The sequence below is a fragment of the Oreochromis niloticus genome, linkage group LG14 (genome assembly GCF_001858045.2).
Source record: "Oreochromis niloticus isolate F11D_XX linkage group LG14, O_niloticus_UMD_NMBU, whole genome shotgun sequence".
Classification (NCBI taxonomy): domain Eukaryota; kingdom Metazoa; phylum Chordata; class Actinopteri; order Cichliformes; family Cichlidae; genus Oreochromis; species Oreochromis niloticus.
Genome location: NC_031979.2, coordinates 1,603,089 through 1,880,518, shown reverse-complemented (window position 1 = coordinate 1,880,518; position 277,430 = coordinate 1,603,089). Strand labels below are relative to the sequence as shown.

General features: G+C 39.7%; 7 protein-coding genes across 21 annotated transcripts; 4 read left to right on the top strand and 3 right to left on the bottom strand.

Annotated features, from left to right (window-relative positions):
• The first annotated feature begins 6,492 nt into the window (after nucleotides 1-6,492).
• Nucleotides 6,493-34,290, top strand: pipox (pipecolic acid oxidase). Its single transcript, XM_019345230.2, has 8 exons — nucleotides 6,493-6,646; nucleotides 10,105-10,253; nucleotides 13,416-13,629; nucleotides 14,023-14,205; nucleotides 19,307-19,459; nucleotides 23,049-23,198; nucleotides 25,567-25,639; nucleotides 33,750-34,290. Exons 1-8 carry the CDS (start codon nucleotides 6,536-6,538, stop codon nucleotides 33,881-33,883), a joined length of 1,167 nt encoding a protein of 388 aa, XP_019200775.1. The 5' UTR covers nucleotides 6,493-6,535; the 3' UTR covers nucleotides 33,884-34,290.
• Nucleotides 34,291-55,994: 21,704 nt separating this feature from the next.
• myo18ab (myosin XVIIIA b) lies at nucleotides 55,995-191,634 on the bottom strand. Of its 11 annotated transcripts, XM_025898191.1 has the most exons (46): nucleotides 187,545-187,677; nucleotides 159,921-160,026; nucleotides 159,522-159,554; nucleotides 156,066-157,163; nucleotides 148,995-149,082; nucleotides 143,676-143,782; nucleotides 140,777-140,953; nucleotides 140,287-140,497; nucleotides 139,100-139,242; nucleotides 138,860-138,960; nucleotides 134,032-134,095; nucleotides 133,814-133,958; nucleotides 127,881-127,892; nucleotides 125,865-126,035; nucleotides 125,591-125,681; nucleotides 125,128-125,320; nucleotides 123,970-124,059; nucleotides 120,296-120,437; nucleotides 120,026-120,185; nucleotides 118,908-119,094; nucleotides 114,622-114,826; nucleotides 114,254-114,363; nucleotides 109,019-109,084; nucleotides 100,816-100,944; nucleotides 92,649-92,792; nucleotides 91,733-91,822; nucleotides 90,880-90,999; nucleotides 89,247-89,358; nucleotides 87,740-87,867; nucleotides 85,847-86,001; nucleotides 85,555-85,678; nucleotides 84,908-85,015; nucleotides 84,633-84,725; nucleotides 83,873-83,983; nucleotides 82,552-82,656; nucleotides 81,735-81,881; nucleotides 81,116-81,229; nucleotides 75,310-75,426; nucleotides 73,405-73,488; nucleotides 70,787-70,924; nucleotides 70,104-70,289; nucleotides 69,791-69,930; nucleotides 68,441-68,485; nucleotides 63,807-63,929; nucleotides 61,327-62,787; nucleotides 59,558-59,697 (listed from the first exon to the last, which is right to left on the bottom strand). In XM_025898191.1, the coding sequence occupies exons 2-45, from the start codon at nucleotides 159,957-159,959 to the stop codon at nucleotides 61,335-61,337; spliced, it is 7,599 nt and encodes a 2,532-aa protein (XP_025753976.1). In that variant the 5' UTR covers nucleotides 159,960-160,026; nucleotides 187,545-187,677; the 3' UTR covers nucleotides 59,558-59,697; nucleotides 61,327-61,334. The 11 variants fall into 11 exon arrangements, with proteins under 11 accessions (XP_025753977.1, XP_025753978.1, XP_025753976.1 ...); XM_019367496.2 differs by lacking the exons at nucleotides 156,066-157,163; nucleotides 159,522-159,554; nucleotides 159,921-160,026 and adding exons at nucleotides 149,614-149,676; nucleotides 191,479-191,634 and having other exon boundaries at nucleotides 187,545-188,603; XM_013266182.3 differs by lacking the exons at nucleotides 156,066-157,163; nucleotides 159,522-159,554; nucleotides 159,921-160,026 and adding an exon at nucleotides 191,479-191,634 and having other exon boundaries at nucleotides 187,545-188,603.
• Nucleotides 191,635-201,782: 10,148 nt separating this feature from the next.
• Nucleotides 201,783-205,874, top strand: LOC106097413 (uncharacterized). Its single transcript, XM_013273484.3, has one exon. The coding sequence runs from the start codon at nucleotides 202,695-202,697 to the stop codon at nucleotides 205,719-205,721; it is 3,027 nt and encodes a 1,008-aa protein (XP_013128938.3). The 5' UTR covers nucleotides 201,783-202,694; the 3' UTR covers nucleotides 205,722-205,874.
• An 8,420-nt stretch (nucleotides 205,875-214,294) lies between these two features.
• On the bottom strand, nucleotides 214,295-228,559 carry lgals9l3 (lectin, galactoside-binding, soluble, 9 (galectin 9)-like 3). The gene is made up of 8 exons (XM_003458327.5): nucleotides 228,406-228,559; nucleotides 226,032-226,120; nucleotides 223,362-223,566; nucleotides 222,961-223,080; nucleotides 222,679-222,810; nucleotides 217,647-217,735; nucleotides 215,893-216,049; nucleotides 214,295-215,650 (listed from the first exon to the last, which is right to left on the bottom strand). The coding sequence occupies exons 1-8, from the start codon at nucleotides 228,439-228,441 to the stop codon at nucleotides 215,504-215,506; spliced, it is 975 nt and encodes a 324-aa protein (XP_003458375.1). The 5' UTR covers nucleotides 228,442-228,559; the 3' UTR covers nucleotides 214,295-215,503.
• Nucleotides 228,560-231,441: 2,882 nt separating this feature from the next.
• On the top strand, nucleotides 231,442-234,964 carry LOC109205062 (endochitinase A). Of its 3 annotated transcripts, XM_025898547.1 has the most exons (3): nucleotides 231,442-231,593; nucleotides 232,274-232,587; nucleotides 233,399-233,488. In XM_025898547.1, the coding sequence occupies exons 1-3, from the start codon at nucleotides 231,512-231,514 to the stop codon at nucleotides 233,435-233,437; spliced, it is 435 nt and encodes a 144-aa protein (XP_025754332.1). In that variant the 5' UTR covers nucleotides 231,442-231,511; the 3' UTR covers nucleotides 233,438-233,488. The 3 variants fall into 3 exon arrangements, with proteins under 3 accessions (XP_025754332.1, XP_019223045.1, XP_025754331.1); XM_019367500.1 differs by having other exon boundaries at nucleotides 232,274-234,964; XM_025898546.1 differs by lacking the exon at nucleotides 231,442-231,593 and having other exon boundaries at nucleotides 232,499-232,587; nucleotides 233,399-234,964.
• A 17,295-nt stretch (nucleotides 234,965-252,259) lies between these two features.
• Nucleotides 252,260-255,798, bottom strand: LOC109205063 (endochitinase A-like). 3 transcript variants are annotated; one of them, XM_025898550.1, is made up of 3 exons: nucleotides 255,662-255,798; nucleotides 254,668-254,981; nucleotides 253,767-253,856 (listed from the first exon to the last, which is right to left on the bottom strand). In XM_025898550.1, exons 1-3 carry the CDS (start codon nucleotides 255,741-255,743, stop codon nucleotides 253,818-253,820), a joined length of 435 nt encoding a protein of 144 aa, XP_025754335.1. In that variant the 5' UTR covers nucleotides 255,744-255,798; the 3' UTR covers nucleotides 253,767-253,817. The 3 variants fall into 3 exon arrangements, with proteins under 3 accessions (XP_019223046.1, XP_025754334.1, XP_025754335.1); XM_019367501.2 differs by having other exon boundaries at nucleotides 252,260-254,981; XM_025898549.1 differs by lacking the exon at nucleotides 255,662-255,798 and having other exon boundaries at nucleotides 252,260-253,856; nucleotides 254,668-254,756.
• A 30-nt stretch (nucleotides 255,799-255,828) lies between these two features.
• Nucleotides 255,829-258,726, top strand: LOC109204997 (uncharacterized). The gene is made up of 10 exons (XM_019367291.2): nucleotides 255,829-256,205; nucleotides 256,511-256,626; nucleotides 256,695-256,736; nucleotides 256,822-256,893; nucleotides 256,976-257,041; nucleotides 257,192-257,280; nucleotides 257,393-257,502; nucleotides 257,593-257,701; nucleotides 257,788-257,858; nucleotides 258,364-258,726. The coding sequence occupies exons 1-8, from the start codon at nucleotides 256,010-256,012 to the stop codon at nucleotides 257,628-257,630; spliced, it is 729 nt and encodes a 242-aa protein (XP_019222836.1). The 5' UTR covers nucleotides 255,829-256,009; the 3' UTR covers nucleotides 257,631-257,701; nucleotides 257,788-257,858; nucleotides 258,364-258,726.
• The last annotated feature ends 18,704 nt before the right edge of the window (nucleotides 258,727-277,430 follow it).

The window sequence follows — 277,430 nt, the reverse complement described above, 5'->3', positions numbered from 1 at the left end:
GAAATTTGTCCCAAAATGTTGATTCTGTTCATCTGGACGTAGCGTTTTCAGTGGGAGAAATATTTTCATCACTCATCCAAGTGACTTCTTCGGTCTCAGCTGACTGCAGGTTTCCCCAACCTTATAAACAGCACCTTTGCACAGTGACTGAAACTAGCACCACTGAAGGAGCAATGGGCTGCGAGGTCAGTTCCTTGATCATTAATATGCAAATTGTCATGAAACTCTGTATTTGTATTTCTTTGTTGTTACAATGCTTGCTGTCAATAAATCATACAATTGAAAATTCAGTTTATTTCCCCTTAAACTGTACCACATTTTGGTGTTGTTTGTTGGATTGAATGATTGAAATCTGAAGAAAGAAGAAATATTAGCGATTCAACAGTTTATTTATTTAACAAACACCATGTGAAAGAACGATACAGCCACAACAGCCTGGCATCGCTTCCTCATGCTGGCCATCAGTTTGGTCATATACTGCTATGGGTTGGCATCCCATTCCTCAACCATAATTTGTTTCAAGTTAGCCAGTGTGGTTGTGTTTGACACTCTTCAACAAACAGCACATCTGAGCTGATCCCACAAGTGTTCAGTTGGGTTGAGGTCAGGACTACAGACAGGCCATTCTATCCTCTCCGCTTCCAAATTAATACCAAAAGCTCTTAATCAGGGCAGCAATCAGTATAGCTTGGTCTTTTTCTCCTCCACACTTTGACCCTGTGATCCAACTGGTAGAATATGGATTCATCATTGAACTTAATGGTACCTAATGGTTTCAGACTTTATGTTGCAGACACCAGCACAAATGGGTCTGACGGTGAAGAGCAATCAGTAGCTCAAAACAAGAATCAATAGCAGAATAAGCTGTATGGCAATGGCTGAAAAAATTGCATGTATTTCATGGGCCAATCCACATACTCAACTCTGCTGCTAAACCCACAAATACATTTTCCTTACAAATGTCGTACCGTTTAAAGGGAAATGAACAGGCTTTCCAATGGAATGATATAAGACTAATTGCCAAGAAGCATTGTTACAACAAAGCAATAATCATCCAAACTCACATTTCTTTACTTTTTGGGTTTATATGGAAATGTATAAGCAATATACAATTCTTTTACCTTTAAAGTAAATATTACTCAGAGAGTGAGCTGCCTTGGCAGAGAATTGTGGTCTCTGAGTCATATATGAATATATATATATGTCCAATCTAACTTCGCCTTTTGATAACAACACCTTCTAGGGGTTAAATACCTTCCACAGTTGTTGGTTAATGTTACTTTCTTTAGAGATCTTTCTGGAAAGCTTGCCCAAGATCAGGCTGCTTACCCGCTTTACCCACTTTTACCTCACTTGCTGGAAATACAATCTGTTTTGTGGAGACAAGCAGTTCTACATAACTTCTGCCACTACCACTAATCCTGTGAAGAGAAGCACAGACAGTGAGAATTCTGTTAATCCCCTCATGAAGACTCAAACCTGCACACCTGGAAACCGGAACATACATCAACTACCTACCTGAGTCATTGCATACTCTCCTGCATTTTCTTTTCAGCATACACTTTGCTTTTCCAGCTAAAATAATCCTTGCTGAAACTTTCTTTTCCTGACAAGGTAAAATGCAGCTTTTTTTTAATTATTTTTTTTTAGTGCACACCTGCTCATTAAACCATCATAGTCAGGATTTTTGGACCCACTCAAAAAAAAACCGACTGCTACATGCAGGACCAGTGGGTTTAACCAGTTGTCAAATATGCCCACTGGTATCTGAGTGGAACTTAATTTGCAAACAATGGCCAAGCGGTTAAACTTGACTGAACTTCTTGCATGCTTTATATCATCATTCCATGATAAACTTGTATATTTTAAATAATCCTAAACATAGAGAGAGCAACTAATAATATATAACAGGGGTATCCAATTAAAATTCAAGGAGGTCAGTTTAAAAACAATGAAATCAAAGGTCCAGAACATCATAAAATTCTACATACAGTGTAACTCAGTGCAGTATATTAGCCTAAAGTTGTATCAGTGTCTGTATATAGTCAACACCCAGCTGTCAAATAAAATGAGAAATGTATAATTCAATAGTGCTTCAAAATAGTTTAGGTTTAATTTTGTCTGGAGAGTAATGTAAAAATAAATGCAATAATAAAGCAATAAAATATGTTTTTCTCATTTTATATATAGACTAAAAAAGGTTTGCATTCATAAATTTTTTTTTAAAAAAATGCATTTTTAAAAAGGATCTAGTTTGAATTTTTCTTTTTTTTTCTCTCTCTCTGTCTTCTTCCCAACCTTATTTTTTAGGACTTCTGCATCTTGTCTCCTCACAGTTTTCAATTTTCACACATGCTCTGAATAAATGATTTGATTATCTGAGTTACATCAAGTGGCATAAGATGCCATTTGATGTAAATCCTGTATTTGAACACAAACTATTGAAGACAAAAGAAAAGGCTCCACAAATTCAAAGTCAAAGTCAGCTTGATTGACAAAGACCATATGTACAGATCATACACAGGAATTGTGAAATTGCAGTGCTTCCATGGCCCTCAGTGTACACTAAAACAATATAAAGATAAAAATAAAATAGAAGTCTTATGTGCAGTACAATACAATCTTATATAAACAGCAGTGTCCAACACAGTCATAGAAGGCATAGGCAAGAGTTTGTGTCCAAGTGGGGGTGGGGCAGTCAGGAAAAGGCAATGGTGGTGCCTTTCAGAGTTCAGAGTTTTGAATGTGTGGGGGGTGCAGGTCTGGAGTTTGTGTATGTGAGAGCAGGGAGTGAATTCAGCATCCTGACAGCCTGATGGACGAAGCTGTCTCTCAGTCTGCTCGTTCTAGCCCGGCGGCTCTTCAGTCTCCTTCCTGATGGCAGCAAACTGAAAAGGCTGTTGGATGGATGAGTGGAGTCACCTGTAATGCAGAGAGCTTTTCAGATGAGGTGGGTGCAGTAGACGTCCTGGAGGGAGGGAAGAGAGGTACCTACCATCCTCTCCACTGTTCTCACTACTCGTTGTAACTTTTTCCGGCAGGACCCAGTGCAGCAGCCATACCACACAGTGATGCAGCTAGTGAGGATACTCTAGCGGTGTCTCTGTAGAAGGTGCTCATAATGGGTCTTGAGGCTCTTGCTCTCCTCAGTTTGCGGACGAAGTAGAGTCATTGTTGGGCTTTACTGACCAGTGATGCTGTGTTTTTTGAAAAGGAGAGATATTCTGAGATGTGCACACCCAGGAACTTGGTGCCACTTACCCTCTCCACAGCAACACCATTGATGGTTAATGGGGTGTGCAGGGTGTGAGTTCTCCTGAAGACTATGATGATCTCCTTAGTCTTCTCCACATTTGCGGACAGGTTGCTGTTGCTGCACCACTCGACCAGATGTTTAACTTCACTCCTGTAGTAGGTCTCATCATTGTTGCTAATGTGACCGACCACAGTTGTGTCGTTAGCAAATTTGATGAATAGGTTGGAGCTGTGTGTGCAGTCGTGGGTCAGCAGAGTGAAGAGACACACATCCTTGGGGGCCCCTGTTTTCAGTGTTCTTGTGCTGGAGGTGTTGCTGCCGACCTTACTGTCTGCTGTCTTCCTGTCAGGAAATCCAACAGCCAGTTACACAGCGAGGTGCAGATCCCCAGCAGATCCAGTTTGTGGGGAATGATCGTGTTGAATGCTGAACTGAAGTCTATGAACAGCATTCTAGCATATGCTGTTAGAATGCCGTATTAAAATAAGCTTGCCATAATCCCTTGAGGTGACTGTTGTTTTACTGCTTCCTATTGTTATGGTTTGGAGCTAAATATGTGAAATTGAACTAATTGAAAAATAGAGTATAATTGAAACAGTCAGTCAACATCTAGTAATAGGACTGGGTCCATGAAGAACGGCATCTGAATCCAGACCACAGATGGCCTGTTGTAACCAAGGACATGACAAAAATGAAATAAATACATTAAACAAAAATAAATGCATGAACTACACACAAAGACAGAAACCTGACTTCAATGGTATTTACATTGCACTTTAAATTGGATCCCTACCCGTTTTGAAAATTATTTAATTACAGCCTCAGATGACAATAACCCATGACATGTTACAGTGAACCATTACTTATTTTACAAAATGCCAAAAGTGCAGAAGCAGTGCACAATGCCAAGGAGGAAAGGTATCAGCAATGATAGTAAAGAAGCAAATATTGCCCCCCACTAATCTGGAAAGAGTTGTAAAGCCTTAACTAAGTAAATAAGTGTCAATGAGAAGAATTAGCATTCAGGATCACCATTGTGTGTAACCTCTACCCTGCTGTTAAACACGTGATGGAAGACTGATTAGTTGAATTTGTTTTGCAGTCACTCGGCACCCAGGGACATTGCAGTCAGAAAAAAAATGAGTTGATCATGAACTCCTCTGTGTGACCCAAATTTGTCTGACAGCTAAATTTTTGCCAAAACTACGTCATGGAACATGTCAATGATCCTGAGCACAACAGCCAATATAACTCCATAGCTGAAAAAGAAAAAAAAAAGGTGTTGCAACAGCCCAGTCAAGGTTGAGACTTGTTGCTCTGCCAAGGCATTAAGAGAGCTGTACATAAACAAATGGCCTGTCATAAAAAAAGAGGTTATCCACAAGAGAGAAACAAACAAGGTCTCTCATTGGATTATAATTACTAAAACTTATTGCTGCTAAAATTGAATCATGGTGTGACGTTATTCCCACACTGCTTCCTCAACTTCAAAAATGTACAAGTGAAGGAAGATATACTGTCCCTGTGCTCTGTCTGTGGGAACTACTATAACACAGATAACTTTATTTAGGGTCAGGTAAAGTGTTCAATTCAATTTTGTTAAAGATCAAAATTTTGGTAATAAAAAAATAAAAAATCTGTCTTTGAGACTGCAGTTGTAGGACATCTACTCTGGGTAATGGATATCCAAGCCTACTCGTACTGTTCTGTAGGGAAGTCCACAAAAAAAAAAGAAAAGAAAATATCAATATATAAATGTTTTTAAGCTTGGAAATATGTAAATATATGTACACTGTTATTATCAGGCTGTACAGGAGATTTACAAACCTCCAGCTGGCTACGGACACTTTACAAAGTTTATGTAATTTATGTTGTTTTTTACTGTGCCACAATATTACACAGTGAAATTATTGCATTTCTACCTGACTGTTCCAGGGCTGCAGAGGAGTGACCTGTGGACTGAGTAGGCTTTTTATGGTTATATAACTGATACAGGTGCACTTTGATCTGCTGAGAAAGTGTTGCATTAGCAGTGCTGGAAAAGGCAAGATAAAACTGGAAGGACCCTGCCACAGATGACCCATGGTTTTAGTCCCAGACCAACAGGCCTGCACACAATATGTTAACTAATATTTCAGAGAAGTGTTTACTTGCAACATTTAGAAGACACTTTTTAACTAAATGTGAATTCTGCCTTAGTTCTGTTGTAAAATTAGTTAATTTTCTTTGACAGAAAATTGAAGTGTGGATGAATTATTAAAGCTACTTCTTCTGAAATCTTTGGAAATCTTTTCAGTTTTTTTGTTTCTGTTTGTTTATTTAGATAATTGAAAGATTGTCTTCAGTTTTGTTCTGCACTATAAAATAGTAAAACAAATAAAGGAATAAAATATTAAATATGTAGTTATTTTCACATTTTTTCCTGTAGTATTTTTTGTCTTTACACTTCTTGTATTCTTATAAATAATTATTAGAACACCCATATTTAAATAGTTATTATTATTATTATTATTAGTTATTACATACTGTTATTATATTTATTCAATAATTCTATTTTTTGTTCCTGAAAATTTTGTCCCAGAATACAAATTAAATGAATTTGATATTTTCCTCACAGTGGCCTTGGCTAAATCATATATTCCTAGTTTTCCGTCTCATTTATGAGCAGAAAACGAGGCACCAAAAACTACGGAAGCGTAGAGCTGCCACCCAGGCAAAAGAAAAATAGAAGTATATCACGTTATAACGTGAAAAGTATATTGTACAAACATGATAGTATATTGTACAAACATGATAGTATATTGTACAAACATGAAAAGTATCTTGTTAGAACAATAAACTTTTCACGTTATAACGTGATATACTTCTATTTTTCTTTTGCCTGGGTGGCAGCTCTACGCTTCCGTAAAAAACAGCCCAAACGAAGTTTGAACATTTACAGCTGAGCTGCAGAGTTGGCTCCTTGTCATTACATATGGTGGTAATATTTTCCCTACAGTACGATTTTCAGGCACTCATGCTATGCGGTGTGCCTTATTGTCCACTGGAGCTGACGTAGATCCAGACAACAACATAACGCACTTCTGATCATAACCACGAAGAGTTCAGCTCGGTCCAGCATGTGTTCAGTTCCTGCTCGGTGTGGCTCCTGACGGCCAACACTCAGGGCAAAATTCCTGGAGGTTTTGTTCGTCCTTCCCCTGGCTTTAGTAGGCGGGTCTGTGGAGCACATTTAAAAACGCGTGACCTCGATCTGTGAGCTTTGTGTACGAGTTAAACATGTCGACCAGCGGAGATTTTGACTGCATAGTGATCGGGGCAGGCGTCCAGGGCTCCTTTACAGCCTATCAGCTGGCAAAAAAGAACAAGAAGACTCTGCTGTTGGAGCAGGTGTGTTATAAAACGATTTTGAGTCAAGAGTCTAACTTGACCCATCGCATTTTAATCAGATTTCTCTCTATGTTCCACTGTAACAGTACTCCATTACAGTTTACTTATAATTGAGTACGAGCGCATAGAATGCATAGAAAATGTCACGAAAGAAGAAAGTATTAAAGAGTAGTTGTGAAAATGCCATCAAAAGTAAAACTACTTAATTCACGAGTATGATAGGCAGTGAAGTTTAGTGTAGTTTTTATTTTCCTTTAACAAAACAATATACAGATATGTGAAACAATAAGCTGAGAAGTCACATACAGTACAGACAAAGGCGAGCAAAACAAGTACGAGTCCTGGTATTTGAAATGAAATATTTGGGTCTGTGCATATACTTAAGTCTCATATTGGTATTAGTAGAAGGGAGAGCCAAGAGGGGTATGGAAATTAAAAATAAATACACAAGTAAAGAAATAAGCAAAACAAAAACAAGTCTTAAAAGTATTGTTGTTACAGACCATTACTACAGTCCTTTGAGGCGGTGGTGGTCCTGATCTTCCTAGCGTAGATGTTTGAACACTGATGTAGTGTATCAGGGTATCAGAGTTTCTCAGGTTGGGTGAACATTATACATTTCATAGTTTGAAAACTTTATTCTTCATCCCTGGCTCATTTTATTCCCTTTTCTGAGTCGTTTCCAAGACGTCTTAAAGGAGGAAGCTCACCCAAAGGGTTTAGCCCAATTTAATGAAAAAAAAGAAGCTCCCAAACCCTGAGGAGTGGAGCCTCAGGGTTTGGGAGCTTTAGAAGCTGACACACTTGTTTTAGAAGCTGACACACTTGTGAATCTGGTTGTGTTGAAGGAGTTAATCATGCAAACTGTATTGTATTTTAACTCTGACTTTATAATTTTTATCAAGCTGCTGGTCATTACTTATTGTAAATCCAAACTGGGAGCTGATTCCACAGTAGAGGAAACTTGCCTTAAGCAAAAATTGTTGTGATTTGACCACATAAATAACATTTTATCAAACTGAATTGAACTGAGTAGACAGGCCTTAAAGCTGACTGCTCTGCCTCCCATTCTACTTTTGAAAACTCTTGGAATCACCAGTAAGCCTGCAGTCTGAGAGCAAAGTGCCCTGTTGGGATAAAAAGTCACTATAAGGTCATTAAAATATGACAGGGTCTGATTTTTTTTTTAAGATTCTGTATGTAAGAAGAAAGGATTTTAAATTCAGTTCTGAATTGAACAGGGAGGCAATGAATAGAAGTTAATATGGGAGAAATCTATCTTCCTAGTCCCAGTCAGCACTCTTGCTGCATCAAATTTTCAGGAATTTTTTTTTATAGCAATGATGTCAACTAAAATTTATGCAGTGTTTTGTAATAATATTGCCTAAAGGAAGTATGTGTAAAATGTACTTTTTCCTACCACATAACTCTTTGGAACTTTGTGACTACCTTCTGTGTACCAGGAAGACTCCCCACAAAACTGTGGTTCAAAACCACTGCAGCGAAGTTCTTTTAAAACCAACAGTGTAATATCTGCAGTGAAATATTGTGGTCAGTGGTATTGAATAATGCATTGAGGACTAGCAGGACAAGCACAGAGATGAGTCCACTGTCCACAAAAAATATCATTCATAACCTTCACTAGTGCTGTTTTTTTTTTCTAAATCATGACTGAAACTAAAAAAAAACCTCTCAAAAAACCCATTACTTTGCAAATGATTAGTAAACTGTTCTAATATTTTAAGAGTTTTTGAGATAAAGGGAAGGTTAGAAATTAGCCTGTAATTAGCTAAGGAACAAATAATGACTTTTTGAATGATGGTTTATTTTCCACTGTCTTAAAAGCCTGTTGTACGTAGCCTGTTAATAAAGCTAGACCATCCTCTTTAAAATTGAAGCATTAATTTATGGTGGACTTGGGCAGTCTTGCAGGAATGGGGTCTAAAAGGCACATTGATGGGTTATAGCTAAGAAATTATTGAAGTTGACTTAAAAAGAATGATAGTAGAGAAATATCTAATATCAGCAGTTATTAGAGCTGCCGTACTTAATGATACATCTGTGGGACAGTTAAAGAAATATTTGGTTCAACAGAGCTCTGACTCTTTGTCAGTCTGGCTAGAATTCTCAAAAGAAACCTAGGGTTGTGCCTGTTTCCCTCAATGAATGAAAAAAGTAGTGTCCTGGCTTTACTGAGGTGGGTTTTAGGCGGTGCTACCCTGGGTGAGGAGTGGCAATGGGATCTGTGCTTTCTCTGGGAAAAGAAGGACTGGAGTGCTGAAGCAGCAATTGCCTCTGACAAACCCCAGGGCGGTGGTCCAAAATCGAGTAGTCTGGCGTTGTTAAGGCGGGTGTGGTCGATGCAGAGGCGCTGTCTTAGACAGACCTGGAGTGGGATACAAGTGGTGGTGGTGGAGGAGAGCAGACGGTTGAAGAGGCTAGAGAGTAAGTGGAGAGTAGAGAGGCTGGAGACTGAACAGTCGGTGTGAAGCAGAGACCAGTCACTCTTATCTCCAGAGGATTGGGCAGGGAAATTGTAGCTGCTGGAGGGGATCGGCATCTTTGAGGTTCTCCAATAGCCAAGTGAGTTCATAATATAGGGATTCATTGTCTGGGGTGCGCAAAGCTTTCCACCTCTTCTTTTCTCCTAGGGAAAAAAAAGCTATCGCTGTCAATCCCTCACCATCCACTGTGTCCATGTTACTGGCTGTGTCATTCTGTGATTGTTGTGGAGAATTTGGACCCAAAATGCAGACTTCAAGACAGATTTCAATACATGAAAAAAGAACTTTATTTAGGTAAGGCAGCAAGCCCAGTTAGCTGAAGAAAACAGGGTTCAAAGGTAGTCCAAAAAAGGTAATGCATGAGGAACACACTCAAACAGTACAACATAACAAAGAACTGAAGACAACTAAGCGTTAATTTCAAAGGTATTCATACTGTCCTTTTTGACGGGGTCTGGTTTTCCTCAACTGGCCTTGTTGTCTTTAGTTTAAAATTTACCCAGCTGTATGCTTCCAACTTTCTATCAAAAGGCTGTGTTTTGCTCTTTTCTGGTTCAACACTTTGTTTCACATGCACAAAGACAAATCCAGGAAGACATTGGCCCACTTAACTAGCTTGCATAGAACCCTAACCTTTTTCTTATCTGCAATTTTGAGGCGTTAACTGCAGTGCAGACTTATCTGACAGCTGCTAATCAATTAACCAACTATTTACTTTAGTTTTATTTGTTTATGCTGTATCAAAACATTGTATTCAGTAACATCAATGGATGTTTTTTTTAATGCAAAACTACTAATTATTCAAGTAATTAGTATTTATAATGTATAGTACAGTAAACGAGTCATAATAATTTTTGTGGCCTGTCACTAGACTGCAGTTTTATTTACTTTTGAGCATTTCCTTACTTCAATGCAAAAGTAATTTAACCAGTTGATTTCATGCTTATTTTCCAGTTTGTACTGCCCCACAGCCGAGGGAGTTCCCATGGCCAGACCCGCATTATCCGCAAGGCCTACGAGCAGAACTTCTACACCCACATGATGGAGGAGTGCTATGAACTGTGGGCTCAGCTGGAGCGAGAGGCAGGAGTGAAATTGTACAGGTAAGGAGTCAGCAGAAGAACACAGAGAAAACCCATTAAATGGAACATAAAAGCTTTGCCAGGACAAGGAGATTTGTTATGTTCAAGTTGTTATGTACGCACAACAACAACAACTCAATCTACAGGAGCTATAAATGCATGACTTTCTCATTACCTCCAGCATCACTGAATCGGCCCTTGACAGCTCCTATGCCTTTGAATCTGGAACGGTGCCTTTTTTTCTTTCTTTATTTTAAACTTTCCTCATTTCATTCACAGAGTGAGGAGGAATTAGTTTGTTTATAAACATGACAGTGGCATAAATCTGTGTGTAACCCCCAACAGCACTTTCACTTTCCTGGTCATATTCCCTTAAACTGCCCCGTTATGTCTCATTACCAGTAATTTTGATAGCACATTGTTTCATTATTTGTGTCTCAAAATAATAGTTTGTAGTACCAGAACACACCCACATTATTTTCCTTAGAAATACTGTGAACTTCCTGGTCCACAGCTTATGACTGATGGGTCTGCAAATGAAGGCCACCTGTGCCCTTGAGCTGTTAAAAAAAATGACTGCATCACAATGAGAAATGTTCAAGCCAGGCTGGTTTGAGCAGCTGCTTCTAGAATATTAGCCATTAAAAAAGAGCAAGAACTAAGCTAAAATCTACCTTCTGGACTATATTCCTTTCACTATCATATATATGACAGTGTGTTGGCACATCCGTCAGTTGAAGCTGTACCACGCGTCACCTGTTATGTCAGGTCAGGTCAAATGACGTATCACATTTATGAGTCTACATACATTTGTGTGACCTTTTTTTTTTTTTTTTTTTTTTTGCTTTCTCTGTCACACACTTGCAAGCACACAACCACACACATTAAATTGTGTGATGAATTGCTAAGCTGTGGTTGCAAGTGACTTATGGCTGCTGACAGATTTCAGAATAGCTTTGAGAAAGTAGTGCTGACGCGGGGTGGGTCAGTTATCTTTCAGACAGATCACTGAATCAGACCCTCTCACTATAGGACTCAATAACTTAACACACTGGAGCTGGGGTATTACCACTAGTAATGATGTCCAGTCACTATGATGTCACAGGTGATATTAATGGGTCCATTTATTACTTGGTTTCATAGTTTTGTTCACCATCTGTAATTAATGCATCAAAGAACTGATGGTATGTGATAACTTATGTGGCTAAGGTCCTTAACCTTTCAATTTTTAGTGAACTTGAGTTTACTGGCTGAGTCCATCTCTCGTTAAACTGTGCAGTGTCTTTGTAACCCTAGACACGGCATGTAACACTTTTCGTGCTTGTGTTTATATATACTGAATATTGAGTTTTGTCTTCACACCGTTGTTCACCAACACTGCAGAGCAGCTTTCCAGCCGACTCCACACAGAACCCCCACTCCAGCCGCTGGTGTCACGGAAAAATGGTGAGAGTGTGAATACTGGATGCGATGCAGCTGTACTGCCCTGTACCACCCCTCCCCTGCAATGGAGCCATAGATGTGATGGCTGCTGTTTTTTCCACCTGTGGGGACACCTACCCACCTCCCAAGTGGAAGCCCAGCTACTTTACCTCCCTCCACCCAACCGCACACTTCTTCAGGTTGACCGTGAGCTCCGCCCGCCACAGGGACTCCAGGGCCGTGTCTACCAGTTACACATGCTCTGCCCAGGTGTCGCTGTGGATGATAACGTCATCCAAGTAGATGGCAGCATATGCAGTGTGCAGATGCAGCACCCGGTCCATGAGGCACTGAAAAGTGGCAGGGGCTCCAAACAAGCTGAATAGAAGTGTGACGAATTGGTACAAACCATATAGAATGGAAAAGGACATTTTTTTCCTTGGACTCTGCAGTCAAGGGGATACGCCAGTAGCCTTTGGTTCAATCCAGTGTCACAAAAAACTGAGCAGTGCCTAGCTGGTCCAGGAGCTCATCGACCTGGGGCATGGGATGAGCATCAAACTGTGATACCTCGTTCACCTTGCAGTAGTCGACACAGAAACATATAGACCCATCTTTCTACAACACAAGAACTATGGGGCTAGACCACGCACTGTATGACTTTTCTATTACTTCCATTTTCAGCCAAATTCTCTATGACCAATTTGTCTTTTAGGCTCAGGTAACCAATAGGGCTGTGAATGCACTGTCACAGCTAGGGACGTTTCAAAATGGATCTCTATGAAAGTCGTGTGAACGAGCAGGGGGGAGAACACCTCAATGCTGTTGCAATGCAGCAACATCTGCTCTCTATTGTGAGATAGTTATCATAATTGAGGAAAGCAGGGATGGTTGAATTTTTTCCTTAACTAGAAATGTGGTTTCAGCCTCTCTCTATGCTTTTAGGAAGGTGATATACCTGTGTGGCTCCACCCGTGTCTGACCCCCACCACTTCAAAGTCACTGTGGTGAGGACCGTTAAGGGTCCTCACCACTTGTCGAGTAACCTAGAGCTATATGAAGGGTGGAATATGAGTTCTTGGCTCTTTGAATTTATGGCAAATGCCAACTGAGCTCCACAGTGGCAGGCAGTGAGCACAGGGTCCATTCAAGGATGTAGAGCTCTCATACCACCCTCAGGACATTCACATTACTGGTCTGTTGAAGGTAATTTTGTAGGGCTCTGGCATCGCTCATCCCGGACACCAGACCTACTGATGGGTGAAGCACCTTTTAGGGCCTAGTCAAGATATTCTCCACTAACTACATGCGTGGTCCAGGTTTCACTTTATGTTGCCAGTTATGACACTGATCCTAGCCAAATTCAAAATTAGTGGGGGGAAAAAAAAAAAAAAAAAAAAAAAAAACGGTCAGAAAAGATTAGGAAGGAAAAAATGTCAGTTGTCCACCTGTAAAACTCCTCTAGTGTGCCAAAGCAGCTGAAACTGGTTAACAATGCTGTCTGCTATTTAACTGACCAGATCAATATCCCAGAAGTTTAATTGACTTGATGCTGTGCTTAAGGTGTTTTTTTGTTTTTGTTTTTGTTTTTTTGGAGCAGTGCAGTTTGTAGCTAGCTCTTTATGATACTTTCTTTTTTCTTCTTCAATGCCAAAGTTAATATTGCACTCTATTAAAGTCAATTAATAGTTTATTAACTTCTCTTTTGAAGATTTCTTTTCAAGATGCCACCTTAAATTTCCCCCTAATCTCCACTTTCAGACAAACAGGGCTCCTGGTTATGGGACCAGAGAAAAGTGCAAATTACCAAAATATTAAGGACACCCTTCAAAGAAACAAGGTCCCCATGGTTGTCCTGACCCATGACAACTTTAGTCAGCACATTCCCAATGTCAACTTGGCTAAGGGAGACGAAGCACTGGTGGATACAACTGCTGGAGTTCTATTTGCCGACCGGGTACTCAAAACCGTCCAGGTAACCGTCCACTGATAACATGATACAGACTTGTGCCTGAGTGTGTGAATGCGGATGTTTTGGTTTGTTCTGAAATTTGACAGAATCGAATCTAAAAATAAAAATGATGTCATCATTACTTTAAAACATGAAGTCCAGGCATTCCAAAATATTTTTAAGACTTTAAATGTTGTTAAACTGCATGCTCAAAGACAATCAGTCAGTATGAGGAATCTGTTTTTGTTTTGTTTTTTTATAATAAATTAAATATACTTGGAACCCATTGTCCATTAATCATCATACATGTTACAAATTTCCATATACATTTCTTGTGTTCGGTCTAGTAGCTATTACTGTACCATTTAGTAGCTATAACAGGAATTTCAAATATTTTGCTGCTCTCTTCTTTTACAGGAGCAATTTCTGAAATTAGGTGGCGTTATAAGAGACAATGAGAAGGTAACAGACATCAAGCCTGGCCCTGTTGTAAGAGTCTCAACCTCTGTGGGTGTTTATCATGCTAAGAGTTTGGTGATCACCGCTGGACCCTGGGCTAATAAACTGCTGGCCAACACTGGTTTACAGTTGCCGCTAGAGGTATTAAAATGTTCAGTATATAATGTGCAGTAATGTTTATATGGCTGCTCATGCTTTGCAGTATTTTCAGGGTGTATATAAAAAAGTTAATAGTGTCCTTGTTGCTTTTGAAACTGTTATTTCAAAGGCAGGGGCCAAGTGAGCTGCTGTCTTTGGTGCAACTTTGGTGCATCAAAAAGCAATAAGATGGAATTTTGACAACTTGACCCCGTTAAATAGCAGACTTTGCTGTCTGTTAGAGATAATATGGCAATTAACTGTGAGTTTTAATTAATTTAATTCACAATAAATAAAAGTTTCTTAATGTAAATAGAAATTCTGTGACATAGATTTCTGTTTCATGTTATAGACTTGAAACAGAAATTCAGAATTCCTTCAGAAATAATGTAGTTGCTGTATGATGGCAATTTAACTGCAAAATGACACTGGTACCCTTGATTTTCTCTTGGACTATAACCAGAATACAACCAGATCCCCTGTGTGAATCACTACTTTACTGTGGAGGAGGGGTTTCTGGTCCCAGTGAAACCATGGGTTATGTCGTTGGACTGCAGATGACACATGTGAAGATGGGTGTGATCTCCATTAAAAATGAAAATGTATGCAATATCTTCTAATGATATTGCCTAGGGCAGGGGTCTGCAACCTGCGGCTCCGGAGCCGCATGCGGCTCTTTAGTCCTTATAGTGCGGCTCCGCGTGGTTTGGGAAAATAAATTAGAAGTATTTAGCTGAAGTGTATTTTATTTATGTTAGTTCTTTTTTAACTCGTAGTTCTAAATTGGAAGATTATTGTGATATTGAAATATAAAAATAAAATTATATTCTATTATTTTTTCATCGCTCAAAATAAGAGTCACACTCGCGGAAGCCGGTATACCCGCCGAAACGCCGTGCATTTATCGAGACTTTCAACCCCAGGTAGGCCAATTATGGATCTTCGGATCCACATTATGTCAGCAGCTGTTCTCCACCGTGAACCATGTTAAAGACAAACACCGTTCACGCCTGACAGATGACGGCTTACAGTCCTGCGTAAACTGACTTCGTATATCCCCGGTTTGCGGACTCTGTGCGCAGAGGTTCAGGAGCAGAAGTCCCATTGTAAACAAATCACGGCAGACCCGACGATGTTTCCATGAGCATGCTTTTGATCATCTCTTTATTGAGCACTTTTCACACACGGTTGCTGTACGCATACAGCCGGCTGTAGCTTTTCAGCTCACAGCCCGACATACACCACAAACAACACAACAGCAGAGAGAGCGCAGACGTAAAGGCAGCGAGGCGTGATTGCGGGTGTCGCTCAGGTGCATCCGCCTCCCCTACAGCGGCGCTGCAAACCACGCCCCGCCGCACGCATTAACCAGGTAAAATACATATTTAGGCAGAATTTTGCAAATATCTATTTTTCATTTTTCAGCAGCATAGTGCTTTTTTCCAATTATTTTTTTAAAAGTCAGGTCAAGGCTCCAACAGCCCAAAGGCAATATAAGGGTGGCGGCTGACAACAGTTTTTGTTTGCTACATGGATCATTTTAGTTCAGCTGGATGTCTTTGCTTTTGTTATATTTCTTTAAGAGTTCAAAATGTGTTGATTACATAAATATAATTTAATTTTCTCTGTAGCACTTCATGGATTTCATAAGCAGCACACCTTAGTTGTTCACACAAAGCATAAAGATAAAAAACAATATATACAGTGTTATCTTCATTTTAGATGTCAAAAAGTATTTGCGGCTCCCAGTGTTTTCTTTTGCGTGGAAACCGGGTCCAAATGGCTCTTTGGGTGTAAAAGGTTGCAGACCCCTGGCCTAGGGGAAGCATGTATAATAAAAACAGAATTGCCCCTAGTACTAAACCCTGTGGAACTCCATAATTAACCTTAGTGTGTGAAGAGGACTCTGTATTTACATGAATGGAGTCTATTAGAGAAATATGATTCACACCACCGCAGCGCAATACCACAGCATTCTCTAATCGCTGTAATAAACTATGGTCAGTGGTATCGAACCCTGCACTGAGATATACAGGACAAGCAAAGAGAGGAGTCCACTGTCAAAGGCGATTATTTGTAACCTTTACTGTTGCTGTTTATATACTGTTCTGAAACCCGACTGAAACTCTTCAAATAAACCGTTCCTCTGCAGGAATCAGATCAGCTATTAGTTTTACAACTACTCTTTCAAGAATTTTTGAGATAAGAGAAGGGTTTGAGATTAGTCTATAATTACCTAAGATCAATTGGAGATTTTAAAAAAAAGTTTATATAAATATAAATGGTATTGAAAGTAGCTCTACATAATGTTACTTTTGTGAGATGGTTATGAGTAAGTTTTTCTCTTTTGGTCACAATTTTATTTGTAAAGTAATTGATGAAGTCTTTTCTAGTGAAGGGAATGCTTGGCTCAACAGAGCTCTGACTTTTTGTCAGCCTGGCTGCAGTGCTTAAGAGAAACCTAGCGTTGTTCTTATTTTTTTCAAGAGTGATGAGCTTTGGTACACATTTGCGAGTTATACCAGGGAATCAAGTCCTTCTGATTTGAAGCTTTCTTTTTCAGAGAAGTCACAGTATCCAGAGTTGTACACAGTGAAGATGTAATACTGTTAACAAGCTAATCGACCTCTGTTTGAGTAGAGCTCTGATAGCTGCTCTGTCTGCTCTATCCATGTGTTGGCACATGGCATTGAAGAAGATAAGTGGCAGAATTATATCCTTAAACTTAGTTACAGCACTTTCAGAAAGACATCTACTGTGATGAAATGTATTGCCCACTACTGTGAAATTCATTATTGTTAATTTAAATGTTATTAGAAAATGATCAGACTGGGTTTTCGGTATCTACATGGATGTTAAAATTACCCCAATAATTATTTTATCTGAGTTGAGCAGTAAATCAGATAAAAAGTCAGAGAAATCAGAAATTCTGAGTAAGGGCCGGGTGGATGATAGATAACAACAAATAAAATTTTCCAGTTAGGGTGGACAAGGCTAAGCATCAAACATTCAATTTGAAGGCGCAGACTGAATTCAAATTCTACCTGGGCCCTGACAGGGCCTTTGGTTGATTAATAAGCTGGAGTTTGGTGCCACTCCTCAGCCTGTGCTTCGAGGATTCTGACAGTTCATATGACTCAGTTTAAATCTGAATAAATATCCCTAACATAATCATCCTGCTGTAACCAGGTTTCTGTATTAGGCTGGATAAGCTGAAGCGGGCGGTGTGGGTGTCTCTGATTAGGCTGCTATCGACAGACGGACAGACGGATGGATGGATGAATGGATGGATTTATTTTCCCTGTTGTAGAATTTGTGTGGCTTTTCAAATTAGACAGCAATTATTTGCAGACATTTGTCAATTTGTCAGTGGTTGCAATCAGTCCAAGTCGGACCGCAGTTATTTAGAAACAAATTGCCTCCCACCAGGTGACATGTGTAATTGCTTTGCGACCTCTGGTAAGCCAGAGGCTGAGGGTGTTTCACTCACAATCTCTAAATGAACGTTTGGTTGCAACAGCTATTTGCAACAGGCTATTGAAAGTGACAAAATTCAATACAACCACCGGGTAACTCCCTTTAGGTGCTTGCCATCCTATTTTTACTCTAGTGTGACGGAGTCATAACCGTTCACGTGTCATTTAATGTAAGCTGTAAAATGACGTTCAGCAACGTAAAATTAGCTAACAAAATTCAGTGTGTCCTTGGTTCAGTGGTGCTGTATAGGCCCTGTTTTTTTGCCAAATTATTTTTACTGCTTCTGTGTGCTTGTTTTGAGCTCGAGTGAGTCAGTATTGCAATGAACTGCTGAACCTGCTAAATCCAAATATAAATAAGGGCATCAGTCACCAGCAACAGTGGTGGTTCAGTTGGTGAGTTGTGACCAGCTTTATTAGAAATAATTCTATTGTGGGCAAAACAAAAAAGATTGTAATTAAATTTTGCAAATAATGTTTTTTACATGAGCAACCTTTGCATAAACAGCAAATCTGTGGACTCGGATAAATTCTTTGGTGAACTAAACCACAAGTACATCCTCTAGAGAAGAAAGCACCATAGCTCCTGTAGCTCCTATAGTCCTGATGGACTGAGAGGTTTGTTCTCCAAAATGAAAGATGCTAGAAGATTAAAATGCTGGGAGGAAAAATAATTTCCTGACTGTAGAGGCATGTAATTAGTGATGCTTGTGGCAAACACACATACATATGTATTATCTTATGACTAATATTATATATTATTATTATATTAACTTATGACTTATCTCATGCATACTGTCCTTCCTACTCTTTTAGATTCAGCTGAAGATGCCACAGAAACAAAATAATTTCTCCTCCATATTTAAACAGCTCAAGAGACCTGATTCAGCAAGTCAGTCTTTTCCATTTTGCAATATGCCACACAGCCTGAAAAGAGAAGGTGATGAGAAAACAAGCAGACAGCTGTTAGAGTGGAGAAGTGGAGGTGATATTGGAATTGCATTATTCAGGCGGGGTAGTGGTGGGGTGAAAAGGTGTTGAATGCCATGCTTGAGTGAACTGGCGGAAAAGCACAAGCTCTGAGCACATTGGCTCACCAGAGCACTTCTGTCAGAATTTTTATTGTCCCGGGGAATGAGTGTACGGCCTATTAGTTCATTACGCTAAAAGCTCCTGAAAAATGTGTCCTTATTATTGCTACCCATTGATGGACGTCATTTGTAAAAGCATCTGTACGTTTCATTAAATCCTAATTCTCACCTCACCACTGCAGAGCTACTTTTGTAATAGCACAAAAACTGAGGCGGTTGCAGTGGGAGGTGTTATGCATGAGTGTATTTTAAGTTTTAGCTACAATGGTGTTTGGAAGCTGATATCAACGTGCTAATTTTGTTTCAAATGTGTATTATTCAGATTTACAATTTAGACTATACATTATACAAAATGTTTAACTATAATAAATTCAATTCAGTCATATGTGGGAAACCCCGCATTCAACGAGTACCAAGACTGGCATGGAATTTTGTATTTATTTATTTATTTTTTGGTCAAACTGGTCAATGCTGTATAAATATACAGTCAGTCATGAAGTCCTTGACTGTGTTGCTAATGACTTTATGTTACTGCAGGTAGTGAAGATCAACGTGTGCTACTGGAAGGAGAAGGTGCCTGGGTCCTATGGCATGAAGCAGCGCTTTCCCTGCTTCGTACAAACTGAATGCTTGGAGTCCAAAGTGCATATCTACGGACTTCCATCCAATGAGTACCCAGGGCTGATGAAGGTACGTCACATAACTGGGCCCTTCAGTGTAGTTTTACACAGAAACTATTGCATACCTACCTCTACAGACGGATTGGTACAGCGGCCGCAGCTATGTATGTTAGATCTCCTTCTCCCTCCTGCTCCCTTCTCCCATCACTCATGAACAAGACCCCAGGATACTTAAACTCCTCCACTTGGGGCAGGAACTCATCCCTGACCCGGAGTGGGCACTCCACCCTTTTCCGAGTGAGGACCATGGCCTCAGATTTGGAGGTGCTGATTCTCATTCCCACCACTTCACACTCGGCTGCGAACCGTTCCAAGGCGAGCTGGAGGCCATCACCCAATGAAGCCAACAGAACCACTTCATCTGCAAAAAGCAGAGATGAGATCCTGAGACCACCCAAGTGAAAGCCTTCCACCACTGGGCTATGCCTAGAAATTCTGTCCATAAAAATTAAATCTGGCAACTACACCAGAAAATAGCTTATGGATATGAATAACTAGAACTAGTGAACAACAATGCCAAACAGTATATTACTGAAATTATATTTAGTTCTCTCAGATGATTTATCCTTTATATTGTAGAAATCATGTTGGATAACTGGTTAACTTTCATTTGAAAGGACTTTATATAATGTTTTAATTAAATAATAATAAACATAACTGCTATAAGCAGTTCATTTAGGGTCATCATTATGGTTTTTAGCATCCTTTAAATAGTCTAATTGAGATCAAGATCTATTTGTCCAACAAAAGTGCAAAAAATGTTTTGTGATAATAAACACATACTGGGGTGGCTGTAGCTCAGGAGTTAGAGCAGGTCATCTACTGATTGGAAGGTTGTCTGCATGCCAAATATCCCCAAGTTGCTCTTCGGTCCATCCATCAGAGTATGAATGTGTGTGAATGGTAGTTAGAAAGTACTCCAAAGCATAAAAACAGTACTTGTGTGAATGAGTGCCATACTTGCTGACATATGCAGCCTGTAATCAAAACTAAACTTTCTTGAGAGGTGGTCCGCATGGTTTTTAAAAGGGAGTCTAGCATCCATTCACATTCCTGAGTGTTTAAAACAATTAACATTTTAAATTTCATGACCATGAATGTTTGAATATGAACTGTTGGCTGGATATTTTTAGGTGACCTTGTAAGTATTATGTACTTAGTTTTAACAAAGTTTTAAAGTTTGTGTGATAAGAGAGTTCTAAAATGTATCAAAAGTAGCAGTTGTTGCTGTTAAGGGCCCAAACAGTTATTAGGTTTAGGGGGAAATCCCCTTATCACACAGGGTAGGTTTATAAACTGTGTTTTGTGTTTACCTGTTAGCTTTGTCTAATATCTAATATCTTGTTGATTTGAGTTTTGATGTAAATTGACAAAGATCCATCAGTAAGAGGGCAAACACTTTTTCACACCACTATAGATGTGCAAACGTCTCTAATTCTCCATGTTCTCCAGTAGTTCAGAACACAGCACTTTCTTGCTGTATTTAGTTTTATTGCTCCCACCCAGACACATCTTGCTAATAATTGAACTGAACATTGTCATGTGGTTTGTGGTGATGCGTTATGGTGTGCTTGGAGTTCACTTAGGTTATTACTCTGTGTGAAAATAAGTCAAATCACAGGGAAAAGCAGCAAAATCATCAACTTATTTTGACTGGAGTAAATGAACTATAGGTGTGAAATTGATACTAAGAGGGACTCTAAGACTTGTTAGGCAAGATAATTTTGAGATGGGGCAGTAATTATTTAAGTTACAAGGGTCACTACCTTTATGGAATAGAGTATCTGCTTATTGTCCTTTGGTCTTGTTGCCCTTTGGCAGTAAGACTCTGATGAAGCAGTGCTCCAAATGAAAGCACAGCACCCACAGGGTATAGATGCTGTTGCTGGTGAAACAAATGGTAGATGGAGAGGTTCAGAATCCCAACATCCACAATAATGTGTAGATTGGGCAGAGGAGAAGGGTGTGGTATCTTAGTGAAAGAAACTGATCAACTGTCTTGTCATGTCTTGTGATACAGCATTTACTGAACAAGGCTGTAACTATCCTTGCATCTATCCATTGCCAGCCATTTCATTTTGTACAAATCTGGCCAACTCTTCCAAGTTTGTGTCGTTTTCCCTTCTGACCAGATGTGGTTTCTGTACCACCACCCCGCCTCAGGTGATCAGTATTGCAGCCCTAATACTCTGTATTTGTAGGGTTATGACTTTTGGAGTTCTCTTTTAAACAAATACATATGAACTGCATATAATGAGCAGTGTTTTTCAGTATATATTGCTAATATAATTAATGTTACAAGTCTACATTTCTAGGAGATGGGTCATTCTTCAACATTGTTGCTGAACACTGTTCACTTCTTTTTTCCATATTTTTATTTGCTGTTCAGAAGTTTTCTGTTTTCCTTTTAAAGTTTATGAATCCATGCATGTTTGGAGGGTATATCCAAATTCACAAGCAAGTCTTGCTAACATTTGACCACTTTGATTATTTATCAAAGCTGAAAAAATAGGTTATCCTCCCTGGGTCTTTCCTGTTTTATTGTTTTAAAGAACTTAATCAAGGCAATTAATAGATCACTTCTAAGTGTTTTTTTATGTTTTGTTATACACAACTGTTAATGCTTTTCTTTAAAAACAGAAATGCTGTTGCAAAGTGGACTTTAAAATGTGATTTGTTCTCCCTCAGCATCATATTAGTTGTAAGGTTTGTGCTGGAGTTGATGTCATCTGATGACACATCTCTATTTTGGGCATTATGGCAAGCCAGCAGGAGCTCACAGTCTAATAGCAGACCACATGCACAGAAGAGAACGGGAGGACAGATGGTGATGCCACGTTGCATTATTCACTCTAAGACACAGTCACCAGAGCTAGCAATGCTTGGACCATTTAACAGTTTGAAAGAATGCCAAAATGAAGCAGAAGACTGTGGCATTTTCTCATCTGTAGTTTGTTTGTTTTACAGCAGGGACCTGCCAAGCAGTTTTCTGCTGTAGAAAACCCAAAGGAAAAAGTCAAAGCAGCAGTTCTTTTAATCCCTCAGGGTTCTCGCTTTGCCTTTAGTCTCCGAGTAAGACTGTATGTGTCAAACCTGGCTTATAAAAACAGCACAAAAAAGATGCTTTGGAAGTTTTTGTAGAGTCATTCTAACCGACAGTAGCTACTGAAATGAGTGGAATATGCTTGTGCCTTATTACATTTAATATAAAATATTTTATTGAGTTCTGAATAACCCCCAATCGGTGCTGCAAAAACAATCTGAGACAGCCTCCAGAACTGCTAAATGGTAAACAAAAAGCTTCTTGTGTGCACCTGTACCTTTAAACACTACCAGGTTTGCAGTGAACTTGTGCATAGTGGCATTCAAGCTGTGTTTCTGTTGTCATTCAATTGATGGTAAACACCAAAGCCACAATTAGTCCCAGGGTCACTAAACACAAAATACTCGGATGCAAAATTGTTACTATGAGAGAAGAACAGAATGCAAAGCTATTCTTTTCACAATACTGCAGTTGTCCTTCTGCTCCTGATATCACTGAAAATATGCTGAGTTTTTGGTACTTTCATATAGAACCAATACCAGTGATGTCATTACAGGTATGCTACCATATGGGCAGCAAGACAGACCCAGACCAGAGAGATTTGCAGAAAGACAAGTCTGATATTGAGATTCTCCAGCATTACATCGCCCGCTGCTTTCCTGGCCTCGTCCCTGAACCTGCTATAGTGGAGAGCTGCTTGTATACGGTACAGTGTTAACATTGTGTGTTTTGTTATCATCTTCATCTCTGAAAGTGCAGGAAAAAAAATGATAGTGAAAATCTACTGCATAAATTGTGTGTTGCATTTATAGAATCACCAGTCAAATCTAGTAAACAGAGCTGTGTCCCAAAATAAGGTTTAAAAAGGTCTTCTTCTGTATGCTGTACTTCACCACAGACAGGGATTAATGTGTTAGACCACCAGTCATAAAAACAAGAAAAAAACCAACGTTTTAGTAATCTGTCAAAAACTAGTTTAAAACTAAAAAACACTATTGGTATTTATTAAGCAAAAAGCAAACCTAAGGTGACCTGTCCGTCGCCAACAATAAAAATATCATTTATAATGCTAAAATGAAAAATGCAGACTTTTCTCGATAATGGATAATATATTCTATTCTATTCCATTCTGCACTCTGGATAGATTATATATTTTATCCAGTATCAAGGGGATTTATCAGAATAAATGAAGTTTATAATAAAAAATAAACTGTTATGTGAAGTGTGTGAGTTCCTGTCTGTACTTAATTTCTTGTCAGGTTTTAATGCTGTTCTCTAAGGTTCATCTTATGCAGTGCAGAACTGTGTTTGTGTATTTTGTTTTTAAAGCAGTTTTGCAGCTGCTGACCAACATGTGATCACATACTGAAGCAATAGGACAATAAAAGTTTGGCCACCTTGTCTAATACCCCTGAAAATCCTGACAACTCTTCTCTCACTGAACAAGTGATGTTTAAGAGGATAACTAGTGAAACTACACGTGTCTTCTGTTGTGCTCAAATGTAGTCTTCTGTCAGAGGTCACTATGTATATACAGTGGGCTCTTTTATCAAGTTAAACATGTTTTTGAGACATTTTTCATAAAGACTTTGACAGGAACAGCTCACGAGGCAACAAGAAGCAGAAAGAAGAGGCTGCAGCACTCTTGAATGAATGTGCATTAAATCTTACTGCTTTTTTGAGAATAACACTTATTTAATTTACTCAAAGAAAGTTTGGTTACCAGGGTAACCCTGGTTCTCTGAATACCAAGTTAGGATTCTCATAATGAGAAGCCCCTTTTGCCATGCCACGATCACAGAAGCCCTACTACCACTACATCTAAGACATAAGGGTCACTGTAGCAGATTTATTGGTCTCTTGTATTAAAACAACGCCTGCTTGTAGTATTTGGTTTTTTTTGTTTTGTTTTTTTTAAGGTGATTAAGTATCTTTAACCTCTTCTCTCTGGAGCCAGCTCCATGCACATTCCATGTGACAAACCTTAGTGTGCCAATAATTGTGTGTGCGTGCAGCTAATGTTGCACACTGCATGTGATGCTGAAATGAATGAGAAAAAAAAATACATACATCAGTCAGGTGGGGGGAAAAAAAGCAAGTTTGATAAGATGTTCTATAGGGGTGCAATATGTAGATGTGGATGTGCTGATGCTGAATGCATATGCACTTGATCGTGCTGAGCAGATGTGTAAAGATCGAGTGTGTTCAATTCAATTTTATTTATACAGCGCCAAATCACAACAAAGGTTGCCTCAAGGTGCTTTATTTTGTAAGGTAGACCCTACAATAATACATCAGAGAAAACCCAATAATCATGCGATCCCCTATGAGCAAGCATTTTGGTGACAGTGGGAAGGAAAAACTCCCTTTTAACAGGAAGAAACCTCCAGCAGAACCAGGCTCACGGTGGAGCGGCCATCTGCTACGACTGGTTGGGGTGAGAGAAGGAAGACAGGATGGAAGACATGCTGTGGAAGAGAGACAGAGATTAATAGCAAGTATGATTCAATGCAGAGAGGTCTATTAACACATAGTGAGTGAGAAAGGTGACTGAAGAAGAAATACTTAATGCATCATGGGAATCCCCCAGCAGCCTACACCTATTGTAACATAACTTATGTTATGTTTAATTAACAAATTAACATTAATAAGTTAGATGTTAATGGAAGAGGAGGATAGAAAAATGTAGTGGATCCCCTCTGTTAGAAATACATATTAGAAATTTATCCAAGTATGTTAACACTCTGAGCCCCTCTGCCCACAAGGAATTCAGGGCTGCTTTGATACACTTGGTGAAAACTCTAGGGTTCAGTGCCAGTGCGTACAGGAGAGTCTGATCGTTGTCATTTTCTGTGTGCAGTATAAAGGCTTATATAGAAGTACCATGCACACCATTCTTCCACCTAAGCAGGCAGGGTGCCGAAGGGATTTAAGTTCTAAAGTGGTGCAGCTGCACCTTCTTGAAACAACCTGCGCTTTCTGATATTTTTTTTCTTGTTTTGTTTTTGGTTGGGTTTTTTGTTGTTGTTTTTTTGTTAATTTACTAACTCTTCATATTTTATTGTTTTTTGCAGCTTACGCCTGACCATCATTTTGTGCTGGACTACCACCCTGCGTACAGCAACATCATGATTGGAGCAGGATTTTTCAGGTACAGCACAAGATGGCTCCAAATAAATGAAAGAAAACCTGTGTAGCACATATAACACAAGCCATATTTGTCAGGATAAATAGCCGACTTCTGTTCATTCAAAACTACTGTTAATTCCTTTTTTAAGGAAATGGCTATGTCAGTTTATATTTGGAGGTTTCTTTTCATTTAGCTTACTTGTAGTAGAAGCTGTAGCCTAGCAATAGCTAATTCTGTCAGTACTCTAGCTGTGAGAATTTCAGACAAAAGCTGCTTCAGACCATTACTGTTATTCAAACCACACAAACAAACCTAAGTATAGAGAGGAATGGTAATATTTTTTTTTTTTTTTGCTGTCAATGCTAGTGTTAATTTCTTAATATAGATGTTTCCTTTTGAGACATTTCCAGCGTAACCAGATCTGTGTTAATAGTTAATATTGAAAACAAAGAACCAAGGTAAGGTGCATCGTGTGGTGATGCCTCAGGCACATGGGCTCTGTGGGAAAGTGGATTTTAAGTAGTCGTAAACACTGGACAGGTGTCATCTCCACTCAGGAAACCCTGCAGCTGTGGACACTCTGCATTAATCCCTGCTAATTCTTCAAAATCATCCCTGTTGACCCAACTAAGTCCTTGGGTCCTTGACACAAAAGTCAGAAAAATCAAATCAAACAAAATCACAAAAAATCAATACAAAATTACATTTTCCTGAACTAGTTTCTGAGTCTGTTGTAGCTGATAAACTTGCAGCAATTCCATTTAGATAATCGTGATAATGATTTAATGCAACGAATATGAGCTTCAACTGAGTTTGTTTTTCCTCAACAAATCATTTTGGAAAAAGTCCCTTTAACAATTTTCCGTTGAGCAAAGAGATTCATTTTATAAAAATGGGAAATTGAATGCTGGCATTAGCTTTATTTACAGTTTGTAAAATTTATTTAATTTAATTGTCATATTATAGCAGATAGGTACTACTGGGTGATTTTAATCACCCTACTGAACTACTTTGGTCCTGTAGTAATATTAAAAATACTGGTTGCTTGCCATTGCCATTTCAAAATTCTACATCACTTCTTTCTTAAGTTATCACATTCAAAATCTTGAGTGTCCAGGCAGTGCTTGCCTGCCTGCTTGCCCCCAGCAGGGTGATGACAATACCACATCAGCCTTTTACAGCTGAGGGGAAAAAAACAGAAGATTGTCAGGCAAGTTCTAAACATTTCGTTCTCCTGTCCCCAAGTCAAGTCTTATATAATTATCTATAATCATATAATCATTATGAATGCTTTATTACGTCCAAAATGTAAATATGTAAGTTAAGATGTGACACAGATTATTTTTCTGCAAGCATCATGGGGCAGAACCTGTCTGAGAATCGTGTTTGTACTGTAATGTGAAATATAAACTAAGGCTTATATCGCCTACAGTCTGCCTCAGTGTGGCGTGAGATTATACGACCTGAAAATGTTTTCACACAAGTAACAATTTTTATCATAACAATGTCCAAAATATTTTTGGAAAAAATCTCTGCGTGGGTTTAAGTTTCTTTTAGTATCATATCAGACGTATGTGCAGTGATGGTTTGTAAAGAGTTAGTCAGTAATATTCACATGAACTGATTTCTATAAATAATTCATTAATGTCTCTAAATGCAGTTAGATATCATGTTTAAATGATCAAACCTACATTTGAAGAGCTGACATTTGTAGCTGTTGTACTACCAAAGGAACAGTAGCACTGAGTTTTAAAATAACGATAAATTTACTGAAGACTTTACAAGATCAGCGAGTTTCTGCCAGCATTAATCTCATCAAACCTCCTTTGTAGTACATACCCTGGTTACATACAGAGGCTGTTTTTTACATTTTTCTTTTTAAAATAAATAAATTGGTACAAATGGTTTTTGAAAAAGTACATTGAAATAATTGTTTGTTTGTTTGTTTTTTTTAAAATAGTTTTTCCCTTTTCCATTTTTGGATTATCAGCTAAAGATGAGCCAAAATGGCAGGCTCATCTGAGCATCATGAAACTAGCTGACAAGGCCTGTTGACACCTTTACTGTATGGAGCCATTATCCTCACAATCGCTTATTAATGGCAAAACACCGTGACAGCAGTCAAACAAAACACACAGTGTCTGTGTTTTGATTCAGTCGACAGAGTCAGTGGCGTTGTTAAAATGAAAATGTCAACAGCTCAAGACAAAGAACAGCAAGAAGTGTGCTGGCACTGTGTACACCAGATGTGTGCAGATGAGTGCCAACTCCAAAACAGCAGGAGCAGCAGCTAAATTAATCAGCATTGCTTGTTCCAGGAAGAACAGCAGTGTTACTCGTAACTCGGTGAATCAAGGGCTTCACCTCTGTCAGAGCAGCAGCCTAAAGAGGAAAAAAGAAATGAAGAGTAGTAGCAGAAGGAAAGAGAAGCCAGATGTTTGCTTTTAGTAAATGTAAGTAAGACAGCTTAATCAATGTTATTTCACAAAAAAGGGACGTCATATCTGACCTGGGAGAATGCAGTTCATTATAAAATGAATCTTTCGATGTGTGTTATCCAGTTGTAGTTTGTATTGTGTAATTTTTTTTTTTTTTAGGATTAACTAATAATTCTTATAGATCAATAAAACTGTAATTTTTTTTTTGCAACCAAAAGAAAAGAAAAGAATCTATAGTTCTTACTATTATCTAAAGACTTTAGACCGTCTGATTAAGTGTGTTTAAAGTTGTTTTTTATCTGCAGTCTGAGAGCTTCCAAGAATAGAGATGCAGTTTTCCAGAGATATTAAAAACTGTACTCGCATCTAGGGATGGGTATCGTTTAGGTTTTATCCAATACCAGTACCAAACCGGTACTTTTGAAACGGTGCCGGTGCTTAAACGGTGCTCGAACCGGTGCTTAAAGAATGGAGAACACAAAATTGATCCAAAAACCTCTCATGTTCAGCTGTTTTTTTTGTAAAAAGATAACAATGTTAGCCTTTTCTGCAGCTATAGGGCATATATGGTATCACTCGTGGCTGGAAGCAGTGCTTAAACAATGGAAAAAACACAAACTTTGTCCAAAAACCTCTTATGTTTAGCTGTTTCCCACTTTTTCTTTGGTCATTTTAGCCTTTTTGGCCAGGGTGAAGGGAGTATCTGCCATCAAACAAGAAGACAGCCGCATGTAACTACGACGGTGTTTGCTAGTTCACCTTACATGCATTAATTTAATAACGTGGTTAGCCTACTCAACGCAAATTACACACGAACAACATGAAGCTACTCACGCAGAGAAGAACGGCGGCTGCTGCCATCATCATCCATCATCATTTCTGCTACACTGGCAGGGCTAGGGGCCAGGACTCTCCTCTTCGGGTTCTCGGGGGATGTTGCTAACTCCGGGTCCGATAACAGGCACCACACCCGCAGTAGATGTGCATGGTGTGAGGTCTCGCAGCAAGCTATCAAATACGGTGCTATACGTCGCCAGGTGTTTCATCAGATTCGAGGTGTTACCTCCTTTGCACAGTATCACCTTAAAGCACTTGTTGCAGGCTGCTCAGTTTGCATCTTTTGATGTGAAGTACAGCCAGACTTTTGACCGCTTCGCCTTGGGCGTTTTTAATCTGTAGTTCTGCTCTAAAAGAACGTACGTACCTGGGCCCGCCTACTACACTTGCAAAGGTAAAATGATTGGCTAGAATCCAAAGTGTATGACATCTCAGGAAAAAAAAAAAAGCACCGAAATAAAGCACCGAAATGTGCGCTGCTTCTCGGTCTGGTTACTACCGTCTATGTCAGAACTGGTGCCATAATGGCACCGGACACCGGTACCCATCCCTACTCGCATCTAGGTAACACGTTTGCCCTATATTGTGTATATGCACGATATGAGATATATGCACAGTATGAGGTTGCCATTGTTCCCATAAATACAGATCTGTGGCAAAAGTGGGCAGTTTAGTTTCTGGCAGATAATAAATAAAAATTAAAACCAAAATTAACCTTATATTTTCACATCTGCACTTAGGAATAAAAAGGAACCTTTAAGTTTGACAGAAATAAGGACGTGATTTATACTGTGATATTCATGTTGACTGATCATGATATCATATCATCCAGCCGTTTCTGATCATCAGGATTTGTGCACTCAATTCTCAATTAACAAGAAGCTAATGTGATAATAGCTTTTTTTCTATCTCTGGTTCTAATCTCTGAAGGTTTTTCAGGGAGCCTTTTGGAGAAATTATTAAGAAGTCCACCATAAAAGTCCTGACAAGCTGCTATTCTTTATGACATTTTGACTTGCAACAGCTGAAGATGGTCTAGTCTGAAATATTGTTTATTGACAAGTGTAATAATAGTGTATGTTTTGTGTCAAGTCTGAATTAGTTAATACTCAGCATTGAGTAGCAGTAATTAGCAATTATTTTGTCAAAATATTCAAAATGTCCAAATAATATCCCTATCTTAATACATTCAAATCTTAATTTTATTACTGCAGAAAACTTCCCAGTATTAGCATTTGTGAAGCTGGTTCTCAAATGTTGAATCAGTTATCAGAAGTGTGGTTTGTTTTTGGTCAATATAAAAATTATTGCAGCTTTTCTGAATGATTGGTAAACTGCATTTCTAGGGGCCCAGTGACAGATTTTCCAGGACCCCTCAGTTACTTAATGGTTGTATCCTCACTGACACAGGAGACATCAGGATCTTAACCACTGTGCTTTGGATTTACATTCGTGTTCTTCTCTAATTAACATGCCAGAGGCTCCCATGCGGCCTGATCGACTCCACCTCTCCTCTCCTGCAGTTCTCTATAGTGTCTCCTGGCACCTCTCCATGTCTTCATGCAGTCGTGTCCTTTACCTAATTATAACTGTAATTAATATCCTGCTCCCAGTGCTTTGCTCTCAGACAAGTGTGCACTCACTGGGCTAACAGGCCTGCAATAGAAAATGTTGCAAATATAGATTACATATTAATGGGTTTTTTGTTTCTTATTCTTAGAGGCGTATGAGTAATGAAGCTAAAAATGTAGAGTTTCACACCAAATGCACATGTGCAGCACTGAAGGAAATGATAGGTCTGTACTTTGCCTGTGCACCAAGTGCTGCAGAGGCACACCAGCATGCACTGCTTCCATTTTTCACCAGGAATATTTTGCTGCAAGTCTTCATGTGTGTATTTGAGTTTCATTCAGTTTTATTTACATAGCACCAAATCATTACAGCAGTCACCTCGAGCCGCTTTAGGTTAGTGAACAAGAAACACTCAGTGCATCATGGGAAGCCCCCAGCACACTAGACCTACTGTAACGTAACTATACACTTTTTAAAAACAGAAAGTTTTCTGCCTGAAGTTAAAACTAGCGTGGGTGTCTTTCTCATAAAAACCAAGCTGAGAACTGGTTCCACAGAAGTGGGGCCTGAAGCTGTGGACTAAGGACCACAAATAAGCTAGTACTCTATTGTGGTGACTTGGTACTATGAGGTTATTAAGGTAAGATGGGGACTGACCATTCAAGACCTTTTACGATATATTCAATTCAGAAATTCTCACAGGGAGTCGAACAGAAGATGGTATAAGAGAAATATGCTCTCTCATTCTACTCTGCCAGTACTCTGGCAGCACTTTTGTTTTTTGTTTTTTGGTCTTTGTTTGTTTGTTTTGTTTTTGCTTTTCAGGGATTTGTAGGACAGCCTTACAATATAAAATATTGTATAATTAAAGTAGTCCTGCCTAAAAGTGACAAATGCTTATCCTAGTTTTTCAGCATGGCTCTTATGTAGGATGTTTCTAATTTTAGAGATATTGCACAAATGCAAAAAGCAGTCCTATATGTTTGTGTAACATGCACATTGAAGGACCTATCCTGGTCAAAGTCCAGGATTTGTCAGTGTTAATGCCAACCAGACATAGAGATGCTACAATTTTTGGGGCCACGAACAAAACCTGAGTTTTATTTGAATTTAGAAGTACAAAGTCATCTAGATCTTTGGCTTTAAGCCATTCCTGCAGTATAACTAATTAATGCGTGTCATCTGGCTGCATGGATAAAGTTGAGTATCAATGCAATGAAAATGTATGGTATGCCTTCAAATGATAATGCCTAAGAAAGCATGTATACTGTATACATAATCTTGTGGAACTCCATAATAAAATGTAATTTAATTATGTGCCTTAAATCAAAAACCAATTTATTGGTGAGGATGAACATTATGTTTGCCTTCCAGTTTGGGGAATTTTGTCCTATCTGTTTATGCTCTCTCTACACTCGACTCTTCTACTATATAGACTGAAGCATCGGGCTACACTTCATCTGTGAATTTGGGTGTTTTCATTCTCATTGCAACAGGTGTACAAAAGCACATTCTGCCTTTGTAAACATTTGTGAAAGAATAGTTTGTTTTAAAGAGCTCACCAAACATGGTCCTGGAATAGGTGGACACAGAGGCTGAGTTTCTCAGAGGTAGAGATGGTCACAGATTTCCCAACTTGCAAAAACTGTATCTATCAATTCAAGATTCACAGCGTTTATTGTCATGTGTACAAAGTAAAGCATTTCTCTGTACAATGAAATTCTTTCTCCCCTGTCCACACACAGATGCCGGTTAATATGTACAAATAGAACTAGAACAGATAAATGCAAATAGTATGAATAAATAAATGAAGACAAAAAAAATTGAAGTATTAAATAGATTTGTGTGCAAAAGCGCTATGAGCCTAATATGCTGGTCTGATATGTAAGATGACCTGATGTGCAGAAATTATTATTTTTGCACATTAAATTGTACAAACAATTCATGTGCAAAATTGTACAATTTCAAGAAAATGTTCCTCAATGTTCGATTGTGAAACTCACTGGAATGGAACTCACTAGATGGGCTCAGGAACACTTCCAGAAATTACTGTCTATGAACAGAGTTCAGCAAGTGCCATTTAAAAACTAAAGCCTTTCTAGTGGCATTTGGCATCCCAGTAGTTAGTATTCTTGCCAGACTTTGACCATAAAGTAGATGCTAATAAATGACCTTCCAACATTAAGTCAAAAATGTATTAACCTGATAATGAAGTTTTCTAGAGGAAACTCCAAAAATGTTAACCTCACAGTAGCACTAAATAAAAATCTATTAGATCACCAAAGCTAGTGGGATTCATCAGTGGTTCTGATTGTCGCTACCAATTTACAAGGGGAGCCATCCAATAATTAAATTACTTAAATGCAGACCCAAATAGTGGGCTGAATTAGTGTGTAGTGGCATCGTTTGTTTGTTTTTGCTATTTCTATTCTTTCAGATAAATTGATTACATGTTTTCAGAGAAAATACAGTTTTCCAATTACAGTCATAACTAGGAACAATACCCCTAATTGTTAATTATTAAGTGTACTGGATGTGCTCAGTCTCCATCCTTCCACTCACATAAGTTCATATATTGAGGAAGTTCACATGCCTTAACCATAACACAGAAACATGTGTTTCCTCCCGTTCTCTCCTTCACTTCATGCATTCATCATTAATGTGTGACATAAGTACTTTCAAGCAAGTACTGAGAAGGGTTGCCATGGCTACAATATCATCCTGTAGGCTTGGCCTAGGTTTTCTATTCTCCTTCTCTGGCAAGATGAAAATTCACAGGTCCAAACTGTCAAAGGCAGGTTTTTATGACTTCAAAGCCAGACAGAATCCACAGGAGCCTTGAGACCTTTGTCAGATGGCACTGTGCTGCATTCTTCAAGCCCTGTTGATATTCACAATTTCCTTCTCAGACCCTAAAAACAAAGAATCATGCTGCCTCATTTTAAAAATAGTCTTTCTCTCATCTTACTCCTGAGCTAAAGCACATGAAGCGATTACGCCGAGAAAGGACAACTCTCCCCTAATTTAGTATTTGGTGCTGTTCACTAAAGTGAGTATATTCTCAGTGACAGGAGTTGCAACAGCTTTGCTTTTCTTTTATGTGTTCACTCGTGAATCTCAAACCCATCGCCTTATTCAGACAAAGCCCAAGAGATGCAGGCTATTTTTATTCTAACTGCAAGGTGCCTGGCTTTGGCTCACATGAAGACATCAATTCATCTGACACAGCTTGATGACCTATGTTTGTGCTTTGCTCACTGTGACGGCTTCTTTATTTTTCCAGGTCATGGCTTCAAGTTTGGACCAATCATTGGCAAGCTTCTGTGTGAACTCAGCCTGGGAGAAGTGCCCTCCTATGACCTTTCACCTTTCCACATAAGACGCTTCCAGTCAAAGACTAGATCAGCTTTATAGATCTGCGACACAACGAGTCTTTTATAATAATAATAACAGCTGAATTTTAGTAATTTCATTTAATTACTACGTTTAAATTCTATGATTGTATTCTTTGTATGTTTTGTTTTTTGACACTAGGTGTAATCACATGTGTAGCATTCAAGCATGATGAATATGTGTGCTGTTATCCATGTAACTAGGCTATAGTCTAATTTTTCTCATAATCTGATTTCAAAATAATATTTTGTCATTTCCATAATTACTGTACAAACATTATAGATGGGCTCTATCAATCCTCTCATCTATCTCTCATCTCTCAACCAGTGTTGGTCAAGTTACTTGAAAAAAAGTAATCAGTTACTAATTACTGATTACTTCCCCCCCAAAAGTAATCCCGTTACTTTACTGATTACTTATTTTCAAAAGTAATTAATTACTTAGTTACTTAGTTACTTTTTAAAAACACGATTTACAACCTGAATAGGTGATAAAGCGATAGATCTTTCAGCCCAATTCTACTTTTTCTGCATAATTCATCATACAAAATGTAATCAAATGGAAAAGTCTCTTTTTAAAACTTGTTTTATTAGTTTTAATCTTTTAACTTTATGCATCAAGCAAAAATTAAATTATATGCAACATTCTCTGACTGGAAGAAATTTGTTTAACATTTAAACCTATTTTCTGCACATTCCAGCACATAAAATAAAATATTTTTTTGTGTTTACACTCACTCTTTCAAATAGATGCAAGTAAAACACAGCAGAAAATAAATAAAATCAAAGACTAGCGGTCCTGTTGCTCTATTTTCACCTGTAAAGCAGGACTGGGGTAGGCGGAGGTTTACCCTGGTGCAGGTGTGCTGCAGCAGTCAGTGGAAGAATCCGCGAGTTTCTCTGTGAATTTCACATTACGTCGTAGTACACTCGGTGCTTGCTTGGAAGTTTAGGGGTTTTTTCGCTGTAAAAAGAAGTTTTCTTCCCACGCACAACGGACACTAATGTTTTTGTCACTTTTTATGGAATCAAACTCAAAATAAGGTCAGTACTTCCACGCTTTAAACGCTGCATGCTACACTCTGTCCCGCACTCGATATATTATGATCTGCAGACAGCTGTTGTCACGAACGTCGCACTCACTTACGTCACTGTCATGAGACGTTCTCGCAAAAAATCACGGTTTTAGTAACGCAGTAACGCAGCGTTCCTACGTGAAAGTAACGGTAATCTAATTACCGTTTTTGCAATAGTAATCCCTTACATTACTCGTTACTTGAAAAAAGTAATCAGATTACAGTAACGCGTTACAAGTAACGCGTTACTGCCCATCTCTGCTCTCAACTCAAGCTGATTTGCACAAAGTAGTGCTTGTAGAAAGTTTATGAGATGTGATGAGGCTCATGTTTATGGTAGCATTAGTGCACGTGTGTAATTCTGTCTGTAAACACAATAGCATCGAAAGTTTTGAATGACTTGTGATAAAACTTTTACTCATTTCCAGTCCAGTTTTTGTGTCTGACCATTTTCAGAGGATTTTCTTTTGTTTCTTAAGCTACTAACAGACCTAAATGTGAATCAAGCAAAAAAGGCGCCTAACTCATGACAGGAATCAGGGTTGTGTCTGCGTATAACAGACAACTTGACAAAGAACCCATTTGAAATTGTGTATTTAGGCACTTTGTTATTAGCAGTCTGTCACAAAAACACTGTTTGTTCCCATTTCTTTAGTTGAATCTACAAGAAAAATGTCAGAACTGCTTGACGGGCATAAATGGTGTTCTTTTTGCACCAACAGTTGTTAGACAAAAACATAACACATCTTTGCATGGTGTGCAAGATATCCCAAAAAGTTTGAGGAAACTTGACAAACTGAGGACAAAAGATGTAGCAGGCCTAAAACACTGTGGCAGATGAATGGTGAAAGTCATGTCCTTAATGAATTGGGGAGGGGGAATCCACCAAAGACCTGACACGGGACCTGAGGGTGTTGTGAAAAAATAAATTGAGTGTTGAAGCCAAACTGTGTTTTTCTGAGATTTATTAAAAGAAACCTTTGTAAAGGAATCAGTACAGTACGGACAGTCTTCACACTAGAATTGACAAAGAAACAAAAAATAACAGTTCCTTTAAACTGGGAGAAGAAGCCCAGTTCAAACGAAGTCAGTAGTAAGGTAAGTAACAGTGAGTGAGCCATCTGTAAAACACAGTGGAGGCTCTGGGACGGTTTTAGCCAGTGTGGTTGGTGATCTTACAGAAAAGTATTCTCAGTCATTGGATCTATTGTCCAATATGGTTTGGAAAGCATCTGATAGGCAATAACTTCATTTTTCAGCTTGACAGTGATCCCATAACACAGTACAAAAGGTTCTTGTTACTTTTACTTGGGATAAAGAGCGAGGAAAAAAACAAAAAACTATTTTTGTTGGTTTCGGTTCTCTGACTGAAAAGTCCTAATAGCCCTAATTCTATCAGTCAGTTGGTATGAAGAGCTCAGCTGGAGCTGAGGTGGGGTACACATTTTGGCCGTCCAATCAAATTGCTGACATCTAATCATCCAATGACCACCCACACCTTATCTGACTTACAAGAGTTAACACAACGGTTAAACTTTAAAATCATTTCATTACTTTCACTTTGTTATTTTTAACATAGAGAATTCACATCACATTGAAACATTCAGTCACACATGGATAGAATTCATTGCATGTTTTACTCAGTTTATGTAATTCTGCTTCAGTTATATTTATCTTTAGCACATTTTTACATGAACATTTTTTGTAACATAATCCCATCTTAATTTAAATAAAGAGGAATACTTTATCTTTTGCAACTGTTTGTCAGACATCTTTTTAAATGTATTTTATGTAACATCTTTTATTAAATCATTCATTCTGTAAGTCATTCAGTGAGACTCGTGGCTCCAGTGTGTCACTCTCACCCCCATCCTGCACCACACACACCAGGGTCAGACTCTGTAAAGGCTCTCAATGAGGCCTGTTATCACTGTTGTTTTATTTTCTGGTTAAATAAACATCTTTATTTTGATTCATTTATTTATATTCAACATACCAGTATAGAGCAATTGAGCATAATTAACCCTTAGTGAAACCACGTAAAAGTTATGGTAACTGGTACATATTTACGTTTAATATGTTGTTTTAAATTCAATGTAATAGTGAATAGTGTTAAGTGTTTGTGCAACTGTGTTAACCCTCAATAAAACCACATAAATGATGGTTCCATGTTTAATAATAACAACACTTAATGCTATTGGTCAGCATTAGGACCCTACATTCTGTTTCTTTTAAATACTTCATTGATGACCGGAGTCTTCCCTGAATGTTTTAAATCAGCTGTGGTAGTGCCAATCTTGAAAAAGCCTGGACTGGATGTTGACATGGTCGCAAACTATAGACCCATCTCACATCTGTCTTTTTTATCTAAAGTCTTTGAAAAAGTGATTTTTAAGCAGCTCACTGAGCATTTGTCAACAAGCAATCTGTTTGAACCATTTCGGTCTGCTTTTAGACCAAATCACTCCACAGAAACAGCTTTAGTAAAAGTGGTAAATGATCTGCTGGTAAATGCAGACAACGATCGCACTTCAGTTTTATTACTGCTGGATCTAAGTGCTGCGTTTGACACTGTGGATCACTGCATTTTATTGGATAGGCTTGAACATTTTATTGGAATTACAGGAAATGTTTTATCGTGGCTGAGATCTTACCTGTCTGGGAGGTCTCAGACTGTTAGTTTTAAAAATGATCTCTCCGAGACCTGTGCCGTGAGGCACGGGGTCCCTCAGGGCTCTGTACTTGGACCATTGCTGTTTTCTATGTACCTGCTGCCTCTTGGTGTTCTTTTACGTTCTTTTAATGTAACCTTTCATTGTTACACTGATGACCTGCAGCTTTATGTTCCTTTAACCATTGGAAATGATGCTGAAGTCTCTAAACTAGAATCTTGTCTATCTGCAATTAAGGGCTGGTTATCGGATAATTTCTTGCTCCTAAATACTGATAAAACAGAGTTGATGGTCATTGGGCCACACAAATTTCAGCACTTGTCCCAAAATTTCATCTTGAGAATTGATGACAGTGTCATAAATTGCAGGGACAAGGTAAAAAACTTGGGAGTGTGGTTCGACATGGTGCTCTCTTTCGAGTCTCATGTAAAAGAGATAACAAAGACCGCCTTTTACCATTTGAGGAACATAGCCAGAATCAGACAAGTTTTGTCAAGCGACACTGCAGAGGTTCTTGTCCATGCATTTGTGTCTTCACGTATTGATTATTGTAATGCTCTTCTTTCTGGGCTACCAAAGAAAAGTTTTAGAGGTCTACAGATGGTGCAAAATGCAGCTGCTCGCATTTTAACAAGAACTGGGAAATTTGAGCACATTAGCCCTGTACTGAACTCTCTGCATTGGCTACCTTGTCAGGTTCGAGCAGATTTTAAGGTCCTGCTGCTCACCTACAAGGCTTTAAACGGACTGGCCTATACATACCTCTCCGACCTTTTACATCTTTATGTTCCATCCCGTGCTCTCCGATCCCAGGACTCTGGCCTTCTAAAGGTTCCTAGAGCCAGAAAAAAGACAGTTGGAGAGCAGGCTTTTTCTTTTCGTGCCCCGTTTCTGTGGAACAACCTCGCTCAAGATATCCGGCAGGCATGCTCTGTGGAGGTTTTTAAAACTAAGCTGAAGACACATTTGTTCACCTTATCTTACATGTCTTAATTCTATTGCTTTTAGTTTTTCAATTTTTACTGTTTTTAACTTGTATTGTGTCTTTTACCTGTATTGCTATGTATCGCTTTTATTTTACTTATCTTTTTAGTTTCAAATAGTTGTACAGCACTTTGTTTGAAAGCGCTTTATAAATAAAGTTATTATTATTATTATTATTATTATTCTAATTCAGGATTATGTGTATGATGAGTTAGAAATACAGTTCTTATCTTTATGCTTTCCTCCACACACACAAAACTGCCAAGGTTGAAGCTGGCTCATGTGCGAACACACACACACACACACACACACACAGACAAAGCTCCGATATTAGAACAGCCATTTCTACTACTCAAATTACATTTCTTATTTGTGTAATAATCAAACTTATATTTTGATTAATATTTGATTAAGAATAAAAATACTTTATTATTAGGAAATATAGAACAGTTTCAGGACTTTCAGCACAATAACCTAATTATTAAGACCTTTTACCCTCTCCAAGCTGTCTATAGGCAGCCGGGGGGGGGGGGTCAAACAACACAACACTGTAATCCCACATTGTTGAGCTATTGTTAATTCAACAATTAATGACATATTAATTATATGTATGCGGATGGATGGATGGATGGATGGATGGATGGATGGATCGATCGATCGATCGATCGATGGATCGATGGATGGATCGATCATTCATGCATCAGTGACCCACCCTCCCTAAATTTCCATCATTTTAAATGGTGTTAAAAAGACATCAGCCACTGAGCAATCTGTCTGTGTGAAGCTAGCTGCCTGCTTAGAGCTGCGTGCTTAGGCTATGGAGGTGGACTATTGCCTAGATCCATTTCCCCATGTACCAGTAAACATTTTAATCACTAATCAGAGGCCCTGTTACAATGGATGCCATCCAAGGCCATCAGTGGGAATGGGAAAATTATGCAGTGAAACGACAGAGATCACTGAGCCATTTGCTGCCTTGCCTCTAAGTGACTGCAAATGGGAGCAAAGAGACATTATACAAATGCAAGAATTAGAATTACACAAATATTTGCATTTGCATGTTTAAACTACAAATAATCATCAACTGAAACATTGCTTACAGAACAATATCTAGCTTGTAAAATTACATGTTACTGTTATATGAAGAGTATTCATGGCTCGACCATTAGATACCCTAATATAACTCTGGCACCTTTTTAAGGTCCAGAATAAGTAATGCCTCATGGTTCACTTGTGGCATTACTTATTATGCACACAAGGCTCTGTCCAAAGCCTTGTGTGCCAGTATAACTACCAATAATCATTCATATAGCTAAGCAAAAACCTAAAGCTGTGTAATTTTATCACCAACTCTACATTAGCCCTCAACCATAAAAGTGAAGAAAAAGGATAAAGTTGTCAAAAATATCCATGATATACTAAAAAACAAACACACTTTATCTTCTAAAAATAACAACTTTTGAATTACTTAAATGTAATTATTAAGTCCCATGTACCAACAACCAACCAGAGCAGATACTGCTCTGTTTTCTATTTAATATTTCAAATAAATCACCTTTTTGAGGACCAAAATATGCTCTAAAATAGATAAAAACCTGTATATCTTGATGGGTTTCAAACAGGGAGGGTACAAAATGGCACCACCACTATTCGACCATCTGTTCGACACATGTGTAACATCCCAAAACCCCAAACAACAACCAAACTCAAAAGGACATCTGCCATTTTGATTTTAAAAGACTTTATTGTGATTTTCAGACAGTGTACGTCTTCAGATTTCTTCTAGGGATCAAAAGGATCAACTTCATATTTGGTCTGATCAACTACAGACTTTGGTGACGCTAGTGCAAAGTGTAAAGCTGTTGACTTTTCATTGAGGGGAATGTTCAATCATTCACCATAAAGTTGTAATTTTCTGTCATTCACACATACATTGTTCAATCTTGCCAAACTTCTGATGAATAATAAGAGTCCAGCTTGTGACAACAGTCACAATATATGCCAAGGCTATATGCCAAAAGAAATATTTGGAGCGTAACCTAGTAGAAACATGCAGCGTCATGTTTTATGCTTTTGTGTACTACTCCTCACAGATTGACTGGATTCATCTTAAATGTGGTCTGAACTTTTGACCCTGATGCTTTCTTATGAAAGCATACTGGTGGCATGGCAACTCACCAAGAAACAGGAAGTGTTTAAGGGGACAGAAAAGTTTAAAAGTGAGAAACTTGGCACACACCTCCAAAGTGATGAAGGCTTTTGTGTTGTTTTGGTCTTATTAGTGTGTGTGCTAAGAGGCCACACCCAATAATAAGCACCAATGAAGCAACAACAGTGCTACACTAGATGTGTGCTACAATAGATTTGAACTAGATGTGTGAAATTTGACTTTTGGCATTCTTTAATATCTCAAGATGTACAAAAATGTCTCCTGGAGTGACATTCAAGAGGATGTCAGCTATTTTGTCTCAATAGATGGTTTTTCAATATTTTTTTCCAGATATGGGCTTCCTGAGTTATTTTTCACTCATTAATATTTTTAAAATGTTAACTTTGTTAATATCGGCCAGAATGTACAGGACCAGACAGAAATACCACTTCTTTAAAAACTATTTCCCAGAAGGGAGTGAGTCAACAGAACTCTGTTTCCACTCACTGCTGTGAGACTGGAAAGCTAGAAGAGACATGCAGACACTGAGCCACTGAGAGTGACAGCAGAAGTATTTTCCACTTGGCCAAGCTTACAGCAAGTGTCACGTCAGTTTGTCTCTCTCACTGTGGTGAGAAGATGCTGTCATGATAGTTTCAGGCCAATGCAAGCATAAGTGATCATAACTGATATTTTTGCAAAAAGAGACTAGTTGTGATGATGAATATTTACAGGCCAACCTGACGGAGTGTTTTCAGCAGGACATCTACACTATAGGACTTAAATAAGAAATCCTGGAGAGACAATGGACCCAGCTATCACTGGTCACTATGAGTGCACTTTGCAATGCAGCATATGTATGCATAAAAGACGTGTAAATTGGATAGATGGCATAGGAGATAGCTGAGCTCCATCAAGTGTGTTAGTTCAAGGAAACCATGTTTGCTTTGTCTCAAAGGTTAAAGCAGCTGCATTTAATATGACAGGGTTCAATGCTCTATCCCAACATGACAGCAATTGCTAACAAAATTATGACCTTCAATCCCACAAGGGGTTAAATACCTGGGACTCTCCATCAGTTGTTTTAAACTGAAGAAGTTTCTCAGATGAAAGGTGAAACATCTTTACAAACTAAAAAGAAGAGCAGCTGCCTTCTTGTGAAGCACTCAAGACTTTTAAAATGGACTGGTTCTTATAGAGTCCTTCTCTACTTGAGCACTTTATACAACATGCCTCATTCACCTGTTCATGCAGGCACCTCTTTCTACTCTGTTTTATATTTAGCATTCACAATCCAATGAACACATCACAGAGAAACGCGGTTTTCAGTATCTTGCCCAAGGATACTTTGGCATGCAGACAAGAATCAAGCCACCAACCATCTGATTAGTTAGATGATGTGCTCTACTGCCTGAGCTGCAGCCATCCCATGGACCGTTCTAAAGCGCTGAATCCTAGCATGGTACCGTAACAGGAGGCCACTGTTGTTGCAACAACAGTGCGAAATGTTTTCTGAGGATTGGGATCCACTGATCTCTGCAACAGAGTATTAGGACCACATTAAAAAAATATTATTGATCATTTTGAGAAAAAAGCCGAAATTTCAAGATTATGATCAAAAATCTAATCTAAAAAGTCAAAATGTAAAATTACTGTTGTTTTAAGACAAACTATCACAGTTGCTATACCGTCTGAGTCAGTGAAATCGTACTCTAGAATCAGTTTTAGTAGCAGTAGTATATAAACACAGTGTGGTGATTAATATAGGACGTTGAAAAGATGGTGAAACACAAACTTGGAAGAGTGGATTTACAAAATGAAATGGTTACACCCTCGTGCAATAGAGAGGATGTATGCTGCATCACAAGATGACTGATCAGGTTTTTTTTCCATGCATAAACCATGATGCCTCTGTTTTTACAGCTGAATTATTATTCTCTTCCTTGGCTCACTGTTAAATCCATAATCGAATTTAAAGTCCTGCTTCTCACACACAAGGTGTTAAATAATCAGGCCCCAATCTTATCTTAATGACCTTATAGTACCATATCACCCCATTAGAGCACTTTGCTGTCAGACTGCGGGCTTACTTGTGGTTCCTACAGTATTTAAAAGTAAAATGGGAGGCAGAGACTTCAGCTTTCAGGCCCCTCTTCTCCTTTCCTTTTTGCAGCATATAGTTAGGGTTAGATCAGGTGACCCTGAATCCTCCCTTAGTTATGCTGTAATAAGTCTCGGCTGCTGGGAGATTCCCATGATGCATTGAGTGTTTCTTCTTCAGTCACACACTATGTGTTTATAGCCCCCTCTAGGTAGTGCAATCAAGTAACAGGTAAGGTAGACATTGATTGCAAGTCATTATGTGTGCCTATGCCAAGAGGCACACATATTACTATTCCTCGGATTTATTATTCTTATTATGTGTGCCTATGCCAAGAGGCACACATATTACTATTCCTCGGATTTATTATTATTATTATTATTATTATTATTATTATTATTATTCTCCATCTTCCGCCTAAATTTCGGCACTTAACTCACCCCGCAGTTTTGAGAAAAGCTTCATATATGTTACCTCATTTTGTGCGGCTGGATCTGGAATGGTGAAATATTTAGATTTTAGTGCAAATTTAGGCCAATTTCTAGGCTCCTGAGAAAGATTCTGCTTTTGGCACCATAGAAACAGACTTCATTTGTGGTGTGTTGGCTCTCTCTAGTGGTATACCGGGAGTAGTACGGCCTAAAGGGTGCAATGCTTGGTGAAAACTACATATCCCACAATTCATAGCATGCCTCTACCAAGTCAAACAATGGCGGACACCACTTCGTTTTATATGTCTTTTATTCATGTTTCTAGGTCACAAAATACACTTTTAAGATATTTTCAGGCGAGAATGTAGGTGTGTAAACTTCAAATATCTGCTCGTTTTATGAAGACATCCCATATTAGCGACAATTCTCTTAAGTGTTGCTGATAGCCGGCTAGCTAGCTAGCTAGCGCCGCTAGCGACCCTTCCTGAAAAACCACCCGGGCTTGGCTGATAGTGAGGTGGCTAAAATTTGTTTCATCGCCCGATCGCTCAGCATGGGTCTGTGTCTTAGCTGGACTTATTTTTCGTTTATATGGCCCCATGATGCTGGTCGATGTGGAAAAAATAACTGAGTTGTTTGGTGGTGGAGCTACAACAGAGGGCAGCTATCCACCGGTGTGTGACAGAAAGGACATGCCGCGAACGAGACATACGAGGCGTTGAGGCTACCGCTGATCGACCGGTGTTTGCTAACGCGGAGGTCAATCGTGGATCAGGGAAAGCGAAGGAAGGAGCATGAGGTGAACTGAATTTCAGGTAAGAAGTTATGACCTGCACTCTATTTGGGTCAGATATAAACTGAGTTTAGGTGTAGTTTATTTAGCAACAGTTCTCTTACGTGTTGCTGATAGCCGGCTAGCTAGCTAGCGCCGCTAGCGACCCTTCGTGAAAAACCACCCAGGCTTGGCTGATAGTGAGGTGGCTAAAATTTGTTTCATCGCCCGATCGCTTGGCAAGGGTCTGTGTCTTAGCTGGACTTATTTTTCGTTTATATGGGCCGATGATGCTGGTCGATGTGGAAAAAATAACTGAGTTGTTTGGTGGTGGAGCTACAACAGAGGGCAGCTATCCACCGGTGTGTGACAGAAAGGACATGCCGCGAACGAGACATATGAGGCGGTGAGGCTACCGCTGATCGACCGGTGTTTGTGAACGCGGAGGTCAATCGTGGATCAGGGAAAGCAAAGGCAGGAGCGTGAGGTGAACTGAATTTCAGGTAAGAAGTTATGACCTGCACTCTATTTGGGTCAGATATAAACCGAGTTTAGGTGTAGTTTATTTTCGTTGTGCTGACTTTTTCAATCACTTACAATAACTCGTACTGCGTGCTAGCTAGCACCGACGGAGTTTCTATACAGCTGTGTGCGCCCTAAGTTACCGATGTTACCGATGTTGAACTTTATGACAGCCTCCCCTGTCATTCTCTCGCCTGTTGAAACTTCAGTCATGAAACTGATCAATGATCGGCTTTTCTCTCTTGTTTGTTTATCGCGCTAAACAACAGCACCACGTTTAAGCTTGATCAGCTGTTGTTATAATTCATTTGCTTTTAATTTCTAGTATCAGCTGATGTTTGCTGCAGCCACAGCTGTAAAAACGGCTGTTCCAAACCAGATGTCCTTACTGAATCATCAGAGCTGAACTGGTGATGGAGAAACAGGTTTACCCTTAGGTGACATGAATGAGTTGAAGGGAAGTTATGAACTGTTTCTGAGAGACAAATATACACCAAGCTCCTTTTTTTTGTGTAGCTGACAGCTGGTAACTGTGCAGGGGCGGATCTAGCAAAGCTTTTGCCAGGGGGCCAGGTAGGGCATTAACAGAGAAAGGTGGACACAAAGATATACTTTTCTTTCTTACTCTCACATAAAATATTTAGCTTTTATTAAATAGTTATCTGAATCTTACAACCAAAGTTTGTATAATAATACACAAGATTGGCTGTAGACCATTGTTCATCATTCAGAACACTGTGTAAAAATAACAAAAAGCAAAAAGTGAATGCAAAAGTGCATAAATATTTATTTTACGTGTTTGATGTGTGTGGCGGGGCGTGGTCTGCAGTGCCGCTGCAGGGGAGGTGGACCCACCTGAGCGGCACCTGCAATCACGCCTCTCGGGCGTAGTCTGTTCTCTCTCGGCTGTTTTTTGGGTGTGTGTCGGGCTGTGAGTTGAAAAGCTACAGCCGGCTGTTTGGGTACACCAACCATGTGTGAAAAGTGGTCCATAACGTAATGCTTCAAAGCGTGTTCATGCAAACATTGTCGGATCTGCCGTGGTACAATGGGACTTCTGCTCATGAACCTGTGTGCACAGCGTCTGCAAATCGGCGCTGTACAAAGTAACTTCATCTTTACACAAAACTGTAAGCTGTTATCTGTGAAGCGTGAGCGGTGTTTGTTTTTACCATAGTTCATGGTGGAGAATGGCTGCTCTTCTGAGTTTTGCTCTCTGTAGCTGTATGAATGGCAAACTACACTGAATAGCAGCGGCATAGGCACACTTAAAATTTCTTCTGAAATTTTCGCTTTCTAGTTCCTAATATTATTCTCTTCTCTCCATCAATTCCACTCTCCTTGGACTCTCTATTTCAAGTGGCTTTCTCCCCACCCTTGATCCCTGCACATGTTTTCTCCGACCGACTTTCTTTTTTCTTTCCAAAGCATACTTTTAACTTCTCAGGTTCTCACCATCGAATTGCAAACGTTAAAAAGAGTCAGAGCTGACCCTTAATGAATTCCACCTCCACCTGAACCCATCTGTCAGTTTCAATTTAAAAATTAGTTACTAGGCAAGGATCCATTTTTCATACAAAACAGCATGACAAAATTTCAGGCAGTAAAACTAATTCCAATCATAAACTCAGTCTATATGCTGGTGACATCTTGTTAAATCTGATAAATCTCTCAGTCTCCTTCCTGCAAGGTCACAGTTTTATTAGCAGTTTTTTTTTTTGCCTCTAATTAATTTTACTATGTGTGCCTGTATGCTGTAACTACTCAACTCAGTTTAACAATAACATTCAAGTTTCAGTCATTCCAAATGATATATTTAATATATATATGATTTTACTCTAATACTAAACAGTATCAAAGAAGAACTGTCAGGAAGAACTTGAACTGCTTATGTGGCCATGGCAGCAGAGGACACTGGGGATTACCAAAAGGTTAAGGAAGCAATTTTTTCAAAGTATGAGGTATACCGACAGTGGTTCCGAGACCCTGACATCCGGCCCGGCGAAAGTCCGAAAGAGTTTTATAATTGTCTGAAAGACCTATATGGCAAATGGATCCAACCAGAAAATAAAACCAAGGAGCAGGTTGGAGACGCCATTATCCTTGAACAGTTTTATCGCTCGTTGACTCCAGAACTCCAGGTGTGGGTGAAAGAAAGGGGTCCAAAGTCAGCGCAGGAAGCAGCAAGGCGAGGCGCTAGAAGCTTTCGATTTGGGGCTTCAGCCAAATCTTTCACTTCACATGGTAAGTTATCTGGGGTTGGGGGTGGTCCTAAGGAGTTAGAGTCTTTGAAGTCAGGGGATGGGTTTGTAAAAACAAAGTTAACCACCAAACCTGTTTGTTTCTATTGTGGGGGGGGAGGGTCACATTAAGCCAGAGTGTCCTGTCAGAAAGGCTAGGGCAGCATATGTGTGTACCCTTCCAAGGCCCTGTGAGAATGAAGTTTGGGAAGGGAAACAGCAAACCACCACGGTGAAAATAAATGGTAGGAAAGCCCAAGCCCTTCTGGACACTGGTAGTGTGCAAACATTGATACATCCAACAATAGTCCAGCAAGAGTTGCCTCTGGATAAGCCTGTCCTTAATATTTCATGTGTACATGGTGATTGTAAGGCCTACCCAGTAACAGTAGTTTATCTAGAAGTTTCTGGGCAGAAGTACCTTATCTCAGTTGGGGTGGTGGAAAGCTTGTCATATCCTGTAATTTTAGGTCAGGATGTGCCCATTCTGCAGGAGCTTGAGTATCTGGGTTACAACATTGGGAACGGTGAAATCAAGCCAGTCAAGCCATAAAGTGGAGGCCATCCGGATGACGGAGAGACCTCACACCCGCAAACAGGTAAAGTCTTTCCTTGGACTATTGAGCTGGTACCGACGCTTCATTCCAAACTTTTCAGAGAGGGCGGCACCCTTGTCAGATCTCACCAGTACAGTAAAATCTAAACTGGTGTGGGGAGAGGAGCAAGAGAAGGCCCTCAAAGATTTGAAGGAGGCCCTGTGTTGTGAACCTGTGCTTCAGAGTCCCAACTTTGACTTGCCTTTTACGGTACAAACTGATGCTTCTAATCGAGGAATTGGAGCTGTCCTGTTGCAGGGCGTGGGAGAGAACCAGAGACCAGTGGCCTTTATTAGCAGAAAGCTGTTTCCAAGGGAGACCCGGTATTCAGCAGTAGAGTTGGAGTGTTTGGCCGTGAAGTGGGCTATTGACACTCTGAAGTATTACCTGCTCGGGAGGGAGTTCATCTTGGAGACAGATCATAAGGCGTTGCAGTGGTTGGAGCGGATGAAGGACACAAACAGCCAGATTGCACGCTGGTTCCTGTCTCTACAACCATACCGGTTTATCATCCAATATCGACTGGGAAGGCAGAACAAGGTGGCTGACTTTTTGTCTCGCAACTGTTTTGTTGAGCCTGGTGTAGGGGGGATGTGAGGGTGCTGGGGAGCATCTCCCTCACTAAGTGATGTACGCACTCACGTCATGTCTGATAGGAAGTTTTGATTTTGTTGTGCTTTTGTTTTGAAGTCCATTAAAACCTCTCTCTCTCTCTCTCTCTCTCTCGAAGTCAACTTCCTGAAGGCCTGAGTCATGGAGTGCACACATGATTATGGCCTAGTGATGTTCACCTGAAAGGAGTTCTCCAATCACCCACTGATAGTGGGTTGAACCATCTGATGAGAGTTGAGGGGGGGAGTGGGCTGAAATTTCAGTATAATTTGATTTAGTTAGTTTAGATATTGTCTAGCTGGAGGGTGTTTTGTGAGGTGTGTCAAAATAACCGCAGTATTTCACTGTATAGGTTTTTGTAGCTGGGCTGTGTCGGGGGTGGACCTTTTACATTTTATTGGTGATGGTATGACCAGCATCTATTTAAGGAGATGTCTGTTGAGAGGCTCGGGTGGTTATTTCTAGATGTGTTGCTGCTGAGCATGACAAAACCTCTGAATATATTCTTTCTTTTTTCTGGTACAAAGCTTTGAAAACAATTGAAGGCTCGTGTGGTTGTTTTTTTTTTCCATTTGGTCCCCTTCACATTGCCTTGCCACCGCTACAATGGTACTATGAAGTCTTTAAGGTCTGTGCATTGAAAAGTAGCACAGATTGGTGCTGAGGCTGCAGTGATGCGGACGCTGTACCAGTCCGCCGTGGTGAAGAGAGAGCTGAGTGTAACAGCAAAGCTCTCAATTTACCATTCAATCAACGTCCCTACCCTCACCTATGGTCACGAGCTCTGGGTAGTGACCGAAAGAACGAGATCGCAGATACAACCGGCAGAAATGGGCTTCCTTTGAAGGGTGGCTGGCCTCCCCCTTAGAGATAGGGTGAGAAATTCAGCCAGCCGGGAGGGGCTCAGAGTAGAGCCGCTGCTCCTCCACATAGCTAATTAAGGTGGTTCAGGCATCTGACAAAGGATGCCTTCTGGGCAAGGTGTTCTGGGCATGTCCCACCGGGAGGAGGCCCTGGGGCAGACTCAGAACATGCTGGAGAGATTATATCTCTCAGCTGGCCTGGGAACGCATTGGTTTTCACCCGGACAAGCTAGAGAAGGTGTTTCTTCTTCAGCCACACACTACGTGTTTATAGCCCTCTAGGTAGTGCAATCAAGTAACAGGTAAGGTAGACATCTATTGCTTAGGCTGCTGCCCCTGCGACCCAGCCCCAGAATAGTGGAAGAAGATGGATGAATGGGAAAAATAAATAAATAAAACTCTAAGATTCCTCATAGTGTTTGTGGAGGCCAAGTTCATGTCATCCAGAGTAAGTATCTGGTTAGACATCATGTTAGTAAGATTTTTATGGCAGTACAATAACCTCAGTCTTATCTGAATTTAAAAGCAGGAAATTAGAGGTCAGATCATTGTTGCCCAGACATAGCATTCTCCAGCATCCCACCCAGTGACTCCAAGAAGGCTACTCTGATGTGTCATTTACTGCTTAGGCACAAATGACAGTCTGGACCCAAAGACACAGGGACGGTCTTGTCCAGTAGTTAAAACCTCAAAGTGCAAGGAGTGAACTGTGGGGATATCTCACCTCTAAAGTTGTTACAGTTAACTAAAACTAAACTTAAAAACTAAATCTGAAAAAAAAAAAAAAAATAGTGGTTAAATACAGGCTTCAAATATCCTGGGATGCAGCCGGAAGACAAAGAGGTGCTGATTACTGAAAGTTACAGTGACGTCCAAAACTTAGCAGAAACATTTTGGATATAAACATATTTTAGAAGAGGAGCATGGGGTACGCCAAATATCCTTGGGCAAAATACTAACCTCAAGTTGCTCTCTGATGCATACATCAGAGTGTGAATGTCAGATAGAAAGCACTTAAGCATAGAAAAGGGGACATCAGAGGCTGCCTTTACATGGACGCTGCTAAGATGCACACAATGATTCTTTCTCATATGTCATACTAAACAGGCATCACTTAATGAGTTTTGGAATTTGTTTTTATTTTTTTCATATGTTTTTGGTGTATAAGATTTGAAATTGTCTGGCACCATTGCTTCACTTCATTCATTTTCACCCAGAAGAATCTATAAAATCAACAAAGATGTCTCCCTACTGTACCTTTCTGTCACTCAGCGTTAGTGTAATCAGCCTTTACTGTGTTCGGATTATGTGGTGAACACTTTGTATTATATCTGTTAAATAAGAAATCATTATGGTCAACTTGGACAATTTTCAGTAATCTATCAAAACTGTATCTGGCCACTTGTGATGTTCTTCTTACCTCAATTAAGGAGTTTTTGTGCATTCCAATCAACCTGCGTGTAATTTTACTCCAGACAGCTTCCAGTTACAAATTTCAAATGTAAAAACCTCTCCAGGCTTAAAACCTGGTTAGTTTATTAAGAAAACACAAAGGAATATTCTAAACCACGGGGCGACCGTGGCTCAGGGGGTTGGGAAGGGCACCTGTAACCGGAAGGTCGCCGGTTCGATCCCCGGCCTCTCTGTCCTGGTCCTTGTGCAAGACACTTTACCCTACCGCCTACTGGTGTTGGCCAGAGGGGCCGATGGCGCGATATGGCAGCCTCGCTTCTGTCAGTCTGCCCCAGGGCAGCTGTGGCTACAACCATAGCTTGCCTCCACCAGTGTATGAATGTGAGCGTGAATGAATAATGGCATTGTAAAGCGCTTTGGGTGCCTTGAAAAGCGCTATATAAATCCAGTCCATTATTATTATTATTATTATTAAACCTGTCCATGAAATGGTTTTTGAGTGAGCCCCTGAAACTACATTACTGTGTATAAAGATAGTAAGCATTCCTTGTCAGTTAATTGAATATCTTTTTTAAACCTTCTTAATTAAAGCTAAGAGTTTAATTGCATATTCATTGTAGAGACTTTATCTTACAATATAAAGACGCTTGAGGTGACTGTGATTGTGCTTTGCCGCTGTATAAATAAAATTGAACTCAATTGAATTGTTTAATTTCAAATCTACTGTGGTAATGTACTGCAGATTCTTTTATAGCAGGCAGCTCTGTAAGATTGCCGCTCAGCATTTAGAACTAATCTTTACTTCTCTTTTTTTCTGTCATCTTTTTATAAATTATTAAAATACACCCAAATATGGAACATGCCACTCCCTGTTCCCAATTCAAAATTGCAGGATTTTTTGAAGTTTTTTTCATTTCATAAGTTTAGTCTTATGACTAAACTTTAGACGTCCCTGTCTTGATCCAAGTGAGTGTCCGGTGTTTGTCCATCCGGGTTCTACATCCCTGCAGCTGACCCTTGGGATGGAACCCTGGTTCCACACCTACACCCCTCCACCTGTCTTCCATCTGCGGGGCGGTACTTATCTTGACAGCCCCATACTTAATGTGAAGTCTGTTTTTAGTATTTGTACGCCCAAGTGTTCACATCATACTTTTGTATACAGAATACTGGACAAGAGGCCTGTTAGGTCTAATTGTTGAATGTTGCCATTGTGTTTCTTAAATTTGTACAGTCTTAGTTTAAGCAGTATTATCAAAGCCATTCCTTTGATCCTGAGCACCTCTAACCACTCTGTGTTGGGGGAGGTTTTATTGTAGATACATCCTATCTGAAAGATCTGTTTCTTGTGTTGTAAGCTTCCTGCTTTTATGACCCTTTGGTCAGCAGGAGGTCTCACACACACACACACACACACACACACTCCTCCTTACATATAAAGGTTCACACATATACATACAATGCCTTAGAACCATGTGGGCGTTGCTTTGCTGTGTTTTGTGTGAACTGTCTCTCAATAAAAGGCAGCGAGAGGAGGCCGGATTTGGGGTCATTTTCGTGCTGGACACAGATGAGGCCTCCCTTAATCGATTGATCGCTGACTGTCTTGTTTTCATTCATGATGAATAAGTCTCTAGAATTAGCGGGGTTTGTGGGAACAGACCCAACAAGGCCTGTATGATGAGTTGGGCTTATCCAGGTAACTTTAGAGTTAACATTGGGTTTTCTGTACTACAAAGATGGGTCACTTCTTCTTTTAGACCTAACCTGCCCCGGAGCAGGTTATGTTCAAGATTAGAAATTAAGAAATATGAAATCATCATCTGCTCATCAGTAACTTCTCTGAAAAATAAAAATCCTGGAAATTCCTCACAGACTTGTGTGGATAGTAGGAATGTCTAAGGGTTTTCAGTAGCAGACTTTCGTCACTGCTTTGTCTACAGTATTCACCCTGTAATACTGCATTATTCTTCATATTTTCTAATATGCTAGTTTTACCTTCTTTTGTAAAATCAGCCATTCTGCTCCAAGTACATGTTTGAGACTGGTCTGGTTCTGCCAGTGCCACTTCTTACATGAGAACACACAGAGGCAACTCTGGCTTGAGTTACTGAGGTGACAACCAGCTTCGTATGGCTGCTTATTTGATTGCCAATGTTGGGTAAGTAAATTCAGATAAAAGAAAGATACCCAGCTTTGTCTTCTATACTATTTTATCTAAATCAGATTTATGAATACAAAGGAAACTTACACTACTGATGATGAATGTGAAGAATGCCTTCTAGTAAAAAAAATTTCACATTTTTGCATCATGATGTTAAAGTATTTTTTGTGGGAAAACAAAATGTATGAAGCTGAACTAAAAATACTGAATATCTCAAGGTTATAATATTTCACTACTTTCTGACATTTTACAAACAATATATACTCAATAATGAAAGTAATCAGATGCCATACATAACAAATTTAGACCATTGTGGAAAAAAAAAAAAATCGCCATCGAGAATCTCATCCTCCAGAGCAGATGACAGTTCAGAGGGGCTTCTGTGGTACACTTGACACAAGGTCAGAGGCAACGACTGCAAGTCAGCCAGAAAACAAGATGGACTGTCAGCCAAGGAGCCCAAGGGGAAAGACAGAAACAGCAGCTACATTTGGAAGGGTAATGAGCTGGCAAGGCATCCAGGAGAAAACACTGAAAGCATTGCATGTTTTTATGGCACCTTCTTGTCACCGTCTCTCTCTAGGGAAACGGCATGCTTGCCTTTCCACTATCGCTCCCTCTGTCATCCGAGTCCACCTCAGTCTCCTCCCCCAGCCAAGCAGAGATGTGCTACAGTGTTTGAAAGGCCGAATCTCATCATTCAGCTCCTGAATACTGAATTGGCTCAAGTAATTTTGATTAAGGAAGGACAAAGGTTGCAGACAGTAATCTGTAATCCACTTGAAGGATTTCTAGGAAAATGAGCCAGGGGAAGGACTAAGATGGATTGGAATAATTCACGTTTCATTTTTACACTAATTCAAAGAGTGAATGGCTGTTGCTGTTTAAGTCAGTAAGCTTTTCATTTCACTCCAGAAAAAAGAGAGCTACAAGCTATTAACACCCAAGAGAAGTGCCTGAAATTGCCAGTTCCCCAACCAGGAAGTGCTGATGTAGCAAGCTGCCGATCTGATGTGTTATGAGAGGTGAAGCTGAACAGCTGCCTGTTTGCAGCTTGGGAATGTTCCCTATTTAAAAAAAGCCTCAGTGAGGGAGAATTCCATTTCAGTTACCAGCTCCACAGATGATCTGACCTCATCTCCAGTTGCTTCCTGCTGGCTTTTGCTTGTCAGTGGGAATACGCTGCATGCGGGGAGCCACAGACAAAGAGCGAAACATATTTGACCTGTGAAGGGAAACTGCATGAGGCCAACCTCTGTACATTCGCCCAAACATGCAATAAATATGAAATGTTAGAGGAGAATATAGCTCATTTCTAATTAATGGCTCAGTTTTCTTAGTTGCTTATGAATTTTTTGCATTAATTCTTGTCACCAACAGCAAGGTCCCACTGCTCAAAAAGGCACATGTACAGGCCCATCTTATGTTTGGCAGTGGAGATCTAAAAGATTCAGAAAAAAAAATGTGGTCAGATGAATCCAAAACAGAGTGCTTTGACATGGATGACCTAAAGAAAACCATCCGCACAGTCAAGCAAGGAGGTGGTTTATTCTGTGTGGCTGTTTTTCTGCTAAGAGTACAGGATGACTTCACTGCACTGAAGGGCCAAGAGATGGGGCCAAATATGGTCAAATATTAGATGAGAACCTCCTTTCTTCTGCCAGAAGACTTAAGATGGGTCATTAGTGGGTCTTCAGGGATGATAATGATCCAAAACATAATGCCAAGGTAACAAGGAGTGGCTAAAGAGACATCAAGTGGCCTCATCAGTTCCCAGACATCGGTCCTATTGGAGCCAGCTGAAGCTTCAAGCTGCCAATCAGCAGCCAGAAAAACCTAAAGCAGGGGTGCCCAATCCTAGTCCTCGAGAGCTACTGTCCTGCAGCTTTTAGATGCATCCCTACTCCAACACAGCTGAATCAAATGGTTTGATGACCTCTTCAGCATGTCATCAAGTTTGGCAAAGGCCTGATAACAAGACATTCATTTGATTCAGGTGTGTTGGAACAAGGATGAATCTAAAAGCTGCAGGACGGTAGCTCTCGAGGACTAGGATTGGGCACCCCTGGTTTAGAGTTTCGGTAAATAGCAGTGGGCCAAAACCTCTCCTGTGCAAATGTGTGTAAACCTGGTGACAACAACAAGAAATGTCTTAGTGTTGTGCTTGCCAACGAGGGTTTCTCCAAGTATTAAATTGAATTTTTCTTGGGGATCAAATACTTTTTCACTCTATGACCATCCAATTAGTTGCAGAAACTTCCTCCGGTTGTTTTTTTAGTACGATTTACTTTTTAGCCTTTTGTTCATCCAAACCTTTTTTTTTTTTTTTTTTTAAGATGTGTCACTACCTTCAAATTTCGTCTGTTGACGTGAAGAAATATAATGCAATTTGGCCCTTGAAGTTACTTGTTTTGTTAGGGAGGATTTGTTTGTTGTTGACTGCAATGTTAAAATAAGTTCTTTAAAAAGAAAAAAATATTTAATATGAAGGCAATATGAGCAGAGAGTACAAACATGTCAGGGATTGGCTGTGTTTGCTGTGTTATTTGTATAAAATCTGCTGACTGTGGTGGAAAATACATTTTTTCAAGGAACAGTAGGTAACAAGAACATATTTTAGATATCCAAGTATTCGCATTTTGGACATCTTGAATTTCTATAAAGAAAGTAAGAAGCCGCTTTTCAAACAAACAAAACAAAAAAACAACAATAAGAAGAATTACTACAATCATTTCAAAGCAGACAGTTGTTCCTATTTTTGTTGTCTAAACTTTTCGGGACAAGCACAAAGAAACAAAGACAAAGGACATGCTCTGTCAAACTGAACGCAGCAGACGAAAGACTTCAAGCTGATGTCAGTTCATGATGGAAAGATGTTAAAGTCCAGCAGCAACATCACTTTAAAACTAACAGAAACCTGTTTTAAGACTTGTAGCTAGACGTATACTCTAAATTTTATCGAGGCACCAGAACACAAAAAATGGCATGCAAAGAATTCTAACAGACTGCAGGATGTTTATTGCTACCAGCATCAGTCTCTGGATCAATGATGTTACACAGTAGAGGTTCCTCAACTTCTGCAAATTGACTTTGTTTCACTGCATCCTCAATTTACTTTTGCATTAAAACTACAGCAACATTCAAATGACAAAATATAAAAACCCTTCTATAATGCTGCTGAAGATGACAAATGGTGTTCAGCTGGGCTGAGATCTCATTGTTATGAAAACCACAGCATTTGTGTACATTTTCCTGCATGTCAGTTTTTTTGAGTGACCCCTGGTGTCCCATGGATTAGGGCATTGAGATCCTTTGATTTTATCTGGTTTTCCTATTTTATTTTGTTGCCTTTATTGTTTACTTTTGTGTTTCACTTTGTGTTGTGCTCGTCTGTCAAGTAAAAGCTGCAGAAGAGAAATGTTTCACATGGTAAAGGATAAACTAGGAAGTACTTTACCGCTACAAAGACAAGTAAACCCAAATATTGCTAGCGGTATGCCTCCCACAACATAACAGAGTCAACAGATGCCCTTAGTAGTTAAAGTTTCAGATTTTTTCTTTTATTTGTCACCCATCTGAATGGCCAGTCAGTCTCTGACTGGCCAAAATCCATAGAGGCAAGGCATAATACATGTGTGAATGAGAGAGAGATGGTATAAAATAGATGAGTTAAAATACCTGGGGTCAATCATCCAAAGCAACAGAGTCCAAAAGAGAGGTCAAGAAGAGAGTGCAGGCACGGTGAAGTGAGTATGACAAGTTTCTGTGTTGATTTGTAACAGAAGGATAGCAGTAAGAGTGACAAGGAAGGTTTACATGATGGTAGGTGAGACTTGCTATGATGTATAGACAAATGGAGATAGCGGAACTACCAAAATATAGGTCAAACTAGAAGTTGAGATGTTAAGATTTTCATTGGGACTGGCCAGGAGGATGCTAGGGATACAGTAAGATGGAGGCAGATGTTCCACTGTAGCGAACCATAAAGGGAGCAGCCAAAAGAAGCAGCAGAAGAAACGGGCTGATTTTCCCTTAAATTACACACAGTGAAATAAATATTAAAAGCAGCCACCCATAACATCCATACTGCTATCTCACAGCACATGAAGATACAAAAGTAGGTGCATCAGATACTCCCACAGCAGCAAAACACTTCAAGTCAGCCATTCTAGAAGCCATTCCAAAACAATCACCATCATTTATTTACAATATATTAAAAAGTAATGCAAAATTTGTAACAAGTGGTCAATTTGTATAGTAATGAAAATATTTTCAAAGCTAGCATGAATCATAAACATATTCATATATAAATACTGTGTTTGTGTGTATGCAGTCAGTACTGGGTCAACCTTTTTTACTTTCTTTTATTGTGTGTGTGTGTCTTCAAACAAAACATGTTATCAGGTCAATCAGGTCAAAAAACACATTTCCACACTCGTGCAGACTGCATAGAGAAGAAAAATAAAACATTTCTTAAAAAGCACAGTATGTGTAGTAGAATCACACCTAAATCCCCCCACAAAGAACACCGACTGATTCTTTCAGCCCCTGTAAAGTAAAACTTTTCTGGAGTTTAAACTGGTTCCAAACATTTCTAATGCCACTCGGTAAATACCAGACAAATGACCAAAGTGTGTGATGTAACACTTCAGTCAGAAAAATAAAATGCAGGTTGTTCTCTTTTTTTCTTTTGCTGTTCAGGCAACAACAAACTGAAAACAGAACAGGCTTGAATGACACTGAACATGATTTCACAGTATTGGTTATACAGGCTATAATGTATCCAGTTAAAGACATTACAGTTAAATGAACCTTGGTGATGTTTTACACTCTCATTATTAAAACTCACTGAAAGACTTCCTAATTAAGATTCATTTACTTCTGTGGAAACTGAAACATCTGGTCCATGTGTGAAATCGCCAAGTATGTTTATGTTTACGCGGGTAATTCGCTATTTGTCTGAATGATACAATATTCCTAATTTGATAGAAGTAAAATCCATTTAGATATTTTAACTTAGCACTAGCCTTATTGAAATGGATCTCTCTCAATCAATGAAGAGATGTCTACTAAGCAAATAGTCCATTTTAGAAGTATTAGTACTGTGCATTCAGAATGCATATCCCAGAGTTTTACTGCAGTTTGTGAAACAAAGCTTCTTGCGTGTTTATGATCAGCTTCATGTTACACAGGAGAACCACACCTACATCAGAAAAAATTAAAGATATCAACTAGCCTTTGGATAGAAGCAAATGTCACACAGTTGACCTTTCAGGAGGTGGCTAAAAACAAAATTAGCTCTAAAAGGAAAACTATATATTTTAAAGCTTTTTTTTTGTTTTTGCGATTTCTGTTTTCAGTAGGAAGTTTAAGAGCTTTGATGGCATCAAACAGACTGTCTATAATGACTGGTATAATGTCTCACTGCTTTCCTCACTGTACAAAAATGAAGTAGCAGCTGTGACTGTGGGTAACATAAAGGTCCTCCCTGCTGACCAGACAAAATGTGGGCTCACCCACAACCAGTCAGATGGCCCCGCCCCTCCCTGAGCCTGGTTCTGCCAGAGGTTGCTTCCTGTTAAAAGTGATCTTTTCCTTCCCACTGTCACCTAAGTGTTCGCTCATAAGGGGTCATATGATTGTTGGGTTTCTCTGTATTATTAGAAGATCTTTACCTTACAATATGATGCGCCTTGAGGCGACTATTGTTGTGAATTGGCGCTGTATAAATACAGTTTTATATTATTTAATTGAACAAGCCATTGAAATCTTAACTGCCTTAGACTATTGTGGATTATAACTGCAGCTACATATTAACTAGTTTCACTCTTAGCTTAGTATCAAGGACCTGTTGGGAGGAACCTCAATACCACCCTCAGGTCACTACTGCGCGTGCAAACCTTTGCACTTTATATTTTGTTCCAAAACCATTGTCAGTTTTGATCTTTCCATGTAATTTGGTGATAAGAAAAAGCATAACACTAAATTTTTTCTTTTTTCATATGCTGGCTGAGGATCAGTTTTTAGTAGTTTTTATAAGAACCCAACAAATGACTGTTGTCCAAAGTCTATTCCCTTTAAAAAAGGAAAGGACATCAACCTCAAAACTAAAGGAAACAAGAGCGCATGTAAGCATGACACACAGGACAAAGCCATAGAGTCTTCCTCACTAACAGAGCCTGGGAAACGCTTTGTCAAATCAAATGAAAATAGCTCAAACCATATTACAGAAGTAAGATTAAAGTAAATGAATGTGCTTGACAGTAATCCTCTGAAAAACACATCTGTCGTACATTAGAAACAAAAGATTAAAAGTGAGAAAAATGTTTGGGTTTCATAGTGGAGCAGTTAAGTGATATAGCTCTCCTGGAAGGAAGAACTAATTTGCCAGTAAAAGGCAGAGAAAAGAGAATTCAGGCAAACAAAAAGCGAGCAGATGATAATGAAAGCGTCTTAAGTGTACCATGCAGCAGTTCATGAAGCACCCCAGCTGCAGAGAAGCCAGCTGTAGAGGAGCCCACTTAAATCAAATGGCACTTCTCCCAAACGGGAAGGAAGGAAGGAAGGAAGGAAGGAAGGAAAAAGACTGGTAATAAGAAAAGCAGTGTGCTCACATACTTGGAACAAAGGCTTTTTTGGCAATACACTGTAGTATGGCAATATATATTACTGTGGTATATTACATGTAAATCCAGAAGAGAGACAAAGAGAAAAAGGATCCATTATTATTGCAAGCTCAAGTTCTTTGGCTCAGTTGCAGCCATGATGAGTTTTATACCAGATGGCTGTTCAAGCCAAGCAACGGCTGCTTGCATGCAATGAGCACAGTCGAGCCGTAAATAATGGAGCTGCTGTTTGTGCAGTGAGGTCAGACTGATAAGTGCACGGTCAAAAACAGACCATAGTATCTGTTCGATTATGTCCTGTGAGTGTCTGCCACAGGAAGCATTGATTTTAAGTGTTTGTGTTCTCCTGCAGGGGTAGGAGTGTTTGGGTGTGTGGTTGTGTCCGTATGAACACAAATGTGCTGATCTCTGCATGCAAGACAAAATGTCACAGCTGTCACAGTCTCATAAGGCTATGATGCAGTCTCGTAAGGCTTGTCCTCGCCATCTCGACCTTTCACATTGGTGTTATATCTGTATCTAGGATAGTGTAAGGACGCCCCGCCTTCTTCTTTTTCTTCTTCCTCTTCCTCTTCATCAGATCTATCGAAAAGGTAGCGTCTTTGGCTAGGCGGGCTGAAGAAGGGAAGAACAAACAGATTTTTTTTATTATTATTTAGAAAGCGAATAGAAAACAGTATGGTGGCTGAAATCTGAGAAATGTCCTTGAATGTTACCCTTCTCAGTTATTATTTCATTTGTTCATTTCTTGGGGCAAAAAAAAAAGCTTGTGAATCTGATGACATTTTCTCTATTTTTGTAGAAATATGAAAAAAGGCATGAAGTTTTTATACAAGTGATAAAATTAGATAAATCAAATTAAACAAGTGGAACCAAATTAACTGATTTGGTTGTTTACTTGAAACAAGTTTACCCCCTTTCCTCCACACACAACAAAACACGGCTGACTTATCCACCTGACTGTGGATTGGTGGAGTTTAAACTCTTAGCAGTTTTATAACCTTTTGCAGCCTGTTAAGGATAAACAAGCCTTCTTCTAAAGTCACCAAAAGTTCACACACTTTTTTCCTTTCAGAATTTTGTAATACCAGATACATTTTCTCAATAAATAGATAAAAAGGTTTGGCATGATTTCATTGTTTTAAATTAGTTCTGTATCTGCTTTTAGTACTTCAGTCAAAATCCAATAACATTTGTACAGAAAATATCAGAATTCACAACTTTTTCTGGCAGCTGTACATAGAACATGTACACAAAACACTCTGTGATATGCTGTGAAAAGATCTCGTCTGACCAAAAAAGGCTAATGTACTGTAAAAGACACTTTACCACAGTTCACAGTTCAGATCGTATATATTTCACTGGATTTTTGGATGTATTATGTCCATATGGTGACTAGATTTTCTTCATTAGCCTTCATTATTTTGACTACATGCATGTGTGTATATTCTTCTAACCAGAGAGTTTCAGTATTTTATTCATGTCAGCCTTTGCTCTAGCATCTAGTGGGCACAAAAACTTGCAATCTCAAGCAATGTGGGAACATGCTACCATCCAAAACACCTCATATTAATGTTGTTATTAAAGATAAGGATTTCAAAGTGACAGGTGAGATTACAATCTCAAAATGTTACAATATTATTTGTTAATGGCCTATGAGAGATATTTCGGTCTCAGAGCATATGCTGTCTGATACTGTTTAAAGCGCCTTGAGGCAACTGATGTTGTGATTTAGCCCTATATAAATAACACTGAACTGAATATGAAAAATGTGGAAAAGCAGGAGACAATAATTTATTCTAGGGTCATGATATTGTTTACCCAGCATAGTGACTTCACACTGTCACACAGCTGAGCACACTATACTGTAAGGTCAAATTGAATATAGGCCATTTTTTAACCCATTTTGAGAATTGTTTACACCTCAATTAGCCTAAAAAGCAAGAAAAACAAGGAACCTATTAAAAATAAACAAAAAATTTTAATATTGTTATTTAAATATTGTAAACTGGTGGAGTTAATTACAGTGAAATGTGCATCACACATACTAATTGACTTGTTATGTAATTTTTATTCCTTTGTAAATCAAAGGAGTATCTCAGGAGTATTGAGTAGCTGAGCTAGACATCCACGGTCAGACTGTATGAGAAACAGTTAATGTGCTGGTTAATAGAAGTGAAAGGCCTTTGTTTGGTTAGGTCACATCATGCTTCAAAAAACTCTTTCCAAGGTAAGTCTACCTACTGCCTGCATCAGTCACTCTCCGGCCGGTATAAATACTTCATCATCAGGCTGTCGACCTTCTTCTTTCTCTTCTTCTCATCCTTTTTATTAAGGGGCAGAGTCTTGCTCTGAGACCCAGCTTCTTCATCCACTTCTGGACTTGAAACCTTTCGAGCTGGGGCCCTTTTCACACTGCTGGAACTTCGATAGGAAATAGTGGAGGCATCAGAGCTTGAATCTGATTCTGATTCTGAAGATGAAGAAGATGAGGAGGAAGACAAAGACTCTTCCTTCCTTTTGGATTTTTTCTTAGATTTTTTGGATCTCCTCTTGGAGCTGCTTCTGTGACGATGGCCATCTTCTGAGCTGTCAGAGTCAGAGCTGTGGCTTCTCTTCTTTTTCTTGCTCTTTCCTTTACTACTGTGGTGATGGCGGCTACTGCGGCTACTGGTGCTACTGGCTGGTCTCATGCAGTCTGCAGCAGATGCAGAGCGTCTGAGGCTGTTGACAGGGTGCATATCCTTTCTGTCATCTTCGTTATTGTTTGACTTTTCTTCTTCACAGTCAGAATCTTCCAAAGTCCTGCGCTTGAATTTGATAGGTTTAAAACTTAGGACTTCATTGATGGCTTTCTCCAGGTCAGGGTCAAGATAGTTGCGATGGCTGACTGGTTTGATATCCAAGTTATCAACTGCGTCGTTATCAAAATTTGATCTGACTTGTGGTGGTGGCATGGAGATACTGCGTCCAGTTGATGAGTGAGGACTGTATGCTGACCTCTCAGTGAAGGCCACACTTCTACCATCATCAATATCAACATCAAACTCACTAAGACGGCAGCTGTAAGCCACTGAGTCAGGCCGACTAACACTTCCGGGACTACAACCCCCAAAACGTTTGCTATAGCAAGGGCTACTGGGACCACTGCTATACTGTGAACGGCCCCCTCTACCCTTGTTTAATCTTGAGGTGCTTTGATGGCGTCCAAGAGGGCTTGACAGACCTAAGTTGATGTTAGACTTGGCATCATTCTCTGGGTTTAACCCAAGAAATGTGGAGGCCCGACTTGGCGCAGTAAATGAAATGGTTGATTCTTTGTCAAAGTTGCTCCAGCGGCTGTCCAGGCCTTTTCTGGCTTGGCTGTTGGCTTCCGAATAGGCTTGGGAGATGACTGACTGTCTGTCATTCATGCCATCCAATACCCGAGTCTTTCTCCTTGAGCTGGCTAAGTATGCATCATTCTGAAAATCAGAAGCTTGGGATTTCGGTTTACAAAAGGATAGCGTATCCTCTGACTCAGCATTCTCACTGAAGAGGGCATCTCCTTTGCTATTGGGGTTGGATCGTTTTTTGTAGCTTAGGGAGCTCATCACTGAAACTGGCCTGCTTGTTTCTACCTCTCTGCCTTCTTTATTCACCTCTTTCCATTCTTTACCCTCTTTCAATTCTTTTCCTTCCTTTGCTTCTACATTTACAGCACTTCTACAAAGAAAAACAGGAAGAGACAAAAAAATAAAGACAGAGGGAGGGAAAATGACAAAGACGAGAAATTAGGCAAAAGCAAAGGTGAGTGAAAGAAGAGAATGCAATGAATGAATGAAACGTGACAAAAATCATAAAAACTGAAATGAGAGAAGAAATGCAAGTGCTGAAATTTAGCAAAATGAGATAAGAGAAAGGAAAGCAATGTAACACAGTACCACTCAGGTTTGGTTCAGGGCTAATTTGTCTACCCATCTATACAGTCCTATAAAAATGTCTGACTTTTAATAACTTTTTTCATGAGCACATAAAAGTGCACTTGTATGCATTTCACTCAGGTAACGTGGCTGAAACTCTCCAACTCAAATATTCCACAGAAAGATGAACGTCACCACAGCTTAAATTCTTCCTTAAACCATAGTCCTTTCTCCCCTTTTTCCTTTCTTTTGGGCTGTTCTATGTTAAGTTAAAAAACAACGGGAACTCTAAAGTACCTGTACCTGTGTACTGGCAGTTAGTCACTGAACTTGAAAGTGTGTGTCCATAGGGTGAAGCTGCTGAGAGAAATTTAAAAACACCAAGTATTTAAAATTGAGAATGGCTCAGCTCAGCTGAGGGAGGAAAGTTAAATCTGGTAAGGAGATAAATCTGGCCCAGTCAAAACCGTCAGCTCACAGACGCATTCATTAATCTCAGCAAGCGGCTCAGGTAGACTGTGCCAGCTGGCCTATGGGCATATCGATAAATCCACTACCAAGGTCCCCTCTTTTTACTAAAGGGAAAAAAAAAGCCCTGCTTCACCAAGTGGATGACAATGAAGACAGAACAGTTTGTAAAATACATTTAATAGCAGTCCCTTCTTTTCAGTTAAATTCTCTGTGTTGATGGCTTTATTTCCTCAGGTCAACCTGTTAACCTTTTAATCCAGATAGGCAAAGTTCAGGAAAAACAAATGTCTTGATAGACTGTTTCCCAACTGCTGCTGAAGTGACGGTGAGAGTTGCTACCTTTGTACTGACCTGAAGCTTTTGAGACTGCCGTCATCAGAGAGATTTTTGGTGGAACCTTTGTTCTTGGACAGCCATGACTTCACCCCTTCCACATGATCCTCCACCTCAGAATCTGTGTTTGAATCCCCTTGACTGGTGCAGGCCAGATACAGGAAAACAGGTCAGCGAAAGCAAAGGAGAGACAAGAGCAAAGAACAGGATAAAGAGAAAAGTCAAATATTGCCATTCAGTGAGGAGAATAGGGTGATGGAATTTGAATGTGAAATGGCAGTTAGCACAGGTAGTAATGTTCGTGTGTGGTGTTAGTGTGGCAGCAAAGGGTGGCTGTAGCATTTATTCTAGAGGGAAAAAAACACATGCATGTCAAGTCAAGGTTGCAGAGATTTCAACACCTTAAGACTTCACTTATGGTTATCAAACCATGAAATCAATGCCAGAAAATTCACACTTTTTAAAAGACCTTCTGGCAATTTAAAAAAAAAAAGGAATATAAATTTGCGTATATGAATGTTAATTTGTACCGTACTTGTTACATTTGGTATTTTTTGCAATTGCATTTATTTAGTTTTTTTTTTTTTGGGGGGGGGGGGGGGGGGGGGGGGGGGGGTAATCACACTGATGATGCAGAAGTCTCAAAAACTCACAAAAAACTGTAAGTCTCAAATAGGATCCACCAGCCGTTAAGGGGTTAAATGAGCGCTATCAATGCTGGCAAACATTAAACCTCTGTACTTCCAAAGCTACTTCAATGACAAAGAAACAACATGACAGAAATATAATGCAAGGCACAACAGCTTTGATATATACAGTTGAACAAAATCATTAAAAGGAATTGGGGATCCGGTTATGTTAGCAATTTAGCATTTTGTGGGGGTTTTTTGTTCTTTTTAAATTGTATAAGAAGTGAACATCTCCATCACACAGTTGTTTTGTGGGTAACTGTTTTCAAGTTTTGCACATACTGGAGAGATATGGACAAAATTATTATTATTTTGCTGTGTCTCCCAGCACAGTTTAAACAGCATGGAGGAAATTGCAGAAGACAGGCAGTTACTCTAGTATAACAGGACAGGGCCATAAAAGGTCTTTAACCCATCAGCAGGACGGGTATAAATGGTAAATGGACCGGTTATATAAACATATTTCTACTCTGGGCACTCAAAGCGTTTTATACAGTATGCCTTCACATCCATCTATTCACACCTACATACACAAGCACTATGCTTTCTATCTAACATTCACACGTTCATATTTCAATGGATGCATCTGAGAGCAATTTGGGGTTAGTATCCTGCCTAAAGGTGTTTGGCATGGATGTGTGCTGCCAGAGACCTACAAAATGACCTCTAGCTGGCCAATAGTATAAATGTCTCTGACCAAACAAGACTTGGTGAGGGTGGCCTGAGGGCCTGATGTCTGCGAGTGGACATTATGTTTAGAGTCCAAATGACATTGTCAAGCATGCATACAAGTATGTAGAAGGAAAGCAAACTACTGAGTACCATTCTGAATTATTACACTGAAATCTTATGGCAATACTGCTGATGAAAAAATTATTTTTTTGTTAACACATATAGGATTGTGCAACATTTCTATTCATCAGGTAATTGTTTTCATCATCAGCAGTCCTGTGCACACATGCACAGGACTGCATTGCATTGCATTGAGCCCCAGCCCCAGCAAAGATGATGAAGAAGGGATGGGTGGAAGGACAGAGGCGACAGACTATTAAGCTGTAAAAAGCTTTGCAACACATGTCTCAGCTATTAAATAATCTGTGGGATTTGCTTCTACCAACTGTATTGATGACTTAAAGTGTCCTCATCTTTTTCACTGTGGACTTGCCAAAAAAGACCATTCATTTTCTTTGTTTTTATCTTTCATCTCTCCACATCTAGTGCTGTGGAGACATAAATTGTCTGTGACATTCTTCCGCCACTGGTTGTACAACTCTGTTATATTCATCATTAGCCTCTATAGATTCTCTGTGTGTCCCTCGGTCTTATAGAATCTATTATTTTTGCCTGCCATATGTGAAAAGGCTGGGCAAATGAAATCTATGTTTGATGTAGAGTCATAGGGCAAGAGGCAGAGGTACACCCTGGATTTATCTTTATATATGTGTGTGTGTAGGCACATGGCATGAACAAGCAGGGTCCAGAAAGGAGGGCCAGAAACAAAACACCAGCTACTGGTAGACAGAGCACTCACTCAAGATTATAACACCAGACTAATCAACCGGTGCAATGGCTGGATCGACTACAACAAGGACTCAGTGCCTAATACATGGATCCTGGAATGTGTACAACTATACAAGATCAACAGGATCCCAAGTGCCTTCATCAGGAATTCAGAACAAGCCTACAGGCCAGCTTCAAGCCAATTGCAGTGCGGGATTTACCAAGGAAATTCTCTGTCCCTGGTGCTGTTCCACTCAGCTAGATTAACAAGACTAGCTAAACGTTAGCCATCTCCTCTACATGGAGGGAAAAAAAAGCTATCCAAATCTACCTGGGCCTGTGTACAAAATCACTTGATTGACTGAATATACAGAGTTTAACTACTGATTTTAATAATAAACCACCTTCATTTTTTCATTAATTTTTAATCCCACTCTAGATATATTCACAGTTAACCACATCACACAGTGTTTAAACATTTCAGTTTAGCTCAGATTTTTTATTTTATTTTAATAATTTAAAATATTTCAATGTATTGCCTTGTGTTTCTGACCCAATTAAAAGCTGTTGCGGCCCTCGCAGGACAGCTGTTGCAAACATGAATTTAAAGAATATGACAATATTGTCTTATATACCACTGTACACCACTGGGGCAGTGTGTGTAGTTTGGGAGCAGTAGTGTGCAATTCTAAATTAAATCAAATATAAATATATATAATAATATATATAACATAAATATATATCCTAAATCAAATCAAATATATATCTGAGTGATTGTTGGTACCTAATTTAACAACTCATGGTGTAGGACAAGATGTGCAGGTCTTTGCAAATGACTATATAAATGAAGTATGTGAACTATATGAAGAATAAACTGTATCTGATATTATATAAAATGATAAGTCAGGCATGAAAGCCAGAAGTCTACACTTCCCTGCTTTGATTAGTAATCTGACAAGGTAGCAGAATGGCTGGGAGCCAGAGGTTAACTGTTCGAGTGTGCTACTTGCCTGTTGAACAAGACAGCTTTTTGTAAGACATTTGAGGGTTCTGCATTATTAAGCAAGTGCAATTCAAAGATTGATGAGAAACACACGATCCCTTTCTCCTGTCAGGAGGGCAGTCACTGCTGAGTCACAGTCACATCCAGCCCTAGAGCAGGGCAATAAAATATTAAGAGGGCCCAGGGAGCAAGAGGCTAGGCGTCACCAACTGCTGTTTAAATGCAACACAAAAGAACTGACACTTTCCAGGTAAACCAGAACATAAACACACTGGGATAGACCACAAGAACTGTGAGAATGATCTCCTCAAGAGGGATGACCATAGAGATCCCGACACTTGTGGTTAACCAAATAGTAAGTTTACATAAAGATTATTTTAGTTCTGTTTCAGTCCGTTTATAAAGTCTGTCGAGTTTACACATATTTCGGTGCTGCATGGCTTCTAGGCTTAAAGAGGGTATGGCACAGTAGAATAAATGATGTATTTTGTTGATGCTATCACCTACAAGCAGAAATGTGAGTCATAAAAATCAGCATCTCTTTAAGTCAGCAGGTACCTGGGATCATTGGTATTTGGATACCACTTCACAAAGTCAAGAAAGCCATCATTATTGACTGCACTTTTAGGATTGTGTGCTAGGATATGTTAACATACAAGCTGGTCAAGTATATAACTTTTTTGTTATAAGTTGTGGCCAACCTGGCTAAAAATCAATCTTCTAGCATAAACTTCCAATCAAATATCTGCACATTTCCTGACTATAATGTTTTTCTCTTCAACTCAACTCACAAATCTCTGCCTCCTGTTTTTATTCTAAGAATTCTCACTTTAGGTGGTGATGTGGAGCACTCCATGAAATTTAAAAAAAAAAAAAATCTTTAAAATTCATTCTGTCATTATCTGCACTGCTAAGACCAGGACTAAAATAAGTTAGTAACACTGAACACAACAAGTCTGGCAGACTAAACCACTGCAGACTTAACAATAATCAAATGTGCAAAAAATAGAAAACTTTCATGCTGAGGGTCCACAATGTATTGTAAGTGTTATTCATGCATCTTCACATGACATGCAATAAAATGTGAAATAAACATGGTTAATAAGGGAATCTCTGAGCACTGTTGATGATGCATTTATCTCTCCTTAGAATTATCTCTCCTTACATGGGGCTTTCATTCCTGTTTGCACAAACTGCAGAAAATTGGTGCATTTGGAATGGAGCAATTACTCTAAACTACCAAAACCTAAAATTTGTCTATTCATACATTCATTCAAAATCCATGTTCTATTTTATTTCAAACTGTAATACAACCTCTTCTAGTCTTTTCAAAACTGAAAAACTAACTAGATGTAAACCAAATCCATCTAAATGTTCAAAGACTGCATCATTTCCAGTGGTGAAATTAAAATAAGTAAATATGTGTATATGTGTGTGCATAAGGAGAACAGGTTCCTCACATTTTGTTCTTTCGTTTCTGATACTTTGTCACCATGTCTTGCAAACTGGCCGTGATGGTGATGATGATGATGATGATGAAAGGAGGGGGGGGGGCAGGAGAAATTTAAAAAAACAACAACAAAGAAACAAATAGAAAAAAATTAAATAAAAATTATGACAAAAATGAAACGTGAATGATATTCAAATTATTTCAGGAATTAATGTGATGACCCAGTTTTTTTAAGGGACAAAGAGCAGACTACTTCAATCTGACCTTGCAGAATGAATAGAAAAATCATTTTTCTTTCATTCCAATGAACTTTTGTTGTAAATAGAAGAACTGTCAGTCTGCCTTTGGAATAGTTCATTATTCAAAGATCATTTTAGTGTATCTAACTGTGTCCCTCCCTGTTTTATATGCTCAGCCTATTAACTTTGACTTTAACTCCCAGCGGTTTAAACTTAGAGTTCAAACAGCTGTCTGCTGTCTTTACAATATGGATGTAAGAGTTTCCCCTGCAAACAAATTATTCTCCACAATATAAAATGTATATTTCAGTTCAACAGCATGATATGCATTTCAGCTTTTAGGTCACTATTAGATAAATTTTTGGTGTAGAAGAGGAGAAAAGAAATGCATAGTCTCTAAAGACAAGCATATCATATTCATGCTAAATTTATATGAATGAAAAGCTGCAGTGTGATTTCAGCTTGAGATCAAATTTCACTCTGTCAAAAAAGGATACAGCTATTGTATACTGCTTAACAGTTTTCACTGGAACTGTCAATGGACCTGATGTTCAAAGGTTGATGAGAGCTCAACATGACAGCTGTCCTGGCTGACAGACAATGACTGGTTTGTTGACATTACTTTAAACGTGAAATTTTTCTTCTTGGATACCTTGTCAAACTATAAACCAACTTGATGAAAATCCTTTTTTAGTTAGATATAAAAAAATATTGATAATTTTCTCCAGATTTAATCCTGAGAACTAGTATTGCGACCACTACAGAAAAGAGTGATTTTAACCTCCTAAGACCCAAACTCTTCCATGGCATGCATTTTTAATTTCTCTTTGATATTTGGGCTGATTGGGACCTGATGAATGTAAAAACAAAGAATTACCAGATTTTTTTTTTTACCTAATTTTTGTTTCTAACAAAAATAAGAGCCACATATGAGGATTTTCGTTTAAAATTTCGATAGAACAGTAGCAGTATAATGTCCTCGTAAGTGGATATCAGGCCCTTGTAGAGCAAAATTGAGTATTTTGGTCTAAATAACCCAAAATGTGATGTCCACATATGTGGACGCCAGGTCCTAGGAGGTTAAACCTCTGCTTCAGTTAGACATATAAGTGGCACCATACCTGTTAATAAGGTCTTCGTTGTCATCACTCTCCATCTCATCCTCAATGGCTGCCTGGAGGTCACCAATCCTTTTGAAAGCCAACTTAAGGTCTGCCTGCAGGCTCTGATTTGCAGCCTCCAAGCTCTCAATGTCCATTTCCTGTTAATGAAGCAAGAGACAAAATGAACCTTTCAGCTTAGTCTGGAGCAAAGGCTGATGAGTTTAGTGTTGCTGATATATTGGTTGTGGATGCTGTGCAGGATCTCCAAAGATGTCAGTAGCATATGACTGCACTGCTTAGTTTACTGATATCATTCTCATTACTGTCTTACCAGCTCATGCTTCTTGCGGCTGGCCTCTGCTTCTTTTTTGGCCAGCTCAGCCATTTCTTCTTTGATGTCACGGATCTGTCTCTGGAGACGTTTGTTCTGTTCCTTCTCTCGAATCTCACTGCTGCTGCGCTGATCTCGTTCCTCCGTCAGCTTCTCCAAGTTCTCCTTAAGCCGAGCTAAATGGCTCTGTCAGCAACAAAGGGAGATGGTTAGAGACAGAGACTGAAACTATAAATATATAGATATGGCATGTAAAATGGGAAAAATATGATGTATAGTAATGGTGGTGAAAGTAACATTTAAGAGAAACGGTACCAATCAGGTATCTCACTGATGTGCAAAAAATCCCCCCCCTAAAACCTGCTGCTCATGTCTTGGTACCTGATACCACAGGAAGTCTTAAGGGGTCTTGTGAAGTTTCTGTTTTGATAGGGCAATGTTGTTTTATGGAATGAGGTGGACCTACACTTATTGTGTGGTGGAAAATCTAGTAGTATTATCACAGATTGTATGATTTAGACCAAACACTGCTAGATATGTTTTTGGAGTGCAATACGTTCATAAGGTGAACGTTTTCTGTTCTACAGTTTCTTTTTGACGTTACTAGGATCTTTCATGCTCCCACCAGCCTCTCAAAAATGTCTACCAATGCCAGCAGCACCCAACCTGTGTTTAGCTCTTACCTCTAGACGTTTGACTTGGGTCTTCTCGAACTCCAGCTTGGTCTCTAGCTCACGACACTTGGCTTCCTGCCGGCTGACAAGGAATTTTTCCACCATGGACTGCTCCTGGAACTCCATCTGGCTCTGGAGGGCTTGCATCTAAGACACAAATATAGATATGCTGATGTTACTATTTAGTGCGACACACTGTCTAACTCTGAGCTTTCTTAATTAAGTTCAATTCTTTACATTCCAAAAGTTTAACAGCTATTTTCATTTAGAACTTTGTTGGCTATGGCGACACACCAATCTCTAGATATTTACACATCCTCAACACTGCCTTTACTATCCTTGTAAAACTGCACCTCAAGCATCTATTTTTTAAGCCTTAAAACACAGAATCTACCTTAAATTAAAATGACTGATTTTCAAGAAGAAACTGCAAGTGAAAGCACTAAATAATAAACGATTAATCTTAACAGAAAATGCCTTCTTTTTCATCTTGCCAATTTATTCTTTTTTTTCCTTTTTACAAAACCCAAAACCATCTTGAGGATGCTTGGTACTTGGAACCGAGAATGTCTCAGTGTGTCAATAAGTCACCAAGTGTTCATTTTATAATACCTGTTCCAAACTCCTTAAATATGATCTCTGATGAATGCTTTCCATGATACAGTAAACACAAACACACTAAAACCAACACTGAAATGAGCTTATTTAACTTCATTGAAAACATACTAGAAACTATAGTAACTGAAACTAAACTAAAATGAAAACAAAAATATCCCTAAAACAGCCATTGTGCCATTTTCACGTTTCTCCCTCTTTACACATGAACCAAACAATGTGTACAAGTTCACGTATTTCCCTGTTTATTTGGGTTCAACTGATGTGTCTGATGAAGAAAAAAAGATCATGTATTCATTACAAGGATGACAGTAGTGCTTGCCTGAGTATGGAAACCAAGACGGCCATCTGTGTCACATATTGCCAGTGTCAACGTTGCGTGAATGACGCATGCATCTTACTATAATGATCATAGTGTATGTATATATCTCTGCTCCTTAACTAGTTTGGATAAAACTTGCTATACAAACTGCCTAGGCTACAAGGAATATCAACATTTATATAACTTTTCAAAAATTGTTTTTATAACACTTAACTGCTTGCAATTATATATATGATCTGTTGTAGATGATCTAAAAAATGAACACCATTACGTTCTAGTGCGACTGTGAATTGTCCTCTTAAATATTCTACATGTTATGTTTGGTGTAATGTCAAAATAAATGGCAATGCTATGTGTTACATGTATGTTTCTAAATACATTAATACAATAGTTAATTAAAACAATAAAATTATTGTTTTAATAACAGTCAAACAATAATTCATTATTATTGATTAGTAACTGATTACTTTGTCAAAGAATATGTAGCTTGGAAAAATTAACAACAATAAATGTATTTATTGCATTTATTTGTTTGATGTTTATAAACACCTGTTTTTGCCATCAAAAAAAAATAACATGATAAATTAACATGCATCTCTGTATTTCTATACACAAACAAAGCAAATAAATTCTGCAGGCCTGGCAAAAACTTCCTGTAGGGTCGTAGGTCGTATTTTTGCTAGTTATATTGAGGACTGTATTTGTCAAGAGAATACTGCAAAAGCAAAGGAAATGGGCTGAGGAGAGGTACACATTAATCATATTCCGTAAATGAGATTTTTCACTGAACTTCAGTAGCAGATACTTTAAAAACTTTCAGTATCAGGAAAGCAGAGGGTCTACAGTATGGAACTATGATTGTCACAGGATCATCATATAGTGCTCACAGTTTCTATTCTGAGCTCTTAGGCAGCAATAAATGGTCTAATTACTGCAGAATGTCAGGAAAATTGGTGGCAACCACAACGTGGCAGGAAAGTGAGATAAAACGGTTTCATTTAGAAAGAGAATGCTCTCATGGTTGCATCAAAGCATACAATATGATACAGAAAAAATATTGGGTGTCAAGATTTTCCTAGTTTTACACTGGTTGTACTACCAAACATAAAAGGAAACCAACCCAGTGTTTGAATTAATCTATTCATATTTAAGTGAGCGCTACAAAACTTAACTAATCATAAAGACCTAATGGAGTCCTCTGGAAGATGAAATATCCCCAAAACAGATCCACCTAAATTGTTCACATTTGACTTTTAAAGATGCTCTAATTCAAAATTTAGATTTCTTTGAGTGTTTTGGTCGTATGTCTGCTTTGGCTGAGAACCAAGGTGCTTAGCAACACAAACAAAGTGTCAGATGATTGATGAATTCAATCTGAATAATAGCATAAACATATTTTTCCAACAAGTTTCTCAGCATCAGTGGTGAGCTCTATTTGTAATGATGAAAGGACTGAACTTCTGTTCGCTTACTCTATCCTCCTGTTTTGTTTTGTTTTTAAATTATGCTACTCCTTTCCCAGCTTTTCACAAGTTTGGAGAACTTGAGTGCTCAAATAGAGCAAAAACGTACTGTTTGCATCTCTACCATTTATTATTACCTTTCCCATTTTCTGTTCTTAGACAGAGTAAAACCTGGCTGACCATGCCACTTCTCCATTTTTATGCCAAGAACAAAAGTCATCATGTACCTTCTCTTGAATCTCCTGCTTCTCCTTTAGGGCGTCCTCAAGCTGGGCTTGAAGGTCACTGATCTGAGCCAGGTTCTGAGCTGACTGAAACCAAAAAAATGGAAAACAAGGTATGAAGGAAATCTAGGTCAGTTGATATTTAACAGTGCAGTTACATTTTACATTACATTTTCATAAATTTAAACATTTAAATAAATATGTGATATGACACACAGATTAAACATACATTCAATCCTTTAAAAAAGACAAGAAAGCATACTAAGTATGAGGCCAACAAAGAAGGATTACTTTAAAAAACTGTCAAAAGACTCATTTTTTTCAGCAAAAGAATAACAATCAATCATATTCCAATCTGCCCTGTGTGAAATATCTGAGACATGTGCTTTTTTTCACACTACATGAAGCATTCTGCTACAGCCTTTGTGGGAAGTCAGCTGCTTCAGTTTAGGCAGGAAGGATGGGTTAATTTTGAGACAATGCAGACGGATCACATCCATCAGCAGTGTAAAGGAAGTACTTTTACTCTGCTTTCAGTTTTATTTGCTACTCATCTGCACATGTTAGCTACATTAATACTAATGAGGGCCACTCAGAGCTCACCAAACACCACAGGCTGCAGAAATAACTGTTGGCAGGAACAGAGGGAATTGTTAAAGAAAAAAACAACAAAAAGCAAAATAACAATCCATCTAGGGATTTACTTTGGAATACTATTTTAAAATATATGATGGTAGACATGATATGACATTACAGCAGTTTAAGCAGTGTCTATGTAACAAAGAATGCATCCCTTTAAAATTGACATAACTCTTCCACTAAACAAGTGTGCACTTGATAATATGAGAATGGAAAACTCAACTTAAATAAATCAGTTCAACTGTTAATAACAACTGTTTGTAGTTTAGTAGAGTTCAATATTACACAGTTACGCAAAAGAAATAGTGTCTGAATCATATATTTCTAAATTAGTTTTAGCCCATCACATCAGTTAATCATTATTTCAGTGTATTTAGTCGGTCTGTAGACCGGATTATTTTTTTCAAGGGTAATTTCAAAACTGTGACAATTATATAGTATATTTATCGATATTTATCGAAGGAGTGTTGGCTCCATTGTTTATACTTTGCAATAATGTAAAATGTAATGTAAAATACACATGACAAGTAGGTAGACAATTGTGTGGAGTCAAGTAGTGTAGTAACGGTATATTACCTGTAACTAGTTCATGAGAGACATAGCTAGCATGTTGATAGCCAATGAGCTAATCCATTTTCCTTTTCAATATAACATATCTTTTGTAAAGACAAAGAAAATCCAAAATATTCTAATACAAATGTATATGTATCAATATAAGAATTTTTTTAATGGTTAAAAATCTGTATTAGCTTCAGGCCCAAATAAGCATACATAGTTCATTTGCCTATTTACAGTTTATTCAACAAATAATACTCTATTTTTGGCAATCCACATTATAGTACTCAGAGTATTCTGAACCATAGTTCAGTACAATTTTTTTCTCTTAATTTTCCAGCTTCTCCCATTAGGGTTCATCACAGGGGATCATCTGAGTCCAGCTTAAACTACCAGAAGCAACCTCCTCTATCACAACAACCTCTCAGTATCCTTCTTCACTAAATCCATGAACCTTCTTCTTTTCCTGCCAGTTCAACATCTGTTTTTCAATACATGCACAGACAACCAAACCATCCCAACCTTGTCTCTCTAACACCATTCTACTCTTCAATTCTACTCATTTCACAGTTTGTGTGCTATTTTTTTAGATCGAGCTTGCCAGTTGTGACTTTAGATTAGAAGATTAGACAACATTTTATTGGATTTAATGATCATTTGAAATGGATCACAAAGTTTTTATTGCCAGTGTAGATTAAACAAGAGAAATCATACCTGGGCCACAGCAGCCTTGTGTTTTTTCATCAGCTCATTGAAGTCCTCTTGGTCCTCCTCCATTCTTGACTGCAGGTCATTCTTCTCCCTCTGCAGACGACTCAGCTGCTCCTCCAGCTGAAATTTAAAAAAAAAAAAAAATTTTTAAGATATTTTAAAGATCTACAGAGCAATGCCATGAAAAAGTATTTGCACACTTCCTGATTTTTTTTTTTAGTTGTATATTTCTTACACGTAAATGTTTCAGGTCATTAAAAAAAATTTACACAAAAAGGCAGGTAGGATTGAAAACTTTATTTCCTTAATAAATTAAATCATTATCTAACATTTTCATTTTGCATTAACTCAGATTAACTTTTTCTAATATTAAAATTTGTACAAAGAAAGAAAGAAAGAAATCAGGGAGGGCATAAATACCTTATCACAATTACTCAAAAGTAACATCTATTAATCTATTATTATTAATTACTATGTTGTAAAACAACACTACCAAAAGAGTAATTTAAGATCATGCAGAACATATTTCAAAGTAAAATGAATGAAAATATAAAAGAATGTTATAAAACGAGTGGAGATAACATGGCCTAAAATTACAGCACTACTCACTGTGCAGTATTTTTGCATTATAATTAATCCCATTAACGGGCATCTGGAACTGGATAAGTAACAAGAGTGGTATATAAAATTCAGAGCTTTTTAAGATCTTTTTAAATGAGCAAGTAAACTTTCTTATGCATTTTTCGCACAAGATGTACCATCTTTAACATAAAATGTGTGTAGACACCCTAAATCTACAGGAGAGACCCGTGACCCTTTGCAGAAAGCTAATTTCGGCAGTTTATATCCACAATCTCTGAGGGGGATACAAAAATGCTCATCCCTGCCAGCTGCCTCTCACTGAGGGCAACTCCAGACTGGAACAGAGTCCAGCCCTCTCCAAGAGACTGGATCCATTCAGACTGAGATAATTAGTGTAAAATAATTAGTATTACCAGATTTAACGACAGTTCCCTGTGTTTTATGTTACAGACAGCTTTAATTGCGATTGATTTTAGTTGTTACCATGCCTAGAAATTGTATTAATCATCCAGACAGTTTCTGTTACGTGTGTGGTTCATTCATGACAGAAGCACAGCATCACCCAATTACCACAAACCTTAAGAAGATATACAAATTGTGCTTTGGCTGTCTGCTGGGTGACCAGGATAAATCTTGGGCTTCACACGTCATCTGTAACAGTTGTTCCATGGACTGCGTGACTGGCTAAATCTGCGAAAGGTAACAATGCAATCCCGATGGTGTGGCATACATAGAGCCTACATAGGCTGCTCTAATGACAGAACTCACCAGAGGTTATTCAAGCTCCCTGATATAACCAACATACCCAATTAAGCGACTGTCAGCCTGGGAACTGTGCTGAAATAATCCTATTTTTGTAATGACTGGGATAATATATAAAATAAGAGGAGAGGTTGTTGGTGCAGGGCAATGGATTAATAAATAATGACTAATGTGACTATGTAAAAATGTTAACAAATCAATTTAGGCACAGAGTTGATGCAAAGAGCCAGTGACACTCAGAGCTTAGTAAAAAACAGTCTAATGGGATAGAGAATGATCCAAACATCCACAGCTTCAAAACCCAGATTTAGATCATAAAGCTAAGATTTCATTTTATTTTTATTTTTATATTTATTTTTATTAAAACCACCAAGTGCTTAGGTGTACCAAGATGTACTTGATGCACTAAAAATATCAATGCAGAATCTGGGGCAAATTCATTTACATATCACACTTTCTTTTTTTAATCCACTGTTGAGTGCTTTTATCAGTGCTGAGTGCTGATAAAAGCTGCGAATGCATCTCCATCTCTGGAGCATGTGATGGATACTTGAAAAAAGTGCCAGTAGCCAGCATCAAACTGTCATTTAACACATTTAACAATAGACTGTTGTAATTTCAGCCCAATTACATGGCCAGGCTCTTTGTTTTTTTCTCTTTTATTTTCCCTCTCAGATTGCTAGAGCTCTCTGTGGAAAAATAAAGCTGTTGAAAACATGTGACAATTTTCTCAAAACACTGCAATTACGATGGGAGAGGCATGCAAACGGCAGCCATCTAAAAGAAATGTTATTTGCATGATTTTATTTCTACTGAATTGCAGTGTCTCATGTAGTTAGGACTGCATAAAAAAATCCTCCATTTATGTAATTACAATTTCTGTTATCGGTTCTCACAGCCTTTTACTTTTCCAGCAAGCTGGGTGCATGAAGAGGTCATTCTCAAAGATACCATTTCAAAAACAAACAGCTGCTGGCACAGTGATCTTGATTCCTTATCTCATCTTATATATTCCTCCTTCACATTTTACTTAATAGATTACACATTCTGTCAAAACAATTAAGCAGTATTAATATCCCAAGATGAATATTTTCTGCAGAACAAAACTTTTCAACGTTCTCCAAACAACCTGAAAATGAACAAATGACGGCTGAGACATCCAGGGTAGAGGGACAGAGGTCATAATACATTCTAACTTAACACATATAGTTTGTAAGTCTGAAGAGGAAGAACATTATACATTTATCTATTAAAAATAATCCATTTATTCTCTTCCGGTTATTCTTAATCAAGACAACAGTGATAACCACCATGCCACAGAGAAAGTAACTGACTTCTATCACTGCAAAGACATTTCTAAGGCAAACCACTGTGAGCACCATTATCCACAAATAGGGAAAACTTGGAAAAATAATGGACCTTCCCAAGGGTGGCCAGCTGACCAAAGTTACTCCAAGAGTGCACCAACGAATCATCCAGGAGGTCACAAACAAACCCAGAACAACATCTAAGGAACTGCAGACCTCACCTGTCTCAGTTAAGGTCAGAGGTTCATGATTCATCAATAAGAAACAGACTTCAAGAGGCAAACATGGTGGGGATAGTGTGATGGACCACTTGCCGTAACTGATTTAACCATGAATTCTGCTCTCTACCTCAAAATCCTGAAGGAGAATGGTGGCCATTTGTCTGTGCCCTAAAGCACAAGCACCCTTGGGCTTTGCAGCAGTACAATGATTTAAAATACGACAATAAGTGGCTCAACAAAAAGCAAAATAAAGGTTTTGGAGCTGTCTAAAGAAAATTTAGAATTAAATCAGATTGAGATGGCTGTGCATAACCTTAAAGAGGCCGCTCACGTTCAAAAACTCTCCAATGTCACTGAATTAAAGAAGAGTGGGCCAAAATTCCTCCACTGTACTATGAACGGCTCATTGCCACTAATATCAAACACTTGATCGCAGTTCTTGCTGCAAAGAGTCAGACAACTGGTTATTAGGTTGGTAATAATTACTTTTTCACACAGGGTCAGGTAGGTTTGGATAACCTTTTTCGAGTAATAATAATAATTAATAAAATGAAAAGTAAGAAAATACATGTACTGTGTTTACACAAGTTACCTTTGTCAAATACAAAATGCTCTTTGTTGATCTGAAACATACAAGTGTGACAAAATATACAAAAGACTAAGAAATCGCCCTTTCATTACACTGTATCTTCACTCCTTTTTGCCAGTCAGCTGTTCATTCAAAAATATTTTTGAAAGACTGTGTAAATATGAAATGTCAGTGGTGTTTCAGTGTACACAGGATACACTCTGATGTTTTCCAAACCTATGACCTGGGGTTCTGTGTGAATTCAGTTAATACAAAAACCTTTTATCTTGTCCAGATTTAACTGTGTTGGCTCAATCTAAATGCTTATGCAGCTGAATTCTCAGCGAAGTTCATTAACCTGAATTCACGATGGCACTAATTAGAAATAATTAGCAACTGAAGTGAATGTTCAGTGCCATTTCTTCCAGTTTATACATCAGGACAAGCAAGGCAAGCACTGCCTGCCCAGTGAAATTTAAAAATAGGTATCAATAAAACTGTACTGCTCCACAAATGATCTCGTGTTGCTTCTTTGAACTCATCCTGTAATTTACTGCCATCTGGTGGTCACAGTTGGCTAGCTGAACAAAGAGCCACCAGAATCTAATTTCTATTATTTTCATGGTGATTTCGATATAACAAAGGCTGCAACTTTGTTACAAAACTGTTGTGAATGCACATTGCTGATGCAAATCTGGCACAAAACTACTTTGCGAAGCACCTGCCCCTGGCTTCACTGCTGTGGAAACCTGTGGAAAAAAAAACATGTGGGGCCAGTTTTCTAGCTGCCTGCTGGCCTGTTCGTGCCAGTGGCTATTTTCACCAAGCCCAGTTATGAGTTCACCTGAGAACTAGAAACACTAAATTAATTATGCTTTTTTCTTGTTGTCTCATTTACTAGCTCATTATTTTGCAGATTTAGATGATGAAGATTGTAAATAATAAATCTTTGTATTAATATTTAAAAATATGAAAGGTAAAACCTTTTTTTGGACCCATAAGCAAACATGGGAGCAGTAAAAGATTTTCCACCACTGCTCTGGGGAAAGGGTACATCGGGCACTGGAAGTAATAATATATTACACGTCCAGGCAGGAAGGAATGCAGAAAGCTAAAAATACCCTCGCAGAGTGCAGCATGAATAAAAGAATAAAAACAGCTGAACACAGCTGTATTAGAATTAACTGGTATTTATATGACACTTTTCTATTCTTACAACTGATCACTCAACTGATCAGCTGTTTCTGTAACGCAGTGTAATTAATATATATTTATACTGATTTCTTTACTTTTTTCATTTCATTTTTTTTGCTTATTGACTATAAAGAATTATGTAGAAGAAGTTAAGCTATAAGTCACTGCAACACTCTATGGAGATTATGTGAAAATGCAGAAACTACCAGAAGCTAAAACTCTTCAAACCACCTTCAGTGCAAACAAATGGCTGACCTTGCACCTCTCTATATCTGGCTTCAAGTACAGTGTGCAATGAAATCAATAAAAGACTAGAAGTGTGCAGCAGGCATGCAAAAAGCTTCACAAGTATAGCAGATTAATAAAAAGCCAAAGGAAAATGTTATTATATAATTATATGATTAAGTATTGATATGTAAAGCCATCCGTCCATTAATTCCATCCATCCTTCCAAGATTTGGTTGACTATAATGGCATAATATTCACCTAAAATTAAAGTTAATCTTTTTGTTATTTAAATTCGTTTTAGCAATACATGAACAACCATTGTGTGATAGACAGTCGTTTCTTTTTAACAGGCAGGCGAAGACCCAAAGGAGATTAAACTTCACAGATACAGAGAGTAAGACTAGAGTAAATGACAGGCAAGAGAAACATGGGAGAAAGGAGAAAAGACACTTTGACCGATGTGTGAAAACCAGATTACCATGGGAACCGGGCTTAACGTAAGATAAGTCATTCCAAAAAGGACAGAAAATATAAAGGTCAAAACAGATTATGAGCGTTTCTGACAGGAGGAAACTAAGAAAAAAAACTAAGGAGCTAAAAATGGCTCCTTAGAAGAAGAAGAAATCTCTTCTTGAAAATTATATTTTCTTTATATATAAATATATTAAAAAAAAGAAAAAAAACGAGGACCAGAAAGTGTAAGATGAGCTCAGAGGGTCTCACAGGAAACAGGTATGTCTTCAATCTGTCACTAATCTCTAGCTAGAAGTAGAGATCTACTGATACCCCCCTACCAGCACAGATGAAATATTATGCCTTATGAAATCTTAAAGAAAACGCCCTACATGGTTGAGACAGCTTTAGCTTTTTCTTAGGATGAATCCTAACCTTCATCTAAAACTGCATGCTGAAAATTCTCCTTCTAAAGGCTAGAGAGCTGTACTGACCGCCTGTTTCGTTTTGGAGATGTCCTCCATCTGAACATGCAGGTCTTCAATCTCCACCTCCATGGACTTTCTAGCTTTAACTGCAGCTGCACAGGTGAACTCCGACTCCTCTAGCTGAAACACACAGACATTGAGGAAAAGAATGAGCTCAGGTCGACTTCACAGTTAGTATTCCAGTAGATATATTACAGTTTTTTTAATGGATTCTGGTCCCAGTCAAGAATCCAGGTGGCTGTGCTTTATTTGAAAAATCTTCTGCTTTGGATCAGAGGTTTTCAGACGGTTCAGTCCCGTAAGAAGGCACAGGGGAGTTGAAGTGAGGCCACAGACATTAATGCTTTGAGTCATAACTCAATTACATCAGGGGGTGTTTTACAGCTTAAAGCCTGAAAAACTGTCACAAAAAATAATCCAAGATTATGCTAATTACCATAAGAGGAGCATAAAAGGTGTTAACATGTAAATGGGCTGATGTCAATATTTGACTTCTTTCTTTCTTTGGTGTTTTCTATCTACTTAGATTAGGGGTCTTTCCATCTTTCCACAAGCCACAGATGATACCATGTTTTTGAAACTGCTGCTGTCAGTAATTTATGAAGTTGTCTTTTTGTGGCTGTACCTGATTCTTGAGTTGGGCGATCTCCCTCTTGCTGGGTGCGTTATTCTTTATGTGGTCCAACATGATCTGGGCATCTGCTAGCAAAGCCTTGGTTCTCTTCAAGTCCTTCCTCAAGCGCTTTTCAACCTCTATGTCACCACCTCTCACCTGGGAACCAAGATGACCAAAGTGTGACTCAACTGACTGAGTGGGACAAGTTATGGTAGTTATAGTAACACACAGTATGTTTTATCATTAAAGGAAGAATCCTTAGATTATCTAGCATACATAGAACTTTCTGAAAAAACTGAAATTTCTGATTTGATAAATTAAATTTGGCTACAGTGAAACAATACATATGAAGAAATTAACAATTTTAACTACTAGATAAACTTTCTCAGTATTTTCTTTCTGACTAAAAACAATATTTTTTGCATTACAAATGTTTTGAATATGTTTGAATAAACAAATGAATTATTGCCTTAGCATACATTTGCAAAAATGTCTAAAAAATGTAGTCTAAAAAAATATCATGAAACGGGTGATGCTTACATCCTTGATAACACAGCTTACACATATTGTACTAGTTCATTTTAAACATAAACACCTCACACAACTTGAAAAGTTGTTAAGTTTAATTTATTTGCCTGTGCTCATACAAAATTGGATCTGCAATCAGCAGAAGAAAATTTACATATCTGATTTGGTCCACAAGGCCAAATCTTCCTAAAACCTCAGGTCATACAAGTCAGATATTTCAAAAAAAAAAAAAAAAAAATTCCTTTTTTTTTTTACGGGTGCTGCTCCAGTTGCATTGTACTGTGTTTATTGTATTTACCTGGTCCTGTACAGACAGAAAGTTCGACTCCAGCTCTCTCTTCTCTTTCAGCACCTTCTGCTTCTCATCATACTCCTCTTCAAGCTGGACTTCCATTTGTTTTAGCTACACAAACACACACACAGTGATGCTTCACTCGTAATGCAACTGTTCAAGCAACCTTTTACACAGTCACCATATTAGCATATTATTTTCACATGCCAGCTTTTATTGATTAGCAATAATCAAAGTAAATTGCAACTGGCATGGTTTGGCTCAATTTGTTCACTTAGCAGAAAGAGAGGTAACTGCAAATCAATACAAAGTGAAACTGGGATCATAATGCCCTGTCACTGAACAGTTTGAGTATGCCAACAGTGGGAATCGTGTGCTATGGCCTTCAGCTATTAGACTGTCAACTGAACATTTATTGAAGAATTGTGGACAAGATTGACAGCACTCTCCACCACCATCACTGAAACGACAAATGAGGGAATTACTTTTGGGAAAACGGCGCCTCATTAGGCCCACAGAGTCCCATGAGCTGCAAAGAACCAAAGCAAAACAGGCACCTGAAGTTGTTCTTGTGACATGTAATATGTAATAGCCCAACACCGTATAAACACCTTTTCCCCCCCCATTGTCACCCATGTGTACATGGGGCCAAAGTATCCTTGGACAAGATACAACAGCATTTAGGTGCACGTTGCTTATATGAATGAGTGCGAATGGGTGAATGAGGCAGGTACTAGCACCAGTCCATTTACCATCTTGTGTCTTTTAATTCGTCTTGCTAGTTTCTGGATTCTTCGTGAGTTAAGATTATAATCTCAAAAAAGAAAGGACTTTCTTCTCAAACTTTTCAGAGTATTTCAAGAAGTGAAGGCTATTAGTAAGGTTTTGATTAATTACACATTGATCCTATCCTGTGAGTCAAGTCAAATCCACCATTTTTAATTCTATTGTACATTTAAAAACAAATGCTGTTCTCTGAAGTGCTGTGCACCTAATAGAAATATGCACACACAGTCAAGTCAGGAAACACACAAAATCAAGCATGAAGGAAAAACATTTAAAACACGGTACATGGAAGCTCTATGGTTTTCTGTGGTGTCTACAAACCTCCCATAAACAACACTGAATTGATAGGAGTATGATTGGATCTTGTCATATTTTTGTCATCATTTCATTTATCCTTTGCTGTGCATGCCCTTACTGCTAATTTCTCCATCAGTGTCTCCAGATCTAGTCTCTAGCTGTGCCCCAAACCACAAATTTTAATCCTGCTTCTCCTAAACACTTGCTAACAAGTGTTAAAAAATGTGAAAAAGCACTTTCTCACCTTTTTGCTACATGATTGTCTGATCTCCTCCACTTCCTCATCTTTGCTCTCAATCTCCTTGGAATGGGTTTGACGCAAGCGCTCCATCTCCATCTCAAGACGTAGCTTACCCTGAAAGAAAGACAGACCAGATGTTAGATGCTCTGGACTCACTGTGGCTTAAAGAAGCATAATGTTAATGTTCCATCTTTGCCTTGATGGAGGTATGTGTCCAATGCCATTCATATTTCACAAAATATACTAGCAATATACTAGCATGACTTTCAGAAGGAGTTGAATGTGTACAGAAACAAGAATCATTAAATCTTACTGCAGATTTTGATAACTTTCTTTAAAGTTGCAGGATATTGGACTTGGATGTGGATGCACTCTTCTAATGTCCTTTTTGTTCCAAACTATCATCTTTGTAGTCTAAAAAGCATGACTACTAGCCTTAATACTAGTCTAAAAATAGCCTTAAAATGTCTTGATGCATGGTCAATCATCCAGTTAAGGAAATCCCAAAAAGCTGCTCCTGTTCATATGGACGTAGTGTTTTCAGTGGGAGAAACGTTTCGTCACAAATGACATCACTTGGATAACTTCATGACCCGAGAAAGTGACTTGGCCACTTGGAAGAGTGATGAAACATTTCTTCCACTGAAAACGCTACGTCCAGATGAACAGATTCAACTTTTTGGGAATATAAATAAAATGTTTTTACTAAGAAAAAATACAGCTTTAACTGGAGTTTTTTAGTTTTTTCCTTTTTTGTGTGTACCTGCTCCAACATCTGGATGGTACCAGCCTGCTCATCAAGCTCTTCTTCTTGGTCTTTCACCTTTGCCTCTAGATCACGAAGCTGCTTTTTCACCTGCATAGAAAAATAACGATGTTCCAAAATGAATACTTGATATTCAATTAATATATTAATGCAGCATAATATATCTATTTTAGTTGAACAGACAAAGAACAGTTTTGATTTTTTGTGGGTGTGCACTGGCACAAACAGATGGAGTGGATGGTATGACTAACTAAAAAAGGAATAGGAAAGACCTTGGCCAGTGATGCCTCATCCTTTGATTCTTGGGAGTTGAGATCCTGCACCTCGGCCTCCAGCTGCTCCAGCTTCAGGTTGACTGCGCAAGCTTCCAGGTCCTTGTCCTGCAGGACAGGTGATTAGAATCAGAACACAGAAAAGGGAACTGCCACATGTGCACGATGGGGGAAAGTTGAGATACTCTGCTCTACACATAGCCACAAAGTGGACACACACAAAAGGGAAGTTACAATTACAAGTTAAAATTACAAGCTTGTTCTCTTTAACAAGCATAGTATGAACCTGAAGGTCTTTACAATATATTAAAACTGCAATCAAGAGCTACAAGTTTCCGTGGGAAAAAACTGTAGACTTGGCATGAGTTAGAAATACAATTAGAATAAAAATGTACAATCTTGGATCATATTAAACTCACAATGATGACACATGCTCATCTAAACATAGTGATTGTCTTTACTGCTCAAAGACAATAAGTGACAGAGTAAATACAAAATCTAAATATGAATAGGATGCTGGATATTTAAATTTAAAATGCTGGGGTATCTGACACTAAATAACTCACAAATAACGCACCAAGTCCTAAGAAAAGAAAAAACCCCTCTCTAAAGCAACGTGCCACAGTGTAGACCACAGAGACACAGACCTCCAGCTGCTGCCGGAGGCCAAAGACCTCTCCGGTCAGCACGTCTTTCTCTCGAGCCAGTTTCTCCCTCAGGCTTCTCTCCCTCTGCACCTCATCCTGGGCTGCACTCAGCTCACTGTCAAACCTTTCAAAAACACACACACACATAAAACACTGTAATTTCTTTACAATTACTGTTGTTATTACACCATTACTAATGGGCCCTGCAGGAACCAGGCAGAGGTAGGTAAAGTAATAGAACTGTGTGATGACATGACAGGTAAAACCTGACTACATGTGTTTGTGTACTGACTTCCTCTGCTTCTTCTCCAAATCATGGTTGCGGCTCTGCTGACCCTCCAGGTGAAGTTTAGTGTCCTGCAGCTCAGCTGTCAGTCGCTGGGCTTTCTTCTTCAGCTGCTGGATATTTCGCTGAGACTCCTCATAATCAGCCTCCAGGTCACTGATCTGCACAAAAAGTATCCTCAATATGTTAAGAAGCCTGTTTGATGAATGCATAAAAAATGCACTCAAGCAGTACCCAAGCAATTTATTGTTTTAAAAACACCTTATTAAGACCATTGTAGGTTAAAAACCACATGGGGAATGAGATTAGTTTTCAAATTAAAAGAAGAAAACTTGATTTAATGGCAAAAAAATTCCAATATGCTTTCAGTTATATAGTCATAAATGTGCTTGCTTTGAGTGCATGTGTTTGTTTTGCCTAAGGATACTATTACCACTTGCTTAGCACTCTTACTGCAATAGATGCTCAAATTAGGGCTGGGCGATATAGCCTAAAATTCATATCATGGTATAATTTGAAGCATGTGCAGTAATGATATATATCGCGATATTTTCTTTTCTTCTGTATAATGTACTTTATACACTATAAGGCACACTTAAAATCCTTTAATTTTCTCAAAAATCGACAGTGTGCCTTATGTCTGAATTCTGGTTGTGCTTACTGACCTCTAACCGAGTTTATGTGGTACCCGGCGCACGAAAATCTGTCAAAAAATGTTTTAGTACGACTTTGGTAAGCTATGAAGCCGCACTTGATGGATTGTCGGAGCCGTAGTCAGGAGCCTCGCGGAGTAATCAGGGTCCAAAACTCTGTCTGCTTCAGGTCCCAAAGTCAAACGAACACTGCGGCATCACTGAGAGTTAAAAACTGTCTAAATTCTTTCATCTTTAATAAAATGATCAGCGTTGCTGCTTTACCATCTGTAACAATTAAGTTTAACATCCAGGCATCCATGAAAACAGAATTTATTAAATTCAACGGAGTTAGAAGCTAGCAGGAAGTTAGCTCGCTAGCTTCCACCTAAACATGATATAACATGCTCTGAGAGATTTCTGAAAAATTAAAACGTACAGGTCTGCTATCACTTCCAAGATAAATGAAGACAGAAAACTAAACAGCAGTGACTTTTGTAGGGTTACTGAAGTTGGACTAGCTGGTATATAATGACGTGCTACGTGATCGCTAGCAAAACAGCTACGTTAGCATAACATTAGCACAGTGAAGCTGAAGGATGAACGCTAACTTTTTTCCACTTGATAAAAGTTAAGAAATCAGCACACTAATCTGGCTCAGTTGGTGCATCAGGAACTACAGTGAAAAAGGGCAGATTCGAGGAAAACAGTGGTTATATTTTCCACACAATTATACAAATTCCTCATGTGTTTCCCTTGTATGAATGTATTAAATACATGAATGAATCTTCTCCTTTTCTAGGGCTCCTAACATGGTGACACAGAGAAATAATAATAAAGGCAGCAAAATAAAAAAGACAAAATTTTGCATCAAGCAGCAAAGTGTGAACAAAGTAAATCATCTTTCTTACTGTCGATTCCTTAAAGTAGTCACAGTTTGCATTAATGACAGCTATACACACTTCTGTTAAAAACTTAAACAGCTTCATGACATCATCACCTGAAATAATTCATTCCATTCTTAATGTGTTTAAAACTAACCAGCTTTGTTGTTATACCCTTGTTATCTCGGAGCCATGAAAGTATGTGTAGCATGTTTTGGTACGACACATTATTAAGAGACCTGATCTTGTCGGAATATACATAACTGAACAGTTTTTGTAATAAAATAAGGAAATCAGAATCAGATAATTAAGATAAAGCCTGAGATTTTACTGTAAACAAGAAGTTGAATTCTGTTCATAAATATGTATCAGTGTCCACTCACCCTCCTCTCCAGCTGCCGCTTGTTCTGCTGCTCCACCTCCAGTTTGTCATCAAGCTCCTGCTGCAGTCTCTTCTTAGTGAATTCGATCTCCCTGATTGCTCGCTCATACTTCAGCCTCCACTCTCCTCCTGTGATATTTCGTACTTTTACTGTCTACATCATGTGCTCTGTCACTTGTGCTGCAAGTGCTACCCCATGTACTCACTACCACACATGTATTTACTGTATCTAGCCATAAAAGACATTCTGAAAGGCTGAGAATAAAAACATTTAGATGCTAAGAACTAAATTCAACCCTGCTTAGTCTACGGCAAAACATTTCCAAGGATATCTTAAAGCAATTCATACATCTATTGTAAAGCTTAAGTGAAATGCAGATTTCCTTTTCCAACAGGACTTAGCAAATGCCCACAGTGACAGTGTTATTACTGTGCTTGACTGACCTAGCTGGTCAGTCAAGCACAGTAATAACACGGTTACCTGACTAAACCCTATAGAGCGTCTTCAGGGTATTGTCCAGTGTCCATTAATTCAACATTCTCTTATTTTACCAACAAACCTCAATACTCTGAACTGCACTTTAGTAAGACCTATACAATTGTCAGTTATAGCCACGAGGAGCAACCTACAGGTACTGAATGTACTTCGGTCCTGCATAAATACCCCTCCATGAGTTTGGTGCTACATCATTTTTCCTTTACTGTAGTACAAACGTGAAAAGCTGTTGCAAGATGGAGACACTGAGGAATCAATTCTTCTTTCACAAAGTCTGCAGGTCACACAAAGACGGCTGGCAGCAGGCCTGCAGGGCGTCTTGAACTGAGTCCTTGCTTCCCTTCTTGCGTTGAACCAATCCATCTCTAATGTACTTCTTCACATTGGATTTTTCTTGGCTTTTGTCAAAGCATCGATTGGACATTACCCCTGCGGTTCCTGCACCCCCACTAAAGAACACACACTGGGTTTTTCTAACAGTCTGGAATAACTGGTACTGTAACAGCTGTGCGGGGGTATGTGAAGTACAGTCCATTTAGGGAACAGAAAACATAACACAAACCACAAGAAAGATTTGATGATGTGAGTTTGTGCAGAGACTGTCAAGTGTTAATTTTGTTTGAGGTATTTAGAAAGCCTCAAGCGAAAGATAGAATTGCTGAAAGAGAAACTGTAGCAACCGCTAACGTTCCTTGTTGGGGTTTTTTCCTTTGTTACATTACATACAAGATATAATGATGCTGCAGTAGTACACCCTCATAGACCTTAAAATAGTTACAAAAACAACTGTATAGGTTTACTAAAATGTAGCTCTTAGTATTGACGGGGCTCAACCATAAAAATGAGAGAAAGTGAATTATTGCATGCAATTATAAATCTATAGAAGTACAAACAGGCTTTGGAACTGTGTAGCTCATTTGATTTAGTGACAAGAAGCTTGACACCTAGGACTGATCGGTGTCACTATGTCCTGATTGATAAGTACTGTTGTGCTGGGGAGGTCGTGTCTAACCTGTCTCATCATCTTCCACCTCTCCACTGAGTTCAGAAGCACGGATGAGTCGAGCCTCCATCACCTCCATCTCCATAGACTCCATCTCTTTCTTCATGCTGTCAAATTTGACCTGGTGGATGACAAGCAGCTTCTATAACAATGGCAACAAAACTCTACAAAGATTAATCAAGAAGGTGGTTTTGAAAAGGTCCATTACAGTGTTAAGACTGGAGTAGCACTTTTAACTGTGTGTAAAAGTTTACATGGCTCATGGGTCAGGTGAAGGGTCCCCTTAACATAATTTTGCTCACAGCTCAGAGAATGGTAAATGGTCTGGTTCTTATATAGCGCTTTTCTACTCTTCTGAGCACTCAAAGTGCTTTACACAACTTGTGCATTCACCCATTCGCACAAGCACATTTGTCTAAGTGATTCTTTTAGCTAACATTCACACACATTCATACTCCGATGGATGCATCGGAGAGCAATTTGGGGTTAGTATCTTGCCCAAGGATATTTGGCATGCAGACTGGGGGAAGCCAGGAATCGAACCACCAACCTTCCGATCAGTAGGTGACCTGCTCTACCACCTGAGCTACAGCCACCACTAAGAGAAGGTCAGAACTGGGTCTGGGTGAAAAATATTACTTCAACAGTGCTTGGACTTTGGCTACATTAAAATATAACACATGTTCTTATTTATTTTCTTCTTTCTGCTTCTCCCTTTAGGTATCATCTACTTCAATTTCATTCTATCATCTTCTTTTGCATCAATCGTCTGCACATCCTTGAGTCTTCTCTGTGATCATCCTATCTTCCTCCTGTTGGCAGTTCAACATCTTTTGTCCAGTATATCCACCATCCCTGACTAAACCAAGTTAGCCTTACCTTCCTCGCTCTTACTCTCCTACTGCTTATACCCAAACTGATTTCAACATTCTTTCTCTGTCCGTTGGTCATTGACAAAGAAGCATTACCAAAGCCCCTTTGGGTCAAACAAATTCTGTAGGCCCCGCCACACACAGCAAAAGACTAGTTTTTAGTTGTGTAACTATTTAAAGTTGAAAGTCTCATTTTCTTAAAACTGGGTAGTTTGTTTCTTATTTGATGAACATTTCAGGTATCTAGGCTCTTTTACTGAATAGACAGTGAACCAATTCAGCAGTAAATGTCATGACTGTTTAACATTACTACCCATGTGCGAATATGAAGCTGTTGTTCTTTTGTCATCTGATTTATTATTGCAAAAATGGCAGTTATGAAATACAAATAACAGTCAAAAACACTGCTACCACAACATTCAGTATATGTTGCAATGCATGAGCAAAAATGTCCAATTTCATTACATGGTCAAAGCAACGGTACAAGAATAATTATGGGACAGACACGCGAAGTCATTTTGTTACCTGGCTCAAGGGGCCCACGCTGCAAACCACAAACTGTAGGTAAGCAGTGCAAATTCAGGAGTGTTCCTCTCCTGAATATGAAGTGCATTCACAAGCCCAAATATCAAGTTTTCTGAGCTGGGTGAATAATACGCTCACCTCAAAGTAGAAGTCAAAATGAGGTAGCCCAGAAATACAGCATTATAGTAGCTGGAGACAACACTTTTCTCCAGTGTGCATGCATGTGTGTATGTTTCCATCTTTACCTGCAGGTCCTTCATGTCCTTCTCCAGACGCAGTCTCTCAGAAGTTTCTGTCTCCAGCAACTGGGAGGCAGATTCCCCAGTGTTGCGCTCATCAGCCAGCTCTGCTGACAGCTCTGTGATCTGAAGATTAAGTGTGAATATTGACAAATCTTGTATTAATGCTTGGAAGAACTCTCAAAAATTGTGAGATTTTATTTTAGGGTCAGTTCGGAGATTGTAAAATTTGTTGTTAGGAGCTAATAGACAGGGTATCATCTGAGACCTGATAAGTAAAAAATGAGAACTGATTGACTAATGCTAACTAAGCCTTGCTAAAGAAAGAAGCTATATTTCAGTTGTCATTTGTCTTTATGTCATAGGAGGATGATATAAGAACAACAAGGCCAAATGTTAAGAATTTTAGAGGGGACAAAGGAAGAACCATGCTGAACACTCCAGCTCAGAGGTTTGGGTCACTTAAAAATGTAAATGTTTTTCAAGAAAAAGACTTCTGTTTTCACTGAGCAGAAATGGATCATAACCCTGTTAAAACACAGTTAACAATTATCATCATCACTTATCATAAATCATAGAAATTATACTCAGTAGTTAAATCTGTATCTCTGTAGGAATGCAGATGACCAATGTTAGCAAACATCACTCCAGAGAACCACCTGCACTTTTTGTTTCCTTCAAGTTTATCAAGTTCATGCAATAACAGAGATTAGCTATCTGCTGAGACTTGAGAAATACGGTAACAATTTTAAATGTGTTAATCCCAAATTTTAAGAATTCTATTGATTATTTTTAGGAGTAACTCAAATCTCCCATTGTGTGTGTGTGTGTGTGTGTGTGTGTGTGTGTATATTTTTACCCGGCTCTCGAGACGGTCACTGTTGAGTCTCAGCTCATTCCTCTCTTTCTCTACCTTCTCTAGCTTCTGCTTGAGTTGCTGGATCTCTTCCTGATAGGGAATATGCAAAAGATGGTTTTATTTATTTATGTATTTAAAAGGGATAATGCAGTTTAATAAAGTTCCAATATGGAGCACGAAACTGATGTGCTGCACGTGTTGCTCATTTTCAGCGCTTGTCTGGCTTTTACATTCACAATACACAAACAAATTACAAAACTCAATTACTTAAAACCATATTGCGCTATGATTAAAAAAACTATAAAGAATTCAGTGTGAAACGCAGCTTTTAAAAAACAAGCCCAAAAAGCAGAAAAGCTGGGGAAAAAATAAAAATTATTTTGAAAAGTATGGATACTTGTAAAAGTATAAAATGATTAATTAAAAAGACTACAGCACTGATTTACCCTTAAGTAACCTTTGACCTGTAAAAGACTCAATTCTGTAATTGATTTGATTTTGTGGAAAGTGTGTTCCATAGATGACAAGCTTGCATAGAAAATGCTGACTGTCCGAATTCGATCTGCGATATGGTATTTTATAGTAGCCTGTCACGTACATGTTAGTGCATTGTGAAAATACACTTAATTTAATAATAATGCTTTTCTCAATTTCGCTAAACTGAACCATGTGTTTTAATTAAAAATAACAATAATAATGATAATAATGTCCCCTTTAGGGCTGCACCAAGAAGGGTATCCAGTTTAAAACTCCAAAATCAAACATGCAGGGCTATCTGCGGTGGCGACCCATCAACTCAGATGTTAGCAAATGGATATGATGTTTAACTGACTAAATAACGGCTTTATTTAAGATACGTACCAGGCATGTACCACCAGTGTGGTAACTCTGTATGTGTTCATGTGCTTAAACTTACATCCTTGCCACGGATCTGTTCCTCAGTGAGCTGCACCTCTATCAGAGGTCTGACAGTGGTGAACAGCTTCCACCACGGCCAGTCTTTGACACCACGATTCTTCTTTATGTTCTTCTGGATGCAGCGGATTGCCAGATCCTGAATCTGTCACACAAATACAACAACATTAAGAAAAAGACCACAAAACTGAACAATGAAAGTATTAACAGATGCAAAAAGGAAGATAACCAAAAAAGTACTATGTGGAGAGACTGAGATTTGTTCCTCCTTGTACCAAAAAGAGATTTAAAGCTTCAAAGCCTCAAAGACAGATCCTACCAGTAACATCTAATGGTCAGCTGTAATTACAGTGGTCATAAACTTTCAACTCCAGTTCCAACACAAAGGCAAGAATTCATTCTAAGTGTCACAACATTTTGAAATGTCAGTTTACTATAAAATGTTTAACAGTAAAACCACCAAGGGGGTCGTTTTGACCCCATAGAAATTAATGCAAAACCACTATTGCAGTACAAAGGGTTGCCTAGCAGCACTTTTTGTTATGAAGGATGCTGTAACATGAGCCAGAGTGAGCTAAATGTGATAAACAAATATAAATATATAATGATTGTAGTTAAATAAATGGATGAATGGATCATGCAAAAAGTGATCTCTCAAATGATATGAAGCCATTTTGAGGTAAAAGAATATTCCTGTCACCAGGTAGAAGCTGCAATCACTTTTGGCAAAGTGACTTTTATATATCCTTCACTTATCCAGGTATAAACACTCACAGAAGCATCTGGCCAAGAGGGCAGCAGAAAGTACAACAAATATAATATGATAACAGTTCCATAAAGATATGTAAAGTGGCCAAAAAGAACTGCATTGATTATAATGTAGAACACATAGTGGGTACTATAAAGGCAGAATCAAAAAGATACTTGCAAAACAGGTCATTTTTTAAAATGTATATATAGGTTAACCTCTTGATAATTTCTGTTCATAAGCAAAGATATTGACATTAAAAACACATTTGACATTTAAATACTTATTTTGCCAAACTTCGCTTAAACTAGAAAAAAAATAACATGAAAATGAACAACTTAACTTCTTCAATAACAGGTCACAATCAAAATGGCCCATTCTGGCAGGTGTTGTGTTAAAGTGTTACTACTTATAATACTTGAAACATAACTTAGATTGCTATGACAGGTTTATGCTGTGAAGGGAGATGACAGGTATTTCAGCTTCAGTGTTTTGGAGGTATGATTGACGGTTTGTGAGAAGTTCTGACCACTGAAGAATGCTATGAAGCAAAGAGGAAGAGATCTTTAGAAGAGCGCTAAAGATTTGAATAAGTCACATCACTTCCAGTGTTTCATTGTGATGCACAAAGCATCAAATCTCATCAGTCATGTAACCATGGAGATTTGAAACAGGCCTTAACAAAGTGTTTTGAACCAGTCTTTATCAACAGAGTAAAACAGGCTTCAGAGCCTCAGTGTCAAACATCCAATCTTTAGTCATCAGAAAAGGCATAGCTGTCTGTGATTTGGCAGTCAGATATTTACAGTTAATTTGATCATTCAGATATTTTGCAATGCAAATTAACCAAAACTATTTCTAGTAAGTAGTTTTCCATTCATCCATTTAAATCTAATGTAATAAATAACAGAAACTTAAAATATTCTTGCACACATACTCCTTTATAGATCTGTGTCATGGTTTTGGTACCGGTGTTACATCTTTCACCATCTTACAATGCTGTGATTGCAACCATTCCCCAGCTCTCTGTGAATTGTACTCATGGCCATTGATCAATAGTTTTTGATCAGTGGCTGCTGATCAATGGTCATCTGGTGCAGATGGCAACAGATTTTAGATTTACTAGAGTTAATTGTGGTATTATTGCAAACAGACTGCATATAAGTGCTGACTTGAACCTGTTCAATTGGAAAACTAATCGCAGACCGAGTCTGTCTTGCTGCTATTTTATCGTCATCTTGATGGACCTTTTGAAATCCTTTGAAGACAGTAGTTAGTAGTCTCAGACCAGGTCCCTATCTTTGAAAAGACCACTTCAAAGATCACAAATTTGTCGCCATAATTTTGGTCAGGACATGGACCCCCACCACAGTTTTCCATAGTAAGCCTAAGAGAGTTATGGCTATGTTGAAGAGTAAAGACAGTCAAAGTAACAAATACTGACTTTCAAGCTTCAAGTCTTATATGTTGCATGTCTGAATATGTTTCAGTAATCACTTCTTCCTATTTTCCTAGCAAAGGGAAAGAGGGCTGGCTCAAGATTTTTTTTACTTCATCAAAAGTTTAGATCCAACATTCTTATACATTTTGTTTCAAATGCTTTCAATAGATGACAGTGACAGTAACACTCAGTCTGAATACAAGCAGCAGCATCTTTCTCAATACACCTGTTCCCTGTCAGGGTGGGGAAAATGTAGTGGGGATTCTTTAATTAGTTTAATTAGGCTCAGCGTTGGCTGGCTGGCAGTGGAATCCCCCGTGCTCCTCGACTCTCAACTGTTCCTATGAATGTCAAAAAGAGAGAGAGTGGAGACAGACTGCAGGGCTTCAAAGCAGTCAGCAGATCTCTTCTATTTGTCTGTTCCTCCGTGGCGAAGTGGAGTCTTCATCTTTCTCTAGCTTTTCTTTCCTTTTTTCCTTTTTCCCCATCATCCTTCTCCATCTCACTTATTTCCTGGAGTGCTTTGAATGCAACTCCCTCAGGGAGAGAGGGGGTAGGATATGAGGAATTTGGAAGACAACAAGGAGGTTCCCTAGAGCAGGGAAGCGGGTTAGATGGGTAAACAAACTAACTGGTTGTGTCTTGTGGCAAAATAAGCAAACCTGATTGTTATACAAATTACAGCACAAATTCACGTTCTAAACTAAGTCCATCTGTAAGAATGAAAAAGGACAGACATGGATAAATCTTAAATTTTTAGTTTCATTAGCTTTTTGGCTAATGTTGAACGCTCAGTATACTGAGTCTGTAAAGTTACAGAGCAGCATTGCATAAAAGTTGCCAGCACCCAGCTGACTCAGTAACTGCAGAGTTCAATCAAATCCTACATTTTTAAAGCTCCCTTCGGCATTCATTGCTTAACAATATCCATTTAATGTATGTTTTATGGGTAAGCAGATTGGATTTAATGCGTCTTTAAAGTTTATTCACAGGGCTGTGATACTGGATTTGACTGATGTCTATCACTTTCACTTTTCATTCTAGTAATTTTTAGAACTCAGCAAATCCAGCATTTCTTACTGCTCCTTTACATTAAAAGCACTGAAGTGATGAAATGCTGGGTAACTTATTGAGAAGATATTTTAGACATATGTCATTGTGAAGATATGAACTTGTCAAGGCATCCTAAGGTGCATTCGAAGACAAACTACAGTGTGAGCCATTTCCTGTTATCTGCTTTGAGATTTCAACCAAGTCTCTGCAGGATGCCTATGAACAGCACACTAGCAACTAACTATTTACAACGGCGTAAAAGAACTGTGCCCAGTTCTACATCAATTACATGAGATTACTGTTTGCCACAAGAGATGAGGCTCAAACTGAATTCTTTGGGGGATAACATGAAAGCCAAACGCCCTTGAAAAGTCATTTTTGTTGGCAGCCCTGAGACCAGTGCTGCAAGACAGAATAAAATGAAATGGTAATGAAAGCTTAATCTCCTAACACACACATAAACACTTACCAGAAATACAAACACTGTATACCAAATTAACTTAGTGTACACATGAGAAAAGTTTCACAAGCAGCATGAACACTTCTGTGAAGCTACACATAAAGTCAACAGATCCCCACTTGCATTTTTGCGAGACAGCACCAATGTCACTTGTCAGGTTATTATTTTACACACATGCACGCAGAGAAGAAAATGACTAAAGCACAATCATCCAAACAGGTAACTTGTAAAACATCCTTAAAGCTTCTTTGCAGCAACCTAAATACATCTGGTTCAACCTCACTTTTATTTCAGGGGAACTGTCAAATAATTGAAACAGGGGCAACTGTAGCTCAGGTAGTAAAGCAGGCAGTCTACCGATCGGAAGGTCAGTGTAACGATCTCCGGCTCATCCAGTCCGAAGTGCTGAAGTATCCTCGGATCCTTGGTCAGACTTCACTCCCCCGATGCATCCATCAGATTGTGTGTGTGAATGTTAGATACAGCATTTAGGCATAGATAAAAGTGCTGTCTGAATGTGATTGAGTAAATAAGATTTTTAGTAGAAAGCACTTTGAGTGCTCAAGTGAAGTAGCAAGGCACTATAAATACTAGTCTATTTACCATTTAAAAAAACTCTAGTTTTCTAAATGGTAAGTAGCTTTTTTGTATTTTAATATTTGTATTTTAATATTATCACACCTGCTTCTGGACAATGAATTTTAAGGTACTAATAATGTATTGTACTATTTGAAATAAATATACATGTATAAAAAAATGCAAAATCATACTTTTGTTGTATAAACGTTGCCTTGGTTTGTCTTTTAGTCAGTTGGGTTAACACTTCTATGCATATTTTTAACCCCAAAATTGGGTTTTATCTGGCAGACATGTTTTGTCCCTTATCTCAAGACTCACTGCTACTCTTTGCCTTCAACACCAACTTCTGACATAACTGAGTCTGAGACTCTGTGCAATGCCTGTAAACAGCACATTAGCAACTAGCTATTTACAATGACATGAAAGAAATTAACCCAATTCCAGTCTACATCAATTATATGAGATAACTGTTTGCCATAAAAGCTGCGGCTCAAACCGTGGCCTTGAGGCAATAATAGCCATGGCTGCACTTGTGGCTCCTTACTGGTTGGCCCTGATGTCTCCTTGGGGACTGATGACATCCAGTGTTTGTTTTTTAAGACGATTACCAGGAGAGCATTTCCAAAAGGATTGATGACACACGGGTGCTCAAGATTATGATTGATTACGTGTTTTTTATGGCCTGTAATGTCCTAATAGTTCTACTCATTCTGCATTCAAAGTCAATCTCAGAAATCAAGCTTTTTTGGTTATAGTGTAGTAAAATAATAAGGTCATACCAATGAGGCATAAAAGGTACAGACAGATTAAAGGTGTGTCCTGCATCCCCAATTTCTTCAGTTTCTTTCCTTAAAGTTTTCCTCTGTCATCTATCTACCTAATATATTCCTTATAGGTGATTTCAAATGCCAAATCCCAACAACAGTCACCTCAAAGGTATGTAAATGCAAATGCAGAACAAAACTAAACACAATCAAAAATCCATCCATCCATCCATCTTCATCCGCTTTATCCGAGGCCGGGTCGCGGGGGCAGCAGCCTAAGCAGAGAAGCCCAGACCTCCCTCTCCCCAGCCACCTCCTCCAGCTTATCCAGGGGAATACCAAGGCGTTCCCAGGCCAGCCGAGAGATATAATCTCTCCAGCGTGTCCTGGGTCTGCCCCGGGGCCTCCTCCCGGTGGGACATGCCCGGAACACCTCACCCAGGAGGCGCCCAGGAGGCATCCTTGTCAGATGCCCGAACCACCTCAACTGGCTCCTTTCGATGTGGAGGAGCAGCGGCTCTACTCTGAGCCCCTCCCGGATGGCCGAACTTCTCACCCTATCTCTAAGGGAGAGGCCAGCCACCCTTCGGAGGAAGCTCATTTCTGCCGCTTGTATCCGCGATCTCGTTCTTTCGGTCACTACCCACAGCTCGTGGCCATAGGTGAGGGTAGGGACGTAGATCGACCGGTAAATTGAGAGCTTCGCTTTCACACTCAGCTCCCTCTTCACCACGACGGACCGGTGCAGCGTCCGCATCACTGCAGCCGCAGCACCAATCCGTCTGTCGATCTCCGGCTCCCTTCTCCCATCACTTGCGAACAAGACCCTGAGATACTTGAACTCCTCCACTTGGGGCAGGAACTCATCCCCGACCCGGAGTGGGCACTCCACCCTTTTCCGGCTGAGAACCATGGCCTCAGATTTGGAGGTGCTGATCCTCATTCCCGCTGCTTCACACTCGGCTGCGAACCGCTCCAGTGCGAGCTGGAGGCCTTCACCTGATGAAGCCAACAGAACCACATCATCCGCAAAAAGCAGAGATGAGATTCTGAGGCCACCGAAGTGAAAGCCCTCCGCCACTTGGCTGCGCCTAGAAATCCTGTCCATAAAAATTATGAACAGAACCGGTGACAAAGGGCAGCCCTGGCGGAGCCCATCACCCACCGGGAACGAGTCCGACTTATTGCCGGCAATGCGAACCAAACTCTTGCAACGGTTGTATAGGGATCGAATGGCCCGTAGCAATGGGCCAGACACCCCATACTCCCGCAACACCTCCCACAGGACACCCCGAGGGACACGGTCGAATGCCTTCTCCAAGTCCACAAAACACATGTAGACTGGTTGGGCAAACTCCCATGCACCCTCAAGTATCCTTGAGAGGATAAAGAGCTGGTCCAGTGTTCCGCGACCAGGACGAAAACCGCATTGTTCCTCCTGTATCCGAGGTTCGACTAACGGACGAACTCTCCTTTCCAGCACCCTGGCATAGACTTTCCCAGGGAGGCTGAGGAGTGTGATCCCCCTGTAGTTGGAACACACCCTCCGGTCTCCCTTCTTAAAGATGGGGACCACCACCCCGGTCTGCCAGTCCAGGGGTACTGCCCCTGATCTCCACGCAACATTGTAGAGGCGTGTCAACCAGGACAGCCCTACAACATCCAGAGCCTTCAGGAACTCGGGGAGGACCTCATCAACACCAGGGGCTCTGCCACCAAGGAGTTGTTTAACTGCCTCAGTGACCTCGCCCCCGGAAATTGGCGGGTCATTCCCCTCATCCCCAGACTCTGCTTCCTCCTCGGAAGACGTGTCAGTGGGATTAAGGAGGTCCTCGAAGTATTCCTTCCACCGTCCGACAATTTTCTCAGTCGACGTCAGCAGCGCTCCGCCAGCACTATACACAGTGCAGGTAGAGCACCGCTTTCCCCTCCTGAGACGCCTGACGGTTTGCCAGAATCTCTTCGAGGCAGTCCGAAAGTCTTTTTCCATGGCCTCTCCGAACTCCTCCCACACCCGAGTTTTTGCTTCAGCCACTGCCTGAGCCGCATTCCGCTTGGCCTGTCGATACCTGTCGGCTGCCTCCGGAGTCCCACAGGCTAACTAAGCCCGATAGGACTCCTTCTTCAGCTTGGTGGCTCCCTTCACCTCTGGTGTCCACCATTTGGTTCGGGGATTACCACCACGGCAGGCACCAACCACCTTGCGGCCGCAGCTCAATGCAGCAGCTTCGGCAATGGAGACGCTGAACATGGTCCATTCGGACTCAATGTCCCCAGTCTCCCTCAGAATGCTGTTGAAGCTCTGCCGGAGGTGTGAGTTGAAGATCTCGCAGACTGGGGCCTCTGCTAGACGTTCCCAGCACACCCTCACTACGCGTTTAGGTGCACCGGGTCTGTCCAGCGTCCTCCCCCGCCACCTGATCCAACTCACCACCAGGTGGTGATCAGTTGACAGCTCAGCCCCTCTCTTTACCCGAGTGTCCAGAACATATGGTCGCAGGTCTGGTGATACGATTACAAAATCGATCATCGACCTGCGGCCTAGAGCGTCCTGGTGCCACGTGCACTTATGGACACTCTTATGTTCGAACAAGGTGTTCGTTATGGCCAAACTGTGATTTGCACAGAAGTCCAATAACAAAACACCGCTCGGATTCAGATCAGGGAGGCCGTTCCTCCCAATCACGCCCCTCCAGGTCTCGCTGTTGTTACCCACGTGAGCATTGAAGTCTCCCAGCAGGACAACAGAGTCTCCCGGTGGGGCACCTTCCAGCACCCCCCTCCGAGGAATCAAAAATGAAAAATTAAAATTGAGGTGGAAAGGTGATAAAGGGTATGAGGATGACATCACACAGTCAGTAATCAATACTGGAATGGTTAAAGAAGACACTTGGACTATGTGATGAAGTCACAGTGGGAAAGAGTAGCCAACTGAGAGCTGTTTCTTTGGCAGTTGCTCACTGGAGATGCATGATCACAAAAGCATCTAAGCAGCAGGGGGAAAGCCAGTATATTTACAAATTGCGAATACATACATATTTTTTGCAAGTCATCAGTGCTGTGTTGGTCAGATTTCAACGCATAATTCCTAAATTTTAAAACCCAAATGTAAAGTAGTCCTACCTTCCTCTTCTTGAATGCCTGTCTGGCTAGGTATCCCCTGCAAGCAGCCTGGAACAGAGAAATGTTCCTCCTCGTCTGGAAATCTCGCTGCTCCTCCAGTCTGGACAGAATCCCTGCTCTGAAGAACACCTGCAGGAGGACAAATAGAGTTAGAAGAGTGTCACATATACCGGCTTTCTCCTCTATTTTCTCACATTATTAACTCTGGGTACTGACATACCTAAAGTTAATATTTCAAGTTCAAGTAAAGTGCTGTGAAAAACTATTTGCTCTAATTTTAATATTAGAAAAAGATAACCAGAGTAATTAGAAATAAATGTAGTTTATTTTTGTAAACTTTTGTAAATGTAGCACTTTTTAAATTGATGACTTCATGTATTAAGGGAAAAAAGCTGTTCAAACAAACCTGGCCCTGTGTGAAGCATTTCCCACTTGTTAAATCATGAATTAATTAACATTAACCACATTTGTTTGGAAAGCAGAGTTCAGTTTTACCAGCCACACCCAGGTCTTACTGTCAGACCTGTTGATCAAGAAATCGGTTAAGATGAGTGTTAAGGAGTCAACAATAAGAAATGGGGAAAAATGGCATCCAGGGGAGAAACAGGAGGTTCCAAGGTTCATAATGGCAAGGATCACCGTTGTCCCTGATAACATTCAGCATTATTCGATGGATGTCAGCTCCAACAGACTATGACTTTTTAAAACTATCCAATTAGAAAATTATTAACAACTGACATCTATTTTATACATTTTCTGAACCGCTTCTCATCATTGTTTGATCAAAGCAACAATTTGCATAGTAATAATAAAGAAACTGACCTCGCAGCCCATCGTTTGTCAGTTAGGCTAGTTTTAGTCACTAATCAAATGTACTCTTTATAATGAAGGGGAAACCTGCAGTCAGCTGAGACTGAAGAAGTCACTTGGTGGATTGACTAAACATTTCTTCCACTGAAAACGCCAACTCCAGATGAACAGAATAGACTTTCTGGGACGTTGCTTTGTGCACTGGTGAACAGTCATGTTGGAACAGAAGAAGGCCATTACCAAACTGTTCCCACAAAGTTGGGAGCATGAAATTTTCCAAAATGCCTTCATGTGCTGAAGCATTAAGACTTCCTTTCACTGGAACTAAAACAGCAGTTTAAAGAAATGATTAAAAACCCTAAATTACAAATAACAATTATGCCCATGATGAGTATATGTAAACTTCTGCAATAATCGCTTTGTGGGTACCTGCGTTATAGTTCAGTGAGGTGCTCTACTATGATTTTGAGGCAGACTCCAAGTCAAAAGTTGCAGTCCAGCTGCTACAGTTTTGTTTTTTTGTTTTTTTTAAATAGTGATTTAATGAGCATTAGGTTGTTCCTCATCCAGTTGCCTGTGAGCTATGTTTACTGCCAGAGGGGAAAAAAACCAACAACAACAAAAAATTTATTTATAGATTTCTACAAATACTGATATTTTGTGTAAAATTGGGTATTAAAAGACTCAATGACTTTGCCATGACTTCAGGTACCAGAAATCAAATCTGCTCCAGTGGGATTTTCTGTTGTAGGCAGATGATTTCTAACTAGCCTGGAAAGAGACAACACTTGTGGCAAACATGAACAGCTATGCTCCTCAGAGACCCTTTTGTCAGTGTGGGAATGGTTTAATACTACCATGCAGAGAGCTACAAAAGGTTTGGCATTGCACACCAGGGATAGTTTGGCAGCAATACGCAATGCGGCCACCTGCACAGCCCACAAATCTTGTGTTACTGCTAATTCCTCCAGGCCGATGAGTCCAAACACAACTAATGTCAAAAATCTGTGTGATTCGCTTTAATGTTAGATGGCAGGTAATGTCACTGGTTAGAAAATACTGAGAAAGACAATGCTAGTATTAAGACCCTTAGCCTAAATCAATAAACAAAAGAAGAGACGGGTAAGATGAATAGCACTGATTACCTCTGTACCATGGAGGTGGCTAGACAATGACCAATGACTAGACAACTGAAAAGATGAAATGTAATATTATTATTTAGGTAGTGGTACAGGCCAGGTACACAGAGAGACGGGGAGCTGAATTTAAATGCAAGCATGTTGGGGACAAAGTGAAGAAAGGAGCTAAAATGTAAAATGAGCAGCATCTGGCTGCATTTCAATGATATTGGAGACTGGCTGAAGTGATATCCGCTTTTATACTCAGCCATTTTCCATTGTGGAGGATAAAAGGTTTTAAACATGTCCAGGCCTTAAACCTCATATGTGTTCTCCTAAGTTACAGTTCAGTCTTGACTATTACACATAATAAAATATGCCTTTGAATATATGCATGTAGCACAGAGCCATGGCTCAGTGTCTGAGTGTCTAAATGAGTTTCATAGGCCTGAATGTGCTTGAAGTTTTTTATAATTCTTAACTTGTTTGAACTACTGTTCACCACAAACAAGCACAAGCAGAATTTTGGCCTTTGAACCGTTTTTTTTTTTTTTTTTTTGGTTGTTTTTTTTAAGTCTTGCAGTTTTTCCTACTGATAAAAACCTCTCTTATGGCCATTCAAACTATACAAAATAATTAGGCATTAAACATTTAAATGACAGAAAAGTTTGTTTTTCCATTTTCCATAGAAATTTCTGGTTTTTACGATTACAAAAAAACCAGAACAGTCTGGGCAATCAGCTGCAATAATTTTTGCCGAAATGTTCCACATTTATTATTTATGATTTAAGTCCAAAGAGTCATGCCTACAAATTTCTTTCCTTGTCACAGCAGCTTTTTCTTCATCATGTAGAAAAACAGTTAAATATGTAACTTCTTTACACTGACAGAATGGGAAGTATCACTGGTCCGGCCCACTTAAGGTCAACGTGGGCTTCCGACTCTAGAGCGGCTCTTCCTCAACCTCCTCCGACCACAGGTACAACATGCCCAGGACCCACTACAATTCGCATACAAGGCGGATGTCGGAGTGGAGGATGTCATCCTGTACCTCCTACATAGAGCCCACTCACACCTGGACAAGGGAAAAGGCACGGTCAGGATCCTGTTTCTTGACTTTTCCAGTGCCTTTAATACCATCCGGCCCTGTCTGCTCCAGGAAAAACTAAACAGGATGCAGGTGGACCCCTGCCTGGTCGCTTGGATCTCTGACTACCTCACTGACAGACCACAGTACGTCAGGCTGAAGGACATCACGTCTGACACTGTGGTCAGCAGCACAGGAGCACCACAGGGAACTGTGCTGTCCCCTCTTCTCTTCACCCTGTACACCTCTGACTTCTGCTACAACTCTGAATTATGCCATATTCAGAAGTTTGCAGACGACACAGCCATCATGGGTTGTATCTGGGATGATCAGGAAGAGGAGTACAGAAGTCTGGTGAGGAACTTGGAGTCACACAAACCACATGCAACTCAACACCTCAAAGACCAAGGAACTGGTTGTGGACTTCGGGAGGTCCAGAGCAGGTCCACTGCCGGTTCAGATAGAGGGAGAGGAGGTGGAGGTGGTCAACAAGTACAAGTACCTCGGGCTGTGGGTGGACAACAAACTGAACTGGTCATGCAACACAGAGCACCTGTATAAAAAAGCCCAAAGCCGACTGTACTTCCTCAGGAGGCTGAGGTCTTTTAACATCTGCAGGAAGCTCCTGAGGATGTTTTACCAGTCGGTGGTTGCTTTTCTATGCTGTGGTGTGCTGGGGGAGCAGCACAGCAAAGCAGGACTCATCCAGGCTGAAAAGGCTGGCTCTGTGGTCGGCATGAAGCTGGACACTCTGGTGATAGTGGCAGAGAAAAGGACACTAAAGAAATTGATGGACATTATGGACAATGCTGGGCATCCTCTGCATACGGCCATAAACAACCAGAGGAGTCTGTTCAGTGACAGGTTGCTTCTCCCAAAGACAAGAACCAACAGACTTAAAAACTCCTTTGTCCCACACGCCATCAAACTGTTTAACTCCTCTCTGGAGGGGAGAGGGAGGGGAAACAGGAGGACAAAGGAGGGGGGAACAACTAAGCTGTAGTGCCTTTTCACTGTGCAATACTTTTTGTTAATATCCAACGGTGCAATAGACTCACAATACTTGAAATGTGCAATTCCCTTGTATTCTTATTCCTATTTATTCTATTTATCTCTGTATTTATATATGTCTCTGTATTTATATATGTGTATATATGGTATATTTCTGCTCACATTCTGTAACTTCTGTCGGTGCTGTGCTATTAGAAACCGAATTTCCCGGAGGAATCCACCCGAGGGATTAATAAAGTTTTATCTAATCTAATCTAATCTAATGTGGCCTGCCATGTAAAATGAGTTTGGCACCCCTGACATAGACTATGTTAGGCAGGTGTTATTACTTAACACAGACAAACGTTAGCTGGAAAATATACCTTTAATTATTAACAACATCTCTTAGGCAAGTCATTCCTTTCTTTGCTGATATTTTTTAAGTATGCCTGTCTTTCTTGTATTTCCATCTGACCCTGATTAAAAAATAGCATACACAAACAAGTATATTGTAATAATATATATATATATGTAAAACACCGAGCATGCCCCTGCGGGCGGTTTATCCTTCAAGCTCGGGTCCTCTACCAGAGGCCTGGGAGCTTGAGGGTCCTGCGCAGTATCTTAGCTGTTCCCAGAACTGCGCTCTTCTGGACAGAGATCTCCGATGTTGTTCCTGGGATCTGCTGGAGCCACTCGCCTAGCTTGGGAGTCACCGCACCTAGTGCTCCGATTACCACGGGGGACCACCGTTACCTTCACCCTCCACATCCTCTCGAGCTCTTCTCTGAGCCCTTGGTATTTCTCCAGCTTCTCGTGTTCCTTCTTCCTGATATTGCTGTCATTCGGAACCGCTACATCGATCACTACAGCCGTCTTCTTCTGTTTGTCTACCACCAATATGTCCGGTTGGTTAGCCACCACCATTTTGTCCGTCTGTATCTGGAAGTCCCACAGGATCTTAGCTCGGTCATTCTCCACCACTCTTGGGGGCGTCTCCCATTTTGACCTCGGAACTTCCAGGCCATATTCGGCACAGATGTTTCTGTATACTATGCCGGCCACTTGGTTATGGCGTTCCATGTATGCCTTGCCTGCTAGCATCTTGCACCCTGCTGTTATGTGCTGGATTGTCTCAGGGGCATCTTTACACAGCCTGCACCTGGGGTCTTGCCTGGTGTGATAGACCCCAGCCTCTATGGATCTTGTGCTCAGAGCTTGTTCCTGTGCTGCCATGATTAGTGCCTCTGTGCTGTCTTTCAGTCCAGCTTTGTCCAGCCACTGGTAGGATTGGCTGGACAAAGCCTGGTAGGATTTCTGGATTTCTGCCGGTGGTACATATATGTATAAATATGTATATGTATGTATATGTATATATATATATATATATATATATATAAATATAAATATAAATATATAAAACATAAATAATAATATGTAATGATATAATGTAATGTGTTTAACTAAATGAATCCTGTTATGTTTTCTCCTTTTCCACCCATTTCAAGGATGATGTAAGGTAAATTATTCTGTGATGTGAAGTGCTGCTTCATCAGGGTACCTTCTTCATAAAGGAGAAGTGGCACTCCATTCTTTGAGGACACATGATTTTTGTTAGCATCTTTAAAAAGACTAATGTTTATTGAATTCAGGAATCTGACCTCAACTCCATTTACCATTTATGGAACATTTGCAAACCCCAACACTTTCAGCAGTATAAAAAAAGTCTTTGTAACATTGCCACATCACCCTGGGATAAAACTGATTTTCATGTTTAATGTATTTATCAAGTCCATCTAGCTCATATTGCAGTAATTACAAAGAACTAATACTGTCCATAGTATTAGACATATATGCAATCTGTTTCCATGCTGCCCACAGACTGGGCCACTTAATCTCCAACTGGGCAGCTGGTGCTTTGCCTTCCCACATGAGCTGGTTGGACGCGTTTGTCTCTCAACTGTCAGTAAAAACATTACGAAACAAGAGGCATTACCAATCTTACTGATATGAGGACTAGTGCTGGGCAATATGGAAAAAATATTTATCACGATATGAATTATTTTATATCACGATAACGATATATATCACGATATACCACCTGACCTGTGGTCATCTGGAAAGTATGCAGTCTGTAAACAGCGAGTGGAGAGGGTGCAGTCTTTGTTTTGAGTTACCGTAAAGCATGTCGCAAATCCGGGTGCATGTAAAGCAGCACCATGTTGCAAAACCACAAGACGGAGTTTCTTTGCGAAAAATATAATTTTTTTTATACTTTATTTTCTCTTGCATGAAGTTAAGAGTATGTATAGTGAGAAGACAACACTAATATATTTGCCACAGGCTATTTAACCCTTTAAGACCTACCATAGAACCAAGTCCGCCAGAGCTTATCTTTACATTTTACATGCTGTAGTGCCATTTGTGGGAGCATTTCAAGTTGCTACACATCAATACAACCATTATAGCCCAAATTTTAATAATATGTATGCATTAAGTCCATAGTAACTACATAAATTGCAAAAAAGTGCAATAAACTACAAAAAAATTGAAAATCGTTTTTGTTTTGTTTTTTACATATATTTCTAGTTAGAGAAATTTAAGAGGCTTATCCCTCAAAACTGTAAATACAAAAACGTTGCACAAAATAGTTTCCAACCACGAGAAATTTATTTTGAGTGTCTTCATAGTTTTATGTTTGAGATACACTAATTTTTATATACTACAGGAAAAATGAAAATAAATATTACAATGCAAATTTGCAAAAAAACAGCATGTGCATCAAAATAAACTATTTCCAACAGTGTAATTTGACTTCTAAGCATCCCAGAAACGATACAGAAAAGCATAAAGTCAAACATGACTTTTAAAAACACCAACATAAGCTTTGAAGGTAAAAAAAACAACAACTACATTTTCCGCGAAATGACGTCACTTCCGGTTTCGGACAGGTAATGGCGGGCATGCGATAGTTCGCGCTGACTTAATATTCCAACATAGGAAGTGTTATGAACAGCTGATCGGATCGGCAAAGCGCGTTTCTGGAATATTATGTTTTTGTTGCTGGAAGTGCTTTTTATGCAATTTTTGCAAAGCTATATGTGGAAGGAAACCGTGACCTAGGGCAAGCTAAGGGAATAAGAGTCAAGTACAACTCCTACGGTTTCATATGCAAAACAAATTATTGCGCTAGCTTACGTGGTTCCAGTTCTACAGGGATTTAAAAATAGGCAAAACGGAGTGTGCCTGCTCCGGCCGGTTGTAAAGGGTTAATGATATATTTTAGGTAATAATTTATAAAATTAGGGTTAGAAACGATAGAAACGATAGAAGACAAATGGCACGATAGACACTTTTCTGTCGTCCACACGATATATATCGTCATATCGCCCAGCACTAATGATTACCAAAGATTTAAAAAAACTTTGGTACTAAAAAGTTAACTTTAGGAATCTAGTGGTCCAACTCTAAGGCAAGGTCAAACATTCTGCAATATCTGCCAAGAAACTTCGATAATTGACAGCTCAAGGCCCAGACTGTTCTTTATTCCGCAGACATTCACAGATCTAATTAGCAAAAACTGCCTGCCCTTTTCCTTGTGATTAGCTGCACTTTATCCTCAACAGTCTGGCAGTGTTTGACTGCTGCTTGGCAAGATACAGAGAGTGCAGAAAATATCACCTCTTGCCCCCAAAAAGAAAAAAAATAGAGAATTAGGACTAGTGAGGATACATGTGGAAGTGTGAAGAGTTTGTCACTGCAGAGGAAGAAAAAAGAAACAGAGAGCCTGTCGCCCCCTTTTGCTAGACAACCTAGTGAGTAGAATGAAAATGTGATCTAATTATCTGTTTAACTGCAAGGGCCAAAGCATAAAAAGGTTTTTGGATTTGAATCCTTTTTCTTGCTCTTTCACAGCAACACAAAGCAGCAACAGCCAAAGGACAAGCTGCTCAACATTAGTGTAGAAAGTGATGATGAAAACCCACAAAAATCTAATTTTCAACAATAAATGTAAAGACAACAAAGAAGACAGAACTGGATTTTAGGATTGCAATAAAAAAGGGGAGCTCTGAGGATCACCACAAAGAGAATTAGTACTGTGAAGGAAATCTTGAGTTTGCAGTAACAGGAAAACTGCGTCAACTCATAAGTAGAAGTACACTGAGATGAAAAAGTGTATGCATGAGGCATCACTCACCCTGCTTAGCCCCATGTGGTAGTTACTCTTCTCCAGCTCCAAAGACTCCAGTAACTCCTCCACTGCCTGCAAAAGAGCAGAACGAACACTCAATAGATAAACAACCCAATCCCTCTGTGTCTGGGCCTTACCTATGTCTGGTCATGTGACCTGGCTCCTAAATGATGCAAGTTACGTGTCATAGCAACAAACACCAATCCACTCTGGAATCGGCTAACACAAGCACACACCTACCTCGATGTGCCTTGAAGGACACAGAGATGCTACTGAGTGTTTTTTAATGTCAGGTTTCACTTGTCGTGTGAAATAAACCTTAAGGAGTCCAACTGTAGACTGTCTGACTACAAGGTTTGAAAAGTGATGCTACACACTACATTTAGTAAACATGTCATTAAATGTACAGTCGGGGAAATAATTATTTGATCCCCTGCTGAATTGGAAAGTTTGCTCACTTATAAAGAAATGATCAGTCTTTAACTTTTATGGTGGTTTTTATTTTAAGGGAAAAAGACAGAACAGCAACCTAAACTCCAGACAAAAGGCATTACAGTTAAGTTAAAAACTGATTGGACCACTCCCCTTCACATGAACTCGCTAAATCTTTTAGGTTTCTTGGCTGCCACTCAGCAACTTAAAGCTTGCTTCAGCTCCGTCCACAGATTGTTTTATACAACTGAGGTCTGGAAACTGAGTAGGGCACTGCATGACCTTAATGTGCTTCTTTGGCAACTCTCTTATTGTCTTTGCAGTATGTGTTGGATCACTGTCAAAAAACGGTTGAGTTGATGCCCTAGAGTTCAATTTCGGTTTCACGTTTCTCCCCAAGCGTTCTCTGAATCATCTAGATGTTCACTGTTAAATTGTATATGTACCTTCTTGAGCAGGGGACCTTGTTGGCGTTGCAAGATTTCAATCCATTACAGCATGGCGTGTTATCAACAGGGTTCTTGGTCACTGTGTTCCCATCTGCCTTCAGATCATTAACAAGCTCCAAGTTTTGGACTGATCTACCACCTTTCTCATGATCATCCCCACCCCATGATGTACGATAATCATTCGTCCTCTATCTGGAAAGATGGTCATTTTAGATTTCTTCCATTTACAAATAAAATAGTTGTAGTTCTGTATTAAAATAAAACTGCCATAAAAATTAGATACTGTTCTTGTTTTTCTCCTCTTTTTTTTTGGTAAGGCAACAGCAAGGGCTCATCATCAAGTAACTGTTTCCCCCACTGTAAGAGCCTTTGAGGGTTAGTATTCTTCGAACTCTTGGAAAAACTACCTTTATTTCATGCACATATCTGTTTCGTGAAATTCCTGAACAGTTGCAAGACAAGGTTAATGTAATTATAGGATTTTTGCAGTAATTAAGGAAGAATTTTAGCATTCCTCTTACAAAAGAGTTTCACCTCCTCGGTATTTCTGTGATTTCTTCACTGAACACCTCAGTAACTCTTCTTTTCAACCATTCTGTTGTTAATTTACTCATCAGACCTAAACTTCAGATCTCAGATCATCATGATTATGTTTTGGTGTTGAATAATTAAAATTTGTTCAAAAATCAAAAATGCTCAAATTTAGTCTCAGAACATTTTCCGTGACGTGAAGTGGAACTAGACACAGACACTTTTGGAAACTTAGGCTCTTCAATTGCATACGTTAAAAAAAAAAAAAAAAAAAAAAAAGTACAAAAATTTGCAAATTCCTATTAAATTCCTATTGTTTATTTAGATTCTGTCTGTAGGTGTGACTTTGAACAATCACATTGCATTTTATAATGCAGGAAAACTTAATTTCAACATACAAAATTAAGCTTCCATACAAAACAATACTGTTATTAATATTGTAGCTTCAGTTTTTTCAGCTTTTTTGGAAGCATCCTTTTTTTTGCTGCCTCTTGTGTTTCACAAGAAGCTGACAGACAGATATATCTGTGAGACAGGTATGAAACTGGGATTTGATGGTTGTAAAAGATGTTTCATACCAGGCATTCTAGACCATGGAACCTCTCAAAGGAGGAAAATAATAGTAACAAACGTTAGAGAGAATTAAGCTTCTCAGGGATGATGTGATAAATTTCTTCCCTGCTGTTTGCCTGTTTGGTCTGAAAAGCTCTTGGCAGGCGTACCATATGGACACTGACAACATGGCTACATCATGCTGTCTTAAGAGGAGCAGACAGTACTGGGCTACCTCCTCTATTCACCCTGCTCACTCCTCCCCACCCCCAACAACAGCATCCAATACACACTCAACACAAGGCTCCAGCCTGTCTCTCTCAACCACCCAGGTTCGGAGGGAACTGAGGAGGATTAAAGCCAAGAAGGCAGCGGGTCCAGATGGCATCAGCTCGAGGGTCGTCAGGTCCTGCACGGACCAACTGTGTGGGGTGATGGAGCACCTCTTCAACCTGAGCCTGAGGCTGGGAAGAGTCCCACAGCTCTGGAAAACTTCCTGTGTTGTTCCAGTGCCAAAGACTTCACGCCCCAAGGACCTCAACAGCTACAGGCCGGTGGCTCTGACATCCCACCTGATGAAGACCCTGGACCGGCTGGTCCTGGCTCAGCTCCGGCGCCTTGTGAGCTCATCACTGGACCCACTTCAGTTTGCCTACCAGCCTGGCATTGGAGCGGATGATGCAGTCATTCATCTCCTACATCGTTCCCTCACTCACCTGGAGACCGCTGGGAGCACTGTGAGAATCACGTTCTTTGATTTCTCCAGTGCCTTTAACACCATTCTTCCCTCGGTTCTGAAGGACAAGCTGGAGAACTCTGGAGTGGACCATCACCTCACTACCTGGATTTTGGACTACCTCACCGACCGACCACAGTATGTGAGGACTCAGGGCTGTGTGTCGGACAGGGTCGTCTGCAGTACGGGGGCCCCACAGGGAACGGTTCTGGCTCCGTTCCTCTTCACCATCTACACTGCAGACTTCTCCCACAACTCCACCCAGTGCTTCCTGCAGAAGTTCTCTGATGACTCTGCAATAGTCGGCCTCATCACTGATGGGGACGACAGGGAGTACAGAGGACTGACTCAAGACTTTGTGGACTGGTGCCAGCTGAACTACCTCCAGATCAATGCCAGTAAAACCAAGGAGCTGGTGGTAGACTTCCGCAGGCACAAGCATCCTCCACTGCAACCACTGAACATCCAAGGTATGGACATCAAGGCTGTGGACAGCTACAGGTACCTTGGTGTTCATCTGAACAACAAACTGGACTGGACTCATAACTCAGACGCCCTCTACAGGAAAGGGCAGAGCAGGCTGTACCTGCTGTGAAGACTCAGGTCGTTTGGAGTGGAGGGCCCACTCCTGAAGACCTTCTATGACTCTGTGGTGGCCTCAGCCATTTTTTATGGTGTGGTCTGCTGGGGAGGCAGCATCTCTGCTGGGGACAGGAAGAGACTGAACAGGCTGATCCGAAGGGCCAGCTCTGTTCTGGGAGGCCCTCTGGACCCAGTGGAGGTGGTGAGTGACAGGAGAATGGTGGCTAAGCTGTCATCCCTGATGGACAACATCTCCCACCCCATGCATGAGACTGTGACAGCACTGAGCAGCTCCTTCAGTGGGAGACTGCGGCACCCACGGTGTGGGACGGAGAGATTTCGCAGGTCTTTTCTCCCCACTGCTGTCAGACTCTACAATAAAGACTTTTGCAGCTGATCAAACACACACATGTGCAATAAGACTGCTATATGTGCAATTCTTCTTCTGACGAAGTTGTGTTTTTGTATTTTCCTACTCAGTTGTATATAGTATTTGTATTTCTATTTTATTCTATTGTATATATTATTCTATTCTATTTTATTCTATTGTACATAGTATTTTATTGCATTCCAGTGTTTTCTAATTTCTGCTACATAACTTTGCACTTTTGCTGTAACAAAACAAATTTCCCACCTGTGGGACTAATAAAGGCCATCTTATCTTATCTTATCTTATCTTATAGCAGGAGAAAAATGGAGGCTTTTGTTTGGCAGAGACAAACTGTCCGGTAGACTCAGCAAACCAAACCCCTCTCTTTCTCTTGCTTTCTCCCTCTGTGAAAAAAAATTATTTTGTATTAGCATCCAATTAAATCTGGCTAAAGTCATCTCTATCTCACACCAACACCTTCCATCCATCTTCCTTGCCTCCTTTGTTTTTGACCACTGTACATTTCGAATAAAGAGATCTGCGTAGCATTAGTACTCTTTGAGTGGGATATCCTCTCTAAGCTCATCTTCAAGAAACTTTGAGACTCTTCACTGCCAGTGTACTATAGAGCTTTATAGAAAGGAGCACTGGATTTTACACATCTGTGTATCTGATCTGTATCCTTTTTTTTCTTTTCTTTTTACAAAACAAAACAAATTGTTGATTCTTAGAAAACAGATTCTGCACCTTCTGAGACAAGACATGAGGTACAGAGGATCTTAAGGTGAATATGTTTTCTCCCAGCATCATCGTAAGACTAATCACACCTTAGTGCAAAGCTGCTATATACTCGCTAAATAAATGTAGGGAAGACAATAATCATATGCCCAGGGATGTTCCTAAACTGTTCTGCCACCTATGCAAAAGAAATTGAAAGATAACGAGACAAAAAAGACGCAAGGGAATGGATGGGAAGACAGAGAGAAGAGGAAACAAAGAACTCTTCCCACCATCAGTAATTATTCAGTACAGTGGCTGAATGCTGCCATCCTGCACAATTATAATTAATTACACACAAGAGTGGGAGAGCCAGGACAGTGGTAAGAGAAGAGGAAGAATAAACAGATTGTGTTCACAGACTCAAGTGTGAAGGGGCAAAGGGGGAAACACTGCATGTCCAGACTTCATCCTTTCTACACTGTACCTGATTTTGTGGTGTGAAAAAAAGACAAAAGATATCCCCATGAGTAAGTATTTCACCTACAGGCAAAAGACCTACAGGAACATAAATGATCGATCTAAAAATAATATTTCCTGTTATTTATCCCACATTTACACCACATTACTTTAACAGTGGATTTCAGGTACTTTTGAAAAACCTTAAATCTCCCACAATCCTGAGCAAATTTTACAAAACATTTTCCCGTTATGAATGAATTATTCTGATTAAACCAAGGCAAATGATTACATTATATCTTAATATACGCACAGCTAAGGATGTTGACAAGAGAGCACTTTTCATTATATCAGCAGTCACAGTCCAACTACTCAAAGCAGAACTGCAAGTATCATGTTAACCCTGTACTCACCCTCTTCTCATCTGTGACAATGTAGTGGCGGCCATACTTCTTGGTTAGATGAGGTGCCAGAACATCAAAGCGCCTACGGAACTCAGAGAAAACCATGTGGTCAGGATAACCTAGAGGCAGAGAGGGAGAACAGAGAAGAGAGCACAAAAACTCAGAACACCAAAGTTAAAGTAGCATCTGCAGCTGGTGTAAAGGCTAGCAGTTTATCAGCAGCCAACCGAGAGACAAAAGTATGATTGTCTATGGGACAGTCTTACATTAGTGTACTTTAACCCCTAACCCCAGATCAAATTAAACTGAAACGTGGTTTTGTCAGTGACTGGAAAGAGTGTTGCAATTACAAACATATAACACTGCAAAGTAGTTACCTTGCCTGTAGATGCGCAGAGCATCTAGCAGTTTGGATCCTCGGAGCTGAGCTCTCAGGAGGCTCACATCCAGAGTCATAAGACCTGAGTCAGGGCTCTCTCCATGAGCCATACGGTAATCACCTCCTCCTACTGCCTCTACTTTGGGCAGTAGGCAATGGACGAAGTGAACTTTAGAACGACGCACCATGTCAATGAGAGCATCCTGAAAATAAAGAGTTTATATCAGATATCAGTTTCCAGTTCCAAGACTTCATGCAACAACAAGCTATAAAAACAGTAGAGTGTTAAGCATCAGTGCCTTAACACAGCGGTCCCCAACCTTTTTTGCGCCACGGACCGGTTTATGCCCGACAATATTTTCACGGACTGGCAATAAGGTGTCGCGGATAAATACAACAAAATAAAACTAGTGCTGGTACCGAAAAAAAGAAGATTTATTCATAACACACGTGAAAAGACCCAGGAAAACAGAGTTAACGATAAAAACGATAACAAAATGAAAACCGATAAAAACCCTGAAAACCATACATTTCACACCTGAGCCTCAACTCTCGCGGCCCAGTACCAAACGACTCACGGACCGGTACCGGTCCGAGGCCCGGGGTTGGGGACCGCTGCCTTAACAGGTATTACAAAAGCAACAGAAGAGTGAGTGAATACATGGCTCAAAGACATTACAGGAACACTTTGGAAACAGATCGGATCGCAATAGAGAATAAAAATCATGCTGTACATCTATACCAATATGGACTGGACTGGATAATGTGTTAAGAATAAAGGGATGACACATTGTTTGATGAAAATAAAAATGAAAGTGAAGAAAGGGGTTGGCAGTCTAGTCCTGCAAAATAGACTAGCCTCAAAAAGTTACTCAGTAGTTTGTGCTGCTTGCAAATATCCCTGACAACGTCGGGGCATGAACTGTATCCATGGACTACAGCTGTGATGCTTTATATCGTTAGAGAATATATTTTAAATATTTTAATTATTTTTATCATGGCTTTTATCAATTAACAAAAACATTAACAATAAACATAATAATCATACATTTTATTTATAAGGACACAGTACAGTAAATGAATATGTCTGTGAGGGTTCTCAGTCATCCAGGTCACTTCCTAGAACTGAAGAAGCTTCTCAGATGAGAGGTGAAACATCTTCAAGCAACTTAAAGAAGTCCAGACGCTTTTCTTTCCAAGCTCCTTAGACTACAATAAATGAACAAAAAACAAGTAAAAAGAGAAATATAAACAAGTTAAATTTAGACAGTCCAAATGAGATCAGAGGGAAAAAGCAGTTTGAAACTAATGACTTTTAAGTTTCCCTCCCTGAATCGCTACCTTATCATGTTGGAGGGGTTTGTGTGTCCCAGGGATCCTGGGGGCTATGTTGTCCGGGGCTTTTGACCCTTGGTAAGATCTCCCATAGCAAATTGGTCCTGGGTGAGGGACTAGACAAAGAGCAATTCAGAAGACCCCTCTGAGTGCACAATCAAAGGAACAGTTCACCCTGCGCAGGATAGGGTTACCAGGGCCCCGCCCTGGAGCCAGGACCGGGAAGGGTACCTGAAGGCGAGCATTTGGTCGCCGGCCCTTAGTCCATGGGGCCCGGCTGGGCCCGGCCCAAAAAAGTGACATGGGCCCACCAGCCGCAGGTTGAGCCGTAGGGGTCGAGTGCAATGTGTGCCGGGTGGTGGCCAGGATCGGAGGCTCTAGCAGACCAATCCCTGGCTACCAAGAATAACAATTGGGACATGGGAGGTCACCTCTCTGGTGGGGAAGGCACCTGAGTTAGTTCATGAGGTTGAGAGACACTGGCTAGATGTAGTCAGGCTCACTTCAACGCACGGCTTGGGCTCTAGAACCAGTCTCCTGGAGAGGGGCTGGACTCTGTCCCAGTCTGGAGATGCCCTTGGTGACAGGTGGCGGGCTCGGGTGGGTATCCTAGTATCCCCTCGGTTTGCTGTCTGTACATTGGGACTTCCCCTGCTGGACAAGAGGGTTTGTTCCCTGCGCCTCCAGGTCAGGGAACGGGTCCTGACTGTCCTCCGTGCTTATGTGCCGAATTACGGTTCGGAGTACCCAGCCTTCTTGGAGTCACTGGGTGCGATGCTTGAGGGTGCTCCACCTCGGGACTCTGTTGTCCTACTGGGAGCTCATTTGGGCAACGACAGTGAGACCTGGAGGGACATCATTGGGAGGAACGGCCTCCCGGATCTGAATCTAAGCCGTGTTTTGTTGTTGGACTTGCGTACAAACCACAGTTTGTCCATAATGAACACCATGTTCAAACATAAGAGTGTCCATAACTGCACGTGGCACCAGGACACTCTAGGCCGGTCGAGGATCGATTTTGTAATCATATCAGCAGACCTGCGACGGAAATGACTTTCCTCCGAAGGGTGGCTGGCTCTCTTTGAGACAGGGTGAGAAGTTCAGCGATCCGGGAGGGGCTCAGAGTAAGCTGCTCTTCCTCCACATCAAAAGGAGCCAGCTGAGGTGGTTTGGGCATGTGATAAGGATGCCTCCTGGGTGCCTCCTGGATAAGGTGTTCTGGGCATGTCCCACCAGGAGGAGGCCCTGCCTCAGACCCAGAACACACTGGAGAGATTATATCTCTGTTCCCCCAGAAAAGCCGAGGACGTGGTCTGTGAAGCTGATGCAGCTGACGCTCAAGCAATTGAGGAAGCACTTGAGCGTAAGAAGCTGCAGTATGCCAACTTGGCAGCTGAGGCAGAGGACAGAGGCTGGAAGATCAAGGTGCGCCTGGTGGAAGTTGGGTGCAGGGGCTTTGTTGCCAGTACAACTGCAAAACTACTTAGAGAGATTGGGATCAGAGGACAGGCACAACGGCAGGCTATAAGAGAATTAGCTAACACTGCTGAGCGGACCAGTCACTGGCTGTGGCTAAAAAGGGCTGACGTCACTTGGGCAGCGAAGGCAGTCAGCTAACCGTGAGACACACGCCCAGGATTGATCAACCCGTGGTGCGCCTGCCTCAACAGGGGGGGTCAAAAGGGTAAAACTTAACATTGGAAATTTTGCTGGTTGACTGATACAGCTGTCTCAGGGTCTCCTGGGGACTGTGCAGGTAATCTTATGGTAGTGAAACCAAAAGGAGGAATGAAAGAAAACAAAAGAAAAATGTTCTGCTCTTCTTCCCTTTTCTGGGAGGCAGTGGGGAGGTAGAGCGTACAACCCGATCCAGCGGGGAGGTCTGAAGATCTGAAGCCAGATCGGGCGTCCCCCTTCCGGCTCTAGTCTCTACTCTCTCCTATCTTGTCCCTTTAGTCTTACTTCTCTCTATCACCTTTTCTATCCCTTTGAAGAAATGAGGTTCCATAAATGATAAGGAGGTAAGTATTTCTCAGTTGCAGTGAATAGATAGAAGAAAATAAACTGTAGAAAACTAAACAGTTTGAAATTTAACATAAACCAGTGACACACTCCGGGGCCTGATCAACCCTGGCAGGGCCTCCTTGGATGAGGGTGTCTAGTGATAATGGCCGAAACACCCGATGAATCCAAGGTCCACTAGTGATGATGTGTCCCAAATTTTAAAATGATAATCTAGCTCAGATCTCTAATCCCTAAACCTAACCAAGGAAGAAAAAAATGGCAGATTAGCTTGGGTAAAAGACTGAAAGTTGAGGCGCACAACAATGGATGCCACTGGTAAAATGTCTGGGCTGCCTTTCCTCATAACAGCCATTCCTCAAGATTTTCTCCATTTGAAGCAATGCATTATCAGGGATTGTAACATCTAGTCCTTTTACTGAATTGGACCAGCTGAAGTTTATGCAGGGATTGGTAAATAATACAAATCTCTGACTATCACACAGACACGTACAAAATCCCCAAAAGAGATGATTACTTACTTGGGTGCTGAAACCTACTTGTTAACTTGACAGAGTTTCAAAATGTAAGCAATATCCAAGAAATCGGGATTTTGGTGGAGCTACGCTCAGAACATTTGGGGGGTCTAATTTATGGTAAAGGAGCAGAACCAATAAAAAAATAACATATAGAACAAAGTAAAAACAAAATTAGTTCCTTAGCTTTTATTTAACCAGCTTAAAATTTTGTCCTGGGCCAGACAGGCAGCATTAACCTAACTTGCTTTTCCAATAAAGAAAAACCTGTACATGCATGCATGTACCGCACACATGTATCACTCCACATGGCCCTGCCCGGGCTTGTGGCGCTAGCTTTGAGAAAAGCTAGCGCTTTGAGAAAAGTCTGATCACTAACCAACACCTTTTAATCACACTCTCATCCACTTACCACTTGGAGTTTCACTTGGATACACAGACTCTTCTTCTTGACAGCAGCCACACCTGTAGTGAAGGTTTTCCTCATACTAGTGGCTCGCCGCAGGGCAAGCTGGGAGCTGCCCTCCAGACCGGCGATGGAGCCTGACAACACGGTGGCTCCACTGGCCCGGCCCATGAACAGCGCGCTGATGTTCTTCCTGCAGTGGCAGAAAGATGATAGTGATGTGGATTTGTACAAACCCTAACATCCAAGAATTCATAAGACAATATAAAGAAATCAATCTGATAGCATTAGTGCCATATTATACTGTTTTGAGAGCCATATGTTGACAGGCTCCTTCTTGCACTCTTTGGTTCACTCTGTTGCCTCATGGTGTCAAACACTCACCTTATGACTGCTAAAGGCCTGAAACGGATTTTGAAAAGTTGCTAAGTTAGATATTATGTCTGCAAATTTTGTCTTTTTAGAGCAAATTAATTAGCTTTAGTTAAACTATACTTAAGTAGAGTGTGTATTCCCTTTTGCAAGACAGTAAGGTAAATGTTCCCAAGACTTTGTAGACAAAGAGCCATTGATTTCATAACCTACAGTACAAAATATATTGATTTCATTCATGGTTGAACTGTGAATTGTAGCAGTAAGATCATATTGGAAACATTTGATTAAACTCTACATGATGGATATATTATTCCCCTTGTCATAGCGTATTCTGTTTTTTATGAGTCACTGAAGCCATAAAATTTACAGACAGACTGAAATTAGTGCATATGAACTAGAGACAAGAGAACACAGAGCTCCCAAAGAGGTGGAAGGGCAGGCCTAACATGACAGAAAGTGAGACAAATCCAGGCAATCCAAGAATAAATTGGGCATTTTTTTTTTCATAAATTCACATGCAGTGCACTGTAATATACATTTATCTGTTCTCTATATCAGACAAATGTAATTCTATTAGTACAGCACATAGTTTTATTTTCTTCTTATGTAACCAGTTAATTCAAATCCACTACTAGCAACTCCATCAGGGCATGTGCAGCTTAAAACACAACAGCGGTGATGACTAATCACACTCCATACATTGTTCTATTAAACTGGATGATGTGCATGTATAGACAGAGGCATCATACTTCTGGGAGTCCTGCAGCAGGGTTGCAGCATTCTGGGCAGCAGGGTTGTGCTTGGCATGGTTCAACCAGCCTTGGGTGTTATACTCCACCCAGTTGGTCCCATGGCTGTGGCCCAGCAGGAAGAGGTGGGGCTTCTCTCCTCGCAGAAGTAGATTAGCTCCTGCAACAGAATGGAAATATTCTGCCATGGTGTATCAGTGTTGTCTATTTGTTTCTCCAGAAAGCCTCGACTGATTGCTTTAAGAGGCAGCTACGTGTTTGAGTGTTCACCTTTGTTTTCTCCCTGTGCAGAGCCATAGTAGCTGAAGAGTCTCTCCAGCATGGTTTCCTCTGAACCTCCTGGCTGAACAGCCTCCTCCTCCATGAGCCACAGCAGGCCTCGAGCTTCATCTGTCCTGGCCAGAGTACGAACCTGTGATGAACAAAGGCAGGCGAAAATGTCTTTTTTATTTGGACAGATCAAGGAAAGACAATACAGCAATCTTTATCTGTCACTTTCATCAGAGGACAATGACTGGGTACTAATCAGCCAAATATCTGACAAGGCAATTATAAGAGAGGTTTGTGTTTTGTTTTCTTTTTTCAAAAACAAAATAAAGAAAGTAAAAACATTTTTTATTTTTGCTCTTAAGATTAAAGGTTGCTTTGGAGCTGTGGAGTCGACTGTCAGGACCATCATCTGATGTCACCATATAAACATGGAGGCCTTCGGTAGGATGGATTAGACCAAATTCTGTTACTCCTTCAAACCTTAGAGACAGTGAATTTCCACATGGCAAATCTCCAACTAGATTAAGCTGCTGTTGCTATAGAGAAATTTGTCCTTACAGTTTGTTCAGCATTTTTCATAAAGTGCATTCTAATGTCCTCCCAAACCTTCAAAGCTGAACACTACAGTAACATCAATTATTTATTTACCATTGTTGACTGATTTAAACTAAAGTGCAAGGATTGACCCTTTCATTTAATTTTCTACTTTTAAGAAGATTTCCTCCCATCTTTTTAACAATGTCAGTCACACAACAAGTCTCTAAACCAGACTCGAGTGAGCTTTCCAACTGTGCATTGAAAATCATACAGCTCATATATTTAAGTAATAAGCAAGCAAATAAAACTAATTCTGCACAAATGCAGAATAAGCCTTCCACAAGAATTTCTGAATACCTGTCATTCTACTTAGAAATCAAAGTTCAATTAATGCTAGTAAATTAGCACCCAAAGTCTAACAATATAAAAAGAAAACAGTGCAGCACAAAAGCTTGAGAGATTACTTGGATATAGGCTTTCATAACCTTAACAGCTGCTTATAAAACTACTCTTCTTGTCAGTACAAAGTTTAAATCCTGCACTGTTTTGTTAAATTGTTGAATTTGTGGGCTTGCAGAGATGAGACTCTCTACATAAAAATATGAAACCTGTGCAGACAGGCAGCTTTTGATGAAAATACAAAGTTAGCTGACTCTTAAAGGCTTTCCAAATCAAAGAAGAGGCTTAGGATTGTGCTGGTGAAAATGAATTATCTGCTAAAGTGCCATTTGAATCACTTACAGAGATTAAAAAGAATAGTTTGCTGTAATTTGAACAGAGATCACAAGCTACATGCAAATGCACCACCTGTATTGTTTAATAAAAATTGAGTCACAGTGCGTTTCCGTGTCTACTGTTCTTCTGGGTGTCATTAGTAATGCCGCTATTAACTAAACCTAAAGGTATTGGGCAGACTCATATTTGTGTAACACGCTACCTCAAAAAGATCAACAACATTATTATAATTCCTCTTCAGATAAATTAAAATAATTTGTTGGTCACTACTTGACATCACACACAAACACAGACACAAAATTATTACAATTCAATTCAAAAGGACAGTGGCAGTGTGGTGTAGTTCCATTGATGGCCTGGTGGAGCATAACCTGTGTGGTTCAAGCTCACCGAAAGTCTTCTGCACTTGCTGAAAATCCTTAAAGCTGGTTATGATTAGGAAAAAAGTTACCAGATTATGCATATATGCATCTTGCTGCATATGTGCACCTTGGTGTTTGTGTTGGTGTAATATCTGTACCACGTATCTTAACATTGCTATAGGCTCTTGGCACATTCTTATTATAGTGCCCCTTTCAACAGGATACAGCACCTTTTCTCATTGCTCAGATTGTTCAGGATTGGTTAAAGAAACAAGATAAAAGTTTGATCTACAGAGGCCCTGTGACGCTAACACCGTCAGGTCTACAGATTCCTTGCCTTGAAAGACCAGGGCAGTTTGACAGAATGATTTCGACACAAAATTAGTTGTGTGTTTGTGGTTGAGCAGTGTATTATCTGGGGATGTGTGCACATAATGTGTCGGTCCCTCTAGTAAATCATAAAGAGGATCAGTTGCAGACACTTCTAAAATCTTTAGCGATTGTAGGTCAGACCATTCACTGTCAATCTAGTCCTAAGGGTTCATTTGAATTCAGTTGTACCATTAGAAACTGACCTCAAATTCACACGTCAGCAAAAAGGAATCCATTCTGTAGTCTTTGCTGCTAAAGCACCACACTCGCTTTGAAGCTGACACCTGCTTCCTTAATGTTCCAGGCATGGGTTGCCTGGGTAACCATCTAATGTATTTACTACCTAGTCATATGTCAAACAACAGGATCCTGCTCTCGCATTGATAACTGCGTCAACCACTAGCCTGGAGAAATGTATCTCCAGTGGTTATTTTGCCTGTAGTCACAGAATGTCATTTACGTTGTCTGGCCTCTGGTTGCTGTGAACTGCTTCCAATATGGATGCAGCTTAAAGTATTTCAGCTAATATTTGGGGGATTCGATTCTAGGTGTCTTGAAAACTAGAAAGATCAACAGTTTGGCATGAAAAACAATGTTGCTGATGGTATCAAATGTCAGTTATTATGGTTAACAGAAGTTTGCTACTCTTACATAATTACAGGTTTGTTGTTGTACTGCACACCCTCACGCGATTCCACTTCAAATAAAAATACACGCGATTATATAAATAATCTAATTCATTCAACACAATCCAACACAAAAGAAAGGAATCTAGTACTTGCTTCAACTCCATTAAGACTGCAGGATCATCTACACAGACCAAATACTGCAGATACTTGTACTGCTAACAACACAGACTTTTAGTAAGAAGGGAACCAACGAGTGGAGAGAAAAGGAGACTCTTTCAAGCTACAAAGGGAAACACATCTCACATTTGATTCCAATGAATAGTGCTGATCTCAGACAAAATCCTAAAGGAAATGGAACAAATAGCAAGAAAATATGAAACCAACCATCACAACAAGTTAACTGGATAGAACTCAGAAAACCAACACAGCATGCAAGCTCTTTGCAGAGAAGAATTGGAAAGAACTGGCATCTGGCAGACAAACACAAATAGCAACACTGAATGCATCATCTATGTTAATTAAATATTAACATATAACAAAAAGTAGCCCTTAATAATGAACAGAAAGTGGAAATATTTTTAAGAACATTTAAAAAATCTGAAAATTGACAAGCATTTAGGCTAAGCACGCTTTGAAAACTCTGCTTTTATGTTAAATCTCATTTCAGTCTCAAGAAGAGTAGAGGGGAGTTTTCTGTCCCAGATCTCAGGTCCTCTGGCTTCAGCACATATTGATGCCTGCTTTGCTAGATTGGCCATGGACCTAAAACTATTTGCATTTGCCAGCAGTGATGAAAAGAGCTATTTGCTGGCTCAGTGTTACTCTGGAGTGCTCATTTGGCTACAGCTTCATTTGCATTAATGTCTCCCTGAATAATGACTGAAATTCAGGCCCAGATAAACTGCCCTTGAATCTGGACCTAAATACCTCAATCCTCCACTGAACATAAACACAACTTTAATCTGTGCTGTTAACACAGCATATTTCTCACAACTGATTCCAGGTGAAAGCAAAGCAGAGTGTAGTGAGGGTTGCTTACCAGGGTTGCTTGGGTTGAGGCTTGATCAATAACTGCTACAGACAGTGAAGTGTTGGACTCTATGTCATCTAAAGCAAGTTCTATGTTTTCCTAGATGCAGGAGGGGACAGAATCTCAGGTTAGTAACCTACAAGACATATACCAGCAAAAGATGAGCTCATAAAAAGAAAAAAAAAAAGAAGAAGAAAATCAAGTGTAGCTGTTCATCTCAATCTTGAAATCAGCAGTTACTAAAGCTATAGATTGGGTTGAGTAGATAAAAAGTTTTGGAAAAATTTCTTAAACTGGACATTTGATTGCATTATTGTAGTGTCTTTGGACTGTGCAAGCTTACCTGGAGGACACCCACACAAGCACAGGGAGAGGGTGTAAACTACACATAGAAATGCTTTGACTGACACCATCAATTTCTCAACATTTGAGTTTTCGTGTATTTATTCAATTACTCGTAGAAACCCCAGATCTTGATGTGAACCAGTTCCATTGGAACTACAGTAGAAGTAGCCTATAAGAATCTCCAAAAGTTGAATCTGTTCATCTGGACGTAGCGTTTTGTGGGAGAAACGTTTCGTCACTCATCCAAGTGACTTCTTCAGTCTCAGCTGACTGCAGGTTTCCCCAAACCTTATAAACAGTACATTTGCATAATGACTGAAACCAGCCCACTGAAGGAACAATGGGCTGTGAGGTCAGTTCCTTAATCATAATTATGCAAATTCCCATGACCATTGGTCATGGGAATTTTCAGCTGAGACTGAAGAAGTCACTTGGATGAGTGACGAAACGTTTCTCCCACAAAACGCTATGTCCAGATGAACAGCTTCAACTTTTGGAGATTTACTTTCCTGGATGATTGAGAATGCATCAAGATAGCCTATAAGAAATTTTCTAAACCCCAAGTATCCTGTGGATTATCTCGAGTACTGAGGTTAAATTCTTTAGTGCTGTGAAGCACCAATGAACTGATCTCCAATGCATCTTAAATCCTAAAAATTTAAATTAGTTGAGAATTATCAGTACAGGCAGACGCCAGAAAAAATATACATCTGTGTTTGACTGCATGTGATTATTATTATTAAGTTTTCCTTAAAATCAGTGCATGAAATATGTACATGTTCTGTCCCTCCCAAGTGTTATGCTCTGTTATTCCAGCTGCACCTCCTTGTATCTCTCCAATTCCTTGACAAAGGTCCGTTCATGAAACAGAGTCTGTAGCCTCTCCTGGGTGTAGTTGTGGCAGAGTTCTTCAAAAGTGGCCCCCCTCTGCTGATGAGCCAGCCGAGGGTTCTGGAAACCCGGAGTGTCAACGATCAGCAGAGAACACAGAGAGTGCTGACTAGACTTCAGTGCCCTGAGGGACACAGATATATCAGCAGGCTTTAGTAAAGAAGATTTGACTAATCAAGCAGTCTGCAGCTTCACAGTGTCAAAATTATATTTATATACTAATTCATTCTTACAATATTTGAAGGTAATGTTTTAAATATTTTACCAAAAAAAATCTAAAGTGCAGAGCTTGTCTGGCAAGGTGAATTCATGAATGATCTAGCTGTTCTATATAAGTCCAAATTGAATATGAATACTGTAGTAATATAATTTGAGGTAAATGCTGACAGCTAACCTGTTAATAAGGGAGATGACAAGTGTGAAAAGCTCCGAGTAAAGTCCTGATGCCATGGCCTCCAAACACTCCAGAGCTGTGACTTTAGGGCCTGAGAGACAGAGGAGATGCACATTTTATGTGTTTTTCATGAGACTCAGTTTTTTAAACAGCAGCTGAAAACAAACAAAATTTGGTCTGTATCTAAGAAAAAAAAAAGATCATATCAACAATGGGAACCCTTTCAGCAATAATTCAACATAAATGGAAATTCCAACATTTGCAGTATTTTTACCTAAGCCATCACCTTGGCTGGCCTCATCTGGTGGTCCTCTGAATGAGGTAGAATGCTGCAGTCCTTTGGCCTGATGCTTAAAAATAGATGAAGATAGCTCCTCCAAGGTGCAGCCCAACAGGTAGGCCGCTTTCTGAGCCCATTCATGACGAGCAAACTGCCGACGTCCCACTACAAGTAAAGCATGAATGAGTTCAAATGAAATAAAGAGCTAAAAGAAGAAAGGCAACCAAGATAACATGTACAGTAAAAATGAAGAGCAAGTGTAAGCATACAATTACTGTAGATCAAAACTACTATTTGCACCTTCTGTTGCAAATTTAGGCAAGATTTCATTTCCTTGATACTCCAGTATCCAAATCCAGTACAACTATCAGCTTTTTCTGAGGTTCAGTATAGCTGACAAGACCTTAGACTGTAACTGTTAAAATACAAATACAAATTCAATTTCAACGATGGTTCTGGCCTTCTACCTGGTAAACACTTCGCTTGGCACCTCTATTTAACCAAAAGAGATGTTCTCTGCCTTCGACAGGAGTTGTCCCAGATGTGAAAAAACAATGTTGAAAAGTGCAAAAACTGTCAGTTGAAATGAAACGACAACTGAGCTTGAGATTCTGCAGTAATTGAACATTTAGCGCTTCTCTAACACAGTAACACAGTCATATCAGCATCTATGATTTAGAGGAGTTCCCTAAAAGGAAATGACTGTTGACTTGATTCTTACACTTGAGTGGGATATTTCTTATATGAAGATTTAACTGCATAATGATAATTCATCTTCTGAAAGTGGCAGAGTGAATGAGAAATTTTCCAGACCCCAACTACTGCCATCAACAAAGGCAACTTTTGTGATGGACTCACTAGAAGGACTAAAAAGTCTCTATTCTCTTAATGAAAGATGTCATGAGGTGTACAGTACAGTCTTGTCCTGATTTACTGTATAATATCACTTTACCCCATCCAAAACATGACAGCAGACTCCTGAAGAATGTATTATTATAATACCACAAATATAATGTATTATATGCTGTCATCAGCATAGACAAAGAGAGAAAGGCAGCATTTCTTTGTGCAATGTTTAATGCTGAATTAATGCTGAACATTGCTGGCTCTAAAAGTCACCTAGTGAATATCTTGCAGTTGGCGTAATGTAAGTTATTTTACTAAAATATTTAAAGTCAGTACAGAATAGTTTCATGTTGACACTTGCAGCACATAGACTGACAGTAAAAATGAGAGCCACTTAAATATTTTAATATCAATAAATGAAATTAATGTTTTAAAAATCTTTAAAATATTTAAGTAGGATCCAGTTATGATCCCTGCAACCATAAATATGGAAATCTCTAATGTGAGAACTGAAAAGCTGTGTGAGGCTGGTGTGTTCTTAGGTATGTGATGGAGATGACAGCTAATCATGTTTAATCCTAACTCTCAATCTGTTTTTGCACAATTATCTGCAAGAGGAGAGCGTCTCCACTTGGTCTGAACCTCAATCGAAGGTGGCGTGTTAGAATAAACCAAAGAATCATGACAACACCAAGCACATACAGCCAATCAAAGCGAAACAGAACCAGAGAACCCAACGGGGTCCCTTCCAGGTTAATCTAGGAAATACAAGGTCTGTGGTAGAGAGCTAAAACACAAACAAGAGATTTGAAAATGTACAAGTTTTACTTTGTTTCTTTTAGAATTGTAGTAGTGTGACAGAAGTCGAATGAGGGTGACAGGGGAGGTATCAGAGAGGGTGGTTTAAAGAAACAGTGAAGTTCTGATTTTCACCTTAGAGAAAAGGAAAAGGCAACGCAAGGAGAAGGGAGAGCTGTCATGAAGAAAACACAAAAACACAAGAGAGAAAGAGGAGGAGCAGAAACAATAAAAATGCTAATGGCCTAAGGGCTGAAGAGAATGATAAAGGCATACAGACAGAAAACAAACAGGAGAGGCTCTGACATAAGGTTTTTTAGGTTAAAAAAAGGGTCAATGACTTGTGTGTTGTTTTTTTCTCATTACCTTCATCTCCATCTGTGTTTGATATGGCGCAGCATGCAAACATGCAAGTAAAAAGAGGGGGGGTTAGAGATGATAGTTTAAGGATTCATCACATCATCACAGGCACAGGAAAACATGAACATTAGCATTCAACAACACTGACAACACATCATTATGTTTTGGAACAGCTAGCTGAGAAATTTAACATGTGACTGATAGCACCCTAAACCCCTTTTTTTACACCAGTGGAGAGTAAATGATACTCTGGACTAAAAGAAAATGGTCCAAGCATAAAGAATGTCCTCCAAGTGAAGTCACTGTCAGTGCAGACTATCAACATTAAAAATTATTCAAGTCACAAAAGACTTTCTATACTATGACTGATGTCACTTTGAAGTAAGTGTGCATTTCAGCAAAAACATGTAAAAAGATGACTTTTACTGTCCCCAGTTTTATGTTGGAGCATCCATGCAAGCGTAATCACTTACAGTTATGGAGACACAATTTTGCAAATAAATTAAAGTTGGCATTTAAAATGATAGTGATTGTAAAGGGGTCACATCCAAATACAAAATAAATGTATTCTGTTGCGCTCCATCTTTTTTTCTGTGCAGGTATGCCTTCTTTTTCAGACTGCACAATTTTAAAGTTAAGGGACCTTCTAGTTATATACAATAAACCCTTAAATATATGACTAGTCATTTAACTAAAACTCAATTTCAAAAAATGTTTCGATGTCATACATAAAAACAGAACACAATGTAGGATTTGATCAACATACCTAAACTTCAAAAAGTTCTAGGGGAATTAACTGTGGACTGCTGAAACATTTTGGAAAACTTCACATTAAATGGCATCTAATGGAAAAATCTGTACTCCCTTTTACCTCTGTAGTCAGCATGCCTCTGACTGAGAGCAGTACATTCATATGTCAAACATGACACCTAGTGGCTGGTGGTAGAAAGTCAATTTGAGTTAAAAACAAATTTTTTTCCAACTTCTGCAAGAAGAATTCGCATTTCATGCCTTACAGTTGATTGTAATTTGAACAGAGACATGCTACCATTAAGTAATCAGGTCAGGGAAATGAATGCAGTGCAGTGCAGAGAAGCTGGGAAAATGAATAAATCAGTTGTTGGGAGACTTGCATATAACTATAAAACCAAAATGCAGGATATGCCCATTTTGATTTCAAGCTGTCCCTACAATATAAAACAACTAAAATTACATACTTAGGAGAATCACGTTAAAGGGACAAGTCAAATGTGGCATATAGATTTTATATTGCCCATTTGGTACAAATTCATTTTAGACTTTTTGCCAGTTCGTTGTTAACATATTGTCATCCATGGCCTCTTTTTTCCATATACCTTTTCCCTATTAAGCAGGATGACATTGTAAGTTTCAGGTCTTACTTTATTTGGAGTGGATCACTGCTCACTCTAGTGGCAGCAGGGTAAGAGGGATATTCCAGCCATCTTTCTCCCAAGCAATACTTTCCAGTTCACTTTAGGGGATACACAAGTTCTGGGGTCTATAACTAACTGTGGACTCAGTAGTTGTTTTTAAAAAACAACTCAAAACTCACCTTTTTCAAACTGCTTTTTATTCATTTTTGCCTGTTTTATATTGTCTGTTTTACCTTTTATTATTTATCTTATGTGCAGCACTTTGTGACTCTGTCTAGAAAGGTGCTATATAAAAAAAAATAATTTATTTATTATTTATTACCCTGCTGTCTCCTACCAGTTAGGTTTGCCCAACAAACCTTCAAAGGTTGGTGCCCAAGAGGCTTACTAAGAAGATGCCCAAACTGCCTCGACCATTGACTTTCGGCACAGACCAGTGGGCATAGCTAGAGTTCATCAGGACCTTTGACTGAGAGGTGAGGAAGACCGTCAGTAGCGGTTTTAGATACGGGCGACACGGGCAGTTGCCCGGGGCGGCATCGTGGTGGGGGGCGGCATCACGGGCATCGGCAAATTTTTTTTTAAAAAAAATGCTCGTACTCATGCTGCCCCGACGTCAGCCAGCGCATATTGGGAATGGCATAGGCACCGATCGGTTTTCTATCGCCCATTTGCTGGGAGTAAGGGCGCCCTCCGTTTGCGAAGTGCGCCTGCTGCTTGCAGCACAGGGAGGAGAGGGCGGCATCTAATAACCAACCCGCAAGATAAAACAAAATAAAAACAAACCAACAAACTCAAAAAATACCAGACATTATGATACAGACTTATAATTTGCACCAATGTTTTTTCGAAATTCTATGCGGGAAAAGTGAGCGCGAGAGCCCTCGGTGCGCCTGCTTGCTGCTGAAGTCAAAGTAAACTTTATTGTTATCTCCGCTACATACAGTCCAGTATATAGAGAGACGAGACGACGAGGCTCCAGTTACAGCAGTGCAAGTAAACAAACAATATATATAAGAAGAGTAAGAAAATAAATATACACTTTAGGACTCGGGGTAAAGGGATCAATAACAATTTAAAATTTAAAATTTACAGTTTGATGATTTAAAGTCTCACACACAACACGTCGAAAGAGGAGGGGGGCCGCTGCTTCCAAATAGAGCACATTTTATTCATAATGTTGTAAATCCAAGCCCATTATGTATTCATGATTTGAATCCTGGGTTGTGCGAAATCCCAGAAATAAACCCTAGACAAAGTGAATCTGTGAACTAAGGTGTAGGTCTATTAGGTTATGTTGTGGTGATCCTCGGGTTGGGGGCTGGGTGTTCATACTGGAGTGCAAAATTAAAACCAATGGAAGATGGACAAGAAACGTTCAAAGCCATCAGGTCCTCAGTTTAGAAAAAAACAGAAAAGAAGAGGAGGAGAAACGAGCAAAAGATACCGGAAAGCAGATGTGTCATTGGATAATGGCAGGTCATCCTGAAACAATCAGAATCAGAATCATACTTTATTAATCCCTAAGGAAATTATGTGGGTTACAGTTGCTCCAAGAAGAAATGGTATAAATAGTAACAGTAACAGACTAAACTCCAAACAATACATTATGTTACAGATTTTAATATTAATTAGTCATTGTCAGTGGTTGATTTGTCCTGTTCTCATTGTATGACGAATTATGATGGCTGTTTGGTAGCTGTTTGCATACTATGCATACTCTCTCTTCATATGTGTGTGTATGTGTACAACAGTTTCATGTTAATGTACAATCCTTAATATGTTTTGTGTGTGTTTGTGTTTGTGTGTGTGTGTTTGTGTGTTTGTGTGTGTGTGTGTGGGGGGGGGCAGAGGGAGTGTTCGCCCGGGGCGCCAAACAGGCTAGGACCGCCACTGAAGACCGTGATGTGATCCATGCACACTTCTCACTTTCTTGTCTTTCTAAAGCACTCTTAGTTCCAAAAGGAATTCCAAATGAAGCCCAACTATGAGAAGTAAAACAAATGTAAAGGAAAATATGCATTTTATTCAGCAGTATGGACACGATGGGCAGTACTAACACACTTCAGTTTTCGTAATGTTGTCTTTAGCCTTTAAAAGTAAATTACTCCTCTGTGGGAATAAATTTAGCTTTGCATGAAGAACTAACACTGAGAGGGAATCTTTCAAATTTCTCTGGAGAAAATATGGCTAAATCTTCTTTGTAAAATTGTTTTAAATCAGCCACATTTGAGGGTTTTTTAAATTTATTTATTTATTTTTACCATGAACAGGCTGTTTGAGGCCAAGCGAAGGAAAGTTAATAGTTTTTTAATCTAAACTTATCTTTCAAACTATCTCTTCTTAGACAAGTAAACCAAGCTCGATAAAATGTTGTATACACATAGCCTGGGGTACCAAATAGAGTCCCAACATTTAACCTCAAACAGAACCAAATTCAGGGAGAGACAGACATCTCCTGTGAGGGTGAGGGGAGGGAGAGAGAACAAAAGACATGCTGTGGAAGAGAGAATTTAATAATAACTGATTAAAAGCAAAGCAGTATGTAAATACACATCCATGCAGTGGAGTTGTCATTAACACGGAAAAGCCCATTAATTGATTACATTTTTCCATCACATTTTTAAGTCAATATTATCATTTCAGAACAAACTTTGTCAAAACCAAATTCAAGACTAAAGCAAGAGGAGGATTCTCACTCTTAGTCTCAGACTTTCGGGGCTCCACTGCACGTCAAAAAAGATTTTATACCTTTTCAGAGGGAGCAGAGGGAATGAGAATGAAAGGCACAGGACAAGAGAGGACATTCTTCATCTGTAAAGTATTATGGCCAACAAGGCAGCTTAACACAACACTGCTTTTCACATTAAGTGAAAGGCTTTCCCAGAAGGTCAAGCTTCATTCATTACTGAATCATTAAATACTACACATATCATTAATCAGAATCAGAATACTTTATCAATCCCTAAGGAAATGATGTGGGTTACTGTTGCTCCAAGACAGTAACAGTAACAGACTAAACTATTTCAACAATACAATATGTCACAGATTTTACAAATTTAAGAAATAGCACTAATATATACCAATCACTGAATAATAAATATCAAGAATTAACAGAGGTGATTATAAATAAATATCAAGAAACACTGACTTGTTGCACTGACTTTGACGTTCATCACTTAAACATACACACAAACCATTATTTTTTAAATTTGGACTTTTTTATTTCAAATTAAAGTTTATTTATAAAGCAATAAATCACAACAGTCATCCCAAATCTCTGTGTACTGTAAGGGAAGGAACCTGCAGTATTTGAGAGAAAACCCCAAAAAGGGTTTTACAATCCCCTATGAGCAAGCACTAGGTGACGGTGGGAAGGAAAAACTCCCTTTTAATAGGAAGGAACCTCCGACAGAACCAGGCTCAGGGAGGGGCAGCCATCTGTCGCGGCTGGTTGGGTTGATGTACTTTTTGAACTGTTGTGTGTATTGCCTGAAAGAGTCTAATGAATATTGTTATACTCCAGTCAAGATTTTTATAGCTAATTTTAAACTGTTTTAACCAGATTTTTTTGTGCCTCTTTAAGGACATGGTCAATACTCTCCTCATCTCGCTAATTTAAGGAATCAGTCTGTCTGATTTCTCTAAGTTTTGAGATTCATGAAAAATGTCAGTAGTTGGATTAGGCACAGACGTGTCATCCTGAGTGCTTTCTGTGGTTGTGGAGCCTGTGGTTACTACTTTATCACTGGAAGAACCAGGTGGAGGTCCTTGTGCCCACACAATAGGTAAACTTGTCATTAGGATACAGCTTGCTTCTGAAACTATTTTGTTGAGTCTAAACAGGCTGATTAGACATAATTGGAAGCAAATGACACAAATTACAGCGTAGCAACGGCTGAGAATTATAAGTAGTTGTCTTTTTGGCCCTATGGATAGATGAAATCCTTCTGAACCTCTGTGAAACTGCTCACAGAATTCATCACATGGTGTATCCACATACGTAGAACAAGTATCGTTGAGTGAAGTATTTATGCTTATCACAGACGTGTGCTCTTCAGCTGTGTTCTGCTGAGTTTCACTCAGGCACTCCAAGCCTAAAGTTTTCATATGGACCAAGCTCAAAGCTTGTGAAACTGTTTTTTTGAGTCTAAACAGACGGTTTGCACAAAATCTGAAGCAAACGAGACAAATTACAGTGAAGCAACAGGTGAGAACTACAGGTAGTCCTCGTATTGGCCCTGTCTCAATGGCGACTTTGGTGGAATAATCAAAATCTTCTCTAGTCAAAGGGAATCAAATTTTAAGCATTCCTCTGACTTTCCAAAGGCCATCTATGGCCATGTTGAAAAAAGTTGTCATGGTGGCTTTAGTGAAGTTAATTATGGGCCTCTTGATAAACATAGCCACTCAGCCCGAAGTCAGAACAGCAGCTCTGGGTATGCATAAAGAGCTTTTGGAACTATGGATAGTTCCCCTATAATCACACCATCTCCCTAGTCAAGATCTCCTGTACCTAAAATCAACGAGGAAGGGCATTCCTACCTTTAGTCGCCCCCGCTGCCCCCAAGTGGTAAATGGCACCGAGGATAAGCCAGAGGGCTTTCTGCTCTTCACTGGAGATGCCCAGCACCTTCATGGCTGCCTGCAGCTTGGTGAACTGCTGCAAGGATCGCTGCTTGTCTTCAGGCTGAAGCAGATCAAATCAAACTTTTTATTAACAAACACATTTTTTATTAACATCTACCATCTACTGTGATTACCTTAGACTGTGGCAGGATACCAAAAGCACTGTTCTCAGCCAGGTGGTTAAAGTGCAGCTCCGTCCTGGAAGAGAGGAAAGACACTAGAAACATAAGCTCCTCAGTGCCAGACAAATGTTTAAGCTTGATTTCAGTTGTTGCATTTCTTGTTATATCAGAAGAATATCCATACTATGTAACAATGATTAGCAGACAAAAAAACATGTTTTGTTTTAAGACAACTTTCAAATTTAATTGCTGACTAAGCAAAGATTTTTAGTGTAAAACCCCAATTCTAAAAAAGTTGAGAAGATGTGTTAAATGTTTAAACAATGTCTTTTTATTAAGAGGTTTTCCTTTTATACATATAAACATAAACATATATATTATACATATAAACAGAAAGAAAAGGGTTACAGATGATCTGACCATTCAGGTTAAGTAATACATTTAGGCTATGAAATGAGTTCAGAAATGTATCTTCAGCTGTGAAATAAAAGGAAAAAAAAGAAAGAAAAATAAAAAGGGGAAAGAAAGAGAAGAAAGAAAGAGAAATATAAACATATGTATGATATATCCCAAAGTAACATAATCCCTGCAAAATAATCCCATTCATTCACACCCAGGTCACTGCCCTAGACCTGTACACTGTATTTCCACGCCTGACATAAGAGAGTTTGCTGAAAAATTCTTATAGATTTTGAAATGCATCAAGGAAGGGACCCCACATGCTTTGAAATTTCCCAGTAGAGTTCTGGAGTGAGTGTCTTATTTCTTCCAGTTTTAGACACGCCATGAGGTCATATAACCACTGTTTGTGAGTGGGAGGGGCAGCGTCCCGCCACCTCAGTAGGTAATATATGATAATGCCTGTTTTTTAGAGGCCGATAGAAGCACTCCATTCCCACTGATGCCAAACAGAGCAAGAAGGGGGCCAGGGGCCAGCGTCACACTGAGAATCCTGGACAGGGTATGAAAAACATCTGTCCAGAACTGAACGAGACTGGGAGAAGACCAGTACATGTGGATCAGTGAGGCTTCAGCAGTTTGTCATCTGTCACAATATGGAGTGATTTCAGGATAGATACGGGATAGTCTGGATTTTGAGAAATGGGCTCTATGCACCACTTTGAACTGGAATAAACAGTGGCGGGCACATAATGATGTTGTGTTGACATGTTTGAGTATAGAGGCCCATGTTTTGTCAGAGATTGTCATGTTTAAGTCTTCTTCCCACAGTGTCTTGAGCTTGGATGAAGAGGTATCTGTCAAATTTAACATTTTATTGTATAGCAAGGAAATCAGCCCTCTATTGGTTGGATTGAGTTGTAGGATAGTTTCTAATAGTGTAGGCTCTGGTGGAGGGCTTGAGCCTGAAGTCTGGGAAAAAATCTGAAAAAGTGTGATGGTGGAAGACTATATTTGTTAGCAAGTTGTTCAAATGATGCTAGTTTGTTGGCTATGAAAAGGTCCTTAAAGCAAGTTATTCCACTTCTGTGCCACTCCACAAACCCACCGTCCTGGATAGAAGGTTTAAAGAGATGGTTAGATGTAATGGGGCTGAGAAGGGAGAAGTCACAGAGTTTAAAGTATTTCCTAAACTGGCCCCATATTTTTAATGAGTGTACCACTACGGGATTGGGGATGGAGCTGAATGAAGAGGATGAGAGTGGAGAACAAAGTGCAGATGGTAAGGATATACTGTTGTCACTATGCAATTCCATAGTCACCCAGTCAGGACAACCACTCCGATTGTGGTAAAAATACCAGAACACCAAACATCGTATGTTAGCAGCTCAATAATAAAAACTAAAGTTAGGAAGTGCAAACCCACCCTCAATTTTAGATTTTTGAAGATGCATCTTAGTAAGCCTTGGGCGTTTACCCTGCCATAAATAAGATGAGATGACAGAGTCCAGCTCATTGAAAATAGTGCTGGGAATGAAAATGGGTAGGGCCTGGAAAAGGTATAAAAATTTGGGTAGAATAGTCATTTTAATTGAAATTGATACATCCTACCAGAGACATAGAGAGTGGTGTCCAGTGGGTGAGGGACCGCGTCACTTGGTTCAGCAATGCACTCACATTTTCTTTGAAAAGGTTTTTATGGTTTTTTTTGTCACTGTGATTCCCAAATATGTAAATTTTTTCCTTTCAACTCTGAAGGGCAAGCAGGTGAAGTCTAACATACTTGCTTTGCTACTCAACGGGAAGAGCTCACTTTTATTAAGGTTCAGTTTATACCCTGAAATCTGACCAAATTGACTAAGCAGATTCAATGCAGATGGTAGTGAGGCTAAGGGCTTAGAAATAAAAAGCAGGAGATCATCTGCATAGAGCGAGACCTTGTGTTCTATATTGTTTCTCCAAATGCCATGTACCTCTTTGCAACTGCGAAACACAATGGCAAGGGGTTCTATGGCCAAATCAAAAAGCAGGGGACTGAGAGGACATCCCTGGCGTGTGCCTCTGTGAGGTTTGAAAGGTTTTGACAATTGGCGGTTAGTTCGTAATGTAGCAGATGGTTGAGAGTAGAGTAATTTAATCCATCCATCCATCCATTTGCTTCCGCTTATTCTTTTCAGGGTCGCTGGGGACACTGGAGCCTATCCCAGCTGTCACAGGGCGAGAGGCGGGGTACACCCTGGACAGGTCGCCAGTCTGTCGCAGGGCTAACACACAGAGACAGACAACCATTTGCGCTCACATTCACACCTATGGGCAATTTGGATTAATCAATTAACCTATCCCCTATCCCCACAAACTGCATGTCTTTGGACTGTGGGAGGAAGCCGGAGTACCCGGAGGGAACCCACGCAAACACGGGGAGAACATGCAAACTCCACACAGAAAGACCCCGGCCTGATGGTGTAATTGAACTCAGGACCTTCTTGCTGTGCAGCAACAGTGCTAACCACCATGCCACCGTGCTGCCTCCTTATGTTAAAATATGAATGACAACCTTTAATGAAGCCTGTCTCGTCTTTTGAAATAATATTTGGAAGAACTATTTCTAGTCTACGTGCAAGTATCTTGGCTAATATTTTGGCATCTGTGTTCAATAGAGAAATGGGTCTATAGGAGGCACATTCCAACTGATCTTTTCCTTTCTTTGTAGTAAGTGTAATACAGGCTTCATAGAATGACTGAGGAAGAGATCTTTGTCTGATGCAGTCCGTGAGGGTTGCACTAAGCTGCGTGGACAGTAATGAAGAGAAATGTTTGAAAAATTCTGACGGAAAGCCATCCGGACCTGGACACTTGCCAGATTGCATTGAAGCTATAGCTAAGGAAACTTCTAATTGAGAGATGGGTTCATCCAGCCTCGTTTTAAGTTCTGGTGGAATTTCAGGAATGTCAAGTTTAGCTAAGAACTCATTAATTGCATTGCAGTCAGTTTGGGACTCTGAGGTTTAATTTGTTGCATTAACTTATTTCTTTCATGGGTGGACTGTTTTTTAATTCTTGCTGAATAAGCAATAATCTGGCCTCTGATACAAGCCTTAAAGGCATCCCATACGACAAGGCTGGAAGTCTCTGGGGAAGAGTTGGTGGCAAAGTAAAAGCGTATCTAATCCTGGACAAACTTTACAAAATTTCCATCTGACAGAAGGGTTGAATTGAAACGCTATTGTGCAGCTTTAACAGGAGGATGTGGAAGAGACAGAGACAGAGTAAGAGGGGCGTGATCTGAAATAACTATGCTATGGTAGGCACAGGAGTGGACCGGCTGCAGACAATTAGTGTCAATGATAAAGTAATCAATTCTTGAATATGTATGGTGCACATGTGAAAAATAGGAGTAATCTCTTTTATGAAGATTTGGGGTACGCCAAGCATCACACATTCCATATTCTGATAGAAAGGCGAAGATGTGTTAAATGTAATTAAAAACAGAACGCAATGACTTGCAAATCACAGGATCAATGTTTACTACAGTTCCTTCCGAGGACTGCTTTTGATCGGTAGTGACGACTGCCAACCAGGAACACCTCACAAGAGCTGCAGTCGTCTAGTGACAACAGTTTACTCAAATCCTTAAGCTTGCCCATTTTTAGACTTCGAGCACAGAATGTCCACTTGCTACCTAAAAAAGTAACGAAATCTGCGTATGGTCAATTATTTTCTTCGTTGTAACAATGCATCTTAGCTATAAATATTATACCACTGGAAAGTCTGTTTATTTCCCCTTAATCAATTACCATAAATTGTTAAACTGCTAATATGCCTTGTTTCTTCAGACACTGTATCTAGGTTTTGGTCCCAGTGGGAGGCCCTAACACACTGCAAAGCATTAGAAATTTTAGTCAACAGCATGTGTTGTTTGTGTTCTCACTAAAAATTTCAAGGAAATACATCACATCCTCTTGTATTTTAGTTAGGATGGGGGGACCACATGGGATTTTCTGGATTTTTAAGTGGGCCACAGGATTCTTGACTTTGTGAATGGGTGGCCTATAGAATTAACACCTTGTACATTCATGCTGTAAGGTATATACCGGTTTTAAAGTAACATATGCTCCCATGATACAATGACTGAAACAATCAGTGATACTCATTGTTGACAATTTCATTTCAAAGCAATTGTGGTGGTATACAGCAGTGAAACAGTGACTATTATGCCACTGTCCAGAAATTTCCAGACATGCCTATCTATAGCAAACAGCGAATAGGTGACAAAAACTTGACAAGAAAACAAACATGAAGAAATAATATGACAAACACTGTGAAAAACCTATTGTAACTCTATTATTCTTCCAAGTCACAAAAATGTTTTTCATTTTTAAAAAACAAAAGAAAATCTCTACGTTACTAAAACAACAGTACAAAAAAGGGTTCAAGGAGTCACCTGAGACTGCTGTCGGCTCCAACCATCATGTAGTAAAAAACGTTGAAGGTGGATTCCCCCTCAGGTCGTCTGCTCACTCTCAGTTTCTCCAACAACATTGTCTAAGAAGTAGCAACAATCTTTTATTTTTCTGATTGGTTGAAAAAAGATGTGGGTACAGTATCTTTGAAGTAAAGAGAGTTTTGTGAAAAAGGTGCAGTACAAGCAGATCAGCTGTGTGCGCACGCTTGTGTTTGTTACCTGGATGGAGGCAGAGGCCACCTGCCCAGCTTGGTCAAAGTCCAAGGAAACAACATGAGAGAAGTGGCTGGCATTTGTGTTTATGGTGGTAGAGCTGCTCCCAAAGGCCTCCAGTATGGTGTAGACTGCCTGCCACTTCTCAGCTGTGTTACCAAAACGATAAGATGTCCCATCATTTGCAGATTCATTGCAAACTAGCAATCAATGTTTCACAAAGAACCCACAATTCTGTTCTACCTGTTAATAATTCTCATTGTCCAAATCTTATTATACTTTTATAAACAAAGACCTGATGACGATCATGTGGACTGGCTGACACTGATTATACTGTGTTTTAGTGTATAACTGTTATACATGTTATATGTGTCCTCACAACAGGCCCTGTCTCAAACCGCAGTCTGTCTGTCTTACATATCCTTGTTGGTGTAAAAAACCTCTGGCTCACACTGTCAGTTTCTTCTTTTTCATTCTAGATTTTTGGTTTTAGTTAGACAGTAACAGGATTTGAGCCTACTTGTATTTAGTTAATTATTTATATTTAGTTGTATTTAATAATTGATGAAAAAACAATTTAAAATTATCTGATTTTATCATCTGTAATACTTAATTTCAAAAGTTGTAGAGAATAAGCATTATGCAAAACAAAAGACTGAAACCAGTACAGCTGTGATGTTCGGGCTTGGACAGTCTGGCAGGAATTCTGTGTCAAAAATCACCACACGGGCTGAACGACACGTCTGATCTGGAGATCATTAAACATAGGCTGAGGTAAAGTGTAAGCTATCCTGTGGTCTCACAGATCAAAACCTTACATTTGTTTTGGAAACAGCCTCCTCCAGGTTATGATAAAGAGAGGGCCCACCTGACTTGATATTATAGCATCATTTTTATGCATCAGAACATTAAACCAGAGCAAGCAGAAAAACCCCAGGAGATAAATAAAATTGAAGTTCATCTAAGGTACTATTATGTGAATCAGGTATCAAATTCAAACCTAAGCATTTATTCTTAAAAAACAAAATCATCATCTGATAAGTTCTCTTTTTTCAGTTTAATAGGGGCTCTTAATTATTTAATTCTTTCTAACTAGGCTGAGAATACTGAGAAACCATGTAAAATTCCATTATAAAATATTTGAGGTTTGTAGTTAACGTACCCCTCCTCTGTCTTTTTGTGGACAGACTCACCAGAGAAGATTTTTCCTGTGCTGCCAGCAATGCAGACCAGGTACTGGACAAGATGCTGACAGTTGGTGGTTTTGCCACTACCAGACCTGCCCAGCAGCACAATGGACTGATCCTGCCGGGTGGTGAGCAGGTTGCGGTAGGCCGATTGGGCCACAGAGTAAATATGAGGAGCTGAATCCTCACGTCGGCAGCCTTTGAACATGTTCATCACCTTATGAGCAGGAAAAGAACATGAGCATAAAACATGTACAAACACAAAAATAAAGAGAGACTAATGAAGAGTTAGCTGTAGCATAAAGAATCTCCGAACCCTCGAAGTGATAATTACACTGCTACACTAAACTAAACAGCTACACTAAGCAGCTAGTGTTAATCTACGTACAAAACACCTAAACATGATTGACAACTGACAAACTTTCTTTCACAAACAACCGGCATTAATACACTATATATAAATTTGGCTGGCCTTGCTCATCAGTCTTTAGCTTACCTTCTCTGAGTACATGGAGGGCATGCTGAGAGGGTTGATGACCACCATGTTGGGTCCAGCATAGGTATGGATGAGGTTCCCTCCATAGCGTTGCCTCAGACAATGCATTACACTGGATTCATTCAAATAGAGTAGTGAAGCCAGGTCTTCTGATCTGTCATATGATGGAGGGTTGGCCTACACATAGAGAGAGCAATCATAAAATGACAGAAGAGCTGTGCTCATTCATTGATTAATCACTTCCTATCCTATTTTATTAAATAGTTAGTCATTTTAAAATCTAATTTACAAAATGTGATAGTTCCATATTCTTATATTGGAAAGTTTAGTGAATAAACTATTTAGTCAGTTACATCTGGTTTCAAGCACCTGCCACAAGTTGCTCAGGAAATGTCTAAACAATCAGTATAGTGAACTGGCAGATGTTCGATTTCTTTCTTTTCTCAAAGTATACTTATAAAAATAATGCAGAATCAACTAAATAACTGTCTTCTTTTTTTTCTTCAGGGCACTGATGTTTAGATCCTTTCTCTCAGAATTATGGCAATAACAAAGCTACTATGCTCCACTAAAATTATTTGTATAGATTTTAGAAGCACTATAAGTGTTATGAGCAAGAAAGTAACTTTAGACAGCCAGGAGTGTGCGTCTGCCAAACTTCCCAACAGTCCCATCTGACCTTACCTACACCTATTCCAGCATTCCCGTGAGCTGGTAGTATCCTCTGTGGCCATCTGTGACAAACTGACTCTCTGCTTCTGAGTGTCTCGCACAGACTGAGTGGACCTCCTTCATCATGTACATAGGCTGCTAATGATAGCTGGCTTCAAGCTAGCTTTTTTCTCTTTATTGAACTGAAACTTTTATATACTATATAAATAATAATTTAATTATCAATGTTTAGGAATATGAATTGTTTATTAAATTCAGTTCAATTTTATTTATACAGTGCTAAGTCACAACAACAAACGCGCTTGACTGTCTGAATTTAATGTGTCAGCAACAAAAATTTTATTATAAAACTATATATACCACAGTCTACCACAGGATTACATAATTAATATGCACATTTTGTTCTGTGATACAGTGTGACTTGCAACAGAAGTTTTGTACTATGGATCCTCCAATGCGATCATAACATCTACTTTAATTTAACAAATTATATTTTTGTTTATAATATCCCAGAAATGAAAGTGACAAACTAAGACCTCTATATGCATTGCAGTAGATGTATTTCTGAAAGTGCTATAATTAAGTTTAACTATAAAATTCCTGCACTGTTATCTTCTTTAACACCACAAGCCAAGACAGTGCAAAGTAGCGTCCTGAACACTACTCCCACAGAGGTCGATTATTTTCCTAATAGTTTTACATCTTCACTGCGTATAGCGCTTGATATTGCAGCTCCTCTGAGAAAGAAAGCCTGAAATCAGAAGTAATTGACTCCCTGGTATAAGTCTCAAATGTATACCTTAGGAAATGGTGTCTTACTAATTTAAAAAACATAGCTTGTTGTTCTTTTTAAAAGAAAAAAGCCCTCCATAAAGCTAGATCATCAGTCCTCTTCATACATTAAGGTTAATTATGAAGTTCAAAAGGATTCTGTGCTAGGACCATTTCTCTTTACATTATACATGCCTCCCTGGGGTAGGCATTTTTGACCAGGATATGTCCTTCAATGCACATATAAAAAAACAAAAAACAAAACATGGAGGACTGATTTCTTCCATTTGTACAATATCTCTAAAGTTAGAAACAACCTGTCTCAGAGTGATACTGAAAATAGGGCTGCACGATTAATCGTTAGAAAATCGCGATCTCGATTCATACTTATGTGCGATCTCATTTCCAAATGACAACGATTTTTAAAAAAAAAAAAGAAAAGAAAAAAAAAAGACAACGACGATTGTACCGCATTTTGATCCGGGACGTAATCTGCATGAAAACAAGCGCTCACTCTTCCTGCTCAACAAATGACAAGGGCGGAGCCTTATACCACGTGATACAGAAGCTGTGCCGTGTGATGCTCAAATTGGCAGGGAAAAAACAATGGAGAACACGTCAGGGATGACGAGAAAGTGACAGGAGAAAATCCATCCCGGTCAACCACCCAAACATCAACAACGGGAACCTTATACAGCGCTTCCCTATACACGTCGAACTCCCGCAGGCACAAAGAAATTACAGAGGCTATTACTTATCACCTGACCAAAGATATGGCTCCTATCAACACTGTGCAAAACGAGGGATTTAGGAAAATGATCAACACCCTAGACAAACGCTACACAGCGCCGTCCCGCAACTATTTTTCTATTGTTGCACTACCTGCTCTATACACGCACTGTCGAGCAACGGTGGAGACGGAATTTCAAGCAGTACAACATTTTGCGGCAACCACAAAATGTGAGGCATTTATTGTTTTTATGTTTATTTATTGTTTTTATGTTCAGTTTCAACTGTTATGAAGTTGATGTGCAGTTAATAAGTGCAATAAATATTTATATTGGAAAAGAAAATCGTGAGAGAATCGTGATCTCAAATCTAAGCAAAAAAAATCGTGATTCTCATTTTATGCAAAATCGTGCAGCCCTAACTGAAAAGCTAGTTCATCGTCCTCCCTTCACCCCCAACCAGTAGCAGTAGATGATCCACCCCTCCCTGAGCCTGATTCCGCCAGACTTTTCATCCTATAAAAGGGAGTTTTTCCTTCCGACTGTTGCAAAAGCGCTTGATCATAGAGGCTCATCTGACTGTTGGGGTTTTTCCTCTGTATTATTCTAGCATATTTACCTTAACATATAGCACCTTGAGGCAAATGTTGTGATTTGGCACTATATAAATAAAGCTGGATTAAATTAAATTGAATTGAATTGAACAGGGTCGGAAGTCACCTACTCACCTTTTCAATGTCGTCTTCATCCACATCCAGTACAGTCCCGTCATGCTCCATTTTGATTCTTACCTTGCCCTCTGGCAGAGAGCCAGCTTCTGTCCTTACCACGGTGGCTGGCCAGAGATAAGACAGTAAACACTTTAGTTTTTGCCTGACTGAAGTGCTCAACTCTACTGATCTCTATATCTTAAGTGGCTAATTAAAAAGAATAACAAAAGGAAAAATGCATGACTTTGCCATCTAAAACTCCAAAGAGCAGTTTACCCAGAACGCCACCAGTTTTCCCGTCCGCTGATCTGTTTTGTTTTTTTATGTACATGTGTGGACTTTTTTATTTCCATTTTAAAGACTTTATCATCTGATAAAGTTAATTTTTTATAGCTAATTAACACATTTAATCCCAATGAAATGAAAAACACTTCACAGCTAGGAGGTTCTAAAAATTTAATTTCAAATATGCAAATATGTAGAATGTATATGCTGAGCTGCTGCAAACAGATCGGGATAAGAACAACACACTTGCCTCAGTGCAAACTGAAAATTATTGCTCAGTGAAGCCAACAAAACCACATCACCACCACCACTCCAGTCCGCTAATCCATAGGCAATTTTCATGACTTCAACATAATGTTGCAAAAGCAGGTTGACAGCCCCCAAACATCTACAGCAGGGGTGTCAAACTCATTTTATATCGTGGAACACATTCAGCCCACTTTGACCTTAACTCACCATTCTGTCAGTGTAACAGTTTTTCTACATAATAAAGAAAAAACTGCTGTGACAAAGAAAAAAAATCAGTCAGTAAAACTCTGAGACAGCATGGCTCTGTACTACATGCACACATTTTTCCATTTCTGCCATTCAAAGACACTGTGTACGTAGTTTATTTTATGTAGAGTAGAGCTGGGCGATAGAACGATAACGATATGTATTGCGAAATAACTTTTTCTCGATAGAAAAATTAAACTATTGCGATAGGCCTCATCTCCCTTGTCCTCTTAAAAAAAAAAAAAAGAACAGCCAATCCAAATTAAGTAGCGCAGAGCCGAACCAATCACAGCCGCAGAGTCACGTCACGTGACTTGTTACGTACAGCACAAGTGCCAATGCGCACATGTGTATTTGTTTTTGCAGCCGGGCTGCCTGGGTAATGAAGGAAATGAGATGCCGACTAGAGAAAAATCAACCGACAGCGTGAGCGAAGGTTACCGAAAAGAAAACCGATGATGGTTCCAATGCCGGAGAGCTTGTCGAACGGAAGGGCCACAGAAGTTCCGTAGCGTGGAGGTATTTCGGCTATTTCAAGTCTGACAAAAAACAGAGTAAATTAAACTGTAAATTGTGCCGAAAGCAAGTCTGGAAATACAATAAAGCGGTGCATGCTCAATCTCTGACTGAAAGCGCTAATTCGTCATTCGGCTTTTGTCAGACTAAAGTAACTGTTAAAACTGTTTGAAAAGCTAAGCTATACAACAAGGAGAGATTGAGAATTTCCTTTTAGTTCTCACTTTATTTGATATTGACAAAAGTTAGTCAATTTTGTCTGTTCTTCTGTAAAATGAACTAAGATTTACTTTTAGAATTAAAATTTTGTTTCTAAGTGGAATTGACAATTTAGTGGTCTGTTTTGTTTGTTCTATTTTGAAACTTAAACGCTTTAGCGGCTGCCTTTTGTGTAGTTTGCAGTATTTGCCTTTATTTATCTGAAACTGAAGTCTCATGTTCCTTAAGTACATCTACCCTATTGAACTTATTATGGGAAATAAATATTTAAATCAAAACAAGCTGCAGATTATTTCACATTTTACTTGTGAGCAACGGCACATTTAAATCTTACAAATATAGTTATTTGGCTTATATCGTGATATATATCGTTATCGCCTGAAATGAAAAAAACATATCGTGATATGAAAAAATCTTATATCGCCCAGCTCTACTGTAGAGTTAAATACTGAACTGTAAATTTAGTCTTCTTCAAGGTAGCAAATTTTTCAGTGTTTTTTATTTAGTGTAAAAGCCTTATTTTCATGGATTTGATACTACTAGGGAGAATATGAGGTTTAAAGCCTGGACACCTTTTGTCCTGTGCAATGGAAAGATTTGATAAATTCTGCACTCAGCTTTGCAGTCTCCAGTATCATTGAAATGCAGCCAGATGCTGCTTATTTTATGTTTTTGCTCCTTTTTTTCAGTTTTTCCTCTCTGTGTACCTTGCCTGTGCCACTACACTTGCTGTCTTCAGAACGTCTTCCCCCCTTCCTTCTTTCACAAAATGGTATGATCCCAGTCTGTCTTTGCATGTGATTGACTGCTTGATGTGCCAGTCAAAGTAAAGTCTGCCCCTGCCCTGCCTGCATGGATTCTCAGCACAGCTGAAGATTCACCTCCCACATACTGTGGCGTGTCCAGCGGGGTGGCCTGGGGGGCACACCCCAGGTGCCACCCCGAAGCTAAAACAATAAAATTCAATGAAATATCAAATGTACGATTATGTTTTCACAGTGAAGCTCAGATATCCGAGTGTAAGTGAATGCAGCATCGGCTTCTGCTATGAGCATCACATTAGCAAAGGTAGGAGAGCCAAGCACGAAAGACGGCACCGCAGAAAACAGTTTTTCGGCGAAAGATTAACAGGTTAACATAGCTGGACTGGCCATCGAGCATACCAGGCATTTGCCCGGTGGGCTGATGACTTTTTTTTTTTTTTTTTTTTTTTTTTGTAACGGCATGAGCAATGAGAGGTGGTGGTTTGGCCAGATGCTGGTCGATGTGTAAAAATAACTCAGTTGTTTGGTGGTCGCTATGGCGGAGCTTCCACAGAGGCCAGCAGGTGGATGAGGGAAGGGGAGGCAGGAGGAGGAGAGACCCGAGGCAGCCGCCGGTCCGAGTGTCAGGTGAACTGAACTTCAGGTAAGAAGTTATGACCTGCAGTCTATCTGGGTCAGATATAAACCAAGTTTAGGTGGAGTTTATTTTTGTTGTCCTGACTTTTTACAGTCAGTTACAATAACTCATACTGCGTGCTAGCCAGCATGACGGAGTTTCTATACAGCTGGGTGGGTGCTGTGATGTTACTGATAGTGAATTTTATTTTATTCATAAGGTTAGTTAGTAGAGTTGCCAACGGCTCCTAAAAAAAATGGAATGCTCCCTCATTCAGAGAAAATATTATGGGTTTCGTATTGAGCTGAGAAGAGACGCAGTTTGTCCCGGACTTTAGCTATAATGAAAAACACACAAAGCTGGAGTTATTCTGTCTTTATGCTGCACAGCTGCCTCGTCTTCTCTCATTCTCTCCCCTCCCTCTTCTGTTGCTACTTCAATCATGAAACTGATCAATGATCAGCTGATCGGCTTTTCTCTCTTGTTTATCGCCCACTTTGTGCCAGAAAGAGGAAACCAGCGGATGTCGCGCTAAACAATAGCAGCACCTTTAAGCTTGATCAGCTGTTGTTAGAATTTATTTAATATTAATTTCTAGGATCAGCTGATGTTTGCTGGAGCCACAGCTGTAAAAGCTGCTGGTCATGATGGTTTGTATATCTGGTGAGAGGGAAACATGAAGATGAAACCAGGAGATGTCCTTACTGAATCATCAGAGCTGAACAGGTGATGGAGAAACAGGTTTACCTTTTAGGTGACATGAATGAGTTGAAGGGAAGTTATGAACTGTTTCTGAGAGACAAATAACACCAGGATCCTTTTCTATGTAGCTGACAGCTGGTAACTGTGCAGGGGCGGGTCTAGCAAAGTTTTGCCAGGGGGCCGGGTAGGGCATTAACAGGGAAAGGGGGGCACAAAGAAATACTTTTCTTTCTTATTCTCATTTAAAATATCTAGCTTTTGTTAAATAATTATCTGAATCTTGCGAACAAAGTTTTTATCTGACGTAAAATGTATAGAAATCATACATATACCAAAAAGACAGTGTACATCGCTGTCACAACAACGTTTGTTTTCATTCAAAGGCTTTATGGCTTTAATACCTGGTGGGCCGGTCTCTGGTCAAAATGCCCAATTTTTTGTCCCAGTCCAGCCCTGCAGGTTAATACTGGCAGTGTCACCATGCCAGCTGACTGTATTTCATCATCAGCCAGTGTTGTTCTTTATACATCAGTATTACCAAAGTTTACCATAAGGCACCATAGAAAGTATTTACTTGCTTTCGGGTTTCATTCAAATGTTAGTCTTTTCATTTGTTTCCCCACTTTTTTCCTGTTTCAAAATCAAACACCAGTTTGTAAGAAGATTATCTTCTTTTTTTAATAGGCAGATAAAGTTTTGCATTGGCTAATTTGCCAATTGTATGTTAAAAATGTTCACATTTTAATATTCAAAAATGTTTTTGCCCAAAACATATGTGCACTATATGTCAGTAAAAATACTATGCAAATATTGCTGTCCTTGAATGCTGAGTAAACACTGACAAAGCACTGATTGTATCTCTTGTACTTTATCAACGCAGTATCTAAAAACTTTGCACTTTGTTAAAACCTCATTCTAATAAGAGTCAAAAGCTAATTCAGTTATTAGGTTTACAGGGTTATTTAATTATGGTTAACGGTTGATAGAATTTTTTTTAACATTATCTGCCAATTACATCTGCCACCCTTCTCCAAATCTGTGCCCCTACCTGGCCCCCCCCCAACAAAAATTTTCTAGACACACCACTGCCCACATACGACAGGTCATTAATAACTGACACATGAAATTATCTTGTGGGCCGAATATATTTTTATTGCAGGCTAGATGTGGCCCATGGGCCACATGTTTCACACCCCTGATCTAGAGCATTCAGAAACTTAGGGTAAATCTCAATCACCCCAGATTTCATGCAGTCAGAGAGTTATTTAACTCCATCAGTGACAGCCACAAGGATGTGAGAGATGTCTCCTTCGTTTCCAGCTTCTTCTTCCACTACAGGAGGCATTTAAAGGGGATTCAGGAGATACTTAAGTAATTTAAGTACTCTTTTTACCATCCAACGACACAGTTAGGTCCATAACTATTTGGACAGAGACAACTTTTTTCTAATTTTGGATAAGATTGCATAAAAATGTGAGGAACTAGAGCATTTTTAACACAATCCCTTATTTCAGGGGCTCTAAAGTAACTGGACAAATTAAATTAATGCAAAATAACAAATTTTTTGCAGTAAAATATTACGTACACATCTCATGTATTTTAAATGGTAGATACATTAAAACACACATTTAGTAACAAGTAACTATGTAGCTTTTTATAAAAGACCAACAAAAGGCAATGGAATGGGGAAAAATGTGATGCCACTGTAAGAACATTTTTAAAAAGATAAGCCAGCCTCACCCAGGGAAAAGCCATCCTTGTGGACAAGCCATACTTTATCTGATTCATACCAGGCCTGCTCTGCTGCAATCTGTTCCTCAGTCTTCACCTGAAAAGGACAAAGGTCAGAATTACAGGACAGCAGGAGAAATTATACCTGTGGACCACTCACAGCAACATGTGTTTTTTAAACCATTATAATTTCCAGTGAGATATCAGTACATGCTGAAGGATGCAAATAAAGCTTTTCAAAATAATGATCATGTGATTGACTGATCAGGGTTGTGTGAAGAATGTGTGAGGACATTTGCGATTGTCAAACAGGAATTCAATAGCAACCCCTGGTATCTAAAATGCCAGAGAGTCGCTTGGTTCAGCCCAATATTCATAACAACATGAAAGAACACAAACACATAGGGAACCAAGAATGAAAGTGTAAAACAAAATAAACTGGAAACGAGCAAAAAAAAAACAACAACAAAAAAAAACCTATTTCTATTGATGACTTCTTAAATGTTACTACATTTTAACAGGAAACATGAATAGGAAACACTGCACTTTGCAAGCAAGAGCACAAGGCAGCACAACACAAGGGATGAGCTGGTGATTTTGTCACACTCAGGCATAGTGCAGTCCACACCTGGGATTGCTTAGCTGCAGCATGAGATGCTTGGAGAGCAATAAGATCCTCTTCTACTGATCCCTGGTGATTTTGCCAGCATGAGAAGGTTAAAGGTCACAGTTATACATATGCAATATATGTTAAATCAGACAGACATATACAAACAAATACACAGATAAAATGAAACATAATCTGCACAGCTGTAGACAATGTCACTGCAGCAGATGCTCTACATAAAAGTAAAAAAAAAAAAAAAACACTATCAAGACCCGATCCATTTACCCATTACCAATTTCATAATCCTACATCACCTTGTTCTCAAGTTATCGCATTCACAGAAAACTTACTCTGACCTTTAGGTTGAGATCACTGAGATTCAACCTCATCCAAGATTTTTTGTTGATGCACCTATGCTATCAATTTGAAAATCCTAGATTAATTCCTTCTTGAGTTATCGCATTCGCAAGATTTTTAGAAAACTTGACCAGTATTCAAACTCATCTTTTTTCAATAGACACACCGATGGTGTACGTCATATTAGCTGTCTGTGGCACCTGTCTGGTAGGGGGATGACAATTCGATGGGGCAGAAAATGGAACAGAAAACTGAGAAATACCAACAGTGAAGTTCAGACTTTTTACACCGATAAACAACAAGGACATTTGATTAGTATACTAAGGCTGAGCAATAGGTTTTAGGCTACTTGCGATTTCAGCCAACCATTGATGAGAAAGCCCTGGAGTTCTGTGCTCATGACAAACTAGTGAATACACTTGTCAAACAATCTGTGCTAGAGGCTGCAAGTGACAGCGTCCTCACTGCTTCATGTATTTAAATTAACTGTATTATTGCGCTTAAAACCAAAAAATCCCAACTAGATGATTAAATATTATTTTCATAACTGGCTCTTTCATGATTGCATTTGCTAAAAAACATGTGCCAAGTAGCAACTCCCTGCCCAACCCCCCATGTGCTACACATACCACTCTGTGAATATGTTGACAATTCAGGAAATTTTTAATTTAATAACCCAACCTAATGTCCAACTATCTGCACATTATTATGTCACTTTAGCATCCCTGTATAATGTATTTGCTGCGCTCATCTTTAGAAAGACTTTATCCAGTTTAGCATGCCTGAATTGAAGGACTAACATTATATTGTAAGAAAAAAATCCTTAAAAGCCTGAAATACAACTCTGATTCCAAAAATGTTGGGATGGTGTACAATAGCAGAAGTACAGCAGAGCACAGAAAACACATCAAATGTTGAAACTGAGAAAATGTACTCTTTTAAGGAAAAAAAATGAGGTCATTTTGAACTTGATGGCAATATGTCAAAAAAAAAAAGTTGGGACGGGGTAGAGCTGGGCGATATGACCCAAAATTCATATCTCGATATTTTTTAGCTGGATGGCGATATAAGATATATATCTCGATATTTTTTTAAAGCCATAAAGTAAGAACAAAAAGAGAGTTCTTAGTCAAAGCTATGTCCCAGATGTCACACAGGCACTTTTATTAACATACAGCATAGATGTACATGAAAAAAACTACTCAAAAATAAATTATGAGCATTTATTAAATAATGATGCTCTATAAATAAAAGAAAACTATGTTGTTTTGTGCATAACAAAGAGCTCACAATTGTGCAGTCAAAATGTAAACTAAAAGACGCTGAGCATAATAACAAAGACAGATTTCACAGCTGCTCTGTTCCCAACTTCTACTGCGTGACTGACAGCCTGGAGTTTGAGATCCGCTTCGTAACCATGTCTCTGAACAGGTGCCATTTATGGTCCTGATACACACACAATACGGTAATATTACGTTGAAGCACAGTACGTATCACTCCGCGAGGCTCCAGACTACGGTAGCCGTAATGCTCCGACAATCCATCAAGCGGTGCAGCTCCGTAGCTTACCAAAGTCGAACTAAAACATTTTTTGACAGATTGCTGAGCGCCGTGTATCACATAAAACCGGTTTGCGGTCATCAAGCACAACCAGAATTCATACAAAAGGCGCGCAGTCAACTTTTGAGAAAATGAAAGGATTTCAGGCCGTGCATGGCGTTAGCGTGGCTAGCTCGTTAACACGTTGACGCCGTCCAGCCCCACGCACGGGGCGATGCGCAGTAACTCGTTAACGGAGATTTGCCGTGTCCATCTTGTCGCTGCCTGCAGGTGAAGCAATGGGGGAGGAGGGGGAGTTGTGTTCAGTGAAGGAGAGGCGAGGTCGAGTAACGTTGCATAGAGACAAAAGTGAACAAAAGAGAGGCAAACTTGCGGCTCCGCAACTATAATTATAACGTAACATAGACTATATCGATATAAAGGATATTGTCACATCTTATATCTCGTATAAAAATATATCGATATTTTTTTTTAAAAACTCGATATATCGCCCAGCTCTAGGACGGGGCAAAGGTTACCACTCTGTACAGGCTCATTCTATAAGTGTCTGGGAACTGAGGAGACGAGTTATTGGATTATTGTATTTAGTACCACTTACTTTTCCAGCCTATTGTTCAAAATGGCATGTTACACTTTTTTTTGGGGGGGGGGGGGTGTCAGTGTTGTATTGTGAAAAAGATTTGTGTTTGCATTCTTTTTAATTTACATTTTACTTGGGATTTGAAGAAAGAAAGAAAGAAAGAAAGAAAGAAAGAAAGAAAGACAGACAGAAAGAAAGAAAGATTGACATGGAATGGAGAGAGAGAGAGAGAAAGGGCTCTAACAAAACCAATGTAAGCTTATATACTAGGGCATTTAGTGGAGTTTAACTGTCAATAGCACCTTGAAGCAACTGTTGTTGTGATTTGGCACTACATAAATAAAATTCAATTCAATTTAATTCAATTCAATACTTCACATGGGGGAAATTGAGAAAATTAAAAGGATTTTGGGCCTTACATTCTCACATGTCAATTGAGTACAAATTCCAGATAGGAGCCCCAAGGGAATGCAGGTCTGTGGTACATGGAGGGTGACCTGAGCCTGCAGAGGTGCAGACACGAGCTCCTCAACAGAAGATGAAACACTGACTGCTGGCTCCAGCTAGCCACAGAGACAACCAGCAAAAGCAGTGTGAGTAAAGCATGGAGAGAAAGACAGGGAATGAGGGGAAGAACAGAGAAGACACAGTCAACATGGAAATTCAGATGAAAATATTGCAGAACATCAAAGTAACAAGAAGTGCATGAACATTTAAGTGGGAATGGAAAAGGGAAAATGGCTTTACAATGAGTAACCATGACACTGAAATAATTCCCCTATGTAATGAGAATGTAGTCAGTTCAAACAAATACAGTTATTGGCTAACTGTGAAAAGTTGGTTATATCACTCATGAAAGGGAATATCCTACAAAGCTAACTAGGGAGATTTACTTTTGAGTTTAATGTATTCCACAGGAATGTCTTGACCAGAACTCAAGTCTATAACAAAATCCACAAGTGGGTGTTTCTGTAGTGTCCACAGCTCTAGCAGCTCCAGCAAAATGACTAAATTTAAAGGTAACATAATTTGACACTGCATCAGAAGTCAAGCAATGATAAAGAACTGTGGGCCCAAATCATGTTTATCAGGGCAGTCCAATTTTCAATGTTTCCAGTAATTTTTCCATTGTTTTGAAATATAATTTTAATAGAGTACAAGTTTTTATTGTCAGGATAATGAGCAACACAGTAGTAAATGAAATTGTTGCAAAAAGAGTGTGAGAGTGGAAACATCATTCCACTCCATGACTTTCATATAGCAGTTGTCATGTCCCAGGTGAGGACAGGACAACAGATATCCTACTAATGATGATCAATGTGATAAATAGTGATGTATGCTAACAGCTTTGGTGAAGTTACTATTAAATTAGAAATGAAGAGGAACATTTCTGAAATGTTAAAAAAGATTACAGCACGAGAAAAAACATGGGCAGCAGAACTAGCTCAGAATCAGCTCTTTTTTCCCCCAACACTGCTGACAGACTTGGTGTCCATTGCTTAACTTAACCTGACCTTTTGCAACACAGATCGTTATAACTGCAAAAGTGCATTTGAAGGTTAATTAACATTTTATCAAAGATACAGAATTCAATATGAACAGGAGAGATAAAAAACTGTCTCACTGTCTTTAGGAGAATATTTTCTATTAGCTGTCACATTAGTGGTGTTTACCTTACCAAAGTGACTGAGTGGGTAGGGTGTGGAGATGCAAGACTATGTAACATTAGACCAGTTAATCACAACAAAAGTTGCCTCATAGTTATTTGGTGATAAATAAATTAAACAGAATTTAACTGAATAACTTTAGCAGCTTTCAGAGAGCAACTTCACTTGGCTTAACTTGGTTTGTGAAAAATGTTCACCACAGCAACTTTCTCCATGTTCCTTTTTACTTTTTCAATTAACATTAATTAATTAATTCATAATAATAAGCATTCTTTTTTTTCTAAAAACTAAGCTGTTTCATGACTTTAAATCAACCGTTTCAGCTATTCTGAATTCCCTTTGGTGAAACTGTTTTTCTCTTTAATACCCTGACTCAATGACACCACTGGCAAAGCAGTAAATAACAATCAACGGGAGCACCTCTTGAAGCATCTCTATGCTTATTTTTGGAAACTTGCACCGGTGGCACAGCCAGGCTGAAGACATGATTGTGTGAGTTTTTATAGCCATTTCAATGAGATATCAGTGCAGACGATCACAGGGCTTCAGACTATAAAGAAGGAGATATTGCAACAGCTTGAGAGATGATACTTTCTCGAGAAAACTCTACTATGATTTACTTCTATTTTGTACTCCTATGCCAGCACTGATGTAAATCTAGAGGTAACACCTGGCACTTACGAAATAATGACAGCAATAATGGGCTCTTTACTTTTTTGCTACAGGGTTAACCGTCCCTTACTTTACATGGCATGAAAGTTTTCACCACCAGTTGCTTCATACCAGCACACTGTGTTATTGCCACATGCACAAATCTGAAGTGTAAAAAGAGCCACCCCTTTACGTCGGTGGTTTAACTTGCCTAATCGTCAAACTGCTTTAGACCATGGGGGAAGTCAATACTGCTGGTTAGATTTTTTGATGTGTACATGTACAAACACGGAAAACTCAAAGGCAATATTATCTGGTTATTTACAGGGACACCAAAGATCTTCATCAGGCGTCGCTGAGCTTCCTCAGTTGGACTGACTGGTGCCTCCTACAGGTCAAAGCACCAAAATACTGAATCTGAGCACACTGACACAGATGAAGCAAAGCCCACAATTAGACACAGACAGAAATGTCCTCAGCAGATGGATATGTATTTTAGTTATGTTTAGTCATCTTTAAAAAATAAATAAGTACATCAGACATCCTCATTGACTTCACTCATGTTTTCCACAGGAGACTCAAACACATACAATGACTGTATCAACAGCATAAGCAGTTTGGGTTAGCCTGGAATCCATTTCAAAAACACCATGTTTAGTAGTTCTGTAGTAGCACTACATAAGTAGTAGTAGTAGTATATAAGTAGCTTCTGCTTCAAACAGCACGTATGCTTTAAAAAAAAAACTGTGTAAAAACAGTGTGACAGAGTAACACAGTGTATTACTAAAATTGGCAGTACACAATCTGGAACAAACCAAACAGAATGTGTGAAAAAATTAAGAGCGCTAAAGAGAAAATAAAGAGAGAAACAGGCAGCAGACCAGTTAGTGTACTTGTCTGTGGGAGCATCTTTTTCGAATATGATGTTTTTTCTTTTTGTTGCTTTTCCACAAAGCAGCAGTGCAAACAAGGCTTATTATCAAAGGTTAAAAACTAAAACTGTCCTCCTTGTTCATTGACAATAGACTTAACCACAAAAATGACTCAAGAGTCAAAAACCTCAAAACTAACAAGCGTACTTAAAACCATAGGAGTTTACATAGCAAACCCAGCATTCTGTAGAAATGACTAAGCTGTGGACGTACACAACTTTGTGGTTTAATGATTACAAGAATGAGAAATACTGGTTGGATATAATAATATTTCCAAATATAACACCACCTGTTGCTAAGCTGATTAGAAGCAGGGTATTCATAAAAGAGCCCATGTTGAATGCCCAAAAACAAAAGGTGTAAAGAAAACGACCTACAGTTTTTCAATATAAAATGTCAAACAATTAAACATATGTACATTAAGTCAATTGACTAATTATTCAAAGTGACTTCATCATCTACTGGCAATTAGCTCAAGAGACTCCAAGTTAACCTTTTTCCTTGTGTGTTGCAATATCTTCTGCTCATTTGTCTTCCACAGCTTTTTAAAAGTGGCTGAGTCTAGCCACTGTGAACACTAACGTTACACATAAATGTGGTGCAAACACTATTAGCAAACACTACAGTGCTCTTTCACTCCAAACATGCATTTTAAATGCTATGCACCCAACATCAACAACACCATGTCCCAAAAGTCAAGACGACATGCCAAGTGTTAAACTGTACCTCTTTTTGACTAACAGTAGGTTGCTGGATAGAAACAATTCCTGTAGGCGTAGAAGACAGTGGACCAACTCTGGGCAGGGGAGGATTAGGGCTCACAGAGGTTGATGCAGTGAAACATGATTGGGGTTCAGGTATAAAGTCAGGAGATGAGATGAAGCCCATAACTGGTGTGAGAGATAAAGGTCGGGAATGAGGAGATTTGGAAGAATCTGAACCTGAGCCCACAGTTGCTTTGTTAGCAGGGTTAACAGAAACCAGAGAAGATGTGATTTCCTTTGTAACTGGAGAAGAACTGCTGGATTTGTGTTTAACATCCTGCAACTCTGGCTTGGCTTTATCTTCATTCTGCTCCTTTTTTGTCTCCTTCAAGTCAAGTTTTTCATCCATCTTCTCACTTATCTTGTCTAACTCCATTTTTTCTGGTCGGTTATCCTGAAATATTCTTGGAAGGCACTCCCTTGTTCTGCCTCTGATCATAAGGCTTGTTAAGCCCCTTGAAATATCATCTTTGTCTTCTGTTTTGATGACATCATGTTTAAAAGAGAATCCTGGCATCACTTGGGTTTGGGACACTGAGGTTGCTGCTGCTGCTACTTTGATTGTGTCAGTAGCAGGCTTGCCTACTTCTGTAACTTTGTCAGATTTCTGTGCTGGTACAATGTTCTCATCTTCTGAGGGTAAAACCTTCCTCACAACACGACGAACAACCTTTACTACTTTCTTACGTGTGTAACCCTGGTCATCTGTGGTAGCCATTTGGTTGGTGCTTGTGCCTGGAAGGCTGATGATACCACTGGCAGTACCATTGACTGTGCTTTTTCCCACCACGCAATTTTGTTCTTGCTCACTTAAATCTGGTTCAAGCTTCTGAGGAATTTGTGGAGGTTCAGGACTTTTAAGTTGTGCCGCCGTCTTTGATGGTGGCTCAGGACTTTTGAAGTGCCCTTGGACTTTTATGGGTGTCCTGACTTTTGGTGGGGAAGGACTCCTGATCCGGGCAACTGACTCTGCAGTAGGACTTTTTGCCCTCAATAAACCCCTGCCAGGATCTAGAGCTGGTACTGACTTGGCTCGGCCAGGAATCCCATCATTGTCTGACTACTCATAGAGGAAAAAAAAGGAATTACAAGAATGCAGACAAGTAATGAAAATCCAAGCATTATGTCTTATTCTGTCAAAGAATAAAAATGTTGGAGACTAGTAACAGAGAAGAACAGATATTCCTATAACCCTATAACGCAATACTGGAACTTCCAATGACTTTGAATTTAACCTAGAAATCCAATGCCTAGAAACGGCTACCAACCAGAATATCGCTAAGAAATCAAAGGCTTTCAGGACAGGTTGAGCAAACATCACAGTTCCATTTTGCTAGACATGGTACTAATTTTAACACTAAAAGGGTGTAAAACAACATGTAATCAACCCAAAGGTTACAAGGTTAGCATCCCCCATCAGGTCCAAAGGTCTATCTCTAATGACATATTTGCTCTCCTGGAACAAGACATCTAGCCGTCCACCTTTTGGTGAAGGTTTTGGGAGAGTGCTAGTTGCCAACTATCAGCTAAAGCATGTTAGCATGATTAATCCAGTACACTACAGGGATTTAACTAGTATTGAATGAGTTAAAACTAAAACTTTGTGGCATTTAAGTTAAAATATATGCTGATGCGAATTTGAGTATTCCAGTTATTATATATTAGGGAAGAGCTAAGCCTAGATGTTTAGATAATGATAATAATTAAGAAGGTTTTCAACTGCAATGTGTGTCAAGCATCATGAAAGAGCAGAGGCACTGGTGGTCTGACCCCCAGCTATTGAAACTACCACTAGGGGCATGGAACATCACTTGTCTGTTGGAAAAGAAGCCTGAGTACATGGGGTTGAGAGATACTAGGTAGATGTAGTCGAGTTTGTCTCAACACACAGTGTGGGCTCTTGAACTAGTCTTCTGGAGACTGAGGGTGGCTGGAAAGTACTTAGATGTAGAAAAAAGTGTGTCTATGGAGTGCTTTGAGTGCTGAAGTAGAGTAGAAAAGCACTATATGAGAACCAGTCCATTTACCATTTACGCTGTTCCAATTTAAATTTGCCGTGGTGAGGCTGAGAGCAGGGGTCAGAATACTTGTATCCCACAATTCGGTGCATGTAAGTTAGGGTTTTGTTCCTGGTCAACACCTGGTCGGTGTTGGGGAAAGTGTCCTGACTATCACTGCCCTTTATGTACCAAACAAGTTTTCAAAATACACAGCTTTCTGGAGTCATTAGGTGGGGTATTAGAAAGTGTAGCATGAAGGTGCATGTCTTGAACACTGGATGAGCTCTTATCCTCTTGAGGATGTTCAAGAGAGATGTTTTCTGGAGATGTTTATGGACAGAATTTGTAGGCATAGCCAAGTGGTGGTATACCTCCAATTTAGTGGTCTCAGGATCTTGTATCTTTCTGCGGATGATAAGATTTTCTGTCGACTTCATCAGGGGTGGCCTGATGAAACACTTTTAAGTCTGAGGCCATGGTTTTCAAAAGGGTGGAGTATACCCTCCAGTTGTTGACCCAAGTATAGTTTTTTAAGTCTCTTAGGGACATGTTCACAAGCGAGGGGAAGGGGAAACGGACAGGCTGATCTGGGCCACAATCGCAGTGATACAGACAGTGAACTGGTCTGTTCTGGTGACAAGAAACCAAAGCTGACTGACCAGTAGATCTACGTTAGCTCTACATCCCTACACTCACCTATGGCCACAAGCGCTAGGTAATAACTGAAAGAATGAGATTATGTATACACTCAGAGTAGAGCCATTTTACATCAAAAGGAGCCAGCTGAAGTGATTTGGGCATCTCACTAGGATGGTTACTAGGCACCTCTTGAGTGAGGTTTTCCAGACATGCCATGTCTGTCACAGTCAGTGACAGATTAAAGTCAAAGTAGCTATTTATGGAAAAAAAAAAATTAATTACAAATCTGCAGCATTTCTGTGTTTTACACTGTTTTGAACATTCTATACTTTTGCAAAGGTTCTTCGATTTTCATAGTGTTATTACAACTAACTAATGCAACAACAAAACTTTCAATATATATTTTTTTAAATGTGTTTATTTCTTTTCTCACTTTTTTATTCACTAATTAATTTTTTTAACTAATCTTCAATTGTAGTTTAAATAATTCAGAAATATTTACATTTGCTTTAAAATTTATTGCCACAAATATTTCAGAAATAGTGTTGTAAAAAAAACATTTTGTTTTTAAATATATTAGCAGATTTAACCTAAAAAACAACAAAGAAATAGATGATGGCAATACATACAGGGTATCTGCCACAAAATGTGTCATCCTAACACTTCAACATGAAATATAATACAAAGACCATGCTAAAACACTGGATTTTAAATGTTAAGAACCAAGATGATTCTAACATGAGAGCCAGAAACTCTAATTAATACCATTCTTTACTTACACTTTTGTTTGCTGGCTTGTTCTCTTCTTTAATCTAAATGTGTTGAACAGGAAACCAGATCAAAATCTTATAGCTTAGATTCATTGCACACCATGCAAATTTCAAAACATGCACATATTCTGAGAGCCATCTTTTGCATGAAAATATTTTTATTTCAGTGCAATATAATGTGCAATAATGTGCTGTAAAAATTGTCTTACTATTTCAAGAGCTGAAACTGATGCACTTAACTAACGCAATTTAAATGCAGTAAGTATAACATAAAATAAGTGAAAGCCATTAAAATCTGAAGTGGGGTGCCACACCAAATGCCACACAAATCCAAACATACAGATGTTAGTACACCATGGTAGTCCCATCACACTAATGTGCTCTACTAAACATCTAAACAAGACTTCCCTTTTGTTCCCAGAATGAAAAACGAGATGAAAATGCCATGTTGGCTGATCTGCTGTCATGGACTGTGATGGATGAGATGAAAGCAGGTGAAGGAGGCGGAGGAAAGCTAGGAAAGGAAGATTACACATAGTTAAGAAGAAACTTCTTCACACACCAGGACGCACTGAATTTTCAGTGTAAGTAAAGTTTTGTTTTTAATGGCAAAGCACTGAGAAAAACAAAGAATGAGCACAAAATTAGAGCTTATTCTAAGAAATGTAAACATATTTTGTAAAAACAACTATACAAAATCAAAAGTAACTCATCCTACACAAGTAGGATGATAAATAACTAATCTTGATAAAAGTTTCCATAAGCATTGCCAAGGACATTGTGAGTGCCAACATCTATGTGGTGTATACAAATATTTTATACAAATCCCACAATCATATACATTTGTACATTTGACAGTTAAATTGAGCACTGTGTCATAATATAAAATAGAACATCAAATTAAAATGGTGTATCACAATGTCACGTACCATAGTACTATACTACTATAATGATTGCAACATACACAGCAGGTATAAATAAGTACTGACTATGTCACTAATCAAGGTGCTATTGATATGAAATTATCACCAGATGTTGGTAACGACCCATCCAAACTATTATTATATAGTATTGAACACATCAAGAAAGAGAGCTGCAAAAAGGCATTAAAATTCATTGGTAATTAGAAAGCAATCCTGCCATTTCGTGCAAATTAATATCAGCTGGTTCAGTCTCAAATGATGGCCTATGAAAACCAAGGTGTCACACAAGAAACTTTTCATGATTGTAAAACCAATGAGCTCTCGCAAGACCTTCACAATCTTATTGTTTCCAAACATACGATTGGCACTATTCCAGTGAGCACTGTTGGGGCTAAGGTTGGGCGATATGTAAATATTTTCCAACTGACAATCGTCAGTCCAATAACTAATGACAGGTGATATATTCACGTACACGCAGACTTTTTGATGGGCAGAGCAATGTAATCATCCACGGACTGATTTGCGCGTTTAAAACACAGAAGAAGTCCAAACATGGACGAACTAATTGTCAAAATGCACACTGGAGGAGAAGGTGCAGATAGAAATGGACTGTTATCTCAGCAAGGGGGTCGTAGACGGAGAAGACGATCTGCTTGCTTGGTGGAAAATGCATGAAAAACGTTTCCATAAACCATAAACCACCATAAACTGGCCATGGCCAGGTGTTCCCCACAAGATTTCAGACAGAGGTTGAAAGGAATTATTAGAAGGGTTATCCAAGAGCCAAAGATCACTTGTGGTCAGATTCCATTGCTCAAGAAAAAGCATGCTGAAACACGTTTAAAATCTACTAAACAATATTTCATCAAGCCTGTGAAATACTGGGAGAATATGGTTTGGAGCAAAACTGAATCTTTGGATGACATAATGCAACCATTTTTGGAGGTCAAAAGGCACTGCAGATCACCCCAAAAACACTATACCATCAGTGAAGAACAGTGAAGTTTAGAGGTGAGAACATCACAGCTTCATTCATCCTGTATAATTTATAGACATTGTGACATTCACATTGATTCACAATCTATCGTAACATTATTTTCATTTTATCTGAAAATAATTTTTCATATCTGCCACAAGCTGATAAGTTTCCATTCTTTCCAAGAAAACATACATATAAAGTAAGTTAACTGGGACCACTTACCGACCAACACCTGAGCAGAAAAATGTGGACAACACAACAAGAACCAAGGAAGTTGTATCGTATAATGCTACTTTCAGATGGCAAAGCCCTCAAGCTGCCCCCCTTGTCCATCTCTAGCCAAAAATAGTGGCAATGGCTGTAGAGCATCAAGGCCCCATTCTTGTCATATATATTCAGCAGAAGAAACCACTTGTTGTAAAAAATTAGTTAGTATAAATAATTCTACCTGTAAATGAAGAAGTCCCACAACTTCTGTATTATAGTAGTCCTCAAAAAACACAGACCAAATCAGTAACTGGGTAAAGAGGAATAGATCTGAAAGACCAGCCAGAGACATACAAAGTGGAGAGTGAAACAGCAGGGCTGACAAGAGAGGGAGCACTATGATAGGCTGGCTATTCCTGATGGTGTACAGACAAGAGTTGACGGGGACAGCTGTTGTGATAGGAGGCTGCTAAAAGGTAAAAATAGGAGCCCGAGCCTTCCAGTTTTCTAGACAGCTCTGCCATTCACTCCCCCGACCATTGCCACAGTCCAATCACTTGCCACACTGCTCAACCACACATGCTGCTCTAGTTGGTATCATCTCAGCTGTGTGTGTGTGTGTGTGTGTGTGTGTGTGTGTGTGTGTGTGTGTGTGTGTGTGTGTGTGTGTCTCTAACTGCCTATTATGAAGGTCATCCCAGGCACATAGACGAGATTTTATTTGTTGCTTATTGTGGCTTTATATATGAGGCTGATGCTGCAGGTGTTACATTCACTTCAGCACATGAAGTAATTACAACAATAAAGGCTCTAATTATTTTTCATCAATGCTGCCACATGCAACTTCTCTCAGCTCTCCCGGCCGGAGACTGACAGAGCCGGCCCCAGGACAGAGACTGCGCCCCGAAACCATGAACCTTCATCTGTACCAGATAAAGGACCTTCTTAACTGAGAAGCCCAGAGAAGAGGGAAACTAGAGTACCGTGGTCTGCAGATTCGCGTGGTGGAGGACTACTACCCGGAAGTTCTAAATAGACGCACGGAGTACCCAGAAGTGATGGCCGAGCTGTATAAACACATTTCTCCTACTTTTGGCATATGTAAGGACTTTTGTTCACATTTAGGCATTACAGATTTGTCTTCTTTTCTCTTCTCCCCTGCTATCCCTCCCACTGAAGTCACGGGTAAGAGGTAAGTGGAACCAAGATCTAGGCCATTTGCTTTTTGAATTTTCCAAAGACTGCTACATTTTGCCAATGGTAGTTCACTCTTTGTAACATAGTACGCTGTTCTAAACAGCTTTTTCAGGACTTCTTGTTGTGCTTGGTTTATTTTTAGCATATTTTTTGCAATTGGTGTTTGTTATGGGAAAGATACTGCAGACTGAGCAATAATGCATTTCTTGCACTTCTCATGGATTCTGATGGGGTCTTTCTTAAAATTACTGGTCCCAGTAACAAAGGCACTTGTCGACTCAGATATCGAGGGAAACTCACGACACACCCGGCAGAACATTATGTTATTTAGCTTGTCATATTCCAGCCAGAGAAATTCTTTTGTCCATGAAACCAAAATGCTACGCTTTCTTTTTGCCTCATAGTCTGATGTGTCATAACTTTTCCGTTTTGTGGTAGGCTTTTCTTTGGCTGTCCCTTCTTCACCCTGACCCGTCTTATTTGGCTCTGCAGAACTAAAATTCCTGCGTAAAGCCATCTGCTTTTACACATGCACACACATCACGGTCAGCGATTCTCTGCCCAAACAACCTCTATCATATGTTTAAGTTTGCTGCGGGAGATTTCACTTGTCATGTTTGAATAAGTAAGCTAATGAGTGATAAGACCATGTCAGAGGAATTCCGTCACTCACCAATCAGTACGCGTGATCGCAAAGTGAAAGTGAAAGCAAAAAACAAGCGCAAATTCAAACGTGATTTCAATATGTCACATATTGACAGTGGCTCATCGATGCCAATGACATAATTACCCAGCTACATTTGCGAAAAAATGCAAAAGCATTGACATATATTTTCCTTTCCTATGATAGCCCGACGGGCAGGGCTGAGTTAGATTTTGGTAGCCCGACTGGAAAAATCGCTAGCCCTGGGATGTCGGGCTAGCGATTTTGCGAGCCCTGTGATGGTATACTCAGATTAAAAACTGTTGCTTTAAGTTTTTGAGAAATGTATTTAAGCCTGTATGTATACTTTTGAACCTGTGCAGATTACAGAAAATCCTAAATAACATCAACTTGTGCACCCAGTTTTGGTTTTTTCAAGTAATTAAAAAGGAGCGCTAGAAAATCACTCCACCACGGAAAAAAACAGTTCAAAGAAATCATTAAAAGACCAAAATTCCCATGGCAATCATTAGGGCTGTGCGATATGACCAAAATCTCATATCCTGATATAAGACATTTGTCGTCCCGACAACAATATAAATATATCACAAAAATTTTACATTTTCTGCAAATTCTGTAAATCTCGGGCAACTCGACTTGCATAAAGTGTTTTCAGGTGGGCGTCGTGTACCTGGAGTCAAGTGTTTTGACCGATGCATGAAACTACACATTTTTAGACATAAGTTAGAACGGCCGCCATTTTCTTTGTGCGTATTTATTATACGTTGTGCTGCTGGGAAAAACCTGTTCTAACGTTTGAGTCTAAGCACCTGACGGCTCTCTGTTCTCTTGGTTCAACCTCATCTTCACTGGGCATGCTGGTATTCTCTGTGCCTGCATCCACGTAGTGACTGTAAGCGCCATTTATAGCTACTTCATGTTTTTATTTTAGGTAATTTGTTTGAGAATAATGTATTTTATCATCATTTCAGTTTATTTTGAATAGTCTCAACAGAATCTTCAGCTTTATTGTGAACGGTTTATGTGGAAAATAAACAAGCGGACGGTGGAGCCACACGTTGGGTTTACCGTCGTTGTTGCTAACGACAACGCGTAAAAACAGTCGCTTGTCTGTCCGTAGTGTGGTTATTTTAAATATAAGAGAAAGAGAGAACTTTAAGCAATTAATATAGCCACTACAGTGACCATCAAAACGATGAAAAAAATATTGCCGTAAAGAGTTAATTTTGCAACACCATGAAACAAACAATAGCGTAATATGAAACGATAGACGTTTTCATATCATCATCATCATCATCATCATGAGTGTATGTCAACTTTTAAACATAACTGTATATGTACACACAGAGACACAGAACTTGCACAGCACTACAGTACGAGCTTGCTATAATGACAAAAGATACATCGATCGCATAGAGCAATAGTCAGGAGAGATCTTAGCCATTATTTCTTAGAACTTCCGAGTTGAGTTACAATGCCATGTCCCATATAATGGTAACGTACCTTCACATTTAGTCCAGTCATCTTGTTCCAATTCAATTCCTCATCTAGCACTACAGCTATCTAATCCTACAAAACCTCCTATTTTATCAACTCTCTCTGCTTTTAGATTTTGCACAAGACATGTTACATGTGTTGTGTGGAGTGCCGGGGTTCTAAGTTACACTGTCTTCCTTTGTGAAACCAGTGTATACAGCAAAGAGGAGGAAGTGTAAAGCAGCTAAAGGAAGGCATCACAATGAAAAGCAGAAGCAGAGTGGAACATGTTAGAGGAAATGAATGCTTCTCTCATGCTGCTAGCAAAGGAAAGAAAAAAAACCCAGGTCTTATCTCTGTTCTGTCAAAACTGTGGTACTTTTATTATTTGAATGAGTCCCAGTTAAGTGAAGTCTGTTCTCTTATGAGTAATGTTAATTACTGTTGTTTTTAACAGGAGTTTTTTATACTAATGCTGTGGCTTTTCCTAAAAAGGACACACGTTTTATATATATGTATATATATTTGTTAAGTGATTGTTTTATTAAGTAAACCCTGTCTGAGGCATGTTTTAATTACCACAGTCATATGTTTTAGAGATGCGCCGATTGACTAGCCAATGACCAGAAAATTCCCATTGCCAATGTCCTTATTGGTGGCCAACTGGTCAGGCTCAGGTTGGTCTGTTTAATGTGCAACATACGATGGAGGCAAAAAGTAATGCACACACTCACAGCCACACAAAAATATTGCATAGAAGCTCCTCACTCTGAGTGAAGATGCAAAGTTCACCAGGGGTTCAGGGGTCAGCCCCATGAAAACATTGGTAACAACAAACCTAATCAAACAGTTTAATCCTCTTCACCCAGCTGAACATGGACATTATAAAGACTAAAGAAAGGCAAAGTGTCCAAAGCTAAAGCTATCCAAAGCTTAGAACCAGCCACAAGCCAGCAGCCTCTCTATGTGCAAAAGATCAAATCAGGAGAATTATGGAAACAACTAAAAAATGAAAAAGCAAAAGGCATCAACAGGTACTTAAATTTTGCTATCCTACTCATTGAGCACTCACAGTACATTTTACTGCAACTGTCAGGTGTATAAGCCTGTGAAGGTTCTCAGTCATCCAGATCACGGTAATCTAAGGAGCTTGGAAAGAAAAGCGACTGGACTTCTTTAAGTTTCTTGAATATGTTACACCTCTCATCCGAGACACTTCTTCAGTTCTAAGCGCAATTGCCGGAGAGTCCCAGATATTTAAGCCCTATTGGGAGCAGGCAGCAGGTAGCAGATATTGACCCCCTAGTGGTCTGCATTTCCCCACACTTCTGATCTTTCTCCACAAGATGGAGCCATGGAACCAAAAAAAACCAAAAAAGCAAAAAACACTTCAGCAATCCTAAAACTACAGAATATATTTTTCTGCAGTGGCTTCCACATTCATCCAGGAAGGGAATGGGAGACTGACGTAGATAAGGTACAAACACTTTATGATAGCTTTAGCCAAGATGAAAGAGAATGAGGGTTAGGGGAATGGCAAGCTAGACTTCCTTTGGAAAGAATGCAGCCTAAAGAAGAGGGTGGTGAATGAAGGGAGAAATGCGCTGATGTAACATCTCTACGGTGACTCTATGTATCATGAATAGCAAAGTCCTGTATACAAAGGCTTGTGTGAAATCAAATCAGATGAGATGAAATCAACAGTCTGAAATTTGACCCAAATCGGTTAAATAGTTTTTTTCTAAAAATATTTAACTAACATCTTATTTATATAATATTTAGAATGATAAATACTTAATTTACTAACATGTGGAAAGACAAAGATAAGGTAAAAGCAAAGCGTGAGAGCATAGCCCAGGCTTTTACCATGTAAAAGTGAATGGTATGATATGGCCCAGCCCTAGTTATCACTCATCTCAACCCTAATGAAGAAAGCTCAAAAACAAATCAACTTCAAGTACTTGTTGACTTCTAAAGAAGAGCAACACAAAGCTTCTTAACTGAAAACATCACAATGGGATGATCAAGACCTAAGCCCGGAAAGCTCTGCAGAAGATGATTAAAACTGCCCAGAATATCATTGGCACCCATCAGTAGAAGAAGCTGGGTGTTTGCCATGCCAGATCCAGCACCCCAGCTACAAAGTGTTGATTCTTTCCTCATATTATAAAATTATGAAGCTAATCCTCAACCCTTGATCATGAGAAAGAATCTAATGACAAAGTGTCTAATAATCTTGACAATAAAACACAGCACTTTTATACTGATAAGGAAATACTGATTCATGTGTCATCCACCAGCAGCCTACTCTAATTGAAGATAACTTGAGGAAAACACTGCATACTGGTGTAAATCACAAATTACAGTGAAACTGTCAGTAGGGCTGCTCAATTAATCGAATTTTAATCTCGATTACAATCTGGGTTTTCAACGATCATTAAAAATGACTGAGCCGATTATTAGCACCTCCCTCGTGCTTTACTCTCGCGCTGCTCCGTGTGGCAAATTGAGCGCACCTCTCTGCGTTTCGAACACGCGTCACAACAATTAAGAGGACCCGAGGGAAGCTCGGAAAGCTAAGCAGAAGTTATTTGGAGAGGAGAGGATAATGGCTGCTGAAGAAAGAATGCCGTTGGTTGAAAAGAGAGGTAAAACGACTTCAGTGGTGTGGAAACCAATGTTCCCTCTAAGCTGCGCACGTGCGCAATTGCGCACTGCTGGCATGGTCTCTGCGCACAGAAAATCTGCGTTGCGCACAAAAAAAATCTAACCTGAATTGAAATTAAAACTTTAACAATTCTGTTTTGCAGTGTTAGTCAGTAAGTGACTGGCTGCTCCTGTATGGGATTAGAACGATGCCACCTTATCCCATAGTCCAGCCAATAATACGATTCACATTCGTATATACGCAGCCAATCAACGTCGCTGACAGGCTATGACAGTGTCCTTATGTGCCGACACCGGTGTTTTAGCTAGCAAAGCGGCGTGACTGATGTGCAGTGAAGCCACATTAATGACAACGTGTACAACCACTGGAGATGTGAGCAGGACAGACGGAACAATTGACGGAAAAAGTGTGGACTTTATACCTTCCTGAATACTATCGTTGTTTATATTTACTGCGGAAAGAAACGGTAAAAACGGCGTTTTATAAGGAAAACGCTCGAAAGCATTCTCCGCCTGTGAGCAAAAACAAAACCAAAAAACCCCCACCCATTCCTATTGGTCGACCAATCAAAAAATGATATGGCAACGTGGCAACTAGTTATTAAGAAACGGGAAGATGTGAGAGATTTGAGACGTTTAGCGCAAATCTTGTGTAGTTAGTGTGTAGTTAGTGTGTAGTGTAGTCAATAGTTTTGTTGTGTGTGTCAGAACAATGAGGCGGCTGCTGAATGTTACAGGTGTTACAGGAGTGATACATCTCCTGTTGTCAGGCCTGCAGGTATCAGGCTGTTGTTCTCCTTTATCTCATAGTGGACAGAAATTATTTTTTTGGAGTGGCACAAATAATTTGTGTGGCATCAGATTTGATGCAGAACAGCTGATTGTTCTGTAAAAAGTTTGAAATGTTTATTTAAAAAAACGCCTTGGCTGCATTAAAAAAAAAAAAAAAATAGCTGCAAAAAACTTTGTTTGCCAAACTGAGTTACTTTTTTGAAGTAGTAACTATATAATTAATTGCCCAACATTGGTCATTATATACTGTATTTTGCAGACAGAGAGTTATAGGACTCTCCCAGACCACAGACTCATACTCATAATACAAGTCAGAGCTTTATGAAAAAAAAAAATGAAAAAAAAGAAAGAAAGTTGTGTTTTCAAAATTGGAGTTCAAGTTATTTTTACTTCCAATAGTGTTAACATACTACACAGGTCATGAACAGGATTTTTTACATTTTCACTGTAAGTGGGCTAAAGCAGTTACATAAATGTAAATGCTGTAATTTGATTATTTTAATAAACCATGTAACTTGGATGGATTAGATGCTGGCGTGACCACAGTGCACACGTCTGATGTCGCTCACAGTGGTCCAAGGGACGCTCAGGGAGTTTGTGTGTTCGCTCAGACACATGAAATATTTGAGGGAACATTGGTGGAAACATTATGGGTTCGCGGAGTCAGACGTGGATCAAATATTGTGCAGTATTTTGAAGTTCACTAAACATAGATGTTTACATTTTTCATTTATTTTTTGTATTGCAAACATTTGCACTGTAATCAGTGTTTGCACACTATTTTATATTATTTTTTGACAATCTTTAAAGCCATTATTCAATACATTGTTATTGTTAAATAAATATCGTCAAATAATCGAGATCTCAATTTCAGTGAAAATAATCGTGATTATCATTTTTGCCATAATCGAGCAGCCCTAACTGTCAGCTTTATTATTAAATTATATAAAGATATAAATTTATCTTATTATTGGATATAATATAAAAATCGATACATGATTCAATTCAGTGTTATTTATATAGCGCCAGATCACAACAACGGTTGACTCAAGGTGCTTAATGATTGTGCTTGTTTGCAAATTTCTTAATTATATCATTCGATCTCATGACTGCTCCATATTTTAATGTTCAATGTCTCATACCACGTATGCTGATAGCAATATCTTTAACCTAAACCTGAATCTAAACTGAACAAGTCAAAGGTCCCCATATTTCCTTATTCCCAAAATATTACACTTTGTGAAAGGAAGACTGAGGAATTTCTAAGGAATGCATAGGCATAACAAAAAAGCAGATGATGCACCTTACACACTAACAATCAGCTCCTGTATTTCACATCTGATTCAAAGTGCAAGAGATGTTAGGGGCAGCAAGTACAGGCCAGTGACTGCTGCCAAATCCAAACAAACAGCATCATTGACTAAAACCGTCAGCATCATGAAAGCTAAAAGCATGTGTGGTTCAATGGAATGTATTGATGACATGATGATGTCAGAAGAAATCAGGTTGCAGCTTCTGAACACATCACAATCCATAATGGATTTAGGTTGTTGAAAGTGTGTTCAAAGAGCAAAAGGGTTCTTTGTTTATGTCAACTTCAGGCCTTAATTATTATTTTTTTTCCTCAGCCGGCTGTGTTAGTCTAGAAATGGTCATCAACTTTTCTACCCACTTCAGTGATAGTGTCACAGCTTTGCCAATCTAACACAAAGGTAAGTGAAAAACAACAAAACAACAAACATTACGTCTTCACAAGGTTTTTACTAAGTACTTGCAGACATTCCATACACAGCTGGGTAGGATTGTTTTCCTACCGGAATCCATTTTGGTTTTTACGTGTGTGTCAAATAAACCCAGAATAATTGACTTTATTTGAGAAAAATTGGGTACATTACTTTTGATCTGTAAATGACTCCTGATATCACTCAAATTTACTAAGAGATGAGCATGACTACAATTCATTAATTTATGAATTGACAAGGGAGTTGTGTGTTTCGGTAATCTGTAGTTTTGTCAAGTCTGAAAAAAGGTCTTGACTATATAATCAGGGTAACACTGACTTGGGCTGACCCCCCCCCCCCAAAAAAACCCCACAAAACACAACTTATGTCAGGGATAAAAATCACAGTAGAGTACAGGATACAATAATAAATAAAAAAAATTGTTTCAAAAATTACATAATCACCACCTGTAAGGTTTCCTAGATGCATTTCAAAGGTGACTGACTCTTTCAGAAAAAAGAGAGAGGTGGAATAGATTTTATATACCTTAAAGCTTCAAACTCAGTATGTTATATTTCAGTAGTATTTTGCATAGTTAAAAGTAATTACCATATCTGTAAATTACTAAAGTGCTATATGCAAGCCGTTAGTTAGGTGAACACACACACACACACACCATAACATATGACTGAATACCGTAGTTGAGCTTCATTGAGCGGCACAAGTGTGGTCTTTTTAAGTGTGCATATATTTATAATACACTTTTCTTTTTTAATTTCTATAGTACCTTTCCTTTCAGTTACAAGGAGCTTCACAGGCTGGACGGTCAGATAAAAAATACAAGTTAACTCAGCGTATTAAAAAGTTTTTTGTTTGGTTTTTTTAAACCGGGCCCCAAGACCATAATTTAACCTTGCACTAGGTGAAGAACTGGAGCTCCATCTGAATCCACTTGAGTTTAAAACAAATATGAGCCAGAGCATGTGCTATTGGTAAATGAAAGTGATTAATGTGACTGATTCACTCTGACCACATCTTGTACTAAACAACAACTTAGTAGCCACACCATGAAATCACTTGTGTATGTTTGAAACACCCCTGCCACACAGAATGGGATGCAATTCATTGCAATCTGTGTGGCACTAGTGGCTTGGTGAGTTCTATAACTCAAATATCACAAGACAGTATACGACCCAAAAAACAAGGAGCATGCTTACATTTGTTGCAATGAATTCCTATTCTTGCATTTTTTGTTTTGGGGGGTTTTCATACAGGAAGTTTCTGCTGTCAAGAACAAAATATCTAAATGAGTCATCAGAGTTAATCATCACAATGATATATACTTTGGTTGGCTTGACCTGCCACTTGCTGCACAAAATAAAATGGAAAAGTCTCATGTGAAGGACACGGCAGACCCGATAGCATGAACATGCTTTGCATCCATTATTTACACACACGGTTGCTGTTACAACACACACAGAGCTGGAGCTCTCCCGCTGCCAGCTCAACATACCAACAACAACCCCAACCACAGGACCCAGTGTAATACTTAAGTTGGCGGGGCATGATTGCAGATGCCGTGCACATGTGTGCACCTTCTCTGCACGGCACCGCAGGCCACGCCCCACCACAACTCATTACACTGCTCATTAAGGTGTCTCTCAGCAATACCGTAGGGTAACAGGAAAAAAAAAAAAAAAAAAAATCACTCAGTGATTCTGTTTTATCCCAGTATTTGTGATATCTGCAGAATGACAACGGGTCTGTAATTACTGCAGAGGAAAGTGCAACTCCCTATGTCCCAAAGGGATTCCTTAAATAAAAAGAACACATTCAGTTAGAGTGTTACTTTTAATTAAGTATTATTATATAGAGGGCATAGATCCTCATCAACGTAGTGGTGATACCCACTAAGACTGGGGATATTTCCTATATATTTGTGTTTTACTTCAGCTTGTTTCCAAGTCTACAAAATCATTTTAGTTTTAATTTCTTTTTAAAGTCTAGTTTTTGTTTAGATTTTATTTTTATTTTAGTTTTAGTGAATAATAATAGCGTTGACAGGGAAACATCCAAGTGTTTCAACGGAGACAGCGTGTTTTGACCATGCTGCTGTGTCACTGTGCTTAGTGTGTAGAAAAACGAGAGTGCTGACGGTGTGGTTTTCAGGCAGCAGCAGCAAAACTAACAGAGACAGACCAAAATAAACTGTGGTATCAAACCAAGACATGGACTCTGGTGGTGTGCTAATCCGCCACTTTTCTTAAACTCTTACACACATTTCTCACCTGCTGAGATCTAGGTAACTGGCTTCCTCAGATATGTGGTATTCATTTTAGCACAACATTATTAGCATTAACAATATCTCCACAGCAAGTATGTTTGGACTTTTTTCATCCAGGGAATAGATCCGGTTCCTGTGCTCCACTCATTGACAGGACAGAGGAGCAGAGAGCCATGAGGAATTAAAAATGAAACAGCAGCCCATCAGAGTGAATGGACTATAGGGGTTAAGACTAACCAATAGCATGGATGGAATTCACTATGGTGAAAATATACTTTAACCTCCTGTGGACATCACATTTTAGGTTGTCTAGACCACAATACTAAATTTTGCTCTACAAGGGCTTGATATCCACTTACGAGAACATTATACTGCCACTGCTCTATCGAAAATGAAAACGACTGTCCTCATATGTGGATATCAGGCCCTTGTAGAGCAAAATCAGATAAAAAGATAATTCTTTGTTTTTACATTCATCAGATCCCAATCATCCCAAATAGCAAATAGAAATTAAAAATGCATGCCATGAAAGAGTTTGGGTCTTAGGAGTAGGGCTGGGCCATATCATACCATTCACGGTAATACCGGTGTAATTTTGGGCAACGATAGGAAAATGAAATATCGCGATAGAATATGGGTAAAACGCGCATGCGCAGTGCCTATGTTTACATACGCACATGGCGGCGACGCAGAATGAGAAGAGCGAAAGCGGATCGTTAAATGAAACAGATGAACCAGAATTGGTTTGTAAAAATGCTGCAACTTCAGTGGTGTGGAACTGGTTTAGCTTTCGTCCGTCAGACACACAACAAAGCACTATTTTTGGTAGAGCATGCAAGCGGGCCGTCGTTATTACCGTGTTGTTTGGAAAATACGGCACATTTAAAATCAATCCTTTGATTTTTCTGAAAATCGACAGTGCCCCTTATAATCCCGTGTGCCTTATGTATGAATTCTGGTTGTGTTTACTGACCTCGAAACGATTTTATGTGGTACACGGCGCTCGAAAATCTGTCAAATGTTTTAGTACGACTTTGCTAAGCTACGAACCCACACCGCTTGATGGATTGTCGGAGCATTACGGCTATAGTAGGCAGGAGCCTCGCGGAGTGATACGTACTGTGCTTCAACATAATATTACCGTATTGTGTGTGTATAACCTCTTTTTAAGTTTTATGGATATTATACATGGTTATGCTGAGGATATGTCGGCCAGTTTCCACTGGAAATGCCTTTTGGTTAAACTGTCAGTGAGGAATTTGCACTGTTACATTTTTATATAACTTTAATGCACATAAAAAACAGCTGCTTGTTTAAGTGAAAATACATTGATGGGGTTTTTTGCACTAATAAAGTTGTGGAGTTGTAAAGTATTTTGTCTAGTGTCAATTATATCGTCAGTTATATCGTTATTGCAAATTTTCAAATGTATATCGCGATAAATATATTTGGTCATATCGCCCTGCTCTACTTAGGAGGTTAAGAAGGAGGAACATAAGGTGACCCATAAGAGCGGAGGTAGGTGCCTCCATAGTAGAGTGGTTTACACATTCAGTAGGTAAGCAAAAAATTGCTAACTTGTTTCTAGCCAAAGACACAAAAATCTGTCGGCAAAGCCATCTGGCATAAAACTGCTATATCAAAAACTCATACCTACCAAATCTGGATACTCCTTGTAACAAGGGACTAGCTGAAAATAGCTTTATAAGAGTGGAGGACAGTGTACACAGGTGAACTACACCTTTGCAGATCGTACAGTCTGAAAGACACAGCAAAGTGGTGGCAGGGGAGAATGTTGCTACACAGCATTGGAAGGTAGTCTAAAGGACAACTTTGTACATTAAGAAGGGAAAGTAAGTGAAGCAAAGATTTAATGGTAGAAGTTATATTTTTATATCCAAGCTTGTTTTTGTTTTTAAATGTATCAGACGGTTGTGTTCCAGGGGCCCTGCGACAGACTGGCGACCTGTCCAGGGTGTACCCCGCCTCTCGCCCTATGACAGCTGGGATAGGCTCCAGCGCCCCCCGCGACCCTGGAAAGGATAAGCGGAAGCGAATGGATGGATGGATGGATGGAAGTTAAAAAAGGAAAAATGTTATGCAGAGTTCAAAGAGGAGTTGAGACAGGCTCTGGGTGGAATACCAGCATAGCCAGTGAAGATCAGGCAGAACCAGGTAGCTCCAAACAGAAGGACCAATCAAAACAAATCGAGGACCTTATTCCTAAACGAGGGGCTACCTCTGTAGCATGGACATAGTTTGGTTATGAAAAGTCTGACACAGACCACAAAACTGTGCTATGCAAATTATGTCGCAAACCGGTCCCCACCTCAGACTCAAACAAGACAAAACTCCTCTACCACCTATGCAAGAATCACACGATAGAGTATGGAGTTTACGGATGAGAAGCAATAAACAGCTGTCAGGTCCTCAAAATAAACCTTAGACTCAAACGTTAGAACAGCCTTTTCCCCGCAGCACGCCATGTAATAAACACTCACAAAGAAAATGGCGGCAGTTACAACTTATGTCTAAAAATTAGTACTGTCAGCATTAATCTTGTTAAAATGACCTTAACACCATAACCACATTAACGCAGAAAATCTCTGTTAGCAAGTTAGCGCAGATTGCCCGTGCGTGGAGCTGCACGGCGTCGACGCGTTAGTGTGATTAGCTCGTTAACGCGTTACTGCCATGAAGCCCCACGTACGAGGCGATCCGCACTAACTCGCGCTTTTTCTCCAAAAACAACGTCTCTATAGCTTTCAAACCCAAAACATGGTCCACCCCAAGGATCTGGTCCCCTGGCACAAACAGAGTAATATAGTGTATGCTGTTAAGTGCCAGGAGGAATGGCATGATTTATACATCGGGGAAACCGGAAAATCTCTGACTAAGCGGATGGCACAACACAAAAGAGCTAACTTGTCAGGCCAGGACTCCACTGTCTATTTACACCTACAGGCCAGTGGTCAATATTTCAATGACGAGGATTCACATCCTGCAGAATAAATACTTTTATTATTGATACTTTATACAAGGGATATTTAAAATAATATGCTATAAACAGAGAATTTGGCAACATGGTGGTGCGGTGGTGTGTACCGTTGCTTCACAGCAAGAAGTTCAACTTCACCTTCTGACCGAGGCCTTTCTATAGGCTGAGGCCATATACTTTTTGTCGTTGCTGTAGTCCATATTAAGGCTTACTCAGGGAAAGCAAAGTAAGTATTTAAGCCCTTGTTTATTTCTACAAAAATTAAACATTTGTTATTAGTGAGACAAGCACAGCCAAAAGCATGCCAGTCTCCCAGAATTTTTCAAATACATTGCTGGCATAGTTTATTTATCATTTAATATCTTGTGTTTTTAGTACTTTAAATTAAATATAGGCTTTCGATGACTTACAAATCATTGAATTCTGTTTTCACTGATATTTTTTTCTTCCAATTTCCCTCATTCTGAAGCTTCATGCAAGATCTTGGCTTGTGGTGTGAGGGTGATCATGAGATTTCACTCTGGGTGAACTGCTTATAGCATCAAAATGTTTGCCAGCTTTTCTGCAGACATAAATAGGATGATGCTGAAACACACTTTAAACGTGGACTCATCTATTCAGAGTACCTTCTTCCAGTAGTCTACAGTCATGTTTTTGTGCTCCCTAGCAAACCTCAGGCATTTCTAGGTACAAACAGAGCTTAATAATGACTTCTTATAAGCCATTTTTTCATTTAAGCCTTGTTCGTTCAGTCACGTGCTTATTCATTCTTCAGACGTTCTCAGACCCTGATTATGGCCATAGCACTCTGACCATGAACTTGTGTGATCTCAGAAGCTAAGTAGGGTCAAGTAGAAAAGTGGTATTAAAGAAGCAGTCGATTTACCTGATCTAGAAGTATTTATCTGAGTCGGAGCTCTGGCTCTAGTACTTAAAATCCTGAGGTGCCACATATCTGCTTCAGTCAGCTTTCTGCCTCTTCCTTACCACAAGTATCAGTCTTGGCAATCCACTCCAAAGCATACTTGATCAAACTGTGAGAACCCTCCAACATCACAAAGTGCTTTAATGCAGACTCTTCCCTTTTTCACCACTTTGAACAGGAATGCGGAATTTCAAACTGAAGTCACATTTTATACTTAAATTTGAGCCAGCACACTAGACTTGACTCTGTGCAGTCAAAAGTAAGTAAATAGAGAAAAAATTATTTATATAGTCCAAGTTCCTTAAACTACCATGACCTGGATGACTGAAAACCTATACAGACATATTTATATAGTCCTTTTCAAGAACAAATGTCAGAATTAATCAAATACTAATTTATAAAATGTATTAATGAAGAAACTACTCAAACATCATATTCAACCAATAAAATGAATTTTTCTGTTGAGGAATGCAAGTAAACGCAATTTGGCATCATTATTAAAAAAATGATAATGTGCTTTTCCATTTTTCTGCTTTTTTTTTTAGAAAGCAGTACATTATAAAAATTATGGATAACAACAACAGTTACATTTTAGAGTTATTCCGATTGAGGAGCATGTGCACATAGTGCTGGATTAACCATTACAGAAACATAAAAAATATTTTGGTAATTACCAATAATGTTAAGTAAGGACAGGTGGGCAGCTTTCTGTCTAAAAATAACACCCCATTGTTCTGTCTACCTCAAATTACATTCTAAATTAGCACGCAGTTTTCACACCGATGTAAAGTTATGCACCGCCATTAAATGTGTGCTCCTACCATCACTTATCACAAAACTTAAAACTTGTCCTATGGCATTCCAGTCTACTAGCTTGTCAGTCCTCATCAGTCCTGACCCAACGGCTCTCCGAGTTCTCACACACTCACAAAGTACTGGGGAATCAAAACGTTAAAACACCTATTTATTTGAGTTGCAAGATGCTGGTCCCAAAACTAGGACTGCTTATTTACAATGCAAACATAGTAAACAAATAAGATACATAAGATACACATGAAAGACTGACTTTCAAATATACAAAGAAAACTTTAGGCAAGTGTCTCTGGAAAAGCAGTTTTCTTTGTATGTGGTTAAATAAACATATTTGCTACACAGAATGGGGGATGTTATTAACTCACTGAGTACATTTATGTGCATTAGCTCTTTTGAAAGAGAAATGCCCGTGCATTTATGTGTAGTTGGATTCATTCATATCAGTCTCCTGGTTATACACAATCCTAATTTCTGATGGCACTTACACACGGCCTCGTTTTTCACAGTTAGATATGATGTCTAGACAAGATATTAATTATCTTGTAGCAGCACCTGTCAGTGGTTTTATGGCTGGTTAATGCCACAGTAGTTGTATCTGAAAACACTGTCCACTGCTTGTTAGCCATGACTTGATGTGATGTACATGGCTAAAGCTTTTGATACAGCTTCATTTTTTGCTATGCCTAGAAGTACACAAAGAACGTTTTATTTCCTTTGGTGTTATTAGCTTTTTTTCTTCAAGAGCAACTACTGAATTTCTTTCTCCTGCAGTATTTTTTTATTTATTTATGTATATATGCATGTACAGTACTGTGCAAAAGTTTTAGGCAGATGTGGAAAAAATGCTATACGCAAAGAATGCTTTCACAAAATGTAAATGATTATTAATTGCCCCCACATGTATTCTGCAGCAGGATAACAACCCAAAACACACAGCCAAAGTCATTAAGAACTATCTTCAGTGAAAATAACAACAAGAAGTACTGGAAGTGATGGTATGGCCCCCACAGAGCCCTGATCTCAACATCATCGAGTCTGTCTGGGACTACAGGCCACATACTCCTGATAGAACACTTAGATCTGCTACTCAACTACTTCTGACGCAACCTAGATCTCGGCTGAAGTCTTGGGGTGACCGTGTGTTTGCTCTGGCTGCCCCGGTATTGTGGAATAACCTCCCTCTCGCTATCCGCGCCTCTGATTCCATTGCACTATTTAAATAACGACTAAAGACCCACTTATTCAATCTTGCCTTTCCTTCTAGTTAACATTTCACTTATGATTCTACATTATGCACTTTTATGCTCATTTTAATTCCTTGTTTGTTCTGTATCTGCTGCTTCTCCTATGTATCAGTGACAGTTATCTGCTTGCATACCTAGTACTTGCTTTGGTCCTGTTTCTATTTCTATTATCTTCCTTTTATTCTCTATGTTACTTGTTAAGCACCTTGGTATACCTTTGGCTTTAAGTGTGCTTTATAAATAAAGTTTATTATTATTATTATTATTATTATTACTACTATTACATGAAGAGATAGAAGGATGTGAGGAAGCCGGCATACACAGAAGATCTGGGCTTAGTTCTCCAAGATGTTTGGAACAACCTACCAGTCGAGTTCTTCAAAAACTGTGTACAAGTATATCTAGAAGAATTGATTCTGTTTTGAAGGCAAAGGTGGTCACACCAAATATTGATTTGATTTAGATTTCTCTTTTGTTCATTCACTCCATTTTGTTTATTGATGAAAACAAATGATTAACACTTCCATCTTTGAAAGCATTCTTTGTTTACAGCATTTTTTCCTCACCTGCCTAAAACTTTTGCACAGTAATGTAGGTATTTAATTAGTTAATCTGAATAACTAATGCCAGAAGATGTCATACTCTGTTGGCAAAAACTACAACAGTCTAAATGATACTATAAAAATGCAGAAATCTGACTGAGATCAATTAGGACACTGTGTTTGTACAGAACTACTGTCGGCTTTAACATGGTCTTAGTCAATGATCCCGAGTCCATTATACTGGATTCCAGACGTTTAGATCATGCTGAATAACAACGTACGAAAAAAGTTTTTTTAAATACAGCATGTAGAAACATCGTAGAAAACAGTTTACTGTATGGTTTTCTGTATAGTAAACTGTTTTCCAAAATGTTTTCTAAGCCATATGCACCCATCAAGTTCCTTCCCTCCTCCATCAACCCTGATCCTCAAAAACTCATTCGTCTTCCTCCACAAGAGATTCTCGGGAGGATAGGGTCAGGAAGTGGCCTATTTGTTCGAAAACAGATTCCACAAATACCAAAGTGAGACCTAAAGGGAAGATGTGCTTTCCGTTGCTTTTAGGCAGCCTGTTAAGACAAGAAAAGACGGCTTCTTACTACTTTAGTCTCCAGTCTCTCTCACGCTCCACCCAGCCCTCTCCTTTCAGACCCCTTCTGTATTTATTCCTACTGTTAAAGTCTTATGTGAATAATATTTACTAGTTGGCAGGTTTACTTAAACATTTCCATGCTGCATGTTATCCTAATTAACAGGGTGTGGCTGTATATATATATGAGATAATTATACAAAAGTATGCCAAATACTAAAGATGCAAGCTTCCAGGCAATAACAATCCTATGACAAGTTCAGGCATTCTTTCTACTTAATATATGCTTACATCAATAATAACACTACTTGAACACTTTTTATATGGAGAATATATAAATATGGATTTGAGATGGAAAAATGAGGAGTACAACATGGAACTAAGGAACTCATCCAAAACAAAAACTTGACATATCACTGTTTTCATGAGTTTTTATAATAGAACACCACAGATGTCATTGTGTCTTAACAGTGTCATTAGCCACCATTCACTTTTCTTCAGCTGACTGAGAGGATGTGCTAATTTTATCATCGAAAAACTGAGGCTCCGGTATTAGACAACAAGTCACCAAAAAGAAGCGTCTCTTTGTAGTTCAGTTACATTTCATTGCAAACTAATGTATTATAATAATGCCTTAAACACATTCTTCCATAACGAATCATCCCGCTTAAGTGTGCGGGACCTCTGTTAAATATGATATGAAGACATGTTAATGTAAAAGATGTTTGTATATTATCAAGATATCATATAATAACATTTTAAAAAAACACTATTAAATTGCGACTAAAAAATGTGGGGCTTTGTGTCATGCATTATGAATGAGGCACGTTGTTCAAAAAAGGTGAACAAGGGAAAAGGAAAGGGTTATACTGAGTTGTATGAAAGGATAGACACTGACAAAGAAGAAATTAAGCTTTTTTTAGCTTGATCGACAGCAGGTCAGGGTGACTAAGCCAAGAGAAGAACTTTGGTACCAGGTATCAGGAAACTAGAAGTGGCACAGAAGTATGTGAGGGTGATGCAGGACATGTATGTGGACATCGAGACAATGGTCAAGTGTGCCTTAGGAGTGACAGATAAGTCCCTTTTCCATTAGTACCTACTTGGATCGACTTGTCACGGTTCGCCATGGTTTTAAAGGTTTTCCATTAGGTCATAGTACCTGGTAGTGCTGGGCGATATGGAAAAAATATTTATCACGATATGAATTATTTTATATCACGATAACGATATATATCACGATATACCACCTGACCTGTGGTCAGCTGGAAAGTATGCAGTCTGTAAACAGCGAGTGGAGAGGGTGCAGTCTTTGTTTTGAGTTACCGTAAAGCATGCCGCAAATCTGGGTGCATGTAAAGCAGCACCATGTTGCAAAACCACAAGACGGAGTTTCTTTGCGAAAAATATAATTTTTTTATACTTTATTTTCTCTTGCATAAAGTTAAGAGAATGTATAGTGAGAAGACAACACTAATATATTTGCCACAGGCTATTTAACCCTTTAAGACCTACCATAGAACCGAGTTCGCCACAGCTTATCTTTACATTTTACATGCTGTAGTGCCATTTGTGGGAGCATTTCAAGTTGCTATACATCAATACAACCATTATAGCCCAAATTTTTAAAAATATGTATGCATTAAGTCCATAGTAACTACATAAATTGGAAAAAGGGCAATAAACTACAAAAAAATTGAAAATCGTTTTTGTTTTGTTTTTTACATATATTTCTAGTTAGAGAAATTTAAGAGGCTTATCCCTCAAAACTGTAAATACAAAAAAGTTGCACAAAATAGTTTCCAACCACGAGAAATTTATTTTGAGTGTCTTCATAGTTTTATGTTTGAGATACACTAATTTTTATATACTACAGGAAAAATGAAAATAAATATTACAATGCTAATTTGCAAAAAGACAGCATGTGCATCAAAATAAACTATTTCCAACAGTGTAATTTGACTTCTAAGCATCCCAGAAACGATACAGAAAAGCATAAAGTCAAACATGACTTTTAAAAACACCAACATAGACTTTGAAGGTAAAAAACTAAATTTTCCGCGAAAATGACATCACTTCCGGTTTCGGACACGTAATGGCGGACATGCGATAGTTCGCGCTGAGTTACATTCCAACGTAGGAAGTGTTATGAACAGCTGATCGGATCGGCAAAGCGTGTTTCTGGAATATTATGTTTTTGTTGCTGCAAGTCTGGAATATTATGTTTTTGTTGCTGGAAGTGCTTTTTATGCAATTTTTGCAAAGCTATATGTGGAAGGAAACCGTGACCTAGAGCAAGCTAATGGAATAAGATGTAAGTACAACTCCTATGGTTTCATATGCAAAAAAAATTATTGCGCTACCTTGTGGTTCCAGTTCTACAGGGATTAAAAAAATAGTTAGGTAAAACGGAGTGTGCCTGCTCTGACCGGTTTGTTATGATTTAATGTTGTCAGTGTTTTGTTTTATGTCATGTTTAAGGATTTGTTCTCGTTTCCTGTTTTATTGTGAAGGTCTGCGTCTCATGTGAGTGTGTTCAGTTTTACCTCTGTCTCGTCTTGTTGATTATTCCCAGCTGTGTTCCCCACCTGTGTGTAATCTCCCTGTGTTTCCCTGTGTGTATTTAAGTCGCGTCCTCTGTCTTTGTAGTTTGGCTGGTCCGTCTGTGTATCCACCATGTCTCATCCGTGTGTTTCCCTGCTGCCCAACCGTCATCGGTTTTCTGCTGGCTGTTATTCGTGTTCAGGGTCGTAACAGAATTGGGGGCTCGTCCGGGATTCGTCCGTTTTCGCTGGAGTTCATTCGTCTCCGCTGGAGGGTCCGAGGGACCGCTTCAGCCTTCCGTCTCCGCTGGAGGGTCCAAGGGGCCTGTCCAGCCTTCGTCTGTCTTCGCTGGAGGGTTCCGGAGGACCGCTTCAGCATTCCGTCTTCGCTGGAGGGTCCGAGGGACCGCTTCAGCATTCCGTCTTCGCTGGAGGGTCCGAGGGCCCGCTTCAAGCATTCCGTCTTCGCTGGAGGGTCCGAGGGACCGCTTCAGCCATTCGTCTCCTCTGGAGGGTCCAAGGGGCCTGTCCAGCCTTCATTCGTTTCAGCTGGAGGGTCCGGAGGACCGCTTCAGCCTTCCGTCTCCGCTGGAGGGTCCGAGGGACCGCTTCAGCCTTCCGTCTCCGCTGGAGGGTCCAAGGGGCCTGTCCAGCCTTCATTCGTCTCCGCTGGAGGGTCCGAGGGACCGCTTCAGCCTTCCGTCTCCGCTGGGGGTCCAAGGGGCCTGTCCAGCCTTCATTTGTCTCCGCTGGAGGGTCCGAGGGACCGCTTCAGCCTTCCGTCTTCGCTGGAGGGTCCAAGGGGCCTGTCCAGCCTTCATCCATTTCCGCTGGAGGGTCCGAGGGACCGCTTCAGCCTTCATCCGTCTCCGCTGGAGGGTCCGAGGGACCGCTTCAGCCTTCCGTCTCCGCTGGAGGGTCCAAGGGGCCTGTCCAGCCTTCATTCGTCTCCGCTGGAGGGTCCGAGGGACCGCTTCAGCCTTCCGTCTTCGCTGGAGGGTCCAAGGGGCCTGTCCAGCCTTCATCCGTTTCCGCTGGAGGGTCCGAGGGACCGCTTCAGCCTTCATCCGTTTCCGCTGGAGGGTCCGAGGGACCGCTTCAGCCTTCATCCGTCTCCGCTGGAGGGTCCGAGGGGCCTGTCCAGCCTTCATTCGTCTTTGCTGGAGGGTCCGAGGGGCCTGTCCAGCCTTCATTCGTCTCCGCTGGAGGGTCCAAGGGGCCTGTCCAGCATTCATTCGTCTCCGCTGGAGGGTCCAAGGGGCCTGTCCAGCCTTCATTCGTCTCCGCTGGAGGGTCCGAGGGACCGCTTCAGCATTCCGTCTTCGCTGGAGGGTCCGAGGGACCGCTTCAGCATTCCGTCTTCGCTGGAGGGTCCGAGGGGCCGCTTCAGCCATTCGTCTTCGCTGGAGAGTCCGAGGGGCCTGTCCAGCCTTCGTCCGTCTTCGCTGGAGGGTCCGGAGGACCGCTTCAGCATTCCGTCTGCCTGCAGAATAGCGGCCAGTGCCTTGTGCGCTGGTCCTCCAGGACTACAGCATTCATGGCTCTCTAGGTCATGAATCAAACATTTTCATTTGGGGTTAAATGTTTGATTTTTGGGTGGGGGGAAATGTTATGATTTAATGTTGTCAGTGTTTTGTTTTATGTCATGTTTAAGGATTTGTTCTCGTTTCCTGTTTTATTGTGAAGGTCTGCGTCTCATGTGAGTGTGTTCAGTTTACCTCTGTCTCGTCTTGTTGATTATTCCCAGCTGTGTTCCCCACCTGTGTGTAATTTCCCTGTGTTTCCCTGTGTGTATTTAAGTCGCGTCCTCTGTCTTTGTAGTTTAGCTGGTCCGTCTGTGTATCCACCATGTCTCATCCGTGTGTTTCCCTGCTGCCCAACCGTCATCGGTTTTCTGCTGGCTGTTATTCGTGTTCAGGTTTGTTTCTGTTCAGGGTCAGTAGTTTAGTTTTCCCAGTATAGTTTAGTTCTCCGTTCACCATTTTGTCCATCTCTTTTGTTGTGTTTGCCTTAGTGGCACCAGCCATTTTTTTTAGCCAACCTGGTTGTCCAGTTTAAGATAAAGCCTCTTCTCATCCCACAATCTGGTATTCATCTTCTTTTATGTTGCGGCTATGAGCCGGGTCGTAACAGGTTGTAAAGGGTTAATGATATATTTTATGTAATAATTCATAAAATTAGGGTTAGAAACGATAGAAACAATAGAAGACAAATGGCACGATAGACACTTTTCTATCGTCCACACGATATATATCGTCATATCGCCCAGCACTAGTACCTGGTACTAAAACAGTACCTGCTCGGCGGTGGTTCTAAAGTGATCCTAACAGCTACTAAAATGTGATGATATCAGTCTGCATGCCACCAGTTAAGTGGTCAGTGGCATTATTTGATGAGGCATCTCGTTCACAAAAATTAAAACCACCATTTTTGAAACCCAGCAACGATAGAAAAGGTCACAAAAAAAACCACAACAACACCGTGGCCCGTGAGTCTGACACCTCCATGTCCACCTTTGTTGTAGTGTTTGTATCTAACGCTAATTAGGTCATAGGATCCTTGGCCACATTGCTATAAGATTGCAGGTGGAAGAGACCCTGCAGAGGTGGAGGTATGCTCTGGAGAGAAGCTGAATGAAAGGGGGAAAAACAGTGCCAAGTAAACAGACAAAAAGACATCCCCTTGTTTAGTAGAACGGGAACTGTCTCAGTCACTTGTTTCAAGTCTTACTGAATATAACATGACAATAACAATCAATCAATATAACAATTTGATAGTCCCCGTTAGATCAAAAAGGATGATAAGGCAGGATATCCTTGCCCAGTTGACTGGCAGGTCAAGACACTATAAGTGTCCCAAACATTTCTCAGCTGTTACCAGCTCTGCGGCACGGCTGCCACTGTTTTCATGTTTTGTATGCTTGTGTGATAGAGTCATCAGGACACAACATGGTAAGAGACAGAAGCTATAAGCCATAGCTTCTGTCTCTGAGCAGGAAAATGCTGCTCAGAGTATAATTGGATAAAAGGCTTACTTTGTGTCATGTTAGGGGCTTTCCATTATGGCAGCAACTGGAAACCATTAGAGCAGCCCTTCAAAGGGTCAGCCAGGCTGGTCAGTGTTTCTCTCTGTGGACCGGTTTTCCCAGTGCAATGTTAATACATAAGAGTGAAGACACCACTTAAATTACTTTGATGCTAATATCAGTGATTGCTCAAAATAACCAGCAGAAAAGTTCATTTTGAAAACAACTGACAGAAGCTTTGACATCAGCTGTCCCAGCTACTGTGTCTGGCCTTAGTTTTAACATACGGCTATGATTGTACTATGTGTTGTTTCGTTTCCAAAGATATCTCAGTGCTTCTTTAAGAATATCCTGTCTCTGCTGGTCACAACTAAAACAATAGGGCATCCTGTCTGCCTGCTTCCAAATCTTGATCAAGTCTTAATGTGTTCATACTTGTGTTGAAAATCATTGCACCAACACACCTTAGCTTTAAAAATATGTTTAAAATATGCCAGCAGCTGCTGTTGGAGTTGGGAGTGCGACTTGGCAACACTTTATCAAGATTGAATGATGGGGCCTTTGTCAGCTTGCCTTTGTTGGTGATATCTTGTTGGTGATGTCTTTGCCAAGTTGGTGATATCAATTAAAGTGAACAAAGAGAGACAGACAGGCCTGCTGTTTAACATACATACAAAATCAACTAAAGGGATCATTCTGTGGTGTGCAGAATGTTTGTGTACTAGTCAAACACTCTCTATACACGTAAAACAAAGTTCCCTCCGGTGTACACTTCCTGTTTGCTTCATGAAAACTTTAGAAGTTCCCCACATGAGACAAGTAAGTCCTTATCCAGTTGTACTCAGAGCAGCATTTTCCTAACAAACAGCCACTGTAGAGAAAGACCTCCTCAGTTAGCCACTGCCTCTGTCTCCTGTTTAGAAAAAGTCAGCATGGCCTGCACAGTCACTCCCTGCATCCCAGAGGAGACGAATTCCATTGTGGGAGTAGGGGATCAGAGTCTCTTTCAGCCTGACTGTGTCACAAGGACTCTTGACCCAAAGCCAAACAAAGTCCTCTGATACTGCCAAGTATGCCCTGATCAGGACACTGAGCGTTGCTGGAGTAAACTCAGATGCTGTTAAAGCCAGGTATCTATACAAATAGCACAAACTGAACGTTAGATTTTCAGCTACAAAGTACATATTACAGCTGTTCAAGGATCAAAATATAAAGCAGAATCAAACAAAAGGGGGAAAAAATGAGCAAAATGTTACCACCTTTACTTATCTAATCATTGCAATTTTACTCAGCGGTTTATTAAAAAAGTTATTTTGTACATTATGACAGCTAACCTTAACATGCAATCATGAATACAAGTTTCATTAACACTGCATTCAGTTGCCAATATCATATGGGGGTGGATTCATATTAAGAGCTTACTACAAAGTACACAATTATGCCCAGTGAATCACCGTTACAACCTAAATACTGTTAAACATCTGTGAAGTGTTAACAGCAGTTTAAATTGGTAAATGTGACAGGAAAGAATTAGCGAATGAAAACAGTAATTCTGTCAGCGAAAAGGCATTGAATAGTAAGATATCGAGTCAGTTGTTGTACTGATGGAATCAGTGCTGTGTAAATACACATTATGCTGAATGTATCAGCACTTCAGGTAAACACGAAGGAAAAGCTGACTTTGCAGAAATGAAAGTCTGTGCCTAGCTGCCGCCGAAGAAGGGTTCTGTAAAGGCTGAAACTTAAAAATACATCAATCACGTAGCTACACCCTCACCACTAAGGTCAGCATTTTCACCTGCCTTTGCCAGATGACAGCAGTCAAAAAGAGAGTGAAAATGTAAGATCAGAAGGTCACTTAACCTGTTTAGAGGAACCTCACACAGAAACAGGAAGAACAAACTAAACAAAAAGGTCCAGAACATTCTTCTTGTGAAAAAACACATTACTAACTTGGGTGTGAAAGGGTTAAGCAACGGTTAGGTAATTATAATAAAATCAAAAACGGTTTTGCTAGGAAGGGGAGGGGGGGCTGAGGAGTAAGAAATTCAGTTTAGAGCCTTTTTAGTAAGACTCAAATGAGCGGACAAAAATATAACTTTGAACCATAAAAGGGAAAATAAAAGTCATCTTTGCTATATTCAATCAGCAGCGCAAATGTACGTTTGAAAGAAAGTTTTAATCTCCAGACTTCTACTACCAATTAACTTATAAACTACTAAAGAATTAGCAATTGATTAGGATTAATGTAAGCACAGGAACACCCAAATTTTACATCTAGCACTTTGTAAAACCTTGGCAATAGAGGCGATTACGCTGTACTTTTTACATAATGTTTGAAAGGGACATGGCTTTTCAAAATTGAAATATGGAGAACTGACAAAATGTTGTATGCCACTGTTGATCACCCACAAACCAATATATAAGTTTAAAAGGTGCTTACCAGTCTGGCCTCCCTGCGCAGCCCCTCGGTGTTCCTCAGCCAGAAGCGACTCAGCTCACTTAACTCCAGTATTGGCTGTACCTTCAGCCTCACCGTGTCTCCTGACTGACGGATCATCTCCACTATCTCGTCCCGACTCTTATTCTCCACATTTCGTCCATTTATCTCCACCAGCCTATCGCCTGGCACCAGACCCAGTGCCAGATCCTTAGTGCCTGCACCAGGCTCTGCAAAGTGAACCACACGTCTGTACACTCCTCCATCAGGGCTGCGATCCAGCATTGTAGTGCGACGCAAAGAAAATCCAAAGTCACCAGTGTTACGGCGCTGGAGTTCCAGTTCACGGGTTTCAGGTGGACTTGGAGCAACCACAGCTGGCAGCTGGAGTTGTGCAGGGAAGGTCTTATCGACCACTTCGGGAATGCAGATTCTTTTAGTGGCTTCTGGTCCAGGCTGCTGCTTGAGGCTGTGCTTGCGGAGCATGCTGAAAACTTTACTCTCCACCTGTGGAGATGGGGCAGCAGAATTCTGACCTGAAGGGGTGGATCCCTCTGAAGGGCTCTCCTCTTTGCTTCTCTGGGAAAATGAGAACCGTTTCATCATCTGTGTAGAGTTCTGCTTGGCAAGTGAACCAAAGTGAGCAACTCGATCTCGCACTGAGCTGCGTTGTCCATCCTGTCCTCCTCCACCCTCACCCTTCAGATCATCATTGGAGCTGGCAATGCTTAGTTGGTCATCCAGGATCATGCTGCTTCGGTTACTCAAGCCATCTAATTCAATGTCAGTGAGGGGGAGCTCACTGGTGCTGGCCACTTTGATGGGAATGGGGTTGGAAATCTCAAGCTTGTTTCTAGATTCCCGCTTCGACTCCCTCTTCAGGTTGAAGAAACCACGGCGCATGCTCATCTCCTCCAGACTGCGCAGCTCTGCTGCAGACATCCTCTCCTTTTTCTCCTTCTTCTCCTTCTCCTTTTTCTTTAGATTAAACATTGTGGCACTAAATTAACTTAGTGTTCCCTTTTCAACTGAATTCACTTCAGGTCAGGTCAGGTGTGTTTGCTATGATCCAGCGAAGAAAAAAGAGAGAGAGAGAGAACCATTTCTGTTAAACTGCTAAATCTTACAGTAACTGCTCTCCATGCACACCAGTGAGTGTCCATGAGTGTAATTGTTTTTATATGCGATTGTTATATATTGTGATGTTGGTATTTTAAAATATTATACATCACTGATTTGTGTATGAAGTATGAATATTTGTTGTAAACTGGTTTTATAATTGTGGCAATTTATGAATTTAAGTGATAATTTCCGAATACATAAGAGACCGAGATGGATCGTCCAGTTATCAGATCAGATGGTGATGTTAAATGTTATTTTGCTTTTTGATGACAGCATTGACATTCTGAGTGGACTAGTATGCAGGTGTGACATGCCTAATAGCCAGGAATTCCTAATTGGTTGAATCTTACTGAATGTATATATATATGTGCAAATGTGTATGAACACTGTTTCTTTGTACCTGACAAACGTCACACAGACCAAAAGGTTGTAACTAAATAAAAAATTAAGGTAAGCAGGACAGTGTGCGGCTGTAACAGTGATAATGAAAGAATAATGATTCCCTAATGTTTTCACACACCTAGAACAGTCAGATAGGCTAAGAAAATTGCCTCTTCTCATTAATGTCACAATTAAATAATATAAACAATAATTAGTATTATTGATGTCTTTGGACTGTGGGAGAACATGCAAACTCCACACAGAAAGACCCTGGCCTGATGGTGGAATTGAACCCAGGACCTTCTTGCTGTGAGGCAACAGTGCTTACCACCTTGCAGTTAGTGGGGTTAGGTTAATTGATAACTCTAAATTGCCCAAAGATGTGAATGGTTGTGTCTATGTGTTAGCCCTGTAACAGACTGGTGAACTATCCAGGGTGTACACTGGGATAGGCTCCAGCTCCCCCGTGACCCTGACAAGGATAAACGGAACAGAACGGATGGATGGATGGATGTATTATTATTGTTGATAGTGGTGGCATAATCTGACAACAGACATTTATACTGTCTCATAGTTACATTTTTATATCACTTGATATCTCAGCCTCAACAGTTTAGCAGCATTTTCTGTATTGGAATATGTTTTGTCATCAAAATCCCACATGTTTTGTCTGTTTTGTTTCATGATTCTGTCTGCTTATTTAATGGATTTTTTACCACTGTATTGTTGCATATAGTTAAAAATGTCCATAATTACACACATAATATTACTACAATTAAAATGCACAGACCAGATCTAGTTTGAAGACTGTACAAAATTGCAGGTGACAGAATGATATCAGTGATAATGAATGAAGTTAAAAAAAAAATTTTAAGCTGGCATCAAACGTCTAAGCAAACCTGGTTGTTTGCATAGAGCATATGTGTAGATGCCTTTGCAAAAAAAACAAAAGAAAAAAAAAAAAACAGACCTACATCCCTGAACACTTCCAGTATTCTTACATTAGAGAAGCCCACTGGAGAAGCTTGACAAGACCAATTTTTAACTGGCTCTCTCCAAAGCCTCACAAATAGATATAGATATAGATATAATTTTATTTCGAACATGCAAATATAATTGAAATAACAACAGAAAAAAAACCACTTAGAAATCATCAAGTTTTCATGTATATATCTTTGTCTACAGAATGCGTGTGCTCGAAAAGGCGTAGGATGAAGTTTACACTTTTCTTGTTCCTACCCCCTTATTTCAAATTTCATTGCTTACAAATCCATATCCAGGATTCAACATTATTTGATCATATATGGTTAACTATGTACAAGTCTAACACATTGAACATACACAAATAAAAACCAAAAATAAATATAAGGTAGAGTCCTGCCACAAACTGAAAAGTCCAGGCAGGCACATCCACATGGTTCAGTCTGGTTCTTATAAACTGCTGGGTAACACACAGAGATTCTTATTTATTTATAAAACCCTCGTACTATTTTAACTGTGGAATAGGTGTATTATGTCAGTGATTTCTCCTGTTAAGATAAATCCGGATTTCCAGCAAAAAATGTCATTCAGCTGTTATAAAAACCTCATCAGGCAAGCGCCTAAACTGTCAGTTATGAAGTAGTCATATCCTCAAAGGTGTAACAGATTAGCACTGCAAACATCACAACTATTTATATCTATACAGCAAAACTACCGTGGTAACGTGATGTACAGATTTACATATAGTGTTTAGCAACAGAGTATCGAATAACCAATTTGCCAGAACAGCAAAGATTTCCTTAACAGTCCGTTCAGATTATTACCTTCTGTCATCTGTAGCCAAAATAAACGAACAGTGTCTGCACTAACAGTAGCGTTAGGTCCTGTATGCACTGGTTAAGGAATGCTAAAACGCTAAATGGCTTATGAGTTTTAAGTTGCCTCCCTTTTATCTACTTGACTTCTGCGGTTAAATCGACACTAATACTTAACCACTAACGTAAACAAAGCGTATTTGTCAGCCGCACTTCTCATTAACCGTGAAGTCGGGGACAAAAGCATGACAGAGCTAAAATAAGTATAGCTTCTCAGCTACATTAGCTAGCTGAGCTACTGCTTTGTAAATGAAGGTAATGTTACCTAATAATTAATATCTATTGTTTTATGCTATTCCAAATGAGAACGCGCCGAAAACACAAGGTTACATATTTTATGTATTTTTTTTTTCACTTTTCATTTAGCGTCTAGCTAGCTAACTAGCCTAATTGGCTCAGGTCACAGCCTCAGTTCTTTGCCCTCATTTTGGTAAAGCAAATCCTGGAACACTCTGGGATCCTATGAAAATCATTCAGTCAGCCCCACTGACTGCCTGTCCGTCTCAGCACAGCTGCCTTAACACTAAATGTGCCTTCTCACTAGAAGCACATATCTTATTATAGGAACAGATACTCACAGCTTTCCAATACTTCAAACGAACCCTCGCTAGTCCCTTGTTAATGGGTGTAGCTCGGCTTGTAGGGAACAGAAACAAGCTTTCAGGCTATGGTTGTGATAGCAGGCTGCTCCCAGTCCAGCTCTGAAGCGTCAATATTGTATCTAAAACGCAGTCAACCTACTCCCCCTTCTGTTCATACAGTGTAACCAGGTACACTACTGGGAAGACGGTTTTTAATTGTGAGTTGTGTATTTAAACTGTACCACTGTACCACAGTATTTGTACACAGCGGTCGATTATCTTGTTAATAATTCTACTTGTTCACTATGTCCGACTCTGAATAATGTAACTCCAGTGAAAAAGAAAGCCTGGGAAAACAGTTTGATGCTTGCTTTTTTTTTTTTTTTAAAAAGTCCTCCATAAAGCTAGACCATCTTACTATTCATCATTGATTGAAGAAAATAAAAACAACCCCTAGGTTTCTCTTCAGCACTGTAGCCAGACTGACAAAAAGTCTGTTGAGCCAACCATTCCTTTAACCCTTTAACCTTCTAGGACCTGGCGTCCACATATGTAGACATTTTGGGTTGTCTAGACCAAAATACTAAATTTTGCTCTACAAGGACCTGATATCCACCTACGAGGACATTATGCTACCACTGTTCTATCAAAATTTAAAACAAATGTACACGTATGTGGATATCTGGCCCTTGTAGAGCAAACGCAGGTAAAAAGAAATTTCTTTGTTTTTACATTCATCAGGTCCCAATCAGCCCAAATAGGAAAAAGAAATTATAAATGCATGCCATGAAAGAGTAATGACTTCATGAATTTCTTAACAAACAAAATTTTAACCATTAGTGAAAAAAAAATACTCGTAATCATCTAACAGATATAACATTGTACGGCTACTTTCAGTACCATTGTTGAGTCTTTTTCTCCAATTAGAACTTTCTGAGTTAACTTCAGTAATTACTTCCTCCAAACCATCAACATCTGTGTTATGTAATGTTTCTGTCTTAAATATGATCAACCTATCTCTAATAATTAGCTATGTAGCACAGGTCTTTAAGCTGTAATTAAATTAAACCATTAATTAAACCACTACTTAAAAAGCCATCTCTAGACTCAGTGGTCTTAGCTAATTATAGGCCAATCTCCAACCTTCCTTTTATCTCAAAAATAATTCTTGAAAGAATAATTGTAATAATAATAATTTTTTTAAAAAGCCGACTAATCATCTGCAGAGGAATGGCTTATTTGAAGAGTTCCAGTCAGATTTCAGAGCTCATCACAGCACAGAAACAGCTTTAGTGAAGGTTACAAATGATCTTCTTTTAGCCTCTGGCAGTGGACTCATCTCTGTGCTTATCCTGCTAGACCTCAATGCAGTGTTCGAGGCTGCTTACCATAATATTTTATTACAATGATTAGAGCATGCTCGTAGGTATGAAAGGTACTACAGTGCAGCGATTTGAATTATATTTAACTAACACACTGCAATTTGTTCATGTAAAAGGAGAGTCCTCTTCACACAGTAAGGTTAATTATGGACTTCCACAGGAAAGTGCTAGGATCAACTGTGTTTATGTTATATATGCTTCCCTTAGGGAGTATCATTAGAAGCTATAGCATACATGCAGATGACACCCACCACCCATCTATCCATGAAGCCAGATAACACACACCAATTAGTTAAACTGTAGGAATGTCTTAAAGACATAAAGACCTGGATGACCTCTAATTTTCTGCTTCTAAATTCAGATAAAACTTTAATGTATTTAACCCTAAAAATCTTAGAAATATGGTACCTAACTTCCTCTGGATGGCATTCTCTTGTCCTTGGTAAAACTGCTGAATATTGGAGTCATTTTCAGCCAAGAGCGGAGGCCACCTCTGGGGACAAGTGGGACAACTCTTCTATCTCTGGTCGTGAGGCCACTGAGGCTGTTAAACAACTCCTTGGTGGCAGGGCCCCTGGGGTGGATGAGGTTTGAGTTCCTGAAGGTTTTGGATGTTGTAGGGCTGTCTTGGTTGACACACCTCTACGATGTTGTATGGAGATCAGGGGCCGCTCCTATGGATTGGCAGACCAGGATGGTGGTTTCCATTTTTCAGAAGGGGGACTGGAGGGTGTGTTCCAACTATAGGGGGGCTCACACTCCTCAGCCTCCCTGGGAAAGTCTATGATCAGGAGCTGGAAAGGAGAGTCCGTCTGTTAATTGAACCTCGGATACAGGAGGAACAGTGTGGTTTTTGTTCTGGTCATGGAACACTGGACCCGCTCTTTATCCTCTCGAGGATACTTGAGGGTGTATGGGAGTTTGCCCAACCAGGCTACATGTGTTTTGTGGACTTGGAGAAGGCATTCGACCGTGTCCTTCGGGGTGTCCTGTGGGAGGTGGTTCAGGAACATAGGGTGTCTGGGCCATTGCTATGGGCCATTCAATCCTTATACAACAATTGCAAGAGCTTTGTCCACTCTTGCAATGCTTGATGCAGGGCTGCCCTTTGTCACCGATTCTGTTCATAATTTTTATGGGCAGAATTTCCAGTCGTAGCCAAGTGGCAGAAGGCTTTCACTTGGATTGTCTCAGAATTTCAACTCTGCTTCCTCGGGTGATGGGCTCCAGCTCGCACTGGAACGGTTCACAGCTGAGTGTGACGTGTTGGGCATGAGAGTCAGCACCTCCATATCTGAGGTCATGGCCCTAAGCTGGAAAAGGGTCGAGTGCCCACTCTGGGTCAGGGACAAGTCCCTGCCCCAAGTGGAGGACTTTAAGTACCTCGGGGTCTTGTTCACGAGTGGCGGGAGATCAACAGAAGGATTGGTGCTGCGGCTGCAATGATGCAGACACTGTACCGGCCCGTCTGGTGAAGAGAGAGCTGAGTGGAAAAGCAAAGCTCTCAATTTACTGGTTGATCTACGTCCTTACCCTATGTCCTTACCAGCCATAAGCTGTGGTCAGTGACCAAAAGAATGATAAAACCGGAGAAATTAGCTTCATCTGAAGGTTGGCCGGCCTCTCCCTTAGAGATAGCGTGAGGTGTGTGGCCATCCTATAGGGGCTCAGAGTAGAGCCATTGCTTCTCCACATCAAAATCGCAAAAAATTGACCAACATTTTTTAAACCAACCTCTTAAGCATATTTTATTGTAGAAACATAATTTAAAGTTTTTATGGATCACAAGGCTTTGGATTTTTATTGACTAAATCTGTCTTTTGCTATCTTTTATGTGCACAAGAGGAGCTTAAATTTTATGAAGAATTATATTTTTTCTGTGGAATTTTGCCTCCATAATGTACTGACATCACCCACTGTAAATTTTGAGCCTGGAGAATAATCAGAAAAAAATTGTTTCAATGTGTTTAATACCCAAACCTGTCATGATCTCTGTGTCTCCCCGGATGGTTCACCCAGGAGCCACATGTTTTGTTATTGTTTTGTCTCTCTCTCTTTCGTGCTTCCTCTCCGCCTGGGCGGAACTTGTTATGGGTTCCTGCCTTTGGCCGACGCACCTGCAATCAGTGGCTGTGTCCCAATTCAGGGTATGCACGCTTGAAGTACGCACACTACGCGTACTACGTACGGTGCGTACTACAAGTACGGGAAGAGCGGAAGTGCGAGGCTTGTGAAATGGGACGGTCTAGCCTTCGTCGCGCTGTTCAGGTTGCCTAGCAACCATGATACTAACCGCGAGAAATGTTTCATACAGCATTGTGTGACAGAAATGAAGGAGAAAAAATGTTTTGTTGTTCATTCATTTTTGTCATGACATCACTTTGATTAGTTGAGACCACAGGACTGTAAAACATGATAGTTGGGCTTCATTTCTGTACTGAACAGTCATTTCAAGAATAGTTAGTAAATAATAATTAGCTAATGTTGTTCATGAGACTAAAGTCATCTCACTGTGGTAATGTTAATATAATATGGACAATATTATATGTATTGTCAGATTATATATATATATATATATGTGAGCTTGAACTCAGGATCAAAGATGCAAGTAGCAGTTAATTATATTTCCTATCACCTTAAATCTTCACTCAAAGACAAGACAAGTATCTCTGACAGTGTATATACAGATGTATTATATATAAGAGACAAACATTGTTCTTTCAATATGTTGGCATTACTAAATTTGGCTCAATGCTTATATATATGTATAAAAAGAAAATGTACGAGCTGTGATAACTGTTTCTGATAGAATGAAGATCAGACTGATATATGAAATATTCCTTTATTGGGTGAGAAAATCAGACCATGTCATAACTGCTTTAAGTCATACAGAACAGATATCAGAGCCTTAAACAGGCCGACTTCTGCTAAATGGGTCAAACTGGGCATAAACTATACAAACACATAACATCCTTATAGAATATGATGTAACACTATAGATCAACTTAGCTCAGAATATATAAAGCATATAAACAATTACAGCAATATGATGCAACAAACACAGCAGTACTACTAATCCAAAATACTCAAAGCTTCATAGAACTGAAACAAACATTTATTTTTAGCTCCACTCTGCTGCTGATACATACTTTAGGTTTCTGAATATTAAACGTGTTGCTGCCTTTCATAGTGTGTAACCTGAAGGCCCTGAGTACTTTCTCCCACACTGAAAACACTGGAATGATAAAATTATTTGAACATTACCTAATAAGACTGATTCAGCACAGACAATTAGTTATGTTAAACTTTCCTAGCAGTCCTTCACAAACAGGGAACAGTCTGTCTATTCTCTCCATCTGTCAGCTGCTGCTGGCTCTTCCTCCTCCTCTTCCTCACACACTGCTGAGTTTGTCCTGGTGGATCATCAGGGGTGCAAAGCCTCACAGATGATGTGCAGCAGTGGGTCCCTCAGTCTGTCCTCACTCTGGACACTTGCAGTTGTCACACATGGAAATCAAATGTGTGATAAGCTGCAGGATTCAAACACAAGTGTAACTTATAAATACATGTTCATACTTTTATTCCACAATCAGAGAGAAAGAAACAGAGAGAGAGTGCAGGACAGACAGACAGGTGACAGTCTCAGGTGTACACACTGCTACAAAACAGCACAAGAGAAGGAGGATTTAGTGTTTGTGTTATTACGAGTGCTAAACAAGAAGAGTTCCAGATGGTCCAGTGGACACATGTGTGACTCCTGTGATTAAAGCATCTTTCTTTCAGCTTAACGAGTGAACCGTCAGCTCGTTCAAACACACGTTAAAGTCTGTTTGGCGACACCACCGAACAGAGGCAGCAATATAACATAGCTAACATTAACAGTGCAGTGGATCCTGCTTGTGCCGTCATATTCAGGACTGCAAACCGAGCAGCATCACTGACTTTCAGCTTGTTGTCTTTGTGGATATATGACTGACTTTAATCCATAAAATCATCGCATTCTCTGTGAGATTAAGGTCAACTATATATATATTTAGAAGTAGAGGCTTTAAAACCAAGTTACCGCTGAAAGTACAAACATCACTAATGTCACATAACTTTCCCGACATGTGGCCAACAGTAATGTTTTAATGTTCTTAAACATTCGCACATAAATAAGTGACATAATATTCAGCACTTACTTTTGACAGTTTGTTTTTTTTTAATAAACTTTATTTAACAAACAATGAGTATACAACATAGGAACGGATGAAGTATACAAAACAACAGAACATGAACACACAAAGCCAGGGGTAAAAGAAAAAAGTAACAATTATAAGAATACACGCAAAAATTCACATACATATATTGTTTTGAGAGCCTTTTTGTTGGTGGAGTCTGATATTGATTGCATGTACAATTCCACATCCTTAAAAAAATGACAGAAATATGGTGTTTTGTTAGTAAACTTACATTTATGAATAAAGAATTTAGCTAAAAGTATTAACAAATTTATCATAAAAAAACATTTATCATTCTTCTTGGGGAACTTAAAGAAACAGAATAAAACATTTTCCCATCGTAAAGAAAACTCCCTTAAAATATGGACAATAACAAACCTGCTAAATTCCTTCCAGAATCTGTGTGTAAAAGAACAGTACCAAAAAAGATGTGTCACAGTTTCTGGATGATCCCCACAGAAAGTACAATTAGTATTTATGTCCCTTTTAAATTTTACCATGTAGTGACTGGCTGGATAACATTTATGTAGAATTTTAAATGAGACTTCTTTCACCTTATTTACAATCAAATATTTATGGGGGATCATCCAGACTGTCTTCCACTTGATATCTGGAACATATCGGTTCCAATAAGATATTATATACGGGAGAGAGACGATATCTTCCTGGAATAAACTACGTATTCTCTTATTGCTGTTACCAAGTTCTTGTGAAAAGCAGATTTTTCCTATCGGTGACTCAGCTGGATCAGGGAGAGTGACTGAGGTAGATATTGAGCTGTCAGTGTTTTTATATAACATTAAAGTCCCTGAGGGTATGGCACCAAGCACCATTGAGAATTCCTGAACACTGATTGGAAAATTATATAGTGCAATAAAGTCGTTGTAAGTAAGTAGTTGTCCCTCTTTATTAACCAGCTGAGCCACCAATAGGATCCCACTCTGGACCCAAGTTTCCAGGAAAAGTGATTTATTTTTAAATAAAATATCTCTGTTGTTCCAGATAAGATATTTGTGAGGTGAGAAGTTGTGTTTATAAATGAGGGTCCACGCTAAGAGGACTTGCTTATGGAAGGATGAAAGTTTTACAGGGAGTTTCTCAACATTGTAATTACAATTTAAAATAAAATTAAAGCCACCAAAACAAGAGAAAATATGATATGGTATAAAGTTCCAGATAGAGGTAGGATTTTTAAGAAAATGTTTAGCCCAATTAATTTTGAAAGTGTTATTTAAAGTAGAAAAGTCTAAGACGTTAAGCCCACCTGATTCGTACTTATTCATCACAACAGTTTTTCTAATATAATGCGGTTTTTCCATATAAAATTAAAGAGCATACGGTCAATATCTTTACTAATTTTCTTATCCAGATGTAAAGAGAGAGCAGCATATGTTAATCAGGATATCCCTTCAGCTTTAGTAATTAACACTCTACCTTTCAAAGACAAGTCCCTTTGCAGCCACTGGTTGAACTTTTTTAGGGTTTTCTGTATAATTGGAGTGAAGTTTGAAGAGCATCTTGATTTTTGATCTTTGGATATTAACAGTCCTAAGTATGTGACTTCCTGTTTAACAGAAATATTACAGATAGTATTTGCAGGGCAGTCTTTAATTGCTAGGAACTCACACTTTTTTAGATTTAGGCATAAACCAGAGGCCTCAGAGAAATCACTAATCACACTAAGAGCTAGAGGGATTTGGTTTGCATTCTTCAAAAAGAGTGTGGTGTCATCGGCTAACTGGCTGATGACGAGCTCCTTATCAGCTATGGTGATTCCTTGTACAACACTGTTTGAAATATTAGTTGCAAGAATTTGTGTACAAAGTAAAAAATAAATATGGTGAAATAGGACATCAGGGCTCCCAAAATCGCTAGCCCGACGTCCCGGGGCTAGCGATTTTTCCAGTCGGGCTACCAAAATCTATCTCTGCCCTGCCCGTCGGGCTATAGGAAGGACAAATATATGTCAATGCTTTTGCATTCTTTCGGACATGTAGCTGGGTAATTATGTCATTGGCATCGGTGAGCCACTGTCACTATGTGACATATTGAAATCGCGTTTGAATTTGCTCTTGTTTTTTGCTTTCACTTTGCAATCGCGCGAACTGTGTATAGAGAGCGACAGTACTGATTGGTGAGTGACGATAATTTGCGCACCAATTCCTCTGACATCGTCTTATCAATCGTTAGCTTACTATGCGAACATGACAAGTGAACTCTCCCGCAGCAAGCTTAAACATGTGAGAGGTTGATCGCGCAGAGAATCGCTCAGCGTTATGTGAGTACGTGTGTAAAAGCAGCAGGATATATTTTAGTTCTGCTGAGCCAAATAAGACAGGTCAGGGTGAAGAAGGGACAGCCAAAGAAAAGCTTGCCACAAAACGGAAAAGTTATGACAAATCAGACTATGAGGGAAAAAGAAAGTGCAGCTTTATGGTTTCATGGAGAAAAGAATTTCTGTGGCTGCAATATGACAAGCTAAATAACCAGGGGTGCACATAAGTGGTCCGCAGGTGCGCATTCACTGTCAAAATAATTAATGCGCACAAGATAGGAAGTTGCAACGCGTGTTTGCGTACATAAGATTTTCTGGAGGAGGACAGACATTTGTTTAGAACTCTTAAAGATGTCGAAGAAGCAAGCTCCTTTAAGCAATTACTTTGGTGTTCCTCCACCTCCAAAGAAATGTCAGAAGGCGTCCGAACCACAAAAGAAGCGCGTATTCTCGGAAAAGTGGTTGTAGGAGGTGAGCTGGCTTCAAACAAATGATGAACGCACAGAGATTTGGTGCAGAATGTGCCGTGAAAATCCCACTTTAGCGGACAAAAACAGTGCCTTTTATATGGACGCAAACGCGCGTTGCAACTTCTTATCTGGTGCGCGTCTTTTATTTTGACAGCGAATGCGCACATGCGGACCACTTATGTGCACCCGTGTAAATAACATAATGTTCTGCCGGGTGTGTAGTTGGTTTCCCTCGATTTCTGAGTCGACAAGCGCCTTTGTTACTGGGACCAGTAATTTTAAGAAAGGCCCCCATTAGAACCCATGAGAAATGCAAGAAATGCATTATTGCTCAGTCTGCAAATAACATACTAAAAATCAACCTGAAAAATCTGTTTAGAACAGCGTACTGTGTTGCAAAGAGTGAACTGGCAAAATTTAGCAGTCTTTGCAAACTTCAAAAAGCAAATAGCCTGGATCTTGGTTCCACTTGCCTCTTACCCGTGACTTCAGTGGAAATTTCAAATTCAGGATCTGACACAGACTGATTCATGTTCTACACAGTTCTTACAAGTTCATAGAAATTTCTGTTCAATTAGATCCAAGTATTTGAGTTGATGATTGTAATTTTTTATACAATGTTGTAATTTGTGTTTCAACAATTTTATAATTAATGTTTTTGTAGGAGCCATATGAGTTGCTCTTTGTCTGTTTAAGTGGGTTGGGTTAAATGGACTCACTGTATTGGTGCACGGGTGTGGGGCGTGTCTCATGGGTGTGGTAGAGGATAAATGTGATTGCACTCACCTGTTCACAGCACCTGATGTTGATGAGCAGAAGGTAGGGTGAGCATGAGGCAAAACTTTCTGTTGATCGCAGCTTGAACGCAACTTGAGCTATTTGATAGATTTTGTCTGTAACTTCATGGTTTTGTATGGTTATGAACTAATTGATGCCATAGAAAGGTTTTAGTTTGGCATAGTAGTTAGTGCCATCATTGTGAGTTGCAGTCATTTGTTTGTGCAGCCTGTGCTTTTGTGTATTTGGTTAGAAGTTGATCCCATGTGCTGATTTGTATATTGGACGGTGCATGTGGAATAAAGGAGCAAATGTTACAGGAGTGTATTTTATGCGTTTATTGTTGCGCGTCACCTGTGTCCTCATGTTTAGCCTGCCGCGGCCTTTGGTTGGAGGAGCCGCAATAATTTGTCAACAGAAAATTTTGTAGATTTTATTGGATTATTCATATATAGATGAGTTTTATTGGTGAGAGTTTTGTAGTTGCTGTTGCCTTTGTCCATGCGCTTTTAGATTTGAGCCTGTGGCTACACAAAACAGATTTCTTTCAGGAGTCTTATTTCCCTCTTAGGTTTCAGCAGTACAGCTGCACTAGGCATTGTACTGATTTTCTTTCTAGTTATTGTGCATCAGGCGGCTGAAGCCATTGGCTTGGGAGTACCGCCGCAGTTTGTGTTTAAGACAATTTGTCTTCCTCACAGCTGACGGTATGGAGGTACATAAATACCCACCGCTAGTATGTACGGAAGACTAGGGTGAGTTAGTTAGGTTTAATAGGCAGATAGTGGGGGATATTGCTCCTGTTAATTGTGTGTCCAAGGTTTTATGAAGTGAATGTCATCAAGTTGATGTGTTGGAATGAAGCTGTGTGGCATAGGTGCAGTATGGCATTTGGATTTTGTAATGCTTTGAAGAAAAATGGAGACACACCAATTAATACAATGTGTTGATGAGGATAGAAAGAAAAGACAGCCGAAACCAACTGCTAAGGCTTTGGAGAATCAGATTGAAAGGCTTCAAACAGAACGTCACACTAAAGTTAATAAAATTAAAAAGGTCATAAAGGTGATTAAGGAATTAAAGCAATCTGAAGATAATGTTTCCACTGTTCATGCTCAGTTAGAGAATTTGTCTGTGTTGCTTAGTGAGGCAACTTGTGTGCATGAAAGTTTGCTTCCTTTGCTTCCGCAAGAAGAGCAAGAAAAACAAACTGCTTGGTTTATAAGTGTGCGAGCACATAATACTGAGTTTATGGAAGGGATAAAGAAATGGCTTCATGATACAAAGGGAAACTCTCAGAGTAAAAATCAGGTGTCTGAGCTTGATTTGCCTCAGTTAAATCCAGCTGATGTTAAATCTTCTGATGTATTACCTGCTGGAAATGGTTCTGGTGCTTCTAGGCACACCGGGAATGTTGGTAAAGGTGCTGCAATAGATGATGTTAATCCAAGTGATAGCATCTCTAATGTTGGAAACAGAAGTGGTAGGAAAAGCAAATCATCACTCAGTGGCTCTATGGTTTCATCTGCCTTGTCAGCACGCATAACGGCAGAGGCTGACATGGCTGCCCTTCTTGTTCGACAGAGGTTGTTGAAAGAAAAGCATGCTTTGGAAGAACAAGAAATACAGCTTAAGAAAAGAAAGGAGCTGCTTGACTTAGAAACTGAAATAGCAGCCTCAGCAGCAAAGGTAAATGTTTTGAAAGCTTCTGAGATGTCCCGAGTCTCAAGTGCCGTTAATGGTAAATCTGATGGAATGAATTCGTATTTAGAACGAGAGCAGGGGCATTTAGGCGTTTTAAATCCTAATGCTCCGATGTTCAAACCTGTGTTACCAGAGCGACCATATCAGGGTGTTGATGTAAGTGATCATCAAGCGCAGGTATTGGATGTAAGGCCTAAGGTTAAAAATATTTCTCAGCCCAAGGTCATTTCATTGGAACAGTCAGAGACGAAGCCACAAGTGTTTCCAGGTGTAGTTTCGACTACTCAGATGATGTCGCAGTCTCACGTACAATCAAAACATCTTACACATACAGAGCAAGGTAGTGAGGGTCATGATCATCTAGTCACCGTTTTGAAGAAACAAAATGAAATTACAACTTTATTGGCTGAGCAGCAGTCTGTTTTTGCTACCAAGGCGTGACATTCAGTTCTTTGATGGCGATCCTTTGCAATATCAAACATTTATGAGAGCTTTTGAGCACATGGTGGAGAGTCAAGCTCACAGTGCGAAGGATTGTTTATATTTTCTCGAGCAATACACTAGAGGCCATCCAAGAGAAATGGTCAGAAGCTGTCAGTATATGCCTGCTGAGTATGGATATGCTAAATCTTTGCTCCAGGAGAACTTTGGCAATTCGCTGAAAATTGCTGCTGCCTACATTGAAAGGGTCAGTAAATGGCCTTCTATAAAATCTGATGATGTGAAGGCTTTGCAGGAATATGGGTTCTTATTAAGGCAATGTTGCAATGCAATGGGAGACGTTGAGTCCTTGCATGAGTTGGATGTCTCTGCTAACATGCAAGCAGTTATAAAAAAGTTGCCTTATAAGCTCAGGGATAAATGGAGGAATGTTGCCTGCGATCTGCAGGAGAGGTTTCAACATAAAGTGGGTTTTAGCGATGTTGTTGAGTTTGTTGAAAAGCAAGTTAAGATCGCAAGTGACCCATTGTTTGGAGACGTAAAGGATCCTCCAACAGCCATCAGACAGGAGGCGAGGAATGTTAAGTCTCAGTTTTACCCCAAGGCTAAGAAGAGTAGTTTTGCTACTACAGTGGCCAAGGTGGAAGGGAAGATTGAGCCAGCGTTGAGGCGAGAGAGTGGTTCAGTTGTGACCAAGGTTTGCTTGTTTTGTGGAGCAGGACATATGTTGGATTTGTGTCCTTCATTTGAAAGAAAGTTGCACTGTGAAAGATTATCTTTTTTGAAAGAGAATGGTGTGTGTTTTGGTTGTCTGCGCATTGGGCACAGAAGCAAGGACTGCAGGAAACGTCTCTTGTGTAAAGTCTGTAATCAGAAACACCCCACACTCTTACATATCCACTCCAAGCAGAGGGAAAGTGTTTCAGTGCAAACTATAGGAGGGGGAGAACCACCAGATGAAGGTCCTTCATTTGCTGTGCAAAGCAGTGGTGTTACTGGGGCCGGTGAGCAAAATAGTGCTCTAGCCATAATACCAGTTAGAGTGAAGTCCAAGAAAGGTAATCAGTCACTGATAACATATGCTTTCCTAGATCCTGGGAGCTCAGCTTCATTTTGTACTGAAGGGCTCATGAATAGGCTGAATCTTTCAGGAAGGAAAACTGGCATTCTGTTGCGGACAATGGGTCAGGAGAAAATGGTCAGTAGCTATGTTGTTTCAGATTTGGAAGTAGCTGGTTTGGATTTAGATCACTACTGTGACATGCCTGACTTATTTACTCAGAAAAGCATGCCTGTTCAACAATGCAATATTCCCCGACAGGAAGATCTGGATAGATGGCCACATTTGCACCATATTAAGATACTGGAGATAAATTCCGGGGTAGACCTGTTGATCGGGACCAATGTGCCCAAGGCTCTAGAGCCATGGGAGGTTGTTAGAAGTCAGTATGGAGGTCCCTATGCTGTAAAAACTATGCTGGGTTGGACAGTGAATGGTCCTCTCAGAGAGGATCATAAGACTGACATTTTTGATGTGAGTGTCAATAGGATTTCCGTGGCAAAATTGGATGAGCTGTGGGAACGTCAAATGAAGGCTGATTTTCCAGAATGTATTCAGGATGAGCGGTTTGCTTTGTCTAGAGAAGATCAGCACTTTATGAAGTCAGTGATGGACTCTGAGTTGGTTGATGGTCATTATACCATTGGTTTACCTTTTAGGTCCAATCAGGTAAAAATGCCAAACAATAAGAAGGCTGTAGAACAGCGAAATATGAGCCTTAAACGGATGTTTATCAAGGATGATTCCTGGTTGCCAGGGCCAAAGCTTCTTGCTGAACCAGAATTTAATTGGCCAGGGAACCTTGATTTTGGAAAGATCTCTTTAAATGATCCACAGATTAAAATGGCCGTTTTAGTTAATGCTGTTGGTGCAAATGAACACAAGGGGGCATCAATCAGGGACATTAAGAAGGCCTACAGAAAGATGGCTTTGCAGTTACACCCTGACAGGAACCAAGATGACCCGCAAGTCCTGGACAAGTTCGCAGACTTGCGGGCAGCCTATAAGGTCCTCTCAGATAAGGAGAAAAGGAAACAGTCTGACATGTATGGAGAGCACGGGCTCAAAGAGGGTCACCACAGCTCTCACAGCAATATCTTCTCCAGCTTCTTTGGTGACTTTGGGTTCATGTTTGGTGGCAACCGACAGCAACAGGACAGGAATATTCCCAGAAGAAATGACACAATACCAGACCTGAAGGTTACACTGGAAGAAGTGTACTCTGGGAACTTTGTGGGTGGCAAACCTGAGTTGAAAGAGGCAGTGGAAGGATGGAATTGGGTACAGACGCATGAGATGCTGCTGCAAAAGGGCATAAAGTGGATTTTTAATCCCCCTGCTGGTTCCCATCATGGCGGTGTTTGGGAACGTCTCATAAGGTCTGTCAGGAAGGTGTTAAATTCTGTTGTGAAAATGCAGAACTTGGATGATGAAGGCCTTTGTACGGTTCTTTGTGAGGCAGAGGCTATTGTGAACAGTAGGCCAATAACCAAAGCTTCTACTGATCCTAATGATTTGGAGGCCTTGACTCCTAACCATCTGTTGCTGCTTAAGACCAAGCCATTGATGCCACCAGGAGTGTTCCAGAAGGGGGACGTGTATGGACGACGTCGATGGAGGCAAGTACAGTACATGTCTGACCTGTTCTGGAAGCGCTGGGTTAAGGAGTACCGGCCCCAGCTTCAAGAGCGTCATAAGTGGCAGAGAATCGGACGGAACTTCATTCCTGGGGACGTGGTTATCGTTGTCGATGATTCTGCGCCTCGTAACTCTTGGGTGACTGGTAGAGTTGTGGAAGCAATTTCTGACGGTAAAGGACTTGTACGTCGGATTCGTGTTAAAACGAAGACTGGTTGTTTGGACAGGCCGATCACTAAAGTGTGTCTTCTACAGGAAGCAGAAGAATCATAAAGACTGACTTTTTCAGATGTTTATTTGTATTAATGTGTATTTGCTTATTTGAATTGAAATTGTATTTTGAATGTTTGATGAAAGATTGATTATGTTTATTAATATGTCTCCTACATAAGTAAGTATGAGGTAATTATTGCTCTAAAATAATTAGGGCCGGTATGTAGGAGCCATATGAGTTGCTCTTTGTCTGTTTAAGTGGGTTGGGTTAAATGGACTCACTGTATTGGTGCACGGGTGTGGGGCGTGTCTCATGGGTGTGGTAGAGGATAAATGTGATTGCACTCACCTGTTCACAGCACCTGATGTTGATGAGCAGAAGGTAGGGTGAGCATGAGGCAAAACTTTCTGTTGATCGCAGCTTGAACGCAACTTGAGCTATTTGATAGATTTTGTCTGTAACTTCATGGTTTTGTATGGTTATGAACTAATTGATGCCATAGAAAGGTTTTAGTTTGGCATAGTAGTTAGTGCCATCATTGTGAGTTGCAGTCATTTGTTTGTGCAGCCTGTGCTTTTGTGTATTTGGTTAGAAGTTGATCCCATGTGCTGATTTGTATATTGGACGGTGCATGTGGAATAAAGGAGCAAATGTTACAGGAGTGTATTTTATGCGTTTATTGTTGCGCGTCACCTGTGTCCTCATGTTTAGCCTGCCGCGGCCTTTGGTTGGAGGAGCCGCAATAGTTTTGTTTCCGTTACAATATTATACATTAAATTTAATATTGTAACGGAAACAAAACAGGAAACAAAACATAAAAAAATTGCTCCCTTTTTTATTCGGGCTACTTAAATTTATTTTGGGCTACCAAAAACTGAAGAGTCCCTGCCCGAAGGGCTACCAGGGATTTTGAAATTTTGTGAGCCCTGGACATCCTTGGCGAATACCACGTTTCAGGTCAAATCTCGGGGTGGAGTCGTTAATCATTTTAATAGAACTATTGCCATTTGTGTATAAGGTTTTGACAGCTTTACAGAAAAACTTGCCAAAGCCAAATTTTTCCAAAGAGTGGAAAATAAATTGATGTTCAATTGTATCAAAAGCCTTATAAAAATCCAGGAAGAGAATGAAGCTATTGTCAGATACCAAATCAGAGTAATCAAGTAAATCCAAAACCAGTCTAATGTTATTAGAAATGTGTCTATTTCTCATAAAGCCTGATTGTGTCTCATCAATAATTGTGTCCAAGACCTCTTTAATTCTGTTAGCAAGTAAAGCCATAATCTTATAGTCATTATTGAGCAAGGAGATGGGTCTCCAATTATCAATAAAAAGTAAGTCTTTGTTTGGTTTTGGAATAAGTGTTATGAGACCTTGAGTAAGAGTAGGAGGGAGGGTGTTATTCTCTATACTTTCTGTAAAAACCTGCAGTAAAAACGGAGCCAGGAGATTAGAAAATGATTTATAAAACTCTGCAGTCAAACCATCTGTGCCAGGAGATTTATTGGCCTTAAGTGCAGAAATGGAAGTACAGACTTCCTCCACAGTCAGAGGGCTGTCACAATAACTTCTATCTTCCACAACAACAGTTTTTAATATTATTGAAAAATCCTGTTGAGACAACCTCATTATATTTTGAGTTGTATAGTTTAGTATAGAATTCGGCACAGAAATGTGAAATTTCTCTAGGATTGTCGGAGACAATGCCATTAATATTTAGTTGATGAATAGAGTTTATTTTTGATCTGTATTTTTCAAGCCTGAAAAAGTAAGCAGAATTTTGTTCACCCTCCTCCAGCCACCTCTTCCTGGATCTTACAAAAGCACCCTCAGCCTTGCGTCGATATAAACCATCCAATTTATTTTGAAGTTCTAGTAAAGTTAATTTATCTTCCTCTGAGATTTCTTCTGGGGACTTCTGGTAATAAGAGGCAATTCTGTTTATCACTTCTTGTTCTTCAGCTTTCCTTAATTTAGTAATTTGACTCCCATATCTTCTCAAGAATTTGCATGCTTCAAATTTAAAAAGTTCCCAATTGGTACAAAAAGACTTCTCTCTGTTAGCTTTATTCCAATAATAAACAATTAATTTATTAATCTGCATGTTAACCATCTTATCCTTTAGTAAAGAATTATTTAACTTCCAATAAGAGAATTTATGAGGTATATTATCCACTGTAAACATTTGGACGCGGTATGCTCGAACACTGGGGAGTAAACTGCCATTAAACGAACAGAAGAAGAAGAAAACCCCTGCACATGCGCGGTACGGATCGGGTAGACCCATTGGGCGTTTATCAACATGCGTACTTGTGCGTACTTGCGTTCTCGTGTACTCGTGATACGTCATCAGTCGGAGACCAAGTACTGTTCCAATTCGAAGTACGCATCAAGCCGAGAACGCGAAAAAGTCCCGGATGTGTTCTCGATCCGCCCGTTTTATCGAGCATGCATCGGTGTGGACTTGGGACAGCTACAGTATATATCCCAAAATGCATTTCGTCCAAAACTAAACAGCGGACTCCCGGCACATCGTTTTCAACCCCCCCGCCCGCGGACTTCTCACTACTCAGGTTAAAGAAACTCCAGCAGCTGTCTATAGTATTGAGTGTCCACTAGAATAGAAATAAAAGCGTTCTAACATCTCACCTGCTTGTTTTTATTAAGGTATGTACACGTATGTACATGTACACTATTTTTATTAATAGAGGTTTCACTACTGAGGTTAAAAATGATATAAGTCACTTAGATCACTTCTAAATGTTAATGTTTGGTTTATTTCAGTGTTTTATTTGTTCCTGAGTAAACCGGTTTGGCTGTGATTACAGTTAAGCTTCATAACATGTTACTCACAGTTAAATTAGGAGGGGACGGCAGTAAAAACTCCGGACATGTGACATCATCACGTACGCAGGTGTTCCAATTGTACATATCGCGAGTCCGTGCTCGCGTTCTTGGCGGGTACGTACTCACCGAGAACGCGAGTACGTACTCGCGTACTTGGGCATTGATAAACGGCCATTGGCTGTGTCCCGAGGCTTGTGAAATGGGACGGTCTAGCCTTCGTCGCGCTGTTCAGGTTGCCTAGCAACCATGATACTAACCGCGAGAAATGTTTCATACAGCATTGTGTGACAGAAATGAAGGAGAAATGTTTTGTTGGTCATTCATTTTTGTCATGACATCACTTTGATTAGTTGAGACCACAGGACTGTAAAACATGATAGTTGGGCTTCATTTCTGTACTGAACAGTCATTTCAAGATTAGTTAGTAAATAAAAATTAGCTAATGTTGTTCATGAGACTAAAGTCATCTCACTGTGGTAATGTTAATATAATATGGACAATATTATATGTATTGTCAGATTATATGTATGTGTATGTGTATGTATGTATATGTGTGTGTGTGTGTGTGTGTGTGTATGTATGAGCTTGAACTCTGGGTCAAAGATGCAAGTAGCAGTTATTTATATGTCCTATCACCTTAAATCTTCAGTCAAAGACAAGTATCTCTGACAGTGTATATACAGATGTATTATATATAAGAGACAAACATTGTTCTTTTAATATGTTGGCATTACTAAATTTGGTTCAATGCTTATATATATGTGTAAAAAGAAAATGTATGAGCTGTGATAACTGTTTCTGATAGAATGAAGAGTAGACTGATATATGAAATATTCCTTTATTGGGTGAGAAAATCAGACCATGTCATAACTGCTTTAAGTCATACAGAATAGATATCAGAGCCTTAAACAGGCCGACTTCTGCTAAATGGGTCAAACTGGGCATAAACTATACAAACACATAACATCCTTATAGAATATGATGTAACACTATAGATCAACTTAGCTCAGAATATATAAAGCATATAAATAATTACAGCAATATGATGCAACAAACACAGCAGTACTACTAATCCAAAATACTCAAAGCTTCATAGAACTGAAACAAACATTTATTTTTAGCTCCACTCTGCTGCTGATACATACTTTAGGTTTCTGAATATTAAACTTGTTGCTGCCTTTCATAGTGTGTAACCTGAAGGCCCTGAGTACTTTCTCCCACACTGAAAACACTGGAATGATAACATTATTTGAACATTACCTAATGAGACGGATTCAGGACAGACAATTAGTTATTTTAAACTTTTCTAGCAGTCCTTCACAAACAGGGAACAGTCTGTCTATTCTCTCCATCTGTCAGCTGCTGCTGGCTCTTCCTCCTCCTCTTCCTCACACACTGCTGAGTTTGTCCTGGTGGATCATCAGGGGTGCAAAGCCTCACAGATGATGTGCAGCAGTGGGTCCCTCAGTCTGTCCTCACTCTGGACACTTGCAGTTGTCACACATGGAAATCAAATGTGTGATAAGCTGCAGGATTCAAACACAAGTGTAACTTATAAATACATGTTCATACTTTTATTCCACAATCAGAGAGAAAGAAACAGAGAGAGTGTGCAGGACAGACAGACAGGTGACAGTCTCAGGTGTACACACTGCTACAAAACAGCACAAGAGAAGGAGGATTTAGTGTTTGTGTTATTACGAGTGCTAAACAAGAAGAGTTCCCAGATGGTCCAGTGAACACATGTGTGGCTCCTGTGATTAAAGCATCTTTCTTTCAGCTTAACGAGTGAACCGTCAGCTCGTTCAAACACACGTTAAAGTCCGTTTGGCGACACCACCGAACAGAGGCAGCAATATAACATAGCTAACATTAACAGTGCAGTGAATCCTGCTTGTGCCGTCATATTCAGGACTGCAAACCGAGCAGCATTCACTGACTTTCAGCTCGTTGTGTTTGTGGATATATGACTGACTATAATTACGCATAAAATCATCACATTCTCTGTAAGATTAAAGTCAACTATATATATATTTAGAAGTAGAGGCTTTAAAACCAAGTTACCGCTGAAAGTACAAACATCACTAATGTCACATAACTTTGCCGACATGTGGCCAACAGTAATGTTTTAATGTTCTTAAACATTCGCACATAAATAAGTGACATAATATTCAGTACTTACTTTTGACAGTTCACTCTTCGGCCGCTCCCTTCTGCCGTATTTTGCGGCAAAATTATCCACACCCACCGCCACGCTATGGGTTGTGGGATATATGGGGCCACGCAGGGCCGTGCAGAGACGTTTATAGGGGCGGGTGCTCAAAGCTAAAAAAGGGCACATTGAACCAGGCTGAATAACAACAACACATATTCATCAAGAATCTAATATGGGATCGCATTATACTATATCACTGTTGTGAGGCAAAGCAAACGTAGCCTATGTTTTACCTGATGGATACAATGTTGCTGTTGAGGGGTTGCTGCTGCTCCTGCTGCTGATAGTGCTGGAGGGCAGGGCTGTGTTGATCTGAGACTGTAGACATTAAAAAGTCCATAGGAGAGATGGGAGCTGATTAAACAAGTGTTATGAGATAATAACAAAATGCAAAGATTGGTGACAGCGCTTGGAACCATAAGGCAACAAAAAACTGAGAAATAAACTAGACCCTGCCCGTGAATCACTCTTTGCCTCTCTTCCTCCTTCCATCCCCTCATCTCATCTATCACTCTCCACTTGCTGTCCATCTGAGAACAAGGCACAACTTGCTATTGCAATAAACTATTATTTAATTATCCACACTTAACAACTCTTACACTTAATCTATAATAAAATGATTACAGAAAAATGTTATAGAAGCAAAACATTTCAGTTGTGCTTATTATTATTTTTATACTGGAATACCTCTCCAACAACTGGTACATGTGTTAATGTTACCTGTGCTCTTTGTAATCCAGCTGCTGAGGGATCCACTGCCTTTAGTAGCCTCACACAGCTCCTACTGTTTCCCCCTCATGTCCTTACCAGCCATGTCTGGACAATGTTATGAGTAATAATTCAAAAATCCATATACATAAAACACACACATGCATGCACACACAGTGACATTTTAGACCTTCTTCAGAATACTGTATATACTGTGGGCACAAGTTTGCATCATGGTGCTGATCCAGAATCCTTCCCTTATTATTTATTACTACAGCTACAATAATAAAGCAATGAGGGGAAAAAAGTAACAAATTTATAATAATGTATTTATTATGATTCCATTTGTTTCACTATCCACTCTGTGCAGGCAGAAAGCTTATTACATTTTTAAACTGTAGAGATACAATAATTTTGCTGCTGTAAAATCAGCATTTTGTCTTATTTAAAATATAAATCTAATATAATCTGTTTCTTAATGTATGTTCTTTAAAATACAGCGTGTTTTTTAAAATATAATTATAATAATCCATTATTATGTGGACATGCATATTAGATCGTTTTTAGTGAAATATAATCCCCCCAGAAAGGCAGGAAAAGCCCTGTAACTTACTTTAAAACTAAATATGTTCCCTAAAACGGTGGACAGAGCTACAGACCCATGACAGCCTTACCCAGTGAGCCAGCAGCTATGACCAGCACTACTTGTGCAGTTAATAAAAGGACAGGTAAAGTTTGTCGCGCTGTTGCACACACAGCACGCTCATTTGTTTCAGTTCGTCAGTTGCCACAAGACAGCTTACCAACGTGTACGTGATAAGCTAATACTCCTGTGTGCTGTAGACTACAGTGTGCGCTGTACATCTACTTACTGTTTTTGTCGCATCAGTCTGTGTCTCTTGAGTTAATTTGTGTTTCTCCTACAGCTCCGGACCGCAAAAAATGCGCGTGCACTTTGTGAGCTCGTTCCCGGCTCGTAACCAGCGCGTTCTGCCGTCAAGGGCGATCATTGGTTAATGGTGATCATGTGACTGATGCAAGCCAGATCCTTTTATTTAGCAAAAATGTGATTAATAGTTAAATATTATTGTTGAGGGGCACAGACAGGACACCACACGCACACACACATTTAAAAAAAAAAATAATTAAAAATTTTAAAAAAATTGCCTCAACAAAAGGGCACTTTGGGCACCCATCAGGAAAGGGGCGGGTGCTCAAGCCCCTACCGCCCCCCCTCTGCACGTGCCTGGGGCCACGAAGCGTGCACCGGACCACGCTTCGTGGCCAGTTTACTGAAGAACACCTCAGGCTGTCAGGTTAAAACACTCGGTAGTGTTTTCGTAGCGTAAACGCTGGCCCTGCTCTCAGAGTCTACGCTCTATCTGCTATTCCCGAACAGAGATACGCAAGTTTCTCCGCGACTGCAGCTGCCAGTCAAAGCTGCTATGATGACGTTTCACCCCAATTTAACATCGCCGCGGTAGGAATTAGAATCAAACTTATGGGAAAGGAGACCCCTTGGACATCAATGAGCATGATGAGAACTATTGATAACAAAAGAAAGAATCTTTGGAAAAAAATGATCTAAGGAGAATAAATTTATTTTAGTCTGACCCCAGTCCCATCCGCTAACATGGAGGAGGCGGGGTTTATGACCTATACTGCAGCCAGACACCAGGGGGCGATAGAGACGTTTTGGCTTCATTTTTGGGGAGCTGTGGCGTCGTCCATGTTTTCTACAGTCAATGGTTGATATTATCACAGCTGAATATCAGAAGCACAAGCTATCTTAACACTGTGAACACACCCACATAATACACAATTTAAACATGATACTCTAGCATTTTGTACATGAGAAGTTTCTGTCCCACATGGTGAAAAAAGTTTTTCAGTGTGAGGTAGTTTTCTCTTGGTAAGCTTTTGGTAAAGAGTGAAATCCTTATCTCTATATTACCTACGCCCTCCTTTTTCTCTGTGTTCCTCCCTGATGCAGTGAGGATGGGGTTTTTTTTTTGTTTGTTTTGTTTTTTTAAACATCTCATCCTCCTATCGTACTTCTAGGCACCATAGCAAGCCATCCAACCCACATGGTCACGTCATCCTTTCTCTTTGATAGTCTAAAACTCATCATGGCAGATCCTGTGGGGGTATATGGGGATCAACGTGTCCTGTTTAACAGGACCACTGAAGGAACAGCTTTAAACCAGTTCAGCATGGCTGTTGTTAATATTATTAATATCACTGTCACAGCCTTACAGCTAGTACTACATTGAATGTTTTGATGACTGAAAGCATTACAAGAAGTGTGAAAACTTTCAAAATAAAAGTTCCTTAAAACAAAAGCTGACAATCAGTGGCTGTCAATAACGCTGAGTACAGCACTATGTTCAGGATACCAGTTTGAGATTATTTGTGACTATGTGTCACTTGTTATTTATGTGTTTTAATGTTGTGCACCATGCAATGTTGGCATGACTAAATTTCTGTTGTGCTTGCTTGGTATTATTAATGGTCTCGAATCTTGAATATATACATTATCTTCAAACTGCAAGCAGTATAATGACACATCTCTGTACCAGTGTCTCATGACACTGATTTCAATTTACTAAAGCCTTATAGCACTCTCTGGTGGCCATGTTGGAAGGTTACTATATGGTTCCAGTTCCAGTACCTGTAAAGTCAAATTGTTAACAAAGAGACAAGATTATATTTATTCTTACATTAATTATCTCCAAAGCCCAAACTGTTGTGCTCATTGCAATCATTTATTTACTTTTACGCAGCACTTAAATCACACATCAGCTCATAATAAATGAAATATTAAAGTTGAAAATGTTTACTGTGAACAAATGACACAATAAACATAGTAAAAGCCATCTAATAACTATCAGTGGAAATTCACATTATCAGACATTTGAAGACTGTATTCAAATTCCCACCAAAAGTCTGCGCTCCCAACAACATGAGAGTCTTAATGACATGGGGGATCATCTTGGGGGATCACAACAATATCTGATGTTTTGACAGCCCTCAAAGCAGTGGATTAGCCCACAAAGTGGCTTTAAAAAGCAGCCTGGTGGCTTGCATAAATGGCATGACCTGGAATATTGAATAAGGATTTCTTTGTCCTTATTCATTAAAATATCAAGATGACAACAACAAAGCTTCATAATAAAACACCACCAACCTGTTGCTTACTGCAGTTATTTCAGTCTTATATGTACTCTATAGCTGGAATAAAGAAACTAACAGAAGCTCAGTATAGACCTTAGGGAATTGCAGTGTTGGCAAGTAATTGAAATAAGTTGGATATGGTTCAGAGAACCTGTCAAGCACAGTATTCAAAAGCAGCTTCCCAACAAACGTCATAGAGATAAACATTAACATCAACATATAAGCAGCACTTCTTTTAGACAGAAAAGACCACCCTACATTTTCATGTGAAATGCAATAAAGAATATTATAGAGATTGGCTAGTAATGATCTAAGCGCAGAATGATCAGAAGAAAATAAAGTATGGGAATAAAATCAACTATGTTATACTCAGGCACCACCTGAGTTTAGTGGTGCAGCGGTTATTCATCCATCGAGGGTTAATTTGTGATTCGAAATTATCTATGAATGTGGTTTTTTAGCTTTGGACCAGACCAATAACTGTATAAAGAGTTTTTAAACTCAACTAAGAAAATGATTGGACATGGGTCAAGTTTACAACACTGGTGACAAATCCAACTTCCAACTAGACAGTGTTACATTTGCTTGGAATGTTTACTCTTTTTGTTGTAGTTTTTCTTTGTTTTCATTGGACAGAATGTATGTGTGTAAATTAGGCGTCCCTGATAACCGATAATGGTTGTTTCTTTCAAGAGTGAATATGTTTCAGAAATATAGAGCATATAGTATTATAGAATGAGGCGATTATAAAATGAATGCAGAGATGTTGATTATACCTTGTACATTACATAATTAAATGAAGCAGTTAGCACAATTTCCCAATTAATGGCTAATTACTGTGGCTATAGTTAGGGAAATGTTTTAAAATGTTGCCACCAGCAACAGGGTCCTGCATCTCTACACAATCACAGAGGTCAGGCTGATGTCACCGTCAATCTCCAGGGAGGTAACGGCATGCAGGGGAGTGAAACGATACTTGTAGGTATGGGTCTGCATCCCATTGGCCACAATTCGGAAGGAATGAGCTTCACAACATATAGTCAACTAAAAAGAAATAAAAGATAATTTTGTTAGTGAAATCAGTTTGTTTACAGTGAAACGAACAGCTAAAGATAGCACACTTAACATGAGACACAATAGAAACATTATAAGTCATCTGGTACTCCAAGGTCAGATCACCTATAATTCTCCTTTATGATATGTGAAGTCGTGACTGAAAAGCAGTGTACCACAAAGCGATGTGACTTCTACTGAAACTTGTACAGCGTGTATGTTCAGAGTCATACCGTGAAAGGCTGACCCTGGTGGAAGGGCATGCCACCACCACGCTCCTCGGAGCCCCACTGATCCCACTGCTTGGTATTTCGAACCACAACATTCTCATTGAAACGTGGGTTGTAATGCAGAGCGATGCCAGACTGGTGGCTAAGATTCACATTGAACCTGTGAAGAAACACAAAATAATGCAATACCAATACTAATTAATTTGTTATTTCTTTTCTAATTTAAGTCTCTAAATATACAGACAGACAACAGTTTGGTTGCCAATTGGCTGGCGAAAAAAGATTTTTTCTTTTCTTTTTTTAAGTTTGTTTTTTCCTGACAACAAGATTCAATTCAAGAGCAATGTTATGTTACTGTAGCTTTGGCAGATAATCTACATTTCAATCTGGAATGTCTGTTTTAGATAAAACATTTGGATGTGTATTTGATCACCTACAACAACAATTCTGGCTTCTGTACATTGGCTGTGTCCCTGTGTGGCACACAGATTACAATCAATCAGTCAATTACGGATACTCCTGATGTCCACTCATTACGTGTATACACCTGTCCACAGAATCAATGTGTTCTATTCCAGCCTCTCTTCGACTCTGGGCAAGATCAAAGAGCTTTCAAAGGACATCAGGAACAAAATTGTAACATGCGCAAGGCTAGAATAGACTACAAGACCATGAACAATAAACTTGGTGAGAAGGTGACAACTGTTGGTTCGATTATTAAAAAATGGATCAATGCACAATTTTGTCTCATTGAGAAGAGTGGTGGATCAGCCCATTGCTACACAAGAGGACCTTGGTAATGATCTGAAGGCAGCTGGGAGCACAGTCACCGAGGACACTTTTGGTAACACACTACAAATCTTGGAGCGCCCACAAGGTCACCCTGCTCAAGAAGGCATATGTATTGGACCATCTTTAACTTGCCTGTGAACATTTTATTAATTCAAAAAAGGCTTGGAAGAAAGTGCTGTGGTCAGATGAAAACAAATTTGAGCTCTTTGGCATCAACTCGACCCACAATGCTTGGAGGAAGAGCAATGCTGACCCAAAGAACAGCATCCACACAGTCAAGAATCGAGCCAATGGACAGGCCATGTACTGTAAAATTTTGAATGAGAACCTCCTTCCTTCAGCCAAATGGGTTGTGAATAGGTCTTCTGGCATGGCCAGTACAATGAACAAAACATACGGCAAGGCAACAATTGAGTGGAAGAAGCACCTTAGGGTCATGTTGATGTGTTTCATCGTGTTAGTGGTCTAGCCAGTCTCCAGACCTCAATCCTATAGAAAATCTGTGCACAATAATGAAGGCAAGTGGCACCCAAGAAACCTAAAGGATATTGAAAGGTTTTGTACATAGGAGTGGGTCAAAATCTGTGCATTGCATGTGCGCAAACCTGGTAACCAACTATAAGAAACACCTTACCACTATGCCTGCCAACAAGGGTTTCTTGACCAAGTACTAAGTCATGTCTTGCCTGGGGATAAAACTGATTTACTCAATGACATCCAAATGAACTTCTAACGTTTATGTAATATGTTTTTTTCCTATATTTTTTGTTGATATTGTGTTCTTTTCCATTAAAATGAAGCCACCATAATTCATTTCTTTGGAAGGGATCAAATAATTATCTCCCTCACTTTATAGTTTAATTCTTAATTTTTTCACTTCACATACATAGTTATCATTTTTGCAGTTAAATTTAAGTATGCTAGTTTCAAAGTAATTAAAGCAACATCTGATCATGAAGTCTGACCTTGTGGCACTTGGGTATACAGTTCCCTGGATGGTGATGGTCCTGCCAGGTCTTAGTCCACCACTGATGGCAGACCTGTATGGAACCACCTGCAGACAAGAAATATATATTATTTCAACAGCAACACTGCAACTCTCTGACTACAGTTAGGTAAGATTTAACTTCTTAACCTCCATCAGTTCACTAGTGACATCGTTATCAAATCAAAATCAAATCAAAATTTATTTATATAGCACATTTAAAAACAACAGTTATGATCAAAGTGCTTCACAAATTAAAAGATAAAATAAGACAGATAAAAATAAGATAAGAAAGATACAACGCAGGAGGAGACAACCATAAAAACCAACCAAATGATAATCAAACTATCTTACATCAAAGCCAGAGTAAACAGATGGGTCTTTAAACGAGATTTAAAAGACTGAACAGTCTCAGAAGAGCGAATGGCAATAGGGAGGTTGTTCCACAGTCTAGGAGCTACAATGGCAAAGGCACGGTCACCTCTGGTTTTCAACCTAGACTTAGGTTGCATTAAGAGCATCTGGTTTGAAGATCTTAATGCTTTTATGGGATTATACAAATGAAGAAGTTCAGTTAAATAGCTAGGGGCCATGTTATTTAAGATTTTATAAGTGAATAAAAGAATTTTAAAATCAATGCGAAATTTCACAGGGAGCCAGTGTAGCTTGGCTAAAACTGGAGTCATATGATCATGCATTCTGGCACCCGATAAAAGGCCAGAATGGTTAAAGGTAGGGTTAGGGACAATGTTTTAGCCACAAATAAATAAGCACATTTTTAGAAATTAGAACGTTACCTTTCACAAAAGTCTCATGCATCAATTTTAATACTACTACAAAGAAAATTCACAAAGAAAGAACAATATAGCATCTTAAGCTGCAGTAAAGAGTAAAACAGTTAAATGTGGGTGATTAAGCATTAGGTATCTCTCTTGTAAGTCCCTGTCATTTGCTAAATGATTTAATAATTGATCAACATATTTATTTATTTTGCCTATCAGAAACCTGGTTGCAGCAGTTTGAATATGTTAGATTGAATAAATCAACACAGAGTCATACTAACTGTCAGCACATTTGAAGCAAAAGCAGAGGACGAAGAGTAGCAGCAATCTTCCACTGCAGCTTATTAATCAACCATAGACAATACAGATTTTTAATTCATTTGAAATCCTAACTCTTAGCTTTGTACACCCGAACTGGAAAACTCAAAAACCTGTTTTATTTGTTGCTATCTAGACACCACCTGGTTCTTACTTGATTTCCTATCTGATTTCTAAGACTTTTTATCTCATTTAGTATATACAGTGGGTGATTTTACTATCCTTGTTGGTAAAATCACCCACTGTCAGCCTCAACACTGAATCTATTACATTTAACAGTATTCCCTGAAAAACGTCTTTTGTCTGATAATTTCTTAATGACATTTAAATTTACAATAATGGATTACAGAGCATCCATACATCCATTTTCTTCTGCTTATCCGTGACTTCATTGCAGGGGCAGCAGTCTATCCAGAGAGGCCCAGACCTCCCTCTGTCTATCCTCCTCCTCCATCTTATCTGGGGGAACACTCAGGCCAGCTGAGCAATATAATCTCTCCAGCATGTCCTGAGTCCTTAGGCATCCTTCCGTGGGACACCTCACCCAGGAGGTGCCCAGGAGGCATCAAAGTCAGATGCCCACCTCATTTGGTGCCTTTTGAAGTAGAGGACTTGCAGCTCTACTCTGAGCTCCTCTTGAATGATTGAACTCATCACCCTATCTCTAAGGGAGCCAGCCACCCTTCAGAAAAAGCTAAAAAGCTAACAACATTCTACTCACAATCTTGTTCTTTTGGTCACTACCCAGAGCTCATGATGATGAGGTGCAGGTACAGTGGCTTGCAAAAAGTATTCGGCCCCCTTGCACTTTCCCACATTTTGTCACATTACAGCCACAAACATGAATCAGTTTTATTGGAATTCCAGGTGAAAGACCAATACAAAGTGGTGTACACGTGAGAAGTGGAACGAAAATCATACATGATTCCAAACATTTTTTACAAATAAATAACTGTAAAGTGGGGTGTGCGTAATTATTCAGCCCCCTTTGGTCTGAGTGCAGTCAGTTGCCCATAGACATTGCCTGATGAGTGCTAATGACTAAATAGAGTGCACCTGTGTGTAATCTAATGTCAGTACAAATACAGCTGCTCTGTGACGGCCTCAGAGGTTGTCTAAGAGAATATTGGGAGCAACAACACCATGAAGTCCAAAGAACACACCAGACAGGTCAGGGATAAAGTTATTGAGAAGTTTAAAGCAGGCTTAGGCTACAAAAAGATTTCCCAAGCCTTGAACATCCAACGGAGCACTGTTCAAGCCATCATTCAGAAATGGAAGGAGTATGGCACAACTGTAAACCTACCAAGACAAGGCCGTCCACCTAAACTCACAGGCCGAACAAGGAGAGCGCTGATCAGAAATGCAGCCAAGAGGCCCATGGTGACTCTGGACGAGCTGCAGAGATCTACAGCTCAGGTGGGGGAATCTGTCCATAGCACAACTATTAGTCGTGCACTGCACAAAGTTGGCCTTTATGGAAGAGTGGCAAGAAGAAAGCCATTGTTAACAGAAAACCATAAGAAGTCCCATTTGCAGTTTGCCACAAGCCATGTGGGGGACACAGTAAACATGTGGAAGAAGGTGCTCTGGTCAGATGAGACCAAAATGGAACTTTTTGGCCAAAATGCAAAACGCTATGTGTGGCGGAAAACTAACACTGCACATCACTCTGAACACACCATCCCCACTGTCAAATATGGTGGTGGCAGCATCATGCTCTGGGGGTGCTTCTCTTCAGCAGGGACAGGGAAGCTGGTCAGAGTTGATGGGAAGATGGATGGAGCCAAATACAGGGCAATCTTGGAAGAAAACCTCTTGGGGTCTGCAAAAGACTTGAGACTGGGGCGGAGGCTCACCTTCCAGCAGGACAACGACCCTAAACATAAAGCCAGGGCAACAATGGAACGGTTTAAAACAAAACATATCCATGTGTTAGAATGGCCCAGTCAAAGTCCAGATCTAAATCCAATCGAGAATCTGTGGTAAGATCTGAAAACTGCTGTTCACAAACGCTGTCCATCTAATCTGACTGAGCTGGAGCTGTTTTGCAAAGAAGAACGGGCAAGGATTTCAGTCTCTAGATGTGCAAAGCTGGTAGAGACATACCCTAAAAGACTGGCAGCTGTAATTGCAGATAAAGGTGGTTCTACAAAGTATTGACTCAGGGGGCTGAATAATTACGCACAGCCCACTTTGCAGTTATTTATTTGTAAAAAATGTTTGGAATCATGTATGATTTTCGTTCTACTTCTCACGTGTACACCACTTTGTATTGGTCTTTCACGTAGAATTCCAATAAAATTGATTCATGTTCGTGGCTGTAATGTGACAAAATGTGCCTTTTTACAGAGGCACCATCGAGAGCATCCTGTCGAGCTGCATCACTGTGTGGTTCGGAGCCTGCAATGCGTCCTGTCATAGAACCCTCCAACGCATAGTGAGAGCTGCAGAGAGGATCATTGGTGTCTCTCTCCCTTCCCTCCAGGACATTTACAGCACCCGTCTTACTAAAAAAGCCCTTTGCATAGCGGCTGATCCCACGCATCCAATGCAAAGCAGCTTCAAGCTGCTGCCGTCAGGGAGGAGACTGCGGAGTCTCCAGGCCAGGACCAGCAGACTGAAGGACAGCTTCATCCATCAGGCTGTCAGGAAGCTTAACTCCCTCCCGACTCTGCCCCCTCTCCCCTCTTCTCCTCCACGGTTTCACTGAATTCTGTCACACACACACACACACACACACACACACACTCTCTGACTCACTCACTGGCCTGCACTAGTTACCAGTCACCTTGTGGAGCATTGGACTGCCATTATCTCATAAGTCTTTGTTGTTACATTATCTCTTACCGTACATTACTAAAAATTTGCACTAGTTGCCTATTTGCACTACTCTGCCTGGTTTACACTTAATGTCATTTACCCTTACTTGAATATTGTATATTGTATAGCTTTCTTGTTATACGGAAAACTGTATTGTATCTATTTAAATTTTTACTTTTTTTAATTATTTTACTTGCATTCTTTTTTAACCACTCTCTTATATCTAAGTGTTCATTTGCTATTCATTGAGGGTTTGAGAGTAACGAAATTTCTATTCTCTGTATGTCCTGTACATGTGGTAGAATTGACAAATAAAGTTGACTTTGACTTTGACTTTGAAAAGTTCAAGGGGGCCGAATACTTTTGCAAGCCACTGTATGTTATTCGACAGGTATATTTGGGCTCACCTCACCATGAAGGACTGGTACAGCATTCACATCACTGCAGACTCTCCCCCAGTGATGGGTTAGTCCCCTCCTTGTCCCCAAACTGCTTCCTCTACAGAAGCCATGTCAGTGGGATTAAGCTCCTCAAAGTATTACTTACACCGCCCAACTATATCCTTAGCTAAAGTCAGCAGCACCCCACCTCTAATATACACCATGTAAGTAAAATACTGTTTTCCCCCTCTGAATCACCTAACGGTTTTCCAGAAGAAAGAACTCATATCAAAAGTTTTTTTTTTTTTCATGGCCTCACCAAACTCCATTCATAGGCACTAAAGGAACTGCACTACAGTGGTTTGAATGCTATCTAAGTAATATATTCCAATTTGAAACCAATTTATAGAGTTCCACAGGGTTCTGTGATGGTCCTAGTTCTATTTGCATTTCATGGTTTCATTAGGTAGTATCATAAGAAGGCGTAGACCTTCAAAAAGCTTCCTGAAGATACAGAAAATTGTGTCCTTCATATATTTTTCTTTGGATGCTGTTTGGTGATGTGTGTGTGTGTGTGTGTGTGTGTGTGTGTGTGTGTGTGTGTGTGTGTGTGTGTGTGTTTTAAATGATTTTCCAACTCAACTAAGAAGGTTTTTGTTGCTGTCACCACAGCAGATGTTACAAACTGGAACCTGACCACGATACTCACTGGTGTTGCAGGAGGAAATCCAGGCTGTGCTGGGAACCCAGGTTGTGGTGGAAATGCTGGACAAGAAGGGAATCCAGGCTGGGGTTGAAAGCCTACTTGTGGAGCAAACGCAGGCTGAGCAGGAAAAGCTGACTGTGCAGGAAATAAAATACAAAAAGAAACCACTTTGTTCTCACTGTTCTATCATATTCTTGTCATGAGCACAAATACACAACCAACTATGCTGCTATATTACTTATGTATATCAAATAAACAGCCAATAAATTGTGTAAACTTCCTCACCACAGGGCTCTGAAAAGCAATGGAAGAAATTTCCACTTTTCCACCCACTGAGATGGTGTCAACCTGGTGAAATGGCAGGCGATGTCTGTACTCCATAAAGTGGCAGCCATTGACGCTGAGCTGGTAATAGCACATATGGAATTAAATTTGTGTCTAATTGTCCGAACAGTAAAAGCTATTTTTGCACAATAATACATTTTAGAAAAAGAATCACCAAAGAAGACTATTTTAAGAAATTCTAGTGTTTTAAATAAAACTTTCAATAGAACAAACAGAATTGTATGATATGAATGATCAGCTCTACACTTAAATAAACACACAAATGCAGTAAAATGAAATGTCTTATTTATTTATTTATTTACATAACGGAGTAGATCATATTAAAATGTTTAGGATCTGACCTGGTAGAAGTCCCGGGCGACAGCAATGACAAGTGTGAAAGAGGACCCAGCAGGAAATGGGGAGTTGTACTTCCTCTCTTCAGTGCCCCAGCTCCCATTCTGGAAACTGTTGGTCACCACATAATACTGACTTTCATAGCGTGGGTTAATGTGGATAGCAATGTCCGCACCGGCCCTGGAACCACGCTGTAGATTCACATGGAACCTGATTAAGAAAGTGAATAAGAATGGATATATGGATATATTAACTGATTACTGGAAAATGTGGCCAAACAGATTCAATTCAGAGACAATGAGTATGAGTTGTACTTTTTAAGTTTTAGGAGTTTTTAAATGACTGTACTGAGTAAAGAACTACAAATAGACAAAAATATTCCTTACACTAGGGTAATGATCTACTGATGAATTTGTAAGTTACAAAGAAATGAACAGTCTGTACTTTTTATTTTACTGGATTCTCTCCAGTAAAATAGAGAATAACCAAAGATCCAGAAAAAAACATAATACATAAATATGACTTAGTAAAACAGGAGTTTATTCTCTTTTCTTGACATTCTTAGGGGCACACTCAGCTTTTCTGTTCTTCCAAACATGGCAAGTTAAGGTAATGCCAAAGAACCTAATTTTATTTTCATGTGAGCACAGCACTTTCTCCTGTGCCTTGCCAGATGTTGACTGGCAAACTTAAGTTGGGCCTGTACAGTGCCTTTGAGCAGCAACTCCATTGTGAGGTCTGTGGACAACACCACAGTGGTCAGGCTAACTGCAGGGGGATTACGACACTTAATACTATTTCTCTTAGTCAGAATCATGTATAATGATAATATAATCATGTATAACTTTAGGAAGCAGGCTCCTCCTCCTAACCCTGTCACCATCAGAGGGGCTGATGTGGAGATCGTTGAGGACTACCGGTACCTGGGGGTACACTTGGACTGTAAACTGGACTGGACCAAGAACACCAATGCTATCTTCAAAAAAGGGCAGAGTCGGCTTTTCCTACTGAGGCAACTCAGGTCCTTCAATGTTGGTAGGAAAATGCTGACCATGTTCTATCACTCGGTGTTGGAGAGCATTGTGCTCTTTGCAGCTGTGTGCTGGGGAAGTGGGGTGAAGACAGCTGATGCCAACAGGCTGAACAAACTGATTATAAAGGCTGGTTCTGTCCTGGGTGTCAGACTGGAGAACCTGGAGGAGGTGTCTGAGAGGAGGATGCTAAAAAAGCTTCTTTCTATCATGGACAACCCCTCCCACCCCATGCACGCCCCCATGATGGACCATCGGAGCAAACGCAGCAAAAGACTCATTGCCCTGAAATGCAGAACTGACCGCCACAGTAAATCCTTTGTGCAGGTGACAATAAGACTGTATAACTCTTCCTCACTCTGTAGGTGATTTTCCTGAGACTATTACCAATGTTATTCTGTTCCCTTTCGGACCGTGCAATATTACCCAACAGTACCTTTTTGAATATTGAATATTTGAATTGAATATTTGTTTCATCCCCCCATCATAAGCTGCTACTCCCTTTATTCTATTGCACATTACTATGTCACTTTCTAGAATCGCCTGCACTGATAGTTAAGTTATTTATTCTCCAGGATACAGTCATTTATATTACTTCGTTAGAGTTATTTGATACTATGTCTTGCACTGTCCTACTACTGTATATTACTGTATACTACTATTCTTATTGTATATATTGTATATCTTATTTATCTGTTCCTCTGTCTCTCCTGCTGCTTTGAGCATGTACATGACAACAGAGTTTCCCTCGGGTTAAATAAAGTTATTCTTATTCTTATTCTTATTATAATAATAGGTTGGTGACACATTTTTTTTATCTTACACATTCCTGCAGTCACACACAAGGTCAAGGTCTGTGTAAAGATTGACCTCACACACTGGTATGTTGTATACGTTTGAGGAGCGTTTATTGCAATAACACATATGTAACGTTTATAACCACTCCACCAGCTTTCCAACTAGTCTCCTGCACCCCCCCGCTTCTCTTGGCTCCGACTTCGCTATATATCAGGGAGAAACCTCATTAGTTGATTCTGTGCACCTGTTTGCCAACCTCCCTGGCACTGCCCTTTGAGCTCACTGCACCACCCCTCCCCTGCAGCGGAGCCAGGGACCACGCCTGCCAAGGTCTGCCAAGGTCGAAGCTGGATCATGTCCACCCACACAAAATTCAGACATTAGAAGAGTAATATTTTTTAAACTGAGAGCCGACCCAGACTTCCTGTTTTGGGGTTCTGGACCCTGCAGTAGTGGTTGTCCCTTAAGACAAATGTGCAAAGGTCTGTATGGGCTAGCAACTTGCAATGAAACAAACATAACATATGTTTTCTCACACAGTAACTTCTTACTGTATTTACTTTTGTTGCTCCTGCCCCAGACACATCTGCCCATTGAGTGGACTGAACACTCTCACGTGGTTTGTGGTGACTTAATTACTTCTGATTGGATCTTGTCAGTCCAGAACATTTTCATCTCATTTTTATTTATAGATGAAGGTGTTAATGCCCCCCTGCATTAGTTTTTATTTAGTTTTGTCTTGTTTTTGTGCAAAAAAAAAAAAGTTGTTGACAAAAACTTTGAAGAAAATTATTGGTCAACAAATAAAACACTGCTGCTGATAAATAAAGGAACAAGCAGACAGACCTGTCAGCCCCAGGTAGGACGCGTCCACTGACAGTGATAGACTTCCCCTCCTGCAGACCACCTTGGATTGACCCAGTGAAGGGGATTATCTAGAAAGAACATGGATAAACATCTAATTACTTGCTTTATATTTTGACTGCAAAATGTAATAAGCTAAAAAAAATTAAATAAATGAAGTTAGAATGCCACATAAACCAAAGAAACAGTGTCATTTTGTTACTGATCATTCTTCCTTTTCTTTCTTATGGATATATAGCTACATATTTTGTAGCTACTTTGTTTCCTAAAGGTGCTCTTTGTATCACTTTCTTAACTTTTTAATATGTGTGTCTCTTCCTTCATGAATGTCTGTTTTTATGTTGGCAGCAGTTTAATAGAAAAAAAAAAAGGCTGGCAAAATTTACATGAAAACTCACATCTAAGTTGGAAAAACACATATTTGTGAAGTTTAATTTGTCCAGTTTTGAGAATATTTTGGTACACAAGTTGCAGAGTTGTTGATATCATACAAAAAAGATAAATTATTTGCTTCATTGTAAGGTTTTGTTTTATGGTGCAGATATATTTATTTCACAAATTCCAACTGGGCGATGGCTGTTTCCTGACTAGCACTAGATACTTCAGTGTACCATCAGAAGAGCTTGAGATGGGGGGTTCCAATCATCTCTGCATTGACTGCTGCCCCCAGAAGTCCAAACCAATGGAAAGGGATATATGACTAAATAACTTGTAAATGGTGAAAACATGAAAACATAATACCAACAAGTTGTTGCTAAATGGTTGGACTATAGGCTTTATACACACACACACACACACACACACACACACACATATATATATTTACATATGTATATGTATATATATATATATATGTAAATATATATATATACACATATATATGTGTGTGTGGATATATGTGTGTATATATATATATATATATATATATATATATATATATATATATGTATAGATAGATAGATAGATCAGCATATACACACAGGAGGAAGTGATTGAATTAGGCTAAACTCATTGGGGTGGGGAAAAGCAATAACACTCTATTTGAGCACTCAGTTCTTCCTTACTACAAACTTCATTCACCCATTCACACACACACACCAACAGGAAGCCTCCTCAACCTAAACATGGCAGACTTTAACCTACAAATGCAGTCCCAGTGTAAGGACCTCCAGGACCTCCACAGCAGCCAGCAGTTGGCACTCACATTAACATAAATAAATAAATAAATAATACATTTAAAAAATGTAGAGCCTAGAAAAGAGTTTTATCGTCTTTCCCTGGAAAAAAGATTTTCACCCCAATGACACCTTTACATAGATATACAAAGGACAACAATAAAATGTTATCAGCAGCAGCAGCAGCATGATTATTATTATTAGTGTTATTATTATATACGGTTTCTGGTTCCAATAAAAGTTCTGCTACTGATGATGTACTTAGAACCAAAGAAGGGGGAAAAGGCCTCAAAAATGCAAACGGATGTTGCTGCTGCAAGCCACTTCCTGCTAAACTGTCATGCATGAATTGTAACTTCACTATTATAATCTGATCTTATAGGAAATGAAATATAGAAATAATGAATACCATTTTACACAAGAACATCAGAGAATAGGTGTGACTTTAATTATTGATGTTCTATTTAGATATAATTTTACACGCTATATGTTTAGTTTAAGTTGTGTGCCGTGTGTGACACCAGTTTTAAAGCCTGCGGTTAGTCTTAACCGCACTGTGTATTGTACCTGATTTGTTTGTGCGTCGTAGATGTTTTAAAGCAAATGTATTTACTTCTGGGCCACTACACATGTCCAAATATGAATTCTGCTTTGGCTTGATATTTTACAAGCTATATCCGTATCGGAATAATGCAAGTCGGGTTGTTTTCGAACTTTCTTTTTATCCATATTCTGCGCTTCTGTTTCCCAGCTAACCGCTGCACTGGAGCCAAAAGTCAAGACGCCTCATGTACTCAAGCATCTGCATATGTGTCTTTTCTTCCCTGAAAACCTCGAGGCCAAAGTTCACTTCAGCGTTTAGATTCAGGAAGCAACAGTGTACACGTCTTCATTTACGCTGCTCGCAAGTGAACATTTTGGAAAGATCGGAAAGTTTTACAAAACAAGACTTTTATGATGCGCAAAAGACACAAAACGTTTTACTCTCATGCGTATAACCAAGCCGACCAGCGAGGTCTAAAACTCGCACTGCCTGTTTGTGTCGGCTGCGCCCACCTGGCCTTGCGTAACGGACTAACGGAACAGCCGTGAGAGCGCAGAGGAGTATTCTTGCCGTCCGTACTAATTACAGCGTTTATAAGATCGAAAAGTCTTAATTTGAACATATTTTATTCTCTTACCGGGTTGTAAAAAGGTGGCTGCTGATAAAAAGCCATATCCCTGAACGGAAACACGGGGATTTGTTGAGCTGTAGAGTCTATGCTGCGAGTTAGCCCACCCTTAGGTTTCGTTTTTCCTACAATAGGCGGTATTTACATATGATGAGTCGTATCCGTTTCCCCCAGCACTGACATCCGATTTAACTGTAGATTATCAAGCCTCAAACAAGACTCTACAACACACACATTCATACACACAGACACATTTTCAATAAAAGATAATGTCACTACACTGCAACTCCAGCAGCAACTTAAAGTTACGTTTAATGGCAGGCCATCTCCAAAGCTTTAACTTAATATGGAAAGAAAATAATGGCTCTGTATTATCACTGTGGGGAAAATGATTTGGACTAGCACACACTTTTGCGCAATGATGCTTTCTTCACCACCACAGGATTTAAGGACTTTTGCAAAAAAAACAAACAAACACTTGCTAAGCAACACATGACAGATGTTCAAAGTTAGTGTGGAATTCTACAACATACTAATTAGAAATTTGAAACTTACCAGTTTGTAATATCATCATGCTATCGTGTATATATGTCTGTATGTTTGTTTCAGATGACGCATCAATCTTCATGAATCTTAGCCTATATAAACTACATGTGTAAAAGTGTAATATACTGTATGTAATCGTTACCTAAAGTGCTGCATATGGTGTGCTGAAGTTTTGCTTAAAAGAGCACTGATGTTATTACTATAGCTTTTCCTGCAAGCAGTTTTATTTTTTATATATTTTTAAATTGATAAATGACCAAGACCAATCATGTGCGTCAAAGGAGTGGACTGCATTCACATGAGGTCAAAGAGAACATTACCACAGCAGATAACATACAAGATTATATAGATAACTATGTACGTGTGTGTAACTGGAAAGGTTAGTGTCAAAGACAAACTCTGTCTTACAATAAAAGGGGAAATGACCAACATCCTGTGAAAGTGAAAAGGGCAGGGTGTTTACCAGAATTAAAAACACCCCATCAGCCTTGTACAGTCAAACTTTGGCAAGTAAAGGCTCATTTGAGCCTATAATAATGGAGACAAGGTGAGATGTTTTCATTCAACTTTAATTAAAAACAAGAATATGGAACAATTCCTTAACCCGTAAAGAAATTGCTTTAACATTATATTACTAAACAAAACAATACCTACACTCAAGAACACCATGAATTTGCAAAAAAAAATTTCTTTTGAATTTGGAAAATGGCATTCCTACCTCTGGTCTCTCCACCTCTTACTCAGTATGCACTAGCACTAATTACATTGCACCTTATATTGCACCTGCTCCTTTATACTGCACATTACAGTATATATAATTGTATACAACTGTATATATCGGTGTATATTTTATCGTTTATTCTAAAGTAATTTTAATGGAAAAATCTACATATTGCTAATGGAGAGTCGCCAAACTGTCTTTCATTGTTCTTGTAACAGTGACAATAAAGATCTGTCATATCTTATCTTTGACTTTGTGAACAAATGAACAAAAACTTCAGACATATTTTTTGCAGAGTTATCCCAACTAGTATAATAGCACACCAAAGCTTTATCCCAATGTCCACCTGTACAGACAAAAATTGAACATTAAAGTTTTTAGCACTCTTTAACACACGTTATTCCTTAATTATTAGCATTAAAAGCAAAATGAATGCTTTGTCCTATAATTTACTGGATAACTGGATAAGCAGTTATAGATGAAAAATAAATCTTTTTCATTATCATTCGGAGACACAAAAGTACAATGTACTATGTTCTATTTAGATATAATTTTACACGCTATTTGTTAAGTAGTTTAAGTTGTGTGCCGTGTATGACACCAGTTTTAAAGCCTGCGGTTAGTCTTAACCGCACTGTGTATTGTACCTGATTTGTTTGTGCGTTGTATATATTTAAAGCAAATGTAGGCTATTTACTTCGGGGCCACTAAACATGTCAAAATATGAATTCTTCTTTGGCTTGATATTTTCCACACTATATCCGTATCGGAATAATCCAAGTCGGGTTGTTTTTGAACTTAAAAGAAACAGTCTTCTTTATTTCATCCGGGTTTTTTTTTTTTTTTTTTTGAGCATCTGTTTCCCACCTGACCGCTGCACTGGAGCCAAAAGTCAAGACGCCTCATGTACTCAAGCATCTGCATATGTGTCTTTTCTTCCCTGAAAACCTCGAGGCCAAAGTTCACTTCAGCGTTTAGATTCAGGAAGCAACAGTGTACACGTCTTCATTTACGCTGCTCGCAAGTGAACATTTTGGAAAGATCGGAAAGTTTTACAAAACAAGACTTTTATGATGCGCAAAAGACACAAAACGTTTTACTCTCATGCGTATAACCAAGCCGACCAGCGAGGTCTAAAACTCGCACTGCCTGTTTGTGTTGGCTGCCTCCTCCTGGTCTTGCGTAACGGACTAACGGAACAGCCGTGAGAGCGCATTGGAGTATTCTTGCCGTCCGTACTAATTACAGCGTTTATAAGAGCGAAAAGTCTTAAGAATCTTAAGACTTTTCGCTTAAGAAAAGTGAATAAGAGAATAAAATAAATAAAATATGTTCATCTTACGTGAAGAGGGAAAGACCATCTCTGAATCGAGGAGGGGGCCTAAGGGTACATCTTTCGCCATCTTACAATGCTGTGATTGCAGCCATTCCCCAACTCTCTGTGAATGGTACTCATGGCCATTGATCAGTGTTCTTTGATCAGTGGGTTTTGGTCAGTGATTGTTGATCAATGGTCATGGGAATTTGCATAATTATGATTAAGGAACTGACCTCACAGCCAGGGCCGGCCCGTGGCATAGGCCGTATAGGCAAATGCTAAGGGCGCCGTCCATCAGGGGGCGCCATGCCAGTGCCACAAATGTTGAAAAAAAAAAAAAAAAAAGTTGGTACTATTATTTCTAAATACAAAAAATAATCCCACGTTAATTAAAATGCAAAGTAAAGCTTATTTAATAGAAATATTATTTGTTACAACATTACGCCCCCCCGCCCCCCGCACGGTGCGCCCCCTCCCTTCCCGTATCATGGTTCCTTTTGGACGTCACCACATCAAAAAATCAACACAAGATGTCAAAACGGCCAAAACTGTCAGGTGCCCAGGGAAGAAAAAAGAGAAAAGAAGAGGAGGAGAAACGAGAAAAAGACAGAGGTAGGTAACGTTAGCCTACATGAAATTATTTGTCTGAATGTGATAGTAACCTAAATTTTTAGCATTAAGCTAATGTTACATGATTCGCTAATTGCTAATCAATAAATAGCTAGTTAACTGTTTTAACGTCAGTTAATATTGTGGAGGGGGCTAAATTGTTATGGAAAATAATAATGTAACGTTAGGTAATTACAGTACTCCCACCTTTCCCACCATTCCTCATTTGTATTCATCTTTTAAGCAGGTGTTTTTTGTTTACATTGTTATTGCCTTCTGGTTAGCTAACGTTTACCCTGCAGGTAATAGTCACTTTTCCACCCCTGTATATATTATAGTTGTAAGCCTAGTTGTTAAAGTGCACATCATTAATGTTAATTAAGCAATATCACATGAGAGGGAATGCTGTTTTTTAATATGAGCACTGCTGTGATTCGGTCAAAGATAATCATAACATAACATTCTCATATGATATTATACTGTTACTTCGCATTCTGCTATTCAGCATTTCACTGTAATGATGACAATAAATTGAATCTAATCTAATTTGCATATCAGTTAACATCATACATATATCTCTTTGGTTTGTCATTTATATTATATCATTTCATTTTATTCCTGGAATCATATGTTTTTATTATTAGACTTTAATACTCAGTGGTGTCACATACTCCTCTCTTCAGATGCACTGTTGAAGTTTCTAAATCCCACCCCTGGGCCATCTACCACATCTACCGCTGCTGCCTCCACTTCAGCAGCACAACCCACCAGTGATGCAGCATCAGCAGCACAACCCAGCCATGATGCAGCAGCATCAAGCGGTCTTCCTGTTGCCTCCACCTCAGCAGCACAACCCACCAGTTTTGCAGCAGCATCAAGCGGTGTTCCTGTTGCCTCCACCTCAGCAGCACAACCCAGCAGTGATGCAGCAGCATCAAGCGGTCTTCCTGCTGCACCAATAGACCCTGCTGACTGGCCTTCTGCTTTAACTGAAAAGGTACGAACAGAGTTAGTTCACAGAGGTCCATTTGTAATTGATAGTGACTTCACATTCCCGAAACAGAAAGACGGGCGAAGGTGTCAGCATGATTATTTTAACAGACTCTTAATCAATGGGGAAAAGGTGAGAAGAACCTGGCTTATGTATTCGAAAAAAGAGGATAGCTTGCACTGCTTCTGCTGTAAAATGTTTTCCAAGAGAGATTACAAACTGAGTAGGGAAGGTCTGAAGGACTGGAAAAATGCAAGCCACTTGCTCAAGGTCCATGAGGATAGCCAGGAGCATAATGCTCACATGGCAACATGGAAGGACTTGGAGGTCCGTTTTGCGAAAGGACTCACAATAGATAAACAAGAGATGGCACTTGCTGAGGCTGAGAGAAAAAGGTGGCGTGAAGTTCTACATCGTTTGGTGGCAATAATTCAGTCCTTAGCTGAAAGAAACATGGCTTTCAGGGAGTCCACAGACACATTAAATAAACCAGACAATGGCAATTTTCTGAAAGAAGTGGAGCTTATGGCCAAATTTGATCCAGTGATGAAGCAGCATGTCAGTAGAGTAGAAAGTGGAGCTGGCAGTCACATACATTATCTGGGAAAAACAATCCAAAATGAACTGATTGACACCATCAGTTCAAGAATAATAAAACGCATTGTGGAAGATATCAAAACATCAAAGTATTTCTCCATCATTTTAGATTGCACACCTGATCTGAGTCATAAGGAACAGCTCTCTGTCATAGTCAGGATAGTGTCACAAGAAGACATACCACAAGTTAAAGAGCATTTCCTGGGCTTTCTTGTTGCAGAGGAATCAACAGGAGATCATTTGTCAACTCTCATCCTAAAACGGATAGAGGAGCTTAACATTCCTTTTGAAGACTGCAGAGGACAGTCCTATGACAATGGGGCCAACATGAAGGGAAAAAATAAAGGTGTTCAGGCAAGGTTGCTTCAGCTAAACTCAAGAGCTTTTTTGGTCCCATGTGGTGCCCACACTTTAAATCTGGTAGTAGCTGATGCTGCAAAAAGCTCACCAGATGCCCTTGGCTACTTTGGGCATTTAGCAAAATTATTCAAGCTCTTCTCAGCCTCCACCCATAGGTGGGGTGTTCTCCTGAAACATGTGAAAACCACCTTGAAATCATGGGCTGAGACCAGATGGGAAAGCAGGATAAAAAGCATTGAGGCAGTCAGATATCAGGCTCGGCAAGTCAGAGAGGCTCTTCTGGAGGTGAGGGAAACAGCTAAAGACCCTGTGGTCAGAGTTGAAGCCCAGTCTTTGGCTGAGGAGATTGGATCCTATCGTTTTTGCATTTGTACAGCCATCTGGTATGACATTCTCAGCAAGATCCAGTATGTGAGTAAACTCATGCAGTCGCCCTCCATGCAGCTAGATGTGGCTGTCGACTTGCTGAAGAAAACCAAAGATTCCCTCACCAGCTACAGAAACACTGGATTTTCTGATGCACAGACAACGGCAAAGGAGATGTGTGAAGAAATGAATGTGGAGGCTGAACTCAAACAAAAGCGATTGAGAACCACCAAAAGGCACTTCGGTTATGAGTCTCCAGATGAGCCCATACAAGATGCACTTAAAAAAATGGAAACCACATTTTTTAATGTGGTAGTGGATACAGCCATCTCTTCACTTGATGAGAGATTTCAGAACCTTGGAGAGGTGAATGACAAGTTTGGAGTACTCCTCAATTTCCACAACTTACAAAAAGAAGAGCTGCTACAGCAGTGCCAAACACTGAGTACTACTCTGACACATGACAGCCAGCTGGACATTAATGGCACAGAACTTGCAATGGAAATGCAGAATTTCCCACCATTGCCATCAAAGAACATGACAAACATGGAACTCTTGACCTTCCTGCATGAGAAGAAGGTGGCAGAAATTTACCCCAACATGTGGGTTGCTCTGAGAATCTTTGCCACTCTTCCTGTTACAGTGGCTGCTGCTGAAAGAAGCTTCTCTAAGCTCAAACTCATTAAAACCTACCTGAGATCTACTATGATGCAAGAACGTCTCAGTGGACTTTCCATCATAAGCATAAATCATGTGGTCTCAAATCAGTTGTCATATGATGATGTTGTAGATGACTTTGCTGCAAGAAAGACTAGGAGAGTAAGGCTGTAGCAGGTGATGTGAGGTTGATGAGGGGGTGGTGTACAGTAATTTGTAAGTCATTCTAGTTAATGCGGTATTAAAAAGCACAACTAGAGAACTCTTTAGGATCCCCTTTTTTGTAATATAGTTGTTAAAGTCATACTGGTTTATTTAATATCTTGTTTTGTGCAGTGCCTTATTTATATTGTATTTTTAATTTATTTTATCCAACTTGTTGACACATTTTATTGTGTTTATGTATGTAAAATTTATTGTATTTCATATATTCATTTTTTATTTTTTGTATTCATTTATTTATTCATATATTTTTTTATCTTGTTAATTATTCTGATTGTGAATTTGCTTTCTTTAAGTAAAAAAAAAAGGTCAAAGACAAAGCTATTCGGTTTCTTGTGAGTACATACACTACACTGCCGATGTAGGGGGGCGCCACCTAAAATCTTGCCTAGGGCGCCAGATTGGTTAGGGCCGGGCCTGGCTACTCTCAACAGGTTCAGTTGGAGTTGAGACTTGGACAGGGTGGCTTGTTCTATAAGGTTTAATGTGGTCAATACTGTATAGACTTTTTAAAGTATTTCCCTCAGCGTTTTTCAGTCTAACACATTTTCCACTGATGTCATCAATTGTGTAGGGACCTGAAAAATCCGGTTCAAGTCTTCCTCCTTTTCGCCCACGTTTCCTCATATTTAGAAGCAGAATTTGATCCTCTACATTGTACACAACATTTTTGTACTTTTTCAGGACCCGCTTGGCGTATGCAACCTTTTGCTTGTCTTGTGACTTCGCAATGTTTTCTTGTGCAGTTTCTTTAACTGCATGTTGTGCTTCACTTTCAGACTGTACATAGTCACTGTACCTTTTGTCATCTGGCAGAATGATGTTGGAAATCTAAAATTTTGTAGATATTAGCAATTAAAACAAGATGATATCATATTCATAAAGACATTACTGGGTTTTTTACTTAAATGGTTTCAATTCTTAGTTCTAACATAGAAAGAATTTGACAAACACTCACCGGCACTTGAGCAGGCACTTCTGATGGAAATACCGCCTCTCTTCCATACATCAGAAAAAAAGGTGAGTATTTTGTTGTGGTGTGTACTTTTGACCGCAGTGAAAACAGGGTGGGATCTAGATACAGATCCCAGTTATTCTGCTGGTCATTCACCAGTTTTCGGAGGGCTCTAAATGCAGGCAAAGAAATATGTAAAGACAGTAATGAAAGTTTAATTAGAAGTAAAGAAATTAATAACTTATTAAGTAACAATTAAGTTTGAATAACATAAGTAATGTTATTAAAAACTGATAGATAAAAATTAGGCATACCTTTTTATGTTGTCATTGGTCTTTTCATCTAGACCATTGGTCTGTGGATGGTATGCTGCTGTTACACTTCTTTCAATTTGCAATAACTTGCAAAGATCAGAGTTGAGCTTCAACAGATAAGGACAAGGTTCTTATACTTCTTATACAAGCACACAAGAAAAAATCTTTGACCCCAGTGAAGTAAAGTTAAAAAATGTAACTGAAAATTATTTAACACTTACTTCATTCACAAACTCTCTGCCTTGGTCTGACAAAATCCTTTTGGGGCAGCCATGTCTATATATAATGGAGCACAAGTGCTGGGCTACCTCAGATGCAGATTTCGTTTTTAATGGGAAAGCTTCAACCCATTTTGAAAAGTAGTCAGTTGCAGTAAGTATATACTGGAAGCCGCTTGACGTTTTAGGAAGAGGTCCAGTAAGATCTATACCAATAAGTTCCCACACTTCAGACACCTATCAAGGACAAATTAATAATTTGAATAACAATTTGTATAATGTACACATTAACATCGATGGTTAAAATTAGTTGGCAAACCCTCCTGCCTTTATGAATATGAGCTAGAAGCATAGTTTGATGGGTAAAAGGGGCATAATATTTACCTGAATACACTGCAACGGTTGCACAGCAGTCAGCGGTTTCCCAACTTTTTGACACTGGTCACATTCCAGAATCTTTAAGGTAAAAATATTTATGGAGTTCACGTAAATGTTCAACATTCTCATTTATAAAAAAAAAAAAACATCATTAATGACATATTCTTTAACGAACAAACAATTTAGCAACAATACTTTGTGTGTGTCTTCAAATCTCTGCCAGGCCTACAGGTTATTACTGTAATATCACTAATTAACCATATTTATTTATATTTTGCAAGTGTACAGTTTCTCTTTTAACTGATATCAAAAAAATTCTTATTTTAAACGGCATTTAACAACAATGCAAACAGTTAATACATACCCATGTTTTAATGTCAACTGTCATACCAAACCAGTAAAATCTGGAACACACTGCATTTAGCGTTTTGTGTATGCCAGTGTGTCCTCCAATTGGAGATGAATGAAACTCATGAAATATCTTCCTGGCATCATCCATGGTTTTTACTACTCTTCTGGTTCCAACACAGAGTTCTCCATCTGCAGTAGAACAATATATATTTATAAATTAATTTAACCACATATATGAGTTGTTAGTATTAACAATAAATTACTGACCCTTTTGTTTGAATTTTGAGGCATATCTTCTGAGGTTTTGCCTCTGAGCCTTGTCATATCCTGAAGGGTAGGAGCCCGCAGAAATGAACGCGTAAATCTCTTCCCACTTCTTCTCCATATCTACGAATGTAAGTAAACATTTTCTTCTGAGCTTCAATATGTGCAGTTAACAATGCAAATAATGTAACTTATTAAATAATGACATTACCGAAACAGCCTTAAAACACCGAAGCTGCGGATTCAGAAGTGTTGTGCAAATACCACGTGTCCAGTAACTTGACAGCAGACTTCACCGAAGCTGCAAATTCGACAGTTTTGTGCAGAAAGCAGATAGCGACTTTACTTTAATATTGACAAACAATCACAAAGGCTTAAAAAATCAAGTATCAACGTCAATAAAAAGTACTAATACTTACTACTTACCTATTTTCCTGCAAATATGACAATGGAGTAGCATTAAATCACAGCCGGATGCGCTTTGCTTCCCTTTTTGTGTTGTGCGCATGCGCGCATATGCTCAGGAACAACGGGTAGGACGGTTTGCGGGGTAGGAGAAATTCCCAGAACACCTGCGGACAGACTCGACATTCCCAGCGAGCTGAGGAAGAAAAGACGGGGGTGTCGTGCTGGGAAGGAGCGCCGTCGCCCGAGAAGGAGACATTATCGACCATCTCTTCCTTCTGTAATTATTGGAAACGTAAGATCTTTGCCCAATAAGATGGATGAGCTCATGTCGCTAACCTGGTCACAGAGGGAGAAGACCGGCAATGTAGCATCATGATGCTAACGGAGTCGTGGCTAACATCGCTAATTCCGGACACGAGCGTGACACTACCGGGATTCCAGCTGCTGCGAGCGGACAGGATGAGAGATAGCGGTAAGAGGAAAGGAGGGGGACTGGCAGTGTTTGTGAATGACAGATGGTGTAACCCTGGGCACATCACTGTAAAAGAACAACTCTGCAGCAGACACATTGAGCTGTTAGCCATTAGCATGCGTCCGTACTACCTGCCCCGGGAATTCTCGCATGTTATCGCGATAACAGCGTATGTCCCCCCTCCTCCCCCTCCCTCGGCCAAGGCTGCATGCCTGTGACTCTCTCCACTCTGTGGTCAACAGACTGCAAACACAATCTCCGAGAGCCCTTCTCATAATATCAGGGGACTTTAATCATGCCTCACTGGACTCCGCACTGCCCACCTTTACCCAGTATGTGACCTGCCCAACCAGACACAATAAAACACTGGACTTACTGTATGCCAATGCAAAAGAGGCATACAGTTCATCACCTCTCCCTCCCCTGGGCAGATCTGATCACAACCTGGTGCACCTTGTCCCTGTGTATGAGCCTGTAGTGCGCAGGGAGCCACCAGCCACCCGCACAGTACAGAGATGGTCAGAGGAGAGCGAGGAGGCTCTTAAGGATTGTTTTGAGTCGACTGTGTGGGAGGTGATCTGTGATGACCACGGAGAGGACATCAACAGCCTTACTACATGCATTACTGACTATATTAATTTCTGTGTGGATAACACCGTACCTACCAGGACTGTACGGTGTTTCTCCAACAACAAACCTTGGATTACCCGAGAAATTAAAGCCGTCCTCAAGCAGAAGAGGAGGGCCTTCAAATCCAAAGACAAAGAGGAGTTGAAAAGGGTGCAGAGAGAGCTGAGGGGACTGATAAGGAATGGGAAGGACAGCTACAGGCAGAAGATGGAGAACCTCTTCAACCTGAGCCTGAGGCTGGGGAGAGTCCCACAGCTCTGGAAAACTTCCTGTGTTGTTCCAGTGCCAAAGACTTCACGCCCCAAGGACCTCAACAGCTACAGTCCGGTGGCTCTAACATCCCACCTGATGAAGACCCTGGAGCGGCTGGTCCTGGCTCAGCTTCGGCACCTGGTGAGCTCATCACTGGACCCACTTCAGTTTGCCTACCAGCCTGGCATTGGAGCGGATGATGCCATCATCCACCTCCTACATCGTTCCTTCGCTCACCTGGAGACCGCTGGGAGCACTGTGAGAATCATGTTCTTTGATTTCTCCAGTGCCTTCAACACTATTCTTCCCAAGGTCTTGAAGGACAAGCTGGAGAACTCAGGAGTGGACCATCACCTCACAACATGGATACTGGACTACCTCGCCGACCGACCACAGTATGTGAGGACTCAGGGCTGTGTGTCGGACAGGGTCGTCTGCAGTACGGGGACCCCACAGGGAACGGTTCTGGCTCCGTTCCTCTTCACCATCTACACTGCAGACTTCTCCCACAACTCCACCCAGTGCTTCCTGCAGAAGTTCTCTGATGACTCTGCAATAGTCGGCCTCATCACTGATGGGGACGACAGGGAGTACAGAGGACTGACTCAAGACTTTGTGGACTGGTGCCAGCTGAACTACCTCCAGATCAACGCCAGTAAAACCAAGCAGCTGGTGGTAGACTTCCGCAGGCACAAACATCCTCCACTGCAACCACTGAACATCCAAGGTATGGACATTGAGGCTGTGGACAGCTACAGGTACCTTGGTGTTCATCTGAACAACAAACTGGACTGGACTCATAACTCAGACGCCCTCTACAGGAAAGGGCAGAGCAGGCTGTACCTGCTGCGGAGACTCAGGTCGTTTGGAGTGGAGGGCCCACTCCTGAAGACCTTCTATGACTCTGTGGTGGCCTCAGCCATCTTTTACGGTGTGGTCTGCTGGGGTGGCAGCATCTCTGCCAGGGACAGGAAGAGACTGAACAGGCTGATCAGAAGGGCCAGCTCTGTTCTAGGATGCCCTCTGGACGCAGTGGAGGTGCTGAGTGACAGGAGAATGGTGGCTAAGCTGTCATCACTGCTGGACAACATCTCCCACCCCATGCAGGAGACTGTGATTGTTAGGATGCCTGGGTCGTTGACCCAGGGTTTTTGAGTTTATTATATGATTTATCATTTCTGGGTTTCTTTGAGTTCTGTCTTTTGGTTTATGTCTCGGTGTGATCCTTAGTTGCTGTCTCCCCTGTCGGCTGTATCCCCTTGTCTAGTTCGCGTCTTTGTGTATCCTTAGTTACTATATCCCCGTGTCCAGTCAGTGTCTGTCTGCCCTGGTCCCATGTCTCTGTTCCCTCTGTTGCAGTGCCTGCATGTGAGTCTGTGTCTTTAGTTCAGTCTGTGTTATGTTTCCTGTTTTACTTTGAAAGTCCGTGTCTCATGTATATGCGTCTGGTTTTGCTTCCTTTGTCTCGTTAGGCCTGATTTGTCCCAGCTGTGTTTCCCTCCTGTTACCCATTCCCTGATTGCTCCCCCTGTGTATTTAAGCCCTGTGTTTCTCTGTGTCTGTGTCGTGGTCTACCGTTCATTTTGCTGTGTGTTCCGTCTGCCTGTTCATGTAAGTTTATTTTGTATTTTCGGGGTTTTTGTTACTTTTTGACTTCCAGCATTAAAGCTGAGTTTTTGAAATACACTTTTGCCTCCGAGCGTCTGCACTTTGGGTCCTCCTTACCACCACTCCTGCCTGCACACAGCCCTCACATGACAGTGATAGCACTGAGCAGCTCCTTCAGTGGCAGGCTGCGGCACCCACGGTGTGGGACGGAGAGACTTCGCAGGTCTTTCCTCCCCACTGCTGTCAGACTCCACAACAAAGACTTTAACTGATTTAACACACACATGTGCAATAACACTAAGTGCAATACCCTTTTTCTGAAAAAGTTGTATTTTTTACTCAGTTGTATAAAGCATTTGCATTCTATTTTTATCCTATTGTATATTTTATTCTATTTATTCTACTGTATATAGTATTTTATTTTATTCTATTCTTTACAGTTGTGTACAGTATTCTTATTTCTATTCTATTCTATTCTTATTGTATTCTAATTTTGCTATATAACTTTTGCACTGTCCACTTCCTGCTGTGACAAAACAAATTTCCCACGTGTGGGACTAATAAAGGCTATCTTATCTTATCTTATCTTATCTTACATGGGTACTCCTTTGAGACAGTAATACAGAAGGAGCCCATGACCCCACTGAAACTTTCAAGTGCCATCGGTAGAAACTTCCAGAAGCTGGGGTTCCAGATGTGAGGGCAAAACAACATCATTTTCAGTGGGATCCATAGAAAATGGTTCCAAAATCCACGTGTCCTTCTCTGGGCTCCTCAGGGAAATATTCATCAGTCAACTCTGTCAGTTGTGAAAGGTGCTGACAGAGTCACTGATGTTCACCTGAGGGGAGTTTTCCAAGATGTGGGACAAAAGTGGAAACATGTCCATCCTGTTTTTCTGGGCCCTTTTAGTCCACAAAGCAAGTTTCCTCTTGAAAGCTTCAACTTTGTCTGCAACAAAAAACATGTTGCTGTTTTTCCCTTGAAGTGAGATGTTTGGCTGGTTCAGCAGTTGACAAAAATGTCACAAAGGTAGGCAAGCTTACCTGTGAACTTTAAGTCAGCATAATAATTTGCAAGAGAAGATTTTCTAGGTCAGAAAAGTGAAGACCTCAGCTCAAAAAATGATTGAGGGCCAGTCCTCTTGAAAGCCATCTCACCTCACTGTGGTAGAGCAGCTGGACATGATCTGCTTCCATGTTCTCACAAAGCTTGGCAAAACATCTGGAGTTCACAGCATTATTTTAAATGAAATTGATAGTTTTCACACTTACAGGAGAAAACAGTAGGTCCATTTAGCTTGTCCTGCACAATCAAGAATTTGCCTAATGATGCCAGTCACCCTAACCCTTGCCTTGGGGTTTTGTCACTTTCATCTTCATTTTTGCAATTTAAAAACTTCTCCATATCTTTTGCTAACTGCAAACGGCGGGCAGAGTGTCTTTGCTTATTAAGACTGATTAAACAACTCCCACCAAGTGGTGGGAAGCTGTATTGTAACTGAGATTTTCATGGATAGCAGTAGTTCCTGGTGTCTTCAATTACGAACTTCTGATGTCCCGCGGCCCAGAGGTGTAAAACTAAAAGTTTTTTATGGCCCTCAAGGTGTGACTCGCGGCCCATTCCCCATGGTTAAGAATCACTGATCTAGGAGAAGTTCTGGAACAAACATACAGACATATATACACCACGGTGATTATAATATGATGATGATATTACAAACTGGCAAGTTTCAAATTTCTAATTAGTATGTTGTAGAATTCCACAGTAACATTGAACATCTGTCATGTGTTGCTTAGCAAGTGTTTGTTTGTTTGTTGTAAAGGTCCTTAAATCCTGTGGTGCAGGGTTTTAATAGTTTTGCAATTTTCATTAGTTTTTATTTTTATTTCGTTTTGACTTCAGATTTTCAATTTTATATTAGTTTTAATTAGTTTTTACCAATTGTTTGCTAGTTTAGTTTAGTTTCTATTTTTTTGAAAATCCTTAGTTTCAGTTTAGTTTTGATTAGTTTCAGTTATAGTTTTAGTTGTGTTTGCAATAATTAAGTGTAACAAAATCCCAGTTTCATCATATCAGTCATTCTCTTCTGCTTATCCTTGGGTATGTTGCTATTCCAGCTACCATACCCTGCACAGGTCGCCTGTCTGTCACAGGGCTAACACGCAGAGACCCAGATAGCAAGACGACATTGAATCTATGTTGATTTTTCATCCGAACCGTCGTATATGGTCGGGGTTGAAATGCCAATGTTGTAACAACATTGAAATACTGTGGTAAACCGACGGTCTTACTATAGGGACGTTGTAACGATGTTGATTCACCGTTGTTTTTTTGTCATTGATATTTGATCTATTTATAGTCGACCAGGTGACAACAACAACGTCGAGAAAACGTCTATTTATAGTTGACGATCATTCGGCTCCGGTCACCATCAAAAACCATCGATTTGTAGTTGAGCATTAAATTGCATTGCAACTGATCGGGTATAAAGTACCAGAGAAAGTAGATTTATTGTTCATTTGTTATCAATGACTTGGTCTAGTTCACCAGCTTTAAAAAAATCGTGTCTACGTGCAATTTATGTATAGTTGACCAAAATTAAAGCAGCGATCACTTGGACTATTCCGCAGCACCCCTCTCACATTGGTACATCCCCCCAGGTATTCATTGTCTTCTACAGTAGAGCGGGACATTTGATTTACTCTCAGCGGAATTGACCGGAGAAGGCATCAGGTTATGCACTGCACTGGCCTGCACCACGATTAGTATAAGGTAAGAATGAATGATTTTTTTTTTCCTACTCGTTATTTCCATGTTTGCATTTGAATAACAGTAAAAAACTCGTTAATGTTGTACATTAACGAGTTTTTTACTGTTATTTACGAGCCGGAAATTGTGTCTACTTCTTACAATCCGGCAACAAATAAATTGCACTGCGAACAAAGTATATCAACAAAGAAAACATTTTCGTTTCATAATTTCTTCGTTATATTCCCTTACAAAGCTAGCTTTAACGCTTCGAGGTTTCCTTTGTTCTTGCCGTCGCCTCAGCGCTTGACCCAGACTTTCGCTCTGTAGTTGCTTAGTACTACAAAAAATTCTAAATCTGTGATATATGATTGATAAACATAAAGTTAACTATATAAACGTGTTCAATGACTTTGTTACTTTTGATGATTGGAGAGCACTCGCTTCAATTCGCACACGAAAACTTTAGACTCAGTTTGAATGCTCACGCGGCATGCCCACGTGACTGTACGTTGCACGCGTACATGACTTTCCGTTTGTGCCTAGAATAATGAATAAAGGCTACGTCCACACGTACCAGCGTATTTTTGAAACCGCTGATTTTTCTATGCGTTTGCACCTTTTGTCCACACATAATATATGTCTGGCCGTACATTGTGTTTATATTTCCAGGCACATTTCACGAAGCAGAACGCACTCTTCAGAGATATCCACGTGAACGCTGTGATACGTCTGACCTTCAGTCCGAAGAAGAAACCCAGACCAGTCTTAAAAGAAAGCACAAGTAAAACCCTTTTATTCACAAACATATCTTTGATTGTTAAGAATTTATGATCTTGTCTTTTATACATATCTGTGGTGCTTGCATACTGCAATATCACCACATAATATAGTCCAAAAAGTGGAAGTTTGTAAACTTTTTAAAAATGCAAAGCCGTGTACACTTGTGCACTTCAAAAATTCATTGTATACTGTACCTTCTTGCACGTCTCTGTTTCCTGTGTGTGTTGTTAGAAATCAAACTAACTTTAGGAAACAATATGCCAAAAGCATATTTACAATTACTTAAGACCGTTTTTAATTTCTTTTCTTTAGACCAAATCCCCTGTACACATATACGGAGTCAGAGGATGAGCAGCCTACAAAAAAACGGTTTCCCCAGGCCCCTCGAGTGAAAATACCAGGTAATAAAATACTGTCTAGTGTCTGTGTACATATCTGTGTCTGACACGAGGAAACTTTTTTGACAAGTTGTCTGTATTCTTAAATACTTAAAAAAATTATCTTTTTCTAAACAGTCCTCATCACTCCGCAGTCTGCCCCCCAGCCCACTGATAGCAACCATCATAATGCCCCACCCAGCTTCCGGCACCTTTCGCCACTCCGGCACAAACCGACACAGCTTTGCGATCTCGCCAGCATGCAGAGTCTGATGTCTTCCCTATAGATGGTATGCTTTTAAAAAAGCTTTAAAGCTGCATCACAATGTCATTGTACTCTTATCTAAAAAAAAACCCAATTTATACTCCTGAATGTCATCTTGTTGTGATTTTTTTTTTTTTTTTCTGTAGATTCCAGAGACTCTGTGAGGCCACTATTACAAGGCAAGTTTGAAAATCTTGGAATTTCACAGTTTACATGGTATGACAAATATATGTGACAGGCAAAAACTAGTAAACACTTTTAGCAGTTACAAGAACTAACAAATGAATATCCAACAAAAGGGAATAGAAATACATTGTACTGCCAATACTTTGGTTTATTCTTTGTATGACTTGAAAATCAGGCTTTAGGGAAAACTAAATGACATGTTTCTATCATCAATTACATGAAGTAAACACACAAGCACTTGCATACACATTTAAGACATGAGACACGCTAATTCCATCTCATAAAATGTGTCTATAGGTGAGACGCTTTGCGTTGATTGGTGCTGCTGGACCACACTGGAGGTGCGAGTTCGCCGTGTAATGGTTTATGCCATTACCAAGGAGCTGGCCTCTGTACTCAACTGGGCAGGGGAAAAAAACCAAGGACCAGACAAAGCAAAAAAGGGCATTTAAAGAGACAGCGCTGTGCAGATGCATATTTGGTAAGTTTTAACATTTATTGTAGTTTTATGAGCCTAAAGTGAACAATAAAGGGATCAATTGATGTGCTGGGTGCGTTTCACATTTCCTATGTCTGTTTTTTGCTATATTACTTTGTCTTTCTTAATAACAAGACTTTCATGTCCGGTTAATCTGGAGATGGAGTCTTTGGTCTTCGGCTTGTTTTGTCCTCGGGTTGTACACTTTGTACAGCCCGAGGACCCCATGTTTTCTTTTTTTCTTTTTAAAGGATACACGGCACACCATGCTAAGACATATCACATTTTCAGCTTATAGCTCTTTGGGAATCAAATGCGACAGTTTGCTGATTTCCGCCTGGTGACTTTCATGTTTATCAGCCTAGAAGTTTACATACTTTCTCCCTGCTGAAGACAATTAACAAGAGCTTATTCATGTGCTCTAATTCCCTTTTTTTTTGTCTTTGTTTTTTTGTGTGTGTGTCTATTTTTGTCCTAGATGGCCTGGCGCAGCAGGTAAGGGCGAACTCTGAGTTGGTCTTTGCTCAAGCAGTCCAGAAATGGCTCAGATATGCTCCAGATCGTACGGGTGGCGCGCAGGACGCACATCATCCATCCCCATCCCCGAGTAAATAATAAAAAGTGACGTGAAACATAGAAATGTAAATAGGAAACTTTGTCTTTTAATAAAGTATTTTGCAAATGATACATGTCTATTGACCTTTTTTGGGTTTTTTTGTTTTTTTTCAGTAAAAAGCAACTGTACGAAAGAGGTGGAAAATCAATACCATAGCTCAACAGTGTTTCAATATCAGAATCTGACATTGTTTCAATGTCAACAGTGTTAGAAAATATAACGTCGAATCAATGTCAGGTTTCAACATTGATTCAACATCAAAACCTGACGTTGTTTCAACGTTAAAAATGGGTGCAACAGTCACACTTCAACATTGATTCAATGATGTAGCCTGATATTGACTCAACATTGTTTCAATGTTTCCTTGCTATCTGGGAACTCACATTCCCACCTATGGGTTCTTTACATAAATAAATAAATAAATTAGGGCAGATGAACAACCGTTGATACCAGGCAACTATAAAATGTATATCTTGGCCGCAATGAGACTATTAACTCTTGCAGCACCGGGTGTTCGTAGTTTTGGTTCAAGTGAATTGATATAATTTTTTGAAGGCAATTGACTCACACAGTTATGTAGATATCCCAGTCCTGTTGTCTCGGGATGCATCACAATTTGTCTCTTTCCACTACAAGACACTTGCTTTATCCAAAACACAGTCATATTCAAAGTAATCCCAAATTGGACTCTGGCGCTTTCTCCAGACTTTTCCTGACATGATTCTGCGCGTGGACGGAGCAGCAGCACAGACGACTCGACTAACGTACTGCCACCTGCTGGCATAATTAGACACAGCAAGAAAAAAACCTGGAAACTAAACTTCATTTTCACCCTTGACTATTGTATGACACACACACATCAACGAAAACTAAACGCATTTTTGCTATAAATTCAGTTAATTTTAGTTAGTTTTGTGAACACTCATTACAGTTTTAGTTAGTTTTCCTTTTTTTGTTATTATTTTTATTTCCGTTAACGAAAATGTTTTTTCACTTCTAGTTTTCGTTATTTCGTTAGTTTTCGTTAACGATAATAACCTTGCTGTGGTGGTGAAGAAAGCATCATAGTGGGGGCGGTGTTGTGCCAAAAAATGATTGTCTGCCAAAAACTGATTTCCGGTATTTGCCAAAAACTGATTGCTTGTATTTAAACTGCTATAAATAACTTGGTCTATAATATGTGAAACTTATGTCAAATATATCCCTCGTGTGTGATATCAAATCGTTCTGAGCCACAAACAACATTCCTATAACAAGGTAGAAGCTGCAATCAGTTTTTGGCAGTGACTTTCATATATCCTTTATTTATCCAGTTAAAAGAATCTTGTTCACATTAAAAAATCCTTTTTTAAGAGTAATCTGGCCAAAAGGACAGCTGACAGTGCAACAAACATAACAATAGTTATGTAAACATATTTTAAGTGGACAAAAAGGACCGGACTGGTTATAATGTAAGTACAATAACACAGACTTATAAAGGTACTTGAAAAACAGGTCATTTAAAAAAATTATATTTAACCACTTTGTAAACCCTGTTCAGCGAAGTTTACCAACATACGTAAAGATATTACACATAAAAACAACATACGAAAACATTGGAAATCAGTTTTTGGGACAAAACCGGCATCATGGTACGGACCCAGATAGCAAGAAAACATTGAAACAATGTTGAGTCAATATCAGGCGACGTCATTGAAGCAACGTTGAAGTGTGACGTTGACCCAACATCACTCTTGCACCCATTTTTAACGTTGAAACAACGTCAGGTTTTGATGTTGAATCAATGTTGAAACCTGACATTGATTCGACGTTATATTTTCTAACACTGTTGACATTGAAACAATGTCAGATTCTGATAGTGAAACACTGTTGAGCTATGGTATTGATTTTCCACCTCTTTCGCACAGTTGCTTTTTATTGAAAAAAAACAAAAAACCAAAAAAGGTCAATAGACATGTATCATTTGCAAAATACTTTATTAAAAGACAAAGTTTCCTATTTACATTTCTATGTTTCACGTCACTTTTTATTATTTACTCCGGGATGGGGATGGATGATGTGCGTCCTGCGCGCCACCCGTACGATCTGGAGCATATCTGAGCCATTTCTGGACTGCTTGAGCAAAGACCAACTCAGACATAGAGTTCGCCCTTACCTGCTGCGCCAGGCCATCTAGGACAAAAATAGACACACACACAAAAAAACAAAGACAAAAAAAAGGGAATTAGAGCACATGAACAAGCTCTTGTTAATGGTCTTCAGCAGGGAGAAAGTATGTAAACTCCTAGGCTGATAAACATGAAAGTCACCAGGCGGAAATCAGCAAACTGCCGCATTTGATTCCCAAAGAGCTATAAGCTGAAAATGTGATATGTCTTAGCATGGTGTGCCGTGTATCCTTTAAAAAAGAAAGAAAGAAAACATGGGGTCCTCGGGCTGTACAAAGTGTACAACCCGAGGACAAAACAAGCCGAAGACCAAAGACTCCATCTCCAGATTAACCGGACATGAAAGTCTTGTTATTAAGAAAGACAAAGTAATATAGCAAAAAACAGACATAGGAAATGTGAAACGCACCCAGCACATCAATTGATCCCTTTATTGTTCACTTTAGGCTCATAAAACTACAATAAATGTTAAAACTTACCAAATATGCATCTGCACAGCGCTGTCTCTTTAAATGCCCTTTTTTGCTTTGTCTGGTCCTTGGTTTTTTTTTACCCTGCCCAGTTGAGTACAGAGGCCAGCTCCTTTGTAATGGCATAAACCATTACACGGCGGACTCGCTCCTCCAGTGTGGTCCAGCAGCACCAATCAACGCAAAGCGTCTCACCTATAGACACATTTTATGAGATGGAATTAGCGTGTCTCATGTCTTAAATGTGTATGCAAGTGCTTGTGTGTTTACTTCATGTAATTGATGATAGAAACATGTCATTTAGTTTTCCCTAAAGCCTGATTTTCAAGTCATACAAAGAATAAACCAAAGTATTGGCAGTACAATGTATTTCTATTCCCTTTTGTTGGATATTCATTTGTTAGTTCTTGTAACTGCTAAAAGTGTTTACTAGTTTTTGCCTGTCACATATATTTGTAATACCATGTAAACTGTGAAATTCCAAGATTTTCAAACTTGCCTTGTAATAGTGGCCTCACAGAGTCTCTGGAATCTACAGAAAAAAAAAAATCACAACAAGATGACATTCAGGAGTATAAATTGTTTTTTTTTTTAGATAAGAGTACAATGACATTGTGATGCAGCTTTAAAACTTTTTTAAAAGCATACCATCTATAGGGAAGACATCACACTCTGCATGCTGGCGAGATCGCAAAGCTGTGTCGGTTTGTGCCGGAGTGGCGAAAGGTGCCGGAAGCTGGGTGTGGCATTATGATGGTTGCTATCAGTGGGCTGGGGGGCAGACTGGAGTGATGAGGGCTGTTTAGAAAAAGATAATTTTTTAAGTATTTAAGAATACAGACAACTTGTCAAAAAAGTTTCCTCGTGTCAGACACAGATATGTACACAGACACTAGACAGTATTTTATTACCTGGTATTTTCACTCGAGGGGCCTGGGGAAACCGTTTTTTTGTAGGCTGCTCATCCTCTGACTCCGTATATGTGTACAGGGGATTTGGTCTAAAGAAAAGAAATTAAAAACGGTCTTAAGTAATTGTAAATATGCTTTTGGCATATTGTTTCCTAAAGTTAGTTTGATTTCTAACAACACACACAGGAAACAGAGACGTGCAAGAAGGTACAGTATACAATGAATTTTTGAAGTGCACAAGTGTACACGGCTTTGCATTTTTTAAAAGTTTACAAACTTCCACTTTTTGGACTATATTATGTGGTGATATTGCAGTATGCAAGCACCACAGATATGTATAAAAGACAAGATCATAAATTCTTAACAATCAAAGATATGTTTGTGAATAAAAAGGTTTTACTTGTGCTTAAGACTGGTCTGGGTTTCTTCTTCGGACTGAAGGTCAGACGTATCACAGCGTTCACGTGGATATCTCTGAAGACTGCGTTCTGCTTCGTGAAATGTGCCTGGAAATACAAACACAATGTACGGCCAGACATACATTACGTGTGGACAAAAGGTGCAAACGCATAGAAAAATCAGCGGTTTCAAAAATACGCTGGTACGTGTGGACGTACCCTTATTTATTATTCAAGGCACAAACGGAAAGTCATGTACGCGTGCAACGTAAAGTTAGGTGACCGCGCAACGTACAGTCACGTGGGCATGCTGCGTGGGCATTCAAACTGAGTCTAAAGTTTTCGTGTGCGAATTGAAGCGAGTGCTCTCCAATCATCAAAAGTAACAAAGTCATTGAACACGTTTATACAGTTAACTTTACGTTTATCAATCATAGATCACAGATTTAGAATTTTTTGTAGTACTAAGCAACTACAGAGCGAAAGTCTGGGTCAAGCGCCGCCGAGGCGACGGCAAGAACAAAGGAAACCTCGAAGCGTTAAAGCTAGCTTTGTAAGGGAATATAACGAAGAAATTATGAAACGAAAATGTTTTCTTTGTTGATATACTTTGTTCGCAGTGCAATTTATTTGTTGCCGGATTGTAAGAAGTAGACACAATTTCGGGCTCGTAAATAACAGTAAAAAACTCGTTAATGTACAACATTAACGAGTTTTTTACTGTTATTCAAATGCAAACATGGAAATAACGAGTAGGAAAAAAAAAATCATTCATTCTTACCTTATACTAATCGTGGTGCAGGCCAGTGCAGTGCATGAACTGATGCCTTCTCCGGTCAATTCCGCTGAGAGTAAATCAAATGTCCCGCTCTACTGTAGAAGACAATGAATACCTGGGGGCATGTACCAATGTGAGAGGGGTGCTGCGGAATAGTCCAAGTGATCGCTGCTTTAATTTCCCGGTCAACTATACATAAATTGCACATAGACACGATTTTTTAAAGCTGGTGAACTAGACCAAGTCATTGATAACAAATGAACAATAAATCTACTTTCTCTGGTACTTTATACCTGCTCAGTTGCAGTGCAATTTAATGCTCAACTACAAATCGATGGTTTTTGATGGTGACCGGAGCCGAATGATCGTCAACTATAAATAGACGTTTTCTCGACGTTGTTGTTGTCACCTGGTCGACTATAAAAAGATCAAATATCAATGACAAAAAAACAACGGTGAATCAACATCATTACAACGTCTCTATAGTAAGACCGTCGGTTTACCACAGTATTTCAATGTTGTTACAACATTGGCATTTCAACCCCGACCATATACGACGGTTCGGATGAAAAATCAACATAGATTCAATGTCGTCTTGCTATCTGGGGAGCCCCTCTGATGACATGGTCCAAAAAATAAATAAATTGTGGCCACAAAATACTACTTCGTGGGCACGAAATGGGTATAACGTGCCCACGAAATACTTATTTGTGCCCACGAAATACTATTTCAAGGGCACGAAATAGGTATAACGTGCGCACCCATTTGCGGAAAAAGGGCGCCCTCCATTTACGAGGTGCGCCTGCTGGTTGCTGCACATAGAGGAGAGTGGCAGGGTGGTGGGGGACTCTGGGTGGAGCGGCATCTTGCAAAATAACTTTAAATACCGCCTATTGTAGGAAAAACGAAACCTAAGGGTGGGCTAACTCGCAAAATTCAGAGCATATATTTTACAGTTCAACAATCTTCCGTGTTTCCGTTCAGGGATATGGCTTCTTATCAGCAGTCACCTTTTTACAACCCGGTAAGAGAATAAAATATGTTCATCTTAACTTAAGATGAACATCTCCAAAAGTTGAATCTGTTCATCTGGACGTAGCGTTTTGTGGGAGAAACGTTTCGTCACTCATCCAAGTGACTTCTTCAGTCTCAGCTGACTGCAGGTTTCCCCAAACCTTATAAACAGTACATTTGCATAATGACTGAAACCAGCCCACTGAAGGAACAATGGGCTGTGAGCAGGCCCGGCCCTAACCAATCTGGCGCCCTAGGCAAGATTTTAGGTGGCGCCCCCCTACATCGGCAGTGTAGTGTATGTACTCACAAGAAACCGAATAGCTTTGTCTTTGACCTTTTTTTTTTACTTAAAGAAAGCAAATTCACAATCAGAATAATTAACAAGATAAAAAATATATGAATAAATAAATGAATACAAAAATAAAAAATGAATATATGAAATACAATAAATTTTACATACATAAACACAATAAAACGTGTCAACAAGTTGGATAAAATAAATTAAAAATACAATATAAATAAGGCACTGCACAAAACAAGATATTAAATAAACCAGTATGACTTTAACAACTATATTACAAAAAAGGGGATCCTAAAGAGTTCTCTAGTTGTGCTTTTTAATACCGCATTAACTAGAATGACTTACAAATTACTGTACACCACCCCCTCATCAACCTCACATCACCTGCTACAGCCTTACTCTCCTAGTCTTTCTTGCAGCAAAGTCATCTACAACATCATCATATGACAACTGATTTGAGACCACATGATTTATGCTTATGATGGAAAGTCCACTGAGACGTTCTTGCATCATAGTAGATCTCAGGTAGGTTTTAATGAGTTTGAGCTTAGAGAAGCTTCTTTCAGCAGCAGCCACTGTAACAGGAAGAGTGGCAAAGATTCTCAGAGCAACCCACATGTTGGGGTAAATTTCTGCCACCTTCTTCTCATGCAGGAAGGTCAAGAGTTCCATGTTTGTCATGTTCTTTGATGGCAATGGTGGGAAATTCTGCATTTCCATTGCAAGTTCTGTGCCATTAATGTCCAGCTGGCTGTCATGTGTCAGAGTAGTACTCAGTGTTTGGCACTGCTGTAGCAGCTCTTCTTTTTGTAAGTTGTGGAAATTGAGGAGTACTCCAAACTTGTCATTCACCTCTCCAAGGTTCTGAAATCTCTCATCAAGTGAAGAGATGGCTGTATCCACTACCACATTAAAAAATGTGGTTTCCATTTTTTTAAGTGCATCTTGTATGGGCTCATCTGGAGACTCATAACCGAAGTGCCTTTTGGTGGTTCTCAATCGCTTTTGTTTGAGTTCAGCCTCCACATTCATTTCTTCACACATCTCCTTTGCCGTTGTCTGTGCATCAGAAAATCCAGTGTTTCTGTAGCTGGTGAGGGAATCTTTGGTTTTCTTCAGCAAGTCGACAGCCACATCTAGCTGCATGGAGGGCGACTGCATGAGTTTACTCACATACTGGATCTTGCTGAGAATGTCATACCAGATGGCTGTACAAATGCAAAAACGATAGGATCCAATCTCCTCAGCCAAAGACTGGGCTTCAACTCTGACCACAGGGTCTTTAGCTGTTTCCCTCACCTCCAGAAGAGCCTCTCTGACTTGCCGAGCCTGATATCTGACTGCCTCAATGCTTTTTATCCTGCTTTCCCATCTGGTCTCAGCCCATGATTTCAAGGTGGTTTTCACATGTTTCAGGAGAACACCCCACCTATGGGTGGAGGCTGAGAAGAGCTTGAATAATTTTGCTAAATGCCCAAAGTAGCCAAGGGCATCTGGTGAGCTTTTTGCAGCATCAGCTACTACCAGATTTAAAGTGTGGGCACCACATGGGACCAAAAAAGCTCTTGAGTTTAGCTGAAGCAACCTTGCCTGAACACCTTTATTTTTTCCCTTCATGTTGGCCCCATTGTCATAGGACTGTCCTCTGCAGTCTTCAAAAGGAATGTTAAGCTCCTCTATCCGTTTTAGGATGAGAGTTGACAAATGATCTCCTGTTGATTCCTCTGCAACAAGAAAGCCCAGGAAATGCTCTTTAACTTGTGGTATGTCTTCTTGTGACACTATCCTGACTATGACAGAGAGCTGTTCCTTATGACTCAGATCAGGTGTGCAATCTAAAATGATGGAGAAATACTTTGATGTTTTGATATCTTCCACAATGCGTTTTATTATTCTTGAACTGATGGTGTCAATCAGTTCATTTTGGATTGTTTTTCCCAGATAATGTATGTGACTGCCAGCTCCACTTTCTACTCTACTGACATGCTGCTTCATCACTGGATCAAATTTGGCCATAAGCTCCACTTCTTTCAGAAAATTGCCATTGTCTGGTTTATTTAATGTGTCTGTGGACTCCCTGAAAGCCATGTTTCTTTCAGCTAAGGACTGAATTATTGCCACCAAACGATGTAGAACTTCACGCCACCTTTTTCTCTCAGCCTCAGCAAGTGCCATCTCTTGTTTATCTATTGTGAGTCCTTTCGCAAAACGGACCTCCAAGTCCTTCCATGTTGCCATGTGAGCATTATGCTCCTGGCTATCCTCATGGACCTTGAGCAAGTGGCTTGCATTTTTCCAGTCCTTCAGACCTTCCCTACTCAGTTTGTAATCTCTCTTGGAAAACATTTTACAGCAGAAGCAGTGCAAGCTATCCTCTTTTTTCGAATACATAAGCCAGGTTCTTCTCACCTTTTCCCCATTGATTAAGAGTCTGTTAAAATAATCATGCTGACACCTTCGCCCGTCTTTCTGTTTCGGGAATGTGAAGTCACTATCAATTACAAATGGACCTCTGTGAACTAACTCTGTTCGTACCTTTTCAGTTAAAGCAGAAGGCCAGTCAGCAGGGTCTATTGGTGCAGCAGGAAGACCGCTTGATGCTGCTGCATCACTGCTGGGTTGTGCTGCTGAGGTGGAGGCAACAGGAACACCGCTTGATGCTGCTGCAAAACTGGTGGGTTGTGCTGCTGAGGTGGAGGCAACAGGAAGACCGCTTGATGCTGCTGCATCATGGCTGGGTTGTGCTGCTGATGCTGCATCACTGGTGGGTTGTGCTGCTGAAGTGGAGGCAGCAGCGGTAGATGTGGTAGATGGCCCAGGGGTGGGATTTAGAAACTTCAACAGTGCATCTGAAGAGAGGAGTATGTGACACCACTGAGTATTAAAGTCTAATAATAAAAACATATGATTCCAGGAATAAAATGAAATGATATAATATAAATGACAAACCAAAGAGATATATGTATGATGTTAACTGATATGCAAATTAGATTAGATTCAATTTATTGTCATCATTACAGTGAAATGCTGAATAGCAGAATGCGAAGTAACAGTATAATATCATATGAGAATGTTATGTTATGATTATCTTTGACCGAATCACAGCAGTGCTCATATTAAAAAACAGCATTCCCTCTCATGTGATATTGCTTAATTAACATTAATGATGTGCACTTTAACAACTAGGCTTACAACTATAATATATACAGGGGTGGAAAAGTGACTATTACCTGCAGGGTAAACGTTAGCTAACCAGAAGGCAATAACAATGTAAACAAAAAACACCTGCTTAAAAGATGAATACAAATGAGGAATGGTGGGAAAGGTGGGAGTACTGTAATTACCTAACGTTACATTATTATTTTCCATAACAATTTAGCCCCCTCCACAATATTAACTGACGTTAAAACAGTTAACTAGCTATTTATTGATTAGCAATTAGCGAATCATGTAACATTAGCTTAATGCTAAAAATTTAGGTTACTATCACATTCAGACAAATAATTTCATGTAGGCTAACGTTACCTACCTCTGTCTTTTTCTCGTTTCTCCTCCTCTTCTTTTCTCTTTTTTCTTCCCTGGGCACCTGACAGTTTTGGCCGTTTTGACATCTTGTGTTGATTTTTTGATGTGGTGACGTCCAAAAGGAACCATGATACGGGAAGGGAGGGGCGCACCGTGCGGGGGGCGGGGGGCGTAATGTTGTAACAAATAATATTTCTATTAAATAAGCTTTACTTTGCATTTTAATTAACGTGGGATTATTTTTTGTATTTAGAAATAATAGTACCAACTTTTTTTTTTTTTTTTCAACATTTGTGGCACTGGCATGGCGCCCCCTGATGGACGGCGCCCTTAGCATTTGCCTATACGGCCTATGCCACGGGCCGGCCCTGAGAGTAGCCCATCTTCTGAGATGCAGCCTTGCAGTCCTCAGCATCATCATGAACAGCTGCAAAATAGCAGACCCTCTGTCATACAGTTTGCACCAAAAATAGCTCAGGTAAAATCAGTCCAAGCACCAGAAGAGCTTGTACCAGTGACCCCCCAGAAACCCAGCACGCAAGAAAAAGGTGGCATAGCTAAAAATCTCATTCTGACCGGTTGGTCAGTTGTTGCCAGTTTGGCTAGTCGAATGGATAGAATGGTTTTTTTTTTTTCTCCCCTCTTGCTAATTTTGACCTGTTGGTCCAATTTTGGCTAATTTCTGATTTACATAAAGCAGCTCCCCTCTGGCATGGTTATTTTGTTGGCCCATTGGCCCTTGTCTGCTTGTGGCCCGTTGGCCCTTGTCTGTTTGTGGCCCGTTGGCCATTGACCGTGATTTTCAAATGGCAACTGTTATTAATAAAGAAACTTATCATATTTTGTTTTTTAGTGAAGTGGCTTTGGGCTGCAAAAGACACCGGGCGTGTGGAGGCAGTCGTTGGGCCATACAAATTGTATGACTCTTCTTTTCGCACACTGGAGGACAGTGGGTGGCTTTCTGATGAGGTAAGTGAAGTAATCATTTTTGGTCCTAGTGGTGGTCTGTAAAAATAATCTTCTTTTAATCCAAACAGGTCATTGATGCATACCTGCACTGCCTCATTAGGAAACAAAAGGCAAGTAAGAACGTATGCCGGTTATTTCACAAAAGCATTTTATACAATTTTGTAATCTTTTAAAAAAAACTCTTGCATTTTTCAGGAACCCGTGTATCAGTTGTCTTGCGTTGTTGCAACCTCTCTGTTTTCTGGGAAGTTTAAATGTGTCAGCAAGGTAATGTAGATGTTATATAGGTCATATAGTGCATGTTATGTAAATGAATCTAAACCTTTATAAACTTAAAAATATTCCACAGATGTTGTTTCCGGCTGAGGACATTTGGTTGTGCCCACTGAACTTCGGTGCACACTGGATCCTTGTGGTACATGTTCACACCTCATGTGTTTTTTCTCTTTTTTGTTTTATTGTTCTTTTTAGTAGCATATTCTTATTTTGAAAATGCTTACAACTGATTATGTTTACTTAAGTTAGTGTACTACACATATTCTACTAAATACAATTTTTATTTTAGGACGTCAAAATCTCCTCACGATCTGTACTGCTGTTAGACCCTCTTGGAAATGAAGGTTGTTATGAAAGGAAAATTATGCGTAACTGGAGGTATTCATCATTCATTAACTATCTGTTTTGGGTTGTTTGGTTTGTGGGGGGGAGGTTTATATTTAGAGCAAAATGCTGGCTACATTTTAAAAACTTGTTTTATTTTTATTAGGAATTTTCTGAAGATGAAAGGAAAGGAAGAGTCCCGAGTGGATTGGAAAATGGAGACTGCCACACAGCAAGCAAATGGACTCCAGCAGTTGTGGAGTTTTAGTGTTGAAGGTATTTAATAAGCCATTGTATTTAATTGTATTTATTGTATTTAACTAGAATTAAGTTAATTAATTGCAATTACTGTAACATATTTTACAGTTTGCCGAACACTACCTTATGAGTGGAGAGGTTACTAGGGTGCTGTCCACTCCAGAAGCCATTGGGCTGCAACACACAGAAATTGCTTGCGAACTGCTAGAACATCAAAGTAAGTTGAGTCATGTGCTTTTGTATTGCAATAGCACTTTCAGTTTTGTTTAAAAACTGTTAGGTTGAACGCCGGTGTGTTTCTAGGTAATGCTGATGACTACTGTGTGGTTTGTTCCATGCTGGAAGCCGATCCTGAGTCCAGTATGATTGAAATGGTAAAACAAATAAACCACAAATGCAATATACAGTGGCTTGCAATAGTATTCGGCCCCCTTGAACTTTTCCACATTTTGTCACATTACAGCCACAAACACGAATCAATTTTAATTGTAATTCCACGTGAAAGACCAATACAAAGTAGTGTACACGTGAGAAGTGGAACGACAATCATACATGATTCCAAACAATTTTTACAAATGAATAACTGAAAAGTGGGGTGTGTGTAATTATTCAGCCCCCTGAGTTAATACTTTGTAGAACCACCTTTATCTGCAATTACAGCTGCCAGTCTTTTAGGGTATGTCTCTACCAGGTAGAGACATTGGTCTTTCACGTGGAATTCCAATAAAATTGATTCATGTTTGTGAATGCAATCTGACAAAATGTGGAAAAGTTCAAGGGGGCCGAATACTTTTGCAAGCCACTGTAGTAATTATTTTCTCATGAAATTTGTAATGTTGGTTAACACACTTACACCCCCCCCCCCTTCTCCCTCTTCAGGTGCAGTGTGAGTTTTGTCTCAGATGGGCACATTTTGGATGTGCTCAATATGAGAGCAGCCTGGTCAAGTACTTGTGCGACAAATGTGCATAATTTGTTATGAATACTGTTTCTTTTCCACTTCTTTCGCCCTGTGTTCTGTTGGATCTGTAAATATCAAATATATATATCTGTAAATATATGCTGTCAGTCACAGTAAAGTACAAAGAGCAGCCTGGTCAAGTACTTGTGTAAAAAAATGTGCATAATTTGTTATGAATACTGTTTCTTTTTCAGTTCTTTCTCTCTGTGTTCTGTTGGATCTATAAATGTCAAATATATGTATCTGTAAATATATTCAGTAAATACATACTGTAACTATAATGGAGTGAGTTCATTGTCAAAGTTTATATAGTCAGGTGTTCCAATCACATCAATGGTGACAGCTGTATAACTTAAGCACCTTGGCATGCAGACTGCTTCTACAAACAAGTGCCAAACCATGCTACCGTTGTTATTATAAACTAGAAGCATACTCTGACGGGAAGAATTACGTGCCAAAACATGCTACCGTTGTTATTATAAACTAGAAGCATACTATGACGGGAAGAATTACGTGCCAAAACATGCTACCGTTGTTATTATAAACTAGAAGCATACTCTGACGGGAAGAATTACGTGCCAAAACATGCTACCTTTGTTATTATAAACTAGAAGCATACTCTGACGGGAAGAATTACGTGCCAAAACATGCTACCGTTGTTATTATAAACTAGAAGCATACTCTGACGGGAATAATTACGTGCCAAAACATGCTACCGTTGTTATTATAAACTAGAAGCATACTCTGACGGGAAGAATTACGTGCCAAAACATGCTACCTTTGTTATTATAAACTAGAAGCATACTCTGACGGGAAGAATTACGTGCCAAAACATGCTACCGTTGTTATTATGAACTAGAAGCATACTCTGACGGGAAGAATTACGTGCCAAAACATGCTACCGTTGTTATTATGAACTAGAAGCATGCTCTGACGGGAAGAATTACGTGCCAAAACATGCTACCGTTGTTATTATGAACTAGAAGCATACTCTGACGGGAAGAATTACGTGCCAAAACATGCTACCTTTGTTATTATAAACTAGAAGCATACTCTGACGGGAAGAATTACGTGCCAAAACATGCTACCGTTGTTATTATGAACTAGAAGCATACTCTGACGGGAAGAATTACGTGCCAAAACATGCTACCTTTGTTATTATAAACTAGAAGCTAGAGCTGGGCGATAAAACGATAACGATATGTATTGCGAAATAACTTTTTCTTGATAGAAAAATTTAACTATTGCGATAGGCCTCATCTCTCTTGTCCTCTTAAAAGAAAAAAAAAGAACAGCCAATCCAAATTAAGTAGCGCAGAGCCGAACCAATCACAGCCGCAGCGTCACGTCACGTGACTTGTTACGTACAGCACAAGCGCCAAGGCGCACATGTGTATTTGTTTGGGAAGCAGCCAGCCGTGCAGCCCGGGTAATGGAGGAAATGAGTTTGCCGACTAGAGAAAAATCAACCGAGAGCGTGAGCGAAGGTTACCAAAGAAAAGACAGATGATGGTTCCAGTGCCGGAGAGCTTGTCGAACAGAAGGGCCACAGAAGTTCCGTAGTGTGAAGGTATTTCGGCTATTTCAAGTCTGACAAAAAACAGAGTAGCGCGCACTGTAAATTGTGCCGAAAGCAAGTCTGGAAATACAATAAAGCGGTGCATGCTCAATCTCTGACTGAAAGCGCTAATTCGTCATTCGGCTTTTGTCAGACTAAAGCAGTGGTTCCCAAACTTTTTTTGCCAGGCCCCCTTTGTTTTACAAGAAAAATGTTCGCGCCCGCCCCCCCCGCACAAACACATCCTCCAACCACACACACACATTTTTTGCTCCATTGCGGTTTATTTCACACCTCAAACATTTAGTAAACAATTAAGCAAATACAAGTAAACGGCAATAAATTACAGGTAGTAATAAAATATACTACTAACTCTTTTATGCTGCATCCACACCTACACGGGTATTTTTGAAAACTCAGCTGTTTCTATGCGTTTGGGCCTTTCGTCCACACGTAAACGGCGTTGCGATTCACCGAAAACGGAGATTTAAAACTCCTTTTTTGCGTTTACGTGTGGACGAGGATTACAGAGTTCGTCACGCAACGTCAAAAGTATGTGCCTCTTTTCACGTCACGCTGTGCGCCACGTTATTGTTTACATGAGATGAATTGCAGAATGGCAGATAGAGACAAAATACTGTTACTGTTAATCTGACTATCGTCAGTTTTTACACGCTTACATATACACACGCAGTTACTGTCCCTGCATTTAGAAAGGCAGAGGCGTCACAGTGTAATTATTTTATGTGTAGTTGTCTTTTTTTCCTGTGTAATAATTTTCAACATTGCTATCAATACATTTTTCAAAAAATGCCTCTCTGTGCAAAATGGTTTCAAAAACAAAAACAGCTGTGGGATACTGTTTGTCCGTGATTTGAACCGGGGGAACAAATTACGGCAGGATCAGCCTGATATTATTTGTATCCCGCTGTAACTTTACTGCATAAAGAGCTAACATGTCCAAAATGTCAGGAGTAGTTAGTTATTACAAGAAGTGTTTGTGAACTAAAAATCAAGAATGTGGGATCCTGTTTGTCCGTGATTTGGAGAGCCCAGCGCTGCTCCCGACGCAGGGAAACTAATTCTGCAGGGGAGACCTACCTTGGCACTTGTGCAGGTGAAGCCAAAGGGAAGATATGCTTCACCATATTTTCTAGTCTTTGGCTTGGAAGGAAGTTGGTTTGGAAACATATGCAGCTATGCTTCATCTCCTGCTTTGCGTTTGTGTGGGAGCCCCGTGTTAGCAGTGTCCAAGCTTTCTTTTTTTTTTTTTCTTTTCATACCGCCCCCCGCTGCAATGGCTCTGCGCCCCCCCTAGGGGCGGGCCCCACACTTTGGGAACCTCTGCACTAAAGTAACTGTTAAAACTGTTTGAAAACCTAAGCCAGGGGTGGGCAATCTCAGTCCACGAGGGCTGGTGTCCCTGCAGGTTTTAGATGTGTCCTCGAACCAACACAGCTGATTTAAATGGCTAAATTAGCTCCTCAACATGTCCTGAAGTTCTCCAGAGGCCTGGTAACGAACTAATCATGTGATTCAGGTGTGTTGACCAAAGGTGAGATCTAAAACCTGCAGGGACACCGGCCCTCGTGGACTGAGATTGCCCACCCCTGAGCTAAGCTATACAACAAGGAGAGATTGAGAATTTCCTTTTAGTTCTCAGTTTATTTGATATTGACAAAAGTTAGTCAATTTTGTTTGTTCTTCTGTAAAACAAACTAAGATTTATTTTTAGAATTAATATTTTGTTTCTAAGTGGAATTGACAATTTAGTGGTCTGTTTTGTTTTTTCTGTTTTGAAACTTAAACGCTTTAGCGGCTGCCTTTTGTGTAGTTTGCAATATTTGCCTTTATTTATCTGAAACTGAAGTCTCATGTTCCTTAAGTACATCTGCCCTGTTGAACTTATTATGGGAAATAAATATTTAAATCACAACAAGCTGCTGATTATTTCACATTCTACTTGTGAGCAACGGCACATTTAAATCTTACAAATATAGTTATTTGGCTTATATCGTGATATATATCGTTATCGCCTGAAATGAAAAAAACATATCGTGATATGAAAAAATCTTATATCGCCCAGCTCTACTAGAAGCATACTCTGACGGGAAGAATTACGTGCCAAAACATGCTACCGTTGTTATTATAAACTAGAAGCATACTCTGACGGGAAGAATTACATGCCAAAACATGCTACCGTTGTTATTATGAACTAGAAGCATACTCTGACGGGAAGAATTACGTGCCAAAACATGCTACCGTTGTTATTATAAACTAGAAGCATACTCTGACGGGAAGAATTACGTGCCAAAACATGCTACCGTTGTTATTATGAACTAGAAGCATACTCTGACGGGAAGAATTACGTGCCAAAACATGCTACCGTTGTTATTATAAACTAGAAGCATGCTCTGACGGGAAGAATTACGTGCCAAACCATGCTACCTTTGTGAATGTGACCTACAAGCACACTTTAATGGGTAAAAAGAAGTGTCAAACCGTACTGGCTTTATGAATATCAGCTACAAACATACTCTGATGGGCAAAGTTAAGTGGCAAACCGTCATACCTACTTAAATTTGTGCTGGAATTATTGTGTGGCAGCAGAAATGTGCATAAATTATGTACAGTAGGACATTTTGCCAAAGTAGGGCAGTTTGTCATAAGGCAGCGTAAAATTATCCTACTGGTAGGACGGTTTGCCAAAGTAGGACTGTTTGTCAGAGGACACCGTAAAATTTTCCTACGGGTAGGATGTTTTGCCAAAGTAGGACGTTTTGTCAGAACACCGGCAGTACCGCTGGGGTCCCCAGACACGGGTGAAAAAAGTAGAAAAAACTGAGAAAAACGACCAGGACTAGCACAAAACAGTAGAACATGGTTGCAGAGTCTAATTACTAATACGTTAGTTATAAAAAAAAATTACGAGGAGAAAAAAGATAAGAAAGAAAGAAACTCAGAATGAGCAGAGCTGCTGTAACAGGCTGCCGCACACGGGGGGCGCCGGAAAGACAATGTCAATGTCTGGCACTGAGAGCTGTGAAACTCCTTCTCCCATTCACAACTACATATCTGTGTGAATCAGGATTTTCCATTGTGGCCACAACCAAGACCAAAGCCCGAAACAGACTCAGAGCACCACTGGGAGCTACTCTGAGAGTGAGCCCCATTCCACCCAGACTGGATCTCATCGTGTCTCAGAGGCAGGCTCAAGTGTCTCATTAAGAGGTGACCATAGAAGGGGAGTTGCAGCTTGCAAAAAAAATGACTGTTGTGACTTTTTGTTGTTTTTCATTTGTCTTAAATATAAAGACTTATGCTATAAATAAAATTAGACTGTAATTATTTAACTGTTTCCTGTAAAACCTTTTTTTTTTACAGGAAACCTTTTTACTCGAAATTACATGCAATTACAGGGTACTTGTTTCATTGTTTCCTACAAAATACCTTGAAGTTTGGCAAGACTAAGTGACTCCAGGGCTTAAGTTTTAACACACTGCAAGTCTTCTTTTCTGTCTGACACACCTTTAACATTCTGTGTTTGACTATTGACTGATTTATATACCATAGCTACATTTATGATATGTTTTAATTGTATGTGGTGTCTTGTTTGTCTAGATCTCTTCATGTATCAATCCACTTAAGTAGAAGTTTTATTACAGTTGTTTACACAAAGTAAATGAGCACAAATGACAGAAGTTGTTGGTTACCTGGATAGTGTGTGGTCCTTGTAATTATGCAGGATTGGAGATACACCTTCTCTGCCATTTTCCTTGCCTTCAGAATGGCTTGATAGCCACCCTGAATTTCTGATATTTGCTTTGGGCAATGGGAGTGGAGTCATCTCAAGGGCAAGCTGTATCTCTCAGGTCCTGTGTCAGGCTTTTGCTGACTTCGTTTCCTGTTTCCTACAGACATAATGATCTCATATACTGTTTATGTGCTGTAATTTTTTAGACACTTCTTCAGAACAGTGCCAGGATGTGCCAAATGTCAGCTGATAGCTCTTGTGAATCACCTTCTTGGTGCAGAAATACTAAAAAATAAAAATTACCAAAAATACTGTCCAACTAATACCTGTCCAACTGTGGTATCACCCAAATACCCTCTTAGAGTGTCTACAAAACACATGTAGACGGGTTAACAAAACTCGCACGCACACTCGAATGTCCTTGAGAAGATATGGAAGTGGTCCAGCATTCTATGACAAGGACAAAACCACAACTTCCTTCTAAATGCAAGATTCAGTTATGGACTCTTTTCCAGTACCCTGGTGTACACCTTTCCAGAGAAGCTGAGTAGAGTGATTCCCCAAAATTGGAGCACACCCTCTACTCCCTCTTCTTAAAGATGAGAACCACCACCCAGAGATCACTTATTTAAAATTACAAGTTTGTCTAGCTGCTTGTAAGGAAAATATATTTAAAATAATAGAGGTGGGTCAACACTTTTGTACAGTATTGTAAATACAGCGGTGTGAAAAAGTGTTTGCCTCTTCTTGATTTCCTATTTTTTGTATGGCAATGAGTCTTCGACGGCACTGTGGAGGAGTTCTGGCCCACTTATCTCTGCAGAATTGCTCTAGTTCAGCCACATTGGAGGGTTTTCCAGCATGACCGCCTTTTTAAGGTCATACCACAGCATCTCAGTTGGAATCAGGTCAGGATGTTGACTTGAAGGGAAAATAACCAACATCCGTTGAAAGTGAAAGTGAAAGGGCAACGTGGTTTTACCAGAAGAAACCCCCCCGATCAACCTCAAAACCTCTGTGTCAGCATTTTCGATTGGAGCACTTCTGTTTTTAGGCCACTTCAAAGTCTTCATTTTGTTTTTCTTAAGCCATTCAGAGGTGGACATGCTGTTGTGCTTCGGATCATTGTCCTGCTGCAGAATCCAAGGTCGCTTCAGCTTGGGTGGACAATCTCGTTCAGGATGTTTTGGTAGACAGCAGAATTCATAGTTCCATTAACCACAGCAAGTCTTCCAAGTATGGAAGACCACAAGAGTCACACATATCAAAATAAAGAATTCTGTGCTTAAATAATGAATTGAGCAAAAAGTGTACATTTGAAAATTCATGTAAGAATTCATTTTTTTAAATTATTTTATGTATTTAAACATCACTAAAGTAATGTATTACTTAATAATTTCATTTAAAATAAAAACACTATTTATGAATCAATATTTCAAAATGAATTATTTTTATTTCATTTAATGAAATAAACTCCCCATAAAAAAAATAATTTTAAAAACCATTTTCGAAACCTTTGTCGAACAGCACCGTGGGTACAAAGTTGGTTAGTGTGTACCGTACATGTGCTCCTTCTTTTACCAGTAGCTGAGGACCATGACAGAAAGTCCTGAACAGCAATTTTGTAATTTTAGGACAATACTACAGCTGAGAGGCTGTGCTAAAGTCCACTTTAACACTTGTGATCCAAGCTGCAAATGCTTATTATATGTTGTTATGAAGCCCAACCATCATAACAACATTATAACAGTCCTTTTTTAAATACACATGTATTCTGTGTATAAACATTACCTAAAATGTGGGATTTGGTGTACTAAAGTTGTGCTTGTGTGTGTAACTGAAAAAGTTAGTGTCAAAGACAAACTTTCGGAAAAACTCTGAGATGAGTATCATTATTTATTTGAAGTTGCAAAGACAAAAATATCTGACTGTGTGTTTTAGGTTGAGACCAAATGTCTAGAAGATGGAGAAGTTGTAATACTAAGGATATTGTTGTACTGTGTAAACTTGCAAAATTTTGTGAAGAAATTGGATCTGTAATTGTACATGGGTGATTTGTTGATGGATATTTGTTTGTTTATTGATAATGATGACGTGTCCTGAATAAGCCTGTGCTTTGTTTGTTTTGCTGCACAACTTCTCTTTTACCCCAAGAGGGGGTCGAAAGAGAATGAACTAAACATAAACCTAATAAACCTAAAAGAAGGGAAAATAACCAACATCCATTGAAAGTGAAAGTGAAAGGGCAACGTGGTTTTACCAGAAGAAACACCCCCCCACCCCCCCCCCCGATCAACCTCAAAACCTCTGTGTCAGCATTTTCGATTGGAGCACTTCTGTTTTTACAAGTACGCCAATCATACTTTCTCTTCTCTTCAGTTGTTACATTTTGGATATAGTTCAAGAGCTTCAGCAAACTTACTGTATGCCCCACCTGTATGAAAAAAATCATTAAAAATACAAATATTTTACAGTTTTTCCCAATTGTTTATACACATTTCCTGAAAGCATCCATCATATTGTCAGAACTCTACACACAAATCAAAAAAACACACATACAACACTTATAATAAAATACTTAAATTCTCCTACAAAATGAAATTCTACATTCAAAAGAATGTAATTTCTTCTCAAAATGGCGTTTTGTTTTCAAATGACACACAAAAACCATCACATGAATGACCACTTCGTCTCCAGTCATCATAATGACTTACTGTAAGCCTTTTTTTGTTCAGTGTTACACTTACTAAAGACAGTACAGAGGCCTAAATAAGTGCATTTTAAAATATTTCAGAATGTTTATATATAAAACACACAAATATGTGGTACCAAATATATTTTACTGTATTTTTCCCACAAAAACAATGTACACAGTGTTCATCCCAACCAACTCAAAGTTCCACATACCATGGTCTACATCTACAAACAACAGTAGAATTTACTGAATACAGTCACAGTCAAAACAAAACAGCAAAACAACTATGCTACATGCTCTCTTCTGTTTTGGTCTGGCCACAGCAGCTCATCCACGTCACAAGCAATATTTTCCCTGGCCCATGAGCAGGGCAAATATCGCCTGGCATGGCGAATCCAGCCATGAATAGCAATCAACTGCTATATTTCCACATGCATCTTCCATAGCTTGGGGAAGGGGTATACATGTGTGTGGATTTTGGTCATACACTTTCCATCTCCAGACATGAAAAAGATTCCTTATAATGGGATTGAGGAATGGAGAATATAGAGGGAGATAAACAACTAAAAAGCATGGGTGGGCAGTGAGCCAGTTATGGACTCTGAAACACACATGATACGTAATACTATTGTGGAGCATAATCAGAGTTTGATTACTGGACAGTACTGTAATTTATACAGTGTTGGCAAATGGACTGATTCTTATATAGCACTTTTCTACTCTCCCGGAGCACTCAAAGTGCTCTATACAACATGCTCATTCACCCATTCATACAAGCACTTCTAAACTCGAGTGCAAACTAAACTACATTCACATACATTCACACATTCACTCCGATGAATGCATCAGAGGGCAACTTGGGGTTAGTATCTTGCCCAAGGATATTTGGCATGCAGACTGGGGAAGCCAAGGATCAAACCACCAACCTTCCGATCAGTAGTTGATCTGCTCTACCACCTGACCCACAGCCACAGTTGAGCGTATACATCAGTTGTGGGATTGTGTGGGACTTACTTGCACATAGTTGAATTGCAATTCTTTGACTCTTTCTGAATTGCGTTCAAATGGCACCCTGTAGAGCTGGTTTATCCTCAGATTATTTCTGTGCAAGACACGGTCCAGTGTTGATAAGCTGACCCTATCAATATTTTGAAATATGTTGTTGTCTTCTATTATTTTCCTTTATTTGCTGTACTGTTATGGTGTTATTTTCTAGAACCATGTTTATGATTTCTTTCTCCTGTTCAGGAGACAAAAGACGTTCTCAACCGCCTCAACTCTGCAATACAAATAGTATACATACTAATACTAATACTGTGAATAGGTCTACTATGTAGGAATACAAAGTAGGAATACATTTCCCAATATGTGAAAAATACTTTATAGTATTTTCACAGTCTACAGAAAAGTCCACAGGCTACAGTAATGTACTCATTGGGTACAGTGAGATTTCTTACCTATTCTCATTTCAGAAAATTCGGATGAGGGATGCTACAGTGTACCGGCTGTACTCTTTGGCCCAGCCTCCCTCATTGTTAGACCATGGTTGACCTCATGGTCAACCAAAGTGGCTTTGATCTCATCAGAGATTAGGTTCCTTGGCCTTCGTCATCCTCGTCCTCCGTGTCCTCCTGCTCCTACTCTCACTCCTCTGGCTCTGCCTCTGTTTCCAATGTTGGCATCCATTGCTCCAAAACAGAAGAGCTCACCAGTTGCCCTTTAATTAAGCTCTGATTTTTTAATTGCAACTATGTGTGAAAGGTGTTTACCCATGTGATGAGTTAGTATGCAAAGTAGGACAATTGACTTTACAATTTTGAATGACAGTGTGTTTCTTCTGCAAACAAGAGCTTTTCATCATGAAAATTGTGCCAAATGCAGAGAATTGTGTTTAATGTTTTGAAAAAAGTGTGTTTTAAAACTGCAATTTGAGTGTAAAGCAGGAATTGTGCTTGCAGTTTAGCAGAACTGGTTCGGAGGTTGGTGCATCAGTTACATGTTGTAGTCATTGTGTCTGAAGTACAAGAAATTGTGTGTAAACAATTGGGAAAAACTGTAATAACACCATGGTTGCTGCACACATTGTGATGTTCCCACCACGCTGGCCAATGGCATTCCTTCCCCGACTTCGTCTTTTTGTGAGGTTGAATCCAACCTCATCAATGAAGATGAAGTGGTGCTCCACTGCAGCCACCTCTATGCAGTGGCTTTGATCTCCTCAGAGATTACGTTCCTTGGCCTTCGTCCTCATCCTCCTCCTCTTACTCTCACTTCTCTGGCTCTGCCTCTTTTTCCAATGTTGGCATCCATTGCTCCAAAACAAAAGCGCTCACCTGTTACCCTTTTATAAAGCTCAGATTTCTTAATTGCAATTATGTGTGAAAGGTGTTTAGCCATGTGATGAGTTAGTATGCAAAGTAGGGCAACTGAGTTTGCAATTTTAACACTAGAATTACTGAGCCTTTTTTCCCTGGTGCAAGTCCCTACTACTAGATTTACTAGCCTGCGCAGATTTGCGTAAATTCCCCCCAACCTTAACACCTCTTGGCACCCCGCTGAGATTTTCACAGGTCTTCAGCTCCATTGTTCTCCTGCTTTTGTTGTGCAAACACACCCTCCCCCAACCCCTAACCATGAGAGATTCAGGTCTTTCCTTCCCTGCAAGGCTACTTTCCTTCCTTACCTGCAGCGTACTATACACCATGGTAGTTTCTATGTGCAATATTTCTCATATGCAATATTAGTTCTTGTCAATCCTTGTCACTACATTGGATGCCTGGCCATAAACATATATACACAGAGTTGTACATATATTTATATAGCCACACCTTATATAATATGCATGAAGTCTAGTTATACACACAGACACATCTATATCATACACATATATATATATATATATATATATATATATATACATAGATAGATAGATAGATAGATAGATATGTGTGTGTGTGTGTGTGTGTGTGTGTGTGTGTATACATACACCAATATTTTTGAATACTCGTGTCCATATATATGTTTCCAGATTGTTTGTATAGTGCACTTTCTATACCGTGCTCTGTCCACTTTTTTGCAATGACAATGCAGATTTTCCACTTGTGGGACAAATAAATGCAGATTTGCTGTGTGTGTGTGTGTGTGTGTGTGTGTGTGTGTGTGTGTGTGTGTGTGTGTGTGTGTGTGTGCAACATTGGCATTTGTTTACTCAGATCCAAGGCAGGCCAAACCTCTGTGTTACAACCTACATACAAAAGACACACATTCACAATATATGGGTACACAAGTCTGTTTTATTTCAAAGTGTTTCAAACTTTACAGCGTTTGCAGACCCAGTGTCCATCATCCCTGCATTTGGCACAGGTGAACTTCTGACATGTTGCACAGGTAAACCTGCTGCGATTCCTGTTGCAGCTCTCTTGCACCTGGCACTGCGTTGTCTTTACAGTCCCTGGCACAGCAGCTGCAGCAGCCTGCCTCTGTGCTAATATTTCCTTGTGCTGCATGAATCGGCAACGAAGTTGCTGAGCTAGAAGACTCAGAAACAATCTTCTTTTGCCTGTCCACCCTGTACATGCCTTGTACAAAATGTAGGCATTCACTGCCGCCAGGTCCAGCATATTGTAGAAAACCGCTACTGGCCACCTGTGTGTTGCTGATCTTACGGAATACATCCGTGCCATTTGGTCCAACACGTCTACACCACACTGTAAAAGCAGAGAGAGAGAGAGTCATGAGTATATGTTTTTTTCTATAGGCCTGTATAGCACACATCAGAAAACATTGTAGCACTGGTGTAAAATTGTACACACATTCACATACCTCCATGTGGTTATAGTCTGTTATCGTGTTGGGTTTCCTCTTTCTGCCGTCACTGATCGTCACGTCTTGGTGCATGGACCTTAGAACACACACAGTCTTGGTTTTTTTAGGTGCATAAATTGTCAAGGAGACACTGCCACTTCTAAGCACTGAAGTGGAGAATACCTCTCACTTTGCAGTATCTTTTGCAAGTTGAGGAAGTTCACGCCGGACTTTATTCACCGTGCCCAGTAACGTTGTTTTGCGCTGCAGCAGTCTGTGCGACAGTAACAGTGAAGTAAAAAAATTGTCCGTTGTGACATTTCTCCCATCATCCAAAAACGGCTCCATCAGTTTCATGACCACGTTCTCTGCCAGCCTCTCTCCCTTCTGACGACTGGGGTCCTTTCCCAAGTAAGGAGATGCACTGCAGACATATTTGGTGTCCAAATCCGTGGCCATCCAGAACTTGATCCCAAATTTGTCTGGCTTGGTTGCAATATACTGTGTGAATGGACAACGAACCTTGGTAGGGAACAGCTGTTCCCTACCAAGGTTCGTAGGGAAGCTGGCAACAATGGTCGTGCATTCAGTATAGTTGTGACTTCCGCAAGAAATGTGGTCAAAATCTCATGAGTAAGTTGAAGCATTTCTACCAGGCATTTCTGAAAGTTGTAACACAGAGGTTTGGCCTGCCTTGGATCTGAGCAACTCTGAGTGAGCAAATGCAAATGTGCCAGGCCTCAAGGATAATGGGTGGTTTGCACAACAAAAGCTGTAGGAGAAACAAGCTGACGACCTGTGAAAATCTCAGCAGGGGTGCTTAACACCTCGGGACTTGCACCAGAAAATAAAAAAGCCAGTAATTCTAGGGGGTATTGGGTTTAGGGAAGTTACGCAAATTTGCGCAGGATAGTAAACCTTAGTTTACTATTATAGTTAAATGACAGTGTGTTTCTTGTGCAAACAAGAGATTCATAAAACATTCATAAAACTAAATATGCAGCAAGCCTAAAAAGAGTGGACAGTCTTCTATAAAAGTGCATAACGCCGCTGCTGAAACTCACCACCACAGACATTGGTGTTATATAGTGTAGGCCGTAAGAATTAAAATCGTTATATCTCAGAAACCACAGCAGCACAAACAAAAATTTTACCTGCACAAATCTGCAAAAACAAAGTACTAACCGCTCTAACGCCTCTCTAACGCCCCTCTAATGCCTATTTGCCTTTACTTTTCAAGTGGGTGGGGGGGTCAGCTTCACTCTGGCTAAAAAATCCCCTCTTCCACCTGCAGGCGGTCTTTATCCTTCAAGTTTGGGTCCTCTACCAGATGCTTGGGAGCTGCGCAGTGTCTTTTTCAATTCAGTTCAATTCAATTCAGTTTTATTTATATAGCGCCAAATCACAACAACAGTCGCCTCAAGGCGCTTTATATTGTAAGGTAGACCCTACAATAATACATACAGACCCCCTATGAGCAAGGACTTTTACAACAGTGGGAAGGAAAAACTCCCTTTTAACAGGAAGAAACCTCCGGCAGAACCAGGCTCAGGGAGGGGCGGGACCATCTGCTGCAACCGGTTGGGGTGAGAGAAGGAAGACAGGATAAAGGACATGCTGTGGAAGAGAGCCAGAGATTAATAACAGGTATGATTCAATGCAGAGAGGTCTATTAACACACAGTGAGTGAAAAAGGTGACTGAAAAGGAAAAACTCAGTGCATCATGGGAATCCCCCAGCAGCCTATGCCTACTGCAGCATAACTAAGGGAGGATTCAGGGTCACCTGGTCCAGCCCTAACTATATGCTTTAGCAAAAAGGAAAGTTTTAAGCCTAATCTTGAAAGTAGAGATAGTGTCTGTCTCCCGAATCCAAACTAGAAGCTGGTTCCACAGAAGAGGGGCCTGAAAACTGAAGGCTCTGCCTCCCATTCTACTTTTAAATACTCTAGGAACAACAAGTCTGCAGTGCGAGAGTGAAGTTCTCTCATGGGGTGATATGGTACTACAAGGTCATTAAGATAAGATGGGGCCTGATTATTTAAGACCTTGTATGTGAGGAGCAGGATTTTGAATTCAATTCTGGATTTAACAGGAAGCCAATGAAGGGAAGCCAAAACAGGAGAAATCTGCTCTCTCTTTCTAGTCCCTGTCAGTACTCTTGCTGCAGCATTTTGGATTAGCTGAAGGCTTTTCAGGGAGTTTTTAGGACTTCCTGATAATAATGAATTACAGTAGTCCAGCCTGGAAGTAATAAATGCATGAACTAGTTTTTCAGCATCACTCTGAGACAGGATATTTCTAATTTTAGAGATGTTGCACAAATGGAAGAAAGCAGTCCTACATATTTGTTTAATATGTGCATTGAAGAACATATCCTGGTCAAAAATGACTCCAAGATTCCTCACAGTGTTACTGGAGGCCAAGGTAATGCCATCCAGAGTAAGAATCTGGTTAGATACCATATTTCTAAGATTTTCAGGGCCGAGTACAATAACCTCAGTTTGATCTGAATTAAGAAGCAGAAAGTTAGCGGCCATCCAGGTCTTTATGTCTTTAAGACATTCCTGCAGTTTAACTAATTGATTAGCAGTGAAAATGTACACTATGTCCTCTGATGATCCTAAGGGAAGCATGTAAAATGTAAATTGGTCCTAGTATGTGACACACGACACAGGAGCTCTAGTTTTCCACTCAAACTTTATTCACCTCCATACATCAACTGAGCATATCACGCCCAAACACAACACAACCCCTCCTCCAAGCTTTAGTGTGAGTGAAGCCCTCTAGTGGGTCGCCACACTAGCACTGAACCCCGTGGAACTCCATAATTAACCTCAGCGTGTGAAGAAGACTCTTCACACAAATTGGAGTCTATTAGATAGATATGATACAAACCACTGCAGTGCAGTACCTGTAATACCTACAGCATGCTTTAATCGCTCTAATAGGATATTATGGTCAACAGTATCGAACGCTGCACTGAGGTCTAGCAGGACAAGCACAGAGGCCATAAGAAGATCATTTGTAACCTTCACTAAAGCCGTTTTTGTGCTGTGATGAGCTCTGAAACCTGACTGAAACTCTTCAAATAAGCCATTCCTCTGCAGATGATCTGTTAGCTGTTTGACAACTACTCTTTCAAGGATTTTTGATATGAAAGGAAGGTTGGAGATTGGCCTATAATTAGCTAAGACTGCTGGGTCTAGAGATGGCTTTTTAAGTAAAGGTTTAACTACAGCCACCTTGAAGGCCTGTGGTACATAGCCGATTATTAGAGATAGGTTGATCATATTTAAGATCGAAGAATTAATTAATGGCAGGATGTCTTTGAGCAGTTTTGTAGGAATGGGATCTAAAAGACACGTTGATGGTTTGGAGGAAGTAATTACTGAAGTTAACTCAGAAAGATCAATTGGAGAAAAAGACTAAATGAATATCAATTGTACTAAAGGTAGCTGCAGATAATATTACATCTGTGAGATGATTATTGGTAATTTTTTCTCTAATAATTAAAATTTTATTTGTGAAGAAGTTCATGAAGTCATTACTAGTTAACCTTAAAGGGATGGTTGGCTCAACAGTACTCTGACTTTTTGTCAGCCTGGCTACAGTGCTGAAGAGAAATGTAGGGTTGTTCTTATTTTCTTCAATCAGTGATGAATAGTAAGATGTTCTAGCTTTATGGAAGGCTTTTTTATAAAGCAACAAACTATTTCTCCAGGCTAAATGAGGATCTTCTAAATTTGTGACACACCATTTCCTCTCCAGCTTACGAGTTATCTGCTTTAGGCTTCGTGTTTGAGAATTATACCACGGAGTCAAGTACTTCTGATTTGAGGCCTTAGATTTCACAGGAGCTACAGTATCCAGAGTCATACGTAGTGAGGAGGTAAAATTATTAACAAGATGATCGACCGCTCTGCTGTTCCTAGGACTGTGCTCTTCTGGACAGAGATCTCCAGTGTTGTTCCTGGGATCTGCTGGAGCCACTAGCTTGGGGGTCACTGCACTGAGTGCTCTGATTACCACAGGGACCACTGTGACCTTCACCCTCCACATCTTCTCTGAGCCCTTGGTACTTCTCCAGCTTCTCATGCTCCTTCTTCCTGATGTTGCTGTCACTCGGTATTGTTACGTCTATCACTATGGCCCACTATGTCCGGTTGGTTAGCCACCACCGTTTTGTCCGTCTGTATCTGGAAATCCCACAGGATCTTAGCTCGGTCATTCTCAACTACCCTAGGGGGTGTCTCCCATTTTGACCTCGAGACTTCCAGGCCATACTCGGCACAGATGTTCCTGTACACTATGCCGGCCACTTGGTTATGGCGTTGTATGTATACCCTACCTGCTAGCATCTTACACCCTGTTGTTATGTGCTGGATTGTCTCAGGGGCATCTTTACACAGTCTGCACCTGGGGTCTTGCCTGATGTGATAGACCCCAGCCTCTACGGATCTTCTGCTCAGAGCTTGTTCCTGTGCTACCATGATTAGTGCCTCTGTGCTGTATTTCAGTCCAGCTTTTTGCAGCCACTGGCAGGATTTATGGATGTCAGCCCCTTTCTCTATCTGCTGGTGATACATACCGTGCAGGGACCTTTCTTGCCATGGCTCCACCTTTTGCTCTTGCTTTCTTGGGTCTCTGCTGCCTGAGGTATTCACTGAGCACAGTGTCTTCTGTACAGTACAGAATGCGTTCAGCTTGTCAAATTTACATAAATCTTCGATTGCTAGCAGTGTGACTCTGAAGTTCTGTACTCTATGTTTGTAAGTTTTCTCCTCAACAAACACAACAACGTCAATGAAACGTTTTGCACCATCAAAGGCAACCGTGGGTACCTTTGGTTTCATTCTATAATACTGGACATTTTTCTACGAAGGTTTGAACTTTGAATGTGTTTAAACAAGAGAAAAAAGTGTGAAAATGATCATGCCTGGCTGAGAAAAGTGTATAAAGTGTGTAGTGAGGGGTTTTACAACCTTAAAACATCTATAATAATTGTAAAAAATAAAGTTGGCTACTTCGCGGATTTCACTTATCGCGAGTTATTTTTGGAACGTAACTCCCACGATAAACGAGGGATCATTGTACTTGTTCAACCTGAGACTGGATGACAGTTCTCCTTTCAGCACTGGAGTGGTTTCAGTTCAGATTTCTAATTGTCTACAAGAAGGGACGCAATAAAATGAAAAGAGATTTTAACAGGACATTTATAAAAGCGCCTTGAGGCAGCAATTGTGATTTGGAAAAAATATTTCATTTGTAGATTTGTATGTTTTTTACATTGCGTATTCTTCATAGGTTCCTTAGTGTAGATTCATTTAAAATAATTGTATGGTTATTTTTACAAACACTATTAAAAAATAGAGAAGTCACTTATCATTTAAGTATCAGGTTTAATGTCTTACATTGTTCAGACAAAAAGCTCTGAAAGTATCAACAAAAAACAGAAAAATGGAAACAAGAAAAGGAAAACGATCCACCAACATACATAAATATAGTACCAACAAAAACACTTTAAAACTCAACCCTTGCACAAACATGAGAGAAGTGTATTAAATACAACATGCAGTAAAATACTGTATTTACATACATGCAATAGTTCATTTTTCTCATCATAGATTGGGCTCTGCTCTACTGGTGAAACCATTACATACAAACACTTTTGTACATTTTAGTCCAGCCTGAGGCAATAAAACTCACAAACACATCTTCTTTATACTACAGGGTGGGCCATTTATATGGATACACCGTAATAAAATGGGAATGGTTGGTGATATTAAAGTCCTGTTTGTGGCACATTAGTATATGTGAGGGGGCAAACTCCTCAAGATGGGTGGTGACCATGGTGGCCATTTAGAAGTCGGCCATCTTGGATACAACTTTTGTTTTTTCAATAGGAAGAGGACCATGTGACACATCAAACTTATTGGTAATGTCACAAGAAAAACAATGGTGTGCTTGGTTTCAACATAACTTTATTCTTTCATGAGTTATTTACAAGTTTCTCTTTGTTCACAGCCATTGACATGTTGAAGAGGTTAACACATGAGGAGCGGATCGAAATTGTGTTGATATCTGGTGAATGCAGTAACCGGGTCATTGCAGCAGATTTCAATGCAAGACACCCTACGAGACCACCCATCTCCCATGCTACAGTTAACAAACTGCTTGCTAAGTTTCGTGAAACTGGTTCAGTGTTGGATTTGCCAAAATGTGGACGCAAGAAAACTGTCACTAATGAAGAAACATCAGTGGCTGTCCTAGCTTCATTCAGCAAGAGCCCACAGCGTAGCACTCGCCGCATGTCACTGGAGAGTGGCATTAGTCGAACATCCCTTCGGCGGATATTAGCTACTCACAAATGGCACCCTTACAAACTCCAGCTACTGCAGCATCTCAACGAGGATGACCCAGATCGGCGCACAGAATTTGCAGAATGGGCAAAACAAAAATTGGAACAGGACCCTCAGTTCACGCAGAAGATTTTGTTCAGTGATGAGGCAAACTTTTATGTGAATGGTGAAGTTAACAAACAAAACCACCGCTATTGGTCTGACACTAACCCACATTGGATGGATCCCTCCAAGACTGTTGGAACAACAAAAGTGATGGTTTGGTGTGGTATATGGGGTACAACGATAGTGGGTCCATTCTTCATCAATGGAAACCTCAAGGCCACTGGATATTTGAAATTGCTACATGATGATGTGCTTCCCTCTTTATGCACTGAAGCTGGCACGTTCCCTGAGTTTTTCCAGCAAGATGGTGCACCACCACATTATGGGTGCCAGGTCCGAGCATTCCTAGATGAACAGTTTCCTGGAAAGTGGATTGGTCGTCGTGGGCCAGTTGAATGGCCCCCAAGGTCTCCCGATCTGACCCCCTTAGACTTTTATCTTTGGGGTCATCTGAAGGCAATTGTCTATGGTATGAAGATACGAGATTTGCAGCACCTGAAACTACGGATACTGGATGCCTGTGCTGGCATTTCTCCTGCGGTGTTGCTATCAGTGTGTGAAGAGTGGGAGAAGAGGGTTGCATTGACAATCCAACACAATGGGCAGCACATTGAACACATTTTATAAGTGGTCAGAAACTTGTAAATAACTCATGAAAGAACAAAGTTACGTTGAAACCAAGCACACCATTGTTTTTCTTGTGACATT

Excerpts from the sequence above, each read along its gene's own strand:
- pipox (XM_019345230.2), top strand. The coding sequence starts at position 6,536 with ATGTCGACCAGCGGAGATTTTGACTGCATAGTGATCGGGGCAGGCGTC. Across the intron at positions 23,199-25,566 it reads TGGAGAGCTGCTTGTATACG|CTTACGCCTGACCATCATTT; the intron begins GTACAGTGTTAA and ends TGTTTTTTGCAG. Across the intron at positions 25,640-33,749 it reads CATGATTGGAGCAGGATTTT|CAGGTCATGGCTTCAAGTTT; the intron begins TCAGGTACAGCA and ends TCTTTATTTTTC.
- LOC109205063 (XM_019367501.2), bottom strand. The coding sequence starts at position 255,743 with ATGTCAAAACGGCCAAAACTGTCAGGTGCCCAGGGAAGAAAAAAGAGA. Across the intron at positions 254,982-255,661 it reads GAAACGAGAAAAAGACAGAG|ATGCACTGTTGAAGTTTCTA; the intron begins GTAGGTAACGTT and ends TCCTCTCTTCAG.
- myo18ab (XM_025898191.1), bottom strand. The coding sequence starts at position 159,959 with ATGGCATTTTCATCTCGTTTTTCATTCTGGGAACAAAAG. Across the intron at positions 85,016-85,554 it reads GCCTCCGGCAGCAGCTGGAG|GACAAGGACCTGGAAGCTTG; the intron begins GTCTGTGTCTCT and ends CCTGTCCTGCAG. Across the intron at positions 83,984-84,632 it reads CCATCCAGATGTTGGAGCAG|GGTAAGCTACGTCTTGAGAT; the intron begins GTACACACAAAA and ends TCTTTCTTTCAG.
- LOC109204997 (XM_019367291.2), top strand. The coding sequence starts at position 256,010 with ATGCCACGGGCCGGCCCTGAGAGTAGCCCATCTTCTGAGATGCAGCCT. Across the intron at positions 256,737-256,821 it reads GCCTCATTAGGAAACAAAAG|GAACCCGTGTATCAGTTGTC; the intron begins GCAAGTAAGAAC and ends TGCATTTTTCAG. Across the intron at positions 257,281-257,392 it reads AAAATTATGCGTAACTGGAG|GAATTTTCTGAAGATGAAAG; the intron begins GTATTCATCATT and ends TATTTTTATTAG.
- LOC106097413 (XM_013273484.3), top strand. The coding sequence starts at position 202,695 with ATGAAATTACAACTTTATTGGCTGAGCAGCAGTCTGTTTTTGCTACCA.
- lgals9l3 (XM_003458327.5), bottom strand. The coding sequence starts at position 228,441 with ATGGCTTTTTATCAGCAGCCACCTTTTTACAACCCG. Across the intron at positions 226,121-228,405 it reads AGCCACCTTTTTACAACCCG|ATAATCCCCTTCACTGGGTC; the intron begins GTAAGAGAATAA and ends TGTTCTTTCTAG. Across the intron at positions 223,081-223,361 it reads TCGCCCGGGACTTCTACCAG|CTCAGCGTCAATGGCTGCCA; the intron begins GTCAGATCCTAA and ends TGCTATTACCAG.
- LOC109205062 (XM_019367500.1), top strand. The coding sequence starts at position 231,512 with ATGTCAAAACGGCCAAAACTGTCAGGTGCCCAGGGAAGAAAAAAGAGA. Across the intron at positions 231,594-232,273 it reads GAAACGAGAAAAAGACAGAG|ATGCACTGTTGAAGTTTCTA; the intron begins GTAGGTAACGTT and ends TCCTCTCTTCAG.